At 33.1% G+C, this 288,358-nt stretch overlaps 1 protein-coding gene, 1 long non-coding RNA gene and 1 pseudogene across 7 annotated transcripts in view; all 3 read right to left on the reverse strand.

Moving 5' to 3' along the window:
* Window positions 1–13,820: 13,820 nt before the first annotated feature.
* On the reverse strand, window positions 13,821–214,929 carry COL11A1 (collagen type XI alpha 1 chain). 6 transcript variants are annotated; one of them, XM_033093031.1, is made up of 67 exons: window positions 214,493–214,898; window positions 192,478–192,645; window positions 186,472–186,685; window positions 183,591–183,753; window positions 151,408–151,536; window positions 145,065–145,217; window positions 144,783–144,875; window positions 142,567–142,821; window positions 141,732–141,794; window positions 140,239–140,280; window positions 139,201–139,263; window positions 133,303–133,377; window positions 132,160–132,243; window positions 130,007–130,063; window positions 126,613–126,666; window positions 123,991–124,044; window positions 123,819–123,872; window positions 123,592–123,645; window positions 122,477–122,530; window positions 122,312–122,356; window positions 121,018–121,071; window positions 120,560–120,604; window positions 120,287–120,340; window positions 119,716–119,760; window positions 116,229–116,282; window positions 115,011–115,055; window positions 113,646–113,699; window positions 113,521–113,565; window positions 109,655–109,708; window positions 107,973–108,080; window positions 104,638–104,691; window positions 99,591–99,644; window positions 99,423–99,467; window positions 99,223–99,276; window positions 99,042–99,086; window positions 95,557–95,610; window positions 90,276–90,329; window positions 83,606–83,659; window positions 80,786–80,893; window positions 80,329–80,418; window positions 80,032–80,085; window positions 66,955–67,062; window positions 61,019–61,126; window positions 60,085–60,138; window positions 58,947–59,000; window positions 58,342–58,449; window positions 54,748–54,801; window positions 53,106–53,159; window positions 51,737–51,790; window positions 47,602–47,655; window positions 46,884–46,991; window positions 46,541–46,594; window positions 45,848–45,901; window positions 44,796–44,849; window positions 34,446–34,499; window positions 34,207–34,314; window positions 33,669–33,722; window positions 27,131–27,184; window positions 26,117–26,224; window positions 25,570–25,623; window positions 25,432–25,467; window positions 25,296–25,349; window positions 23,492–23,741; window positions 20,388–20,500; window positions 18,885–18,953; window positions 16,774–17,007; window positions 13,827–15,537 (listed from the first exon to the last, which is right to left on the reverse strand). In XM_033093031.1, the coding sequence occupies exons 1-67, from the start codon at window positions 214,596–214,598 to the stop codon at window positions 15,391–15,393; spliced, it is 5,457 nt and encodes a 1,818-aa protein (XP_032948922.1). In that variant the 5' UTR covers window positions 214,599–214,898; the 3' UTR covers window positions 13,827–15,390. The 6 variants fall into 6 exon arrangements, with proteins under 6 accessions (XP_032948924.1, XP_032948922.1, XP_032948923.1 ...); XM_033093032.1 differs by lacking the exon at window positions 145,065–145,217 and adding an exon at window positions 145,482–145,598 and having other exon boundaries at window positions 14,852–15,537; window positions 214,493–214,929; XM_033093033.1 differs by lacking the exon at window positions 145,065–145,217 and having other exon boundaries at window positions 13,821–15,537; window positions 214,493–214,903.
* On the reverse strand, window positions 206,805–207,376 carry LOC117014561 (superoxide dismutase [Mn], mitochondrial-like; annotated as a pseudogene).
* Window positions 214,930–286,389: 71,460 nt separating the features above from the next.
* Window positions 286,390–288,358, reverse strand: part of LOC117015095 (uncharacterized) — an 8,849-nt gene continuing 6,880 nt past the window's right edge. The window contains exon 3 of the long non-coding RNA XR_004421668.1: window positions 286,390–287,849. This is a non-coding gene — a long non-coding RNA (uncharacterized LOC117015095). The remainder of the gene's footprint in view (window positions 287,850–288,358) is intronic.

Consider the following 288,358-nt stretch of genomic DNA (forward strand, 5'->3'; position numbering starts at 1 on the left):
TCATTTTTCAGAATATAGTTTCTAAATGTGGGTTAACTGGATCTAGCCTGCATTATGTACAGTTCTTTTGGGAACGGGCTAAAACTTTTGAAGCTACTTTATGTGCATTCTAGGATTAAGAAAATAAACAAATACTTTGTGGATCTGAGAGCCAGTATTCTCAGCGTTAGAAAACATAGTCACAAGTATGGAAGGAAAAAAAAAAGGCTAGAATATATATTGTCCAGTTGAGTACATAATCCCTTTCCAATCAAAGAAAAAGGACATACAGTGGAAGTGAGCTTAGAGAGGATCCATTGGTCAATTCTGGGGAATCTGAGCAACAAAAATAAATAATTATAATTATAATGGTATATCCATAGAATGAAATAAGTACGTATGAGTTTATATTGTTATAAAAAATAATGGAGGATAGGGAAAGCTCTTGAAGGAAGCATGATGGAAACAGAAAATAGCAATTTGGAATCCACCAAGGAAATAAATAAGTGTTCAGATGAGAATTACCAATGGAAGCTAAAATTAGTGAGTAAAGGTATGATGAAAATAGAATATTTGCATAGTTTCAAAGTATCTCCCCACAAGATGCTTATTGATGAAGGGAGAATAGAAATTCTACATTGGAGACAGAGGGTAGACACCAACTTAAGAAAGTGATTACATTTAACATTACCAGTGATGGAGCAAATTGACACAATGTGTTTCCTGACATGATGTACCACAAAGAACACTGCATCACTTCTGTGGGAATCCTGGCAAATATGCCTAACTTAAATATAATTATAAGGAAACATCAAATACAACCAAATTTCATGGCAATCTACAAAATAACCGCCTTGAATTCTTCCAAAGTGTAAGGTTATGAAATATAAAGATATGTAGAGGAATTACTCCAGATTAAAGAGACTAAAGAGACAAGACAACTAATGTGATACTGGAATAATTGGTGATACTTTAATAAGGCCTGTAAATTATATAATAGTACTGTATCATTATTAATTGCCTGATTTTTATAATTTCACTGTTGTCATGTAAGAGAATATCTTTGTTTTTTAGGAAATCGAGTTGAAGTATTTAGAGGTAGGAGTGTTTGAAACTTACTTTAAACTGTTTTAGAAAAAGAAGCCTAGTATATCTAACGAGAGATAGAGAATGAGTGATAAAACAAGTGTGATGCTCTTGGCAAATTTGGGTGAAAAGAATTCATAAATTATTTATGTTATTTTTATAAATTGAAAATAGTGAAAAAGCTACTATTCTGGGAGACTGAAATTGGTATACCTTGGACCATGTTCTCTTGGCAGGATTACGACATGGTTGTGGGAAGACCTGAACTGCCAGTGTCCACAGTGCTATGTGGAATGAGGAAGAAGTGGTTCCTGATGGAATGTACAAGAGCTATTTTTAATGGGTGGAGCCCCTGATATTTCTCAGGCCAAAGGACAGATGTCTGTCACAGAGAAGGTTTCTTGATTTCAGGTACTAATAAACATTGCCAAGATATTTATCTTGTTTACAACATATTTACAGACCACAAGTATACAAGGTCGGACAACTAAGTTCGCGAACTCATCCTAGAAAAAAGTGCTATGTACCTCATTGCTGAATATCACTATGGTCACCTTCGAAGTACTCCCATGGGGAAGCTATGCACCGGTGCCAGTGCCTAGTCCACCCTTCAAAGCAATTTTGGAACTCTTTTTCTGGAATGACCATCAGATTTGTCATCGTATTACCCTTGATGTCCTGAATGTCATCAAACTGTCTTCCTTTCAATATTTCCTTTATCTTCGAGTAAAGAAAGAAGTCATTGGGGGCCAGATCAGGTGAGTAGGGAGGGTGTTCCGATACAGTTATTTCTTTACTGATTAAAAACTTCCTCACAGACAGTGCTGTCTGAGCTGGTGCATTGTTGTGATGGAAGAGCCATGAATTGTTAGTGAAAAGTTCAGGTAGTCTAACTTTTTCAAGCAGCCTTTTCAGCACTTCCAAATAGTAAACTTGGTTAACTGTTTGTCCAGTTGGTACAAATTCATAATGAATAATCCCTCTGATATCAAAAAAAGGTTAACAACATTGTTGCAGCAAGTTTGCGAACTTAATTGTTAGACCTTCGTATATCTATAGTTTACTAAAAATTTAGTTTTAAAGTGTGTTTCTTAGAGTAGTTTTTAATCTAAATTGAGTCTAAATTCAGAGACTGATTCATGTGTTGTGGCCAAAACTCTGAGTTAATACAGAGGTGTTCCAACATTTTTACAATTTTGATGTGAAAAATGAAAATGTGGCCATCACAGTAGCTCCTGATGAAAGTTTGGTTGAGGTAACTAATATCTTTGATGACATGACAAATCTGAAAGGATCAGAAGGTTGAAATGTTGAATAAAATATATAACTGACTATGATAATAGAGAAAAATATAATTATTGTTTTTAGATTCAACATAAGAATGAAATAAATACAGAAATAGGGATACAAACAAGACTCTGGTATAAAGATGACTAAGGGAGGGAGAAAAGGTTTTGTAGAGGTTAAATACCTACACAGCACACTTTATAATAAACAACTAAGAAAAATACATTTCTCTTGATTTCCCTTAAGTACACTCATACCCTCTTGGGTTTCTGAAAGAACTCAAGGAAAGACAAAACCAACCTGGCTTACAAATGTGAGAAGACTATTAATCTTAGCATTTTTGCTCGTGGAAAAAAGGTATTTCAGAATGGCTGTTTGCATCTGAGTTCAGATACTGTGTTTCCCCGAAAATAAGACTGCGTCTTACGTTAATTTTTGCTCCAAAAGACACATTAGGTCTTATGTTCAGGGGATGTCATCCTGAAAAATCATGCTAGGGCTTATTTTCCGGTTAGGTCTTATTTTTGGGGAAACACGGTAGTGCAAACAGAACTCTCAGTTCTATTTTCCTTCACCTTTCATGGAACTGCTCATGTGAGAGCTTCTGTCACTCTAGCTGTCAAAACAAGAGACTATATATTTGGATGCAAAATACAACCTAGGAAACAGGTTATATAATTTTATGCTTCTCACCTCTTTTCTTGGCCTTAGCCCAGGTATCTCTAAAGCTCGTAAATATTTCTAAGGCAGAAAGGATGAATGTGAAGTAAACTTCAGAATAGGTACCTTTCAGATATTAGTTTGGAGGAATTATTGATGACTAGAAAGCTCTCAGCAGCAACACTCAGAAGATCAAGTAATGCAGGCCTGTCCCCCATCAAATGGAGCTGGAGAGCTCGTTTGGCGTGGGGACTTCACCATGTGGACACTGATTTCGTCATCTCAGAAATGGAGTGAGCTAGTCAAGATAGGATAGCTTGTAACTTCTCTAAACTTCACAGTATCTTTGTAGTATCTGAGTAAATCTGACCACATACCTATTAAATCTATATATACTCAACTATCAAACACTAAACTTGCTCAAATTGATATAATTCTAATGCAAATGAATGGATTATATATTTGTCATCTAGGAGACATAATAACATCTTCAAGGAAGAGTTCAAACCAAACACGATTCCCCCTAAGGTTGTAAAAATCAAAGGGTTAAAGATAGAGCTGTGCGGCTTAAAGATAGTCAATGACCACAAAACTTTTGACTTGAAACTGGACATTCAGTACAGGTCAGTCTCACTAGATTTCAATATTTCTCTGTTTAAGCCTTGTCATATACCAGATGATGTTTACACACACACACACACACACACACACACACACACACACACACACACACACACACATACATTGTAGGGTTAGCCCTAGAGAACTCTGTACAAAGGAAATTTTTGCTCTATCTCACTAAGACCAGACATCTCACATGCTGCCCTAGGCCTTTTCACAGGCAAAAATTCTGCTCCAGGATTTAACTACTGGAAATAGTCTGCAGGATCAGCTTTTAACAGCAAGTCACTGTCAACGTAATTTAGCCATTTGGGAAATATGTTATTACTTCTTACTCTTTTCTTCTTCTTCAATGACAATTCTACCAACTGAAACTTGTATTAAAATTTATATATATCATCACACCAGGGAATGTTATTTGCTAACCTAGTGTTTATTAGATATTCATATTAGAATGAAGGTGAAAAGTGTCTCACTCCTTAGCCCATATAAGACTAAATTATTTCTATTTTGTAGAAATGGGAACTGTTAGAGTCTTCCGTGCTCTAATATCCTGGCAAATATTCATCAATGACCAGACCTGCAGGCATCCTGGTAATGTTCACTAATTGTCATTCTGAACGTCTTCCGGTTAGGTCTTATTTTGTAAATCCTAGGCGAATTTTAATTGTTTTGTATGTCCTAAAAATACGATATTCTCCTTCCTCTTTTTTCTTGGTTCTCCCATTTCCAGTTTCACTGAGAAACACAAATTCTAACAACCTCTTTGTTCCTCTCTCACTGAGGAAGTGTTAAAAATGGAAGAATATGACTCATTAAAAGTAAACACTTAAGAGCTTGGTAAAGCAATTTTCTATTTTTTCACAAAAGTTGTTTCATGTAGCTGTATTAATTAAATATACAGCAGCCCCATGGAGCTCCTCTCTCAAAGATCAATAGTGTACAGCACATTTGGTGACCTTCTCCTTGAGTCCTACCAAACATCAATAGAGATGGAACATGGAGCATTGTCTAGCTGGGACAATTGGAAAGGGGATAGATAATAATAAATGCCACTGCAATCATTCTATCTTAAGCTAAGAACCTGTCAGATTACTGAGTATTGCTAATTCTTTGAATGTTCAGATTCTTTCTCTGTTCAAGTACAGAGTTAACTGATACAACAGATTGCTATTCAATAAATAAGATGGAAATCTATCATCTGACCACTTAAAGACATTAACATTTTGTGAGATGTTTAAAATTTAAGAAATAAATGTTAGATTTATATCTAAAAAGAGCTCACCTAATTTATGGAAGTTCTCATATCTCAAGCTTTGACACCCATTTGTATACGTAGAAGCTAATTAATGGAAATAAGATAAATGAGTCCAAGAAAAATGACACTATTTTAATCTAATGCAATACAGAAGTCCACTCAAATATATTAGAAAAATTTCCACCCCGCAAAATTACATCCAATGATGTAAACAAAATTTGATGAGAAATACTTCTGAAATTATGTAACAATATATTCTTGTTTTGCTTGTAAATAAAAGAAAGCATAGCACAGTTGATGCTTGTTTAAACTTTGCATACAAATATACATGATGCCAACTGGATTCAATTTATTTTGTCTTAATTTGAATTAACTTGATGGATCTTTTGACACATGCTGAACAGACTAATTGTTGCTTATTTGGGTGCACTGAATCAGTGAACGTGGCAATCAGAATCCAAGCAGATGTTCAGAGCTTCTGTGATTGCCCTGAGCCTGAGGGTGGAAAAACAGGGAGAATTATTTTGCTGATTTACTTTTGTTAGTATCTGTCAGGGCATGGGCTGCATTACAAATACAACTGTTGCAATAAGCAGACTCTGCTAAAGAGTTGTGAAGAACAGATTGAATACTAATTATAATTTTACCTTTTGACACATTTGAACTTACATAGTTCCTGTAATCAGAGTTTGGCAGTGGTAAAATTGAAACAGCATATTTATCTTTTAGTCTTATTTTTTTCAGTATCTTTATTTTTTAAATGTTATTAATTTATTATAATTAGTTTCAAGAATACTGAAAACCGTAGAGTAATAAAGCAAACAGAAGTGTGTGTACTACCCTTACTGTCCACTTTGTCAAATCTTGTATTATGCACTGTTTACTACATTGCTTTTAAGAACGGGAACATTATTGATTCCATTAAATCTTCCTGTGAATAAATGGGAGAAATAACAACAGTTCAATCAACTCCACACATTCTTCAAACTTTTGTTAGTTTTGAGTGTTACCAATTTGAAGTAAAATTTGTTGCATAAATTAAAAAATAATAACGAATTACATTAACAGAGTGAAAGAAGCCGAGAGTTAAATAGTTCAGAAGTTATAAAGTGATTTCACAAAATTGTCAGGAATCCATTTTATCCCATATTTCTTGTTTAACAGTAATTTTTCTTTTTATTTTCTAATTGTTGCCACTATATAAACTGCAATATTTTTGTATATTATTTTGTATGCAATAGCCTATTATAATATTTTACTGTGAATTTATATAGATATCTAAGGATAAGATTGCATCACTTGTGATAATAAAATTTATATCTTACATATTGTTCTTTGTCCATTTGTTCATTTTATCAGTTATTCTTTAATTTGTCTTTGTTGCTTTGCTGAGGAATCCCAGTACAAGAATAAATTTTATTGTATATGTTTTGACAGTTTAAGCAACATCCATTCCATTTTTATTTTGCAGTAAATAATTATTACTAGAAATTGAATTTACACAAAATGAGTTTCTATGCCTCAGTTGAAGAAATCATACTGGTTTCACCTCTAATATGCTAATGGTGTTGATGCATTAATTGATTCTGGATATTAATACAAAGTTGGATTGATGAAATATTATAATATATAATTTACCATATAATATATGTTTGGTGTGCTAACATTTTATTCAGGATTTTGAATTCATATTTTTAAGTAAGATTGACTTGTAATTTTCTTTTTAAATGATTTTTGTTGCATTGTGGTATCAAAATGTATGCTAACAATTTTTAGAATTATTACTTCCATATAAATTTGGAAGTTTTGGCTGAATATTTTGATTCAATTTAATTTATTTTTTATTTGACTATTCTCATTTTATATTCTTTACTGAGTTGCATGTATGAATTCATTTTTATTTTGGAATGGATTTATTTCAAAAGTTAAAATTAATTGAAAATATATTCCATAATATTCTATTATTGAATACCTGAAGCATCAATAATTTTTGCCCCCCCTTCTCTTTTCTACTGTTGATTATCTGGGGCTTCTTTCATTTACTTGGTAAAAGCAATCAGATGTAGCAATTGCTAAATTTTATGCATCATTTCAAAGAACTGCCTTTGCTTTCATTAAGTGTGAAATATTAATAATCGCAAAAACATTTTTCTCTGCCGCCAATTCCCGACACAGAGCGCTTAAAGATTTTGTAATTTCTTAAATGATGGTGTCTAACACAGAACTCCTAAATCCCTTGGACTTCTTGGTGATAGGAGATCCTTTTGTTTTAGTGAGGCAATATTCTTGGTGGGCTACTGGATGGGGGTTGGTCACCAGAAAGACCAAGCCATGAGTAGAAGCTTGGAAATTTCAGCCCCACCTCCTGTTTTCTGGAGAGGGAAGAGCGGCTGGAGTCAAGTTAAATCATTCCTTTGTGATGAAGCTTCCATGAAAATCCCAAAAGTATGGGATTCTGACAGCTTCTAGATTGTTGAACATATCCATATGCCTGGAGGGTAGAGCGCCCCAACTCCACAGGGACAGAAGCTCCAGAGCTCAGGACCCTTTTGAACCTCACCCTATGTATCTCTTCATGGGGCTTTCATCCTATCCTTTATTATATTATTGAAGTCATGAACGTGGAACCCTCCTGGTGAGATTAGTGCTCTTATAAGAGACAGCAGAGTGCTTGCTCTCTGTCTCTCTCCACCATCTGAGGGCACCGTGAGAAGGCAGCAGGCCAGAAAGAGGATGCTCACCAGGAACCAACCATGGTGGCATCCTGATCTTGGATGTCTTACATCCAGAATTGTGACAAAATAAAAGTCAGTTGTTTAAGCCAGGCAGTTTACGGTACTGTACATAGACTTACTTTGATGGGATCTTTCTGGGTTCTTGGATACCTTCACTATTCTGGTTAAAAGAGTATAAAACATCCCATAATGTAACCTCTTTTATCTCCTTGCTTTGTCTCTTACCTTTCATGAGATCTGACTCCCTTTCCTTGGTATCTGGGTAATCTTCCCAATTTCTTCTGAATTAATTAATATAATCACTATCATTAATACAAAAAGTCCTTTGCTTTTTTTCTAGACAATGAATTTCCTCTCTGATCAATATTTCCTGATCTCCATTCTCCTTTGTCTCTTCTTATTCAAGATGTAAATCCTGGGTTTAAGACTCAAATGCCTAGAAGGGCCAAGCCACAGCAAGCAAACCCAAGACAAGCCAAACAACGGGAGTGCTTGAGGGCCCAGCAAATTAGAGAACACATGCCTCCCAGAAAAGATGCAGCGAGCACTTATTACATTGTGTTAGATCCTCCAAATTTTCAAGAGAAGCCAGAAATTCAAGTTATTAAATGTTAGCAACTAATTTAAAAATATTTTAAAAGGATGTGCATGAGCCAGCATTATTCAGACCAAGCAACATTCATCTGAGGGCCAGATTTGGCCCTTTGATCTCCAATTTAGGACTCTCACTATAATCTCCTTAATGATTTCTTCCAGGGGCACTAGGGGTTATTATGCAAATAGTTCTCCTGGTGGTTCATATTAATATGCCTTAGATGGCTTTGGAGATCAGGCCAATTTAAGGCCGGCTTATGGTGGAATCACGGCTCATGTCTGTTTTCAGCTCTGTCTGGCAAACAGCTTCCCTTGGCTCAAAGAACCACTGCCCAGCTGACGGCTGGCAGTAGAGTGGGGCTCCCCAATGAGCAGACCATGGGCTAACTGCCCAAATGACTCCGTCCTGGGGATGAGTTTGTCTATATTAATAGTTTATGATGCCACAAGCTGGCTATAGCTCTGCAGCCTCCTCTGCTGTGGCAGCTGGGTGCGTCTGTCATGCAGAATGCAGACATCAATACTATTGTTATCTTAGGCGCTAGGATTTTATTTTCCTCAATATTTATTTACTTCAATGAACAATATTGAATTTTCTTCTGCCTGAGGTGGGCTGTGAGACTAAATCATCAGCAGGGGCTTTAAATCCATCCTGCTCTTGATGATTGCTTGTTTCTATTTCTGGTATCGTTTTATCTCTGAAGTTCTGCTTTGGATTTTCAATTTGGGTGGTCAGACCTGTGTTTTTCGTCACTGCAGAAGTTTAAACAAGTCTCTGAGGCATGTCTTACTATTTTATTCCTTGTTTCTAATGTGTCAGGCCAGGTTGGGCCGCAGCCTGAGGGAGCTGCAGCCTGTTTCACAAAGTTTCAAAACTGCACCAGAGAATTTGTTGGTGTGGCAAGAAAAGGAAGAAAAATTTAAAAAACCAAAAACAACAAACAAACAAACAAAACAACTTTTTTAACCATACTCCAAAACTAAAGAATAATGCTCAGTCTTTTTTTACTTCCGAGAATTTTTTTTTTTTTTGCCCAGCTTTATATAATTATTATCTTTCCTTAACGCACTTTCTCCCTTTCGCTGTTATTAAGATGGAAAACTTCTGTCTTTGGGTCTCATACCAAAAATCATTTACTCGCAGACATTCTCCTGGGTTCCTAATCAAGTTTAGAACCCCTGCCATAGTTTACCTCAGCTCCCTATATTTTGCTTATCACAAAACTATTTATTGTTATTATCAATATTATTATCCATTTTTAGTTTGTTAATATATGGCATACCTTTAAAGTATCAAAGTTGAGGGGTTTAGTCTGTCTCATTCACCACTATATCCCCAGGAGAAGAAATAAGTATATGTCTCAGCTAAATCTATTATGCTTTTATATGCCCTTACTCATCTTCAATTTTCAATTTCACGCGCTTCATGAACATTTAGCCTCTTTTTGCCAGCCACTATTTTGTAGCTACACAGAGCAAAACAGCCCACTTTTCGCTCCAAATGCATACTTGTTGGTCATCTTTTCTCTTTCCATCTTTATTAGTTTCTTCTCAGATAAGGTAGATATGATTAGTTTTCTGGTTAATAATTTAATAGTCGATGATAAACACTGGAAGAAAAATCCCATTTTATATATTGTGAATATGTGATCCAGAAATTTTCAGTTCCTAGCAATTCAGTCAAAATTTCTCTCATCTAAGAACACAGAATTATTAGTTTATACTGAGTCATCTATTCAATTAATCAAAACAATAAATATTTGATACCTAATATTTGTTTGCTAAGGGTGTCCTAACAAAGCACCACAAACTCCGTGGTTTAAATAACAGAAGTTTATTGTCTCACTGTTCTGGAAGCTATTACAGAAGTCTCAGATCAAGCTGGTGGTTCCTTCTGAGAGCTATGGGTGAACGATCTGTTCTAGATCTCTTTTTTTGGCTAGTAGATGGACATTTTCTCCCTTTGTCTCTTCACATTGTCTTCTCTCTATATTTGTGCCCAAATCTCTCTTTTGTTGGGTAGAAACCTGTCCTTGTCATGGTGCCAAATCATATACTTGGTCTTTATTAACAAATAAATGACCACCAAGTTTTCTATTTTCTGGCACAAGTGTTCCATGAGTCAGTGATTCAAAACCACTTGGCTTTATCTTTAGAAAACATTTACTTAAAAATTCTGCCCACCTATGCGCTGCCCACTGCAGAACTCTTCACCTCCCCACCCCTTGTTCTCTACCCCTGCTCTTTCCTTTCCTGGCTTTGAGTGGGGATGGGATGGTGGACCAGGAGGCAGGGTAGGTCTCCTGCACAGAGAAAAACATTCTGATGAGACTGTTAGCTATTTCATCAAAAATCTAAAATAAAAACTTTACTTACCTAGTCATTTCACTTTCCTACTTTTAGTTCAATAGATCCATTAGCGTTTTCATTGTTGTTATTCTCTCTTTTCCCACTCATTTCTCTCTGTAGTGATGTAAAAATGTCTATTGCTATGTAGAAACAACTGGGTAATATTGTCACTTAAAATATAAACTCTGTTTCTTTCTATATAGCCAAGAATCTTTAGTTACATAAAAATGCAATTTGGGGTTTTAAAAATACATTTTACCTTATAGAATGGTAGCTATAATAATTTTTACTCAGTAATTTCACTTTCTTGAAACAGATAAGATGCCCAAACCTGTATTATTAAGGAATTGTTTACACAGGCCTTTCCACCAGGCTGACCTGAGGAATCTGCTGATCAGTGTCTTTCTTAGAGGACTTGTTTGGTCCATTTAATTCAGTCTGGCCAAAGCCACATAGGCTTGAGCACAGAAGTGCACGTCATGTCAGGTGAAACTTTCTTTGTATCTTAGAAATAATCATTTCTCTCAGTCCCCAAATAGCTGGTGAACATTTTATTTATACCAGAGACTCTGATGTGATGGTGAATTAAGCTAGCTGACTCATTGGCTTACTTTTGCCCTAGGTTTCACTGGAATAAGATCTGCTCTTAGGACATAGGGTTTGCTTTTCAACTTTGACAAAAAGCAAGTCTGCCATTATGGAAAGAGGCCTGCTTCTTCCTTTCTTTATAGACACATAGAGGTAATTTTAAAATAGATATCAGTGTATTCGTGTAACTTTATGTGAATAGTATTGTAAGCAGAAATGCCATTATAAGGTTATATAACTCCTAGTACCATGAAACATTTCTGAAATTACTTCAATTTACATTTTTGGAAGGAAATAGTTAACAGTGAGTCTGTATCTCTTTTCTTCCTCTGTTTGACTCTGACCAATCTCCTTACAAATATTGAGTGATGGATTTATTACATAAATAATAAATGAGGAGACTGTAGGGGTTGCTGTGTACTGATTACTGAACGTACAACATTTTTAGCAGGAAATATATCAGAAATATTTTAAATTGTGAATAATCCTGCCATCTCTAGATATCTGGGCTGTAACTGCACTGAGGAATCATTAGTTATATCATACTACAGAGATACGGGGCTAGCGAAGTATTAAATTTGAGAGACCCTAAAACTTACTGAACTCATCCTTCTGGAGAGCAAAACACCTCTTGGTGAAAGGAGACTTGAGATGTTGTGTCTGATGAATTTGAGATTCCTGGATATTTACATAGCTGATGTTATTGCTCCTTTTTTGTATATTTTGTGACTGATTCATAAACTTGTATTTTATGAGTCTGTTTGCTGATTTGGGCTTCTGTGATCATACAATTTGTATAAATTAAATCTTTATAAAATTCTGTGAGGTAGGTAGCACATGTGTTATTGCATTTTAGAAAGGAATTTACGCTATGGTGATGACAGCAGTAGTAGGAAATTAGAGCAATAAATACTGGCACGTACTTATTTAGCTCTTAGTATATGTCAATATAATCATTTATTTTGCAATTATCCAGCATGCAGAATATTATTTACTGTGAAACTAATAAAGTTTAAACTTCATTTTCCTTCTTTCATGAGCCCCGTCTAAAACCTTCAAAGAGCTCTTAGAAATATGTTCACATAGTCATGCGCTTAGTATAATTTACCAAAGTAAGATTCTTTAACTATGATTAGTTAAGAACATTATCTTTTCACATCAACTTCTCTTTGGCATTTTCTTGTGTTGCGTGGTGTGGAAGGATCCAGCAAGCAGGAAACCTGATTTATTTATTGGGGGTTTGTGGAATACATTTTCATGGTGGGATACAATTATATGGCTTGCAGTTAATTAATGCCACTAATCCTAGTATAGAAATGGCTTTCTAGAATAATCCTATCACCACCAGTTTTATGATAATGAAAAATGTATGGCAACAGAAGCTGTACTATAGCATGCATGTGTCTTGTGGTGCCCAGAACTTGTAATCTGATAGTGCAGGAGAAGCAAAATATAAAAGATACAGAATCATAAGTTAGTCTGTGGAGAATTCTCACAAATTTATAGTGAAAATATGAAAGAAATGTAACAGCTTTTCCTAAATTTAAAATAACCTCAAAAACTAAAAAAATACTTACCAATAAGATGTGACTCTGAAACATCTATAAGGTATTGATAACAAAAAAAATATTTTTTAATCTAATGTGCTAGAGAAACTTACTTTCTATAGAAAATTAAATTATAAAATTCTCATATGAAGAGGCAGAGATTACAGCCAAAAAATAAATACGTAGGATAAAAGTATTACAGAGGTATGTCACAAAATTCATAAAAACATTGATATTTTTGGATAATTCTGCTATGGGACCATTTTTTAAATTAGTAAGTTGCTGTAATATCTTTACTTATTCTAAATAGCAACGTCTGTATTTTTTTTTTGTATTGATAATTTTACATTATTTTTCTTAAGGTGAGACCAACTTTTATGTGTATCAGGCCCAAGATCCACCCATGCCTGCAAAGCCAATATTATTCTCCTTAGTTTGCACATGAATAACTTGTATATGTGGGCCAGGACTACAACATAACATGCTTTTTCCATTCCACTAAGCTTCCTTTCGTCCAGATTAGATCAATTATAAGGGAGAGAAAAAAATATGATGCTATGCAAAAGAGTATATCCATACATAAAAGGAATAGAAGAGGCGATTCAGTTATTTATTCATTAATTCTGTTGAGTGCCAAATTTGAGGTTATTTTGTTTAAATGGACAAATAATGCAGCTTCCCCAATGCAGATCAATATGAAAAATAGTCTCTCTTATTGATATACATTTATTAAAATAAATTGTCTGATGTATGGACCCCTTCTTGATACCAATATTATTTTGTGTATGATTTAGAGACTATAATTCAAATAAAAGTTCTGGAAATGCTTCTAATGCTGGAATTATGAACATATGTTTCAGAGTTTTTAAAATGTTTAATTATGAAAATATCTTTTTGAAACTTTAAATATAACCTATCTTTATTTTGTAAACAGAGTATTAGCATGTGGTGATTTATTTTAGACATGTGGAGAATTTAGACAACTTATCTCGGAAGGATAATATTCTTTTTCAAAAATGTAAAACTATTCTAATCTGGATGGTCAAGAAATAAAATCAAAAGCCTTTTCTGCAGTAGAGAGTATTTTGGAACCTATTTAAGAAAGAGAATGACCAATCCAGGTAGACAAGACTTGAGTTTATTTATACGATTCATATCTCCCTTCTTAAAAGGACATTTACAAACTTGATTTCAAAAATAAAAGAACTTCTGAATGACAAATGTTCACGTTTTAATTTCAATATTACAGGTATGCTCTTTTGTGATAAATTATCAGTTGAAAATGTTCCAGTGAAATCTGGTATCAATTAATTTAACACTTCATATAAGAAATAATAAAACATTTATATTCAAGTCTTACATATATTACTTAAAATAGATACAAAGTTCGATTTGTAACTTTTAAATTTTACTATTTCAAGCTACCTGAAAGAAAATACCTTAGTGGAAAAAAAAATGTTTTGATTGTTTTTAATAAGTATGACTTTTAAAACAAGCTCTGTTAGTAACAGTCCACCCATATGTTATTCAGCAATTAAGTAGGTCAAATAATATATGATATTATCTTCAAAGGAAAGAAATAATATTTGTTGGGCAGGTGCAGGTAAAATAATTTTTGGAGACTATTATAATATGCAACTTAGAATCAAATTCAAGAAGTTGATTGATTGAAAAGTATTAACAGTAAACATATTCATAAATAATTGCTTAGTTTCCAACTTTTAAAATTAACCTGCATGAATGAAGCACACTGAAAACCAGAGATGAGATAAGATAGTAAAAAATTGTACATCTGATTGTTTGCTTGATGGAGGCATCAAGCTATTTGTTAAAATAGCTTCTCATACACATTTTCTTGTCCAAAAACAGAAATTTGCTTATTTTCCATATATACAAGTATCCTGTGAAATCCTGGATGCTGAAAAGAAAAAGATTGAGGTATAGCACTGAGTAAAGCATCAAAATGCATTTTTTTTGGCAGAAATTCATCAAAGTTACTGTCAGCAAAGAGTTGATTGGAGTGTGCTTCCGAAAGTCTTCCACGTTTTGCCCTCTGAGAAATTTGTTTGCGACATCGAATAATTGAACTCTTCAACATCAATATATACAAAGGCATTTTATTATTAATCAAAGAAAGGGAATTAGAGTCATCAGAAATTACAACTTTATTTTTTCATAATACATATATTTATTGCCATCATAGTTCTGCAATTGTCATAAAATTAGAGTCAGATGGAATTCAAAGGCACGTGCAAGTTTTGGAAATGGACACATAGATAACAGTATAGAACTGTACATAAAATAATTACAATTTATTAAACACACTGTTTTAGCACATTCTTCATGGATGGAAATGAGCACCATATCTTTTATGAATATATATTTTTCTCTGTTTTTTTCTACAGCACCAAAGAAATCCAAATAGGACAGGAGAGATGAAAATTGGGAATCAAGAATAAGGCCTGTTTCCATCTCAGCCACACTATCTTATTGTTTTTAATGATTTTCAAAACTTTTGTCACGTGATTCTGCCCCCACAAGGGCATCAGTATTTCCTAACTGGTACGTATATACATAACAAGTTGTTTTCTGTACCATCCTTATTCAAAACTTGCATGTGGCATAAAATGGGTTGGTGGCACCAAGATATATTTTCTGCTGATTTCATATGGTCTTTGTCCTAATCTTAGCCAAGGAAACAAACAGGACCGACTTCAAATCCAAACTTCTGATTCTGATCACCAAAGTCATTAATCATTACATCAACAATAGGTACTTGATCAATTTTCGGTGTATTGATTTCAATCACAGTCTTTTCATAGCCTTTTCTGGACTGTAAAGTTAAGCAGAAATAAAAAAAAAAGTTATACAATCATTTTATATTTTTAACACATATGTTATTTTTTTCTTAAGCCTCTGAATGGAGGTAAGAAAGAAAAGAGTAGAAAAATAACTTCCATTATTGATGTAGTAATTAACTTTTCTTATTATCACTGACGTCATATGTGGCTTTAAATTTTGAATGTTGACAACCACATTAAATATTTAGCTGTTAATTACCCAACTATAATACTCTAATATACTGCACAGTTGAAGAGAATCTTATTGAATTGGTTAATACAGTTTAATATGAAAACTGATGTTGGCATTGGGTCATACCCCTACATAAATAATATATCCTTACCATGATAATCATAATTAAGATATATATAGTCAAATTTTCTTAAGAAAAACTTGAATACAATATAGGAATTATAATGCAAGAGGTCAAAAGTCAAAATATTTCTGCTGGTATATATTAATTTTATGAAAAATTATCAATACATTGCTATTGGGAAATCTAAAACATTTGCTCCATTTCATATGCTTTATTTTCTGGTCTTTGCTCTATGTGTACTCTGTTTATTTTATTGAAGGCATAGGCCTGTTTATTTGTAATTGTGACTTCCCTTTAGTCATCCACTAAAACAATGAGCTTTTTAGGGTGTTCTATGGGTCATTTCCTTATATGAAATTCCCATATATGTGAAAAAGACAATTCCAGAGGATAAAAATAACAACGATTGTAGTTCTCTAAACTGGTTTCTCACAGAGTATCAATCAACTAGCCCTTATAAACAAAATACAGGGGAAGAATTATCTATGGTATAAATACTATAAAGATGATTATTTTATCTGTCATTTTAGAATCATGGATTAAGGGAGACAAATGAAATAAGGTTTTTGATTTCTTTTTTTATTTCAAGAATAACTAATTGTAATAGTTTTCAAATATCAGGAATAATTCCATAAAAATAACACGTGATCCAATATTACCTTTTGTTATGGCTTTAAAAATGTGTCTATATTATGTTTCAGAGTTCCCATGTTTGTATGTGTGTGTGTGTGTGTGTGTGTGTGTGTGAATATTAGTAGTTTCTAATATACTGTATTTTAATATGTGAGTGTTAAGCATCAAATTTGAATAACTGACATCTATTTCATGAGAGAAATCTGATTTAGGGCCAAACTGGTGGTTACATGCTATCTCGCACCTTTGTGAAGGAAGGCAAGTAGAGATTATACTCACCGCACAGCCATCATACAGTGCTTTGATGTAAGGGTTGTTGTCATAAGACATCTCCTCATCATTTGATCCCAGGAACCGAAGTGCTTTGTCATATCTTCCTGATGACATATCATACCAGGCTGCTGACTGATGACAGTGGTATGTGAAATTTTGCCGAGCAGAAGCAGTCAGCAGTTTCAGGAATGTCATTTGCACCATATTAATTGAATTGCCTTCAACATCTAAATATGAAAGCTGGAGATAAAAAAATAAAAAGACACATAAAGACTCTTCTCTTTTATTTTATAAAAGAATAAAATAACTGTCGAAGGTGGAGTGTAATTCCGGAAGCATGTGGATGAATCAACGGACCCATTTTTACTTAATGAAAGAAAGTGTGCATTGAAGGTCAGAAGACCCAGGACAGGATTTTATGAAATCTAGATTGTATTCTCACCTGCGTTAATATAAGCACTACTTATCTTTGGGAAAAAAATCGCTTTATTTTTATGCATCAGTTTTTTAATCAGTAAAAATTGCAGGAAAAAAACAAAATGTTTTTGTTTCCAAGAAATCTTTCATTGTTTGTGTATCCTTTTAAATAATAGAGTGGTAAAATAGTGAAATAATGAAAACTGAGCAATTCTAGTGCAATGTAAGTTACCTATTTTTATGTTCTTTTATTTCACTTACTCCTTTAAAAACTTCATAGTATATCTACTTGACCCAAATATTTAAACATGTTCCTGCTTTTGTCATTTTGGGGCCATAGTCTTCTGAGGCATTTGTGGTCTTCTAATTTTCAGCACAGACCTGCCTGTTTGTTCATTCTTAGATGATGTATTTATTCTTCATTTTATCACCAGCACCAAGCATAATGCCTAAGACAATGCAAGTGAGTATGTGTTGAGTCAGTAAATATTTACTTCGTATGTAGGGCAGGAAAATAGTCTTGATTGAAAATTATTAAAAACTCTCTTTTATCAAATTCATAAATTTTATGAGGTATAATTTAAATATATGGGAATCAGCTGGAACATATAAGCTTAGTTTTAAAAAAGTTAAGAAATTCATTCAGATTATAGATTAAGTCAGTGTAAAAGGCAGTTTTCTGTGTCTTTCTTCCTTATGTTGATTTTACCTCATCTTTACTGATGATGAGATTCCTTGTGAGATTGGAGAAAAAGCTATTTGGGAAATGCACTATAAGAAAAACAAAACAAAACAAGAAAAAATAAAACCACACAAACAGCTCTGTGCAAGTATTTTTAACTCATAAACAGATGAGAATGGAACATAGCTATTTAATATGTAATTTGAAGCCTGAACTAGAGAATTATGTCAAGTGAATAACTTCACTAAAAGTTGCTAATTAATGTGTAGATTTGCATAGAATAATAACTGTATAAATAGTCATCAATGGAAAATAATAGCTTTTTAAAAGAACATGAAACAATTGAATATTTACCTGGATAAGTGAGAAACCTTAATTTGGATATATTCTAATTAATATTTAACATATATATATTTATTTATTTAAACAACTTTTAAAAACAAATTTAGTTTTGGAGTCTAACCTTAAATTCTCTCTAGAAAATTAACAATGGACTGGTAATTGTATGGAGATATCCAAGTAAACTTGTGCTATCATACAAATAAAAGGTCAGGTCAGTCAGTTCATTTTAATTTCAAATGTAACAACCAGAAAAAAAACAAAACAAAAACACATTCCAAAAGTTCTTATCAAAATAGAGAACAAAAAATAAATTAGGTTTCAAGCAGAAAGAAAATGAAATAGTTGGAGTCAGAGATACTAAATAGATATTATATTCTCTATACATGATTTTTCTAACATAATCTTCTTTTATGATGTCTATCTCAGGTACTCAATGAGATGCATACTTTATTTGATCATATTAATTTAGTAAATTTAGTATATTTCCATTTATTATGATATAGAAATTTTAGATTTCTCACACAGATCTAAGAGATATAGGTAGAGCAATGTAAAGAACACACCGAATCCTGCTTAGTACAATTTAGATTTTCACAGTCAGGATCCAGAGATATATAATTTGAGCTTCACTTATGAAATTCAAGATAAACCATTTTATATTGAGATAACAACATACCAGTTTTCCTCTCTTAAATTCGCTAAACCAGCTTCCTGGTTTCTCTTTTGGCCATGATGAAATTCTTACCTGTTGCAAAGGAACCGGAAAATTAGAAAATAGGTAAAAATTATGACCAGTACTGTATATACACACACATATATACTATATACTATATATATATATATATATATATATATATATATATATATATTAAGATGCTAAAGAGCTTTTCAAATGGTCTACCCTGGATTACACAAAATGAGATAAAGAGCATAATTTGAGATAGATGGTGTGAATTCCCATTTAGTGAAGACTGAGTCATTTTCTTCCTGTTTTCTTTAATTGTTCACAAAGCAGAAGCGGGGGGGAAATAACCTGGTAAAGGCATACTAAGGGCTGTAACATAGGTGGAACTCTTAGGTAACCCCTTTGCAAAGAAAACATTCATAATGCCAGCTGGCATGAGCCTTCAAGATAGGTATCATTAGCATTCCACAGCCAAGGGAGCCATCCTGAAAGTATCTAGCCAGTTACTAAGGGTGGGATGCTATGGAAAGAAAAGTCATTGGCAAGAAGACTAGTCATTCCTCACTGGGAAGAATATTTAGAATTCTTTATAGATCTGCATTTATTGTTTTGCTCTGCAAAGATCAGGAAAATATAAGCGTATGCAAGGCCTCACTACAGGGAAATTGAGTAATCAGTGTAAGAGGAGGCATTTTCCATTTTCCCACACGTCTTTGGGAGCTAGAGGAGTTTTACTGAGTATGGTTGGGAAACAGAAGTTGTTTTGTCTCCTGCCCATACTCCCCACCCTTTTCTTATAAACTTAACTTCTCTCCTAAAGAGATTAGCCATACACATAAAGCTATTTTGCCTCTGTATGTCCGCACCATTTACTAAGAAGAATGTGATTTATTCAAAGAATACAAATAAAAGCAAAATTTCCCACCTATATACTATTTGGAAAATATAATTATGTTAGTGAAAAATCTTTCCTTATATTACTAATTTGCCTTTAGCTTAAAGATAGACCTCAAATATATTAATACTGCTAGGTGAAAATCAAGAAATGTGTTTGAAGAGATTCAACATTTAAAAAGTACACAAGTACAGAGAATACTCTTATTTTATGCAAAAAATAATTCTTTATAAAATTGTATAATTTCAGCATAATAAACAGCTGTGAGTTCTACCACGTGGTAATTGAAATGAAAAATACTATACATGCACTAAAATTTGAGAATCAGCTATGCTGTGTCATGGAAAGCCATAGAGTTTTAGAGAGCAAGCAGGTGCAAAAATAATACATCTGGGTAAAAAATAAAGGAGAGAAGTATTTGTTAACTCCATGCATCACTTTGTGCCTTATTCATGCTTATGCAAATGAAAGGCTCTAATTACCCTGTAAGAAAAGCAGATAAGTGAAAATATGACAGTATAATTTTCCTGTTTAGTTCAATATTGCAAAAACATGGCAGGAACTGTCAACAGTCACCACCAAAACAGATTGTTACTTACTCCCTCAGATTTTTTGTCTGGATAAATGCACGTCTCACCACCAGACGTGAAATTACAATAAACTTTGAAGGAATCTCCTGAGCAACCTTGGTTAGGATCAATCCAATATTCACCTAGAAGTAGAAAAAATATGTCATAGACAAATACATTTATATCAAAAGTCAAATGCATTATATATCAAATTTTATTAGAAAGAAAAATAAAGTAAAATAAATATTCGTAGATCTTTTTCCTCAGGCGTTCCTTTTATGGTTTTGGTCATCTTGGAGTATATGTTTGAGTAGTTAAAGACTGACACTTTGTCTTATCTTACTCAAAGCTGTGCAAATGTCCCCAGACAGTCTGCCTGGAACACCTTTTTCTATTTTAGCATGCCTATTACTTTTAGGTTTCAACTTCAATGTCACCTCCTCAAATGTTACCATTCTGTTTATCCATGTATAATGAATTGCATGCACATTGGAATCAGATATACTGGACCAACCCTAGATCCCATGTGTATTATTTACTACTTAAGTCATCTGAGAATAATGACCAAATATTTTTTCTTGTTTTATTCATTTGAAACAATGAAAGTGATAGTATCTACTTAGCCTCAAGGACCACACTTTTGTATTACTCTACAGCAAAAATTGGTTGCAGTAAATGTATTCCCCCTTTGAATGGGATCCTAAGAACAAAGTCAATTTCCCATATTTAAATGCAGTTTGCTACTAATGCCATTATCTAAATGATGCGGAACAAATTTTATCATGTGAATGACCATGACTATTAATTTGGTGTTAGGTGAGTAAAAATGGTAAGGGAGAAACATAAGGTTATTCTTTAAATAATTGGCAATGTAGTTTTTGTTAAGAGTTATTGGGAGTCAGAATTGATACATGTGATGATTACTTTGCTTCCCTCCTACCATTTTTCACACTGCTATTTCATTTCAAATATTAATTTGAACTATGCCAACCCTCTGGTTGCGAACTTTTAACATTTTAAGAGCTCCCACTGCTTAGCTTAGTACAGAAATATATTATTTAACAAAAACATTTACAATTTTTCTGTTCACACCATTAACAAATTTACATCTGGAATAAACTGAAATTCTCAGGAAAAAAAAAATACTAGGAAATAAAAAGCATCCAAGATTTTAACAACCAGGATAACCACTCTTAATCTTTGATATTTCTTATGGTTTTTAGGAATATGTAATTCTGAATTATATGTTAAGAATTATTTTTATCTTTTATTCAGTTAACATTGTCATTAAGTATTCTTTCAAGTAACATTAATAGATTAATTACTAAGATACCTTTGTTCAATAAATTCAGTATATCATAGACACTATGTTCAAAACATCTCTAATTTATTCATCTCTTATTTCTACTGTCACATCCCTAAAACAGGCCACCATAATCTCTTGCCTAGATTAGTTTAACAGCTTCTTAACCAGTCTCTTTTGATTCCATCTCGCTTCCTTCGATAATACTTCAAGTCTTTTTCCATTTCGCTCACTATTGTTCAGCCAGAGACCTTTCAGTTTCTTGAAGACACCAAGACCTTGTCATCTTCAAAGCTTTGCAAATGTCTCATATTCTCTGCCAGGAATACCCCTTTTATTATTTGCATGACTGGCTATCTCTTTAAAGTTTCAGCTTAAATGTCACCTTCTCTAATATTAACATTCTATTTATCCAAAAATGGAATAATCCTTTAGTTATCTAAATACTCATTTTTTTCATAGTGTCAGTCATAATATGCTATTATTAATACTTAGAGTTTTCTCATTGTTCCTTCTGCTTATCTGTTAATCTCTGCATGAAGAATAGCACCTGACACCACTAAACAAATAAATACATAAATGAATATAATAATAATAATAATAATAATAATAAACACATTAAAGAATTAATAAAGTAGTTATTCTATGGAAAACACAGGGAATTATAGTCCAGAGTGAGCTTTCCATTCCCCAAATTTTTTCTTGATTGCTCAGGTTCTAATTAATCATATGTTGTTTTATGTGATCTTTTCCATTTGATTTTCAATTATATATGATTATTTTAGTCAGCTAGATCAGAAGTCTGAGCTATTTTCCTTATGAAGCACTGAATTAATATTGAACTAAACATGTATCTCTTTTGAACAAACATTATGAATTTGAAGACCCTGGATATCAGGTTGTATAGAACCATTAATAATTACTTGTGCTTTCATTTTAATGTGCTGTGCTAGAGTAAAATAGTAGGATTTAATGACATTCCTCCCTTATGGTGGTAGCTGTTTCTGAATTGCATTAAACTTTTCTATCTGTACTGAGATATTTAGCTTTCAGTTATAACATTAATTATATGATTGATAGAGCAAAATTATATTGTTCCAATAGTAAAAAGAGTGGCAAGGTATTTCCACATAAAGTAGGAGATTTAAAATGAGATAAATATCTGTCTCTTATTAGTTTGGTAATTGTGTGAGTTTAGTCAACTAAGAATAGTTGAAACTGTTTCCTTCTTAGAATGGGTATGTAAAGGTTTTGTCAAATAGTAGGTATGACAAATTATACTGATAATTATTACAAATACATTGTTCATAATTGTTCTGGTTATTTGTGGATCAACAAAATAAATTTTTACTCCAAGCTAGCCTAATTCTCTAATATTCTGTTCATCCAATCATTGCTAAACTAATGGGTCAAATATGATTCAGTTATGCTCTTTAATCATGTTAACTTTACTCATATTAATGTAAACTAAGTTGGGATATAGGATATAAATACTCGTATATAGTAATACACATGTATGTGTGCACACATAAAACCCATTCTACAATAGTTATTACAAGGCAAAATGCATTTTTGTTATCTGTAATCATCCAAAATGATCTTTGTCATAATTTAATGAAACTTTATTTCACAGACACGGATTTTCCAAATAAGACCTTGCATTATGCAATGTAAATGACTTTTTCTATCTATAAGTTTGGAATTAATAATTGTTGGCTGCAGTCTTATTTGGAGACTATATTAAACATTTAACTAGAATTAATGAGCTGACAGTGCACCTCAGTAACTTAGAGGCTCGGTACATTTGCTTTGTCATGTATTATTAACATACCATCTGGGAAGTCAGGATGGCTAAGTTGCAGATCTTTGCAAGTTCGGGCTGGGTTGGTCTGAGTGCCCATCGGAAACTTCATATGCTCAATGTCTTGTTTCAGGGAATTGAGGGAACCAAATATTTCTTCCATTCCATCTGAGTAATCAAGAATATTATCACCTGCATCTGCTTGCATACTTTCAGTATGTCTTCTGGTTTTTTTGGGTGACAGGATTGGTAAAGGCTGAATGACTTCACCAGGTGGACCCTGTAAAAGAGATGATATGCATATAATTGTTTCCTAAAGTAAAATATTCCGCAGATTTTATTACTGGTTATGTCATAAGAAATTATAGTTGGTTTAGCTTTTCAATGTTTTCCCTATTTTCAGTGTTTTCTGTAATTGTTACTATAATCTATCTATCTATCTATCTATCTATATAGATATATATATTATAAAATTTGTAAATTCTTTTTAAAAATCTAGTGGAGATACTGGGTAGGCACACAAATCAGATGATTTCTGGACCTTTTTCTGTATAACTAATGTACAGATTTGTGTGGACATGTTATATGCACTGCTTTCTTATTTATTAATTAGTCCTCATTAATTAGTCCTTAAATTCACAACTAGATTTTAGTCTTCAAAGATTAAAACACCATTTGAAGATTCTTGTGTTATCTACTGAGTTGTCTACTCTGCTTGATAATAATTTGTATTCTGATACATTCAACTTTTAAAAATACACATTAGCTTATTTCAAATATTTATGACTTAAGTCTTTATAAATTAACAAACTTAAAAGAAATGTAACCAAACTAGAATTTACATATGTGTAAGAGTAGAATTATACTAGATAGTTAATCCATGCAATTATGGGTTGAAGTGTGTCCCACAAAAACTCACATGCAGAAGTCCAAAGCCCTAGTACCTCAGATTAACACTTTATTTGTAAATGGGGTCCCTGAAGATATAATTAATTAAGTAAATATGAGGGTATTAAGGTGGGCCTATTCCAATATGACTGGTTTCTTTATAAAAAGGAAAATGTAGGCACAGAGACATGCATAGACAGAAGATGATGTGAAGACACACAGGAGAAGAGAGCCATATACAAGCCAAGAAGACAGGTCTCAAATGTATCTTTCCCCCACCGCCCTCACAAGGAAACAATGCTGAGGACACTTTCAATTAGGGGTTTCATCTAGGACTTTTGGCTTCTAGAACTGTTAGACAATAAATTTCTGCTGTTTAAACCACCTGGTTTTTGGTACTTTGTTTTGGCAGCCCTAGCACACTAATACACAAAGAGTTTGAAAACAAGCTCAAGACAGGAGACTAAAGTTTTTTCACATGGATCTATCACTTAATAGTTCTGGGAAGCCTGGAAAATGTCAGCATTAATAAGTAGTAGTTATTAGTATTGCTTTTATTATTATCATTATATGAAGTAGGAAAAAAATGCCTAGCATCTGAACTCTTTCTTCATTCCTAGTGTCAGACACAAATGTATCTTTGTGGCATACAATCAGTTGCTTTCATGAAAATGTGACATAAAAAATATTTGATTTTCTTGAAAAACTAATAAGAACAAGTTATCATAATATATAATTAAGGTATCTTTATATTCAAAGAGTGAAACTGAGTAAAAGACACGTCTCGGCATGCAGACCTGAGTATTTAATTAATGTAGTTGCTAGTTCCTGGAAAATCAGCACTTTGACAGAAGTGTCTTTTCATCCTTCTTATAAATTCAGGGAAGTCACTGGCCATCTTAGAACACTCATTGCCAGAAGATCACTCATGTGACCGTGCACTTACCGGAGGCCCAGGAGGCCCTGGAAGACCGCTGTCACCCTTCTGGCCAGCAGGTCCCTGTTAAAGAGAAAAAGGAGCAAGATAAATAGAGAACAAGGCTTCCCTGAAAAATTAAAATGCCAAAGGGAAAGGTACTTACAGTAGAGCCTTTGTTACCCTTTGGACCTTGAGGACCCTAGAAAATACAAAATCAAATTACAGATAAAAATATGGAGAATTTGTCTCTTCGGTATATTTATAAGTTTACTTTATAACAATTCTTTTTTATTGTACTTACTGGTAAGCCTGGGGGACCAGGTGGACCTATGGGACCAGCAGGACCTGTAATTCCCTACGGAGAAAATCATTCAAATCAAAGAATTGTTCTCAGCAATTCCATTTTCATGTTTTTAAGAACAACGAACGTTGCAAAATTTAGAGAATATAAAAATACATGAGAATAGCCTAAAATTTTCCATTGTGAATCTTAAGAAATAACTTTGTAAGATACTCTGTTTTTTTTTTTTTTTTTCCAATTTTGCTTCAATGTCTATATATATTTATATTCCTGCAGCCTTCAGCATAATGATATGTATGTGTTAGGGATTCAAAAAATGTTTGTATAATTAACTATTGAATAGTAATGTTTGTGATTTTAACTTAAATCATGTATTTTTAATTTATTTAGTCTTAGGTTATGTAAATTTCTTTTTGAAACCATGACTGACTTAAGGAGATTAAAATAAAGAGGCTATAAATCACCTCCTTGGTCAGTTTAAGGGAATGTGTGCAGGTATCTGTGTGTGTATAATCAGGAAGGAGTAGAAAAATAGATCTTTCCTTACCCCATCACCCTTTGCTCCTGGAGATCCTTGAGTTCCAGGGAGTCCTCTGTCACCCTTCTCACCTTGTTCTCCTGGAGGACCAATCAGGCCTATTAAACCAGGATGTCCCTTTGGAAGGCAGAAAAAATATATATCACTATATAAATTACAACCATATATTAAATTATAGTCATAACAGAATTGCGCATTAAATTTATGAAACATAAAAGTAAAAAAATTAGATTAAAAAACTAACCTTTCTGAATAGAATATAGGATTAAAAACCTCTTTCTTGTCACCTAACTGGATCGCTTACTGCTTATATTAAGTGAGATCTTTATTTAGGGTTGGGAATATTATGGAACAAAATGCTTTCTAAAAATACCATCTGCAGTGTTCCATTTATTTAAAGGGAATTCCCTCAACTTAAAGACCAGTAATGACCATTTGTAATATTAGTAAAATAAACAACTTAAAATTCATTATTTTAATAAGCATCTTATTTTATATGAAATAATTTCTATTTTTCAGAGAACATGCAGATTTTAAGAGACATTTGGAGGCTTAAAAATAATCCAAAAAACTTAATGCCATTTTAAAAAAAGGCTTATTTTCTTTAATTATTTGATGCAACTCAATATACATTGTGGGAAATCAAATTACTATTTGAAAGATATTATAGTTTAAATTTTTTTATTTTCATGTTTAAAAACACTTTTTATAAAAATAGGCATTTTGTTATTCCCTGTTTATTTTCTGAATGGTTATTTTGGTATAAACATGCTTTCTCGATTAGGTTCCTACAGCGGACAATGAAAAAATATAACATTGGTTCTGGTACATTTTTCACTATTACTATGTATAATTTATCTTTTCTAAATTCATCTGGGAAGCTAAAGAATGACAGCTTTTTCCTTGGTTAGAACGACAAAGACATTCTATGAAATTTCCTTTTGAGTGATTTTAATCTGCAAAATTATTGCCTCTGCTATTAAGTTTTATCAAAATTGTAATAACACACTCTTTTATTCTCACCTTCTCTCCCTTGGAGCCAGGGTCACCTTTGAGACCAGGTAATCCAGGAGGTCCCTAAATAATGAGAAATAATAAACATACATAAAGTAGGTATGAATTACAGAATCATATTACTATACACAAGGCAAGTTTGGTTTTGGTAATATGATAAAGTTAATAAATAATAAGTAATGATCAAGATTCTAAATAATTCTGTGTGTTTAAAGCTACATGATTTATTATTTAACCATAATAATAAAATACAGTGATAATTTTGATTAAATGAATATGAAATCAGAAATATAACATGATTTTTCAGTTGAGAAGGCATGATAAAATTTTAAGTACACTAATTTTAGAAGAAGGGGTATCCAAATTATATATCCAATCAATCAAATACTGTGGTACTAAACTCAAATTCAAAGGTTAAAATTTTTCCAATAAAATTTTTTAAAAAGCCTCAATACACTTTTGATAGTCAACTGGACCTTTGATAACTACTCCTAAGTAAACTCCCAAGATAATATATATATATATATATATTTTTATATATATATATATATATATATATATATATATATATATTTAATTATTTATTTTTTTCAGTTACAGTTGATGTTCAATATTATTTTACATTAGTTTCAGGTGTACAGAATAGTGGTTAGACATTTATATAATTTATGCAGTGACTCCCCCGATTAATCTAGTACTCACCTGGCACTATACATAGTTGTTGCAACATTATGGATTATATTCTTTATGCTGCACTTTATATCCCTGTGACGATTTTGTAACTACCAATTTGTATTGCTTGATCCTTTCACCTTTTCCACCCACCTAGCTCTCAAAGCTCCTCCCCTCTGGCAACCATCAGTTTGTTCTCTGTGTCTATGTGTCTGTTTCTCTTTTGTTTGTTCATTTATTTTGTTCTTTAGATTCCACATATAAGTGAGATCATATGGTATTTGTCTTTCTCAGTCTGATTTCTTTCATTTAGCATAATACCCTCTAGGTCTATCTATGTTGTTACAAATGGTTAAGATTTAATTCTTTTTTATGGTTGAGTAATATTCCTTTGTGTATATATACCACATCTTCTTTATCTAGTTGTCTATTGATGAGCACTTGGGTTGCTTCTATACCAAGATAATATTTTTAGCTGTAATTACTGAGTTAAATCTCTTATCTAAATGATTTGTAAATTTAATAATAAGGTAATTTACTTTTTTCATAAAATTCTATCTTTTAATAACTTAACCTTTTTCATAGTCCAAGGTTAAAAATATCATTAATACTAAATTATATTTTCATGAAAACTGGGGCATGACTTTAGCAACTGTTAGTCCTGACTCCTACTCATGGAAATACTTATATTGATGATTTTGTAACCAACATTTTTATATAAAAATCTGTATATTCCAAGTTGAAGGGAATGCAGAATAAGATCCTTGTTCTGAAATTACAAGTGAAACTATGCAGGCAACAGATTCTGTCAGAAATGTAACTGACACTAAAAGATGGTTGGTAAGTATGTGATTAATGAAATGGGGCCAAGATAACGCTACAAAAAGGAGATCACTACTGCCTGTAGTAAAGTAAGGCATCAAGAAACAAAGACAAAATATTCATATGGTTTCTCTATGAGATTCAATTATTTCAATTGAACTGAATTATTTGAATTATAATTAAAATAATTATTTTTAACATGTCACTTGTTACAGACATTGTTTAACTTTTACCCAGCTATTATTATCATGAGTCTTCACTACTGTATCTTCTACAAGACTACCATGAGTAATGATTTTCCCTTTCTACCTAGATACTTTAAGTCTTCAGTATGAAAGAGCATATTAAGTCTCAGTCCATCATTTTGTGAATTTGAAGTATTAAGGGTCATGATTCTGATCCAAGCAGCATGATGTAATATGAAAAGAATGGGTTCAGAATAGAATAGACTTGAAATAGAAGCCAGCCTCTCTTAGTGGCAATTTAAGTTAGCTAATAAAAGAGCTTTGGTTTTCTCATCTATAAACCGTGGATTATAATTCCTATTTCATGGGATTACTGTGAGATTGAGTAGATGAGCCCTTTCCATTCCATTCTTAACTCTCTAATCTACTCCTCAAACTAAATTCCTGAATATCAGCGGAAAGTAAGAATAGTAGCACTATTCTTATGTTAGTCCTGTGTAATGACAGTACTTAGGGCTATAATTAGATATATTTATATTTGTTTCAATTAATGAATGGATTTGAAACTTTGTAAGTAATGATATAAAAGTGGACAATTTCCCCATATCTTTCTATTAAGAATAGATAAAAATTATCTATTCATAAAAGGTATGTACAATTTTAAATGTAAACACACCTAATAATATGCTTCTAATAAGGAGAAAATTATTAATTCTCAGATGTAAATTTATGTCAATCAGTTTAGATTATCTTTTGTAGCAAAATAAACAATCATGCACTTTGTTAAATCTCTGACAGACAAAAAGGAGACGACAAAGAAATTACCAAGTTCACTTTCAGGCATATGCTAAGGCTGGGTTTTATCTCTGGACTTTCATCCAGTTGATTAATACCCTGACATAGTAGCTCTCAAAGTGTGGTCCTCAGACCAGCAGCATTAGCACCATCTGTGAATTTATTAGTGAAGCAAATGCTTAGGCTTCATCCAGAAAACTGTATCTGCAATTCTGGAGTTAGAGATCAGCAATCTGTTTTATAGGTTCGGTACTCATTAAGGTTTGAGAAACATGGCTCTGTGGCATTAGGTCCCAAATCCAGTTAAATCAATATGTAAAATCAGAATAGCATAAAGGATCTCATTTATGTGAAAAACATTACTTATTTAGTCGTACTAGTTTAATCATTTTAAAATTAAGAGAATATATTTTGTATCTACTTTTTTTTTATCTCATCAGATAGGCCTGGTGAGCCATCAATTAGGAAAATAACATCGCCCAATAACATATTTAAAAAGAAATAATATAAATGAGTAATGGAAACAAATAATTTCTTGAGGTCATGTCACCATCAGGATAGATGCCAAATACTTTATGTTAGAACAAGATGGAGTAAAAAAGCATGAAAAGTAGTTCTAATAAAACTGTAATTGCATGAAAGAATCATGTACTTGAAACAGTAGCAGAAACCACTTAAGAATACTGGTTAAAATTGAAACATGTCAGTTAACAGTAAATACATTCTTTGATTGAAAATACAAAACTCTTTAAAGAGGCCAGATTGTTTGCTTCCTTCACTTCTCATATTCCATTCAAACTTTTTCAGAAATGTGATATAGTTTATAGAAATTTGGCCGTAAGTGGGAAAACGGATAGGGATATCGCTTCCTGGGCATCAATATTATAATCACTACTTCATTCAGTCTCAAATCTGCCTCACATTAGTTGGGTAATCTTTGACCTATTACTTATTATCTCTGAGCTTTATTTATAAAAGTATTCTAATAATAACAACTGTGTCATAGTATTGTGATAATGAAAGAAAAAACAAGCTTACAGAAACATTGCATAAACAGTGAACTTAATGTTAATCATTATCATTTGTTTTTGATATGCTAGACGGTTATTAATCAGCTTTCTCATCACATTCTAAAAGTACAAGCTAAAATGGCAAAAAAAAAAGAAGAAATACTAGGAATTCTAATTGCTCAGGCTTAATGAGAAACATGCTAGACATTATTTGTGTTTCTAATGAATTTTAAATCGTTTCTATAAATATTATTCATGAACGAGTTAGAGGAAATGATGATTAATTCCTCTATGCTACTAATCTCTTACAAAATTATGAACTATTCCTAAGGAGAAATTTGCCAAGCAAAATCAGGTTCTTATCATTTTCATAAGTTGGAAATAGAAAGTGGTAAAGTGATGATATTCATAGTAGTTATAAATAACCTTCTGAACCTGGAACATATCAAAAATATTAACTCTGCATATAAAAATGTTATTCCTAGTATACATATTTTCTATTCCCCCTTTTAGATACTGTAAATTGAAAAACCCTAGAGAAATACATAATTCATAAGTAATAAAGTGAAAGGAAAGCAGGGATGATACATTCTTAAGTGTCCAGAATACACAATAGAACATTTTCCCCTGCAGAATTATGCTTTACAGAATATTTGCTTTGATATACATCTCAAAACTCTAACGCATTAAAGTTTAAAGAAACTGCAGACCCTACACTTTATTCAGAATGCAATATTGTGGAATAATATTTAATTTGGTGAAAAGCAAATGCTCTGTTGTTTAAACCTGCTTAATCATTATGTATTGCTACCTATCTCAACATTGTTTACAGATAGTTTAAATGTAGCATTCAAAAAATCAAACTGCAATGTGGTAATGCATCCTACCATTTACTCAGGTATTTATGGTTTGAAAAATAAATCTATCAGATCTTTTATTTATCAGTATGTGAAAAGAAGGAATGTAAGATAATACTAAGGTAAACTTGTCCAAAGATAAATACTGAACAATTTTTTGTCTACAATGGAACAGATTCCTAATATGAGAGGATATAAAACAAAGCAAAATACAAGCTTAAAACTAAAATAGATGCTAATCCTGTCTTCAAAAAGGAAAACAAATTAATTCATTTAAACTGCATGGCATCCCATAGCAGATGCTATTGATGTTCTTATTTTACACATGAGGAACCGAAAGCTTAAAAAAATTGAGTAACTTTCCTAAAGTCATTCAGGGTGCTTGTTTTTGAAACCAGGAAGCTTGGCTTGAGAGTCAATGACCTTAACCAGAGAGCATGATATGCTACTTCTTGCTCTGATCTCAAATTATCTACTAAAATACATTTTCTTAGCTGAGTTTAAATTGCCATAAATGACATCCTGAAGATGATTTTTTCACCCATCCTTACCTCATGAGGACCAAGTAGCAGTTTCATTAAAATTAGATGTCATAGTCAAATTATTTGACACTATGGAAAAGCTACAATACGTACTTAAAACAAGCAGCCAGAGAAAGGAATGGGACCCATGCTGCTCAACTCTGACCCTTTTCACTTCACTCTACTTAAAAGGGTTGTTCAGCCCCTCACTTGCTCTGTAAACACATTTACCTAAGAGTCAGAAATATAAACTTTTGCAAGTCAGAATCAGGTGGTATGTCTGATGGTTTTATTTTCAATATTAGTCCAAGGAAATCTCCAGCATGATGTTTTTTATTTCATCTGGAGAAAGGTCAGAATACTTATTGGAAAATCTGAAGTAACAAGAAAAAAATCTCTGGCAAATTTTAGAGTGACATTAAGGCGAAGTACTTTGTTTTTCCAGGCTCTGACTCGGTGCAGTTAGGAGTTTACCATATTTACAGAGAATATTCTCTAAACAGTGGTACAGACGTCGAGCTGCTCCTGCTTGAGCCAGGCCATGATTCCTGTGATGATGGGCTCATGTGCAGATTTGATAATCTCCTGTTGGAAGTCACTCAAAATTTGATAACTTTTATCCAGTTACTAAAAAGTGATCTTTAACTTTTCAGTGAAAGTTAAAAAAATAATCTCTGTAACACTTATGAAATATTTGGTATGTTAGAGAAAATTTTTGTGACATTTTTACTAAAAGGAATGACCAAAATTACAAATTTTTACTAAAAGGAATGACCAAAATTAAGATTGTGAATCCCAGTTTTGATGGCTTTCTGAGTACAGCTATATAGCTGATATAATTAATATATTCATGATAAGCAGTATTTTTACAAAATTTAAGTTACTATACGGGGGAACTTAACTATTTAAATCATTATGCATCACGTAGAATAGTGCTGTGTGCTTTGTTTGCTGCTTGGAATAATTCCTTTATACATAACTATTTTTGGACAATGAAGTTCAAATGAAATTTAAAAATATGTCACCAAGTAAGCAATAATTTTAAAGGTGAGACTTGGATTCTCCCCTTCTGCCCAAATTTTGTAGTGAGGATAGCTTTGGCTTCTACAATGAACTCCATCTATGAACACTATGCTGGTCGCTACATGCTTTCCTGCATTTGTCAAGCACGTTGTTTGCACACAGTGTATGATGGTAACCAAGATTCAGTGATGTAATAATTATGTCTTTCTTCACTAATGGGGGGCGGGGGGTTAATATTTTATCTTTCAGCCTGCATGACTCATGAAGAGAACAATTTATTTGGTGAAGAAATCACTGTATGCCTGTGCCAACATTATTCTTTTAAATGAAGTGCCAGGAAACTAAGTGCAATTGCATGCACTTGGGGGAACTGTCCACATTTGGAAAAGAGCTGGCTGGGCCATTAGTGGCATTTTGTTCAGAGTGGAAATATATTTTTCATCCAAAGGACATAAGAAAGATCTTCTGATCAAGAGGCATATTTTCCAAATAACCTATCAGTTAGGATTATTTTCCTCTTTTTAGGTCTGAGTGATACATTTCCTTGAACATTGTACAAAATATAAACCAATTGGTAAGATAAAATTTCAGGAATTCTAGCCTATAAACAATTTTGTTCCTGGAATTCTCCCTTTCTAAACAACAGAAAAGATGCTACTCACCAGAGGCCCAGGTGGCCCATCCTGGCCTGCAGCTCCAGGGAGCCCTTGTTCTCCCTATGGAAAATAAACATGATTAATGTTTTAAAATTAATGAAAGCATACATATTTCTTTTTATTTTAATTTGGGAAATATAAATAAAAAAGCAAACATTATCTGTGAATTTCATAACATGGGGAATATCTACAAATATTGCAAGCAATTTTGAGTCCTTTTACTTTGTATTTGTTTATGTGCACATACATACACATATATGTATGGATGGATTTGTGTATAAACATTTTACATCTTTGAAATTTTATGGTTTAATCTTCTATTTTGCCATTATAAGTGAGAATTTCACCATGAACTTGTTAAATAAATGACATACTTAGATATTTTAAGACTTTAATTATTATATAATATTTCATGAATTCCTATAAAACATCAACACTATAATTTATGAAATGATGCTGACATAAACATTTTCAATTATAATTTTTTTAGAAATAAAAAGTTATTTTCAACATGGCCTTTTCTTTTCCTAGCACAGATGCTCACCACAGGGCCAGGGATCCCCCGAAGACCCTCTGGACCAGGCTTTCCAGAAGGTCCCTGAGGACCAATTGGGCCAGTTTTTCCAGGAGGACCTTCAGCACCCGCTTCTCCCTGTTATAAAATACAATATGTGTATACTTTGGTAATGAAGAAAGACATTTTATTACCTTATAGAAAGTATTAACATAGAGGTGCAATATATGCATGAGCTTTTCACACAATACCTATAAAATATGTTTTACCTTAGCACCTTTTTCACCTTGTCTTCCTTCTGCACCTGCAGCCCCAGGAGGACCCTATAAACATAAAATCACATTTAAAATATATATCACATATTAAAGTAAGATAACTGAAAACTTATTTACAAATACTCCAGTTTAATTTGTAATAGATCTTAATAAAGAGTGGCTTTCTGCAGCTATTAAGTTTAAAACATAACGAGAAAAATCAAAACCCTTTTTATACAGAGACTTTGAGTTAAAATATTAAAAATAAATAAAGTTAAGATTGAATAGAATACAGATAATCACATAACATCAATGTAAAGAAACAGTAAAGGTAACATTTTTAAAGAAATACTGATTGTCATCCTTAGCATATTAAACACTTAAATATCATTTATTATGTTTTACAATTAGGAATTAATTGAATGTATCAGATTTCACTTTCATCTTTATATGTTTTAAGCCTGGCTCCTTTCTTAATCTTAGAACATCCATATGTTACACGTTCTTAGCGGATCGTGTTTGACCAGTGCAGCACAACATTTAAAACCTTGACAGTCAACAGACTGCATTTTCATTTTCTGGAAATATGTAATTCACACAAATAAATGGTATAAATAAATATTTATCACTTTTGAAAATCTAGTATTAGAACAAAGGAAGAAAAAAAACATGTCATCCAAAAGGTTAAGAGGATATTCCAGCATTCGCATGACTTTTGTTTAGGTTCATGGATTGCTATGGAAAAATGCTAGTGTGTATTTAATATATATATAAATTATATATATATGTAAAAGCTATTCATAATATTATTCCTTGTATGTATGTTATGTGTGTATATACTATGTATATTTCTAGACTATATGTTTATTTCTATCTTTGTAGGGTATCCGTTTACCTAATTTCCTTTTTTTATTAGCTGTGTGACTTTTTGCATATTATTAGTATACTTAAACTTCAGTTCTTTTATCCATAAAATATTATCAATAAGAATTTTCTTGCTATAGACTTGCTAAATTTAAATAATATACACATGCTTAAAAGTATTTTGGGAACTTTCCAGGGTAGCAGAATCAAATACAGGTATGAAATCTGTTGCTTAAGAACAGAAAGCCTGGACTCAGACTGCCTGGCTTCCCATCCTGGCTCTGCCACTAATTAGAACTGTGATCTTTGGCAAGTTACACACCCTGTCAGTGATTCAGTTTACTTTTCTGCAAAATATGAATAGTAACAGCAGCTATCTCCCTAAGTTGTCATGAGAAGTCAATGCGTTGACAAATGTAAATGGACATAAACACTGAAAATATTAGCTATTGTTATTATCATTACTAAAATTATTATTCTATATTGAAGTATTTTACCTATGCTTTTCACCATATTGGCAACCTAAGAGTCAAGTGCAACAAAAGAGACTTTCAAAATACATTTGTAGACACCATGTCAAAAAATTACTTATTCCATCCATGCTGTTTATAATACCTGAAAAATATAAATGCCATGTTTGAAATTGTTTTAACTAGAAAGTTTAAAGTTGGCGAAAAATTTATTATATAATGTGATCCTGTAATATATAATCAGATCTCGAAAAATGATATTCAGATTTCCTTCTTACATTTACAGTCACGTGTGGAATATAAAACTTCACATTTTAAACCTTGTAACAAAATGAAGTAGAAAAGAGTAACTTATATTACATATATATATATATATATATATATATATATATATATAACATATGATATTCAACGTGTCAAAGTAAATAATTTTTCAAGCTAGAAATGAGATGTTATAATACCTGTTATATTTAAATTTTGTTCCTAATAATTATACTCGGTCCTTGATATTTTCACTTTTGGCATTTCATAGAAACTTTTCAAACCAACACAAACAGAGTACTGGTTTGCTAACCCACTAAGAGTGCTTTTAGTCTATAGAGCTACACAATATATATTCATAATAAACTCATTCTAATACATATAAATTTTGTAATTTTATTATAAAATAGTAATGCAGTTCCAGTAATCAAATTTTTACAATTACTAAACAAGCATTAAGATTCAATCTGATGCTGATACATTTTCTGCACAAATTCAGACACAAGTACAGAAAGTTTAAAAAGGAAACTTAGTGATCTCTAGGAAATTGCATTCATTTCTCCCCAGACTCTCGTTTTCCATTTGTTTAGTTCAATTTTTGCAATGAATTGTGCTCAAAATTATGAACTGAGATTGAGGTTGGGGGTTGGGGAGAGTAGTGGAGACGGTGTTAATTGGTGAGAATAAGGCGAGGCAGGAAGATGACTTTCTTTCAGAGGCGTTATTAATATTCCAATAGTGAGTACAGGCTAGTTTTTCATATGGTCTTTTAAATCCACATTTAAAATGAGTATCAAGCACTTCATCAAACTCAGACAGTGCCGTGAACTCATTTATCTCTGAGAGAGTCAATGAATACATATCATTAGTATTTATTTTCTCAATATCATCACTGTGACCCTATATATTATTAGGCATTCATTGTGCCTCAACCCGAAGATAAGAAATGTATAGATTCTGCAGTCCCTTGAGGCAGCAGCAATAAGTTAACAGTAATATATGCATTTAAACTTAAGTGCGTCTTTTGAATTTCATTTTATCAATGCAAGAGGATTTCTGTATAAAAGCAAAAGCTCCAAATATTTCCTCATGTTAACATGCTGAGTCATAAATTATTGTGGTGTGATATTGAAAAGATCAACCTATGCAAAGTGGAAAAAACAACCACAATGATTACAATTTGGGGAATAGAAATTATGAGATTCAACTGAATAGTGGACTTTTCCTTATTCTCTGAAGGTTTTCCTCTACACTAGTGACATAAAGGCATGGGGTCTTAAACTCAAAAGATTGCACTTATACACATGAACTTTATAGTATAGAAGATTTATAAATATCTGGCTTTTAAAAAAAGCAAGGCATCAACAATCTAAAATCATAACAAAAACACTGCTTTTACTGCAATGGAGAAAAGAAAATCCAAGTTTGAAGAGCCTAGAGAATTTAAACAAAAGTAAACTACAGTAGTCATAAATTTGTGATTCAAATAAAGGGTTTCTCCATCCCCAAAAGGTTTCTTTTCTCTTTGAGTGAATGTCTGATATCTGTCTTAGTGGAAATGTATATTAAGTGGCTTTGGTCTGTTCTTTTTCTCACTCATCCCATTTCATTTATTCCTTACATTTTTTTTCCAAATGGCACAAAAGTTTTAAGAAAAATTCAAATGAAAAGAGATAACACACTTTTTTTTTGGTAGGAGACTAGGAAGTTTCCTTTGGGAAAAAGAAAAACTAATAATGCCTATGGACAGTTCTTGTCTTAGTCATTTATTTCTCATATATCTGTATATACAGAGGGTCAAGGACTTGATCTAGTGAACTACTTGCTGTGCTTTCATGAAGTAAAGAGTGTTCTGATTGAAAAATTCCTCATAAATCATGACATACTATAACGAACTTCAGTTACTTCTCTATAGTAGTCACTGTTACACGGAATTTTCCTCCCTATGAGAAATATACTCGATATAAAATACACACATAATCCTCCCCTCAAAATTTATACTTTACAATATTATTCTATAATATACCCATTCTCCCATTATGTCACAATAATTGATGTCTTCCTTATGTGTCAGAAATGTGCTATGCATGGAGAATACAAAAAAATAAAAGTGAAACCCTAAGGAGTTCACAAAGTTTAGTTATGAAGATAAACATTAAAATTAACATATCCAATACACTATAAAATGTACAAAAATGAAATAGTTGTACAAAATAGGTACATTGATCTAGTTTGGCAGTAAGGAAGGCTTTCCTAAGAACTCAACCTTTGATTCTGAATCTTAGTGTGGGTAAATGTGGGAAGGGTGTTTCCTTCTAACACTTTACCTTCTGATCATTCACATTCGTGCATAAAGGCATAGGGATCTGAGAATATATTAATATATTTTATATGGATGTATTCATATATATGTATATATCACACATATATACATACACACAGACACTATCAGTATATATGGATATATATAGTAAGTTAATCTTTCCATACTCTCGATAAAAAATATCAGTTATTGTTTTAATTTTTATTTTGAACTTTTGTTTGGCAATCTGAGCTGGATGCTTTAAAATTCCATTTAATAAGTGCATTTTCCAGTTATAATGTTTAAATTATTTTAGTCAGCTCTAAAAATTTTTTTCAATAAAAAGGCATGGCTCTTGGTTTCAAACAACTATAATGATAACTTGAGTATTAAAATTTCATGGCTTATTTACACAAACTGTACCATCTTCTAGTGCCCGAAGGAAATATACATTTATTCTCAAGTATTACAAATGCATGACAGAATGTACATGTACTACAAATGACAACTTAATTTTCCTACTTGTTCAATAACTGTCAAAATGTTGTTTCTCAGCATCAACATCACTTGCAACATTCTGATCAATATTCTATTAGGAAGGTTTGTTTGTAAGATTCAGTCATGGAAAAAAGTGATAATACTTTTGAACACATTTCTAGTCATTGTTACTTCTGCAATGAGATGTAGCAAAATTCTTATTGGAACACATCTTTAGTCATTGTTACTTCTACAATGGGATGTTATAGCAAAATTCTTGTTGGTCTACCTTCCTCTGTCTCCAATATGGTGAAACTAAGGATAGGAGAAATGTTAACTTCCTCAAAATATATACAAAGCTTACTTAAGATTACTTGTTCTAGATAGACTAAAGGGAAATAGATGGTAAGGCAACTCTGTATTCAATCAAATAATAAGTGTGTAGATCAGATATTATAATTATTGCACAGGAATATGTTCTTGTTTTTTTTAATTTTTTATTTTATTTATTTATTTATTTTTTCACAACAGTGATATTAAATTGTCTGTTGCATGAAAATACATTGCTGCCGCCTGACTAAACACAAAGTTTCAGTTCATTAAATTCACTCTGCACCGTATCCCCTCAGGCTCCAGGATTCTGTGTTCACCCAGTGTATAAACAGAGTGACCTCACAATGTGTGCAGTACACATAAATTCTTAAGTATTTCTGTCTCAATTGACTCAGTTTAATCACATTATTTCTCAAATTAGTTTTAAATCCCTGTTGTTTGGCAAACGCATGTTATTAAAATTATATGTGCTCATCATGAAATTAATGCTCCGTTTTTTTGGCAGTCCTTCTCATCAGAAATTATTTTACAATATGTCTTACAAGATTTTACATGAGTTTATACCAAAGAATAGATAATACAAATATGTATAATTTCAACAGAATCACAGTGTACTGTACTTTAGAAATTTAATTAATTAATATTTTACAGACTTTTGTACGTGTCACCCAGTTATTTCAGTATTGAGCACTGAAAAATTTAATGGCACAGCAAATTCAACATTAAACAAAACTAAGTTTACTATGAAGTTACAATGAATTTATTGCTAATAAACTTTCATTTTTATTTATATAACTCAGAATTAGAAACAATGTTTTAATCTCTTTTTATCGGTATATTTATGTTTATTTCACTTATAAATGATGCCATAATTAGAAACCTGTATTTAATTCCTTAAAATAAAAGCATCTACTGCTTGAGCTGCTGAGAAATCCAGATATTAGACTAGTGTTTTATATATACATTTTATTAATTTAATTTAGTCTTATCTCTAACATTGAAAATTAAAGCTGTGCCCAATTTATAAATGAGAAACCTGAGACTCAAAGTAATTAACTTAACCCAAGTGATATTTCTAGGTAGTAAAACAAGAATTTGAAAGCAGGTCTGTTTGATTCTAGTGCAAGAGCATTTGGACTACTTTGTGCAGAGAATAAGCTATAAAGAATACCAGTTGGATGAGAAACACCTAAGTAAATAATTTGTATTTTTTTCAGCTAAGTCACATATCTTCTTAGGTTAAGATAGAGCTCTTATCTAAATTAACTAGTTTGGTTGGTTGTAATTAAAAAGAATGCTAGTGTTAAATCAGAGCAAATGATAATTTGTTTTTAATTTGGGGGGGACATTGGTTGATTAAATTATATAGGTTTCAAGTGTACAATTCTATAATACATCACCTGTATATTACATCATGTGTTTACCACCCAAAGTCAAATCTCCTTCAATTACCACATGTTAGACTCCCTTTTAATAAGATTATTGACACTAGAGTGATCTTTCACAATATTAAAAATATATTTTACTCTGGTGAAAAAAATAAATTATTGTGTAAAATAAGGCCAATTAGGCCAGTTTATCCAAACCTAACATAGGACACAATTGAACACATTTTGTTAAATGTCTTTCAGGTTAGAGGTAGTAATGCCACATGTTAAAAAAGGAAAACCTGGATAATACTGTTCAGTGAGCTGACCTAAGGTTGATTTTTCTGCCCCATTGAAACGGATGTAAACAACTTTATAAGCAATGCATAGTCATCACCATTCTTATGTCCTTAATAAAAAGTCTTCTAATCTTGTTAACAAAAGTTACTAGAATGGATTAAAAATAACTCATCATATTTGTATAAATTGTTATTTAAAATGGGAACCTAGAACATTCCTAAATTTTTTGGTGAGATTATTTTTAAATAATTCATCAAAAATCAAAAAGGGAGAACTCCACTAAAGAACTTTCTAACAACACTAAAGAAAAATATAACACAAGGAGTATCTCTGTATTTTAATATCTTAGTATTTAAATATCTTAGTCTCTTAACATATAAATATATTACTTCCTACATGTCACTTGTAAATATTGCAACCGTCTTTCTCTCAGAGAAATAACTACCATCCTAAATTTTGATTAGTCATTGCCTTAATTTTCTTTATCATGTCTACCACTTGTGTCTGAATATTAAACATGTTTTTAAAATTTGTTTTGCATATTATATAAATATTATCTATCTTTTTCAGCTCAACATTATGTATATTTATTATATATATTTTCTTCTTAACACCAGTTATTTGAGATCCATCTACGTTGATTCATGCGTCTGCAATACATCCATTTCCATTGCCATATAATATTTTAGCTTATGAATATATCTCAATGCACTTATCTTTTCTATATGTGTTTCTTGGATAAGATGTGTCATGTATCATCTAGGACATGTACTTAGGAATTTACATTTACAAGACAGTAGGAAAAGTACATGTTAAATTTTACTAGGTAACATAGAACAATTTTCCTAAAGCAGTTGTACCAGTTAACTCACAATAGCTGTATACAATAATCCCCATTATTATTATTATTTTAAATGTTTCCAACATTTGGTGTGTCAGACTTAAAATTTTGTCAATACATAGATGTGGGTGGTATCTCAATGTCAATTTAAACACACATTTGCCTGACTTCTACACATCTTTACATGTGTTTGTCAAGCATTTGTGTCACATACCTTTTCATGCCTTTTGCTGATTTATTCTATTGGTTCTTTGTGGTTTTCTTCTTAATTTGTAGGACATACTTAGAAACCTGGAAAACTTTGCTCTGCAAGTTTTCTATATGTTACAAGTATTTTCTCCTATTTGAATCTTTTATTTTCAATGTCTTTTCAGTATTTTTATATAAATAGAAACTTTTTTCCCCCCAGAAACTTCTATTTGTAAAATATTTCATACATCATACATGGTTCCATTCTGACACACCAATGTGACCAGAATTTATGACTAAGGTTATAAATTCAAACTCCATTAAATTTTGAAAATATTTCAAGGTTTTCTTTTTCACATTTAAGATTTTAACTCAACTAGAATTAATTTTTTGTAAGTGGAGATAAAGTCCAATTTTATTTTTTCCATGTAGATATTCAACTGCCCCAGCATAATTTATTAATAGTCTATCCTTTATCCAATGATCTACAATGTCTAATTTGATCTTATTCTCATTATAAAAAGAAAGGAATTAAGAATCAGGGATTAATTGTTCTTATGTTATACCTCACTTAAGTAGTAAATGCAGATATTCAACTCAGGTGTGAGTGAATAAGAAAGCAAATACATGGGTTTTCCACTACACAAAACTGTCTTGGTGTTGTAGAATAGAGTATAATCTAAATCTCTGTATATGGGCAGACTTTTCTAGGACATTTCCTCAATTCTTGAATTAAGTAGTGGTTTTTCTAGAAGCTTAATCATTAAAATTATGATTGTTAGTAATTACACATCCCAAAGTATTCAATACAAATGTTTTTAAAAATCTGTTATAATAAAGAGAAGATTTTTGTTACATTGTATTAACAAGATTTAAAAATTAGTGAATATGAATGGATATTTTGAAAGTATATAATAGTATCAATATTAACTACTATACTGAAATAGTTTCATATATAGCTTAATACATTTAAAATGTATTTTTAATTATGTTATTTTTATTTTGCATGCTCCCATTCATACTCTCTAGTAAATTATTTTTATTAATTACCCTTTTATATTTCAAAATCAGTTGTTTTCAAAATTAGTAATTCATGTGATCGACTACTGTATAGCTAAAGAAACTAGTTCCTTTTATAACTCTGTCACCATATTAGAAAAATTCATCCCAAATACCAAATGGTACTTAGTTGAATTTTTCAAAGATGGCAAATAATTTGTTTGACATATTTAAAAATGAAATTAAACTGGATAGCACTTGCTGTTTGAATAACAGAATAAACTGAGAGGCTGCCAATATATATACTAATATATTCAAAATAGATTTTGATATAGTCTCTCCTTCTTTAGTGGCTACCACACTTTGAAAGAAGGTTTAATTCCCTCTGTATCAAAAGCGTTATAATTTATACCTATAAGATGATAACTTTTTTGTGCTCATATTTAGTGACTTTCATGATGAAGGGCTAACAGTTATTATGTGAACATATATTATTATTTTTGTACTATATAAGTTATCTTATGGAGTAAGCCCTCTCTGAAAAACAGGATAAGTAACTTGCTCAAGGTAATACAGGAAATAAATGACAGAGCTCAGTTAAGTCAGGTCGTATGATTTCATTGCCTTCTGAGCCACTACATTAAATAGCATCCCATCATTTGAGGCTGGGAGAAAGAAAACATAATTTCATATTTTCTCAGAAAAGATTTCTCAAAGACATTTTATACAATTGTTCTTCTAAAAGGTCTGAAATAACAGAATAGTCATCCATCTGGAAAGTTTTAAGGGCATTCAGACTGCTGGCAGAAATAGAGAATAGATTTCAAAATCATGTTATACTTTGTAATTACTTTTGAAGAATAATAGTCCAGTGATTGTTTTGGAATACAATTTTTCTACCAAGACGATGCTTTGGGGCTCTGACATAAAAATATAATCATAATAATAATAATAATAATAACAACAACAATAACAACAACAACAACAAAGGTAAAAAAAGGCACTTATAATAATAACAACAACAACAAAGGTAAAAAAGGCACTTGGTTAATGAAGAGAAAATTTTATTCAGGGAAGATACTTACTATAAATTCATTTCTGTCAAAGAAAAATGTTTTGTAAATATTTACTCAAATTTATATTACTGAGAGACAAAATTAAAACCTATTTACACTCTATGAATATGAGGATGTATAGTGTTAAAATACCCCTATAATAAAGCTAGTATTGATAAACAACAGTGGTCACAGTTGCTTTATACCTAAGAAATATACTTGTGTGTATAACACAAATTTTGTTCATGAATAGGTCGGAAAACAGGCTAAAGGAGGTGTAGGAGAACTCAGCGTATGGATATAAGTGCTGCAGGAGGCAGGTCAACAGAGATTACCTTATTATAAAAGAAGTACACTAGTAAGAAAAAGACAGTAAAGTCAATCTCCTAGCATCTGCTGTAGCCAATATTTTGAAGATTTACTTATTCATATTTTACTATAGTCCTTTGTTAAAATTCTGCCATCATTTCCAAATCAGAGAAGTTTGACAATATAAAGCAATCTGACATTATTTGCTGATTCCTGAGCTCATTCGTTGATCCTGCATTCTGGTTTTGATAATTTTTTCAGGCAGCACTGGATTTTTGACATTCCATCTCCCTGTAGTACACCAGGAACTGAAGTTCAGGGAACCGTCAGTCTTTTATAACATGTGTACAGAGGGGAGACCTAAACAGGGAAATGGGAAACTACCTTTCATTGTAACAGATTAAACCTGTCCGTTAAAATGTGATCTATTTTAATAAGTATTTTGACAAATTTAAGAAATTACCCTATTCTCTAGGACTTATGTATATTTTTTAGCATCATTATAATGCGCTGCCTACAACGTAACATATATTATATGAATATATACACATACTGGATGATGAGTGGATGTTTCAAACAAAGAATTTTAAAAACTTACTCTTTTTCCAGGAGGGCCTGGTGGGCCAGCCTCACCAGATGGGCCAGGAGGACCCTATAAAATGTGAAAAATACTTTTTAAGCAATTGCGTGTCATTTTTCAAAATCTAGACTGCAACCAGTCTTTCTTCATTTCCCCACATCTCTCTTTCCTGGAAAACCTCAGCCCTATTTCATACAACTAACCTTCCTCTAGATATCTATAGAATTGTTAAATTCATATTAAAAATTTCATAGCTGGAAGAAAGTGAATCAAATTCCATCTACTTAAAACTGGTCTTTTAAAAAGTGCTGATTTATATTTGACAAGTATCCAACAGACATACTAATTAATAAAATCATTGTCAATAAGTCTACTCATATCATACACATTTGTGAAACCATAAAACTATTACCTTTAAATTTCTTCTTGTGCAACACTAGCATTTTTATGTCAAGGAGTATGAAACATGCTGGGATATGACGTGCAAGTCTGAGAAGCACAGAATAAGCCTATATCTCTCCAGCTGCAAAATTCCCAGTGGGTTGGCTCTATAGACAAAGTTATGATAGGGGTGCGGTTTTTCTGTCTCCTAATTATTAATAAGCTAGTGATCTTCTTAAATATCCCCAGGTGGCCAAAGTCCAGTGCTGTGTCATTACCAAATTGGGGGGAAAAATGCCAATACAACCTGAGTTCATTAGGTTAGTAACTGACATAATTCATGTTAATGATACGTAGGTTGATAATCTGGTTTTCTTCGTTTCAGTCTCATTTGTGATTTTAAAATATTTTTTTATTTAACAGAAATGGATAAATATTTGAATATGCTATAGTCTGAAAAAACCGTTAGTGTGATATGACTACCTTTATTTTTTATTATGCAGGCTTTGCTTTTATTTCTTAATCACATCAAATAAAAAACAGTCCATGTAAGTTTGACTTTGAACTGGAATTCAAATATAACTGATAATTCTTTCAGAAAAATGTGTACATACATTGTTATGCTTTTGAAAGGTTTATTATTTCCGGTTTTGTAAAAAAGATTAAATGAAAATAGTGTGCTTCCTTACCGGTTGACCAGGATCTCCATCTTCACCCTTGTCACCACCAATACCATCTTGACCCTATAATGGGCAACAAAAAATGAACTGAGGTATTTCTCACTATTAATTCACTTTCATAAGAAAAAAGATACAATATATTATCTTAGTCCTTGAAGTAAATTATTACCAGATGGACAAATAAAGTAGCATTGTATTCGTTCAGTTGTTCTTTTAAAGATTGTGGTATCTCTCAGTCTTTCCACAGAGATTTGTGAAATTGCTACCACATCAAATTTAAAATACAGTAAACTCTTAATATAAGGAATGGAAGAGGATATGATTAGTATACAAGGCCAATGCATCCTTTCACCATGAACAAATATGGTGCAGTTTGAGACAGGATTTGCATTACAGAAGAGGGTGACATGAAAGCAAAGATCCCGTAACTTTGAAATAATAGTAATGCTGCTACTCAGATAATTCGTTTGTATGACCCAGCAAAGTCTGAAAAACTAACCCAAATGAAGAGAATTATCATGCAACATAGGTCTAATAGCTTCCAACTACATGGATTTTATTGCCGCAGTTGTGATTGCAGTTTATGTTTTCTATTTCTACTTCTTGAGGGTCCACTTAATTAAGACTTTTCTTTAATTATTAACAATAGACCTTGGGAACACCCCCACCAAAATAATTTCTTTATTTATCCATGATACTTACTGCAGGGCCAGGTTCCCCAGGAGGACCAGGATCTCCAGGAAAACCAACAGGACCCTAGAGTGATGTTTTTAAAGGAAAATAAATTAATGAAAAATATTTTTTATAGAGTCATGATACTCTGAAGTTTAACAAGTAAAAGTCATAATAAAACCATATGAGATTATTTCACTTCTGCTGTGAAATTTTAAAAAGTGAAATCAATTGATAATGCTTATGAATATATGAAATGATTAAAAATCAGTCTCATCAGCTATGGGCCAGGGTCTCATGATTTCTCATATATGAAAACTTCCAAAGTGGCTTTGATGTAGGTGCCACTTGAAAGAGGACCAAGCTGACTTACCGGGTTGCCCTTAGGACCGTCATCACCTGGTGGTCCCTTAGCACCGGCAGGTCCAGCAGCACCAGGTGGACCAGCTTCTCCTTTCTCTCCTCTTTCTCCTTTGGGACCCTACAAGACATAAGAAAAAGAATGATTAACATACAAGCTTTAAATCAGAGTTTCTTAACCATGGTATATTGGGTCAGACAATACTTCTCTGCAGGGGGCTGTCCTATGTCTTGCAAGATGTTTAATAGCACCATTACTTTCTACTAATTAAATGCCAACAGCTACCATTCCTTCAAGTGTGACAACCAAAAAGTGTCTCTAGATTGACAAAGGTTCTCTGGGGGTCAAATTCACTCCTGGTTTAAACCAGTAGAAATTAGAATAATACAATCCTAATACAACTCTTTTTTTTTTTGTTTGTTTGTTTGTTTCTGTAGCAGGGTTTGTTTGTGTCTTTCTGTGGACAGTCCACCAAAAAAATGTATACAATAAGCAGCCAAGTTTTAATGCTCTAACTTATGCAAGTGGGATTTTTGCAAGTTCTATGTTAATCGAAATATGCAGAGGATATGTAAAATGATTAAACAAAAGGTTCTGCATTTGTGATTATTCTTAATAGGTTGGAAAGACAAAGCAAATAACTAGGAATTATAGTTTGGACTTGTTACACGTGTAAAATGCCCTAAAAGAAATTTCGGAACCCCCAAATTGCCGATAAGACAGCACTTACTCCTGTGCCTGCTTCCCCAGGAGGCCCTGGGTTTCCTGCTTCTCCAGGTTCACCCTGTAAAGAAATCAAATGAGTATCAGAACACAGAAATGATGTCTTACATTTGTAAAAGTGCCTTCAATGATGACTATGACATTTTAGGCTCGCTCTTAAATCGTTATGTTGTTTAAAAGGCAGTGAAAAACTTTAATAAGAGGGAGGAACTTCTCCTATTGCTGATCTTAATCTTGTTATTTCTCTGATGAGGAGACAAAATTGGATAGGCTGAATGCTATGATTCTCATTAGTTAGTTAATAGCAGGAGCATTAACCAAAATTACCATCAAAACACACGAAACAGACAGCTGCATGTTTCCTAACAAATTGTGTATCTGTGCTGCATCAATATTCATATCATAATTTCAGTTTATTGAGTAAACAATTTCAATTGTTTTTGTACTAAATTATAAATTCAACTTATCATTATTGTAATAAATAAGCAAATAATTTGGTAGTGTTTTAATAATACTATAAAAATATGTGCATAGTCTCAAAGTAAAAAAGAGTAAGGCTAGTATATATAAATGAATTTTTACTTTGAGACTATGGACATATTTTTATTTCTTGAATAATCTGCATAATGATGGATAATATCAAGTGTTTCTAGAAATTTATTAGTATTATTGTGTGTAAATTATTTTTTCTCTTAAGATGAGTAGCAAATATCTCCACTTATCTTTGTTAAACCTTATGAGTAATATATTGCATTTACATTGTTTACAAAGCAATGACTCCTTCAGCATCTGAGAATGATATATGTGATATTTTTGTCATTATTTATATCTTTAAAATAAAACTTAAGTCATTTGTCATTCATATCAACTGTAAAATGTCCATGTTAAGTGCTTTATATATGGAATATATACAGTACACTACACGATCTCGCTTAGATGTGAGCTTTAAAGTAGCCAAATTCATACAAGCAGAGAGTGGAATGGTGGTCATTAGGGGCTGGGGGTGGGGGGATGGACATAGGGAGATGTTGGTCAAAGGGTACAAAATTTCAGACACACAAGATGAATAAGTTACTGAGATCTAATACACAGCAATGTGACTATAGACTGTACTGTACTGGATGCTTGAATTTTGCTAAGATAGTAGATCTTATATATATATTCTCACCACACATTCAAAAACAGATAACCACGTGAGTTAATGAATATGTTAATTAGCTTAAGTGTGCATATTATTTCACAATGTGTATGACTATCAAAACATAAAGTTGTACACCTTAAATATATATAATTTTTATTTGTCAATAATACAAATTGAAATTTTGTGATGTCACACATCGCTTCTGATATGGAAATTTCTGTCAAATAAAAATATTATGGTGTGTCCTCATCTACCTTATTCACCAGATCTGGCACCATGCAACTTCTGGCTCTTCCCCAAAGTCAAAATGACCATGAAAGGTAAACGTTTTGAATTGACTCAGGACATCCAAGCAACCACGACAGTGCAACTAAAGACACTCACAAAAGAGGACTTTCAGAACTGCTTCAAAAAATGGCAAGAACAATGGAATAAATTCTTGTTTTTTAAGTGAGGGTAAGTATATTGAGGGGGGTTAATGGCAATGTTTCTTTTACTGTAATTTTTTTTAATTTAAACATTCACCATATATTTTCATCACACCTCGTATAACACACTTGTTCAGGCGAAACTCCCTTCAGAAGGGACAGCAAATTACTCTGTATGCCTAAAGTCATAAAATATGCATTAAATCTTGAGGTACTGTTCTGATATATATATCTGTGTTTTGAGAAGATGATTGAAGTGAAGAATCTATAGTAAATATATATTATATGGAAAACGGGATAAACATATTTAAGCAAAATGCATCGTAACTAAAGGATATTAACCTTTCTCTCTCTCTCTCTCTCTCTCTCTCTCTCTCTCTCTCTCTCTCTCTCTCTCTCTCCCTGTCTCTTTTCATTAAATTAGTGACTCGCAATAAATGTTCCAAAATAGAATTCAGAAAGTATTCAGCCAGAATTAAAGTTGATTTCAGAAATCTGTAATATACAGGAAATTATATTACCCCAGATTCTGAAGAAAAAAAACATATATTAGAGTTTTATTTCTATCCTGCATGTCATGTAGCATTTTATTATAGAGAAAAATGAAACTTTAATTTTTAATGTAATAAATTTAGAATCAGCTACATTTTAATTATAAAAGGTCGAATCACCATCCTGATTTACTGAATCATTCTCTTGAGATTCAGAGTTGGCAAGGTGTTTCCAGATGGGGTTTAAATAAATGGAATCATTACGGAAAGGGAGTTTCCCAAAACACCAAACATCTGGCATCCATGTTTATCCAAGAATTACACAGAAGATAAAATGATAAAAGATATAAGTAAAGTACTTAAAACTGTTTCTACCGTACCCAAAAGCTTTAGGAAACCAGTAAGGAAGCTGAAAAGGCTGTTAAATGGTTTTAGAATTTGCTACGTTGGTAAAACTAAAACTAGAGACTAGGTTTCACAACTATGTAGTCAGCATTAGAGCCAAAGGGGGCTGATGCAAAGGGCAGAAAGAGGAAAGGTGTGAGGCTGTCTTCATCTGTCTAACACAGTGACACCACCAGAGACAGTTGTCTTTCTTGCCGTTCTTCCTATGACACCTGAACTCAATGAAAAATGTTCTTTCAATTCCACCTCCCATCTCATCTGCATCTTTTCAACACAAAACTTTGAATTTAAGAATATAAACAAAGAGCTCGCCAATCAAAAAACTAGGCAATGGGGTAAGAATTAGATAACTTTAAAATGTTTCAAATTTAGTAATTATGAAACTATTCTAATAATCATTAGTCAATCAAACTACTAAAATGTGGGTATTGAGCAGAAACAAACATCAAAATACTATATTCTAATCCTATTACATTGCTTTTTCTGAGAGCTGAATTCTTTAATTAAATGAATTTAAATACAAGACATTATATGGCAAATACTTTTGAGAACAGAACTTTTTTTTAATTAAAGTTTATTGGGGTGACAATTGTTAATAAAGTTACATAGATTTCAGGTGTAAAATTCTGCAATACATCAGCTATATTCTCACATTATGTGTTCACCACCCAGAGTCAGTTCGCCTTCCATCACCATATGTTTGACCCCATTTACCCTCTTTTAGAACTCTCCTCCCCCTTACCCTCTGTTAAACACTAAACTATTGCAACAGAACTTTTTACGACTATGATAAGTTTATTCTTCTGATATCATTTAATTAATAACTAGTAAATTCCAGAAATTTCTACATTGTTTACGCTATATAATATTTTATGATTTGAAATTTAATTTTCATCCCTCAAAACTGGCAATTGGCAAGTATTTTATTTTTTAAATAAAGCAAATATTAATGTCAATTTTCTCGAAAAGTCTGTTAAGAAATAAATAATAAATCAGGCAATCATTTTGACATTTTCATAAAAAAGAAGAGCAGATATTTGAAATGAAATCATGTTCATAAGAAATCATAAGAAAAGGAAGCTATTCTGAGCCCAGATGTTATGGCACATGCCAACTATTTTGAAAAGTGCCAAAGACAGGTCATACTATTAGCAGTAAAAATATAACTCCAGATATGACAAAATGAGTCATTCATTATTTTGTAATTGGAAGGAGTCCTTTTCCTTTTTTAGTTACATCAACCAATCTTTTCTATTTTCAGTAATGAATATTATTAGAGACATTTAGTCTACTCAGACATACGTTGGCTGGAGTAGATCTTGACTTAGTCACTTTCTAATGACAAAACCTTGATGTAATTACTGAAATTCTCTAACTTCAGCTCTCTCAATTTTAAAATGCTGGCAATAACAATATCATCATCACAAGGTGGTTATGTTGATTAAAAGAAATAATCCATGTACATCACTCTGCACAATACTTGGCAATCAAAAACGATATCTCAAAATCATTTTACCTCTAATTGCTTAATTATTAGAGCTGATGAGTTGTGATCCATATAATTATGTGTAAAACACTTAGAAAGATAGTACTATTAGAAGCACTTAATATATTAGCCAATATTATCAAAGCTCTCAATTCTTGTTGTTTCAAGCTGTATATCATTACATTCCTTACCTTTTCTCCAACACCACCAACTGAACCAATGGATCCTGGGGGTCCTTGTGGTCCCTACATTATAGGAAAAGAAACATAGTTATCCTTGTTCTCATAATAAAATAATAAATTCATAAATATATATAAACATATATATATATATATATATATATATATATATATATATATATATATATAGTTGTTCTCAAAGAGAGAGAAATAAATGCAACAATACCCCAAGTCATTTGAAGGATGAAACAAAATGATGCCCTTTACTGTTATCAAATTAGTTGGATAGCATATAATTTAATTATATTAAATCAATTTTCATATTCACCAGTATTTTGAAGATAAGGTAGGAGAATTTCTAACTCTAGTCATGACAGTTGATGCTCAGAACATAAATTCAATCTTTCTGACCATTGAACATGTCATAGTTAGAGGATGATTTCGTACATTTTTGTAGACAAAATATGACCCTGATTAAGAATATGTAATCCATGCAAAACACAATATAAACCATCTCTTAGCCCATAAATTATTTAAGAGGAATTAAACACTAACAGCTCTTTTAGTACATCTGCTCCTAATCTATTTTACCCAGCTCTGACCTGCTAGAATTAAAAGCAGGCATAACAGAAGAGCAATAACGACAAGAATAAATGTCTTGCTTATTGTGAACAGGTAAAGTCAGAAGAAGAGATCACATCAAAGTCTATAAATCTGTTCATAGTAACAACAAGATAAATATGGCATTACATTTCAAAATCCTATAATATTGGAACAGCGAGTTAATTACTAAGCTTGGGGGAGACCACCTTAGTACAACAGAGAGGAAACGTTTTACATAGTAAGAAGTGCACATATTATCATGCTAATATATTTTATAGAGTGAAAATACAAAATGTACAACTTTTAGATAAAAGTTACTGATTATAGATGTATACATAAAGAATGTTTGGAGTACAGACCTGGGCTAGTACAACCAAAGCCAATTACAAACCATCTCCTTATGCAATTGTAAGAGATAAAGGTTAAATTTGAAATAATTCGGTAACATTGAACAGTTATTATATGCAAGTCACAGTCTAAGTATGATGAACTGAACAAACGTGGTTATTATAATGTAGCTAATAGTTCTCCCTTATCAATAAATATATATTTAATGTGAACTTTGTATTTATTTTATATTTGTGATTAGTCCCCTATTAAAGCCTGTTTCTTTTCCTGTAAAATGAAATGAAGTGAGAAGATGATCCTTGAGCTCTTGTACATATAAACATTTAACAATAGTGTAACTATCTCCATTATATTTTAGTTACCAACTGCCATTCACTTATGCCGACACCTACATGACTTCAAAATAATTAACATATTTCACAGTTCTTACATCAGCTCCACTGGGACCTTGAGGACCTCTTGGGCCTGGAGGACCAGGTGGACCCTGTAAGAGATGAAAATTAAGGGTTATGAGGACCAGACTCAAATGCATTTCTGATATTTTCATTTTGTGATTAAGAAAGCTAAAAAAAGTTTCAGCCTGTGAAATCATAGCCAGTGAAGCATATCAGTGTTATAAGACATTCTTGATGGATACAACATCACATTAGGAAATTATTTTTTACACATAGCTACTGGGAAATTAGGACTGCAGGGAAAAGTTTTGATTAAGAATTAGAAAAGTCTATGTGCTATAATGAATTCATAATCGAACTAGAAATATTTTATGCTAGAATATGCTAGAATGCTAGAGTATAAAAGGAACATAAAGTTGGAACAAGAAATAGTACATGAGAAGATTTAGAATTCATTAATTGTATAGAGAATTTTTTATTTGTATATTTTTGGCGTTTTTTGGTGTGTGTGTGTCAGCTCTCATGTTCTATCTATGTTAGAATTGAAATAAGATTAACTATTTAGTTGTCTTCCTAAAAACAATGGTTTTTCTCTCCTTGTAGTGCATTATCATTGCCTTGGGCATTTTTTATAAAATACTGATGGCCACAACCCCTTACTTCAAGGTTGTGATTAGTTTGTAGTTAATACCAGGGTATTATTATTTTTTAAAGGTCACAGTTCATTTTAATGTCATGCTTGAAGGCTTGTCTACTATTAGCTATTATCATAGGTCAGGGAGAATATATTAATTAATACTTAGTAAACATAGCAATCACATCTAAAAAAAAAGCTTGCTATGTATCTGATGCTGCATCGAGTATTAACCAGTTATGAATCAGTAACATTTACTATGTTCCTTGTTTTTAAGTTTATTGTGGTAAGCATCATATCTTATTTGAAGAAAATAAAACCTAACATGCAACTGTAAAAATATCAAATGTATTTTGAGGAAGTAAAAATGAGGCAATGTTTATTGAAAGAAAGAAGCAATTAGGAAATGTATTAATTACATTTCATTATTAATTTCAATTACGTTGCCTAATTGTTTCCTTACCCAATGTAGTGCTTAATAAAGAAATACATGTATTTCAAATTTTCAGTTGAACTATTAGACTTAGAGCAGGAAACCAGAGTCAATTAATGGAAATTATTATGTCACAACATTCTAATAAAGACAGAATTCCTTATTAAATTAAGACTTCGTTTCAAAATACAGTTAATTTTTAATATTGTGTTAACATTTGCTTATTATCCAAATCCTTACTGACTATTATCTATTCTTTAATTGCTCCACATCAAGGTCCAGAGCTAAGTACTAATAAATAACTGAAGTGTGGCCATTCATATACACCCCAATAATATACACACATAGAAATGAAACATATATATTGCAATATATCAAGTAACAAATACAATATGTGTATATAAAATTACTCCAAAGAAAGAAAGAAAAGAAAGATTCAAGATGATGAGAGAGACTTCAATGATGGAAGATGGGTGGAGGGAAGGGGAGGTGTCAATCTGAAAAATCATAGCATTTAGGACTATTTTGCTCATATTAATGAATCTTAAGAAAGGTATTAATGATGTGGAAATTCGTAATATCTATCAAGTACTTAAAAATAAAAACTTACCATAGGACCGACATCCCCATTTTCACCTTTTTCACCAGGTGGGCCTGGCAGACCCTACGAGAATACAATTAAAAAATAATAAAAGTCATTCCTATTTAAAAAGAAACTCTTGACCAATTTCTAATATAAAATTAAAACTATACATAAAGTTAAGTCTGAAATTAAAATTAACATGGAAATTAAGATTCAGAAACTATTATATGTCAAAATACTTATAATGCAAGTAAGTATTGACTGCATATGAAAAGATCTCATATCTAAATTTACAAAAAAAAATGTATACTTTGCATACCATTATACTGTTTGGTTTTGGTTACAAGAACTAAATACATAATTTAGTCCAGGAATTTATGAACACTTAATCATTTGCTCCATCTTTTATGAAAATATATAGGACTGCCATTTTAAAGATTTTCTGAAAAATCTTGTCCCAAAATATTTTAGAACATCCTATACAGGTGAGGTTTTTACAGTTATTTGACAAAACTCTTTTGAAAATAAATATTCCAATACATTTCCAGGGTGATAAATATCTTCTGAATTTCTGACCTGTTAATTCCACTTCTGAATCTTAAAAATCCACAAGGCCATAAACCCTGATTATCATTACTTCCTTTATTCTCTCAAATCCATTTCCTTTGATATCCAATTGCATATAATTGCTTAGGAGAGGTTCTATGTTACAGTTATAAATACATTCGATTTATTATTCCCTAAACCTGCCCATGCAAAATAGTTGAAACTTGAGTTTTAAAAAGTAATACTTATTTTTAGTACATAGTACATACATCTTTGAGGTTTATTCTATTTTACTTATCCTCTTATATTTCAATTTTTTAATCATGGTAATAACCCACTAAACTGTTGTTATGACCTACCAATTCCACATGACTCTCAGTGTGAGGAGAGGGTGCTTTACCGGGTATATTTATAAACTTTTTTTTTTAATTTGGCATATGTTCATTTTGCCAAATTAATGACTGGAAATTTTAATTACTGATTAATAATGAGCAACATATACCAGGATTTCATTTTTCTCTTCTCAAATGTCAGCTAGATATCTAGGAAAATTGTCTATCATTCCTACTTCTTAGACAGTTGCTATCATCTGATGGTAGTTTCTAGAATTACCAGAGAAGTTCCTATGAGGAAATAGCCAGGCAGTGTTTCAGATTTTAGTCTGCTTAAAAATTACCTGGAGAGATTGATAAAATTTTAGATTCCAAGGTCCACAACTTCAGAGGTTCTAATTCTTTGATGAAGCACACAAATTTAAATTCTTAAACATGTTTAAGTAAATTTTAACACAGATGAACTAAATATTTCATTTTAAGTCCATTTTCTTTAGTAGTATGAATTGCAACTTAGACATAATTAAGTTCTTATAAACACCATATTAATTAACAATCACATTCCCTATATTTTATCCAGATTTTCACCTCTTCAGTGGAGACTGCATCTAATTTGGGATCCCTAAATTGAATGGTACATAAATATCAGTTCTCAGTTTTCTTTTATTGCTACACCAGGCCCAGCTTTGCATTGCCATCTTTTCTTTGTGCATACGATTATTCCTAATATTAACTCAATAGGGACCTCCCAATAGAAAAAAATACTGAAATAGTCATTGATTTTTGATGAAGTTTGATTACAGTTTCAGTTGATTAAGACAGAACGTTCTTATTACTAAAACTATTGGAGACATAATGAGACAAATTCTCTTGTTGTGGAGAATTAAACATTATCAATTAAACGCTAAATGGCACTCCAGTGTTAATCAGTTTTCATATCTCCTAACTTTCTCCTAGGGAGTAATTTATACACAAAGAGTCTCTTTTAAGGTCTGTCAATTTAAAATAATTTGCCACTTAAGTGATAAAATAAAAGAACGAATTTAGGCCAAGAACTCTCATTCTGTGTGTCTCCTTCCTATGGAGACAAATAGTAAACATCAAACTGAAAATCAAGTCATTTAAACAAAATATTAGATTATTATTATTTATATCTGTTATGATTGCTAATATCTATTCTTCCATGAAGACTCAATTAAAGGATGTAGATCAATTGTGAATATATTAATTACATTAGCATTTTTCCGATTCCTGATTTAAAAAGGTAGCTGTGGAAAAATACAATCAATTTCGCAGTGAACTGATTTCTCGAGTCATCATCAAAGAGCACGTTTCTTATGTTCTGGAAATGAAGATAATTTTTGTTTAATATTTTATAAATATAAGCTACAAGGCATCTTCTTTAAGCGTGAGAAGTAAATTCTAATTTACAAACTTACAGAATTCAGAGTAATCAGCTAAATGAAAAAGCAGAAAATGAATGGTAACATATCCATTGGTGATACAATTTTTAATGCCTTGTTGTTTTCAAATATGTGTGTTTCTCACACATCTTAATACGTAGTACTAATAAGAGTTAAACATAAATATGAAAATGAAGTTTTTTCATTTTCCAAGTCTAACATGAATTATTTTGGTATTAAAAGAAAAGCAGAAAATGATAATACTAGATGTTGACTAGTAGACACCCATTGAGTGTTATAACAACAATAGTTATGAAAATATAAGTAATTGTATTGTTTACAATGTAATTTGTCTACTTATATATACATATATAAGCTATTTAATATTAAAATCAGTTTCTGGGACTTTATGAAAACAAACATAAAAAATTAAATTTATACAAATGCAACTTCTATATACTTTTCTACAACCTCAGAAATTTTTAAGTAGAGTAAACTAGATGATTTAATTTGAACATTTCCAAAATTTCTAATGTTGCATAACATATCCATATGGTACCCAAACATTAATATTTTATAATCTTTTACAGAATCACTATGTAGGTATAGGATGAGCATGTAGAAAAGGAAAACTAGCTGTTTTCAAAGTTTGTAGGAAGCAGTGAACATCCCATGGGAGGATGGAAAACAACCTAGAATTGATACCTATTATTCAGTGTTTTGCCTAAGAGTCCAGTTGTAGCACTAATTTGAATGAAAATTTCTTAGGCTACAATGTTTTACAACTTTACATTTCCTTTCCTGAATGTGCTTTATAAAATGCAAAGTACAATTTTAAATAAGTTACTTTAAATAATCATTTTACTGTTAATGAGTATATTTGACCTATTATTGTTTAACATTTACTGTCGGCAATTTCTGTTCATATGTAGTTGCAGCTGGGAGTTTGCTATTTCTCAAAATGCTTTCACTTTTTGCTAGCCATCTGAAGTACTAATTTTTCTGCTAATGGACCTGTGAAAGTCCATCTTACTTCTAACTATTAGACTTAAATAAGGTTGTAGTTCTTTTTTAAAAACAAAATAAGAATAAGGAAAGGAAATGTAATACCTAAGGTGGGATTAAACCAGGGCTGATACAGATTCAGAAAAATTAATAAAAACTGATAAAAAGCAGTTGAAGTTTAGATATACATTTAAGTAAAACAGTCCTTATGGTTAAAAGTTGTTTCAAAGTTCCTACATAGGAAAAAGAGTGCTGCTTTATTTTACATCCACCAGAAAACCTGGTATGAGGAGTAGGTGGAAATAATAGAGTACACAATGCAGAGAGCATCTTACCTGAAGACCTATGGGACCAGGAGGTCCTGGGAATCCTCTTGCACCTTCATCACCTTTTTGTCCAAACATCCCCTGCTGACCTCTGGGACCTGGCTCACCATCACCTCCCTAGAGGAGAGCAATGAAAATAAACACAAACTGCAAAATCATGGTTTTGATACAAATTATCATAAAAAGATAGCCATTTTTAATTTAACTAAAGCTGGTCCATTTACGAGTAACCAAGTAAAAAGTCAAATAAATTTCCATTATCTGCTACAATTATACCATTGTTTGTTTCTGCTTACATTCTTTGTTTCACGATTATGACTGATTTTGATTTTCTTATGTATACCAAGTGAAGTAAAAGCTGTCTAATAGGAAAAGATAATGTTCAGAATTTATCACAAATTACATACTTCTCAACTGGTTAATAATCTATTTTTAAATGAAGTCACAATATTTTTTATTTATAAATGTCAGCCTGTTTAGCTATATTAGAGAATTTAAATTTCATTCAATGTTAAGCATACAAACTTATCACCATATGAAATCTACTGGTTATGTGACAGTTGATCAATTTAATCAGATAACTGTAGATTTGTTGAATCAAAAGGAATACTTACAGCAAGTCCAGGGGCACCAACTGGACCTTGAAGACCTGGGGGACCAGGAGGACCCTGCAGTGTGATAAAAACCAATCATTTTGAAATGGAAGCCAGAAGAGCCTCAGCTATACAGTGCAGAATATTTGGCTGATCAAAATCTATTAAGCATCTCTACACTTCTTTGGAAAAAACATTCTTTTGCACTTAGTGCAGTCAACCATTACTTATTTTACTCCTTGAGACTCAGACTTGCATATTTGTAATCAATTTTAAATTGGCAGTTATTGAAAACACTCATATCTGCAATGTTGAGAAAATTTAAAAATTGATTTCTCTGCAAACATAAATCATGTTGAAGTTTCACATTTGAAAAGTTTCAAAATAAAAAATTTCTTTAATGAGATATGTATGAGTCAGAAAAAGTACATGAAAAGTTCATCTATATGCTATCATCTAAATGAATATTAGGATGCAGGGGATGCTATACATACAGAATGTAGTGATACATGAAAATTAAGAATTTTCTTCATACATAAATGCATGTAAATTGAGTGCTGTCTATTAAGTATATCCGAACTTCTTAATTTGTGTAATAGATTTTAATAGCTTTATGAGTCTTACATGTATAACTATTTCTTGTTAACTATCTTTTTAATGTGAATAACTGATCAGGCACTATAAAATATCCAGGTAATGAAGAAAAACAGTCATTGAATTACATTGTTCCTATCGTAACTGCCACATGTTAGGAAAAGTACTTACAGCAAAGGTTCAAAAAGTGTGGTCCATGGACCACTGGGTACCTGAGATCATTTCAAGTTTCCAGTAGGTCAAAATTATTTTCATAACAATACTAAGATTTTATTTATCTTTAAGCCATACGAAAATTTGAACAAATGATGCAGGGTAAAATTGCTGGTGTCTTCATCTCATTCTGAACTTTAAGGGTTGGGATTACTGCATATCTTTGAATGCACATAATTTGAAAAGAGGTTTTATTAGAATTGATGGAATCCCAAACAGTTACCACACAGGTAATACAGCATTGATATTATAATCTTTGGACAGGTAAGTTATACTAATGAAAAATATCCATGGTTAATAGCAAAAGAAGTGAAATGAATAATGTCCACTCAATAAAAAGTAGAAAACTTACATTTTCTCCTTTGTCACCCTTGCTGCCTTTTTGTCCTGGTTCACCAATTTCACCCTGTATTTAAAATTTTGAGGTAAAGTTTATCTCTAATATGTCATACCTGCCACTGCATTGTCATTGCTATCATCTCATTATTAAATTTTACATTAATATAATTACACGATGCCATTTAATGTCACAAACTGTAAAAGCCTGGGTTCCCTCTGATTCTCACTTTCTAGTATTGAGTAATACATAGAGAAATAGAAGTCAACTGAACTTTGAGGAATACTTAAACTGGATTTTTAATTCACCAAATCCATTTTGTCTGAAATGTCACCTCTATAAACTCATAATGAAAGTACATTTATTTATACAAAAATATAATTTCACATTAACCAAAAATTACTTCATTTTTTTCTCCTAGTTTTCTAAATGTGAAAATGTTGCATATTATTAGAGTACTGGTTCACAAATTTTGTCATAGCATTTCACAATAATATTAGAAAATGCATTAAATTCAAACATTTAACAACGCAGCTATTCTTTCAGAATCAAGAGCTTTACTTATATATTAGTAAAAGAAAAGTACAGGATTATCAAATATACATGCAGCTCATTCTTAAGTCTTACTCTGCCATGTCCAAGACACAAGGGCTAATATATACAAGCAATTCATTAGATTAATTTCACATTTATTTCAGAAGCATACATATTTAAAAACAAATAAGCAATTTTGGCATCTGTTATTTTTTTCTTGCTATCATTGCTCTTGTACATGCACCCTTTTCTTGTTGACACCCTACATATTTCATGGGAAAGATACTAATTCTCAACCTCTAAAATAAAACTTTGGAGCACATGGAAGATGTATGAAACTTTGAAACAAAAGATAGGATTCTTGAAAAAATTATTTTTTCCCAGGAGGTACTAACGTGAAATAAAGAATACCAACCTTGTCTCCATCTTCTCCAGGGGACCCAGCAGGCCCAGCAGGCCCCGGGAGGCCTACAGGGCCTTGTACTCCATCTCTCCCAGCGGGGCCTTGTGGACCTTTTTCTCCCTGTATTGAAAATCCAACAGATAATTATTTTGTTGTAAGAAACCTACACATTTTCTATTTGTTACAATTTTTAAAGTACTGCTCTAACAGTCATACTCTGTCTTCTATGGTTGACAAGGCAATTGCTTAATATTCCCAAGAAAACAATATTTTCAAGTAGTAAGTCATGATATAAAAGATTCCTACATGCTTTTCTGACCAAGAATACTATCGTTATCAACAATTTATGAATGTCAAGCTAAGGTCCACAAAAATAATTAAGACTCATTTTAGAATTTTTCTTTCAAACACACATTTTCTAATCAAGTATTATATATTGATAAATGGGATGCTTGATCTCGCTGAGACTTACTCTTCAGTGGTGCATAAAACAGCAGGGTAGTGGCTATTACGACTGAAAAATCGTAAAAATCCCTTTGCTCATTGTCCAACTTTACAACTAGCTTTAAGTGGAGGCATTTTATATTTTAACAAATATTTCAGGATTTACCTAAATTTTCATATTTTAATTCATTGCTGCTTTCACTGATTCAAAAGGACAAGGCCGTTAGCTTTTTCTGGTTGTTTATTTTTTGATGAAGGTATTATTTTCCTGTTTTAAAATTTACCTATATTGTGTAATTAAAAAAAAATAATACCTTGATAATGAAGACAAGCTCCATTTTCCATTTAAAAAATCCTTTCAGAGTTTAAAATAAACTACTTTCTAAAATTCATTGATTTCATCAGTTTTTCACAAGGTCTATTCCTGATTTTACTCAGTGGTTCTATCTTTCCTCTTATACAAGCTGGGATCCACAAGTCATTAGTTCCTCTTGCCTTTGCACAGTGTTTCCCTGAAAATAAGACCTAGCCGGACAATCAGTTCTAATACATCTTTTGGAGCAAAAATTATAAGACCCAGCCTTATTTTACTATAATATGAGATTGGGTCTTATGTAATATAATGTGATATAAGACCGGGTCTTCTTTTAATTTTTGCTCCAAAAGATGCATTAGAGCTGATTGTCTGGCTAGGTCTTATTTTCGGGGAAACACAGCATTACCCTGCTCCCCAACCCCCTTCCCTCACCAGCTCCTGCTCCTTTACAATGACTAAGTTTTATCTGTTCTATTTCTTGAATATATTTACTTCATTTATCTCCACCATTAACACCTTATCCCCAAATACTAAAAGCCTTCTTTTGAACTACTGAAACTCCTTCCTTCCTCCTTACATCTATTCTCACTTCCAAACTCTTCCCTGTGCTGTAACCAGAGAGACAATCAGATCATCTTACCAATATTCTATAATCAGTTTACTTTTTTAACATTCCTAAGGTAAACACCCAGCTGTTAGCGCGGCATTCCCTCATCTGGCTCCTACTTCCTGCCCAGCTGCATCTAGCCTTCCCTTGCCCTTGCTCTCTGCCCTCTAGACCTTACTGCAGGTAACCCAGATTTCATGGCCCCCTCCACCCCCAGGTCTTTGGCCTGAACACATGTTGTTCCCTTGGTCTGGAATGCTCTTAGGAAGACCCTTCACCTAGCTAATTCCTCCTCATCTTTTACATTCCACCATGAATGTCCTGTCCAAGGAAAGGCCGATTCCAGCTTAGGTCCTCCTGTTATAAGCTGACAGAAACCAGCACAATTTCCCTCCTATCACTAACCAGTTTGTAATTACGCACGTACTTAGTGATTCTTTGCTTATATCTAATTGCCCCTTCAGACATTAAATTGTGTGAGGGTGGGAACTATCTGATTTTGCATTCCATTGTATCTCTCTGGCCTGAGGCCCAGACTAGCCACTTAAGGAATATTTGTTGAGCGAGTTAATCACTTAATGACAACAAAAATAACAAAATACCTATAAAAAAAGTTAACTTCTTAACTCTGATTTATTATTAAATAAGATCATATGGGTTCCATATGATCTTATTTTTTCAAAACTATGCCATAATTATAATTTAAAATATACCCCTGATGTCACCCTGATGTCACCTTTTATTTCCTTCAAATGAAATATTACAATTTCTTAAGCCTATCTATACTCATAAAATGTGCTGTGCTATTTACAGTGCACTTCACTATTTTAAACACATCAGCGATTCAGATATTTCTCCTTCATTTAGATTTCCTTGTGAGCCTGAACTCCAAAAATCAATTCCTTTATACAAGAGTATCTATAAATAAGACAGATTAATTCCTATCTGCCTTCATTTTAGTACACATAATCTCCAGCCAGGAATCACCTGCCATTTATTTCCTCTGATTTTGGTCTGTGTGGAGTCAGGGAAAATCTTTCAACTGATCTACACCACTCTAAATTTAGATTCTTCATATACAGCTCCACAAGATGACAAACCCTTCCTCCATTATATATCTCTTGGCCCTCAACCCACAGGACTACCAGAAACATCATCCATCTCTCCTTAAGCAGTCTTTATTTCATCAATTCTATAGCCCCCTTCATTAACATTAATATTTATTAATAGCTGAATCTTACCTTGTAACATTGATGGAATTAGCTACTGATTTCTACCATGTTTCCCTGAAAATAAGACCTACCCCAAAAATAAGCCCCTGTTAAGATCGTCAGCCAGACGGACACATTTAGTACATTATGGCGATGTTCCAGAAGAAGATGATATGACTGTATTTGAATAAATGTAGATTGTTGTACATGAAAAAATAAGACATCCCCTGAAAATATGCCCTAATGTGTCTTTTGAAGCAAAAATTAATACAAGACCCGGTATTATTTTCAGGGAAACACAGTATGTCCTATGTTTGACTTGGCATGATTTTGTATTTAGCCCATACCCACACCCTCAATTTTTATTACAATTCAGAGTTCATCCCTCCTTATTCAAAAGCCAATGTATGCACTTCTTTTCCAGTTATTAATTCATCTTTTTTCAATGACAACTCTGGTTCACGCTATGATAATGATAATAATCATTCACTGAACAATTATTATCGAAGTTTTTCAAAGTGATACAAAACTACAATGTCATCTAATCTTCACAAAATATTGTGATTATCTTTTCACAGATGAGGAAACAGAAGTTTTTAGATGTTAAAGTAAATTAGCCAAAATCATGAACTAAATAATGATAGCACTGAGTTCCCAACCCAGTTCTGACACACTTAACTTCCTTACTTTTCACTAATTCTTTTCTTATTAGTGGTTAATTCCATAAATATATGTGCATTACAATAATAATGAGACAATGCATTCAATTCTGTTAGCACTTCCCCTTACTGCCCCACTATTCTTTTAATCCTATGGCTTACTTGAGGTGCTCTACACATACCTATTCCGCCTTTATTATCCGTCTTCTTTTTGAATCCCACTAATTACCCTAAAATCATCAATGCCCAGCTGGCCAAATACTGGTCCTCTTTGTTTTTTCTCAGCTTTCAGTATTTTTGATCTTTTACAACATTCAACAAAAACGGCTCTTTTCTCTCGTGGCCAGGGGCACGACGGTGTTCCCCTGGATATATTTTCTATCACTCATGGACTCTGTTATTCTCTCTCCCTCTTAATGGATCCTTTATAAACTCCCACTATTATGATTCTCCCTGAAGGGTGAGTCCAAATCTCCACTCTCCCTCAACACTGTATCACATGGGAATTCAAAAGTATCATTCCTAACATCATTCTTATTCTAAACGACTCCTGGATTTCTAGTCTTGACACTGATCATTCTCTCTGCATTGTACACACGTGTCCTTGAAACTGTAAATATTTTTAGTATTCCCAATGACTACTGCCTAGTTCACTTATGGTTAATACATTGCCTTCACTGAGTTTTTGATCTAGTATTTTTTCCCCATTTCTACAGCTGTCTCTTAAATAGATACATTAGCAACATAGCTTCTTATCTATAATCCTTGAATCCAGTACCTTCCTAATACAATTAATAGTTTTCTTTAACTATTCTCCCCATCGAAATATGTCTATCAATACACTAAGTTAGAAAATATTTTAGCTGCATTCCCCTCACCTTCTTCCCAGGACCCCCACCCTCAGAGTTTCTAATCTGGGTTTCTAATCCGAGTGCCTATTAGGCCTCAGCTATTGCCTTAAGTAGGTCACATGGCTATTTATGGCTCTTATTTTCCACTTTCTCTCTTCTAAGGAGCTGGGTTGGTGGATAAGTGGACCGAGGGCTTGCCTTCCACAGATCCCCACCGTGTCTTTCTTTATGCAAGTCTTAACCTGCTGATAATCACATTGCACTTATAACTCAAGCTGCTCAGAGGAGTTAAAATGCAACATTTATATTTGGGTTGAGGAAAAGGTAAAAGGCTGTCTTTCACATCTTTGCCAATGTTTCCATCAGTTTTTATAAAAGCTCCGCATGGAGATATATGGGTACTTTCACCCAAGGATTTTTTAATCATTTTATGCTACTATCCCTAAATAGACCCCTTCTTAAAAAATACAGTGTCTAGTACTTAGTGGCTCTCAATAACTATTTATTGGGTAAAAGAAACAATAGAATGGACATCTTGGAATGTTTGGAGGTGGTGGGAATAATGGAAAGAGGGCAGATGGGCAGAGCATTGCCTTGTTCCTTCCTCATCATAATGTCATCAATCACCATCAAAACTGGGCCTGAACCTTTGCTCTTACAAGGGCTTCAGTTAATAATGTCTCCTCTATGTCAGCAAGTTTATTTGTTACTATCACTTTCAGTTCTTTTCCATATCCTTTTCTTTGTTTCAATATTTCATTTCTTCACAAAGCCAAGGTATTTAACCACTTTAAAACAGTATCTAAATTTTCAACAAATTTATTCAGCTAGAAATATATTACTTAAAAAAATACTCAGTAAGAAAATGTGCTTTTTCTATCACTCAAAATCCTATCCATAGGTGGCATGGTCTCATTTTAATATTTTAAATGTTTCTGAAAGGTAATGGATTACAGAAAACAATCATTTTAATTTGGAAACACTTGAGTAATATCATAAACAGTTAAGAGAGAAAATGCTTGCACAATGAAAGCAACTTGCTCAATCTGAATCAACTTGCAAAAACTAAAGTCTTAGTGATAAAAAAAGGTATTTTGAAATTCAGATATATATTAGATTATATATATCAAGACTTACATGTATACCAAAATATTAACTCATATTTTTGTGTATGCTCATTGACAATTTTTATCTATATTTACTGAATGAGTTGGTGTTTTAATATTGGAAGATGAGATAATGCTTTTTTTCAAGAAAATTAATTTGATTAAATCAAAAGCAGGAACAAAAATAGGGAAGAAATTTTGACAAAGAAATGTAAACCTAAGGAATATTGCCCATGGTTATTTAAATATAAAATTTTAAAGTCCTATAAATATAAGATAAAATAATTGGTTAGATATTTTCCATCTCATTTACTGTAGATCAAAACTCAAGTTACATGAGAAGAACAACTACTTTTTATGGGCTTCATTTATAGACTAAGAAAATGATTGGAAATAAAGTTATATTAGAAGAAGAGTTAAAAGTGCACACTTTTCTAATATAAAGCATCAAAGTATGGTTCTAATCAAAATTCCAATTTTATTTTTTTAAAGGAGCAAAATCAGAAGCTTTTTACATTAATAATATCCAACTCCCTCACAGGTATTAGGGTTTCATAAAGGGTGGAAAAATGTCATCTCATTTAATTGAATTTGAAATTTTGTCTATTATAGATATAAAAAGAAGTTTGTTTATATGCCAGGCACATATGCAGTAAGAATGCAGTAGAGTATGAAGAGCTAATATCCTTGAATAAAAAGTAATAACTTGTGCAGGGTGGCAATATAATATATACATATTTTTGAAATTACTTACAGGAGCACCTTTCTCTCCTGCTGGACCAGGAGGACCCTGAGGCCCTGGACGTCCTGGCAATCCAATTGGGCCAGCTGTACCTGCTGATCCACGTTCTCCTGGTGAGCCCTGGTACATGGGGAAAAAAAGTATTTTGTTATTAATGATGGAAAAGTGAGATTGGCTTGGGAATCACTTACTTAATAGTGGAAACTTACGATATAGTAAATAATGTTAAAGCCACTTTTAGACAATTTTAAGATCTCAAACAAAAACAGTGGTACTCATTATTTGAAAGACTAATTTCTAGTCCAATACTGAACACAGATATTGAAGTTAGGAAATATTGATTAAAAAATTTCAAAATTATATATCTTTAATATTATACAGATGTTTTATTATTTCATTTGTATTCACAATTGTTCACAAGGCTTTATAAGGCATTGATCCAAAAAATAACTTTCTATACTATTTTCTCCTGTATTATTATGGATTGGCTGAATATACCTTCTAGACTTGTATTTTCTCAAAGTGATTTCTGGGCTTGACCTCAAACTTGATGAATCACAATTTTAAAGTCCTAAAAATGACTTCAGAAATTGTCATTGCATTAGTCTACAAATATATTCTTTTTCATAATAAGTTTGGTAACCACTATCTCAGAGTTTGGACTTTTTCCCAGAAAATAAGTCCTTAAATTTATTTTGAAGTCCTATAGGGACCTGTAAGTTTTATTTTGAACACTGACAAGGTAATTCATATTTGATTAGACATATCCAGTTGAGTTTCAAGGAAATGGCATGTATTTTCTACTAATTTGCTTTGAAATATACCTAATGTGTGAAATTTTAAAAATGTGGATACTGCTTTCATATTTATTACCTTTATCAACTATTTAAGAAAATACTATTTAAAGCAACAACAAAAGAAATGTAAACATATATTTACTTAGTCCTGTAAAGCTGACGTATAACCTATTTCCAATGTTATTTCATAAAAAATAAAAAGGATGTTGTCTTTGGATTAGATTCTTAAATGGGTCATTAAATTATAATTTATCATTTTCTTTCATAATTGAATCAAATTTGAAATATTAGAAAATATGATTATTAGTTTTCCTTAATAATTAAGATATTTAGATAATAATATCATTACAAAACTCATAGAAGAAATGATTTATCAAAGCTGGAAAATATAATATTTTAACATTTATTTTCTAATATTATACTTCATATATTTTGGGAATTATTTTATTATTTGTTCTCCATAATGAAGACATCAATGAAGCCACTTAATCGGAATTTCTTTAAATTTAGTACCTATTCAATTTTATTGAAATATTCAATGATTACAAAAAATTATAAGAATATTTACTACTTAATACGTATTTGAAAACAAATCCAGGAAATGTTGCTCATATTGCATAATAACTAATCAAGAATATGTGGAAATTAAATTTCTATCAATCACATATTTTAAGTACTAAAGAATAAATAATTACAAAGGAAAATTAAGTATTTTTTACACCATAAACATCTATCCCCTGCCAAAATGTTCTTTTTAATTTTATAACATTAGATATTTTTATAAAAAATGAGCCCACCACAAGTGGTATAAGTGTTAAATAGGTGGCATTGGATGAATGATCCCCGAGGCCAGTGCAGAAGAGAAAACCGAGAGTCGAGTCTGATGAATGTCTGACATTCAAGATGTACAGCCCTAAAGGTTAAAGGAATGTAAAGTTCTGTCTCTACTTATTAGAGAGAGAGACGTCAAGAGGGAAGGCTGCAGGAGGAGAAAGAGGGCAAAGGAAAGGGAGGGAAAGAGAGCATGTGAGAGAAAGAGGAATAAGGTGGGAGAGATAGAGAGAGATAGGAGGAGGAAGAGGAGCAGGAAGACAAGGGGAACAGAACAAGGACTCTCAAATTGAGAGGAATGAGGAATGCAAAGGTATTCCTTGAATTACAAAAACGAGAAAAAGAAAAAGTTCAGCTTGAAAGCATTCTTTTTTTGGTAATAGAAAAATATCAACAGAAGACGATATGTGACGTGACTAGGATGATCCTGTTTTCTTCAGGCTAACACTAACATTTCTAAAGATACATCTCTATTTATCAAGGGTCAGTGTGCACGCAAGATGACTGTGTTACACTTTGGTTTTAACATTTCAGAAAAGGATCACTACCCATTAGTGTTATCAAATAGAAACTCAGCATCCAATTTAAGTGCTGAGATAATTTATTTATAATTGACCATACAAAAAAAGATGCAATTTTTATTTGTCAGGCCATGAAATCTTTCCCTATAATCCTGTTTTAAATTTAAACCCCAAGTGTTCAAAGACTACCCGAGGAAAATATCACTGTTTTGAGGTTGACAGCTATGAGACGAGAATGTTAAAAAGGAGAGATTCACTAGAAAGCAGACACTTATATTAAGAGAATTTATTATTTTTCAATTATTTAGCCTACTAAACAATTATTGTGCTTAAGTACGTTGCCTGTATGATTTCCTTATGTTTCAGGTCAAGGCCAGAAGGTTAGCTGATAGGCTCTAATCTACACAGTTTTTTTCTACAATACCGAGTACTTCAACAATGGTGAAAAAAACAACCCAATTGTTTGTTCTACTACAATACGTACATATTTTGCTAAATTTTAATAAGTAGAAGAAATGCAGGCACTTAAGACCAAATGCAGGCACTTGGTTGCACCAAGCACATATTGGTTGAACTCTCTCTAACCTGAGAAAACTTAAAATAAATTGATGGCAATGTTTATTTCCTTTGCCCAAATAGTCATTCTCTGTCATTCAAATAGTTCATTGGAATTTTGTTGCCCTTTGTCACTATCGTTTACATGTTTATTGTTAATTTTCAACAACAAAGAATTGCTTAAAACTTAAATATTTCTTTCTTATATGCAGAACTCTAAAATTGTTTGGGTTAATGTATCTTTTTGAGAGTATATTTATCCTTGATTTTCTCAGTAAAATATTCATATACATATACTCAGAGTTTAGTGGGGGGGGCGGGGGTTGCTTTATATTTTAGTATTGTAATGTGAAAATTATTTTCTTCTAAATATCTCTCTAAATATCCCTCTAACACAATACTCCCATTTTACCTCTGAATGTTTGGTCACACTTATCTCCTACTTTGAAAAGTCTTTGGTCCATTCCCATACTATTAAAATCCCAGCCACTCTTTAGGCCCATGATATCAACAACCTTTCCCAAAAGTAGTATTATTATGAGAATTTAAAGCATAAGACACCCTTCTAAATATTCCTCACACAGCCTACATAATACTCTAGATTTCCTACCATTATTTTCTGCAGGAGTTAATGTAGCATTTGTCATACTGAATTTTTTCCTGTAAATAACTCTATGATTTCTTCATTAATATTTCAAAACATGAAATATTTAGTGTATGCATTAAATAAGTATAAATAAGAGTAATAAGTATAAGAACGCTATAAAATTAGAAATATGCATTACTCATTTCATAGAGCATGTGAACATGATGGATATGTTAAAAATATAGGATCTAAATGTATGCATGCAATCAAATTAATATTTTCATGTAAAATATTAATTTTCAAATTAATATTTTCATTAATTTCATGTACATGAAATTACTATTTCATGTAGAGAAAGAATGAAGATTAGAATCAATGAAAATGTGTATAGTTTGTAGATATTGCATACTATTTTACATTATACAAAGCTTAACTATTTTAATGACTCTCTTGGAGCATTAATATGATTAAATTTCAGATTGCCATCTTGCTTGTGGAAGCTGCATTAAAATTAACAATAAAACATATTACCTTCCTGTAGTTAAAACATTGTTCATGATATTGTCTCAGCTTATTAACTTCAAAACAATGAATGAAAACAAGGAAAGACTTTTTGGTGTATGTCTGTTCTCTGAAGTACAGCTGCAATTTCCTTTTCCATTGGTTATTTCCAACATTCTATAAGTCTAGGTATTTTTAATAACAGCATGCTTCGCAATGATTTTATTTTATATATCTATAAATGAAAAGTGAAAATCTCTGATGATACCTACCCATTAAGAAAATGATATTACAAACTTGCAAATCTTATTGAAATATCCCCAGGCCAACTTTTAAAAAAATAAGCCGATGAATCCTCTAATCCCAAGTGAATCTAAAGAAGTCCCATTTAAAGAAAAAAAAAAATGAAAATTTAAACCCAATATTAAAAAGAGAACCCATTTACACATTCAACAAAAATAGTGAGAATCTGAGTCTTGCAACATTGACTGTGAGTACAAATTGTATTATGGGAGATATCAGCCTTGAGGAACTCACACAGCAAGTGCATCTTTTTTCCATAAAGGGATAGATATTATTTCATTGTTCTATAACTGGCTGGAGTAAAGAAAAGAGGGCTTTATAAATGTCAGATAAATAATTACATCTAAAACAAATATGTTTGGGTTTAAACATAGGTTAAATAGATAATGATAAGCTCCTAGGATGTTTGCTTTTGTATTGCACTGATCTCTCACAATTTGAGTAGTTACTGGCACTTTCCAGGCCCTAAGTAAATGTGTCAGTTGTGTGTGTGACCTTTTCCTTTCCAGAACTGGAACCATTGGGTTTGCCATCTTGAGCAAACTGATTAACCTCTCTATGGATCACTTTTCTTGCCAGAAATAGTGTGTCATCATGATTTTATGATTTTAATGTGGTTCTACATTTATAGTTCTTTAAGACAATGTCTGTCTTAAAGTATGAATGCAACAGATGTTAAAGAACAATGCATAAACCACATTTCAAAAATAGATATACAATCTCAAATGATTGTAGAAGTGAAATTTCATAGAAGAGAAAATTAAGATCCAGACGGTTATGTGGCATATCTAAAGTCATATTATTAAAAGAAAGGTAGAGCTTTCCCCACAGCTTTAATCCTAAATTACACGGCTTGTCAAAAGTTTAAACAGGGGGCTCAAAGGTAAAAAGAAAAAAATAATTAAAAAAATAAAGTTCCTATCAGTTGTTTCAGCTTTTACCTAATAGTCTTAGTAGTTACTAATGATCATTGCCTATATCTATGGGGAAAAAAAGAAGAAGCCAATGAAAGAATAAACTTGAAATAAGATATAAATTAATGGTATAAAATAGAGGAATTCAAATATTGTTCTTGACAAGTCACCAGTGACCTAAGTGAGAGCAACTGGAACAGTAATTGGGACATTAGCCACATGAGTGATATATGAAAATATTATTACATATAAATTAATGAAGTATAAATTATTAAGTTACTTATTAAGTATAAATTTCCAACACTTAAAAATACAGTGGTAATAATTAAGCTATAGCAACATTAAATAAGAAGAAATCCTGTCATACCAACCTTATTTACATACAGTCCTCCATAAACTATCTGTATACTCATCTCTCTGTAGGAATGATGAATAGTTTACACATCCAAAGTGCGTAACTGGAAAGAACTTATAGAAAGAGGGTCTAAAAACTATAGAAATATCATTTTCTGAATTTGTGATTTATGTAGCAATGGACACATGACAAATTAAAAGTTTTCCAAAGGCAACAGTATGGGTTGAATTACATGAATTATAACAATCAGATCATAAAGTAGCCTGTTATTTTAGTACTAAACATAAACCACTACAGGTCATTTGTTTTCAGTTGAAAGGTGAACATTTACCTGCTTTTGAAAGGGAGGAATTTACATTTATCTATTCAGTTACCTTTCTTTAACTTTATGTTATCTTTATCTCCTTCTGTAGCTCCTTTCCCTAAATCTTAACAATACTAATGAAACCAGAAGCAGTTGCATCAGTATATGTTTTTAGACTGCAGAAAAAAAGTGGTTATTTCTCTGACTCGTCACACAAAGGAGGACATCCAGATAAAATTTTTCTCAGTTATTTTCATTGAATGCTTCATATTCTGAGGAGCATTTGTAAAGTAAATGAAAGTGGTAAATAGAGACATCATCTCATCAGCATTCAGTTAAAAGGCAGCCCACTAGGGAGAAGAATAGCAGCATAAATACAAAAAGTTCTTACGTATTTATACAGCTATATAGTAAGTGAAGGCAAAAGAATAAATAACTAAATAAAAAACAATCTGCCTCTTTCTTATTAAGGTCAAATTGACCTTCATGCAAAATTAGTAAGGTAATTACAAGGTAATTCCCACTCTCCAGGTAGCAAGTATTTTAGATCAGATAACCTAAAAATTCAGAAAAAATTTCAATCATTAACAGAATTTAAAGCACAAATTCTGAATGACTAACTCAAAGTCTTACAATATCTTAATCTTTGGTCATTGATCGCCACCATCTCTACACTTTGGTCATCCTGCTTGGATGTCATAATAGCCAGCTGAGATCTACCTGGGTTCCAGCAGAGAAAATGTGCTTTATCTTAAAAAGCATAGCATATGACTCAATTAGTCAGTAGATGTAATCCTTCTAAAAACTTGTCATCCCTTGTTTCAGGAATAAGTAAAAGGGAGTGAAAAGAAGATTCTCTGGAATGGGATATAGAAAAAAAAATTAGAGTTAATAGGAATTATGATAGAAAGGGTTTATAACCTCTGAAGGAAGAGAGGACAAGATGCACTGTTAATTTCAACAACACATAAAGAGGAAAAGAGAATCATCAGAATTATCAGGGACAGTCATGAAATAGGAGTCACAGAAAAGGGATAGAGACAGATGTCTTATACAATTACAATAGATATTTTATCTTCTAGCAGCTGTGTCTGGCCCGCTCTGCTCTACTTTCTCCATATTAACTCCCACTCCTCCCAGGTAAAAAAAGAAATGTGGTTGTACGAATAGAAGGCTTTCTTAAGCACACTATTATATTTCTTTTAAATGCCTCAGTTTTAGAGAAATAACTGTTGGCAATGAGAGGATTCACTATCAGAAAGAAAAATACACAGAGGAGAGGTTATTTATTGAACATTTTCCTTGATTTTACTGTATGAAAACATAGATGGTAAGAGCAATCTGAGAATTTGCTTGCATAATACATTCGTCTACATTGTATGCTTACATAACTATAAAACATGTACTCAGTTTCTGTTGAACATGAGAAAAATGCTGCACTGCCTTCCTCTCTCGTCGCTCAGTCCCTCGTTGCTTCCATTTTGTGTGTGTGTATCAAGGTGAGCACTTAGTGGGTGAACCCCCTGAGATCAGAAAACATGCCTGTGCTCTGACTGGTATCCATTACCAGCTCTTGGACACAACATCACGCGTACAGTAAACACTTGGTTTCTGCCAGATTTTAAAAGGCCAAAGTCCCAGCACCCTGTTGGGATAATGTTTTTCTTAAGTGGGATCATTTAGCAAATGGTTCTCAATATACATTCACTCCTAGTAGCAAAAGCTTTAGAGAACTATGACATATTAATTCTTTGCTAAGATGATTAAAAAGGTGATGAGCACTTCAAGACTATATTTAGCACTCAGAAAAAATTGCTTTTCAGAAGATAAAACTGGTTTTATTTATAGCTCCAACTCCAACATAATTCCTTTAGGCAAAAATCATTTTTCTCACCTGTCTTCTTTGTTCTATCTTTTAATATATCACTTATTATTTGTTGTTTCATCTGTTTCATAACTGTCTTCATCAGTAAACCATAAGGTCTTTGCAGGAAATGTCCATTTAATGAATTTATATAACTCCAGTCTATTAGATTGTGTCCATTCAGATATTTATTTAATTATAGTTTTTCCGCATGAAAGACTTATAGCAGCTTGCAGATATAAAATATAAAAATATATTAAAAATATTAAAAAATACAGATATAAAATATTAAAAATATATAAAAAATAATTAAGAAAAATAGATATGCAAGAAACTTTTTATTGGCAAACAATAGAACCAAAAATATTAGTAATCTAAAAATGCATACTGTAGACCAAGGTTTTTCTCAACTGCAGGTCATGATCCATTTATGGGTCTTGTATAGCATTTTGAAATATTAAATAGAAAAAAAATATAATGGATAATATTCAAGTACATCACATGAACTGTTTTTATATAGTGAGTTGTATTAAAAAAGTTGCAGTCATAAAGCAAAGAGTTATCTTCTCTATTATGTCTCAATTTTGGCTCTATGATTTCTGTAAGCCAAAGCAAAAAGAGAAGTCTCATTTTCCTGATTTATGAAGATATAAACCAAGTAACTGATCAAGAAGCTACAAACATTTCTGAAGCTATGGTTAGGAAGCGATTTCTTCTGAGGATGTTCACAATGAGTGCCCTGCATGAAATGTTCCCCCTTGTCCTCAAACAGATCCTTTGGTTGATGCAACTCTACACATCCTAGTTCCTCTAAACATAAGCCAATAACATCACATTTAGACCTAGCAGAGGTCAGTAATCCCACTTCTATAGGTGTCATACAATGTGATACAAATAGCCTGGTCTATGATTCTGACCGAATGGGTTATACATAAAGAAAATGGATGCCAAAGGATTCAACTTGCTTATTTGTTTAAGGAGTTTAAACTCTGCTTCATTCAAATCAAGCAACTGTTACAAAGAGCACGTATAAGGATATTAAAGCCCAGTGAACCATAATATTAGCTCTTCTACCTCTCTTCCTTTTGACAAAATTGTTCACAGGGGTAAAGAAGGATCAAGAGGACTTGGAAAAATGAAATCTAAAAAGAGAGGGGGGTAAGGGAGAATTTAATTAAGCAGATGTTTACAGCGTGAGAGATGTACATACCGAAAATGAATCTATGTAATGTGTGGTATGGATGTTTGTCTTCAAAGGACTATAAACTTGGGCAAGTTATTTACCTTCTCTAAGCCTCAGATCTCTTGTCTTTAAAAGTGGAATGATAATACCTACCTGGTCAGGTTGCAAAAATCAAATAAGATAATGATTATAAAGTTCTTAGTATTAAGAATTGAAAGGATAAACACTTTTAATATCATTTCATTTTCTATTTCCTATACCCTTCATATTCTTTATTCACATTCATTCCCCCGAGAATTCATTACTTTAATTTTCTCCTTCATATGAATAACTGCAAAATCTCCATCCTTCTCTACTCCTGTGAATCTCAGTCCTGCACTTACCATTCATTACTTAGTCAAAATCCTAAAGGTAACATTAATATGAGATTGACAAAAACTCAGATTGATCTATTATAGAATCAAGGAGTTCTACAGGATATTCTTATGCCTTTATCAGTTATGGCTTACAATTTCATTGTCTCTCACCAATTGCCAAGTTATTTCCTTCTGATATTTTGATGTCACATTTTTGATCAACATTGCAAAATAGAACCTGTTATCTTTCTTGCCAAAGCAGTCACTGCTCCTGATTCTTTGTTTTCAATATCAATTTCAAGATAACCCATAGCAAGTCTTGAACCTCAAAAAATGAGAATTAGCCTGAATAAATATTCTGCATAAGCTATCTTTCATATCCAGAAACTAAACAGTTTTTTGTTGAATAAAGTGTTAATTCCAAGTAAATGAACTCACAGTGAGCATCTGTAAAACATTTCTAATAGCAAAGTATAAAGGCATTTTAAAAATCTGTTGTGACTGCTAAGAGGTTTTGGATTGTCCTATAAAAGTGTTTTGGTTTTGTTGCGGTTCCTGACCAGGTAAATTTGCTCCAGGCACGGAAGGCATCACTAAAGTGTCGTTCCACAAGGACACGGCTTGAGGTCTTCATTCAGTTTGCATCTTTCCTCACTGGCCAGATCCAATCTCAGTAATGAATCCTACTATCCTGCCTTCCTAGGATTTGGTACATCTGCACTGTTCTTAGACTTCCCACTGCCCACTTCACTCTTACGTTACGACTTTGATCACTGAACTTTTATGCTCATCAAGTCTCTGTCATCTGTGTTACATATTACACACTAATGATGATTTTTTCTTAAAGTTTTATTTAACTATTTTTTTTACTCCACTTACTCCAAAACTTCAAATGTTCAAGTACTGCAACTTATCATTTTAGAGCTTCAATAATCATATGCCATATTAAATAAGGGCTTTAGCTTTACAGTATGTAAATACATAGCAGAGTGTGTGAATCCTAGCAAGAATTCATCAAATTTTAGTCTTTCTCCCAAGGTACTCCACTTTGGTAAGACTGAATAACCCCTAAATACCTTATCTCTTTCCTAATATAATTTTCTTAATCTTAAATGATTCTGTAATCCTCTGCCCTCTGTGAAGACAAGTTCAAGGGCCACTGCCTCCATGATCCTTCTGTGGATTTCTCTTCTCTTTCCCCTGTCCTTGAATAATTAACATGTATTGTTTGTATGTCATTAGTCATTTAATCATTGACTGTCTTATAGTGCTGTTTAGTCTTTAGTGTGTTCCTTTTCAAAACTGTTTACCTTATGTTAAGTCTCTTAAAGGGGTATCTTCTATGGAGCTTAATTATAAACATGGAAATCATTAATAAACCATTGTTGGAGCCAAATAAATAGATAAAATATTAGATTTTTATATTATATTTAATATGTTATTCTATGTGCATGTAACTGAAAAATTGTTGATTAATATCTTGTTAAATTATATCTCATGGGTATATTATACAGCCTACAAAAACATTCATTTCAACTGTTTCAAAGACCTGGAATACCGTTATTTACTTGGGACCTAAAAATAACTTGAAACATTTAATCCTTGTAATTTTGATTCAGGTTTCACAGATACAATAACCACTGATCAAAGAAAAAATATGTATGTGTGTGTGTGTGTGTATATATATATATATATATATATATATATATATATATATATATATTCCAGAAATAAAACCACTTTAGCACCTGAAGGTCTGGTTAAATGGATTGTGTTGTACTAAAACTTTTAAAGATTCTATGCTCAAATAAGAACTTGTGTCTTATTCAACTGTTGTTCCTGCTAGTACTACCACCACTTCTTTATGAAGATATTTTAAAATGTTCTACATAATTTTATACATTTTTCAAATATGGAATGTCACATATAGTGACTGAAATATTTTTATTTAAAAAATAATTTTACCAGATACCCATATTCACCTTTACACTGTAATATGATATTTGTGTAATCTACAGATTAAATAAAAAGTTAATCAATCAAGATTATATTCCTGTGTTCTTAGTATTAGTTATGCTGTATACACTTTACTCCAATATCAAGCTTTATGATAATTCAAATAGGTAGATATGGAATGATTACTGTGTGTCGGGCACTGTATAGGGTACTCAGTCTAGTGAGAAAGACAGCCAATTATATTCCAATGTAATTTCTACAATACGAATCGTAACTAAGAACACTGAGGATGAAGAAACTTCACTAATAAATGGAATGGAGGCAAGCTGTCTAAAGATGACTTTATAGAGATTTAACATTTAAGCTTGATTTCTATGTGTGAATAGAATTTTTGTCAGATAGAGAAAGGAAACATGAAGTTTTCTAGAAGAAGGAGAAAAGTATAAAGTACTCTCCCTGCAAGGTATAAAAGATCATGGTAGTCTGAGAAGGAAAAAGTTCAGTGCATTAAATTGGGTAGAATTAGAGGGTAGGCACTAATGAAAATAAAATAGACAATGGTAATTGGAATCAAATTCTAAAGATAACTTGGTGGTCATAAGGAGTTTGGTTTTTGAAAGTAGCGTGGGACTATGAGATACATATAAGCAGAGAAATGGCAGAGTTAAAGTGTATATTAAACTGAAATTTTAGAATCAGTGGGCATAATTGACTGAAGGGGGTAGGAAAATAAAGTCAAGGAGATATGTTAAGACACTATTAAGCAAGGAGAGAAAGGAAGAGCCTGAAGAAAGGTAGTCATCATGGAAATAAAGTAAAGGGGACAAATTAAAGAAACATTTTGAAGGTAGAACTAATTTGAACTTCAACAAATGTGTAAGGAAGTTGAGAGACAATTTAAAGCAACTTTCAGCTTTTTAGATTGGTGAAATAAAACAAAGAATGAGAAGAGGCCACTAAAATTGGCAGTTTGGTTGTTATTGGTAACATTTCAGAGTATAGATAAGAACTAAGGTGAACTTATGGAAAAAATTAAGGCTGTATTTAATTGCATTCCTAGGAATTGATATGAATCGCACAAAAAGAAAAGTGAGGTAAGAATCTGATATTTATTCCTTTGCCAATTTTTTTCCATATGGTTACATTAAACAAATAAAGCAATCTGGATAAAATATAAATGAATTGAAATAAGTCAGAAAGTGGTGGACAAATACCATGTGATTTCACTTATATTTAGAATCTAAAAAAAAATAAATAAAATAAAGGAACAAACAAAACAGAAACAAACTCATAGATACAGAGAATAAACTGACGGTTGCCAGATGAGAGGGGGTTGGGGGAGGGGTTGTGTGAAAAAGATGAAGGGATTAAGAAGTACAAATTGACAATTACAAAATATGCATAGGGATGTAAAGTACAGCCTAGAGAACATAGTCAATAACATTGTAATAACTCTATATGGTGTCAGGTGGGTGCAAGACTTACTGGGAGGATCACTTTGTAAGTTATATAAATGTCTAACCACTATGCTGTACACCTGAAACATAATATTGAATGACAACTGTAATTATAAAATTATGTATATATACCTTTATATATATATGTATGTATATGTATGTATATGTATGTATATGTATATATGTGTATATATATATATATGCATGTATATATATATATGTATATATATATATGTATGTATGAATATATACCTTTCATACTTATGGGTTGTTTTTTTCCTTTTAAAGCAGTGATAAAATTCAAGTCTCATCAAGTACTTAGAATCAGAAAAGTTAAGACTTATTTTGGGGAGTATTGTAAGAGGCAAGATAGCTCCATTTACATCCTGAGAGCAGTGGTGGAGTAAATATTTTTAATCAACTAAAGTCTTCTGTTTCTGCACTCATTTGTGCATGCAATTAGTAGAAACCAGGCATTGACTAACTTGATTGACATGTGTTTATTTTCTTCTCCACACACTGCAGAATCACAACATGAGAATAATGAAAGAAGAGCTGTAATTTGCAACCATAAATAGCGTTGCTATTTATTATAATCATACTTACAACTGGCCCTGGTGGGCCCTGGGGACCTTCTCCTCCTTTCAGTCCGGGTGCACCCTGGGCAAAGTAAAAACAAGCAAAGAAAATGAATCAATGTGAACTGAATATAAATAGAAGGAGATGTATGATTGATAAAATGAGGATGTTAGGAAGTACTTCTAGACACAAATACATATTGCTATATAGATTATGATAATTAATGCAGATGCTTACATATTTACCCTTAATAACTAAAGACTTTTTATGTAGTTAACTAATAATCAATTTCATTCACATGCTTTATCTATATGTTGATTATACCTGAGCTCCAGGAAGACCTCTTTCACCTGGGAAACCACGTAGTCCTGCTGGTCCATCTTTCCCTGAGACACCTTGAGGACCTGGGTCGCCCTAAGGAATATAATATACACTCATCATAGGGAGTAATCACTGTGCATGTTTCCACAAACAAAATTATGATCACGTCTAATCTACTGTAAGTAAAACCTGAATATCATTTAATGATGAGGATATCATGTGGATGCCACATACATTAAAATAAACCACTACCTATATCTAAGAGTACATGTAAATGGATGGTTTTATGGCCAGTCGTGCCTTGAAGTACAATAAACTGAATATTTTAATGACATATCTTTCTGACATTCATTCAAATACTATGCCAACATTTAGAGAATCTATGGACAAGTGATAAGGAAGCTACAGGGAAAAGTAAAGAGATGTTTTCAGCCAACAGCATTCCTTGAGCATGTTGTACCTTTGCACCTTCTTTCCCTGCAGCACCAGGAAGACCTTGTTCACCAGGGGGGCCAGGGGGACCAGGATGTCCACGTTCACCTATTGGACCAGTCTCACCGGTGGGCCCCTAAATTGGAAAAGCAAAACCTCATTAAATTGCTTTTTAAAAATTTTTAGCAAAGATAACAGAAACCCAAAATAAATATTACTTCCTTTCCCAAAAGTTTATCATTCTCAGTTATTTTCATGATGTCCTACATAAAGCTCTGAAAGTAGCATATCTGGTAGGAGTATGAAAAAAATTAATTTTAGTTAGAATCTGAGTGTACAAGTGAAATATATAGAAATTCAAAAGGCTGTTTTCTTTGTTTAATACCAGAATTGCTTCAGAGTGAGGTCTGTCCAAGAATTGTTAAAAACTGTTTTTAACTATAGTTTTGTCCCCTTCCTGTGTTTTTTTATGTAAGGTATCAAATAAATTTAGGAGCAAAATAGACATTGGTACCACTCAATGAATCACAGCTTGATAATAAATGGGGTTCCCTGAAACCCAAACAACCAAAGTGGTTCTCCTTGGGATTTCCCTGATTGGATACCTCCCTATTGTTAATCTATACTCCTCTGACAAAGTCTAGAGAATGTGGCAGGGGATCCCGAAGGCCATGAGTTTGGGTGGGCAGTTCCTTCTGGCCGAAGGCTGTAACAAATAACCCACTGCTTTAAATAGCTGAAAATGCCAAAGTAAAAAATGTTAGGTCATTTATGTGTCCCCTGAGTGCTGCTGTTTTGTGGTGCTAGAGTTTAATGAGTTTTCAAGTGTAAATAGAGAATGGAGACCAGTTGTTCTCTATCTCCACTTTAGAATAAAGCCAAATGAGGGATTTAAATTAAAGACATACATTTCACATCTAAAGTTGTTAATCAGTGGACTGTATTATTGAAGTTGCTTATGGAATATCATTCCCTGTTATTTTTCTAAAAATGCAACAGAGACCAAAAATACTTTTTGGTCTCGGATAAAGAACCATCTGCCCCAAATTTGAGTATATATTTCTAGGCCTGAATTCCTTTAATTATGCATTGTTGAAAGTCTTCAGGTTATCATTAATGTGCAAACATTTCCCCCAACATGAAATTTTCCTTGAATGTTTAATTGGAATTTCAATAGTAAGAAATGTAAAATTGATCCTAATTTCATGGCTATGACCACAGAAACAAAAATAAGCAATGATTCACATGACAGTACGTAAAAAGTCAATGTCAAGTATTACAATCAATTTGCCCCTATTTATTCACTCCCTTTGTCCTAATATGAAAATATGATTAAATTTGAAATAGGCAATTTGATTTTCTTTCTTAAAGGGACCAATAAAAAATAATCCAGTGAAGATGCATACTCAATAAAACACCTGCTACTTTTATACCTTAAAGAAGGGAGACAAAAAAGAACACAGGTCTCAGAAACCAGCTGTCTGCATTAGATAGAGATGAATTTTCAAAAAGTGTGAGGTCCTGAAATATTCAGTTAAACCCCATGATGTTACATTATAGTTTAATTCCATTTTTGTTCATGGGTATGTAACGTAATAGAAATCATTCTTTCAGTCAATTTTTTTCCCCCACAGAAAACTGTAAAGTTATTTGAATTTTTTTTAAAAAGTATTTTTGGAAGGAGTTAATTATTAAGGGAGCATTTCTTTTTTAATTAAAACTGATAAGCAGTTAAAAAGAGGCCTTCAGCTCACAGGAAAAAATATACAAAAAAAAGTAACATTCATACTGTGTTTTCTTTAATAAAGAAACATTTCCCTTGGTTCAGGATTAATCTCTGAAATAAAATGATCAAGCAATCTAAGAATTTCTCATTTTGCTTCTAATCACACATATTGTTAGAAAGAAGATGCAGCTTTTTGTTTCTTTGGGGGGATGTGTGTTTCGATATGCCTGTGTGTGTGTGTGTGTGTGTGTGTGTGTGTGTGTGTGTGTTGTGTATTACAAAGTATTAAGAACTAATTGTAGGCTGAGAAAAGACTGTTTAAAAATTAAATAAACAGCTATTCATCTGCTTTTGCTCTTTTGCTATAATTTGTTATTACCAGGGATAAAATTCCATCTGAGTAAACTAAATGTGAACTGTCCATTCAATACTTTTTGCAAGAATAAAAATACTACTTTCTATCCCCATGAATTATTTTCTAGGTATTTAATACTGTAACTCAGGATACTCCATTAACTTTTGAGATTCTTACTGTCTCTTATCTTGCAAAAGCTATTTGTCTTTCCTATTAATTAAATGTATTCAAAAACTACAAATTAATACTTTATTGCTGATGGAAATCATTTTTATGAAGATAAAAATCTTAAAAAATATCTAATATGTAACAATTATTAAAATTTTAGAATAAAATTACGTTCAAAGGTTTATGTTACATTTCTAATATATTGTACTTCTAAACCTAATTTATACTAAAAAAACTAAAGTCATTTTGTATAATAACTTGAAATTCTGGGAAAAGATGATAGCCAACCTATTTAATAAAGGATTTTGGTTTTTTAGCAGATGCCATGGTCAGGCTTTTGCGTTAACTTCTCTGTGAATTTTCTGACTTATTTTTAATTATTTATTTTATTCCTCTCAGTTCAATTGAAAACTTAATTAAGTAATAGTTTGCTGAAGTTTATTTGATATAGACAAGTTGCATATGCAAATATGCTATCCAAAATTTTTAATTACATCATTTTCAATAATTATAAAATGGGCAAATTTCAACAATGTAAGAGAGTGAAAATATAAACAGAAAAATAAATCTTTTGGGGGAAATAAAGTAACAGAACGTACCTGTGGTCCAACAACACCCCCTGGCCCAGGAGGGCCGGTCTTGCCTTGAAATCCCTAAGGAAAGAGCACAATCCATCAAAGCTATACAGGACACAAAACATAAAGGAAAATTCTCTGAAATCATTGAATAACTCACATTAAAAGAAAGTCCTCTTTTGGCTAAAATACTTATTTTTAAATGCTTATGAGTTATTATTTGCCAGTTCTCTTTAAAATTCAAAATTTACCATCTTCATTATTTCACATTATAGTCCAATGATTACTTTCAATAAGCTTCAAAAATAAAATAATGGGATAAAGCTGGAGCAAAAAAATATTCTTAGCCCTGTTCCACAGGGTCAAATAACATAGACCCATAACTAGCTTTAACCTAGTACTGCTTAAGGATGAAATAAATGATGATTTAGACATTCTTTGAAACAGTCCACTGATTCTGTACACAGAGCTATATCTACAGTTTATGATATTAATGCACTTCTACTTTCTGCCTTCCAACAATCTCATAAAGTAAACACAATGTAAAAATAAATTTATAAAAAAATACTTTGCATGATTAGCACTCATTTCAGCATTTTATCAGTGTTCATTCTTTAAAATCAAAAGAATATATTTACAAATGTACTTTGCACAGTCATTAAAATAAAATTTGGTTGATGTCAGCAGCATGTACTACTTAAACAACGCCTTTGGGCATATATTCTGGTATTTATATTTCTCTAGACTTGCTGGTTATTCATTCTGCATGACTGTATTATGATTGGCAAATTTCTTTCTCAGGTATGTTAACTTACAGTTAACAGTTAGATTCAAAACACTGAGAGGAAAATCCTTCCAAAAAAATGAATTAAAGCATATAGTATTTGCAAAAGTTTTATTCACCACAACATCAGACTGTTAAAAACAGGGTTAGAAAGCAAAGGGCAGAAACTAGTAGCCCCATATTTGTATCCCAACCTTCCAGACCCATTGAAAATGTAACTCTTATTCTGATCATCTCTAAGTCTATGTTACTTGCTGTTGAGTCGGCTCCAACTTCTGGTGACCCTATGAATGAGTGATGTACACAAAGTCTCATCCTCAACACCCCTGCTCAGCTCCTGCAGATTCATGTCTGGCTTTTTTATGGAGTCAATCCATCTATATTTGGTCTTCCTCTTTTTCTGTGCCTTCTATTTTTGTCAGCATCATGTTGCTTTCCAAAGAACCCCGCCATCTCCTAAAGTGCCCTAAGTAGGATAGCTTAAGTTTTGTCACTTTTGCTTCCAGCGATGTTTTAGGCTTACTATGCTCTAGGACCCACTTGTTTGTCTTTCTGGTGATCCGGGGGGTATTGGTAGAGTTCTCCTCCAGCACCATATGTCAAACAAATCATTTTTTTTCCCCATCAGCCTTCTTCACTGTTCAACTTTCCCATCCCAACGTAGTAATAGGGAATACAATACTGTAGAGGATCTAAGCCTTAGTCTCCAATAACATATCTTTGCTCTTGATGATCTTTTCTAATTTTTCTATTGCTGCCCTCTGAGTCTCAGCCTTCTCTTAATTTCTTGGCTGCCGTCTCCATTTGAATTAATGACTGAGCCAAAGTAAGCAAAATCTTTAACAATTTCAATGTCTTCACTGTCTATGTTAGAATCAATATGGGATTTGGCAATGTGTTTCTGAGACAAATTTGTGTTGTTTCAGTATAATACAAACTATTTTTAATTATTCCTTGTGGTGTTAAGAAGCTTTGAATTTTAAGATGTCAGAACAAACCTTCAATTAGCGGTTTCTGAATGAGGACAAATCTCAAATATAATAAAAGAGTAAAATAATAAGGTAACACAGATATAGCAAAACACAGCTGCTCTAGATTCTGACTCTTGTACAAGGCAATCTTTTGAATCCCAGTCAGCACACAACAAGGTGAGAAAGAAAGTTCTTGGCTTGAGGTTTATTCTCTATGCTGTTAAAAGTGGATTTGAAATCAGGAATATAGTTTTCCAGAAATGATTCTAGCCTTTGTCTATGAGAAGCTACTAGATGAGAACATCCATCCTAGTCGTTAGTTAATATGCTATTTTTCCTTTTTATTTAAATTTAAATGTTATGTAAACCATGGAAACTTTGGATAGAAGCAGAAACTGTTATTTAATTGAAGACAAAAGGGATTTTATAATGGAAATTCTCTAAGTATACCTTCCTTAAAAGCCATTTTGGAAATATTCTAGGGTTATTCCCATGAAGCTACCATGGCTTAGTTAAAAACGATTTGACTGCAAGATTTAAATGAGAATGCATTTGAAAATTTGAGTGTGGATTCTCCTTTAGAGAATTTATTTTATGCCCCTCAAGCAGCTGTCATTCCCAGGAGAAAACCCAAGCAGTTTTACTCTTTGGTCTCACTAAATCATTTTTGATTCTATTGTTGAAATCCAAGACTTTGAAGTTTACAATCTGACTAAAAGTAAGAAGTTGTTACATTCAGAACTGTCACTTGGTGAGCAAAACAGGAATTGGGTTGCTGCTGATAGATTGTTTCTCCTACACAGAAAATCATCATGTTTTCAGATTTGTTATTGGGTACTGCAGTGCAACTCCCAATATGTCTTCATGCTGGCAGAATGCCCTAAAATGATTTGGAGTAACATATTCAAAGGTAGTCTGTTTTGCAGTCTCCTTAAGAAATCTGGATAAAATTAATCAACAGTGAGAACCAAAAATTGATTCCAAGGAAACATGCTAATCCATGAAAACTTCTGATTAGATTATATCCCATTGGAATAGCCAGACACATGGTTTTGTAACAGTCACAGAATAAACAAACCCACCAGAATCCTTAAACTATAGTTGAGCTGCTAGCTTTGTTTCCCCTCTGCCCAAGTATTGTTATACGCATAAGTTTTTCCAGACAATTTATTTAATGCTATATTCCTCATAATTTAAAAATAAAATTCAGTTACATGTTTCCATTTATATTTTCCTACTGAGACAAGAGGATGTATTTGACATAGTTCCAGAACAGTTATAGCCTTATGGTTCCAAAATCAGAAAATATTTCACCCCTGAGGTACTGAATTGTCTGACTTCAGTGTGAGGGCTAGAAGGACAACTTTCTCCAAGACAGAAGAGCTGGCCAACGCTATTATTTCTTTGTTGAGCTCTCCCTGCTCATTGAATATAATCACAGGTGGCTGCCATATCTGAGTCTACATCAGCCTAGATAACTTAGTTTGTCTGCCCTACCCTGGTGATTTGTGAGACCTTGCCCAACTTTTGGACATACCCAAGCCACTTTTAGTTGGTTTTCCATACAAATTCCCTGTCTTAGCTCATGATGCAAAATTTCTTAAAATCTCTCAAAATTTCACAAAACCCAAACAAGTAGCATCTAGCTTTGGCATGTTCCATACCACTGGTTGAGCAGCCCTAAGCCTGGCACAAGTGTCCTGGCTTGACCTTTCAAGGTACCTCCAAGCCCAATGCAAGTGGTGACTATCTGCAGATTGCTTTGTGGCTCATACCACATGACTCAGGTCAGGGCACAAGCTGCAGCTGAACTCGGCCTATAGTGGGTCCCCTCCTAGGAGGTCCTTGGCCTGGCACACCAGCTTCAAAGCAAGCCGGAGAATGACCCAGCCACCTCCAGGGGCAATACACCCAAAGGGCAGACTGAGCAGGCATGAGAACCCTTCTAAAGTATAAGTTCAGTTCCTATACCACAGCTCCTCCACTGTAATCACAGCCAGTGCTCACAACCAATCAGCCTGAGGGTCAATCCCTCCTACTGATGTGGAAACATCAACAGAGGTTCAACTACAACAAAAGGGCACACACAACACAACCCACACAAGGGACATACCTGGAGCACCGTGCTCTGGTGACCAGGGAGACTATGCCACTGGGCCCCACAGGACACCTATTACATAAGGCCACTCTACTAAAATCGGGACACTTAGAAGCTCTATCTAATACATATAAACAAACACAGGGAGGGAGCCAACAAGGGGAGACAAAGAAACATCTCCCAAATGAAACAACAGAACAAAGCTCCAGAACGAGAACTAAACAAAATGGAGACAAGCAATCTGCCAGATGCAGAGTTCCAAACACTGTTTATAAGGATGCTCAATGATCTCGGTGACAACTTAAGCAAAGAGATAGGAAACATAAAAAAATACTAGAAAACATAAAAAAGAACCAGTCAGAAATAAAGACTATACTAACTGAAATGAAGAATACACTGAAGGGACTCAGCAACAGACTAGATGAAACAAAGGATGGAATAAACAATTTAGAGGATAAGATAGCAGAAAACTCCCAAACAGAACAGAAAAAAGAAAAAAGAATTCAAGAAAATGAGGATAGCTTAAGGGGCCTCTGGGACAAAATCAAGCATACCCCAACATTCGCATCATAGGGGTACCAGAAGGAGAAGAGAGAGCAAGGCATTGAAAACCTACTTGAAGAAATAATGACAGAAAACGTACCTAAACTGATGCAGAAAATATATATACAAGCCCAGGAAGTGCAGAGAGGCCCAAACAAGATGAACCCAAACAGGCCCATACCAAGAGACATCAGAATTAAAATGCCAAAGGTTAAAGAGAGAGAATCTTATAAGCAGCAAGAGAAAAGCAGTTAGTTACCTGTAAGTCAGCTCCCATAAGACAATCAGCTGATTTCTCAACAGAAACTTTGCAGGCCAGAAGGGATTGGCAGGAAACATTGAAAGTGATGAAAAGCAAGGACCTAACAAGCAAGATTACTCTACCCAGCAAAGTTATCATTTAGAATTGAAGAACAGACAAAGAGCTTCCCAGATAAAAAAAGCTAAAGGGGTTCATCACCACAAAACCAGTATTACAAGAAATGTTAGAGGGACTTCTTTAAAATGAAAGAAAAAAATATGAATAATAAAATGGCAATAACTGCATATCTATCAACAATTACTTTTAAAATAAATGGATTAAATGCCCCAATAAAAAGATAGGGTGGCTATGGATAAGAAAACAAGACCCTTACATATACTGTCTGCAAGAGACTCACTTCAAATCGAAAGACACACACAGACTGAAAGGGATGGGAAAAGATATTTCATCAAAATGGAAAGTAAAAAACACACAAAAAACAAGCTGGGGTAGCAACACTTATACCAGACAAAATAGGCTTTAAAACAAAGACTATAACACAAGACAAAGAAGGACCCAATAATCCCACTTCTGGGTATTTATCCAAAAAAAACCCAAAACGCTACTTCAAGGGCACCTGTGCATCTACATGTTCATTGCAGCATTGTTTACAATAGCCAAGATGTGGAGGCAGCCTGGGTGACTGTTGATGGATGAATGAATAAAGATTAGGGGGTACATATGTACAATGGGATATTGCTTGACCATGGAGGGGAATAGATTCTTGACATATGTGGCAGCACAGATGGACCTGGAAGACTTTGTGCTAAATGGAGTATGTCAGAAAGAGAAAGACACATGCAATGCTTACATGTGGAATCTAAAGAACAAAATAATTAAACAAATTCATAGATACAGAGAACATTTTGATCGTTGCCAGATGGGAGGGGGTTTGAGGGTAGGTGAAAAAGGGGAGGAATTAGAAGTACAACTTGGCTGTTACACAGTAGTTGGGGATGTAGGGTATAACATAAGGAATATAGTCAATAATATTATAATAACGACCTATGGTGCCAGATGGGTACTAGATTTATCGGGGTTATAGGTAGGAGGGGATTGGGAGTAAGGGAGGAAAGACGAAGGGTTTAAGAAGTACAAATGGGTAGTTACAAGATAGTCATGGGGATGTAAAGTAAAGCATAGAGAATATACTTAATGATATGCCAATATCTATGTGTAGTGCTAGGTGGGTACTAAACTAGTTAGGGGGATCACTTCTCTAATTATATGCTATACTATGCTATATACCTAAGATTAATATAAAATAATATTGAATGTCACTGGTATTGAAAAATTAAAAAGGGGAGAAAAGGTGAAGGGGAATAAAAGGTTAAAATTTCTAGGTATAAAACAAATGTCATGAGTGTGTAATGTACCACATAGAAAACATAGTTAATAATGTGATAGTGTGCTACAGTGTCTGATGGTTGATGAACTAATGGTGATCACTTCTTTAGGTATGTAAATGTTGAACAACTATGGTATACACCTGAAACTCGCATAATATTGCATGTTAGCTAAATTATATTAGCTATAATAAAAAAAAGAAAGTATTTCACCCCTTAATTCTCCATAGAAGAATGTATTATCTTATGGCTTATTTTAAAGTGTTTCCTTTAGAGAGTAGAAGGGTGATATCATAGGCAGGAATACATCTGTAAACAAAGACTTAAGTGAAAGGGTGAAGGCTGACAACCTCGTAGATGTGTCCAAAAGATAATAGGGTCTTATCCATCAGCTCATCTCTAAAATGCTATTATTGACAATAAGAACAGTCAAATCAACTAACATCCCATCTCTTCAAGTATATTCATTTAAGTGTTTAGATACAAACACAAGCTATTTATGTATTTAAAAAATTATTTAAATAAAAGTTTCAATGGAATTAATGTTTCCATTATCCTTAACCTGGTAATTGAACGGTTAATAATAAAGTAGCATTCTGTGATGAGATACTAGAGACGGAAAATATCAGTCAGAGTGGCTGGGTCACTTACAGTCTCTCCACGTTGCCCAGGGTGTCCCGGAAGGCCATCCTTCCCAGGCGGTCCCTGAAATCACAAATATTAAACATCACATGTTATAAATAGTTCTTAAAGTGTTTTATGATCTAAATGTATATATTAGATCATTTTCTCATCATATTTTCATTAGAGAATCATATTTTGATATTTTGTTGATTTTATATATGGTAGTATGTTGATATTTCTTTTTAGATTAATTTTATCTGTAACCGAAACTAAGAAAATTGTACAACTCTATTCTGAACATTTTACATTTAAATTATTTCATTAGCGTCAATCTTTTTAAAGGAATATTTATATATATATTTGTATTTTTATTTTTCCAAAAATGTTAATTCTTCAGTACTTGACAAATAAACATTTTCCCATCTTTTTGGTGATCTGTTCCTAATTCAATTTCCAGTGCAAGACGGGGATAACAGAGAAAGATAGTGTCCTCTAGTGGTGCTCTGAGATTCTAACTGACAAGAATGAAAAGAAATACAAACTCTTAGAAACAAATGACACATAACCTCTCAGTCGCTTCAAGTAAAGGAAACAAGGTGTTATGCTCAATCTAGGACTAATTTTCCCCAGTAGGTTTTCTTACACTATATCCTCTTGGAAGCATAATATTTATTAAGCACTAAAGAGTAAATCTACTATGCTATCAGTTTTTGTAAAGGATGCTGTCTTTTTCACGACCAAAGAAATAAATGAAGCAATTAACTAACTACTTAAAGTAAATAACTCTGTGCAGTTCCTATGTTTTAGATACTTAGTAGAAATAGATTGCTTTCTTAGACTGCATTATGAATTATTCATCCTACTCAGAAATGATTAAGTATTGAGTTCAAATTTCAAAACATGTTTAATAGGTATAGGCAGAAATATTTTCACCCTTCTGGATGAATGAAGAAAAATGATCATTTTAATATGAACATTTTAATGATAACAGATATACCTCTTATGGTACGCTAGTAATTTAAATAGTTATTTAATTACTAAAAATGTTATTTACATACATCTATTTTCAAATATAATTTTTTTTATATTGAGTCAGAATACAAGATTTGTTTCAGAATAAGCTCATTTTTCACAGTAGCTTTCTTCTACTGGAGTGAGCCTGTTTTTAGGTTGGCTGCAACACTTCAGGAGCAAGTCTTCCTGCCCTTGCCTGTACCAGCTCTGCTCCCTGATCTCATCTTTATTGACACCTTGGTTGCCATTTGAATTAACAGCTCTAATTAAAAACTGTCACTATGATATTTCACAAGATTATTGCTTGCTCAGTGATTTGCTCATGGTTTCCAGGACCACCTCAGTGATTCTAGTGCCATAGTCTCCAAAGACCAAAACTAGAATGTTTTTAAATAAGGCCCCCAAACATTCTTAGATGTCATTTAACCATTCCTTCTTTCAAAAACATATATTATAAATCTATGCATTAGGCACTAGGTGTGTAGTAATAGTAGATATAGCTCTGCCCTCAGCTTAGCGATGAAACAGAAATATGTATTTAATTGCTAGTACAGTTCCTGTAAGTTCAGTATTTCAAAGTAGTAGTTAAAAACAAATCCTACATTTTATTACTAGATCTATACATATGTCTCTCTCTATATATATGTCTATATATATAGACACACATACATACATATACATAAATATTCATATATGCGGGGGTGCCAAAAAAATGTATACAAGTGGACACTCTGGTCAACGTTGCTCAAGCAGTAGTTCGCCATAAGCAGAAGTGTCTGGACGCTGATGGTCACCACTTTGATCATCTCTTGTAACTGGAGAAGTCAAACATGACTTGTATTCATCTTTTATTATCAGTATATATTGAATATTACAATTTTAATAGTTTTTCCTTTTTTAAAGTGTATATACTGTTTTTTTTTTGGCACCCTCTGTATATATGAATAAATGTGCTACCAATTGGGGGCAGTAGTAAAAGTTTTAACTAAAACATAGAGGGTCACTGCTAAAGGATAATAAATATGAGTCAGGCTTTTTCCCCCACCATACTAAAATGTCTCTCAAATGTGTTTTGTCATCAGCATAAATCACAGATATATTTTCTAAATCAGTAAAAATAAAAGTTAAATATGTCAATATATTTGCTGGTGTGAGAAGTGTAGGTTATATTTTTATTACAAAATATCATAACCCTTTAAAACAGTGATCTGAGATCTAAATGACATTACCCTGGGATGAATGCAGCATGGTTTTTAAAGTCTTTCCTAGATATCTTGAGGAAGTAGTATTAACAAGTTACATAAAGAATTCATACCACTATCGTTTTTCTTGACTTAAGTATGTATTCTTAATATTAAGCGATTAATCCTAAAATTATAATGGTTCTACACTACTATGCAATAAAATAAAGCAGATTAATTACCAAATAATTTTATGGCATCATTTTAAAAATAACACTTATTGATCAAAATTGGCTGTCCCTTTGATGTAGTTGGTGAAGTCAGTAGCAACAAATTTATCCAAATGAGGGTGTGCATATACAGCATGGAAAAGCACTTATAAATAAACGTGAAGGATGCTTTTTCACTTCCCCTTGGCACTGAGTTTTGACTTTTCCTCTTCTATAAATAGAATATACCTTATAACAGTCATGTTATAAATCTTCATCATGTCAAGTTAAAATTTTTCTTAAACAAGGTAACTACATGCTGACATTGGCATGAGATTAACAGACTCTAAACATGAACATTCCAAACACTCGGTCCATATTCCATATGGGTACAGTGCCTGTGTACACTGTATATATACATATACATGTATATATACACGTATATACACAGTATACATTTCCTGATTACAATGAACATGAACCAATTAATCTGCAGGAAGAAGAGATTGTCTCTATCCTTCTACCCGAATTTCTTTCTTCTGTATCCAGAGTGAAAGTATTTCTTTCCTAAACATATAAAAATGCATACCCAACAATGATAGGTATTTTTGTTTCATGCTCTAATGTTTCACTTGTCAGAGAAACAGAGTGTAAAAATCATTTTGTTTAGCAGTGAAAGCAACGTTCCTTAGCAGTGTCATGTCTCTCCAACTTGACTGCATTCTTCTCAAGTGTAGGCATTTTTTATACTTCTAATACTTCTAAGAGACAACATGCATGCATGGTCAATGGCTCAAAACTTGTTGAAAGATACATAAAAGAATGGACTGAAAAAGTCTCAGGAAAAATGGGTTAAATGGCTTTCTTTGACAATAAAATTACATTACATGAGGGAAACAATTCCTATCAATATGTACAAACATAAATGGGATGATAATGTTGAAGTTATACATATCACTAGTTTTTGTGTTGCTAAACAATGATCTATGCACGCGACTTCAAAATACTCCTGAAAAGAAAGTTATGTGTACAATCATTTTGGAACTGTATTTCCACTTCTCTTTATGGAAACTTTGCATGATTTTAATATTACATTTAGACAAAAACTGAGATAGTGGGTAAACAATATTATATGCAAGTAGTATTCATATTATCTTATATTTAATACTAGCTATTTATATTAATCCTTTTACAATACTATAATATAGATAATAATCCACTCTTGCTATGTTTGCAGTAATAAAGCAAAATTGTTAGTGTAAAAAAAAATGTTTTAAGCACAGTGTCTAAACATTATTGCAAAAAGGGATTGCCTTAACATTTAACAGTTAAGTCAGTGTTTCACAATAAATAATTTATTTTCAAAAGATTGAGCTAAAGTCACATTTGAAAGTAACAGTGAAATAGAGGGTTATTCAACTCAATAAAAAATGGAAAATATTTATTTATTTATATATTTTCAACATGTTGAAAAATATAATGTAGTCAGATATAACATTTATTTAAAATTTTAATATCTTAATTTAAAATTTTCTGAACGGTTGCTTTATGCAAGACTATTTTTGAATCCACCAAGACCTACTGAATCAAAATCTACATTTTCAGCAAGACACCAATATGATTTGTATGCACATTAAAGTCTAGACTAGAACAGTGGTTAACAAACTTTAGCATGCATCAGAACTACCTGGAGAGTTTATGAAAACACAGACTGGGCCCTTCCCCTAGAGTTCTGATTAGGTGGGTGAGGCGGGGAAAAAGCTGCATTTTTAGCAAATCCCAGATACTGCTGATGCTGTGCTCCAGGGACCACACTTCTGAACCACTTCCTTAGACAGGTGTTGTGGTCTGAAAGTTTGTGTCACCCAAATTCATGTTAAAATTCTAACCCTCAAAGGTGATATTACTAGCCTGTGGGGACTTTGGGAGGTGCTTAAGTCATGAAGGTAGAACACTCATGAATGAGATTAGTGACTTATAAAGAAGAGGCTCCAGAGAACGCCCTCACCAGTCCTGCCATATAAGGATACAATAAAAAGTCCGCAACCTGAAAGAGAGCCCTAACCAGACCATGCTGGCACGCTGATCTCAAACTTCAAGCCTCCAGAACTGTGTGAAATAAATGTTTGTTCTTTACAAGCTACCCTTTCTGTTTTTTCAGTATAGCAGCCCAAAGGGACTAAGACAATGGATAAGTTGATTCTAACGCTCATAAATAAACTGAATAGGTTTCCAAAAATTAAAAAGAAGACAACTGAGCACTGAGCATGTCCTGTATTCCCATAAATAGTTAACTATAAAAATAAGTAATTTTAAATAACTTTGTGAAGATCTTTACGAAGCTATTCAAAAGAGGGTTGCTCTAAACAAATTTTATAAAAGAGACATGATTCAGGAAGGACTACCATTACATTTTTCTAAGAAGAATGTACTATAGAGACAAAAATCATAAACACAAATAAATAAATCTTAATGTGATATAAATTATATCAAAATGTTTGAGGGTGTTTAGTAAGTGATATTTTTAAAAAGGACCAATTTTATGATGAAAAATAAAAGGGAAATTCTGATATACCTAATATTTAAGATTCGGTAACAATTTTTAATACTATCATTAATATTAACTGAAGTAAAGGAGTAATTGAGAGAATAATATTCATGCTGTTCTGGTCATTGATATACTTTGAAAGAATATTATAACAAGATATATTTAAATTATATTTGAAATTCAATAAATTTCATAAATTTAAAACATCTATATTCTTTGACATTATTAATTGCAATTTATTTTTATAGGAATTTTTAATCAATATTTTTATCTAAAAATGATTTAAAATATTAGCTATGACTCTCAAAATTTAAAAACATTGTCAAATGAAGAAAGAGAAAAACTATGACACTCACAGGAGGGCCTTTTGGTCCGGGGAATCCAACTGGACCCTGAGGTCCTTGAGGGCCCTGAAAATAAAATTCAGTGGAGAAATGTAAGAATATGCCTTAAAAAACACATCTTCATATGTTTCAGTTATTTTCCACAGGTAAAACACAATATAGCATACAGCTTCTTCACAAATGACAGAACTATAGCAATACAACAAGATAATCTGTGCTAATCTAAGACAAATGGGTGATTTTTCACACTATTCAGTGCTCAAAACAGCACAGTACATCAATGATCTTAACACTGCAAAGATCTAGAAACTGTATTAAAAGCAAATAAAACACAGATGTATCAAGAAGTTCCACAGTGTCTCTAGTTTTAACATTGGCTGGAAACATCCATAGGAGGAGGATATTTCAATTCCTAAGCCCCCCAAAAGAACAATAATTTTAAAAAATCAACTTTATAAATATTTTGGCTCTAGTCATACAAAACTAACAGGAAAAATAAGTGATTATTTCAAAAAGATCATAGAGTATGCCTTTCACTAATCTCTATATTTAAAATACATATATCTATTTATGAAGATGTCAACATTTCATTTTACTTATGTAAAATTTCCTTTGTAGATAAGATAAAAAGAACATTATTGTAAAATTATTCTCATTAGCATTCAATCCAAACATACATTTAAATATCATTCCTGACTTGATGTTTAACTATATTTTTTTTGTTCAACACTCATATTGACGTATCTTTAAAGTGTATAAAGCAGATCATATTACACTGATTGTGTTGGTGGCAGCAAAAGGATTGGTGAAAGATAATCCTTTATATGCTAAGAATATAATAATCGTATTTCTAAAAGGAATATATATATATATATATATATATATATATATATATAATAGAAGATAATAGAAATAAAATATCAAGTAATACAATTAAGGTAGGATTTATTTATATTTAAATGAAGAATAAAGTTTACAAAAGTTGGTATTTAATAGCATTTACTCTTTTCAGTTTATCAATTTAGCATTCCCAAGGGAAATTTCATTACCATTCTTAATCCAATGTTAGTTCAGAAATCAGCACAAATTATTGCTATTACTAGAATATATTACAATTGAAAAGAAACTTCAAAGGTAGATATGTGTTTTAAAAAACAGATACCAAATACAATTACCCAAAACACTGGGCAACTTTTTAGAACTGAAAAGTTTTGGTACACCCATTAATGTATGAAACTATCATTCTTAAGTACCTATCATAATAGCTTAGAAAATTAAAAGAAAAATTCATTTTATATAAAAAAATTGAAAATAGTACTCATTTAGGTTATATAGCAAGCTCTACTTCCTAATTTCTTTAAAAAATATTTTTGCTTTCTAAATTTTTTGTTTTCTAAATTTTTGCTGCTTTTTAAATAAAATTTTATTTTTGTATATTATTTTAAATTAATTTGAAATAATTTAATTTTCTTTACTAAAGTTTTCAAAAATCACTTCTCCAGAGAAAATAAAGAAAAAGTGGGTCTTTCTTTATATGATTCCACAAAAATAACGTTGATACGTTCTCTCTGTATTAATTAAAGTACTTTCAAGGTGAGGTAGAAAATACATAAAAACTCACTGTAAAGATAGTGTTGGATCCCATTAGGGTTGCCATATAAAATATCCAGTGTCTAGTGAAATTTGAATTTTAGATAAATAATGGATAATTTTAATATGTTCCAAATATTGCAAAAGACATCCTTATGCCACAAATTATTCATTGTCTATGTAAAACTCAAATTTAATTGAGTGTCTTAGTTCTTTTGTTTATTTTTATTTTGTTTTGTTTTGTTTTTGCTAACTCTGGTCATCTTAGACCTAACTGAAAGCTATATTAACTAAGTCTTTAATACTAGGCATCCATGATCTGCAAATTATGAGTATGAAGGATATATTTAACTTTTAGGATGTTCTATATTATATTTTTGTGATGTTACTTCTTATTCTTCAACTGTGTGCCTACGATATAATTAAATAGCTAATGACACTTAAAATTCCTTGAAGAAAATGAGGATACATAGTAGGCAGAAAATGTCTCATCAACTACACAGAACACAGGAAATATGTTCTGTATATTTAAAGTATGTATAAATATTTATTGAAAATGATTTCCAGCTTACTTAAAAACAATTTTTTTTATCAACCTTTACTTTTATCCTCAAAATACACTATTCTTACTCTCAAAATGTTTTTACAGCTACTAGTGGGTCACACTGTTGAGATCCAAAATAAAATTGTAAAGATATATATTGTTGATCATAAAATTTTGGAATGTATAAGCGAAATATGTAAAGAGAGAATAGTTTGTGCTTTAAAGACAAAACTAGTTGTGCTATAATTTTTTGAATGGTTCTAGTCCATTTAATGATTCAGCCATTTTAATTAATTTAACTGTATCTTCTTATTAAGATGACTTTGGCCAAAAAATATTTCAAATGTGTGCTTTTTTTTTGAACTTGATACATACAGAATGGACTTAATTTGGGGATAGTTCATCAAGAGTGAGAGATGTTAAGTAGAAAGTTTAATTTAATTATACATAAGCCAAAGCTTGAAACGACTGTAACTAAATGTTTATTCTTATATCTCATCTACTAACATTTCTGTCACAAATAAAAACTCTATTCCAAAAAAAATTACTTATTCTCAGTTTTAAGTTACACATCATATGGTGTTTGCTTTTCATTTTGTGAAACATCAATAGATTTCAAATAATAATATAAGTAATATAAATAAGTTTCAAATAATATATAAAAAATATTAATATGACTGCATACTTCTAAAAATTATTATGTATTATTAAGAAATGAGTCTGATATCTTTGACAGTAATACAGATTTCATATATAAAATTCTTTCAAAGGTATAGCTTTCAAAACATCTGGCTACAAACATGCTATATTTTGCCAAAATAAATAAATAAATAAATAAAAGGCATGCTTACTCATGGGTATTTCGTTTTATTTTACATCAATTGAAAATCAATTTACTAAATAGTTTTTCCATTTACTGGAATAGATGTTATATCTTGATTTGAATGCATATTGATTGTGACTTAATGGCTACTGGTAGCTTGCATTTTACCAGCATAATGCAGCTGCCAGCTCCATGGACAAAATGAGCACTGATATGGAAAGTAAGAGGAGTGAAGGAGAAGGCATAGGTGTTATACGCATATTGAAATTAAAAAAATATTTTGGCTTGAGTTTGAGAGTGACATCGTAGGCTAATCACACACATTATTTCTCTCATTTCTAAAACAAAATTAGTGGCATATAACCAATTAAGCTTTTTATTTCAGAAGAGTAAATTAAAAAATAGGAATTTTTAAACTCTGACTAGATTTTGTGGACGACTGTGGATATGTGTTGCAGACACATGTACTTTATCCCAGAAATTTAAATACTTGCAAAATGTTAATATTTATTTTATATTATGTGACTGTATCATACTTACTCTTTCACCGGGAGGTCCAGGGGGGCCATCACCGCCTGAAGTGCCCTACCAACAAGAAAAAAAGAAAAAAGAAAAAAAGAAATAAATGAAAAATCAGTCAGTTTTGATTTTTTCTTGTAGCATCTGTTCTCTGGAAGAGAAGTTTACAGCAAAGCCAGAATGGAACAAGTGCTGATAATACCTTTGGACCAGGTTTCCCAGTGGGACCTCTCGCACCCCTTGAACCTCGAGGACCCTGCACATGAGAGGAAAAGATGAAATTGTTCTAATGTCAAGCAAATACAAAGGCACAATTTTTTTTTTATTTTTGAAGAAAATTATCTTGAAAAATTAAATCCAAAATGACAACTGAAAATCATTATTTTAAAACAAGGCACCTACCGTTGGACCACGCTGACCCCGAGGGCCTGGTTTGCCAGCCACACCCTGCCAAAGACAGTTCCGTTTCAATAATTAGCACATCACAGTAATTTATGTCTGGTTCTGATAGGTACTCATGCAAGAATATTTCGATTAGCTATTACAGAACAATATACTTATATATCATACCCGTGCACCTTTCTCTCCATTGGCACCTGGAAACCCAGGAAATCCAGTGGAACCCTGTAAAAATGGAAATAATAAATGATGAACATGGTAACTAACATTTTTAGCCACAAGCTGTAAGTGTTTGGGGACATAATGATTCTCATAAACTGATAATATTTAAATGAAACATATAATTTTTATATTTATACATATAACCTCCATTCATGTACTTAAAAATGAACTTACATTGACATCTGAAATCCTGGAAGCATTGAAAACATGAATTGATAAAACATATTTTAGCTTTCAACTTTAAGTAAAATAATTATTCAAATATATAATTTCTTTTATTAGAAAACAGCAATTAAAATGTATTTTACATAAATTTAATTTTAGACATAATTTTTCATGCTTGCTTCAATTCTGAAGAAAAATTCTATTTTTCCAAATATGAATAATCAAATTCTTTTTACAGAAATAACTCTGAATTTATTCTGATTTATTCAATGATAGCAAAGCACTCATAAACTTCAGAAATTTGTCATAAAAAATTATTTGGAGCACATTTCCCAACTGATTGTGACTTATGGACACACTAGTGTATCATGATGTGAAGAGCTTCTTCAGTGTCAGGTATGACACATGTTGATTCTGTCTATTCTTGTTCTCTTATATCCACTTTTTCCACCACCATGTCATTTAGTGTTTTCATATTTGTCACCGAAATTGGTTTTTCCCTGACTACAAATTCTTCCTTTACCAAACCTACAATTATAGCAACCCCTTCTAACTGAAGAAAAAATATTCATTTTTCAATATTTAGTATGTCCCTTCATGGAATGTCCATTGCAATTTTTCAAAGAACCTAGGTTTCCCATGGGCAGGCATTAATAAAGGCACCAATATCCCTTTTTCTTGAATAATCAAATATTAAAATAGGAATTTTATAAAATATTTTTTCCTGAATTTACATTATTGTATTAGTATACTTATCAGTTTTTAGTTGAATATGTTTATGCCTTTAGAACTGGATCAAGTCATGAAGACTGAAAATCCCCCTTCACCTTTTCTGTCTGATGTTTGAATGTGGTTAGATCTAACTGAGTCTATGTCAGGCAGTTCAACATTAAAATCCTGTTAATGGAAATCCAAAGACATAAATTCAAGACTTATGTTTGTCATGCATTCATATAAATAAGTTGGGTGGATTACTTATTCTCTTACATTACTTATTCTCTCACACATTTTTTTCTTCTGCAAAATGAGGTCAATCACATGTTGCAGGTACTATGAAATTTGTGAGAGAATGGAATAAAGGATGGCAAGGTGTAAAAATGATAATGATAGCAATAAATAATGGTACTTAAAGATGTAATAACAAAGTGAAAGCACTGTCTTTTCATCCACAGCCACATCTTACAGATGGAATATAATGTAATTCTCCCATTTCACTTTGTGCATATGAGTATGTCCAGATTTTCATCTGCTTCAAGATTCCTTTGAGCAAAACTATGATCGGTTTGCCTCATTGTATCATAAAATAGAGAAGATTAGGGTTGAAAGCCTTGCTCCTCTATTTGCTAATTATGAGACCCTGGAGGTAAGGGGCTTCCAACTACTCACTTTTTCTGTTTAGACTATTGTATGGATTAAATGCAATATTAGTAAAATATGTATCAAAGAGGAGTAGATTTTACACTCTTCCCCAGGCATGAAGGGAACTATAACAAAGCTTTGTTTCACTTGAATACATTTCTTGTTCTTTGTTTACCACTCATTTGGATTGAATTACCCCTTAAAATAATGTTTCTCCTAGTGATAAATGCCTCCTCTGTATCAGAATAATCTGGAGTGATTGCTAAAATTACGGATCGTCTAGTTCCACTGCAGACCTTCTGAGACAGACTCTCTAGTAGTAGAATGCAGGAATCTGCATTTCTAACAATTTCTCCAGGTGATACATACAGAATGGATGCTATCACTTTATATTTCTTCCACAAGTCAGGAAAATTGGATGTGAAGACTCATGGGAGCGAAGGGTGAAAACGATAATCTGAAATATGCACTGCTAAGCTTCCTTTTATGACCCATTCCCAATACATCTACTTTATGCTTACAGAGATAACTATGTTCTACCTGAGGACCCTTGTTAGGACACATAATAGTCACATAATAGGGGAGATGTCTGCAAATTACATTTTTGAAGAGCTTTCAAAGCCTTGCCTCTTTCTTCTGTACAGAGAATTAGATAGTTCTATCTGGTAGAGTATTAACTATGTGACTACTCTAGGATTTTGACAAGTGAGTATATTCCAATATGAAAATAATCTACTTCTATCAAATTTTATTTGGAAACAAATATTCCATTCTCAGTAGAATAGAATAGATAACTAACACACTTATTAAAACTCCATTAAAAAGGTACTCTTACATATCAATTTTATTTTTAATAAATTTATTTTCTTATGTAGTTTTTGCTCTAAGAAATGTATGGGAAACAAACAAAATTGTCCAATCCAACCCACCAAATAAACAGTTTTTAACATACGGGTATATCATGCTTCTTTTCTCACATAAGGAATTATCCAAAATATACCAAAATATATAATTTCATGAAAAGGCATTATCTGCTTTTAAATGGAGAAAACAAACAGCAAACAGAAGGCCAATCAATAGTCAAAGGTTAATGGCGAAACTGGCTTAGTCAATAAGTGTGAAAATAAAAAAAAACATTATTTTAAATGATGTTTCAAATATAAATGAATCTTATCTTAAAATATATGTTACTTTTTGAAATAGCTATCATTGTATAATACACATAGAGGTGCATTTTTAAACACCTACTATGGTTTATATTGTTAGTGAGATATTGGTTAAATTATAATGCCTAATTATAGTCTTTAAACTGCTTGAGAGAGATTAGCAGCCAAATTTCACTTTTAGTACAAAAAAAATTTAAATGTATTCAAAATTCATTGGCTTCCACATCAGAAAAACAAAGTGAAGCTCTCTTTGATTGTTGACGTGCCAATCATTTTTTGTTTTAGAACTGAGAAACGTTAATGGGTTTTGATCACAGGAAAACAGTTAAGTTATGAAGAAAAGTTATACAAAAAAGACCAAAATTTCAGACATTTAAGTTAATGGGTAAAGGAAAATGTTTGATTCCCACTCATTCTGGTGCCTTTTATTAATTAAAACAACAACAACAACAAAAAAGGAAAAACAAAAAAACCACAAAACTATTGAACAGAGAATTGACTTAGAAAAATAGGAAAAGATAAAAATGTCAAATAAACTCAAAAGAAAATCGTAGTCATTCAACCAACATGATAGTTTTCTGTTTTTTAGTCAAAATACCACTATAATTATAATTACAATTCAGCTTAGTAATTAGATAAAGAATGGATCAAGTAACCTATAGCTTAAGTTTGAAGGTTATGCAGTGAATATCTTCTTTTACAATACTTGTGAAGATGCTTGACATTTGTAAAGAGGGTAAGTAGGAGACATGGCAGTGTATTAGAGACAATATTTAGAAGGTAAAAGTTACTAATCAATGTTCTAAATGTATCCAGAAACACTTAAATGATGCTTGTATTATTTTTAAATCATAGACTCTTATTTTAGAAGGGCTCAAAACATTATGTTTACCTCCTAATATGCAAGGAAATATATAATATATATTTTATATATAATGTATATTTTCTAGAAAATAGTTTTTCTAGAAAACTTACAAGACAAAACCACACGTCAAGCCTAAAATACTGTCATCATATGATGATTAGTGCTTCCCAGTGCATACAGTTCACATGTATCAGGAGGAAGGGCAGTTTTCTCTCCCACTGATTATTTGTGAAACTAATTAATAAATAAATGTTTGGGGATTATTACGTAACCAGAATTTATTCCCTGTCAAGCCAACAGGATAGATAGATAGATAGATAGATAGATAGATAGATAGATAGATAGATAGATAGACAGATAGATATATTAGATAGATAATCTCATGTGCATATAACCACCTTAATAATAACCAAAATTTATATATTAAATCACTTAATGACTACTGTAACTAGTCAATGCATCAAGTGCAACTTTAACAACATTTTATGAAGAGCTTGAGAAAAATTAGTACACCAAGGTAAAATGTATATTTAAAAACATCTATTTTTATGCATAAAATATGTATATTTCAAGTAGTCAAATACAGAACTTGAGAGTTGTAGGGGGCTGAAGGGGACCACCCAAAAGATATATCCAATATCCAAATCTCTGAAACCTGTGAAAGTTAACCTTAGTTGGGTCTTTGTAGATAATTAAATTATGGAACTTGAAATGAGATCATCTTGGAATACTAGGTAGTACCTAAATCCAATGACAAGTGTCTTTTTAAGAGACAGGAGAAGATAAGATACAGACACAGTGAAAAACACTATGTGAAGATGGTGGCAGGGACAAAGACAGATTTTCCCCTGGAGACTTTGGAGGGAGCAGGGCCCTGCTGACACCTTGATTTTAGTCTTCTGGTCACCAGAAATGTAAAAAAGTAAATTTCTGTTGTTTTAAGTCACCAAGTTTGTGGAGATATATTATGAGAGTCCTGTGAAACAAATACTGTGAAAATTAGGGAAAATAAAGATGCTGAAGGATGTATTATAATTCTTTAAAAAAAAAAATCAAGTCTTAATTCAAACCCTTGGGTACTAGAAATGAAATCAAAAGCTTTTATCCATCACCTGTCATCTACTTCGTAACTTCTAGATATACTAGTAAACTGCCTTGGAATAGTCCTTATTCCAGTTATAGAGAGGTAGCTAACAAATCCTTCCTTTTGTGACCCTGTCTCCTAAAACACTCCAATCTATAATCACCTAGGCTTTCTGAGCTCCCTGCACTCGAAGCATCCACACAACCTATGAGCTTATATTATAAACCTATGAAATTATATTTTAAGGACTCACCATCTCTATGTAACAAGCTAAAAAGTAACCTGAGGTGACTAATTTTAAGCATTTCTACAAAATGTTGATAAATAAACCATAAAAAATCAAGCTAAGTGTTTTACCTTTGGACCTTGTCTTCCTGGATATCCTGGTAATCCTGGAACACCAAGCTTCCCCTAAAGTTAAAATAATAATAATAGTAATAATAATGATAATAATAATAAATTCTAAGTTGAATTAAGTTTAAATGTTGATTTAGTAAATTTTCTAGAAATTAGAACCATATATTTTCACACCCAAAAGGAAGATTTACAAATTTTTACCATCCTTTATTTTTATTACATTTCTTTACTTGAATAAGGAAAAAAATGTTGCTTTAGATATATTCCTAATAATATAATGTTCATTAATTTAACCTCTTGTTTCAGTGATAGTGTCCTCTTTAGGGACATAGAACCCTGAGCTAAAGAGAATTCTAGGCCTCTGAACTCTGAAGCGTGACTAAAGAAAACACCTAAGCTTTTCAACATTAACTACTACTTAAAGTTAGTTGATGTAGTTACAACTACATTTGGATCTTATCATTCCAACAAAAGTTAATCTTTTTGGTAAAATTATTTTATATCTCACTGCAAATATAAAGCAAGCCATCATAAGTTATTTAAATTTTTTTCATTGAGTAAGTAAAGTTGAATAATTATACTAAGAAATTCTGACCTAATTTTTATCACTTTCTTGCTTTTTTCAAATATCTGGGTTAATAAATATACCAGATGTTGAAAGCGATAGGTAAATAATGATTTTTGTGCAGTGTTAATTCCTGCAGGTGGCCACCTGTATGTGCAACTATTTTGTTCCAGTGCAATGAAATTCCATTTCACTCTGAAAGTGCTAAACTAAATGATAAATTACAATGAAGTCCAAAGTTGTATTACAAATGTTAAGAGGTTGAAAATGCTATACTAACAAAATTGGCCACCTGAAAAAGCATTAATTTAAAAATATAGGTAGAGAGGAAATTAAGATAAATGCATAAAGTATTTTTGTGGAATTTTACAATGATTCATTTTCTTTAAAATGTTATGAAGGCATACTTTTTATATATAAAATATTATTTATCAAAATCTTAAACATTAGCAAGCATATAGTACCATTATTTCCCATGTACATTTAAACAAACAAACAAACAAAAAACAAAAACAAGTCTAAGTTACTATACACAATGTTAAAAGATGAGCAGTACTTTATGAACAAAAGTAAATATTTTACTGGATGTAGCAAGGCAAAAAATTACAAAAGAGTTTATGACCTTGTCATTATAGATTGAACTAAAGAGTTTTCTGATTCAAGATCATCCATGCATAGGTAAGCAATCTTCAAATGGAAAATATGCAAACAAGCTCTAAGAAGCATCCTAATAATTATGTCCCCTTAGATACATTAAGTCATCATAGCTTATTTTATGCAACTGATTTCCAGGTTAATGAAATTCTCTACTTATGATCACAAAGCTTTTGTGTTTTATGTTAAATACTACAGTAGAATATAAATACTTTTATTTATTTTAGAGTCATATTAAAATAAGTCAAGACAGAAAAATTATTTGTATTTTCAGTATGGTGACAGGCAATTTCAAAAAAGGGAAAAATACCAATGAAATGTAAGGAAGAATTGTGAAGTAAAGTCCTGATGCTTCAGAATAGATTGTGGTACCATTTACACAGAATAGAGTGGGTCTAAGAAGAGAGGCAAGTCCCAGAAGAGCCTTAAACTATTGGAAAGTGAGCACTTTACCTGGAGAGGTCATAGGAACCTTAAGCCCTGTTTTACCCTGTCCTTTTCCTTCCTTTCCCTAAACATGATAACATTACTCATCAGTTCACAAATGGCAACTGGGAGTGTGAAACTGTAGAAGAACCACTACAGGATATGATTCATAATGACATGAAGAAATGTTATATTTGTCTAGTCACAATCCCTGTACAATCCTTATGTAATGTATTTTCCTCCTTGGACAAGATGGTAAGGGAGGAGATTGCAATTCTCTTAATTAGCATGGAATTTCCATATTTTATAGGATAATGGCATGCTCATTATAGAAAATATGGAGAATAAACATACATACAAAAAGAAAGGAAATCATCTGAATTATACCAAGAGGTGATTATTATTTATATTTTCCTTTAGTGTACATAACAGGATAAAACTTGTCATAGACATTTCTATTTTTCTTAATTTAACATCATAGTACATTATAAGACAGTCACCAAATCACCATATCACCAAGTACCTTATGAAGGCATAATTTTAATGTTGCCTAACATTACACATAAATGTTAATGTAATGATTGCAAATATTTTTGACATAATACATATAAATGAATACTAGAATTATCTGGGGATGTTTTAAAACATCATGATGATTAAATTAACCACAGATTAAAAATAAAATCCCTTAAAGCTGGATCTAAACATCAGTATTTTTGAAAACACTTATCCTATGAAAATATATGCTATGTGAAAAAAAATAGAAAATCTACATTGTGGTTTGAGGGGCAAAGATAATCTACTTATTCCAAAACAAGCAGACCAACGTTCATTAATTCTTTCATCCTTCGTTAATCATCCTCAAATTCTAAGCCTCTAATGTGGAAGAGTTTTAAGAGTGGCTGAGCCTGCATAGCCAAGGAGAGCAGAGGAAGGAGAAAAGAAAGAAAGGATAAATGTACCCATTTCATGATGATACTTCTAAACAGTATAGTCATCTCTGCATAAGAACCTTTTGGTCAATGATAAACTGCATATATGACTGTGGTCCCATAGGATTATGATTGAGCTGAAAAATTCCTGTCACCTCGTGACATTGCAGCTGTTATAATATTGTAGGACAATGCATTACTCACATGTTTGTGGTGACACTGGTGTAAACAAACCTACTGCACTGTCAGTGGTAAAAAAGTACAGCACATAAAATTATGTACAGTAGATAACACTTGATAGTGATAATAAATGACTATATTTCTAGTTTATGTATTTTCTGTTATACTTTTTAATCATTAAAGTGTACTTTTTCTACTTATAAAAAAAGTTTGCTGTAAAACAGTATGCCATTCCTTGATTGCATCATTTTCTCTTGTGATTGATTTAAGATTGTGTTGTTTTGTACAGTAACATGCTGTACAGGTATGAAGCCTAGGAGCAATAGGCTGTACCATATAGCCTAGGGGTGCAGGAGGCTGTACCATCTAGGTGTGTGTAAGCGCACTCGATGATGTTCGCCTGACAATGAAATTGCCTAATGATACATTTCTGTCATTAAGTGGCACATGACTATATGGATATGCATGCAATGTAATAGAGTTCTCTTGATTTTTGACATGGATAATTTAAAATGTTTTTAAATGACCATGAAGCATCATCTGTAAGAGCACTTGTAAATTTAAAGTTGTTTACTGACCTTCTCTCCTGCTTGACCCGAAGGACCAGGGTCTCCAGTTGGGCCTGCTCGACCTTTGGGGCCTTCAGGGCCATCTTCTCCTCTTGGACCTACTTGACCCACTTCTCCCTGAAACACAGGGTAACAACATTTTGTAACTTAAAATATATTGAAGATTGAACAACAGAAATTATAGTCTATCGGAAAGTCACATTCTTCAACTCTTAGTCTGTTTACTTATGTTTTATTTATGACAAGGAGGCTTGAAATCAATCATTCCATTAATAAACAAACAACTGAATATAATTTGACATTTGACAAGCTACAGAAGCCTGATACTACCTGTTTCATATTAAATTAATTTTAAAGCATCTGTGTTGCAGAGAGAAAGGAAAAATAAGAATCACAATTAGATAATGTAAGGTGCAGAACATGCCACCCCAAAATATGCCACTTTGGCATAGAGATTATTTTGAGCTAAAGGCAAGCAGAGTTCTCTGCCCACCGCTATTTGCCTAAAAACAGGACATAAATTTGCAGAGGTGTTCTTCCTCATATTTCTACCAGAAAGGACAAAAGTTAATCATGAGAGCCAACTAGACCCTGATCAGTCTGGAGTCAGCAGCAGACACTAAAGGAATCTACAACAAACTTTACTACCTAGACTTCATGTACCATTAGTTTTCCTCCTATCTGCCTCCCACAATTTGCACCCCTAGAAACTCAAAGTCCTTTTCCTTTCTCTTGTCACTTTTCTAAAAATGTGTTCCTTTTCTAAAATGCTATATAAGCCAAAATTCTAACCACCCCTTGAGTTACTCATCACTAAGTGTACCCCTGTGTAAACATGATGATGCACAAGCTAGCAAACTTCTGTTTGCTTTTCTCTAGTTAATCTCTCTTTTGTCAGTCTAATTTCACAGGGCCCTAGGCTGAGAACCAAACAGGGTGCTAGGAAAAATAATTTTTCCTCTCTGACAATAACCACTTTGGAAACCACTGTTTGGTACACAAAAAAATAACGTCTCCAATTTAGACTTGGTTTTCTTTTACATTATGTACCGAAATATGCAAGTTGTTGCCCCCCTCCTGGACACAGGCTTTATGTGCATTTTAGGGAAACAAAAATGTTCTACAGTAGTCTTCTTGGTTAGATTTATTAGGTACTATTACGTTATAAAAAAAAAAAATCTTCCCAATAAAATGTTTAATTAGTTGACTCACATTTTTGTTTGTTTCCTAGACACTCATTATCATTTAAAAAAAAGTGTATTATAGGCAAGAATACTATGTAATAAAAATTCATGAAATTTGCAGATATATATTTTCCAGGCAACATAGCTCAAAAATATGATGAACAAAATTTATATGAAACCTGTCATATTACTTCTTTTCAGCAATTCGATCATTTTTTGAAAATGGCTGCAAACAATAGTATTTAATTTGTGTGTGTGTTTGTGTGTGTGTGTGTGTGTGTGTTATGCAACATGTGGAAATTTAACATGACTAAAAGACAATTGATACTATTATCTCCACAGAAATGAAAATACCTCATCTTCATACAAAAACCAAAGTGAGCAAAGTTTCAGGTAGTACAAACACTTTTATTTATTCTGTGCCTGTGTCTGCTATATTTAAATATAAGAATACACACACACGTACACACACCATTGTATGTACTAGTACAAAAATTTTTTACTTACTCTGTCACCTTTAAGACCCATATCACCTTTGAATCCTGGAAAACCATCTTCACCCTAAAAAATATAAGTAATAAAATAAGTGTTTAATCATTTTTTTAGATAAATCTAAAATATAGCTATATACAATATGAATACTGATAATTAAGGAAAATTGTTTTGAGAAATGTAAATTCTAGTTGTGAAACCTCTCCCTCCTATTCTAAACCTTATCCTTATATCCTCCCAATTTCCATAATTAATAAAGTAATAAAATGAAATATTTTTTTAATTAATAAAATAAATAAAATACTTTTAAAATTAAGAATTTTTTTACAAATGTGTCCATTGAATTTTCTCTATCTTATAGGGAAAATAACTATTCTCTAATAACAACATGTACTCTATGCTAGTTGAACAAAAAAGGTAAATTTTAAAATAATTACCATTTTAACTTCAGATTGTAAGAACTTTGGACTACCAAGTTAAATGTTTTTACTTTTAATTTACTAAATTATACCCAAAAATTTTATATGTATTTTGTAGTACGTGCTTTAGATAAATGCTTTCTACTTCATCTTGTTCTCTATATTACAATTTCTTTTCAAGTAAAGAAAATTAATATTTTCCTTTAGATGTAAATAGGGATTGCTCATTGTCACACTATATGCACAGATCAGAACGCTGAAAACTGGGCATTCTTCAGCAAAGAAAGGAGAAATTTTGAATATTAAAATATTTCTTATCATTCTTACTAAAATCTAAGCTTTTAAGAAGTAAGCTATAAAAACAACCTTACTATCTCTTAATTTCAACAAATTATTTAAATTCCTAAGAAATGATCTTTCATAGATTTAATAGCATTAATTGAGCAATTACTCTGTTCAAAGTACTGTGGAGTATTTTGTGGATTTTGTTTTACAAATAAAAACTGAAGGTAGAACATCTGCATTAAGTACAGATGGAGTAGAGTGGGTGTTAAAAGAGATGTTGACGATGATAATGATGATGATGGTGATGGTGATGGTGATGGTGGTGGTGATGGTGGTGGTGCTGGTGCTAGTTGAGATGGTGCTGAAGTAAGAAGTGAAGTGGAGAAGGTCTGATGGGAAAGCAGATATCTTAATTAGTAGTTAGAGAATGGATATGACTTGCAGAGTTTGTGGAAAGGACATTTCAGGCCCATATGGGAACAGAACTAGAAAGATTGGCACACATACTTCCATATCCAGAAAATATCAGGTAATTATGGGTATATGAAACCTAACCTTGGAAAAGGGATCCAAACTGGTATCTTACCTAAACTTAAGCATTCTGATTGGTATAGAAGTTTCCTTTAAGACAAAAACAGATGTTTTCAACATCCGGGCCATAAATAGCCTTATGGAATTAAGATTCTCGCTGCACTGAATGCACTTGGGCAATAGCAGAGACTTAAAAGCTGAAAATGACCACTTAACTTCCTATTGACTACTGTCTTCATTACCTTCTCCTTAGAGAGAAAGGTAATTACACAGTTGCCAAGTTTAGTTTAAAAAACTGCACACTATGTCTAAAAATCGGTAACAGTTTTTATTCTTTTCAAGCAGACTTTTGTTTTTGTTTTTTAAGAGGAAACATAGTTAAATAGTTGCTATTTCTGCCACACCTTTGTTTTCAATACATTCATAATTAAAGAAATAAATTAGATGACTCTTAAATTATTAGGTACGTCTTTACAATACATTACTTTTATTAAAACAAATGACACTATCAAATTCTAAGCATTCTAGTCCTGAAGTTATCAGATCTATATTAATGTTAAACAAAACAAAACAGTTTTAGAATATGTGTAAAAGAGGAATTCACCTCTGATACTTGGTGTAATGGGCTATGTTACTTGAAGTCTAAGGCAAAAATCTGAGTCTAAACAATGGAGAATTTTAATACTAGTTAGGGTACTAATTTGCTATTTCACCTTCAGTTAATAATTAGTGTTGTTACATGTAAAAAGAAAATAGTTTTAACATTCTTCTTTATCTCTTATGAGATAAATGGTTGATTATAATACACACTCAGAAGCAAAAAAATAAATAATGTACATTAAAATTCATTAGAATTTAATTATTCTTTACAGAGTTTAAATATGGGAAGAATTCTTATGATTATGAAAAAAGTTTCCATTGAAATACATGTAAAATTTCTTTGAATCTAGATAAGTACTATACTACTAGATTAATGTATGGAATGGAATAAAAGGTATAGCTGAAAAATACCTTACAGAATTTGTAGGATAATGTTTCATTTTACTTAAAATAAGGCACTGGGAAAGTAAACAATCTAAGTTTACATGTCTAGTTAATGTAAGTAGAATCAGAACTCAGAACTTTTCACTCCCAATTTAAAATATTAATTCTTTCTCTATGTGTCTACTTGTTTCTTGAGACCATACACCACTCAAAACAACCAACAATCTCAAATTGTTGTTCTTTCCTACATATAAGCAATATACATCTATTTCTTTTCCTGAGTGGGTTTCTTTTCACATATATCTCATCATCAATAATTTTATTTACCTCTGTCATTTAGCAAGTACCCTGTCTTTCCAAGAAGTTCACAACTTCCCCACCCCAGTTAAATGCCTTCCCTTTAAACACTACCTTCCCTAAAAATCCTTGGCAGGCACTAATTCCAGAAAAAAAATTTGATTGACACTTAAATGTCTTAAGAAAAATTCCAAACTGAGACAGTATTTTGTTACTGCACAGGCAATGTACAAATAATTACAAGTTCAACACTGTTCGAACTATCACTAAGATGTTGCCAACTAAGACATTATACCCTGAAGCTCATCTATAATGATCAAGATGATTTGGGATTCAAATCCAAGTAGCTGAGTTTATTTAAAATGCATAACACTTCATACAGTAGAACTGACAATATAGTTGCATACCTTGACAATGTCTCAGTAGGTTACCTTTTTTATTTTTTCCACAAAATAAATTGTCATCGATATCTTAAGTCCATCCCTTCTTGTTATCTATTCCTTATTGATATCAAATCCCCTTAGTGTTTTCAATACAATTATGACTAAAGGAATAAACAGTTATCCTTGAAATCAAAATTTATATTCCATATATTTCTCACCCAATCTACCAACATTTTATATAAAATCCTATTTTTTAAATGTTAATATTTAGTAAAGATTAATCCAATACTAATTCTGAGAAATGCCATTTGATTTCAACATAAATGATGAAGGATTTGCAGATTCTACAGTTACATTAAACATTTACATGAAAAAAAATTTAAGTTCTTTGCCCAAAGGCAATTAAACTATAAATGCTCCATAAGAGTCCACATTCTTTCACTCACCTCTGCCTGGTTTTAATCTTTATTATTTACTTCTCGTTAATACTTTGGCTTTGCATGCAGTATCACAGAGGAAGATTTCCTCGTCCCCCAACTGATTTATGATGCTTCTAAATTTAGTATTTTGCACTGCATTTCAATTTATGACTTTGGGGAACTTTAGTAGAGAAAAAGAAGGGAATAAACACTGCTTTTTTATGCATATCACTGGATATTGAACAAACCCTGAAGCAAATCTATTTTCTTAAGGCCAACCCTATGATTTATGAAAGTTAAATATAGGTAAGAAAAAAGTGATGCTAGATTAATTCTGTTGATAACATACCTTGCTTCTGTTCTATAATTTAGTTCTCACTCCAGGCTATAAGAATATACTTTTTTAAAGTGTCCAGGATTCAGAGTACAAAATTAGATTTGCATTGCCTGGTATATAAGTAATCACTTACTATACTTTGGAAATGAAGTATCTGTTAAGTTGAAAATTTAGACATAATAGATGTATTTAGTAATTAAAATTGCCTAAATAAATTATATTTTACCTTTTCACCTTTAGAGCCCTTGAGACCTCTGACACCATCTGCTCCCTATGGAATAAATTAGAAAGATTAAAAGACCATAATATTTTACATTGAAATTACATAATGTGGAAAAAAATAACATTTACCTTTACTCCTCTGGGACCAGGATAGCCAATAGGACCCTGTGGACCAGGAGGACCCTGAAACACACCCATTTCGATTTAAATACAGAATACTTTGCAAGTGCTACTCATGTACAGTCTGTAATTTTACCAAATAATCTACAAGAATATGCTATTATTTTTTTTTTACTATTGGTAAAGATTTCTTAGGAAGTTTATCATTTGTTTCTAAAGTCATATATGATGAACAAACCATGTATTCCAAACTCCCCATATCATGCGTTCATGCTAAAATAAGATATGCATACATAAAATAATGTAAATAATTATGTAATTAATAACTTAAAACTTTTTTTAAACCTGAAAAATTCTGATGTGTTCAATGTCTACAACAGACAATTACAGATTAACCAAGAGGATCCATAATTTGTAACCAAAATTGGTTTAGAATTGTAGCATTGACATCACCAAGAATATGATCAAAATTATATATTTTCCACAGCTGGCTTCATGTCACTAGTCTCACTAAAGGAAATAATATATCATCTGTAGTACACAATTTCTGCAGTAATGCTATTTTATTAGGTTGATGCAAAAGTAACTGTGGTTTTTGCAATTATTTTTAACCTGTTAGATCACAATTACTTTTGCCACAACCATAATAAGAATCCAGCTCTAGTGGTGAACACACAATGTGATATATAGATGATGTATTACAGAATTGTACACCTGAAATCTATGTAACTTTACTAATAATTGTCACCCCAATAAATTTAATTTAAAAAAAAGAATCCAACTCTACATAAAAATGATTCTACCACCGCTACTGTAATCCAAAATAGTATTAACGTTGAATAAGATTTTATTTAGATATTTTGATAATTGTTGCTCTTAAAATTCAGTGCCCTCTTATTTAAAGGTTACCAGAAAGTATTAAGTAAAAATAAAATTCGAGTGACATAAATAGTTTCATGATATTTAACAGTTCTTGTTCAATTTCATTATTATAATTTATGGTTATTTATTCCACATATACTATATATGCATAATGTGGATGTATTTCTAATCATAAGAATATTTTTAAAAAACAGAGAAAGCAGTCTGATTTATAAAACTGCTAATACAAAACTAGTTATCTAAGACATGTTTATTATATAGTAAAAAAAATAATTCTAGGTACATGATTTATATTTAAGTGTTAGAAAATTTATTTTAAAAGTAAACACATATCTACAGGTGGAGATGAATTATTTTCTGGGATTTATTTTCTAATATCCATATCCCTAAATGATCATAGAAAAATATATGTATCATAGAGATGATCACAGTAAAGCACTTTCTCTAGAAGATAAGGTGACAGAACATTTAAATGGATACTTTGTAACATACCAGAGCACCCTTATCTCCAGACTGGCCTTCTTTTCCAGGATGACCCTATATTTAGCAAAAATACATACTGGTAAGATGAAATACTGATGCCAGTTTATAATACTATTAAACTATTCCTTTTTTTTTTCAAAATATTGAGATCTTACTCCTTATGTTTTACAACAAATTGAACATTTTGCATCATGTACATGGCTTTAAGCGACATTGGAAACTGTGGTATTTAGAAGGAAAAACAATAAGCTTATATTGGATGGATGTAAATTTTATCCACTACCTAATGTACTTGAGAGAGCTCAGGAAAAGCACAAAACAAATACATATTAATATTCTTCAACAATTCAACCTCAATCTCAATTAGAGTCTTACAGAAGATATTTCAATCTGACTTTTATTTGGCATATTGATCAAATAACCATACATGCATCTTCAATAGGGAATCAAGGCATATGGACAGGACATTTGAAAATATAGCAAGATCATTAATACTAATAATGTCAATAAGAAAGTTATTGGGAGTCAATAAATAAAAATGGGCAGCTCCATAACAATTAATAATAAAGACAGGTAGAGGCAGAATGAAAAATTTTGTATCCTAGCTCTGAGTAAGTAATTTAAAGAGGAAAAAAAAGCATAAATAACAATTTTTTTTGAAAAAAAAACTGTAAATAATAACAATTATCAAAAATAATTATGTGGAAATTACATAATTACAATATTAATTACTGTGTGGTAGAATATAATGAACATTGCTATATTTCTAGAAAAGGAGAAAATCCCTGAGGGCTTAGGAATTTTCAGGGAAGATGGCTGAGGAAATTTACAAATAGTGAGGAATATCACCTGGACTCTCAAGAAACAAGTACTTTGAAAGGGAAGAGAGGATGGAAAAATACTTTCTATGTAAAGAAAAGGACATAAGGAAAGGTGTAACAATGAAAAAGTTTAGAGTATGCTGTGGAAAAAGTGAGTGGGAGGAAAATAGGAGATTCTGGCCTAGAGCGCCAGGATGAGTTTATCCAAAGACCACTGTGAGCTTGTTAAAGATTTTGCAATTATGGACACTACATGATGAAATGGCATTTTAGAGAGTTCAGTGTTTAATTACTGGCTTAATTTGCTTTTATTACTGAATTCATAAAATCACTTCTAAAACACATGCAAAATCTATATCTGAAGATAATACATAGAAATTTTAATGACCAGATAACTGTTACTTACCGGAGGCCCATCAGCACCGGCAAGTCCAGCAAGCCCTGGTTTACCTTGTGGTCCCTAACCAAATAGAGAAAGAGAATAGTTTAGTTAAAAAAGATGAAAAATATGAAAGTGACTTTGTACATAGGAATATGTACAAATATTATACATATACTACTAATATACTACTAATAAAATTCTTGAGTCACTTTCTTTTATATATGAGTCACAGACATTTACTTTTAAACGTATTATGTAGAAGAAATGGTATAGAGAGACAAATGAAAACCAAATTTAACATAGGTCAAAAACATGCTAATTGTTGGCCTGCTTAATAGCCCTAAATGTACAGTGATAGTACAGAGTTCTACAGGAAAGCCTTACTTAAATCACCATAGAGCAACACAAAATAAAGAACCTTTAACATGCTAATTGTTGGCCTGCTTAATAGCCCTAAATGTACAGTGATAGTACAGAGTTCTACAGGAAAGCCTTACTTAAATCACCATAGAGCAACACAAAATAAAGAACCTTTAACTTGAACAATTTAGATTTTATAACTGAGGTTAGCTGCATCTTATTTAAAGGATTCAAAAGTTTTAATCCCCTTCACCACTCTGCAAAGTCATATTTAGTCAAATAATTTAACATTACCTAATAACTCTTATAAAACACTAAATATTTAATGGAACTAAATTTGGTCACTAAAACACTAGTTATAGTGTTTATAATTCAAATAGTTAAATGGTTAAAATTTATAGTTTTATGTAGTATATTAAGCTATATATATATATTAAAATGGATCATGTGTGTATATATATATACACACTATTATATATACACTATATATACACTAATATATACACTATTTTCACATTTTAAGTCAAGCAATTCCATGAAATATTATTGTTATCTAAGAGTGGGTAAATTAAGCATTAATATGTGACACAGTTGCAATATGAATGAACCCTGATACATATCCATGTCTTTAAAGTCCTTGCCTTTAATATTTATTTTGTGTCTTGCTATTTCATGCTTAGCTCATAGAGTTATACAATTTATACAATACCATTTGTTTTTCTAAAGCAATTAATATGAGTTATGTAAATTCTGAAAGCATAAATTAAATCACAGGAAATATTCAGTATATTTGTTATCAAAATGTCAAAAAATATAGTTATGTTATCCATTTTAGTTAACAAACTAAAATATTTTATCACAAATATAATTTTTAGTACAGGCTATCATGATTTAGGACAAAATATATAAATTATTGAGAATTAAAAATACATGCCATTAGTGAAATTATATTTAATTATTAGATTATACCATGATCCAATTGAAAACCTTATTCACCAAGTCTGAAAGACAGGCTCTTCAGCCAGAAAAAATAGATCACAGAATATCATAAAGAAAATAAAAGTAATATAGGTACAATAAAAAATATATACCATATATGCAATAAAAATAATAATATTTCCCTTTCTCTTTTAACAGGAAAGAGACTGTCTTTAAACCCACAAGCTGGATATGTTCAGAGCAGAGAAAGAAGCAAATTGTGCTTAAAATAGCTCTTCTTACCACAAAAAGTGCAGTGAATCAGGGACCATATTTTACCTTTGGCTCAAGAAAGGGAATTGAGTTATATCAATTTTCCTTAAGAGCAAATTCCTCTTAGGAATCCAATGCATAGATGATAAAATCATGGTAGAAAATTTAATAGGCACCATGCACGACAGAGTGCAATTTATTATGAATATAGTATAGTTATGATGAGCTAATCTAAAATATGAGTGGCCCAGATTAAAATCTCTGATCTAAAAAGAGATTTCAAATCACCTATGGGACCTATCACCTTAAATTTATAAGCCATTTTCCAATAGCACCCTAATACTGCGATCATATAGAAAACATGCACAGAAAATAAATATTTTAAAGACCACTTAAGTTTGGTATGTTATTTCTTACAACTTAATAATAAGACAAATAATAATTGGAATGTTACCAAAAGATTTGAATATATATTTTGGAAAGATGTAGAAAAAAATATATACAAGTGGCCGACAAGCACATGAAAAGATGTGCAGCATTACTAGTGATTAAAGGAATGCAAATTAATAAATACCACAAGAAGATACCATTTAACACCAACAAAAATGACCATGATCAGAAAGGGAAACAATAACAAGTATTGATGGGGATCTGGAGAAATTAGAATCCTCATATATTGCGATTAGGAAGGAAATAGGGTACAACCATTTTGAAAACAATTTGGAAGCTTCTTAAAATGTTAAACATAAATTTACCATGTAACCCACCAATTCTACTGCTATGTATCTACTAAAAAGAAATAAAAACATGTCTACACAAAGATTTGTATGCAAATATTCATAGCAGCACTATTCATAATAGCTAAAATATATAAACAACTCACATGTCTATCAACTGCTGAATAAGTAAACAAAATGTGGTATATTCAATCAATGAAATACACTTGGCAATAAAAAGGAACAAAGTACTGATATATGCTACAACATATATAAACCTGAAAAACATTAAGCCAATGAAAGGAGCCAGACATGAAGGTCACATAATATATTCATTCATAAGATTATATACATATGATAAATTCATTCATATATTTCACTGATAAGAAATGTTCAGAAAAGGCAAATTTAGACACAGAAAACAGATTAGTGGTTGTCTGAGTCTGTGGGGGAAATGGGGAGTGCAGACTGACATAAGGTTTCTTTCGAGGGTGGTATAAAGATGCTAAAAATTTGATTGTGGCAAAACTCTGTAACTATACTAAAAATCATTAACTTGTACACTTAAAAATGAATGAAATTTTATGGTATGAAATGCACTCCCATTAAAACTGTTAACCTTTTAAAAAATTATGTGTTCGTAGAAATCAAAACTAAGAAAAAAAGTATTAGAAAGAATCAGCTAACATTGTGATGTAACTACAGGGTATAGGAAATATTACTTAGGGAATCTGATAGCAAAGTCCAGGGTTAAAAAACGACATCACTTTAATTAAAGATGTATTCTTCTTTTGATCCAGACACTGGATTATTAACAAGAACATCATTTGTCATCTAAATGTAAGATATGGTGGCAAGGATAACTTCACAATTTCCCTTAATCAGATCTTGCTACAGACCCTTGGTCAAAAGCAAATCTAATGACATTTTCTTTTTTTTTTAATAACGAGAAAGAAAAGGAGAAAAGAGAAAACATTCACTTATACCAGCACCTGTCTGAGATTAATATAGCTGAGAATGTCACATTTGGAAGCTACCCAAATGGCAACTGAGAAATTTTATAAAGTTCAGAGATGTATGAATGACTTCTTATGTTGTACTCGCATGGTTTAACTCCAGATTGATTCCTTATGTGCTGAGCCATCTAGATATCTTATCAAAAACAGAAGGCAGGCCTATACCTGCCTAAGGTTGATAGCCCAAACTTATTCACCAGACGTGAGTAGAACAACAGAGTAACTTACTTTTTCACCAGGAGGACCAATTGGACCTTGTGGACCAGGAAGACCCTACAGTAAAAGAATTTATTTCATACGTCAGGAATCACATCACAAGAATACACTTTTAGAATAGTAAATTATTAGCCTTCTATTTCACATGAAATGAGTTATGTGAGATACACACACACACACACACACACACACACACACACACACACAGTGTGTGTGTGTGTGTGTGTGTGTATGTATATATCCCCTGCACTCCTGAAGGTTTTGGAACACGGTGAGTAGTTTTACACAGCTACTCTTTTGGCAATGGGGCTGTAATGTGATCCTATTCAGAACCTTCCTGCAGGTGTGGCTGTTCGTCTGGGCATTCCATGAACACTGAATGACTCATTTTTCTCTTGGAAGAAGGAGGCCTCGGGACATTTGCTCATTTTTTTTTCAAAGGAAAAAAAGTAAAGAATTACCTTCCTACTTTCACATTGCAAACATTTTTAGTTCTATGTAGAAAATTCTGAGGCTGTCAGTTTGCTGTAGAGATACCTCCTTACCCCCTGATCACAGAGGAGCTGCAATGGCTAAGACTTACTTGAGTTCCTGGATTCCCTTGTTGACCTGGAGGTCCAGGCTCTCCTTGGGGACCCTGCCATAGGAAAATACAGAGTCTTTAATAGAGCTATTTCACATAACAGGTTTTTTTCTTCTCAACTGAAAAATAGTCTCCACATTAGTTTCCTCTATAGAAAATCTGGAAAATCTTGCAAAAAATTAATGCTAGCAGAAACTAATACTGAGAAATGACAGCAGTTTGATAGTACCCAGATTGCAGAAATGAGTTATTTTATGGATAGTTTCTACATACCATGTTCCCTTTGGGTCCTGGGGGGCCATCTACACCTGCAATACCCTACAATAAACAAAAAAAATATGCATGGATGTTAATAAGTCTAGATGCTACAACAGAAAATCAAAAAGACTAACCTCATAGTATCATGACATCTATTAGCCTAGGGTGACAAAATCACTTTAGGATTTAATGAAAATAAGGAAAAAGGCAAAATCCAAACTCTAATCTAAGTCCACATTGGAGACAATCTATCAGCATTTTCCACTGTGCGCTGGGAATTTGATATGAAGCATTAAAATAGATAAACTAAAAGGAAGAGATCAGTTAAACTGATAGGCAGCATCATTAGGTCTTAAAATATAACAGTTCAGTGAACACTTGGCTGTCTACAGAAAACTTTCACAGCCTCTGGGCTTTAAAGAATCTGGCAACAAGCTTCCCCTAGAAAATCCTAAATATTCAGCAATACTTACAGGCTGCCCTGTAGGTCCTGGAGTTCCTCTTGGTCCCAGCAAACCTCGAGGACCCTAGAAGGAAAAAAAAAAGAAGAAAGAAAGAAAAGAAAAAGCATGTCCTAATAAGAAATACCCTCAAAATATGCCTCTTCCTCTATTAAAAACAAACAAACAACAACAACAAAAAAACCCTTTCGTGTAATGTTTAGAGTAAAAATATCAGTACATCATCTCTTAACACACTGAGAGTGGTGTTTAAAATACCACTTTTGTGTAATGCAAACATCTAGTGTTTATACTGATCAAAAGCCAGTAAGCTGTTAGTACACAAATTGTGCACCTTTGATTCTATAAGTTTACCCATGAATCACTTGGGAAATTTTAAAAACAGGAAATAGATTAATTCTTTAAATATGCTACTTTTATATTATTTCTGATTTGAATGGCAACACTGAAACTTACTAAATCTTGTTATTCAATCAGATAGACTATGCCCTGATTCTCATTTGTTTTACATTTCAGTTACTTCCATTTTGAGAGAATATTGACTGAGGGAAAGAAACAAACAGCTGGATAACTACGTACTCAGATTTAGAAACCGTTTTCTTGAGAAAAGATTTTTTAAAGCTTATTTTTGTTTAAACTTAATCAAATTGTCTCCTGTTCTTTTTCACCCTCCTCCATCTGCTCTGCTTTTTTTTCCTTTAGAAAAGTCAATACAAGAAGTTACTGTCTCTCATATTTGCTTGAGCTATTATTTATGCCTTTGAGTTGACAGGCTCTATAGTGTAGCAAACTAGGACTGAAATTAGGAAGCCTGTTTCTGATTTGATGCTTTGATTAACTACCTTGGGTAAACCTTCCCAATTCAGTTTTCTCATTTTTAAAATTCAGTGGAAAATAATAATACAATCTAGCACCATTTATCCTATATCTAGCATACTGAGCACTTCATTTTTTGTTTCTTCTGGTAATAAGATTCATTTATCTTAAATACATAAATTGATTCTGGAGCTATTGCTGATATAAAAAAATGAAACGAAACCCAGAAATAGCAACAAAAACTAGATAAGGATATTTGCCTGACAAGATGTTATGTTTTACATATCTTTTCTCTCAATTGTCTAAGACTTCCTCTATAACACAAGGAAAGCTCTATGTATACTTTCAATTTTTACTTTTTACATAACAATTGCCTGGTTAACTTAGGTAAGAATGCAATAGTCACCTGAGTTTATTATTGACTTTATATGTGTAACACCAGTCACTATTCCTCCAAAACAGGGTATAATTTAAAAAGAGAGTTGCTTACAGCTTCACCTGGAAGACCCCTGGGTCCAATTTCTCCATCTTCTCCCTGTCATTTCAAAATGAATGGGAGGATAATGTAATTAAAGACCGTATCATTTCAACATGATTCTGTTCTCTTATGTTTTAATTTTAAAGATTTCTTTTTAAAAAATGAAGTTTAATATACCCTCATTCCATCTTCGCCAGGAGGCCCGGGAGGACCTGGGGGACCTTTTTCACCCTATTAAATAAATAAAATATGATTAGAATATCAAATAAAGTAAAATGTTTATAAGTCTACTCTCTAGCTCTCCTACCAAATATAATAGAACATTTGACAGGAAAAACATATGCTTTATTTGCTGTCCTCAGAACATTTCATAGATAAATCATAATTTTACATTAACCAGCTCTACATATTCGTAGGCTAGGAAAATATTCCTTCAATTTTAAAAACAAAAAGGTTTAAATTAAATTGCTAAAATAATTCTCAGACATTGAATTATTATAAGCTAAACCATTAAAAAATATTTTGCTGAAGACTTTTAAACATGAAAACTACACTTTGGTGATTTTAATTTAATTTTTTTCTGCTTCTAAAATAATTCATATTAAATCAGCATGACTCTAGAAAACTAAAGAAATTATTTTTTCGTTTTACAGCAAGCTTATATATTTGTCTTGACATGTAGTAGGCATACATTAAATAGCTTGCTAGACATCTGTAGGATTCTCTTTTCTTTTTCTTTCTTTTTTGTTTTTAATATTCTCCACTTTACCTAAAGGTTATCCTACCTTCATTCTTTATTTTGCTTGTGGTATCTCTAATTTAGTATAATAAACCATCTAATTTAGTATAATAAAATACAGTGCCCAGTATATTGTTATACCAATGATAGATTTCCTACAGATGTCTTTGTTTGCATATATTTCTACAAATATAAAATATAAGAGAGAAATTGAGGTAATTATCAAAAAATTAAAGGCAAAATGAAATCTCCATACTTGTTCTGTAATTATATTCGTCACACATATGTACATTAAGTTTTCGCCTTAACTTGTTTGCATAAAATGAGTATTTTAAAATCTAAAACTAATGAAAGAACTTATATTGATATCACTTATGTAATTCTACTTATCTTTCTTTGAGTATCTAGTAGATGCAATAATTTACTAAATGGATTCACAAATATTTAAATTAACTTTCCTCTTCTGATTTTTCTAAAGTGTATCAATTCTAAAATATTTCACAATAATCTTGTATGATCCCTGTGTAAAGAGTAGCAGAATGGTGTATCTTACCCTGTGACCTTTATCACCCGGCAATCCTGGAAGTCCATCAAATCCTCGATCCCCCTGTAAAATCATCATCATCATCATCACTATCCTCATCACATTTCCAGTCTTACTCTATACTGTAATATGAATGTGAGGTATTTTTTCATGTCAAGACACTATTTTAAAATATATAAGTTCCAGGGGTGAACTGACATACAAGATCTGAATATAATAACATATAAGCTCCTGACCTTTGCCCCAGGCTCTCCTGGCATTCCTCTTCCTCCATCTGCTCCTGGACGACCCTGATAATGCCAAGAACATGACTGAGCAAAAGGGATTCCTGCTAACACAGAGTAAAAGAAAACAAAGTAACCGATGGCTTCAGATGCCCTCAAAATACACAACGAAAACCAAACATACCCTTTTTCCAGGTTTTCCTGTTAGTCCAGGTGGACCTTGGACACCACGAGGGCCCTACATCAAAACACCAGAATTAATTCGTTTTGGAGAATTCTTGATCAATAAACTCAGTCACATTGGAGAGATGGTTTTAGCTTTACCTTAATCATTTTAAAACAAGAAAATTATTTCTTATGTTAAAGTCCAGATAAAACAGAAAGCGAGAGAATCAATTTTTCTAAATGGCTTCTTGCAAAAAAAGTCATATTATTTTTGAAGTTTTTATAGACATGTGGTTTTCATTTAAACAAAAAGAATACAAAGCACTATTATAAACTTTTTTAAATCCTCAATTACTCATTTTATTCTCAAAATTTTGAGGTTTTGTATTTCCATTGACTGAAAAAACCCTTAACTCATCCATCTCATCTTCTTCTGTTTCCAAAACTTTATCTTTCCTCTTTCCATTCATATTTTGGAGATCTTCTCTTAGAGATTTATTCTTTTATATCATTTATCATATTGGATTATAATTGCCTTTTTTCACAGTTGAATCTCCCTTTAAAGTGTTAACTATTGCAGTTTTGGACTAACTCTGTCTTTTTCTCCATTATACTTTTACAATTTAATAAAGTGCCTGGTACATGTTTCTTCAATCATCTACAAAACACTGGAGGATGACTTGACAATCCTGGAAGTCCATCAAATCCTCGATCTATCATGTAAATTATTGACAATCCCTAACATAAATTATTGACTGGCATCTTGCCATGTCAGATTAAAAGTTAAAAATTCTCAATGTTTCTTTCTTGAATCAATATAATACAATGTTATATTAACATATAATATCGTCTGTGTAGATTGATACCCTTTTTTTAAATAAAATTACACAGATAATAACAGATAAAATATATTTCCAGTATAAATATTATACTGGCCTTTATATTTAATTAACTATACCCTTTTTAAAGTTAATTTAAATAATATGCATACAATGAGTGTGGTAGAAAATATAACACACATCTGAAAATACAAATATTTTTATGATCATTGTAACATGTTGATTATAGAAATAATGAAATTAAGGTTGTCTAATAATTAGTGGTTAAAAGAAAATATCTTTATAATATATAATATATATACAGTAGCAAAAGGACTGTACCCTGTACTCCAGATGTTAAGGGGCAATTAATAATAGGACAAATCTTATTAGTTTTTAATGAAAATGATCCTTTATTTGATATTGCATCTCTTCAGCATTAAGAACTCAAGGAAAACTGCAAAATCCATGAAAACTACTGCAGCGTGTTTTTAGATTTATCTATTTTGTAAAGAGGTGAGTTTGATCAAAAAGTTCTTAATCTTTGCAAAACATTAAAGTCCTTACATTTTCACGTAGTGTCATTTCAACATTTTATGCAATTCTCAGTTAAGCTGCAAATGCTTTTGATCATTTTATGGCAATATTAACCAAGCACAAAAAAGAAGGCCACCACTTTCCGAATTACCCAAATTTTTCTCGCTGTTCTTTGAATTTTGTTTTTTTTTTCCTTTCAAAGTAAACTGTGGTGCACCCATACAAGGAAAAACTACTCAGCAATAAAAGGGAACAAACTATTGCACTCATCAACTATGATGAATCTCAAAGACATTACGCTGAGTGAAAGAAGCCAGAATCAAAGGTTACATAATGAATGATTTCATTTGTTTTGTATTCTTGAAAAGATAAAATTGTAGTGATGAAGAACAGATCAGTGGCTGTCAGGAATTCAGGCTGGGGAGAGGTTATGACTGTAACGTGGTGACACCAAGAAATTTTAGGGGTTATAGAACTGTTCTCTATCCTGATGGTTGTGGTGGTGACTACAAAGAATATGCAGTGGTGTTAAAATACAATTTTACCTTAAAATACTTTTAAATGAAAATATTTCAAAAAGAAGGAAAAAATTAGTGGATGGTCACTTGAGAGCTCCTGTACTCCAATCTGAATTTATATTTACTGAGCGTATCAGGAAGCATTTTCATTTAAAATGAATGCATTTTCAAAGTACATCTCATTTTGTTTTTTGTTTTCTATAATAAGTATATTTCATAATATGCATATATTAAATGGCTCTATTTACTTATTATCATTAAAGGGAAAATCAATACTTTAAATTTGGCACCATGTAAATGTAACCTAAGGTCTTTTTAAAATTTTCAGCTCTGATGTTTTCAATTCCTCTGAATTTCCTCAGCTTTACAAAGTGTTTGAAGTTAGCTTCTCTGAAGTAGGATAAATATCCTTTCTGAGAGAAGATATTAGATTTAGTCTCCACAGAAAATATCTTGGGCTTGAGGTAAGGTCACTATAAGTACAACTGTAATAGTTCTACTTTGCTTTGTACAATCTCAAACCAATTTAACATTCTATTAAGCTTTTTCCCACCCTAGTTTATCTTCTTTTAATATTGTTTAAATTAATGAAGTTATTGGCAGTCAACTGGTCACTAGGGATTTTTCAGTGAAAAGAGTTGATGAGAGCTTAAAAGTAATGTAAGTAATTTTTTTACTCATATAACAAATGGCAGATACTTCAATTACCCTACTTGATAAAATAAAGTGAAAAATAAAATAAGTGATATAATTTTTTTTTTTTTTTACCTGAGGGCCAGGATCACCACTCTCACCTTTGGCCCCAGATGAACCAGGGCCCCCCTGTAGAGAAAGAGTGAGGATATAATCATTTAATTTAGCAATTCACTAATTACTTTTTATCCTACCATTGTCACCTGAAGTAACTAAACATCATTCAAAATATACTTCATCAAAATAGTATGATTTTATTAATACAATAAAATTTTCAAGTCTTAATTGAAATGTATCTCCTATCAAACTTTGATTGTATTCCAGTGTGTAAGCTCTATTTAAAAGACTATTTTATACATAACCAGACAGAAGCCAATTTCATGAAATCACATTGAAATTTTCTTTAATGTGTGTAACTTCAGAGAGCACTTATGATTATACAAGGCATTATTTACCATTACACTGTGGTAGAGTATTAGAGGCAACATATTTTTACTGAATCAGGTACATACTGCATCCATTTATACAGCAAAGACTTGATGAAATGATATTGCTTTTATACTCAGATATTTACTTGACACTGAATGCTACAGCAATAAAATGTCAAGAAAAGATGCTATTGCTATCATTATAATTGCCCTGAAATAATGTTAAAGCATTTTTCCCATAATGATGTGTGTTTTCTAAGAGAATAAGTCCTTATGACAAACACCTCTTATGAACATTTAAATACTTCAAAACGTTCAACAAAAACCTGGCACATTAAGTGGCAAAAAATCATTTTATAAAGGTGTGAGTTTTAAAAATAAATACTAGTTCATTCATCCCTCTATAATGATTTAGAACATTAAAACTAAACATAGTGATAATAGTTACCTCATGCCACAGAAATATACTGTGTGTGTTCAACATGTTACTGATTTATTTAAATCAATTCTTATTCAATTAAATTATGCATTCAATTAAAGTACAAAAAGATTAAAATCACGCTGACTGAAAATGTTAGATATCTACAGCCTCCTGGTGGCTCCAAAATAAAATAACTATTGATATGACTCCCAAGAAACATGGCAAGTCAATAACTTCAATATTCTAATCTTGAAAATTACAAGAATGATGACTAACTTCTAATTAAGAATTCTTGCAACTAAATTTCTTCAAGAGAAAAACTGGGGTTCTACATCAAATTTGATTATTAATCATCAAATTAAATGCAATTATAGGACAGTTTATTTTTAAATAATTTACTGCATTATATTCTCTGTATATAAGCACTACCTATTCAATAGATTATAATTATTTTGTTCAAACACTTATTCTAAAAATTGACATGCAATAATTGACAGTAATAAAATAAAAAATATTTCTACATTTCCTGCATGTTTTATAATCTAAACCTCCATTTGTCTATAAAAGCAATTGTAAAGAAAACAATTGAATACAATAATTTTTCATTGGAAGAATATAGGTATTTATGTTTTAAAATATTCATGTAAACTTCATTTTTTTTAAAAATCTTAATGTATAAAATACTTTTTAGACTCTAGCATTAACAGATATTTGAAAGTTTGTAATAATTTGATGTTCGGAGCAAAGGATAATAGAAAGGAAAATGGTGAAAAGAAACAATATGATTTTTTTTCTCTCAATCCTTACCTTTAATATTTAAGGAAGCTAATACTTTCCATAACAAAGACTTAAAAAGTAAAATTAATTAATCTTGGATGTAACATTGAGAATGTGTAGATGGTTGCTAATGTTTTCTCTTTGCTAACATGATATGACTGACTGACCTTAATGATTATTTAGTGAAAACAGAAAGTGCTAATTTTATATGCTCTCATTGGTTCTGCTCATCACTGCCCTTATCCTCGGTGCTTGTGTTTGTCAGGATGATAGCTAGGAAAATTCTTGTGGTAACTACAGATTTAGAGATCCTAGATTAATATTTTTAAATTAAGTAATATATGCCAGTGTTTCCCAAACATTCTTGACCGTTAGAATGAGCCTGGTGACTCATTAAAAGTAGTTTGCTAGTTCTGACTCTGAACCTACATCATCAGAGTTTCAACTTCAGGGCCCCCGGAATTTTTATTTTTAGTAAAATATATAGGTAATTCTTCTGCCCCCAGATTTGCAAAGCACTAGTATACTGCTGACTTTCTTTAGTCACATAAATTTGAATTATCACTAACAAGCAATTAGATATTAACTATTTCTTCCTTTGATATGGGATCTCCCATGTTCCTTATTATATTTTGAAAGGCAGAACAGTAAAAATACATGATAACACTTGATAATGCATTTAGAATCATGTATACTTTAAATTCTATTGAACATATTGCCAGAACATATGTCCCACATGAGCTCATATGATTGAGTGTATAGCCCTTCAAAATATACAAAATGTTATGAAATTTCAAAATTAAATTAAGATAACTATACATTTATGTAAAACTATATAACAATCTCTTGAACAAAATACATATTTCTCATACTAAGAGTAAAACAGATTACTTAGAAGACTATTTAGTTGATTCAAATTTGAATAAAATAGTTTTGCTATAAGTGTCTACTAAGTAAATCAAAGATAAGATTTTGATGTTCAGAGTAATAATTTCTATAAATACCATTATTTCAATAAAACATATTGAAAACATATAAAGTCATATGAAAGCATAGTAGAAACACTTTTTATACAGAAAAATAATACTTGTAATATAAATTATTTATTCCATTAATTCTAAAATCAATGAGAACCTATGTTGGGATCCTACAGTGTACTTTTCTCTTAGGCAAAAATATGTGATTTGAAAAACATCTTGGTGTTTTTTGTCAATTGCTGCACAGCTTAACATTTGGTAAGTTTCAAAAGATTTGAAGATATTGTAAAAAACTATTTAGCAAGCTTGTTTAGCAAATTTGTTAGCAAGCTTGTAAGAAAAATTAAAAACATTTATTTCCCAAGAGTCTCTAAAAGAGAAAATAATTTCTCTAATATCTGGAGCACTTTGTGGAATACTGCAGGCAGCCTGAAGTTTAAGCCAAGTATCCTGTTTTCTCCTAAAATAGTGGAATAATTTTTACTGACTTCAAACATTTTTTTACTGAAAATTCTGTTTGACATAAAGTTAGGTCTCAAGAATTTAATGTATAATTGAATTTTAGTAACTAAATATTATGCAAATAAATTATATTTATAGTCTGAGAAATTAATATTTGGGTATATGACTCAATTATATTTTTCATTGTATTTATTTGATTTGACAATTTTCACTGAAACTTTTCCATCAAAATTTACTGAGGACTAAATTGAAATAGATTTTTAAAATGGAAACAAAATCAAGTATAAGTAGGTATATGTACCCTAGTTTCAGCAGCCAGAGATATGAACAATGCTTGGCCAAAATTGCACAAGAAACAGATATTACAGGAATTTAAACATGCATTATCTTATTGGGTAACCTACCACAGGACCTGGTCTTCCGGTTAGACCCATTGGGCCAGGCGGACCTCTCAGAGCAATCTAGAAAATAAAATATATCAAACTCAGTAATGCTTTACTAGACTAGCGTATTAAACCACAATATTCATTTGTATAAGCTACCCTTAAGTAACAGATGATCCAAACAGGTATAATAGCTACATGCTAGAAAGAGTGCCTCATTTATTGAAGAACTGCAAGTTTCTAGAGTGACAAATAAACTAAATAAGTATCAGACATCTTTTTAAACTGTTGTAACTTATGTACAATCTTATACCATATATTATTAAGATTTATTAAATGATAAAAGTTAAAATAGATTTTAAAATAATAAATCTAATATCTGATTTTTATTTCTACTCTGAAGTGTACTTCAGAATAATGTTTAGACCTCCCTCAAATACATAGTTACAATTCTCATTGAAGATACTTTTAGAGGTGAACAATTTGAGGTGCTTAAAATAAAATTTTCCTAGCAATATTTTAAGAAAGGTGATGACAATTAAAGTCAGATAGCAAAAAGCAAAGTTGATCAGAAAGTGTTATGCCAAAACACTTCATTTGACAAATCTCAAATTTAATGCTCCATAGAAAAATGCATTTATTTTGTGTAATCATAGGCTGACATAGACTGATTACATGCACTATTGATATTGAATATTAGAAATGTGAAATTAGCATACTTGAAAAGTTGGAACAAGTAGAATACAAAGGATAAATATTTGATAGATGTTAAATTAGTATGGTGTGCTATTTTTGAATATTAGTGATTCCAAAGATGAGGACTTAGGTTATAAAAACAGATATCAAAAATAATATTGTAATAGAAATAATATGTAAAATTGTATTAGAAGAGTGCACAAGATGAAAACAGTAGAATCTCCAAAGTTCCACTACTGACTCACCATGAGATTTTTGACAATACACTTCTTAATCCTTGAGATTAAATATCTGAAAAATTGGAATTATAATGCTTGCTACCTATTTCCAAGTAGGTTAAAAGGACTAATAAAATGAGGAATTCAATGCCTTCATAAAAGATTTAAGCTCAAATAATTACTTTAAATTTGTTCAAAGTAATATAATTTATAAGATAAATTGTAGGAATCATTAGTAAATTATTTTAAGTATTTTTAGATTTGTATATGCCAAGGTCTAGTAAACAAGTATTTAAATTTTTAATTGTCTTTATACATGATGTAACCAAATAATGGTATCTTTCCAGATGAATAGATTTAGTAAATATATAAACACATATTGATAGTGAATTTAAATTTCACTTATGTTTTCAGATATTTTATACACTAATAAATTTATGATGAATAAAAAGTTATCACAGAAATGATTTACATTACTTATAAAGTAGGTATACACAACCATATCAACCATAAGACCTTTATTTCCTTTCTCCTTAAAAATAAAAAATAACTATACTATGAATAAAAGTATTACCTCAGTTTCAAGTCTTTATTGGTCCTTCTTTTGATTTCCTTATGTGCATTTTAATTGCAATAAATGTAATTAAAAATAAATATAATTGTGTGCTTTGCTAAGTATCAGATAATGGAAGCTTTTAGCTGACAAAGAATTATAAACTGAATGAATTTTGCAAAAATATTACAGATTATAATGATTAGATACTAGAATACATATTTAAAGGTTTCTTGCCTATACAAACACTCCTAAGAAACTTAATTTTCTGGATTATTTGGGATATCCTAAATAATATAAAAGATTAGGATGAAAATTATTTGAACTTTATTCTCTTTATTAATTAATCATTGACTTATGCCTTAGTAGGAAAAAAACTGGACATGAAACATAGAGGGCTAGAAATGAATCCATCAGTACTCTTTGAAATAGTTCAGAAAATTTGTGTGCTATGGTTTGTGCGTTATTGCTAGAATTATGCATAGCAATACCGCAAGGGTTATATTTTTGATTATTTAACTTTAATAATCAATTAAAGAAAATAATTCTACTGGATAAATAAATATAATCTTAACATCTTTTCCATCTAAATGCAATATACTATTCAGAATTAAGGATTTTGTTCATAATAGTAGCACCCTCCTGATGCACGCGTTGTGCGCACGCGCAATTTGACATAGACTCAGATCATGGGAATCCTTTCTTACCCGAGCTTGCTGAAGAATTGCCTGGGCCTGAGCTTCCTGAGCAGAGATGGTGGGTCCTTTGGCACCATCGCTACTGTAACGAAACTAAAGAAAGGTAGCATAAAGAAACTCAAATCAGCCTTTGCCAAATAGGTACCTTAATTACTAGATAAACACTTACTTAAAATGGTGGGATTTTACGAAAGTCTAAGGTAACTCCATTATGAATCATGATACTTAGATCTTTTTCTGTTTTAATTCTCCTTCTGCTCATTATGCAAGTCCTCTGGACCATGTTATACCATTTGTAGAAGAAACTAGAGACTCTTTTCCAATTTTAAATTCCATAATTTCTGAAAACTCTGTAATAAGCAATCATGCTTTTTTTTTTTTTAAATCTGCACATATACTATCCATTCTATTCATTCATTTGTAAAAATTCCAAATGTACTAAGTTCAGTGGTGGTTACATATCAATTCCTATTTTGTTAAGCAAAACTTTTGTAATCTCTGTGAAACAGAGGAAATCTTCCTTGAGATATATTAATTTTGTATAGCTTTTTATAAGTGATTACACTAACAAATCTGATCCTCACTGTATCCCTCCGTAAATTTCCAAAGCGTCTTTTTAAATTTAACTCAAGATGCAGCATGAGTCAATTTCTCATTCTACATAATTATTACTTGAAATTTTATTACATTTATATAGATTTTTTTTCCTCCCCAGAGAACTAGGAACCTTATGGCAAAGCAAATAATTTTTGAGCAATGAATAACACTATAGATATATCGTCTTTAAAAAAGTATCAACCTATTGTCTATAGGGTGATAAACTGTATATTAATGTTAACATATGAAATGCATGTTAATCACATAAACTGGGATAAAGGACAAGATTGGAAATATTAAGAAAAAACTCTAAGCTTTTTTGTCAAAAGTGTAATCAAATACTGAAAGTTTAATTCTAAAGCAGAGATTCATATTTACTAAAATTTCATCTTAGTAAAATTTCTCTTAATTTCCAAAGGCTGCTTGATTTCAAGTATCTCTACCTCATGCAATGGTTTTTGGTTCATTTCTCTGTAATATGGTTCAATTATATTTTTCAGTAATAAGATGACAAAATATCAAGTCATCTTTATGACAATAAAAACAAAAACATACCGGTAACATTAACATGGTACCAGGAGGACCAGGTAGACCATCAGCCCCTGGTAAGCCAGGACGTCCTGGGGGACCCTAAGAAAGTAAATAAAATCATCAAAATTAACAAATAAATAAAATAATCAAATTTGTTAGAAATCAAATGACGTTTAATAATTCTACATTATCTAATTTGCATGTGTCCTCTCCTTGTTTAATCTCCTTTTAATAAAGTATACCTAGGAAGGGTTGTATTTCACTGTACTAGTTTTACATTATTTTAATAATTCACAAAATTATTGGCTACACAAAGATGGGCCAAAAAAGGGGGGAAAGGAAATTTACAAGAAGAGTTCAAGAGACTTAACACAAATGCTCTTTTCACCCGGGTAGTGATATTCAAATTAGAATTCAAGCTTATTTAATTCTATCAGCATCCAAATAAACAGCCATGGAAGCTCCTAGAAAATATGTCTTAATTCAAACAGAAGAACTGAAACTAAAATAACAGGTTCATATCAATATGGAAACTGATTGCACATAAAAGTTTTCTTAATAATTATCACATAGATAAAAATCCATATTCTTTCTTTACCCTCACTTTTTAAAATTTTTCTAATTATTTATATATATATATATATATATATATATATATTTATATATATATTTCAGTTACAATTGGCATTCAATATTATTTTATATTAGTTTCAGGTGTACAGTATAGTGGTTAGAAATTTACATAATTTATGCAGTGATTCCACCAATTAGTCTAGTACCCACGTGGCACACACCATACATAGTTGTTGCAACATTATTGATTATGTTTTCTATGCTGCACTTTACATTTCTGTGACTGTTTTGTAACTACCAATTTATATTTCATAATCCCTTCACCTTTTCACCCTTCTCCACAACCCTCCTTTCCTCTGACAACCATCAGTTTGTTCTCTGTATCTATGAGTCTATTTCTGTTTCATTTGTTCATTTATTTTGTTCTTTAGATTCCACATATAATTGAGATCATATGGTATTTATCTTTCTTGGTCTGACTTATTTCACTTAGCATAATACCCTCTAGGTCGATTGCTGTAATTGCAATTGGTAAGATTTCATTTTTATTATGGTCCAGTAGTATTCGATTGTATATATGTACCATCTCTTCTTTTTTTAAAATTAATTACTTTATTTAATTTGGACATTCAATACTATTTTATATTAATTTCAAGTATGCAGCATAATGGTTAGACATTTATATAATTTAAGAAGTGATCCCACTGACTAGTCTAGTACCCACTTGGCACTATACATAGTTATTACCATAATATTGACTATATTCTCTATGATTTACTATATATCCCCATGACTATTTTGTAACTACCAATTTATACTTCTTAATCCCTTCCCCCTTTTCACTCACCCCCAAGCCTGATTTCCATCTATCATCCTGATAAAGGTAGTACCCATTTGATGCCATACATAGTTATTACAATATTATTAACTGTATTCCTTATGCTATCTATTCCTTACATCCCCATGACTACTGTGTAACAACGAATTTGTACTTCTTAATCCATTCCCCTTTTTCACTCACCCCCCCCAACACTCCTCCCATCTGGCAACTATCCAAAATGTTCTCTGTATCTATAAGTTTGTTTCTGTTTTGTTTGGTTGTTTATTTTGTTCTTTAGATTTCACATATAAGCAAAATCACATTACATCTGTCTTTCTCTGTCTGACATACTTCACTCAGAACAATACCATCCGGGTCATCCATGCTGTCACAGATGACAAGAACCCATTCACCTCCATAACCAAGCAATATTCCTTTGTGTATACACACACACACACACACACACACACACACACACAGGCATATGTGTGTGTGTGTGTGTGTGTGTGTGTGTGTGTGTGTGTGTGTATATATATATATATATATATTATCCATTCATCCATTGACAGACACCCAGGCTGCCTCTACATCTTGGTCATTGTAAACAGTGCTGCTATGAACAGTGCTGTATGGAGACATCCATCTCCTTGAACTAGCATTTTGGGTTTCCTCGGATAAATCCCTAGAAGTAGAATCACTGGGTCCTTCTTTTCTCTTGTTATAGCCTTTGTTTTAAAATCTATTTTGTCTAGTATCAGTATTGCTATGCTAGTTTTTTCTTTTTCTTTATTTTTCTTCTGCTTGTTATTTCCATTTTCATTAAATATCCTTTTCCCACCTCTTTACTTTCAATCTGTGCGTGCCTTTCAACCTGAAGTGTATCTCTTTTAGGTACCATATGTAAGGATCTTGTTTTCTTATCCATTCAACCACCCTATCATTTGACTGGATCATTTAATCCATTTACATTTAAAGTAATGTTTATACGTAATAATTGCCATTTCATTAGTCATATTTCTTATCTTTTTTTTTTTTTGTCTTAAAGAAATCCTTCTAACATTTCTTGTAACGCTGGTTTGGTGGTTATGAACTCCTTTAGCTTTTTTTTGTCTGGAAAACTCTTTATCCATCCTTCGATTCTAAATGATGTCTTTGCTGGGTAATCTTGATTGTAGGTCTTTGCTTTTCATCACTTTGAATATTTCATACTAATTCCTTTTGGGCTGCAAAGTTTCTGTTCAGAAATAGCTGACAGTCTTATGGGAGCTGCTTTGTAGGTAACTGTGGGGACAGAGCCCCAGAAAACAGTTTCCAGGCTCTTGGCCTCACATAGAAAGGTGCTGGCTCAGGTAGTAAATGGCCATCAACTGTGATTGCATGGCCATCAGCTGTGGCTAGTTGGCCGTCAGCTGTAACCAGTGGGCTATTGGCCTCTAATATAACTGCTGTGGCTATGCTAGCAAAAAATGGGAGCTAGGAAGAAGATGGTGGCTGAGCCTGCAAGCGGCACAGTGAGGGTTGAGAATTGTGTAGCTCCTGGTTCCTGTGTCTCCAACCCAGCTGCCAGTGAGAGTATAGTGGTATGACTCCCCTACCTATGGCTCCGTGGGTGTTCCTCTTTGGCCTCACCATGTCCTGCGTTCTTATGTGGGGAGCGGGACAGGAGACCCCGCATGACACTCTGCATGACTGTAACTAACTGCTTTTCTCTTGCCGCTTTTAAGATTTTCTCTTTGTCTTTAACCTTTGCCATTTTATTTATAATGTGTCTTGTTGTGGGCCTCTTTGGGTTCATCTTATTTGGGATGCTCTGAACTTCTTGGGTTTGTATATCTATTTCCTTCATCAGTCTGAGAAGTTTTCCATCACTATTTCATCAAATAGAATTTCAATTCCTTGCACTCTCTCTTCTTTTACCCCAATGATGAGAATGTTGTTACACTTGATGTTGTCCCAGAAGCCCCTTAAACTATCCTTCTTTTCTTTTCTTTTTGTTGTTCTGATTGGGTGTTTTCTATTACTTTATTGTCTAAATTGCTGATTTTATCCTTTGCTTCATCTAATCTACTGTTGATTTCTTTGAATGTATTTTTCATTTCAGTTATTGTATTCTTTATTTCTGGTGGTACTTTTTAATGTTTCTATGTCCATATTTATGTTTCTTATCTCTTTGTTGAAGTTCTCGTGAGATTACTGAGCATCCTCATAACCAGTGCTTGGAACTCTGTGTCTGGTAGATTGCTTGTCTCCATTTCGTTTAGTTCTTTTTCTGGAGCTTTGTTCTGTTATGTGGGACATGTTTCTTTGTTTCCCCATACTGGCTGCCTCCCTGTGTTTGTTTCTATGTATTAGGTAGAGCTTCTAAGTGTCCCAATTTTAGTAGAGTGGCCTTATGTAGTAAGTGTCCTGTGGGGCCCCGTGGTGTAGTCTCCCTGGTCACCAGAGCCAGGTGCTCCAGGTGTGTCACTTGTGTGGGTTGTGTGTGCTCTCCTATTGTAGTTCAGCTTAGTTACTGTTTGCAGATCAATGGAAGGGATTGACTCTCAGGCTCATTGGTTGAGAACTTGCTGTTACTACAGTGGAGGAGCTGTGGTGCAGGGCTGACCTTACAGAGCAAGATTCTCTTTAGTGGGGCTCTGGTGCCTGCTCAGTCTGCCCTTTGGTTGTGTCATCCTTGGAAGTGGCTGGGTGATGTTCTGGCTTGGACAGAAGCTGGCCACCAGGTGTGCCTGCCCTGGAGCCTCCTGGGAGGGAACCTACAGCCAGCCAAATTTAGCCACATGTGCTCTGCCCTTCGCCACCTGGTATGAACCACAAAGCAATCCTCAGATGGCTGCCACCCACACTGGGCTTAGAGGTGCCTCAGGAAGACAATCTGCAAATGAAGGCCAGCTGTCACTAGTGCGAGGCTCAGGATTGCTCGGCCAGAAGTATGGGACATGCTGAAGCCAGATGTTGCTTGTTTGGGTTTTGTGAACCTTTGAGAGATTTTATGAAATTCCCCACATGAGCTAAGACAGGTTGTTTGTACATAAAAGCCACTGGAAGTGACATGGGTGTGCCTGAAAGTTGGGTGGGGTGGGATCTCTGGAAATCAGTAGGGCCGGACAGATGGCAGGTAATAGCTAGTTTGCTGGAGACTCAGATATGGTGTCTCTGTGAATCTGCACGCAGGTAAGGGGAGGGCTCAACAAAAAAACGATGGCTTTTGCCAGCTCCTCCCTCCAGGAGAAAGTTGTCCTTCCAGCCGTTGCTCTGAAGCCAGACAACTCAATTCCTCCCCGAATGTCCCTGGCACCTTTCAAGCAACTGCCCCAGCACTGGAGCTCAGAGTAAATGAGTCCATCAACAAGTAAGTCCATGTGTGGCTCCTTTAAGAGGAATGCCTGGGACTGCAGCCATCCTCCGTCTCACTCATCCATGATCTCTGTTGGTTTTCACAGTCAGATGTTGTGTGGACTTCTCTCCCCAGCACTAGAACCCTGAACTGGGGAGCCTGGTGTGGTGTTGAGACACCCTCACTCCTCTGGGGGAGATCTCCACAGCTGAGAAACCCCTCCCGACTTTTAATGGTCACACATGGGTGTGGGACCAGCCCATTCTGTGTCTCTGCCCCTCCTACCAATCTAGAGGTGGCTTCTTCTGTATGTCCATAGTTGTATGGCTTTGGTTCAGCTAGAATTCAGGTGATTCTCAATGATGGTTGTTCTGTAATTTAGTTGTAACTGATCTGGTCATGAGAGGAGGTGAGCACAGCATTTACCTTTGCTGCCATCTTGACCAGAAATTTGTACCATGTCTTCTTTATCCAATCATCTGTTGATGGGCACTTGGGCTGCTTCCATATTTTGGCTATTGTAAATTGTGCTGCAGTGAAAATAGGGGTGCATGTATCTTTTCGAATTAGTGTTTTGGGTTTCTTCAGATCAATATCAAGAAGTGAAATTGCTGGGTCATAAGATAGTTCTATTTTCAATTTTTGAGGAACCTCCAAACCATTTTCCATAATTACACCAATTTTCAATTCTACCAACTGTGTACAATGGTTGCCTTTTCTCCACATCCTCACCAACACTTGTTTGTTGATTTATTGATGATAGCCATCCTGATAGGAGTGAGGTGATATCTCATTGTGGTTTTAATTTGCACTTCTCTGATGATTAGTGATGCTGAGCATCTTGTCTATTGGCCATGTGCATATCTTCCTAGGAGAAATATTATTCCGGTCCTCTGTCCATTTTTTATTGGACTATTTGTTTGTTTTGGTGTTGAATTGTATGAGTTCTTTATAAATTTTGGATATTAACCACTTTTCAGATATTTCCCAATGATAGATCTGATAAGGGGTTAATATCTTTACCCTCACTTTTAAAATCACAGTTAGAAAAATTAACCAAAATGTTGCATGACACTGAATTTATAGACTCCCCCCACCCACAATGAGAAGGATAACATGTTGAACTTGCAGAATATATTTTAATTTTTAATCTATGTTACATTCTTTTGTTATGAGGAGTACCTTTACTTACCCTCTCGCCAGGGTCACCAGGAGGTCCAGAGGGGCCTTGTAGACCTGGAGGACCCATAAGACCCTACAGAGAAATAAAACCATGATCTGAGTCAGATTCCTGATCTCATTAGTATTCAGGGAAATTCATCCTACCCAAATCAAAGTAGAGCTCATTTATATTTCATAAATATACAACTGTCTCCCAAACAATTGCCCTATTTATCTTCCTATGAAAAGACAACATATAGGGACTGCTTTGTAGCTATCTCAACTCCTTCTCTATGAATCTGCTCTCAGAGTGGAGGTAGGCATTCCAAGGAAAAACAGGAAAGGAGAACTCGCCAACGTAAAGTCCCTGAGGTAGAAGTCGGTTCCCAATTCTAACAGAAAAAATGGTAGACTCATACAATTAGACCTTAAAAATGTGAGAACAGAGTTGAAATGTAGAAATCATTTAGCTTAGAGGCATTTTTATATTTTCTTTTATGGGTAAAAGTATTTAAAGGCATCAGTATCACATATTTATTTCAGATGACAAGAATTTAATTAATTCCACAAAAGACAGAGAATTTCTTACAAAGCCAGATCAGTGAAAGTACCTGAGAAGAAAGACACACTGACTGACATCAGCCTTACTAGTAAAGGACAATAGAAGCTGATAATCACTCCATTCAGAACTACAGATAATTCTACTTAGAACTCTCAGCTATATTCATTGAGATATAGCTATACCTGTTTAATAAAAATTAGGATGGCTTTTTTTGTCACTTTCTTAACTTTCAGGTAGAAAGTTGGAAATGAAGTTAGAAAATACAGAGATATTTAAAGAACAAAACTATTCAAAACAAAATTTAATTCCACTGCTCTCAAAAGAATATCATTTGGATAACCAAATCAGAAAGCAACTGATGGTCACCAGGTTCTATGAACAAATTTTTGCCTCTATAATTCAATACTCAAATTAGTATAAAATGCATAAATTCAATAATGTAATAAAATTCTTATATTTGATTATTAAAAACATCAGGACAAAAATAATCTTAAAACATTTACATACCGCAGGTCCTGCTGGCCCTGGTGGTCCTTCAATAAGCATACCCTGTAATTTAAAAAATGATAGCGAATCATTCATAAGGAAATGTAACCCCTAACCTCTTACCTAAGTGGCCCTAAGAAAGCACCACATCATGGCACTTTAAAAAGTGAATTCTCTCTTCCCACCACATAAAACCAACTACAAACATTTTTACATACGGAGGGGAGGACATTCGAAATAATAGAAGACATAGTCCCTGTCCTCAGAGAATCTATGAACTAATTAGATAGGTAATCAATATTCAGATAAGTAATATTACAAGAAGAATATGCTAAGTGCTCCGAAGAAGGACAAATGAGACATTTGTTAAAGTTTTCCCTAGCACTCAAATAATGCCGGGCACAATGCAGGAACTTAATAAATATTGGCTGCACAAATGAAAGAGTGGAAGTGGCATCTAAGCAGTTTAATTCAGAAAAGGAGAGAAAAGTTCAGACAAAAGAATCAGGGATAAACATGAGATAAGTTCTTAAGTAGACAAGAGAATATAATACTATTTCAGGATAAGAACCCAGTTCTAAAATGTTTATGAGTTTACTGCTGAAAATTGTTTTATTATTTAAAAATTGGTTGTAAATTTTCAAAACAATGGCATATTTATTCTGAAAAAAAAATTTTTAAAGCCTTTGGTGAGCATGTGGTATACTTTCTCAGATTTTGGAGTAATGTAGCAGATATCCAACAATGTTCTTATAGGCATTATCTTCCTAATTTTAATCTCCCCTCCCTTTTTTTTTTTTAATTATTATGTCCTTAAGAGTTCTGAAATGATTTTCATGACCTTGAAGCAAACATTTAAACATACTATGTTAGTATAACGCAATAGTTTTTTTTCAAGTTACTCATTAGAGAGAATAGTAAAATTGTTTTCCAGTAAGAATTTGCTTCTTACCAATATCATGAGTGGTGAGAACATTAATATAAATTTTAAAAATCACTTTTATAGTATATTGGAGCTCTTTGAATATAAGTAAATAAATTTTAAAAATAATGTTTTCATATTATGACATGATGTTATTTGGCTGTGAAACAAACAATATGTCAAATAATATATTTCTAATAGTGTCAAGTCATAGAAATAACAGGACAAATCATTGGATTAGAAACTACAAGAACCCAAGTCTGGTTGTACCTCAACCACCAGACATTTAAGTATCAGGAAAGTTACTTAAACCTTTTAAATCTCACGTTCTTTCATTGTAAAATGAGAGAATTATACTAGACAAATTTCAGCTACTTTCAAATTCCCAAATTCCTTATTTCTGTATTTTTTTGGTTATTGAAATTCCACTTGCCAGAAATGGCCTTATAACTCATTTATTTGTGGCAAATTATAAACATGTGGACATTAGGATTTTCAATGGTAATACATGAACATATATAATAATTAGGATGATGACTCATAAGTTAAATACTTGTACCAATGTTTACAATGTATTCACATTAGTACTTACAGGTTCAACTACTGCTGGTTCTCCTTTCTGTCCCTTTTCTCCATATGCACCATGGCCATTTATCTGTTGAGTGAAAAATTCAAGCAGCCTGTCTTTAAGTAAATAAGGCTATTTAAGTATTTTTTAATAAGGAAATTTAATCATCTAAGTGCATTTAGAACAACGTATTAAAATGTCTTTTTAAATAGAAACTTATTAAGAGTTTAAATACTTAAAATATAAAAAGGAAAGTATAATGAACATTAATACTGAGTCCTGAATGAGACTGAGAAATTGCTTCTTAAAGATATCTTAAAGAAAGATTAAAACATCTGTAGACCTCAGTTATTATTCCACAGTATTAAGAAAAAAGTGTCATCAATTAAATTTAATAAAACAGAGGAGGGAGTAGAGGGTGGGAGATACAGGTGAAGGCAGACAAAAGTTAAAATAATAATAATAATAATAGTAATAGTAATAATAATAAATACAGCACATTACTGAGCATCACCAAAAACTACACATTTTAAAAACATATAAAATAGTCTAAAAATCAGAAATTAGATGGACTACTTAGAATAATAATGACTATATTTTAATCATATCAATGAAAAGAATATTTGGATACAATTCTATTCAAGATTATACTTTCAAACAAAGACTCCAGTAGTGTGGCTGGACATACAACTGCTGAAATCCCCATGAAGAAGAATTTATGAAGGTGTCCTAGGTGATAAGTATTCATAATTTATATAAGAACACAACCTGTATTTTAAACCTGAAAAGACATCAAGATGAACATGAAAATACTCCAAGAATAAGACACGCAATGACACAGAGCATAATACTGACTTACGCTTGTTTCTGTGATATCTGTTTCTGCTGGAACACCTGGACCAAATTCTTCATTAGTGGGGCTTGTCGGTTTATCTTCATATTCTTTATATTCATAAAAATCATATTCGCCTAAATCTCCATCTACCAGAAGATCAGAGTCCCTGCCGTCTATTTCTTTGTTTTCATACAGTGTATCCTCGGAATTTTTCCTCTGGGAATCATAATCCTCTCCAGTTAGATATTCTTCAGTAAATACTTCTTCAACTGGATTTGGCTATTAATTTAAGTTGCAAGGATTTGGAGAACACGAAGTTTACTGTTAGTAAAGCAAGGTAAGCATTTGCAATTACAGTTTGATGGAATGTGATGGAAAGCAATTTAAATGCTATTCAAGCAAGTCTGAAGGCTGGGAAAAATATCCTCTTAGTATCATTGAAAGAAATAGTTTTGTACATTGGTATGTACAAGGATATATTGCTTTCAAAACACTTTTCCCAATAAATCGCAAATATACACATGGATTCAGCATGTGTATTTGCTTGTTTCACTGAAAAAACCTTGTTAGTCCATTTCATATTTACTGTATAGTTTAAGATTTGAATAATAAAATATGCATGTAGTTAAAACTTTGTTTAATTTTCAAATCTCATAGAACATCATTATGAAATACAATTGCTACCAGAAAAGCCATGTAACTTTGGCTCTCAATCCCAAAAATAAAGTATTAATTCCAATATTGAGATTTATCATTGCAATATTTACATAGAGTATCTGGCATGTAGGGAAGTATTATATCATCAAACAGTTCTTCAAACAAATAAAATGTAAATTATAGTCCTCAAAATTTAAGACAATGAAATAAAATATATCACTGTACAATCTCATAAAGAGTAGAGAATATTCACTTAAAAGTAAAAATTATATCAATAATACTCAGAGACATAGAAAAACAAACAATATAGTTTTCTTTTTCTCATAAATTATTCTGTATTAATTGCATAAATCTGAATCATATTTATTATGCAATTATTATCCATATTATGAATTTGATGAGGTTCAAATTAAATAATTTATCTTGCTACTTTTTCAAGTTCATTTTTAACTAAATTGTTTTCTATGACATAATGAAACTAGATAATAAAGTGATATTGAATAAATGAGTAGTAGTACACAAAATCATGTGAATAAAAATCTCATTAAATGATTATTTTAGCGATTGTTAACTAAAGTAAAATGTCCAACGACCATAATATTTTTGTATTCTTAGACAAGAAGGATATACTATCTGCAGGGGATGCATATTCTCAAGGACTGGAATATTACTGTGTTCATAGCTCTCAACTAAAAAGCTGGATGTAAATAAACATCTTGAATCAAGATACCTATTTTTGGAAAATTATTAATTTGGACTAGATGAAACTTAAAGTCTGTTCTCACACTAAAATGTTATTATTCTAGATTATGCATTTGCATATAATGCACAACTGGTTTTATTTGCCTACTGAGACACATGCTATATAAATTTTCTAATAACTAAATGACTCAGGTATTCTTCATGCCAGATATGACAAGTATTTAACAAAGTTAACTGAATTATATACTATTTTTTTATGATCAGAATATGTGCATTATATAAAATTCAGGAAGACTGATTTATACCTATAAGTATTTAAACATTTTCATAGAAGAGAATGAAAAAGGTTAAGATGTATTATCTTAACCATAATTAACATCACACTTCTAACAAGTTTGAAAATGTAAAGAACTACTAAAATGCATTAAGAATGCATTTTCTCAGATTGTTTACTGTAATAAAAATGCATGATTACTGGTCAGATGGAATCAATTCTAATTGTATCATTTGATGATACAATTTTCACTTTAGCGGATTCTCCTCCTCACGGAAGGATCATGTTGTGAGTACCCTTCATCACAACATGTTGAGAAGCTTGCTCAGTCCCAGGAGCCATTAAGGAAATGATAGCAGCCAATTCAGTTGGATCTATTTAGCATTTGCATGAAGCAAAGAGTCATGCAAAACATGAATTGACATTGATTTTAAATGAAATGCTTTTAGTAATAGTAAACTAATATGAGGGTTTCTCTTATCTCAGTAAAAGGATAAAAAACATCAAACTATCAGAGGTTATAGATTCTTCCAGAGTGAGGTATATCAAGAAATATCACACATTTTTAAATTTTGGACTATGATTTAATACTACTTATGAGCATTACCTCATTTGTTCCAGATACACGCCTAGGCGCTTCTGTCTGGTAAGTTTCCACTGTTCCATAGTTGTATTCTTGAAAATCATCAACAATATTTGCCTAATAATAAATAAACAGAAAAGCAATTAACAAAAATGTAAGGTAATCCCAAATCTTTGCAAATCATGACTTAATTGGGTTATAGTATTAGCCAAATGAGGATTTATCTAGTTGGGTTAGGACAATGACTCATCATCAGAGATCTTCCAGCTTATCTAGGAGAGATCTTGATTGCTTTTTCTTTGCTACCTGTACCCCTAGTTTGGTTTTTGCCGCTGCTTGATAATTTTTCTTCTTCTTGGATGCAAATTTTTCAGATTTAGGGGGTGTAAACTTTTTGGACTTTTCCTTTGAGTTAGTGGCCACTGTCCTCATCTTCTTTTTGAAATTGGATTTCTTTTTCTGTAAAATGTGGTGAAAGATGGAATGGAAAACATAAATAAAGTGAAAAGGAAATAAAGAGCATGGGTGAAAGGAAGAGTAAGCAAAGCAAAATGAGCATCATTCCCTCAGGACAGCTACTGTCAAATAAAAACAACAGTTTTGGTTCATAGAAATCAGATGAATGACAGGTTTATGATAAGCTTGAGGAACAGTGGACATAAGAAACCACAGGATGACGAACAGTAGGACACCGTATACAAATACGCTATACTTTGTTTTTACCTCGGTTTGTGCTATTGTCTCCTCAGCTACAGTGGGTCTCTCTGATACACTTTCAGCCTCTTTATATTCTGCTTCCCCATACTCATAGTCATATTCCATTATATCCTCAGGTGCATACTACATTGCAAAGGAAAAAATATTAAGCAATTTTGTTAGTTGTGAGTAACACTATTAATAAAGTAGGAATAATCTTCTTAACTTTTACTTAGAGTAAACAGTTAAGACACAAGGAAAAATTGTTATTTGAATGTTATTTTGTATTACATAGATGTATTATACTGTCTTATACAGAGTATAATAACATAGGAGTGACAAAGCAGGGTTTCTGAGAGCATAATAGTGGTTAGGATTGTGAGGAAACTAAAAGTTTTGAATATTAATTCAAACTTTTAATTAATGAATATTAATTCAAACATAGCAATTATGTATTTGGACATAGTTGCTAAATATTCACGTTAATTTTGGTTTGTAAATATTACTACACAAGGCTTCTTTATGAGTTTTACAGTAGTTTCAATGGGTACTTTTTATTCATTAAACTACATATTTAAAAATAAAAATATGGAGGCTAGTCTTCCCAGTAGTTTCAATGGGTACTTTTTATTCATTAAACTACATATTTAAAAATAAAAATATGGAGTTTAATCTTCCCAAGTAAGAAAGGGTTTTCATGTCTATCATGAGATGGAAAGAGAAGGAGGGAAAAGGACAAGGTACATGAAATGAGTCTGTATTCTATTAGGAATACATGAAACAATGCAAAAATAAAATTTAAAATTTATTCAGAAATCTCTAATTTGCTATAGATTTAAGATCCAAATAAGCACAGAATTTTTGTGAAGTATTAAAAAATTCAAAATCACACGTGCATATATTTAATATTGAAATTGTTAAATATACTGCCTTTTTATCTACTAAAAAAGAGCATATCACTTACACTTAAACTACTAAAACTGAACTCACATTGTAAAATACTATTTTATACTAGATTTTTCTGTATTAAAATAATTGAGTTGTGAAGAGGTATGTTTCTTAATAGAAGGATATGCAAGACATTTATACATATTGAATGATGAGGAAAAGAATGTCTCCACCTTCAAAGCCAAATATCTCTATCAAAATTTTAAGTTTTAAACAAAAATATCGATATTGTGAAACATATATTAATAATGTTATTTAATTAAAGTTAAATACACTAAGGTCATATATAGCATAAAATATTAAGCAGCAAACTCAAACACAGTATATATTTTTTTTAAATTCTAAAGGCAAACTATTTGGAATTTCTTAATTATTATATTTAGTAAAAATTCAATTATGTCCCAACTGAACCTCTCTTGGCATTTCAACTAATCCCTTTTAGTATGCCAGCAAAATAACTATTGACCACAACAAGTCTAGAGAGTTGTGGTTACTTTGCCTTCAAGTAAGTTCTACAAGCTACAGCAATGCAAATGAGCACCAATTTTACAAAGACATGTAAATGACATATCCAAAACGAATCACTGGCAATATTGTATATCTGGTCCTCAATGAAATGAGTGAACTTTTCTAGGTGGCTCAGCTGAAGGTCATATCAAAATATAAAGTAGACATGCCTTTAGCATTCCTTAAGGTTGTCAAATCTCCAATTTGATTAAATTAATTGAAACAGATTCATAATTGTATTTACAGCAGTAGCTTTATTTTGAATGAATATACATTTAAGGCACTTGAACAAAACTTCATTCTAATTAGAATTTGTATAGAAAAATATTCTAATATAGAATTTGTATAGAATTTGTAAAATAGAAAAATGCATGTATATAACACTTTAAACATTTTTGTTTCTTCATGCCTCTCCAGCAAGATATAATGCCAACTATTTCTAGTGAAGTTAATGTAAGCATTATTAATAACATCATTGAGTAATATGAAACAATTAAATACCGAATTTAGTTACATATTAAATAGACATTAATGGAGACTGAATATTATCTAATGAGTAATGTTTCTATAGTCACCCATGTTAAAATAAGAAATATTGGGTTTCTATAATTACTAGCTACCGGCTAGAACTAGAACAACATAAAAAGATTTGCCAGTTCATTAAAATGAAGTATTTTAGAATACTTTTTAGAATCAGGTGCATCTATAATGAATTATACAACCAAAAGCAATATAAAGACATAAAGGGACAATTTAAATGCATCATAAAGCCTGGTATTCGGGAATATCTACATATAGACATATATTATATATTATACCTATATATTTATGTTATATTTATGTTTATTTATATATAAAAAGAGAAATCTATAAAGCTGTGCCAAAGTAGCCAAATATCTATATATCATGTTTTTCTTTTGCAGGAAGAAACCTCTTCTAACCTCCGTAATTCTCTCCTCTATTTGAACTCTTTCCAAATGGAGAACAACCAGACTGACTGGAAAAATGGAGGAAATAACCCACTCACCACCTTAGGCATGAAAGTGCATCTTTTTCATAGAGTTATTCAGGACTCAGTAAAAAGAATCACTGCTTTTGTTCTCCTTATTTTTATCTGCACAACATCCCCTTTTTGGTGGCACGAAGTGTTTTTATCTGCACAACATCCCCCTTTTGCTGGTCTACATGAAGCGCTACAATGTAGTTTTTAGAGATGATTCTCCCTTCTCACTATGGAAATTTGAGGATGCCTTAAAGACAGGTAAAGAAATCAGGTGAATATACGCAAAAAGACAAGCAGCGATGGAATAATTTCCACTTTGACCTGTGAGTAGTCTAGCATACTACTAGCAATGATAGTCTAGCAATGATAGTATGTGAGGAGAAATGGTCGTCTAGAAATGTCACAAAATCCATTGTTAATTTGTTAGAAAATAGTGTAATCGGTAAATATCTGTGCACTTACGAGAACTAGAATATATGATAAATATTAAGTGATAAGAAGATTAAGGTGATACATTTGGGGAAGTAGATTTTTTTGAATTTCTTTCTAAGTGATGGTTTATGATTTGCTTTATTTTCTTTATCTTTTATAAATAAGAATATCAATTTTCTACTAAATATAAGGCATTTATAGCCTGTGCAATACATTGAGAAAGGACCATATGTAGATTTAACATCTAATTTCTCATAAGATAGGAGGATAATCTAATGATGTGAAAATCCAAAAAAGTCATAATTTTAATATCAATTACTTTTCCATATAAATGTTATTGTGTAGGTTTAAATAGAATTAAAGTTTGATGATGTTATCACTATGTTTAAATTTGTCTACATTATGCATTTTCCACTGTATGATGAGATGTACTATTGTGTCACACATAAAAAATTGCATCCTAGGAATGAATTAGAATATGTTATTTAGAGGATCATAACTAGACCAAATTACAAGTTGGAAAAAGCACACTTCAGTTAATTTATAAGAGACTAACATATTAATTAGTCTAAATTAGAATAATACATATGCAATGTCACAAATTTATTAATTTAAAATTAGCCAATATAAAGTACAACATGTATGCTTGAGGTTCTCTATTGCACTCAATGTCTATTCACTGGCAAATAACATTTCATTTCTCTTTTGTATAGGTGGAACATCTGTACATCAATTTTCAAAATGCACATTTGTAATCAAATGACATACTAATAGCTATAGTTCAAAATTAATATATGGATTGCTTACAAATTTGGTTAACCAGTTTTTTTACAGACTAGTATAGAATGATTATAGAATGAAGTATCAATGTAATTTAGAATAAGGAAAATATGTGCGAGCTGATTTTTTTTTTAAAAGAGTTTTCATTGTGGCATATTCAATATAGAAACTGGTACGTAAGGAATGCCGTCTAATACTGTATCACCCAACCAGATTTTCCTGAAGCTTTTATTATACAGTATGCTGTTTTCCTCATCAATTGCTTTTTGTAAAAACAAGTTTGACATATCAAAATGTTAAATATATGTATCAACAACTAAAATAGAAAAAGGCAAGTTTACTTTTAAATAAACTTATAAAAAAATAGATGAAAATTATTTTGATGTAAAATAACTCTGCTTACCTGGCTAATAGCATTAAAACATAGGAATAAAACACCTCAAGGTAATACCGGGGGTGCCAAAAAAATGTATACAAGTGGATGCTTTGGTCAGCGTTGCTCAAGCAGTAGTTTGTCGTAATCAGAAGTGTCTGGACACTAATGGTAACCACTTTGAGCATCTCTTGTAATTGTAGAAGTCAAACACAACTTGTAACATCTTTTGTTATCGGTATATGTTGAGAATAACAATTCTAATACAGTTTTCCTTTCTTCAAATATGTGTACATATTTTTGGCACTCTCTGTATATTAACAATGCATAACTTTATTCTTTCAAAAATCAGATCCATAGCTGTTGCTTAAAGAAAACAAGACTTATTTTTCTTAAAACAGAAGCAAAATAAATTTCATCAGTCTTGAACATGTATACTAGATGTCATAAATTTTGATATTGAATTACCACATAATCTCTAAGATATAAAAGCACTAAACCTGATGGTTATTTTTACCTATCTTCTTGGAATTCACAGAAATCTGTTTTAATAAATCATGAGGGAATAAAAAGAACGAAGCACTTGAGAACTGAAACAAGCAAACACAAATATCCAAGTAATTTTTCTTTTCTTTCTCATATTTGCTTTCCTGTCAGCTTCTTAAGACTTTATCCTGTTTTAAAGAAAACATTAATATTAAGTCATGGAAAGGATAAGTGTAATAAAATTCAGTATCATACCCTAAAAAGTAATGTTCAAACATACATATTTCAAGTATTTAAATGGTAATATCCAAATTAAATATACAAAATAATAACAAAATTAAAAAATAAGATCTTATCTTGTTCTAAAGAATAAAACTCAGAAGTCAACACCTAAAAATAGTATATTTAGAAGGTAAGGAAAATGCTATTTGAGCTATTTTCAAACAAAAGGACAGTCTTGATGTTTTCAAACTTCTACCTTCTCTTCTAAAATTTAACATTTTCATCTTGAGAAAAAATGATCTAAATATATAGTTTTGCTACCAACTAAAGAGTAAATTTCCTCCAGTTTGCTTACTTTTTAATTTCCAGAAAATTCACACCAAAGGATTTTACTTAAAAATTTTGATAAAGTGTAGAATGTACTATATTTTTTGTTCTTTGGGATAGTCAAGTCTGAAAACATTTCTATGACTATACTAACTTAGATATACATATTTTTGGTCTGAAAGAGGCTAGAAATAGAGTCAAATTTCATTGTAGTGAATTTTCTCACAAAACTAGCCTGAAACAATAGTTTCACACCTGAATTTCAAATAAAGTGACATAACAATTAAAGTATATGATTAATTTTAATTATTGCAATCAGTTCATACTGCTTTCCATTTCATTGCTCTTTATATAAAATTTTGTGCAAAAAAAAAAATACATCAATGTAGCATAGCCCCATAAGAAATAGAAAAAAAAATCACTCTAAATATTCAACACAGCCTGCAAATTTTAAGATAGCTATAATGTCACTTTCTCATCGTCATGAATCTCCAAAGGCCTGGGGAAATGGCAAATACCTCAGAAAGATATGTCACCCTTATCTTGAAGCTGTATTAATTATTTAAGTGGTAAGGGCAAAAATATAGCTTTTAGAAATTACCTTTTTCTCCCCCTCCAATAAATCAAATATGCTCATATACACAGTATACAAGTGAGGCATGTCTATTTTTAAGAAATTTAAGTTTAAAAATACTTAAACAAGAAGCGAAAAACCAACACCAAAAATCATCTTCAAGTCACTTCTTCCCAGAAATATTAGAACACTGGTGAATACAAACTATACCTCTATTAAAATTGAATATAAGCCTTTGAACTGCACGATTATGTCTGTACCATTGAAATGAGAAAACCTTCCCTGGTCTTACGGTCCTCACCTCATCGGTCTGAGGTTCTTGAGCCTGAGCGGCCTTAGGCACTGAAGAGTCACAGTCTGGACTGTAATGCTCACAGTAGTCATATGCTGCTTTGGGGTCACCTGTGATCAACAACTGCTGGATATCCCCCTGCCAAGAAACAAACATGGACATAGTGAGCATATTCAAATGCACATATATTTAGAGCAAGACTTATCCAAGACAACGTGTAGTTGATTTTTTAAATATCTGAAGAAGAAAAATCTGATATTTTTCTGATATTTCATTGTTAAAAATAGTCTTACAAGATGGAGAAACTCACACCTGTTTAACAAATCATCTGTTAATACAGTGACCCTTGAACAACACTGATACACAGATTTCTTTTTAAATTAAAGTTTATTGGAATGACAATGGTTAGTAAAGTTATATAGGTTTCAAGTATACAATTCTGTAATACATCATGCATATATCACATTGTGTGTTCACCACCCAGAGTCACAGATTTTTTTCAATAGATATGTTGGAAAATTTTTTGGAGATTTGAAACAATTTTTAAAAACCCACTGATGAATCTTATGATTTCTTAGTAAATTTTCTTTTCTAGCTTTCTTTATTGAAAGAATACTATACATAATACATATAACATACAAAATATGTGTTAACTGATTGTTTATGCTATCAGTAAGGATTTCTTTCAACAATAAACTACTAGTATCGTATTTCCCCAAAAATAAGACCTTGCCGGACAATCAGCTCTAATGCGTCTTTTAGAGCAACAATATAGGACCTGGTCTTATTTTACTATAATGTAAGACCGGGTCTTATATAATATAGTATAAGACCAGGTATAATATAATGTAATGTAATATAATATAATATTACATACATAATACAATACAATATAATATAGCATAATACAATACAATATAAGACTAGGTATAATATAATACAATATAATATAATATAATACTGGGTCTTACATTAAGTTTTGCTCCAAAAGACGCATTAGAGCTGATTGTCTGGCTAAATCTTATTTTCTGGGAAACACAGTAGTTTTTGAGGAGTCAGTTATATGCAGAGTTTTGACTTCACAGAGGTTTGGCACCTCTAATCCTCAAGTTGTTCAAATGTCAACTGTATCCTGCTCTTGAAGCAATGTGACTATTTCCGCATGGGTCTAATTAAACATAAAACTAGTTTGATATAAATCTAGAGTCATGACCACATTAATCCAGAATTATACTTGGGCCTAGATGAATGGCTGGTTTAATATCCACTTGACTTGGAGATTCAAGGTCCTATGACTTTGAACACATGAATCTGATTCTCAGAACTCCTGATGTTATCTTGAATAATTTCAAAGTTTTACATTTTTCTCTGCATTTTATTAACAGTTGTTATTTAGGGGCTGATGAAAATATAGACATTAAAATTTTAAAGTCTGTAACACTAAGTACTAAGAAATAATCTTTTGTCTCCTTGGATTTGCCTATGGTTCACCATACTTTGCTTGTCCCGAATTAAAAGTCCTCTGCTTTCTGAGTTAAACTCATTTGGGATAAAGACCTTATTATTTCATTTTTAAGGTTGACAACACTAACTGATCAATTTAGACTACTGAATAGCAACAACTGAATTATTATAAATAAATAAACACAAATCAGGAAGAGAAATTTGAATACAGAATTCTTCATTAAATTGTTGAAAAAAAAATAATGAGGCATCATTGAGTACATCACTGAATACTAGCCTCATTAAGGGTTTCAGTTAGAAATTCAGGATAAAATCCTGAATTTGATCCCAGCTTTGCCATTAACTACTTGCAATTATGCAAGTGACTTATCCTGATTCATCATTTGTAAAATGCCTGCATTCAGAGATCACATGTAAGGTCCTCTCCAAGACTAAAAATTCTATAATTCTAAACTTACAAGGAATATAATGAACCAAATGAAGCTACTGCTGAAACACCTAAAAGTTGCCATCTTATATGCACATGGTAATTTTAAAATAGTATATTTTTGAGAAGAATTATGGTTTCCTACGTACTTACTATTCTAGTTAAGGTACTTGACTTCATTAAATGGAATCCTGCCAATCTTTCCACTATAAATTCTTATTTCAGGTGTTAAATATTCAGTCATAAAATATACTACTGGAAAGAAACTGGAAAATTCAGTTAAAAATCTACAGTACTATTTCTCCCAGAAGGCATTTTACAACGTTTTCTGTTAATCATACGACATGTTGTGAGAGAGTATATAGATCAACAAAAGCACCCTGACACATTGAATGAACTATAAATATTTAGATTCAGTAGTCAAAAAATTACAACAGCTGGAAATGGGTGAAGTTACCAAGTAAAATTGGCATCTGTAGCATACAAGATATAAAAAAATGCCTCCTCCTCCTGTAATGATCTATTATACAAAGCTAAGATTAAAGTAGAGTTGATGCAATTACCTTTTACAGCTGCGTCAACTAGGTCTATACCATAGTACGTAGCACTCATCCTATAAATAGGATAAGTCCAGAGGAGGGAAGCAAAGCGTATGTAAGAAAACCTAATAGAACCTATCTATACAGATGAGGTTCTTCTAAACATCGCATGCATTGCAAATGATTCCTGTCACATTTTTATTAGACCAACTATGTAAGTAATAGCATAGCATATCATCCTTTCAAAACTAAAATATAATTCACATACTCTAACAATTTTTGTTTGGCTTGTTTTTTATTTTTGTTTTATATTCATACGTAATAACTCTCTATAAGGTCTAGCTATTTCTCTTTTCTGTGCCTAGAATGTAATTACATCATGCTCTATGAAATACACAAGTTAAATCAAATGCAGCTGTTTTTGCATGTGTAAGAAATCACACATGCAATTGTGTGATTTTAAGGCCACATGTCAATGTGTCAGTGTTAAGTGTCTGAATTTTTGATTCAACTCCTCATCCTATGTGAAGCCATGTCCATGAGTGGTTGAAGTAAGTTCCCAAGTTGAGTGTCCACTGAATTGTACAACACAGCAGCTCATTCCTAAGAATGAGCTATGGAGAACCAGGCTCTGAACAGCTGTAGTGTTCAATTCCACGTGATCAAGTAATGTGACTTGAGAATGGATTATGTGCTTAGGATATAATAAGTTCACAAGAATAGCAGAGGAAACTAAGATATAACCAAAACAGCTAATGCAGAGACTGGATCAATGTTCAATATAACTGTTCAAATAAACAGGTTATTTTTAAATAGTTTATTTACAAATATTCTCTCCTGAATGGCAATCTAGCACCTATTAAATGTACAATCCCATAAGGCATTCAATTGTACTCTGAATATTAAAGCGTTAAACTTTTAATATTAAAATTTGGATGTTATATTCTAACAGAATAATTTACTTTTGGCAAGAGGTGGAAAAGAAAACTAAGTATTATCTATTGACGATGTAATTTCATAAGTTTCTAGAATTAGAAATAATCATCTCCCCTAATGCTAGAATAAATAACACTGCTGCAATTTCATTCTATAAAATCATCTAGTCTTTAGACTTATTAGGGAAAAAAAAATGTGTGCAAGTTGGAGACTGAGTAGAAGCTGATCATGGAGTGAGATGGAATGGCATGGAGAGATGGAGGAAAGTACACTAGAAGTGTAAGGGGATTGTGTAGTTTCTGGAGTGAGCAATGGTAGGATGGCAAAGCCACTTATTCAGTTAAGAAAGAAAAAAGAAGGAAAAAACTGGGATTTAATCTCTTAGGTCTATGAGGTGAAATGATAATTAATGATTGCTTCCAGAATACAGTCAGTTTTTCCTTTAAGAAAATTGCCTTCATTTACTTTTGAATCATGTCCCTCCTTTACCTGCAGACTGTTAGGCTGCATCACTAAAGCCAAACTAAGTTACAAAAATCAGTAAGAATCAGCAGAAAAATTTCGCTTTAATCTGACAGTTCATACTTCTTTCTAAAGTAATTTTTATACCCATTTTTCACCTATAATCACAGACAAAATGAACTTCCCTAGACTTCATGTTATGCAACGAATTGTGTCCCTTTACCCCTACCCTGCTCCCAATTCATGAGTTTAAGACCTAACATCAGATAGAAGAGAGGACCTATAAATAGATAATTACGGTTAAATGAAGTCATTAAGGCAGGCCCTAGTCCAATATAAAAAGAGATTAGGACACACACACAACAAAAGGACGACCATGTGAAGACACAGGGAGAAGATGGCCATCTATAAAGCCAAAGTGAAATGCCTCAGATGAAATCAACCCTTCTGACACCCTGATCTCAGATTTCTAGCCTCCAGAACCGTAAAAAAAAAAAAAAAAAAATTGCTTTTGTTTAAGACACTCAGTCTGTGGTATTTTGTTACTGTCATAACAATAGCAGAAAACTAGTGCAGACTGAGTTAAATAATACTAGTTTATTTTTATCTTGCAAGTGTTGTCTTTATAACAGAATAATGAGAGCACATCAAAAAAGTATTTTTATTTGTAACAGGGGTAATATCTAATTGTTCACATCCAGGTATTAAGTAGATGCTGAAAAATATTGGCTGATTTAATTTGGGGAATGGCTAGAACTCAGGATAATCAAAGGTTATAATACACCTGATGGTATCACCATTTGTAAATATTCCTTAGTACATTGGAAGTAAGAAAGATAAGAAAGTATTTGATTCAGAGTATAAATAAAGCATTTGAAGAGAACAAGTTAAATAAACTTAACAAATGTTTTAAAAACTTCATCAAATTAAATTACACTACAGTTCATACTGAGTTTATATTCAATTATGTGACTTTTTAAATGCATTTTAATTATGCTAGTAAAAGGTAAAATAATTCCTGGTTGTATCATTAACACCATATTAATGAAATTAAATTCTAATTCTACTTCATGTCAACAGTAAAAAAGAAAATAGAACAAAAATGTATTATATCAGAATAATACATATGTATTTATATATATCAGAATGGTATCTTTTTTCATTTCTGTTATTTCATCTTATCTGTCAGTACTAATGTAAATCAAAAGTAAAGCACACTTAGTTCTTTCTTGATTTAAAAAAACGTAACAATTTAAATTACAAATCTAAAAAATAGTGAGATGATTCTCAGATTACAAAAGGAGTCATTTCAAAATTTCATTAAATAATGAATATTTAAAATACGTATCACCACAATTTGATCCCTCTCCCAAAATAAATTCATCTGATACTTTTTACAAACATCTATTGTCCAAATTAATATAACTAAAAATAACATTTTAAAATCTAAAAGGAGAATTTTGAAACAAAATGGAAATCATTTTGAAACTTTATTTTTAAAAATTAACTTGAGAATAAAAATATCATTTGTATGAAAGGAAACAATCGGTATAATTTCATGTTTTTAATTTGTATTTTAACACAGACACAAAGGAGAAATTCATATAACTAGTATGAGCATAAAGGTCAAATATGGCCTTTGCATGGACTTTCACTATCTGTCACCTAAATAGTAGACTTTGATATTTATTTTATATTGCACAGCCTTTGACTGCGCACTAAAATTTGGATTTGTTTTGAAAGTAATTATCATCTTTTGAATATGAAAAAGAAGACAATTATTATCATTTTATTAAGAGTTTAACAGTTGAAGTGGCACATTTATTCCTCCAACCCAAGCAAGTAAAGCAGATATTTGGGGATCTTTTTTTTTTTTTTACGTATAATTTCATCTTTTCTATTCTTATTTTTAATTCTAGATAAAATGTCAATCAGTGGATAAAAAGAAATCATTCATAGTAGCATTTCTGTTCATTTATTATTCTAGTTCTACATATAATGAAACTGCCCCAGAAATAGCAGGTTTTTAAACATATTTCCTTATTTCTTCTCTGTTGCGCTTCTTTATTATGCAACAATGAATGATACATTTCCTTTAGGGAATTGAAGTTTTAGTCAATCAAAATTGGACATTTTATGAAATATATAAGCCTAAAGAATTTTAGAAGTATGCATGTAAAGGAATTGATACATCTTTTCCAGTTTTTTTTTTTTATTTTGAAAAAAAAATGTTTCTGTAACATTGATGTGAAAACTTCTTTGCTCACTACAGAATATAGACAGTCCATACATATCTCTATTGAACAGTGAAAGACGGACGGGCATGCTCTGAAAATTGAAAGCCAGAATTCCCTTTTGAAATGGGAATATTTGGAAAAAATATACATTTTTTTTCTTGAATGAAAAGCAAACCTGCTACACAACATTGCTAATTTTAGGAAATACTTTATAATTTTAGAACCAGCTACATTTTTTCCCAAGCAAAATATTTTTCTTTTTTATACACTAGTGCAAGGAATAATTTTTAATAAGTATAACTTTTAATTGTAACTTACACAGAAATTTAACAGCCAGATTTCTTTCAAAACCTTTTTCCCTGGCTGTTCACCAATTATTCATCTATCCATTCAGTCAACAAATATTTATTAATATTAAGACAAAGTAACATGCTGACACTTTGGATAGGAGGAAGAGGAACAAAGAGGGAAATCAGACCCAGATCCTATTCTCAGATACTTTAAAGCCTAGTAAGGGAGATTAATTATACACAAAAACATAAATATAAAAAACATTTCTTTAGTACCCACTGTATTTCAATTATGAAGAATAAAGAAATTGAGGTGGAAGGGGTAAGGGGATAGACACCTTTCATCTGGGAAAATCAAAGGAAGAATCCTGAAAGGTCTGGTATAAATGAGAATAATTAAAGAGAAAGTGTCTAGTTTTGATTTTCAATATAAAGATACTTCTGATTCTTTGTGGGTCACCAAATCCTAAATATTCACACTTCGCTCTTTCACTCTGTACCCAGAGAATCTGCATCATCGAGATTGTCTTGAAGGTCAGTTTTCAATACAGACAACATAAGTTAGTTACCACCACGAGTTTGGAAGGTGGGAAGAGAAGGAAGCTGGATAGTTTTCTCCCACACTTTCTTGGCTTGTCACCCTTACCACACTTTCTGGAAGCACTTCTACAGGGCTCCTGCTTTCAATGAGCTCTGTACCTCTATATCCACACCTTGTACCTTTAGCTCCTGGGAAAGTAATGCTTGTCACCAAGTTCCTAGGCCTCCATGTTCACATCTCTGAAATCTCTGAGTAGAATTCTGGATCCTGCTGGAAACCAGAGTGAACTCACAGAGACTGTGAGAAGTTAGAGAAAGAATGTATACTTGAAGGCCCTATAATAGCAACGGGCATCTTCCTTTTTGCATATACCAAGTTTAAGGATTCAAATAATCAGTACATGTCACTTGGCCAGGAAAGTATGCTGTCTCTGACAAAAGACACAGTTTATAGTCTCGGATCCTCTATTTTATCGACCAATACACATTGTTCAATAAAATTTACTAGAATAGAAACTTCACAAGAGCAAGGGATTGTCTGTTTTGTTCTCTAAGCGATCCACAGTTCCTGGAATAGGCCTGCACATAGTGAGTACACAATAAATGTTTGTTCAGTAAATGGATCTTGGGCATTAACTTATTCACCATTACAAGCTTCTGTTTCAACACCTGAAATTAAGAATATTATTATTAGTCTTGTATTTCCAAGAGATTCTTTAAAATAATATGCACTTAAGCAGTTTTTAAACTGTAGAGTGTACACAAATATAAGGTAGAATTATTACAGTATTTGAGAGCAATTAAAGAACACATCTTTATATCACAAATTTATAGATGACGTGTATATGGACACTGCAAATTTTAAGAAATGATGCTGGAGAATATATTTGTGATTGTTCTAAAAATAAATTCCAAAATAGTTGAGGTTCAGGAGCTTTAAAGTCATTATTCTATAAGTAAAGCCTATCAGGAAAAAATATAATAGAAGAGAAAGAAAACTACATTTAGCCAAAAAAAAAGCCTACATTTAGCTATGTGCTGGAAACTGTTCCAGCACATACTGCTGTAAAAGCAATAGTTTAACAAAATTCTAACGTATTTTCATAAGGTACTCACTAGACATAAAACTTCTGTTCACCTTTGTTAAAAGTATGGTGGGTCTTGGTAGAGGTTTTGTTTTTATATTCAGGAATAAGACTGACATTAATTCTTATCTATGGCATAAAATTCTCAAGAAGTAACTACCACTATCAGAAGATTAATTGGAAACCTACACTTCCTGTGTACTCAGACTTCTGACTTCACCAAGGCATTAGCTCTCATCACAGTTTTTTTTTTCCCCCCAAACATTCCATATAGTTAATGATTCTTCTCAACTGTTTTGTGTGGAAAAGGAAAGCTGCCAAAATGCTAAGAATTTTAGTTCAACTGAAAAATGCATCACAGATTGCATTGAATGAGGAAAACCACACAGAGACAGAACTGCTGCGCTCACAACCTTAATATTTTACAGTTTCCCAAAATCGGGTTAAGAAATCAAGTTTAAGAAAATAGTAGTGTCCCTGTTACTTGAATGTACTACTAACTCAACAACTACTTACCAAGTATTACAGAAAATGCCTAAAATTGAAATAAACACTACCACACAAAGTGCACATTTATCTCATACTTTCTGTCAAGGCTTCTTACTGAAAAACAACTACCAATGCTCTATTCCACCAAATTAATTAATTAATTAAACAAACAAATAAATGAATAAAATGTTTTTTTTAAAAAGGTAGCAGACCTTGCCTCCTGTTTTTCCTTGTTTGCCATAGATGATCAATACCCCTTGAATTAGTCAGTGCTAAAAGCATGTTGATTCATTCATTTAAACAATAATAAGTTTCAGGCACTATTCTCAACACTGCGGTACAACACAAAGACCCTGCCTTCTTAGAGCTTACATTCCAGACGGGGGAAGTGAAATAAGCAAAATGTTGTATAAAACATGATAAGGGAGATGTACCAGAAGGTAGCATGCTACGTTGCCAAATGTGATCACGAAAAGTTTCCCTGATAAAGTGACATTGAGACAGAGATATCCAAGGAAATGAAGAAGTAAGAAATGCAGATATTTAGGGGAGAGCCATCCAGGCAGTAGGACCAGTGCATGCTTAGGTCCCAAGGCTAGAGCACACTTGACGTGTTCAAGGAAGAGACACCGTATGGATTATAGGGAACAAGGGAGAGAGGATCCAAGGATTAGGTCAGAGAAACGGGACAGAGGCTGCAGTGGGATCACATGGGAGCCTGCAGAATATTGAAAGAACTTGAACATGTACTCTAAATGACATGAAATGTCACTATAAGATTATATCCAAAGAGGTGACATTGTTCACTTACTCATGAATTCTTTCAGCCAAGTGCTATCTGACAGAAGTAAGCGAGCCGTTCCAGGCTTGCTCCTTAGACAACAGACTGATGGGAAGAACAGTAGAAGGGAAGTCAACTAAAACGCTCTCACAATTATCCAAGGAACAGATAATGCTAATAATTATAATAATAGATAAATACTAAGGCAGTACTTACTATATACCTGCCATTCTTTTAAGAACTTTAAATGGTCATATTGTAAACAGAAGTGAATGAGGTCATGCCTTAAAAAGACCTAGTTAAAAAAAAAAAAATCTTACTTAAACAACACTTTATATAATCCATCACATTCTTATTATACTCCTTTAAGCTAATAATAATTTCACATTAACTGCATGTTTACTATAAAACTCAGTAAGCAAAGAAAGATTATTTTGTTGAAGATAATCCTATGGTCTTTTAGCCAATTTAAAGTTTTATTAGATGTTCATTAAAAATGCATTTAAAAATAAGTCAGACAGAGAAAGATAAGTACCATATGATCTCACTTATATGCGGAATCTAAAGAAAAGAATAAGTGAATGAACTAATCAGAAACAGTTTTGGAGACAAAGAGGAAAAACTGAGGGTTGCTAGATGGGCGGGGGGGTGGGGGTAAGGAGGAAGGTGAGGGGATTAGAAAACAGTCAGTAACCACAAGATGGCCACGGGGTTTGAAAATTAATCTGGGGAACGTAATTCAGTGGTTACCAGAGAGTAAGGGGGTTGGGGGGTGGGAGATGAGGGTAAGGGGGATCAAATATATGGTGATGGAAGGAGAACTGACTCTGGGTGGTGAACACACAATGTAATGTAATTTATAGATGATGTGATACAGAATTGCACACCTGAAATCTATGTAATTTTACTAACAATTGTCACCCCAATAAATTTAAAAAAATAAAGAAAAAAAATGCACTTAAAAAGAGACAATTAAACCCTTGTAAACTTAAGTAAAAATCCAATCCCTTCATGTTTAGAAGAAGGAAACATCACCTATTTACTACTTATATATCAGTGCTAGAAGTCTAAAGTATCAAGTTTCTCTCTCCCTAAACCCCACATATCCAATCAGTCGCCAAGATCTGTCATGTCTACCCCACAAAGCATCCTGAAGCAAGTCCCTTTTTTCTGTTTCTCCTGCCATGGCCTTGCCTCTACTCTAACTACCTTTTATTTTAACTAATGTGTTAAAATATCAGGTTGTTATTGTTGTTGTTTTCTTTTCCACTAGGTTCTCGTGGTTCTAGACCTGGGGTGTCCAAACTTTTTTCAACGTTTTTTCACCAAGGGCCATATACAGTAAAATACACAAACAGCCGGGCCACTCACTTGAGGTGAAGTACGGATTGCCTCACCTGGTTTATTTAAGTAAACTAAATATATTTTTGGAATTTGCTGCGGGCCAATTAACAGTGGATCATGGGCCGCAGTTGGCCCACGGGCCGCAGTTTGGACACCCCTGTTCTAGACTAACTCCTTCTCTGCCTCAAGAAGAATTTTTTTTTTAATATGAATTTTTCTTTCTTCTACTTAAAGAAAATTCTTATGGTCTATGGTTTAAAGTTCAACCTCATCAGCATGTTGTAAAAGGCGATCCACGCACAAGCCCTAACACACCCAACCAGGTCCCTTCTCAAATACCCCCAAAATGAAATTACATTTCTCAGATCTGCTGTGTTTATTACAAACTTTCATCTTTTGCACAAGTGTCTTCATCTTTAAATGTCCTCTTATGTTTCATCATTTTGGAGGCAGCTGTCATTCCTTCATAGTCATACTTATTACAACTATTCTTTATGTTTCCATATTAATTATTTAAGCAAATGTTTGGCACATAATGTTTATTCTGCTTCAACAGAGAATGGCTTAATAAACATCTAACTTTCAAATGACATATGCTATTCTATAGTTATCCCTTCTCTTTGTCCTCCCCCCCTGATACTTCGAACAAAGCCTTAACCACTTCCAGGTACAGCACTCATTCATTCTTTTACTACTCTTCATTGGCTATAAACACATGTGCCAAACTTTGCACTTGATACTGCATTGGATTATCTAAATTAATAGGATATAAGTCCTGCTCTTGAGAAATTCAGAGTTTAATGAGAAAAATCGACATTAATAGATAATTATAGAACATCATGATAATAAAGGTATGACAACAAGAATGCAATGCAAAATGGCTTATTCTTTGAGAAGTTAAAAAATTGCTACAGACTAACAACCTTGAAAAGGGGAAAAAAGTAAAGAAAAGTATCACCTTTCTCTAGCATAATCTTTACAGATATATTATAAAAGGAAAAAAAATGAAACATGTGACACTTTATTGTGTACTGTCAGCATAATCCAGCGGTGCACTAATCAAAAAGTAGAGAACTGAATCAAAAAGAGCAAAGTTCCTTATAGAGGACAAGCAATATCTTGTATACATTAGTACTTTGAGCTCTGAAATCTGAATCCACCTCAAATGCAACCTGGAGTTGCATTCTTGAAACATTTCCAGCCATACATCCTACTAAATATGAAATGACACTGAAGTACCAATAAAGTCCCAAAATATAGCCCATTATCTGCATACGAGGAATGACAATTAAATTTCGGAACTTGTTACTATGATGTTGCTAACATTTTTTTGATATCAGAGATTATTCATTATGAATTTGTACCAACTGGACAGTTAACCAGGTTTACTATTTGGAAGTGCTGAAAAGGCTGCCAAAAAAAGTTAGATGACCTGAACTTTTCACCAACAATTCATGGCTCTTGCATCATGACAATGCACCAGATCACACGGCACTGTCTGTGAGGGATGTTTTAGTCAGTAAACAAACAACTGTGTTGGAACACCCTCCCTACTCACCTGATCTGGCCCCCAATGACTTCTTTCTTTACCCGAAGATAAAGGAAATATTGAAAGGAAGATATTTTGATGACATTCAGGACATCAAGGGTAATACGATGACAGCTCTGATGGCCATTCCAGAAAAAGTGTTCCAAAATTGCTTTGAAGGGTGGACTAGGCACTGGCATTGATGCAAAGCTTCCCAAGGGGAGTACTTCGAAGGTGACCATAGTGATATTCAGCAATGAGGTATGTAGCACTTTTTCTAGGATGAGTTCACGAACATAATTGTCTGACCTCATATTGCACTACAATGGTGTAGATAAGATCACAGTCTGAAAGGCAACCAAATGCCTCACAGCTGTTGTATAACAAAGTACAGTGATGTCCAGAAAGGAGAACTGCGGGAAGCATCACTGAAGCTTGGTCATAAATAACGTGGCACATTTTTCTGTGTTGACCTTCACTACACTTGTCATACCAACTCATTTTACAACAATAAGTAATATAATTACACATCAAACAGCTAAAAGCACATGTTCCTTTCAGACTTGGCTGAAGGTAACTCTCAAAAAAACACATTAAACCAATGTTGTAGTTTGAGCTAGTTGTACATGTATTATAAATACCTCCTAAATACAGAAAAATCAAAAGAGGGAAAACTTATTTTACATCACAACTCTTTAAATAATTGATCTTTAGCACCGAGTCTAAATAAAATCTGACAATTTCTAAACTATTACAGTAAGAAAAAATTATTTTATAAAATTACTCAGATACTGTTATGTTGCTACATGGGACTATTTGTGTATGAAAGCCATAAGATTTACCTTTAAAAATAACTGTGTGTGTGTATACACACACACACACACACACACACACAGTTATGTGTATACAGTTATGTACATACAGTTATTTATATACACAGATATATATATACATATATATACATTTATGTGTGTGTACATATGTATACACACACACACACACACACACACACACACACACTCAGAATGGATCAAAAAAACAAGTCCCAAAGAGACTGTCACAGTGAATCAAAAAATAAGGCCCAAGTATATATTGTATACAAGAAATCTACTTTATAAATAAAGACACATATAGATTAAAAGTAAGGGAATGGAGGAATTCTGGTCAAGATGGTGCAGCAGATAAAATGCTGTGCTTAGCTTCACTCATGACCACATCAAAATTACAACTAACCTACAAAACAACCATCATTGAGAATCACCTGAAATCTTGCTGAACTGAGGACATGCAGACGAAGCCACCTTGAGACTGGTAGGAGGGGCAGAGAAAAGGAACAGGCTGGTCACACACTTGCATGTGACCATTAAAAACCGAGAGGGATATTTTGGATGCAGGGGTCTCCCCCAGAGGAACAAGGGTCCCAGCCCATACTCAGTCCAGGGTTCCAGTGCTGGAAAGAGAAGTCCCTGTAATTCCTGGTTGTGAAAACCAGCAGAGATTGTGAATGAGTAAAACGGAGAGCAACCAGAGTCCTAGGCACTCCTGTTAAAGGGACTGCACATGGACTTACTCACCTATGGAATCATTGGCTCTGTGCTCCAGCACTGGGGTAGCAGCTGGAGAGGTAACAGGGATATATGGTGGAAAAATGAGTTGTATGGCTTCAGGAGAGAGGCTGGAGGGGAAGCTTTCTCCTTGATGGAGGAGAGGCCATTGTTTCTTTTGTTGAACCATCCCTCTTCCCAGCATGCAGATACAGGCAGCCGCCATATCTGAATCACAATCAAGCTGGCTAACACCATTTGTTGGCCACACCCTGGTGATTTGAGACCCTGCCCCACCCAACTTTCAGGCACACCCAAGCTGCTTCCAGTGGCTTTTTAATGCAAACTTCCAGCCATAGCTCTGCTGCAGACTTTTCTAGGGTCTCTCAAAGGTTTGCAGAACCCAGACAAGCAATGTCTGGCTTGAGTATGCACTGTACCTCTGGCTGAGCAGCCCTAACACCTGCACTAGCAGGTGGCTTGGCCTCTCAAGGCACTTTCAAGCACAGCACGGGCAGTGGGCATCTTCAGATTACTTTGTGGCCCTTGCTGGGTGACCCCAGGTTGGACACAGGACTACACCTGTACTTGATCTTCTGCAGGTCCCATACCAGAAGGCCCTGGGGATGGTGCCCCTAGTGGCCAGCTTCAAAACAAGTTGCAGCATCACCCAGCTGCCTCCGAGGAAAACACACCCAAGGGGTGGATTGGGCAGGCATTAGAGCCCATGCTGAGGCAGATCCTACATCATAATTACTCCACTCTAGTCACAGCCAGTCCTTAAAATCAATCAGCCCAAGGGTCAATCCCTTCGACTGATGTGCAAATAGCAACCACAGCTCAACTACAAGAGGAGGGCACACAAAACCCACACAACAGACACACCTGGATTTTCACAGTACAAGTGACCACGAAGACTCACCATGGAGCCCCGCAGCACACCTACTACATTAAGCCACTCTACTAAGACTGGGAGACATAGCAACCCTTCCTATAACACAGAAACAAATACAGGGAGGCAGCCTAAATGGGGAGACAAAGAAACATGCCCCAAATAAAAGCTCCAGAAAAAGAACTAAACAAAATGGTGACAAGCTATGCACCAGATGCATAGTTCCAAACACTGGTTATAAGGACGCTCACTGATCTCAGGGAGAATTTCAACAAAGAGATAGGAAACATAGCAATGGAGATAGAAAACATAAAAAAGAACCAGTCAGAAATAAAGAATACAATAACAGAAATAAAGAATACATTCCAGGGAATCAACAGTAGATTAGATGAAGCAGAGGATCAAACCAGTGATTTAGAAGATGAGGTAGCAGAAAACACCCAATCAGAACAGCAAAAAGAAAAACAAAATCCACAAAAATGAGGAGAATTTAAGGGGCCTGTGGGAACAGAGCCCCAAAAAGCAGTTTCCAGGCTCTCGGCCTCACATAGAAAGGTGCTGGCTCAGGTAGTAAATGGCCGTCGACTGTGATCAAATGGCCATCAGCTGTGGCTAGTTGGCCGTCAGCTGTAACCAGTGAGCCATTGGGCACTAATATAACTGCCGTGGCTAGGCTAGCAGAAAAAGGGGGAGCTAGCAAGAAGATGGTGGCTGAGTCTGCAAGCGGCACAGTGAGGGCTGAGAATTGTGTTGCTCCTGGTTCCTGTGTCTCCAACCCAGCCGCCAGTGAGTATAGTGGTATGACTCCCCTACCTATGGCTCCGTGGGTGTTCCTTTTTGGCCTCACCATGTCCTGCGTTCTTATGTGGGGAGCGGGACCAGAGACCCTGCAGGCCGTCCCGCAGAACACATGGCGAAGTCGGCAGGATCCCCTTCACGACAGGGCCTCTGGGACAACATCCAGCACACCAACATTAGCATAACCAGAGGAAGAAGATAGAGAGCAGGGAATTGAAAACCTATTTGAAGAAATAATGACAGAAAACTTCCCTAACCTGGCATAGGAAATAGATATACAAGCCCAGGGAAGCACAGAGAGTCCTAAACAAGATGAACCCAAAGAGGCCCACACCAGGAACATCATAATTAAAATACGAAAGGTTAAAGACAATGAGAGAATCTTAAAAGCATCAAGAGAAAGGCAGTTAGTTATTTACAAGGGAGCTCTCATTAAACTATCAGCTGATTTCTCAACAGAAACTTTGCAGGCCAGAAGGGATTGGTGGGAAATTTTCAAAGTGATGAAAGCAAGGACCTACAGCCAAGATCACTCTACCCAGCAAAGTTATCATTTAGAATCAAAGGACAGATAAAGAGCTTCCCAGATAACAAAAAACTAACGTAGTTCATTAGCATCAAACCTATATTAGAAGGAATTCTAAAGGGACTTCTTTAAGATGAAAAAAAAAAAATATATATATATATATATATATATATATATATATGAATAATAAAATGGCAATAACTGCATACCTCTCAACAATTACATTCAATATAAATGGATTAAATGTTCCAATCAAAAGATAAAGTGGGGCTGAATGGATAAGAAAACAAGATCCTTACATATGCTGACTATAAGAAACTCACTTCAGATTGAAAGACACACACAGAATGAAAGTAAAGGGATGGAAAATAATATTTCATGAAAATGGAAACAAACAAATAAAAATCTTGGGTAGCTATACTTACACCAGACAAAATAGACTTTAAAACAAAGACAAGAGACAAAAAAGTACCTAGTAATCCTACTTCTGGGCATTTATCCAAAGAAACCCAAAATGCTACTTCAAGGGGACATGCTCATCCAAATGTTCATTGCAGCATTATTTACAAAAGCCAAGATATGAAGGCAACCTTGGTGTCCCTGAATGGATGAATGGATAAAGAAGAGATGGTACATATATAGAATAGAATATTACTCATCCATAAAAAAGAATGAAACCTTGTCATCTGCGACAACCGAGATGGACCTAGAGGGTATTGTGCTGAGTGAAGTAATTCAGACAGTGAAAGACAAATGTCATATGATTTCACTTATAAGTGGAATCTAAAAAATAAAGAAACAAACAAAACAGTAACAAATTCACAGATACAGAGAACATTTTGATGTTTGCCAGATGGGAGCGGGTTGGGGTTGAAAAGGGAGAAGGGATTAAGAAGTACAAATTGGTAGTTACAAAACAGTCATGGAGATATAAAGTATAGGGAATATAATCAATAATATGGTAATAACTACATACAGTGCCAGGTGGGTACTAGTCAGGGGGATCACTTCCTAAATTATATAAATGTTTAACCACTATGCTATACACCTGAAACTAATATAAAATAATATTGAATGTCAACCATAATTGAAAAATTTTTAAAAAGGAGGAAAAGGTAAAGAAAAATAAAGATTCAAAGTTCCAGGTATAAAACAAATAAGTTTTGGAGATGTAATGTACAGTATAGGAAATATAGTCAATGATATTGTGGTAGCGTGGTACAGTGTCAGATGGTTGCTGGATTTATCATGATGATCACTTCTTTTGCATAGGGAATATAATCAATAACATGGTAATAACTTGGCATAGTGCCAGGTGGGTACTGTTGAATAACTGAGGTACACATGAAACTAATACAACGTTGTATGTTAGCTATATTTTAATACAGATCTTTTTAAAAAGCGCAAGGATGGAGAAAGATATACCATGCTATCACTAAACAAAAGAAAGCAAGAGTAGACACATTAATTTTAGACAAGAGTAGACTTCAGAGCACATAAAGTTACTCAGGATAAACGTAGATATTACATAGTGATAAGAGAGTAAATTGACCAAGAAGAAATAGCAACCCTTAATGCATATGTGCCTAACAATGGAATATCAAAACATATGAGGCAAAAACTGAAACAAGCCCAAGAAGAAATAGGTTAATTCAATATTTTTGTTGGAGATTTTAACAATCTTCTGCAAGAAATGGACAGATCAAACTGCAGAAAATTAGTAAGTACATAGTTGAACTTAACAACACTGTCAATCAACTGGATATAAATGACTTCTACAGACTACGTCATCCAACGACAGAACATTACACATTCTTCTCAAGCTCACATTGTACATTTACCAAGATAGACCACATTCTGGGCCAAAAATACACCTTAACAAGTTTAACAGAATAGAATCATACATTATGTGCTTGTAGAACACAGAGAAATTGAACTAAAAATCAATAACAGGAACATATCTGGAAAGTTCCAAAATACTTGGAGAATAAACAGCATACTTCTAAAAAAACACATGAGTCAAAGGTAATATCTCAAAGAAAATTTAAAGTATTTTGAAATGAAAATTAAAACACAACTTATAAAAACGTGTGGTCTAGAGAACATTATGTTAAGTGAAATAAGTCAGACAGAGAAAGATAAGTACCATATGATCTCACTTATTTGCGGATTTTAAAGAAAAGAATAAGTGAATGAACTAATCAGAAACAGTTTGGGAGACAATGAGGAAAAACTGAGGGTTGCTAGATGGGCGGGAGGGGTGGGGGGTGGGGGGGAGGGTGAGGGGATTGGAGGGCAGTCGGTGACCACAGGATGGCCACGGGGTTTGAAAATTAATCTGGGGAACGTAATTTGGTGGTTACCAGAGCGTAAGGGGGTTGGGGGGTGGGGGATGAGGGTGAGGGGGATCAAATGTATGGTGATGGAAGGGGAGCTGACTCTGGGTGGTGAACACACAGTGTGATTTATGGATGATGTGATACAGAATTGCACAACTGAAATCTATGTAATTCTACTAACAATTGTCACCCCAATAAATTAAAAATAAATTAAAAAAAAAAAAACAAACGTGTGGGATGTAGCAAAAGAGGTTATTTAAAGAAATTTTTAATATGCATTGAATACACATGTTAGAAAAGAAGAAAAATAAAAAATCAATCATGGAAGCTTCTACCTTAGGAAACTAGAAAAAGAAGAATAAATTAAATCCAAAGTAAGCTGAGGAAAAGAAATATAAAAATTAGAGCAGAAACTACTGAAATTGAAAACAGGAAATATAATACAGAAAATCAACACAATCAAAAGCTGGTCCTTTGAAAACATCAACAAAATAAATAAGCCTCTAGATAGGTTAACTAAGAAAAAAAAGAGAAAAAACAAATTAGTAATATCATAAGTGAAAGAGGGAACTATCACTACAGAATCCATGTACATTAAAATGATAATACAGGAATATTATGAACAACTCTATGCTCACAAATTTGATAAACTAGATTAAGTGAACCAATTAGTTGAAAAATACAATTTGCAAAAACTTAACAATACATAATCTGAATAGGCCTATGTCTATTAAAGAAATTGAATCAATAATCAATAACTTGCCAAAACAGAAAGCACCAGGCCCACAATGTTTCAGTGATGAATTCTATCTACCAGACATTTATGGAAGATTTATACAAATTTTTTACATTCTCTTTCAGAAGATAGAAACAAAGGGACTACTTCCCAAGTTATTCAATGAGATCAGTTTTTCCTAATAACAAAACCAGACAGAGACATTACAAGAAAAGCAAACTATAGACCAATATCTCTCATGAACACATATACAAAAATCCTCAGCAAAATATTAGCAAATTGAGCCCCACAATGTATAAAAAGAATTATACACCATGACCAAGTGGAATTTATGCCAGGTATGCAAGGCTGGTTCAACATTTGAAAATCAAATAATATAATCTATCACACCAACAAGCTAAAAAAGAAAAACCACATCATAATAACAATAGAAGCCAAAAAACATCTGACAAAAATCCCACATCTATTCATGATTAAAAATAAAAAAATTCTCAGCAAAAAGGGAATAGAGGAAAACTTCCTCAGCTTGATAAAAAAACATCTATAAAAAAATCCAACCTAACATCATACTTATTGATGAGACGAGACTTGATGTTTTCCCACTATGATCAGGAACAAGGCAAGGATGTCCTTTCATTAGTGCTTTTCAACATTGTACTAGGAGTCCTAGCTAATTCAGTAAGACAAAAAATAAAAATAAATGATGAAGATATGGAAGGAAGAAATAAAATTGTCATTGTTCACAGATGACATGATTGTCCATGTAGCAAATCTGTTAGACAAAAACAAACAAACAAAAAATCTCCTGGACCTAATCAGTGATTATAACAAGGTTTCAGGTTACAAGGTTAATATACAAAAGCCAATTTCTTCTCTATATGTCAGCAATGAACAAGTAAATTAGAAATGAAAAACGATACCATTTGCATTAGCACTTGAAAAATAAAATAGTTTAAATCTAATAAGATATGTACAAGATCAACATGAAGAACACTACAAAACTTTGATGAAAAATATCAAAGAAGAACTAAATAATTAAGACATATTCCATGTTCCTGGATAGGAAGACTCAATATTATCAATATGGTAGTTATTCCAACTTAATGTATAGATTCAATGCTCCCAGTCAAAATCCCAGGAAATTATTTTATGGACATTATAAAACTGATTTCATAGTTTAAAATAAGAGGCAAAAGACATAGAATAGCCAAATCAATATTGGATGCATAGAACAAAGTCAGAGGACTGATACTATCCAACTCCATGACTTATGATAAAGTTACAGTAATTAAGACATTGTGGTACTGGTGAAAGAAAAGACAAATAGATCAATGTCACAGTATAGGGAGCCCATAAGTAGACCCATGTAAGTACAGTCAACTGATCTTTAACAAAGGAGCAAAGGCAATACAATGAAGCAAAGACAGTTTTGTGTGTGTGTTTTTTTTTTTTTTTTTAACAAATGGTACTGGAAAAACTGGACACCCACATGCAAAAAAAAAAAAAGAAAAGAAAAGAAAGAAAATCTAAACACAAACCTGACAACCTACACAAAAATTAACACAAAATGTATTAGTGATATAAGCTTAACATTCAAAACTACAAAACTTTTAGAAAATAACACAGGAGAAAACCTATATGATCTTAGGTATGGCATGACTCTTTATATACAACATCAAAGGCATCATGCATAAAAGATACAATTGATAAGCTGGACTTCATTTAAAAAAAACACACAAAAAAAATCAAGAACAAAAACAAAAAACTTCTGCTCTGTGAAAGACAATTTCAAGAGAATGAGAAGACAAGCCAGATTGGGAAAAACTATTTGCAACAGACATCTCTGATTGAAGACTGTTATGCAAAATATATAAAAAGAACACTTTTAAAACTCAACAATAATAGAACAAACTATCTGATAAATGGGTAAAAGACTTTAAGCGACACCTCACCAAAGAAGATATACAGAAGGCAAGTAAGTATTTGGAAAGATGTTCAACATGTCATTAGGAAAATACAAACTAAAACAATAATGATATACTACCACACACCTATTAGAATGGGCAACATCCAAATGATGTCAAAAATGTTGGTAAACAGGAACTCTCATTTATTGCAGTTGGGAATGCAAAATAGCACGGCCCCTTTGGAAGACAGTTTGGCAGCTTCTTACAAAAGGAAACATACTTTCACCATGTGATCCAGCAATCATGCTTCTTGTTATCTACTCAAAGAATTTCAAAACTTATGTCACACAAAAACCTGCACACAGATATTTATAGCAGCTTTATTCACAGTTATCAAAATGTGGAAGCAACCAAGATGTTCTTCAGTACATTAATAGATCAATTAACTGTGTTACATCCAGACAATGGAATATTATTCATCACTAAAATGAAATGAGCTATCAAGCCATGAAGGACATGGAGGCAACAAATTCATAATACTGAAAGAAGTCAATAATGAAAGAAGTCAATCTGGAAAGAATACAAAGTGCATGATTCCAACTATATCATATCTTGGAAAAGCCAAAACTATGGAGACAATAAGAAGTTTAGTGGTTACCAGAGTTTAGGGGTGAGGGAGGGATGAATAGCTGGAACACAGAGGATTTTTAGAGCATGAAACTATTTCATAAGACACAACAGTGGTGAATACATGTAATTACACATTTGCCAAAACCCATAGAATGTATAACGCCAAAGTGAACCCTAATGTAAACTATGGAATGTGGCTGATAATGACACGTCAAACTAGTTTTATCCATTGCAGTAAATGTACCACTATGGTGGGGATGTTGATAGTGTGGGAGGCTGTGTGTGTGTGTGTGTGTGTGTGTGTGTGTGTGTACACGCATGCACACGCAAGAGTATACGAAAACTATACTTTCTGCTCAATTTTGCTGTGAACCGAAAAACAGCTCTAAAAAAGGAACTGTATTAATAATTTTAAAAAGACAATAAACAGGATTTCAGGTCAAGATAGCGGAGTGGGTAAATGCTGTGTTTGCATCCTCTCACAACCACAAAATTACTATGAAACTACAGAACAATCATCATTGAGAATCACTTGAAGTCAAGAAGAACAGAAGTCCTGTAACTAAGGACATACAGAAGAAGTCACAATAAGACCGGTAGTTGGATGCAGACAGGAAATGGGCTGGTCACACACCCATATTAAAAATTGGGAGGAATATCTCTGTTGCAGAGGTCCCCCCTGAGAAGTGAGAGGTCCCAGCCCCACACTAGGCTCCCCAGCTCAGGATTCCAGTGCCAGGGAGAGAAGTCCCCCTGTGAAACGTCTGGCTGTGAAAACAGATGGAGATTGTGGTGGAGTGAGACGGAGGGCAGTTACAGAACCAGGTGTTCCTCCTAAAGGACTGGTGCACAGATTTACTTGCTGATGGACTCACTTGCTCTGAGCTCCAGCACAGGAGCAGAAGCTCGAAAAGTGCTAGGGACATACAGGGAGGAAATGAGTTGTCTGGCTTCAAGGTGAGAGCTGGAAGGGCAGCTTTCTACCAGACAGAAGTAAAGGTAGAAGCCATTGTTTCTTTGTTGAGCCCTTCCCCTGCCACCGTGCAAAGAGAAGGCTGCCATATCTGTGTCTCCATCAACCTGGGTGACACCATTTGCTCTACCCTGGGGATTCCCTGAGATCCCCACCTAGCCCTGCCAACTTGTGGGCCCCCCCAAGCTGCTTCCACCAGCTTTTCCATACAAATGGCCTGTCTTGGCTCATGTTGCAAACTTCCCTAAAATTTTTAAGGGACAAACCCAAAAAAAGCAGCACATAGCCTCAGCACGCTGCATACCTCTTGCTAAGCAACCAAACTCCAGTACTAGCAGCAGCCAGCTTCAGTCTGTGGCTTGGCTTCTTGAGGCAACTCCAAGCCCAGCACAGGTGGAAGACATTTAAAGATTGCTTTGTGGCTCATACCTGCTGGCCATAGGCAGGGCAAAGGCAATGGTATAATTTGGCCTGTGGCAGGGCCGCTCAAAGGAAGCACATCCAAGGCTTGTTTTGAATCTCATTGGAGAAGCACCAGGTCAACTTTACAGGTGACACACCCAAAGGGCAGACAGGCAAAGCTCAAGAGCCCCGCTAAAGCAAATCCTGCTCTGAAAAATTGGCGCATGGACAACAGCTCCTCCACTATAGTCACAACCCGTCCTCACAACCTATCAACTTGAGGGTCAATCCCTCCCACTGATGTGCAAACAGCACCCATGGCTAAACTACAACAGACGGGCACACACAGCCTACACAAGCAACACGCCTGGAGCACCCAGCTCTGGTGACTAAGAAGACTGTGCCACTGCACCCCACAGCACACCTACTACATAAGGTCACTCAAGTAAGACCAGGAGACATAGCAGCCCTATTTAATACATAAAAATAAATACAGGGAGGCAGCCAAAATGGGGAGACAAAGAAATATATGCAGTGTGCTCAAACAATATGGTGAATGTTTAAATTAAAAAAAAAAAATCATTACAGTAAAAGACACATTGCCAGTAATGCCCCTCAAAATACTACCCTTTGCTTTGAACACACATATCCCATCATTCTTGCCACTTTTTGCAACAGTTCTGGAAGTTCTCTTTCATGAGTGTCTTTATTTGCAGTGTTGTGGCTGCATTGATATCCTGTATCGATTCAAAACATTTATCTTTCATGGTCATTTTGACTTTGCGGAAAAGCCAGAAGTTGCATGGTGCCAGATCCAGTGAATAGGGTAGATGAGGACACATGGTAATAATGTTTTTATTTGACAGAAATTGCCATACCAGAAGCAATGTGTGACATGGAGCCTTTTGTTGTGACCACAAAATACGGTGAATGCTGATGCAAAGTGCCAGCCAATGGAAATCAGGGATCCTCAATACAGGAAGTGGTGTATCAAACCTTAGTAACAGTGTGTGACAAGTTTCAACTTGCTCAGCGCAGTCAGTTGGGTGTGAGCTATGGTTGAGAGAAGGTGTGTTTTAAAGTGTGCCATAAATCATCCTCAACATGACAACATTCCATGTCACACACCACTTCTGGTATACAGCAGTTTCTGTCAAAAAAAAACATTATGGTGTCCTCATCTACCTTATTCACTGGATCTGATACCATGTGACTTCTGGCTCTTCCCCAAAATCAAAATAATTCAGGACATCGAGGCAGCCACAACAGCATAACTAGACACTCACGAAAGACGACTTCCAGAACTGCTTCAGAAATTGACAAAAATGATGGGATAAGTGTGTTCGAAGAGAGTGAGAGTATTTTGATGGGGGCTAATGACAACATGTCTTTTACAGTAATTTTTTTATTTATTTAAACATGCACTGTATTGTTTGATCACATCTCATATGTACTCCGATGTTCATTGCAGCATTTTTTATGACAGTATTTTATCTTTTCTTATGGCAGAGTAGTATTCCATTGTGTATATATACCACATCTTCTTTATCCAATCTTCTATTGAAGGACACTGTGGTTGTTTCCATAAGACAACATGGATGGATCTTGAGATTATTATGCTAAGCAAAATAAGTCAGAAAAAAAAAAAACATATGACTTCATTCATATGTGGGATGTAAAGTTGAAAGCTACAAGGGAACAACACAAACAAATAAAGAAACAAAAACTCATAAACACAGACAACAGTTTTACTAGTTACCAGAGCATGGGGGGAAGGGGAGGTGGTAGAAGAGGGTAAAGGTATCAAATGTATGATGATGGAAGCAGAACTGACTCTGGGTGGTGAGCACACAATGTGATACATAGATTATGTATTTTAGAGTTGTATACTTGAAACCTATGTAATATTACTAATCATTGTCACTCCAAGAAATGTAATTTAAAAAAATAAAATATTCTAAAAAAAAAAAAAAAGCAAAAAGAATCCAAAAGAATTGAGAACAGTTTAACAGGCCTCTGGGACAATATCAAGCATACTAATGTTCACATCAGAGGAATACCAGAAAAGAAGAAAAAGAGGAAGGAATTGAAAACCTATTTGAAGAAATTATGATGAAAAACTTTCCTAACTTGGGAAAGGAAATAGTCATACAAGCTCAGCAAGTGCAGAGAGTCCCAGACAAGGTGAATCCAATGAGGCTCATACCAAGACATATCATAATTAAAATGCCAAAGATTAAAGATAAAGAGAGAATCTGAAAAGCATCAAGAGAAAAGTAGTTTCTCTGCCAAAGGGAGCTCCTATAAGGCTGTCAGCTAATTTCTCAACAGAAGTTTTGCAGGCTAGAAAGGATTGGCATGAAATATTCAAAATGATGAAAAGCAAGGACCATCATTTCTCTATTCTGTAATGCTATCATTTAAAATTGAAGGAGACATAAGAAGTTTTCCCAGACAAAAAGCTAAAGGTGTTCATAACCACCAAACCAGTATTAAAAGGAATGTTAAGGGGACTTCTTTAAGGAGAAAAAGAAAATAGATAAAAAAGATGAATAATAAAAAGGCAATAACTACAATATTGTAAATTTATTACATGTTCCAAACAAAAGACATAGGGTAGCTGAATGAATAAGAAAATAAAACCCTTACATATGCTGCCTACAAGTGACTTACTTCAGATTGAAAAACACACTCAGACTGAAAGTAAAGGGATGGAAAAATATATTTCATAAAAATGGAAATTAAAAAAAAAAGTTGTGGTAGCCATACTTATACCGGACAAAATAGACTTTAAAACAAGAGGCAAAGAAGTACCCAGTATTCCCATTTCTGAGTATTTATCCGAAGAATCCCAAAATGCTATCTTGAAGGGAACATGCGCATACATATATTCATTGCAGCATTATTTACAATAGCCAAGATATGGAAGCGACATTGGGAGTCCATTGATGGATGAATGGATAAAGAAAGGTAGTACACACTTGCACATATAAGGGAATATTACTCAGCCATAAAAAGGAATGAAATCTTGCCATCTGCAACAACATAGATGGACCTAGAGGGTATTGTGCTGAGTGGAGTCAGACAGAGAAAGACAAATGTCCTATAATTGCACTTATAAGTAGAATCTAAAGAACAAAATAAACAAACAAATGAAACAGAAACAAACTCATAGACACAGAGGACATTTTGATGGTTGCCAGGTGGGAGAGGGGTTGGAAAGATGGGTGAAAAAAGTGAAGGAACTAAGAAGTACGAATTGGTAACTACACAATAATAATGGGGATGAAGGTATAGCATAAGATATATAGTCAATTAGTCAATAACATTGTAACAACAATGTATGGAGTCAGATGGGTACTAGATTTATTGGAGTGATCACTTCATAAGTTATACAAAGTCTAATAACTATGGTATACACCTGAAACTAATATAATATTGTATGTCAAGAAAAAAATGACTAATAAAAGACAATAAACATGCCATCCCTGAGATTTTTGACATAGTAGTCATGGCAATTTAAAAGGAAAGCCTTTTAAATAAAGCATGTCAAATGAACTGAATAGCTTTACATAAAAACAATCACCACTGACCTGTACCTCACCCCATACATTAATATTAACTGAAAATAAGGCAAAACCTACATGTGAAATCTAAAACTACAACATTTCTGATAGCTGGCAAAAATCTTTGTGATCTTGGTATAGGTAATGGTTCCTCAGAACACAAAAAGTATGAAACATAAAAACAAAATTCTTAAATAAAACTTTATCAAAATGAAAAGTACCCACACTTTGACACTATTAAGAAAGGGAAAAAAAGCCACATTCTGGAAAATTTATTTGCATATATGTATGAAAGTGTATGAAGACTATATAAAGAACTCTTAAAATGCCTAAATCAGAATACATCAGCCATATTTTTTTTTTACATGAGGCAAAAGACATGTCACACACACACAAAAAAAAGATGCATAAATGGCCAATAAGCACCTGGGAAAATGCTTGATATCATCAGTCATGAGGGAAATGCAAGTCAAACCACAATAAAACACTAGTGTACAACTACTTAGAATGGGTACAATTTAAAAGGACTGTTCATATCAAGGGTTGGCAAGGATGCAAAACAACGAACTCTCGTTCATTTCTGAATGGAGGGTAAAATGATTAATGACAATTTGGAAAACAGTTGGACAGTTTTTGTTGTTGTTGTTGTTGTTTTAAAGTTAAACATGCACCTACCAAAAGACCTAGGCATTTTACTTCTAGGTATTTAACTAAGACAAACAAAAATAATTGCCCAAAGAAAATTTATCCATGAGTGTTCACAGCAGCTTTATATGCAGTAGCCGAAATCTGCAAACAATCCAAAGTGCTCTAAGAAAATGAAGGGATGAACAAATTGTGGTTTATTCATAAGTTAGAATACTACTTAGCAATTAAAACAAAAAGCCAAATAATGATACATATGAAAACAGGGATAAATCTCAAAATCATTATGCTGAATGAAAAAAGTCAAGGTATAAGGAGTACATTCAGTATGATTCCATTTATAAAAATTCTAGAAATGATAAATAGGCGATAGTGATAAAAAGCAAATTAGTGATTACCTGGCGTTAGGGTAAAAAAGAGACGGGTTGTAAAAGGGTAGGAAGTAACTTTTGGGTGTGATGGTGTTCATTTTTTTGATTATCATGATGGTTTTGGAGGTCTATATACCTATATGTCACAATTTTTCAAATAGTACAATTTGAATATTTGTAGCTTCAATTATGACTCAGTAAATAGAAAAAGATATCTCAAGGGCTATAAACTAAATGCATTTAAACTGGGAAAGGTAGATAAATGGGGAAGCTATCTCTATCCTAGTATGCTGTTCTATACTACATCTATTAACATAAAAAAAAAGCATGTGCATTGGAAAATATATGCACTAAAAAGCTACACAGACATCACAAAGCAGTAATCAATTTCTTAACGGAATATTTGAGATGGTTATTATTACTTTAAGGTAAGTTTTCAGGTTTTGTAGAACTACTGAAATAGTTTATCTTTTATACTGTATAATTCATTGATTTCTAAAAAAAAAATGAATGTAAAAGTCTTTCCTGTTTCCTGAGAAGTTTGAAAAAATGAAAAATTTCATCAACAAGCTTTTCAACTCAGAAGCCCTTTGCCATCATACTCCCCTCATTTCTTTAAAAGAAAGAATCGGTCCAAAGATAGATCATTATTAAAAATATAAAAGACTTGTAATAAACTGTTTCTTCAAAAAGAAAACACATTGAAATAGCAATACTTTGAAAATTTGAGTTATAATGGCTACAACTTGATATTTAAAAATAAATATCTTGTTTGAAGACTCTAAAAGTAATTATATTGATAATGAATACAGGCATATGGTTCCTCTAATTTAGTTTTTCTTCACATCTTTGAATGTATTATCAACCTAAAATAAACTAAGATTGTTGATTAGGGTTAGTTGGATATTTTGTGTCTGCAGAAATGTATATTCATCCACTCAGACCAAGGTCCACTCACTAAAATGATAACCAGGTTCTACCTCTGTCTAGAGAGAGCAACTTTAGCTACAGTTCCTTGTGAACAAGCATTAGTCTAGGAAAGAAGTACTTTACTTACAAGACAGGGACAACTTAGGACTTTTAAATGATATATGGGTCACTGTTGCTCACTCATATAAAAAATGTATAACAATATTCGAAATATCATAGTTGTAAGATGATAAAAAACAGAAGTTATAACAATGATTAAGAAAACTACATATCAATGCACATATTAACATATACCATATAACCATATATATGGAGATATATATTTGATACTGGAGATATATACATATTTAGATACATAGATATATAGGGATACAAATAGATATTTAGAGATATAAGTGTATATATATATATGTATATATATATGTGTATATATATATATATATATATATATATATATATATATATCCAGTATTTTAAGCACTTTGCAAACATAAACTCATTTGTAAAATAAATACTTACAGGGAAAGTTACATTACTATTCCTCTTTGAAGAATGCGAAATTAAAACTTACATAAAGTAATTACACAGAGAAACATGATTAAGTTAGATTCTGAAATTCAAAATCAGATTTTTCTCTTTCCAGAATCAATTCTTATAGTCACTCTGCTATACTGAAAATATATAATCAGAATCATGGTTCTATATATTCATTTTTGCATTTTCATATAAACTAATTTGTCATACTTTAAAAACCATTTTCAGTTTTACTCTTATCTGTTCAATGTTGAATTCTTAAAAGTCTTCAGATTGCAAATCAAATAGGTCCATATTTAGCATTATTTGCCATAATAGTTCCATTCCATAAATGTAGAGTAGTTTATAGACAAAATTATATACACTAAACAAATTTTCATCTAAATTGGAATGACAACTATTTTCAAGGAAGTGACATTTCCCATTTTCAGACTAATGAATCACTGGTGTTTTTATATCTCCTTCATCATTACAACTGTTTATCAAATACTAAAACGATGCATACATAGTACCATTCTTATCTACTGTCATTTTTAGTTTAATTTCTACTCATTCAGCTGCAAAGAATCAAAAATTAAATAGGTACCATAGCGTAAAACAAAGTGAAAGAAAAAATATTTGACTAAATTTTCAGAGAAAGATATAAGATCATATTCAGATAAAATGAACTAATTTCACAAAAGGAGTCAGAAGTGTTTATTCTGATTTAAAAATCTGTATGTTTGAATAATTTATTTTCTTCATATTCTTTATTCAAGTGGGAAACTAAATTAATTTTAAAATTTGACATGCCCATACAATAATACAATTTAGGAAATGAGACCTAAATTTTATATGTGATGACTGTTTGGATTTGTGAATTAGATAAATACAAAATTTCATCCAATTCAAAGATTCTTGTTCCAAAGCCTTCTCAATATTTTATTAAATAAAAATAAATAGTTTTCCTAATTTTTGGTCAAAGGTAGTACAAGATAAACTTGTTAATGAAAGTGCTGCATTAATTTACTTGTTCAAAAAGTAATTAAATTTCGTATTAAATAAATGCCTTATTTAAAGATCCATAAGGTTTCACAAAACTGCAAGATGCAAAGCAGCTTAATAAATTTATTTTTGTTACTCACTGTCATACTCACTAAAGGTTTCATTAAGGAGTTTTTAAATGATTATTTTTCTTAATGATTTAACAGTTTTTTCCAAATAAACGTGCAGTTACTCCAAGATTTAGAATGTAGTATATGGTATTAGAAAGTTAAGAATTAATCAAAGAAAATAATAATAATCTTTGCTTCCAGTACCTCTGTCTGGTAATTTAGTAGACGCCTCTTGGCCAGAGGTGTTTTGGTTAGCAATAGTTGAAAACACATGGAAATATTTTAGGAAAATTATTTTTACATATTCTAGGAGTTGACACTGTAATCAGCCTATGAAACACAGAGGTTTTTATTACATATTTTTTAATATGCAACATCAGGTTCAATTATTTGTTTTAAAAAATGAACTTACCGTAATAGTCTGAAATTACACTTCAAAAAATTTACTGGACCCCAGTGAGAAGGAGAGTAGTGTTTGGGAAAGAAGGGGGAGTATACTTCGGAGGGGAAGTGGAATGAAAAAAAACTTAAACGATATTGTCCTAGAAGTAAGTTCAGGTAAAAATAAAAGTGTTGATGCTATGAAACTGTATGAAAAACATATCTAATCAATATGTACATATATCCAATATCTTTCAGAGCCTGTACGTTTTAAGAATTCATTGTTCCTTCATTCATACTAATTAATGTATTCATAGTTTTTCCTTTTCTTATTTCCTCTTTATATATTCTAATTATTTATGATGAATAAATTCTACTCTTAATTTCCAGTGTTTAACTTCCACAGGCTCTGTCACTATATATAGCAATAGATTAATTACGAAACGAAACCATCCACTGATATAGTTCTTCCATATTACTCCTTTATGCTCCTGGAAAATAAGGTTGCACGTGTTACAAAAATAAATTTAGCCTGTGAAACTGATGTTTATAAATAATTTAAATTTAAAATAAAACTTTGCAAGACTAGAAATTAACTTGTTTAAAATATTGATCATCTAATAAATAAATATTTACTATCCTTTGTGTGCAATCAATGAATGATACTGGAAGATTTGAGAGTATATTATTATATACTGCCTGAATGAGTTTATGATTACTAGGTATGATATAATATGCTAAAATACTTTGTTTAGAGTCAAAAGCTTGGGTAAACATTAGTGGAAAACATCAAAAGCAAATAGAATCCCAAACAAATAATCTAAAAATGTCACAAATGTAAATTATTATTAAAATTATGCCATAGGTTATGTGTATAAGTACAGGAATGCAATATTCTACTGACACTCTTAATTTACATTTTCTTTTTATGAAAATAATACTATCTGTGTGTATGTATGGATATATATGTGTGTGTACATATATGGGATATATATGCATAGTATATTCACACATCAACAAAATATAGTAAATCTTCCATGTAAAACTTGTCTATTAATCTGTAATATCATATACAACTTTACTTTGTTACACTTTGAAAAATAAATTACTCAGAAATTGCACCAAAAAATATCATCAGAGTAATAAATAATGTCTCAGCAGTGCATCCCTTTATGAGGTCAGGACCCAGGTCTGTTGTTCTGTTGATAATTAACTAAATGAAAATTAAAGCATGAGTTACCAGGTCCAATGATGGAAGGATTAAAAGAAAGAATGTGATTATGATAATTTGGGAATTAAAATTGGAAGAAAGCTTTTTACTATGACTTGATTCAATCTATTAAAAACAAGTGATTTTTAAAACTTAAAATTCATCTTTGCAATATGATCTCCATTTTACCTTGGAAACATTCACAAAGAAAAGAGAAAGACAGGCTATCTGACTTGTACATTTCTCTAAATTAATCTCCCAGAGAAGGAAGTGAAGAAAATGTTCTTTTCTCTAAAGAAAATAATACAAACTACTAAGAGTAAAGTCATTTGCCCTTCCCAGGAGAATAGCATGCCTGTGTTCAAATCAACCAATCTCTGTAAACGTTTCCCAGGCGTTACAGTCACCATTGTCTACTCATTCTCTTACTGAACAATAGAAAACATCACTGCTACACCCACAGGGAAAGAAAGTAGGTCATCCTTTAGAGTTCTAAACTTTGCTTTTAGCATATATTGATTGTTACTGTTACTAACTCAGTTCATCTGATTTAACAGTGTTCAGCTTCAAATAAAGTTTGATATGTTTTTACCTCAAAAACTTCTTCATCCAAAATCCTTGTTCCAAAAACCGTGATTCCGTTGGTGTCAACAACTGCTCTCTCACTTCTATCAAGTGGTTTTGTGGTCTTTTTCTTACAATCAACAATCATTGTCACAGTTTTCTTCTCTACGCTGATTGCTACCCGATGCCACCTGAAAAAGCCAAGTAATTCTTTTGTAAGTTTCAAACACATTGTTGCCAAACCATTACTCACGTTAAAATAGAATGTATTTTAAATTGTGAAAGTGAGCTGAAATTGTATAAAATGTAGGCTCATTTATTAGTCAGTTGACAGGTGACTGCTGTTTACCCAGAACAGTGCTAGGTACTCAAAAGGACACAAGTCCTGTAAGATGCTCAGCAGGATTGGCTGTCTATGCTGATAAGGAAGTGCCCATCTTTTGCTTCACTTTGTGTTGTTGCAACAAAAGCTTAATCTCACCATGTCCTGATGAGGGTATTTGTTAGAGATTAGGGGTGGGATATGGGGTAAGCAATAGTTTCTATGTACGTAAATGCTTTCTTCCTAAGTGAAATTCCACTTTTAAAAAAATTCTGCTCTAGAGATCCCCTGAGATTGACTATAAAAGGGTATGTCTACTAATTGAATGACTGCTCCATCTGGAGCAACTGAACGTTCTAATTGTAAAACACAATGTGCTTCTCTGTCTTTATTCACATTTACTTCAAGTGCTTTCGTTTTATTTTTCCACTTTAATTTCAAGACAGTTATAGATCACTACTGTGGGCAGGATCCAAGACTGAGACACAATATCTCTCCTTCTTTCCAGGGTTGGCAGGAAGTGGGAACACTGAAAGAAACCATAGTCGACGCATGTGTGGAGTGAGAGTCTCAATTCACTCTGAAGCTACTGCTCCTGCTAATTCAGGGCAGTGATGACAGGCTTAAGGGGGAGATATGGCCAGCCTTTTGGAAACATACATACCCTAATCATACTGTAACATGGCTGGTTTTATTAAGAGTATCTAGTGCTAACATAAATACTAAGTGAAGCTCACTTGGATTTTGCAAGCCACTCTGATTTATATATTTTTTTTCCAAATGAAAAGTACTAGATTAATATTCCAGATTTGTCTAGGACTAGATCCATAAAATAAAGTACCCAAAGAGTTTCAGGAGCTTTCCTAAAATGTCTGTTTCATGTGACTTGGCATGACTACTGATGAGGACCAAGTATATTTCCATATACACTTAATCTTTGGTCTTTCCACAGCACATTCAACTAGCATAGGCATCTGCTTGGTTTGAACTGAGCAAAGATTTATATTAGGAACCACTTAATACTGTGAGGGTAAAATTTACACATATCTCTGCCAAGAAGCCTGTGTCTTAACTTAAGCCATTCTCATTATTGTAGGTATGAGCTTTTCATTAACAGAAAATAAAAATGATTTCAATTGTTAAAAGCTCATTAGGACTCTAAAATTGCTATTTTTGTTGAATTAATTTAAACTCTGCTAATAATGTGTTAAAACTATGCTATAATATATAATATTCACAATACTAAGTTAACACTTAGTTTTGGAGTTATTCATAGTTATTCTCTTTCTCTCATACTATATGTTTTACGTTATCATCAGAAAATCCTATCAGTTCTTATATTCAAAATACAGGTAGAATCCAATGTCTCTTAACTTAGTCCAAGCTGCCATCTCTCTCACCTGGACCCTGAGAAAAAGTTTTCTCCATATCCCTGACAAAGGTACACTGAGTGTGGATTTTGTTTTGTTTTGTTTTTTTTTAAATCTGCACTGCTATTTCCTTCTTATGTCTATAACCAAATGTCATATCTTGGATAAATATATTTTGAGAACTCTAAATTCAGCAATTAAATGACAAGTAAATTTAATAAGTATTTATTTGTGTTTAGCTGCTCCCTAAATGAAAGACAGTGTTCACAACACAATTCAGAATTCAGCATGATTTTTAGAAGAAAGTAGTGGTTATTGGAGAGTCTGACTACTTGAGTTCAAACACTATCTTGGCCACTTTCTAAAGATGTGAGCTGTGTCTGCTACTTTCCAAACGTATGACTTCAGGCAAGTTACCTAAACTCTCTGTGACTCATTTGCCTTATTTATAAAATGGGTTATTAACATTACTTTCTTCAAAGAGTTGTGAAAAATTAGATGAGATAACTATGTGTCAAGTATCTAGAAAAGTTTATAGCACATACCAAAGTATTATATAAGGCTCCCTTATGCTCATCAATATTAATACGATTGGTAAAAAAAGAAGTGAAATCAGACCATCCTTCTGCTCAAAAAGCCTACAGTGACTTCCCATTTCACTCAGAACTGAACCCAAAGTGCTCACAACCACCTACAATGTGCTACACCATCTGGCCTCCCACTGCTTCTCCATCCCTGTCATGCCCCTCTGCTCCTGCCATTGCTGGCACCCTTGACATTGCTTAGACCAAATCAGCCACACCCAGAATCAGAGGCTTTGCATTTACTTGCCCTCCTCCTGGAATAGTATGCTTTTAATTATCAGCATGACATGTACACCACCTCCTTCACATGCTACCTTCTTAGTGAGGTTTTCCCTCAGCTCACTCCCTAAAATTGCACTCCTCACCACCACTCCCTATCCTCTTCACTGCCCTAGTTTTCTCTCTCACCTATCTCCCACCACCTGATACACTATTTATTAGTATTTTTTATTGTTCATTGTTTGTCTGCCCTGACTGGAAACTATGTAAGTTTAGCAATGGTATTGTTTTGTTCATTTCTATATCACCAGTCCCTAAAAAAATCTGCATCACACTTTGTAAATATTTGTTGAATGATCAAATAAAAGAACTGCTTTCAGCATAGCTGAAATACTGGATTATTGTGTTACTTACTTCCCATCGGCGATGTTAACAGTTCTGAAGAGAGGATAGTCTTCTGGGGCAGGTTTTCCAGTGTGGTCTTCAAACAGGAAAACCGGTGATCTCCCAACTTCAACACCAATTTGCTGAATGCCATGCTCATTATATATAGATAAAAGGAAAGACTGAATTCCTTTTTTGGGTTTTACTGTAAATAATATTGAAAAATCTTCTGGAAAAGTTCCTCCTGAGAAGAGAAGGCCAAAGAGTCAGAAATTCCAAATTTCCAAATTATTCCTGGATCACTGTATTATTTCTGAACTTTCCATGTGGCCTTAATACATCATCTAAGTTCAAATAGTATTGTAATAACAATGCTGATGTAAAAACAAATAGGGAGAAAACTCTATTAAGCTTTCCATGTAGCAATTGTTCAAACTTTAAAGCAACTCACTTAAACCGCAATGATTATGTGGATTTCAAAGTTAGGAAACATGATCACGGTGCCAGTACAATACCAAAGACATATTAAGCATTTTTAAAACACTTAAGTACCATTTTTGGTGTAAGATATGTATTTTCTATCTCCTTCTAGTCTGTGGCCATATATCCTCTCTTTTAAGAGGCATTATAAGGACACAGTTTATGAAGGTATTCATTCTTTTAGTCATCCATTCAAAAGCTAGAGTTTCTGATCAGTTTTTCCTGTAACAATACAATGTTACTAATAAAAAAAAGCGTATGGCATTGTGAATCAAAGCTATTAGATACTTGGTTAATTTGATTGTACATTCAGGAGAGCGGACTGTTTTTTTTGCCCCCTCTAACCATCATATCCCAAATACTCAGCAGGGGGGCAGATGTGCATAAGTGCTTAGTAAGCATTTATTAAATAAATGTTTACTTAAATGAACAGCATAAATATATCTCAGGTAGTTAAATAAAGACTACCTGTATGTTTTTATATAAACACTACATATTAAAGTGTGGTTATGTTTTTCAAAAATAGTTATATACATACATATATATATATATATATACACACGTATATATATATACACATGTATATACGTGTGTGTGTATATATATATCTTATTTGATCCTCTTACTATCCTGAGATATAAGTAAAGCAGGAATTATATTTGAAGGATGTGGTTACTTCAATTAAAATATTGTTCACATGCAAAACTAGGGTTTGTGTAATCAATGATATCTCAGCCAACATCAAGAGCTTCCATATTCGATCAGTTCATTCCAAATTCTATTATACATTATAGTATTAAATAATAAAATTATTGTGAATATGACTGCCATGGATTCAAATTCAAAACACTATAGGACACCATCAATTTCACTTATTAGAATTTATCAAGGTTGGAGGGTGCTTACATGTAAGAATATTATGTTAAGTGAATTCATCAGAATACTATAATCAGATAATATTAAAATCTCCAATGGTTGGGACTGGTTAAATAAATACAAAATATCTATATAGTGAAATTCTATGCAGCACTTAAAATAAGGTAGTGGAAAGATGTTTTATGAAATGGAAATTATTTAAAACGTGGAAATTAAATAAAAGTATGTCATAAAGCAGTCAATCAGTTTACTACTCAGTTCTAATCCATCTATCTATATCTACATTTACATAGATAAATAGATAAATCGATAGATAGACATCTCAAAATTAAAAATATTTATTTAAAATTCTCAATTTTAGTTTTTGAAATAATTTACCAATACAGTTTTGCTACCGTGTTTCCCCGAAAATAAGACCGGGTCTTCTATTAATTTTTGCTCCAAAAGATGCATTAGGGCTTATGTTCAGGGGATGTCATCCTGAAAAATCATGCTAGGGCTTATTTTCCTGTTAGGTCTTATTTTTATGGAAACACGGTATATGGCAAGTAGGTCATAAAAGCTTTGCTATCACAACAAAAAAATAAATATGTGAATATATTTTATATTTTTTAATTTGTCACAGAGACATCCAATTTTATATTTATAAAAATCAATAGAAAAAAATAATCATGTGAATAAAATGGAAAGGTAATAAAATACATCAATTAATAAAACACAATTTGTTTACACAAAAATCTAGGTCACTTATTGAAAAAGCTCCATTGTATATAAACTTTTTCTTTGAACGAGTAGCCCAGAATGTTGAGAATCACAGAAATTCTTTCCCTAAATGTACCTCAATTTTTAAAATATCTCAAACATTGAAAAAAAAAAAGATGCTAAAATATTATGAGCTAGGGAAAACATTTTTTTTTCATTTTTGCCAAAACATTATGAAATAATGTCTACATTTAGGAAAAGAGGAATTTCAGAAAATAATCTATTCATATAAGATTAAATAAATTACAACAAATTTTAATTAATCATCCAATATCTACAGCGCAGCTTTTGAATACTGCCAACTTCTAACTACACTAATGAGTAACATCTTTCAATTATGAAAGTATTTCCCAATTTAAAATTAAGCAATCACATTTTAACTATAATATTTAAGCTATGACACTTAGAAAAAGAAATTTTGTTATCAAAAAAAGCAGAACTTAATGTCAGTCTAACCTAGGCACCCCACTATAATTTCCTCCCTATAAGATGTTAATCAAAGCTGTTCGTAACTGCCTAATGTATCAGAGAGAATTCACTGTATTAGTTCAACAACAGAAATGCAACCACCTAACATGTGAAATTTTATCTAAAATAGCAGTGATCAGTATGTATAACACAGCTTAAATGTGGAATTTTTCAACTTAAAGAATAGATGGTTTGAAATGTATATATACAGCTAAGAATAAAGTATCCTCATTGTTAAATGACTGCTGTTAAAGAAAGAAATGCTACGACTACTTTCGGTGTGTGTATATACATAAATCATATGTATAAAATAATAATCATAATTCACTCTGATTACATCAGATTCAATAGTGGTTCTTATATGGGTTTCTAACATTAATAGATATTGTATACATGAATAAATTACATATATAAAAGGCACTTTGTTATTTGAATTTAATTTTTTAATTTGTGGTCAATATATTCAATGCTGAATATGACTCCCTTTAACTAAAATATTCTTCTGATGTAATTTAGTGGTCAGTAGGATTTTTTAAATGAGGGGGAAAGGTCATTTGCATAGTGGGAAAAGCCCACTTTACTCTAAAAGAGACAAGCACTGTCATCTTCATATCATTTGCTGGTTCTGTGATTATATTTAAATACTTCACATTTCTAATTCCTAATCCATAATTTGGGTTTAAATATTCCCCTTTTCAGATGGTTATGAAGATAAAGATCAAAATAATTTTTTTTCAAAGTATCTGTCCCACAGCAGGTGTTCTAAAAAGGGCACACAGAATTTGCAAATCACAGATTCTATTCAGTTCACATGCACAGAGTTCTCAGACATTTAAATTAAAGGTCTCAAAATGGAACTTTGGAGGACATATACCTTAATTCTACAGAGTATTACAATGACTACCTGATAACCCCCAAGCCCCACACCAATGATGAAGTTTCCAATACTACTGCTTAGTTTATTCATTAGAAAAAAGTTGCTATTGTGTCTTCCTATAATGGAAGAAAGAGCATTCCAAATTACTTTTCAAAGATAATTTTAATTTGTTTTATAAAGAATAATATTCATGAAATAAGTCAGACAGAAAAAGTCAAGAATCATATGATTTCACTGATATGTGGTATATAAAATTGAAAACAATAAAGGAACAAGACAAAGAAAAAAAGAATAAAAAACTCATAGACACAGACAATTGTTTAGTGGTAAACAGAGGGTGGGGGGAGGGAGGTGGCAGATGAGGGTAAAAGGGATCAAATATATGGTGATGGAAGGAGAACTGACTCTGGGTGGTGAACACACAATGTGATATATAGATGATGTGTTACAGAATTGTACACTTGAAACTTATGTAACTTAACTAACAACTGTCACCCCAATAAACTTTCTTTGAAAGAAAAAATAATAATATTCACATATTCACTGTTTGTGTTTTTTAATGAAGCAATATCTTTTATTGGTGAGTGCTATAAAAGCTGAATAGCAAGCTGTATTTTTATTAATTTTTATTAAATTTATTGAGGTGACATTGGTTAGTAAAATTACATAGGTTTCAAGTGTACAATTCTATAATACGTCATCTATATATTGCATTGTGTGCTCACTGCCCAGAGTCATTTTTAACCATAAATATGTCATTGGTAATTTTTATTAATTGCCATTTTGCATTATTTGGCAGGAAGCTCTACCTTATAAAAAGGCAAGCTTATAAAAAATAATTTGCTTGGGGAAAAAGTGAGGTATCTATTATAGGTGTCTCCTCCTATCTGAAATACTCATTATTAGAATCATATGTTTAAGACAAAATTCACAAGGGAAAGAAAAAACTTTGATATAAATGAATTCTGTCAAGTGGCATGGAAGGAGATCCTAGAGGTATGCTTTATATTCTTTTTCCATGAGTAACACAACAGAAATGATCAATTAATCAAATTAACTACCACACTGGAAAGCAGACAAACTCACCCGGAAATGATGAGCCAAAATATAAAAAATTATAAACTAACTTCTTGAGTATTTATAACGCTTTTCTATTAATCCATTATTCTTTGTTCTCTCTTGAAAATTCATTGCCCTTTCCTATTTTTGCAGTAATGTGCAGAAAAATAGAAAAGCAACTTAACTTTCACTATTTAAAACTTTTAAATTTGATTTTAAAAATATTTTATGGATTTAATAACTATTTTATTTTTATTTTCGAAGTCAGAAAAATTGTGCTTTGACATTCTTTCAATTTGTAGTTTATTACTTTTGTCCACTACAAATTAATGCAAAACAGGAAATATCTTGGAAGAAACAATAATTTATCAAAATACATGTACTTTTAAATGTCCTTCCATGAAAAATATATTATCTTGTTTTATAATTTTCAGTCCCTTTATTTATAATTATTCTATTGTTAGAAAACACTTTAATGTGTGAAAATAGAGAACTCAATTTCCTTCAGGTGGAGACAGTAGAAGATAATATGAAGAATTTAAATGATAAATTGGTTCTGAGAGGATCCCAAAGCACCAAAAGGGAATACTTGGTAATATAGACAATATCAGCGTGGGCAACAGACAAGACCTGGATTAAATATTGACCCCATGTAAATTGGACAAGTCAGAGGACTTCAGTGAAACTCAATTTCCTCTTCTGTTGAAGAAGGATGAGGATACTCAACTTAGTAAAGTTAAAAGGAAAAATAATTGACTACCCAATAGCAAGCAAGTACTTGTAACAAGTTATCCACTCAGAAAATGTGATGCTCAGAAATTGTCATTCACCACTTAACTCTCTTTTCCTACATTATCATGATTCTAGATAACTCATGTTATTAGGTCAATTAATGCCAGCATGGAAAGACAGAAAATATTCAGCATATATTTTTCAATACTATTATATAAACTTTCCAGGTAAAGACTGACAAAATCTCTTGTCCCAGATCTCCCTGTGATTTGTGACTAACTTTTATTATATTTGAGACACAAACAGGATCCAAAAACAATACAGAATAATATGTTCTATAACATCTGCTGAAGAAGTATTTCTTTCAGCAGAAGCATACATTAGTTTTAGAAAGACAGTCATTAAACATGTGCAAATCCACATGCCCATTAAATCAACCTGGGTAGTCATTGAGGGTGAAGTTCCCACATTCTCCCTAATGAATAAATTCTACACAATTATATGCAAAAATGAGTTAGACATAATGTTGTCTTTAAGTTTTGCCATCTTAAAATAAAATAATGAATTATTAAGTTTTTGAATTAGCATACCTTCTGTGATTGTGCTGAATTAAAATTGACAATTATTATTTTCATTAAGTCACCTTGGTGGCCACAATCTACTTGTCTGATGTATAAAAAAATCTCATTAACCCCCCCATAATTGTGCATTACATAGCATTATAAGTAGAAATAATAATAATTAACAAAATAATAGTAGTTGTAGTAATAAAGTGAACATACCTGAAAATAACTGTTTTGTTGGAGCACTGAGTTGTGCTTGCTTTGAAACTCTGTAAGCAGTATCTGAACCTTTTGAATTCTTTCTGTTTGTGCAAAAGCCCGTTGTTTTTGATATTCCCTCTGGAGAATTGTGAAAATCTAGAGCTTTTAGTACATCAACTGGAGCAGCTAAAAAATAAGTTAAAAATAAGAAAAACATCATTGAACAAATAATCTAATATTAAAAAAAAACAAGTATTTTTAACAGAGGAAACAGTTTGTTGTTCCACTTCTCAAATCTATCACTTGCCATGCTTCCTTAACATTTGTGTGGGGGGCTAAGGAATAGGATAGCAAGTAATATATAAACAATAACGTTCTCAAATACAAAATATCTCAAATCAGGAATCAAATTGTGGAAAGGCAAAACAGACTTGTATACATGTATTTATGCGTGAGTAGTGTGTGTATATGTAGATTTGGAAATTAAACCTACATATGAATTCACAAAATTTCTGATGCATCTGAATTCCAGTTTATAAAATCTTTAATCATCCTAAGTAATGGCATTATTTGGAATTAAAATGAAAGCTAGAATCTGTACATATTCCATTAATTTCTAATAGATTTACTATTCAACTATTCATAATCTAAACAAAGGTGAATTTAAAGATTCAAACTCAGTGAATGTTATCGCACAAATATTGAAATGTGCAGTTACTAAGCCATATTGTATGAACAAAGTTAAAAGATGTTAAAAAGAATACATCTTGAGTGCTTTTCTGTGTTAGTTATTTAAAAAGTGTAATGAGTATATTCGTGTGTGAATGTGTGTATGTGTCTAGATATAATTTTTACCCTCTAAATTTGCCAGAGTAACTTCATGGACATTGCTTTAGGCTTCATAATTTAGATTGAAAGTCCCTAGAAATGAGTAATTGTGTCTTTTTTTCCCCTTTTCTGTAGCCTTGCGGTGTCTAACACAGGCTTGTTTGTTGGCTAAAGCAAACATTTCCCAAATCCAACCCATTCCAGCTACCTCCTGTAACCATGAAGTGGTCAATATAAAATGAGTTTGAAATCTTTAACTTCCCCTTTGTAAGTGTAATCTTTTTAGATAAATGATGTTTTAAACAGTTTTGTTTGAATATAGTTCATATAATTTGCAATTCACCCATTTAAAGTATATAATTCACTGGTTTGGGTATATTATACTATTCATTTTTTTAATTGTGATAAAATACTCATACATACATAGTTAAATTTGCCATTTTAAACATTTTAAAGTGTACAATTTAGTAGTACAATTACATTCACAGTGTTGTGTAACCATCACCACTATATATTAATAGTTCCAAAACTTTTTCATCAACCCAAACAGAAACTCTGTAACCATTAAGTAATATCAGCTCATTGACCTTCTCTACTCAGGCTCTGGTAACCAATAATCTATTTTCTGTCTCTATGAAGTTGCCTATTTTAGAAATTTCTTATAAGTGAAACAGTACAATATTCCTCAAAACACTAAACATAGAACTGCCATATGACCAAGCAATTCCACTCTTAGGTCTATACCCAAAATAATTGAAAGCCCGGAGACTTAAACAAATACCTATATACCAATGTTTAATGCAACATTATTCACAATAGCCAAAAGGTGGAAACAACCAACGTTTTGATCAATACATGAACAGAATGTGATATATATATATACAATGGAATATAATTCAGCCATGAAAAGGAATGAAGTTCTGATACATGTTACGATATGGACGAAACTTCAAACATGACACTACATGAAATAAACCAGACAGAAAAGGACAAATGAAATTTTTTAGGCCCTCAACTTCCCTCATCCACAACTAAATATCTATTTAATTCACTAAGCAAGTCAAAAATGAATCGTGAGGTAACCACTGTTATAAAAACAGACTTTGGAATCCATATTACTCAATATATTTATATTCTATTGGCTTTTTATCTTTATTCAAAAGTAGAAATATTCAGAGTAGGCCATGTGTTGGCCAATGTATCACTGAGCATATCTGAGACATGGCCATTACCACAAGTACTTAGATTCTAATTAAAAAGGCACATTTATACCCCAATAAGCACTATGTAGGAGGAAGTATCTGTATTGATATAGATATACACAGCACTGTTTTGTTCAGAGGAAAAGAGATCACTTCTGGCCTAAAGTGAAAACAAAAATTATTGATTTGAAAAGTTTCAATGGTTAGTTTAAAAATAGAATTGCTATCAAATTTAAAAATACATTGGATTTTATAAATATACTGTTTTGGGGAGGATCTGATGAGAATGAAAATGGGACTGATTTTAGAATCATGAAATACCATCACCACAATGTACCACACTACACAAAGTAGAGTGACCTGCAATAGTGTTGCTCTTTGAAAACTACAGTTTCGACTAATATTTTTTTACAGTAACTATCAGTTTGTATACTTTGAAAGTATAACATGAATGATTAAATCAGTGCTCACGAGCAATGTGCATCTATCTGGTCATTTCCTTAGTTAATTAAATTTTAGGGGTACTGGCTTTCATGTATACAAAGATATGTGAATGAAATTTTATGTAATTTGCCTTTCAAAATATAACAAATGTACTTTCCTTTAATAATAAAGGTTCTGTCTACTTATTTCATCAAGCTTCTAAATGAAAATCAACATATCTTCCAAATTATTAAAAAGAAAAAAGTATTTTCTTTATGGAAATCAGACATTTTAACGAGATCATTCAAATACGGTAGTTTTTAGTTCAGGAATATTTAAGAGAATAATAATAGCACTCAAGAACATTTTTTACAGTAGCCCTGCTTGTAATTGTCAATTTTTTTTTAGGTCAATTGGACACCTGACTATCCTAACTTTCATTTCTCTTAACATAAAACTAAGACAATAATAACTATAATAGCTGCCATGTCCAGATTGCCTAGTATGTGTCAATCACAGGGCAGTTCTTCACAGGCTTTAACTCTCACAAACAATGCAAGGCCTATGTTCTTCTCCCCACGGTGCAGATGAAGGAATTGAGAACCAGAAAGCAAGCTAAGGATATGCCTAAAGTCTGTGCAAATATCAAATCTTGGCTTCTTCTACTCCACCACCCTCACTGCTATACCCTAGGAAAAAAGAAACAAACAAAACAGAAATAGACTCAGTGATATAGGGGGGGAAAAACCCAAAAAACTGATGGTTGCTACATGTGAGGGGGTGTGGGGGAGAATGTAAAGGGATTAGAAAGCACAAATTAATGGTCACAGTATTGTCACAGGGATGTGAAATACAATTTGGGGAATATAATCAATAATGTTGTAAAGATTATGTAGGGTGCAGATGGGCACTGGACTTATCAGGGAGATCACTCCATATACTGTAAATGCACTATACACCTGAAGCCTGACCAATGCACTATACACCTGAAGCTGAAGCTGACTAATATTGAACGTCAACTATAATTAAGTATATATATACATATATGTATGTGTATATATGTATTATATATACATATATATACATATATGTATATATATACATATATATACATATATGTATATATATTCGTATATATATACATATATGTATATATATGTATATATATAAAGAGAGAGAGAGAGCGAGAGAGAGACTCACGGGATGTAGAGTACAGCTTAGGGAATAGAGTCAATGGAATTGTAAGTGCTATATACAATGTCAGAGGGATAGTAGACTGGGGGGGAGAGGTTATCACTTTGTGAGGGGTGTAAATGTCTAACTATAACATTGTTTTGTACACCTGAAACTAATAAAAAAGAAAAAAGAAAAACCCTGCAAAAGGAAACTTAAAACTTAAATATAATATACTAAAATTATCTTGATCCAGTTAATTGATTCCTGATGTTTATATTGGCTTTAAATTAAACTCAATTCATGCTTCAGGTATATATTACTCTATTACTCTGAAGGAGACTGTTTCTAACAGCCATAGCATCTTATCTGTTTATTTTATCTTATCTTCTTTCTCTGAATCCATTAGGAAAAGTACATCTGAATAGGGTCAAGACTCCAGGATAGACATGAACACAGCTATAAATGCTGTAATTATTCTGAGAAGAAAAGGATGCAGCCTCATGGTCATGGTCCCAACCACGGAGATAAATGCTATTTAAAATGGACCACAACTTTTTTTCTCTCCAAATTATCTTTTAAAAGGATGACCTTTTCCAAGGGCACAGGTTTTGTCACATTCGTTCTTCCTACTTTGAAAGTAATGTGATGAAAACACTCTCCTACAGAATTCAAAATAGGGCTCTATTTTTAAAGCCTCACAAAGTCCTTTGTAGGGACACATGGTGTGGAATAATTAGTCACTCTTTGAAAAACAATTAAAAATAGGGACATCTAATAAATATTTCAACTAGTATTTTAAAAGGCATATCAAGTTACAAAAATGTAAAACTCAGTTTATCAGGTCTTAAAGATTTTTCATTTCAAATAAATAAATATTTAACAGCTTCTTATAATATGAATTCTATGGTTTTATACACAACACACACATGCCTGCAGGAAAACTATTCCTCATATTTTATTATGGAAGTGCAAGTGTTTAAAGATTAAAATCAGTATAGTAGCTTAACTGTATAGCTTAAATGTATTATAGCTTAACTCGATATATTTAAAAAAGAAATTTCCATATTCAAAGCAATTCATTAATATTTTAATTATTTCTGTGAAACCAATACAGACCAATACCAACCAGCACAATATTTTGTTCAATAAAATTTTTCCTGGCTTTTATTGTATACTTTTATTGTTTATTTAGTGGGACAATAGGACACCAGAGCCCAGTGCATTACTACAATAGCCATTTAAGTGTATTGCATGATTTTTCTTATTAATCTGCCTACCACAGCTTGAGTGAGCTTCCAAAACTCCACGTTTCATGTTAACTTGCTGCTTAAACTCCTTCAGAGAACCCCACTAACTTCCAGATGGCATGCACATACCTTGCATATAAATTCTTGATGAGCTGGACACACCCCCTTATCCTCCCAGTTCCACCCTACTGTATCTCCATCCTTTTATCGCCTTACCCCTTATCCCCTAATGCTTTCCTCACTCAATGCTCTAGCCATACTGGACGCAGACTTCCCAGAACCCACCATATTCTTTTTCCTGACGCTGGGCACTTATAAATACCATTCTCCCGTCTGAAACACTTAGCTCTACCCCACATGAGGATAAGTAGGATATAAGTGATGTGTAATCTCCTCCAGACAGCATTCCTTATCTCCCAATGCTGGGTTACATCTATTCATCTCTATCATAACACTTTTCACTCTTGGTTTTAATTATTTGCCTACTTCCCTTTTTTCCAAAATTAGAAGACAACAGGTATGTACACAAACACACATACCTCCCACCACACACAAACACACACACACACACACACACACACACACACACACACACACACACACACTATATGAAATACTGATGGAATTTGAAACAAAATAATGTGAAAATATATAGAAGCAACTTTCTCTAAAGTCCATAGGGCTCTCTTGTCTTGAAACAAAAATACCTGAGGGCCTAATACATCTCATCTATTGTCTTCTGCTGATCTCTTGAATGCCCCCATTCATTCATTGATTAGTCAGTACCATGTTTTTCATTCTTTCTCTCCTGTTACCTCCAGCATCGGAGTGGATTACTGATCTAATGTCTCACATTGCTTTGACTGTTTCATCTCCTCTCAACTATTTCACACGCTCCCATGGCCAGTAAGTAGTAAAGGGTAGCAATACATAGTGTTGACAAGCCAGAATGGTTCTAAATCCCACCTCTGACACTTGACATCTGTGTGATTTGGACACATTACTTAACTGCTTTGTGCCTCAGTTTGCACATCTATAAAATGAGAATAATATGGAATGAGAACTGACTCTGGGTGGTGGACACACAATGGGATTTATAGATGATGTAATACAGAATCGTACACCTGAAATCTATGTAATTTTACTAACAATTGTCACCTCAATAAATTTAAAGAGAAAAATGAGAATAACAAAAATATTTACCTAAAAGAATTTTGTGAAAACTGAGTTATAATAGTATTTGTAGCAATGCCTTAAAACAGTGGCTGAGAAAACTACACCTATGGGCTAAGACCTTCTTGCTGCCTATTTTTGTAAGGTACATAAGATAAGAATGGTTGAAAAAATAGAAAAGGAGCATAATATTTTGTGACACATGAAAAGTATAGAAAATTTAGATGTCAGCATGTACAAATAAGGTTTTTATTAGGATACAGTCACACCCATTTATTTATATCTTGTCCATAGCTGCTTTTACACTATGACAGAGTTATATAGCTATGACAGAGAATGCATGGCCCACAAAAGTAAAAACATCTATGGAGAGGAGGGCAATAGAAATATGGCAGCACAGATATAAGAGAGCACAGAGTTGAGGAAATAAAAATAGTCATAGTTGTCTGACAAGACATCAACACTGAATATATTTAGATGTCCAAATTCTCCTCAGCACTATAGCTGCTGAGGAACTCTTGAGAAAAATCACATCTCCTCCATGAATATTCACAGCCATAAACTCCAAGTGAGGCATCTTCACTAATTCCTATTCATTTCTCCAACCCCAAGTTTTATGCTCCAGCTGTAGTAAATTTCTTTCAGTTTATAAAAATGTACTATATTCCCTTTATTGGGGATTCTTTTTTCAATCCTCCCACAATTGGCTAAAGATGGTTGACTGATTTCTTTTCATCTCCTGGAAACTTTTAAAATACATGAATGCCTGGGTCCTACTCCAAAACTAATAATTAGAATGACTGGGGTGGGGCCCAGGCATTCATATGTTTTTAAAGTTTCCCAGATGAGTCTAATGGGTAGCCAGGGTGGAAACCTGGTGGACTCAGACTCAATCAACCTTTTAATCCCAATCTAAGCATGACTTCCTTCAGGAAATCATTACTTATGTATCCCAGGTTGTTATGTGACCCTCTCAAATGATTCCAACTGCCCTATATTCCCCTTGGATAACTCCACACTCTACTCTGTTTTCATGATTAATTATTTCATTTTCACTATAGGCTGTATGTTCCCAAGCGTGGTGTACGTCTAAATTATGGCCATGATTTCCCTGTTACACACTTATACCACCTCATATTCTTTCTCTCTCTCTCCCTCCCTCCTTCCCTCTGTCCTTCCCTCCCTCCCTCTCTCTTTCCTTCCCTCCTATGCTTATAATCTATTATTTAATGTTTGCCTCCCATAATAGATTGTAAACCCTCTGACAGCAAATATCAGCACTCCTGATATTCACTGTAGTATTCATAAACATCACGGGCTGACATAGTAAATAATCTATAAATATATTTTCAATGAATTAATGAATAAATGAGTGAATAAGTTGCTACATCCTGCCTCAGAGTTAAAGCTTAATTCTCACCAGTCTGAGAAGGAAAATAAAGAGTGTTGGAAGTGGCCTTTACAAATAGCACCTTGAAGAGCTTTCTAAATCTGGTCGTTTCCATTAGATTTAGGTATGGCAAAAACACAGGTCTGAAGAGGTCTTTCTAAAGTAGATGCTTTTTCCACTTCTAGAGAGTCACCGATCCTTACATCACAGGCAATACATGAAGCATATCATTATAGAGAGAAATAAAAATAAAATAAAACACAAAGAGTTATAAACCATCTCCCACCCAGTCCCAAAATGCTTTGCTGCTCTAGGTAAACTATCAAAAAGCCAGGAGTGCTACATTTACGTGGTAATAGGATGTAGGACTGACAAAAGACTAAAATGAAATAGAAGTGACCATTTATTATAATTTAACTACTACCAATACCCTGCTATATTTCAAAAATCACAAGAGCTCAGTAAAAAGTCTGAAGTGTAGGACATGACAAGTGAACAGACAAAAATTAATAACTCAGTTTCTGCAGCTGGAACTTCTCAACTTCTAACACAAATTCAACATTTATTATCTGTATGACATTGGGTAGGCCACTTACCCCTCTAAGACTTAGTTATTCAATTGATCCTCCTTTAGAGAATTAAATGAGTAAAGCATTCCCGAGGATAGTTAGTGCCTAACACATAGTAAGCACTCAATGAAACTAATATCTAAAGGCATTTTTCCTCAAAATTGCAACCATTTTGAACATCTCTACTGTTTCCAATGAGTGCCACCCATGTTTCCCCAGTTATAATTCACTTGATTTCGGTTATTCCTTTCCTCTGATGACCCTGAGAAATCTGTTTACAGTGGAGTAGAAGACTGAATAGTTTTGTATCTCTGAAGGTCTGTTACATATCATCCGTGAAAGTTGTGTAATGCTTATCAATCCTCCCAGCATGTTCTTAAATTATCCTAGGTAGTTACAACCTCAAGAGGTTTCCTGGAACTTTGACACCTAAAGCAACCAAATGAGTCTCAAATCTTTATTTTCATGTTCAATGCTCTATTACCACCCTGCAGCACAATTTGACATTAATTGACTGATGTCATTAGCATTTTCCTCTTTTAATATTTTTTCTTTGTATTGCACAGACATTAATATAACTATAGCTTAAACACAGTAACCCTGATGTGAGTTATTTACTAAAAGCCTTTAAAAAATTGTTGCAAAAATTGGTAAAAAGTTTTTTAAAAAAATAATATTTTAGTGTCTTTCTTCTGATACTCTTCCTTCCTTTATTTCAAACACACATATGCTATATACCAACCTTGTATTATAAACTAACATCAAGTATTAGAAAATAAAACATATTGACCTCAATTCTCCCATATTTAAAAAGATATGGAAGTTCATCTTTAAATAGCTATCTGGCACAAATAATGTCAGTAGAAATCACATAAATTTCCTATCTTCCAACACAACTTTTTTAGCTGAAATTATCAGTCTTTTCGCATGTGTTTTGTAATCTAATCTTTGTATTTTATAAAAAGTACAAAATGGGAGAAGTAAACTGCTGGAATACATTAGTAAATTTTAAGTATATAAGATTATATAAAGTGTAAACTTGTACAGTTTACATTAAGTACTCTTGGGCATGGCAAGTGTTTAGAGTTTATTTTCCTCCAAGGGGTTCTATGATGAAATTAAATGTTTTACTATTTTAAGCCTATATAGAGAGGATATACTTCCCTACAGAAAAAAAAATAGAATAAACTAAATATAATCATTTAAAGCCTCAAGTTTTTGATGGGCATCTTGGAAAAAAAATGGCTTTTTGATAATCAAAGAAAAGCATCAAATTGAGAATGACCATGGATAAAGACAATATAAAACAGTATCCTGGAGTTTTAGGGATTTCATTGTTAATTTCATCAAACCAAGCACTTAATAATCTATTGGTCCTAGAATTTTAGAAAATTTTAGAAAATAGAAATCCAATTATCAAATGTAAACTTACATTTCTTTATAATTACATTCCTTACAATTCTGTGCAAATACCAGTTTTTAAAAAAATAGTTACACAGTAAAGTTCAAAATTGGAAAGGTCAGAGAAAAAAATATATAGTGAAATATTTTGAAGTAGAACTAATGGAAAATGTGTGACTCCCATCAAAATCAATTGTATTCACCCCCAGTGTTGACAGTTTATTCTAATTATGTTCTATACAGTGGTTGGGAGAAATCCATAAAACATAGTATTTTAGATTTAGTGTTGATAGGGAACAATAAATGAATTTGCTTTGAATATGAGCATGTATATGCACATTTTCTTGACAGTATCTAATCTGTAATTGCTTTCTAGGTCTTCAGCTGGGAGTATCTCCCATCTGCTTTCTGGATAACACACATTATTGCTCTGTTAAACTGCAAAACAAAGTCTAAGTTCCTATTACAATATTTACACAACTATAACCTCTTAAAACAACTGAATCTATGTGCATGGTGTCTATCAAATAAGTCAAGTGTTTTACTATGTGTAATTTGGCTGTCATATTTACTATGTCTAAATATGTAAAATAAAATGAAAAACGATGGGAACTATTTGGATAAATATGCCCAAATAACTTAAGGCAATATTTGTACTACAAAATTATCTAGTTCTACATTTTATTTAAATTTAAATAGGTTATTACTTTTTTTATAAATAATATTTGATTAGTACTAAGGTGAAACCTAATCAGTAAATGAGTATAGGGAGCGCTGAGGAGGCATGGATATCAAATAAGAAGGACAGTTAAGGCCTCAATTAGAAGATGATGTTTGAGCATAGTTTAGAAAGGCATAAGAGGTTCCTCTAGCCTGATATTTTTACAGAATGGCATTCTAAGCAAAAGGACCAGCAAGTGCAAAGAACCTGAGGCAGAAGTTGGCCCCAGATGTTGGAGGAACTGAAAAGAGACAAATACACCTCCAACAAAGGAAATAAAGTAGGTATACAAAATGAGGTCAGAGAAGTAAGGGTGCGGGCATGTTGAAGGCAGATTGTATAGGTCCTATGGGATCTGCAAAGAGTTGGAATTTTATTCCAAGTGACATGGAAAACCATTCAAAGCTAAAGGGAGAGGAGTAACATGAGCCAACCAATTTTTCAGACCACTATGGCTACTGTGTTGAGAACAGTCTATAGGGGCACGGGGATGCAATCAGAGAGCAGAGAGGGAGGAACTGCAATCTTCTAGGTGGAAAATTCTGTTAATTTTGTTATCTTGACTGAAAGATGAAGTACTCAGTCAAATTGTAGATACATTCTAGAGACAGAGCAGGAGTTGCTGATAGGTTGGATGTGAAGTATGAGAAAAAAAGGAGTCAAAGCTGACTCCAAGATTTTTAGATTGAATATCATGACTGATTATGTTGTCATCACCTAAGAGAGAGAAAATTGTGAGATCGGTTTTCAGGAGGGAAGTTCTGCAATTCAGTTTTGGGCAGGCTAATTTTGAGATGACTTAATAATTGCCACTGGAAATGACTGAATAGGCAGTTGAATATCTGAGTCTGAAATTCAGGAGAAAGATTTGGGGTAGGAATAAAACTTTGGGAGTTGATAGCCCATCAATGTTATCTAAAGCTATAGTTAATAAAGATATGGTTATTTTAAAACTTTATTTGATATAATTTTCCCTGAAAGAAATCATTATGACCTAAAAACACTTATAATAAATATTTTATTCTCTCCAATAATCAAAATAGAAATATTGGTCTAATATATTAATCCTCAGAAATAAAAATCAGTATTTACCATTTATGTTCTAAATCATACTATAGTTTGGGTAATAAAAAGAAGAGTCACATTTTAAAATTTAAAAGCTGTTAGGCTACTTCTTTGTCTTATAACAGGTTTCATAAATATGTATACACATTTGCCAAACATACTCCCCTATAAAATAGGAAGATTATCGATTCACATAGTTTTCAAGCCTGTGATAGCCATAATTCTATATGAAGTGTGACTTAAATGTATTAAATATCACTGAGAAGTGCAGATGACTTTACAGTGGATTGGCTATTCCAGAAAAAGCAGCATGGTCCCAGTTCCCTGGGTATTTGTCAGAGGACCCAATGGTTGCAATCAACTGAAACCATTTGGTTGGATAGATATCAAAGGATGCACTGACCCTGACAGACTCCCTGTAACTTTTCATTAATCACATGATTTCATGCTATGCAGAATAATATATCCATATGGTCTTGTGTTACCCTGTTTTCCGGAAAATAAGACCTAGCCAGACAATCAGCTCTAATGCGTCTTTTGGAGCAAAAATTAATATAAGATCCGGTCTTATTTTACTATAATATAAGACCGGATCTTTAATATAATATAATATGATATTATGATATCATATCATAAAACTGGTATATATTGTATCATATCATATCATAAAACTGGTATATATTATATCATATCATATCATAAAACTGGTATATATTATATCATATCATATCATATCATATCATATCATATCATATTAAAGGCCTGGTCTTATATTATAGTAAAATAAGACCAGGTCTTATATTAATTTTTGCTCCAAAAGACGCATTAGAGCTGATTGTCCGGCTAGGTCTTATTTTCGGAGAAACACAGTATGTGGCCCCTGATCACTTCCCTGGCCCCAGCATTCTTCTAAAAACACACATACTCCATGAGAATAGTTTGGCATACTTTCTTTGTAGTAATGGTACCTAACACAGAGCATAGAAGAGAGCCATTTAATTTTCATGGTTATTGAACAGCCTCAATCCTGAAATCTCTCATATTATAAACGCTTACATGAATTGAAAGTTGAAAGCAGAAATAATATCAGAACTCTAAGGATGGAGAAGGAAATAACAAATGCCGGTTGAGAATGTGGTATTTGAAAAGTATGGCATTTCTGATTTGTAAGTGGCCAAAGCTATTAAAATATGTTTACCATTAAACTAAAATTATTTTCAGTACAACTATTTGGCTTTAATGTTGAAACAAGTGATACTCATTGATATTTAGTTTATTACATGCTGTGTAGAGGAGGATTAAAAGCAAGCATTATCTATATCATAATCAGTTGATCTACCTACATCAGTTTTTGCAGAGCACTGCTGATTGGCAATAGGGTATTTATCAAATGACTTGCACATAGCAGATAAATAACCTTTCACTTGACTTCCAGTTCTGTGTTATACAAGCTAGGCACATTCCCATTTTTGTGTATATTTATTTCCTGTTACAGAAAGTTTGTAGACTCTTGATTGTGCACCAAAATTATCTGCAGACCTTTATGAAACACCTATGCTTGGATTCCATACAAAACCTACTCAATCAAAATCCACAGTGATGGACTGAAATTAATTGCAATGTCAAGCCAGGGCTGATTACCTCTGTCCTCTTGACGTGTCTTTTAGTGAAAATTCCTTGCGTATGAGTTCATTAATTCATTCAATAAATATTTATTGGCCATCTGTTATACTCCAGGTATGTTGCTAGATGCCAGAATTTCTTATATAGATGAAAAAGATGCATTCCTTGCTTTCATTTTAGCCTGGTACTTTAGGATGTTATGCAAGGTCAACTACCCAGTCTTCAATTTTGAGGAGAGATATTCCTAGAGGAGATAATATCTAAATACTGAGTAAAAAGTAATGGTAAGCAGATTGAGAGTGTTCAAGGTAGAAATCATAGCTTGCCTGGAGGCAAAACATAGACTGACATTTACAGGAAATCATAATAATATCAGCCAATCTGTTCAGTATACTTCTGGAGACACTGGAAATAATTGATATACATAACCTTACACCACATGTCAGGTTGTTAGTTAGATTATGGAAGAGCAGTTCATTAGACCTGCAACTAACACCTGCATTTCATTCAACAAAGATTTATCAAATGCTTACTATGTGACAGGCTCTGTTCTATGTACTTGGGACACATTAAATAAAACAGATAAAGATACCAATCCTAGTGATTTTACTGTAACTAAAATTGCAATGGATAGGAATAAGGTATATAAATTTTTCCAAAACAATTCTATAGCTACTGTTTATTAATCGTATTAAGCACTTCAATCTTTATATACTCCTTGCTTAAAGATGGTACTTCATAATATAATTATATTAATAATATACAAATTAGTTTCTAACCTAAATAATTGTAAAGCAATAAATATAGATAAACTACTCTTTTTGATAATTATTAAGCAAAATCAGACAATCTCTAATAGCATACAAAACTGAAATAAAAGATTCAAAGATGACAGAATTTTCCCAATTATTACTTTTACAGATTGATATCACTGTTAGATTAAACTTTCTTGTTCACCAGTTGACAAGTAAAATGATGATTTATGTTGCTGTGAAAGCAAAAACATCACTTGATATAGTGTTTTTCCTCTACCTGATTACTATGTTAAAGCAACCTATAGTTTTAAAGGTACCACAGTCAATCAGTAACTTTAAATGTTTAGAGGCATCTTTGGGGAGAATGTGCAAAACTGTTTTCCAGATAAAGAAAGCTACAGAGAAATCCCAATTCATTCGCTTTCAGAGAATGAGTAAAGAAAAAGGGAATGAGGATCTAATTACTGCTAAGGATATGGCATGAAGAGGTCTCTTCACACCATTCCAAGTTAACTAGATTTTAACCTCGTTCCAGTCTGCTGGGCAAAGTAAGAAGGTAATTAATTATCTAAATAGTGACTATGTACAACATATACTGTGCTTATACATCGTATACATCTTGGTAGAAACTGGGGACAGAAATAAAACGAAATCACATTCATTACCCTCCAGCAATTCATAGAGGAAAACTAGCATAAAAATAAGTAATTTTTAAAATAACTATATATATATATATATATATATGTATGTATATATATATATAATTTTTTTTTTTGCAATCCATGCATCTTCCAGTTATAGACTCCCAGTAGATTACATCCCAGACAGCTTTTAGATCATCAGATCTCACACTTTTATACTGAAGGTTATAAGCATACGCCCATACATCAATCCCCCAAAGTGGAATAAGACTGGTTGTTTCCTGTAATGGATCCTGATTACGCAGCAATGTGTGAGTGTTTAATGAAACCAAGCCAACCCTAATCTGAACCTTGAAAGCCAACAGATTCAGCTGTCAACTTCTCCTTAACTTAGTCAAAGGAAACAAAGTAACATCTACTGGCTTCTAGTAATTTCTCTTTGGGTTTTCCACCATCATTAGGACTTAGGTTTGTACATAAAATGGTAAGAGTGACATGGCCTCCACCTGAAGTTTAATGCAGGCTGAAGAGCTACCTGTATTCTAACATCAACTTTTACCAGGACCTCTTTATGTATCTCCTTGGAGGCATTCAAGTTATTCACACAAATGACATGATGTTTACTGTGTTGCAGCCGCATGATCTGTGCATTAATATTAGACCCCAGGGTGCCATAATTATAAGGTAAGTCAGAGAGGCTGTGTAAAAGCATTAAAACCACCATAAAATAAACATGGACAGTGATGAAAATCAAGAGCTCTGGAGATTGTCTGGGTTCAGATCCTGGGTCTACCACATAGTAGCTGTGTGCCTTAGACAAGATAACTAACTTCTCTGTTTTTCGATTTCCTCATGGGTAAAGTGAAGATTTTAATATTAGCTTACTTCCAGAGCAATTGTCCGAATAAAGTGAGATTCCATATGAAATCGTGTTTACAACAGGAGCTGGTACATAATAAGTGTGCATTCAGTGTTGGATCTTACTATTATTTCTGCCTGGAGATTTGAAGCTTGAGCTCAATCTTGAAGTATGGAAATGTAATTGCTAAATGGATGAGTAGGGAACAGATATTTCAGGAAAAGAGAAGAGTGTTAAAGACAGGAGATGCTACACACATGAAGTTTAACATGGCCGAAGAGCAGGGCAAATGGGAGTGGAGTTGCAGCAGGTGAAATGGCTGGTCACGAGGGGGTCACATCCTGAAGGGCATTCTACGTCATGCTCAGCCATTTGGACAATACATTTATTCTCAAAACCAGTGAAGAATGTTGAAGACTCATCAGCAATCAAAAGGAAGAGTGACAGCAAGTACCTACTAGGCTGTACTCCACTGTTAAGTCTAAAGAGAGAAGTCAGGGAAATGCTACTTTAATGTTTATGCCTCTTTTTCTCTGCAGAGCTATCTAAGAGCACAAAGTACAAAAGTGCACTAGAACTTATTAGCTTTGTCAGGAATGGCAACTACTGCTCTTTCTGGCAGTCATCCTTTCGGGAAGGGAGTGAGGAAGGAAAGCCAACTACCTCATACAGTCTAAGGTTCACTCCTTTAAGCCCGGATGTCAGTTTACCAGTTAGACAGAGGAAGGAAGCTTCCACTGACACTCTATGCGCTCAAGTTCTATGAATAGAGACGTTCATTTGCCTGTACAGTACAGGGCCATTCAAGAGCAATTAAATTTGGTTAAAATAAGAAAGAAATGCTTTTTAAGGAAAAAAAGAAGGTTTGAGGGGATTGCAAAAGTTGATTGTGCTAAAGCACTTTTACACAGGTTTGTTTTAGTTCTCAATTGTCAAGTCGTATTTAAGCTGGTCTCTTACTCTGAAATATGATAACCTTTCTTTTCTCTGAGTTCTTTCTCTTAAATTAATAGCACTGTCTCTAATTCCATGCGCAGCAAGCAAAGAGTTTATTTTACCAGATAACAGTAGGTCTGGTGATCAGCCAATGTCTAAAGAACCACTAGCCAAGTCAGTAGTAGGCCAAAGACTGCAACTGATAAATAGATATTACTCACTAAATCACTTTAAAATTGACTTTCATCTTCTCTACCAACTAATATTATTCATGTTGAATTCTAGCATAACTGAAAGTAGGAGGGAAAAAAAAAACAAAAAACAAAAAAACCACTTATCTATAAAATCATGTTAGGATTTTGAAAGGGGAAATAAATAAATTAGATGCATTATAATATAAAAAGCAGTTTAAAATGGAAAAACAAACACACAAAAAACTTAGGTTCTAAATTAAATTGCAAGAGAAATTAGAAGAGAAAAGTCCAAATGTAGGGAAGTCATCATAGTATACTAAAAGCTACACTGAAACCTGCATTTAAAGTTGACTCTTCAGTAAGAGGACTTAGGGAACACTACAACATTTTATAGCATCTGTGTATACCTCCTTTCTTCTTTGCTAAGGAACAAAACTTCAATGGTCCAAAAAAAAAAAAAAAAACAGTTTGGTTTCCTCTCACCACTCCCAGCTCAGGTCACATTTCCCCAGTATTAAGTGAGGGAAGTAGAGGAGTAAAAGCAGAAATGCAGATCAGCTCTCAACTCCCACTTTTCAATTGCCTTGAATTCCTAATGATTACACCAACTGCCCTTAATTGTGTCTTCAAAGGTAGGGAGGGAAGAAAAGTATATTTAGAATACAACAAAATTCAAGCTTTTAAATACCAAAATGTAATCATTAAAATTACATAAAATGATAGGGATGGCTCAGTATTTATAAACCATATGTTCATATGAATTGTTAGAATTAATTATAAGTATAAATATTAGCTTCCACAGTACCTTTTTCAGGACCCTAAAACATGTACTGCTTTTCCCTAAATACAGGAAAACTCTTCATTTGGTAGAAATATTAGCTCTACCACAGTGCTGCCAGCATAACAAATATCATGGTAGCCCATTAAGAGTGAATACTTCCCTGTAAATAACTATCCATTTATCCCTGAGGTAAAAGGGGTTGAGTAGTTTCAGATGATTTTTGACAATCCAAAAGAAAAATTTTAAATACAATTTGCATTACTAAGTGCTCTCTTATTTTTTCCAAAGTTGATCACTTGTTTTAAAAAAAGATTACCTATAAAACAAATAACCCATATTAAGTAATAATCAATTCATTATGTGACTTATCAATAAAAGCCATATAATTTTATATATACATATATAACAATCAATTCAAAAATCAGCATGAAAATCATAGAAATGTCCTATTGTTTGCCTTATCTGAAATAAATATGTAATTTTTCAGCTTCTTGAAAATTCAAAGTTGTGCATGGTCCTCCATTAACAACTTTAGAGAGGATTAAAAATCTACGTTCTTAATCCAGCCACAAATGTATCAAAAAAATATTTTACAAACTATTATGCTTTCTACTCTGATACAGATAATTTTATAGACTCACATAATTAGGTATATCAACAATACAACTAATCAAAAATTATTTTCCTCCAAACTTAGGACATTTTTTAATGCATTCTATAACTCTATTTCCTATCTGATTTTCTTTAAATCAGTCATTTTCACTTAACCCATCTTCTCACCAATCATTCCAGCACATACATTTAAGTAACACTTGTTCCTTCCATATTTCATAAATACATATACTTTTAAGTAGTATTTGATCATTCCATAAAGTCTTAGACTACTATTATTTAAAGTTATTTTTATCACTATTGCAGATTTTCAGCCTATTCATTTAGAAAAACCTTGAATATTATAAGTATGTTTTTATGAGAAAGAGTATTCAGCTAACAACTTTTGTGTGCCTTAGTTTCCTCATTAGTAAGTACAGAGTTTCCTCAGTAGTACAGAGAAGCAATTTTTATAATTTCTGTCTAACATTCTTTAAAAAAAAAATCTAAACACCTTTTCCTCCTTTGAAAAATTCAGCTTATCATTACACAGCCACTCTCAGCCAAGCTTGATTTGAGTCCATATGTTATCATTAAGTATGCTTCGCTTCAGTAAATTAACCAAAGTTAAAAGAATCTCCCAGAAAAGAAGCAAATTTTTAGAAAGAAAGGTGAGTACTTAGAATACTTTTTTTTTTTTTGGTCAGAAATCCTGCCCGTAAATATCAAAAGGGGTTCATGTTTGCCTTAATATATTTTAGGGATAAGTTAACTTGAATATGTGTTCCTTCTAGTTTAGTCACAAAATGAGGCAAACACAGAACCTACAAAATTAATAAAGAAATTGTAAGCAATTATATTATCTAGGTATATACATTTTTCATTTTGCAACTTTATAATTTTGTCTACAACTATGAGAGTACCATTTAGAGAGTAATTTTTATAAAATAGATGGTTAAGTATAAATTATGAAGTAAATTGTCACCTTAAGATGTCAATAAACTTAATTCAAAACTTATAGACAATTTTGTGAAAATGTCTATAATTAACTAAATTAATATATATGCACTACCTAAACTGAGGTTCCCTGTATAAAATTTACAGGAAGATGCTTCTAATAAAGTACCTATTTTTCTTTCTTGTTTCTCGATTAGAGACTTTGTCAATTTTGACATGAAAAATAAGTGGAAAGACAATATTAATAACCCTAGTAGACACTGAATTTCTTATCAAAAGTGTATCTGATCTTTTAACTGATTTCTGATTAAGTAACCACAGGGACAAACTTGATCTCTTTGCAAAGATGGATTAGCACATACTCTGGAAGCCAGCACCATTTCACCTGCTGATCCCGGGCACTCAGAACAACACTCCAGCAGGGCTCACTACCAATTGCTGACAAGCTTTGAAAGTTTCTCATAAAATTAATCAACTTTTTGCAAGAACAATATTGGTTTAGCCACCAAAGGTTGAATACCATTTTAATTAGTAAAAATAATTCAATTAGATATTTTTCTCAGTACTCAATTACAGCTTAACTCATTTTTAAAACTCTTAAAATCATCTATCTTAACACAATCACAGAATAGAATCCAGGTAAATCTTAGCACATGATAATAAATAATGAGCTAATGGACAGAAATCCATAAATTTCTGAGGTAAAACATTTATGTTAACCATAGGCAACTATATGAAACATAAAATTTAAGTTAATGCAAACAAATATGTTATAAAAATAACACTCTTTTATACTAAATCATAATAAATACTAATAATTTTGAATAAGTACGTTAAAGATTACCAAGTTATAGAGTTTAGATTTGTGAAGTAAAATAATATGACTGTGTGAGATCATAAATTTTCTTTGAATCCATTCACTCCAAAAACTTTTCTCTGTAAGGTTAGGTGCTTAAGGATACTAACTATACTTTCTTTAGAGTCTAATGTATTATGAACTCATAACTTTTTAAGGCTTTAATATTTTTAATCCCAGAAATATAAATTATAGATGAAAATAAGCTGTGTTAAATTATTTTTGGGTATAGCAATCAAATCACACCACTGCATCTCAATTAAATCAATACACTATAGCATAATGCTAATATATAACACCTTTACCTAGAAACTGGAATAAAATCTTACTCATTGTTTTTTTCAAATCTATAAAGGCTAGCATGAGAACTGGACACTGGGTTCATTTGTCCCTTGTGAGATGATCCAGGCCAGTGTTCCTTTTAAGCATTAATAATACTTTATTTCCTTTCAGAAGTTTGTTAAGACGCAAAAATGCCTACAAGTAGGTTTAAGTAAATATCAAGCTTCCCACTAAGCAACAAGCACCTAGGAACTTGTTGAGCGAATACCAAATCTTACAATATCACTATCTAAACAATCATAGAACTTTCAAGACATTTTATCAGAAAGGACAAACAGAAACAACATGTGGTCCTTAACACATTGCTGTCTCACATTATTTGGCTTTATAATAATAGAGAAGGTTCTTTTCCCACCATTTATTTGATGCGGTGCTAGGATATTTATTTAAAAGTGGTTAAGGTATGTAGCTAAATTGAAAAGAGAAAATTATACATTACAAGGGTAGAAGTTTGATCTTTCTTAGATATCCTTAGAACTTGAAGAAAAAGAAACATAACCCTCTTCAGTGAAGTTATCCCTGAATGCCTACAATGTGTCTCTTCAGTTAACATTTTATCTTTCATTGAAGAAAGTCTGAGTTTCTATATTTCAAAATAAATAGCTGCCATTATGATACTTTTGTCCACATATGTGTGTGGCATGCGGAAAAAGAAATGGTATATCTGTTCCACCCTAAATGAGTGTCCTTTTTCCAGCATCACTGTAGTTAAGATTTTAAGAGGCCTCATTTGCTAAGGCCGATACTTGGATTCCAAAGAATCAACAAAACCAGCAGAGGGCAGAACTGCTGACAGAATTGACCAATCCAGCTGGTGACCAGGTACCAAAGGTAAAATGCAAACTTTTGATGGATTCCGCTTTCAAAAAGACTACGATTTATCCTTTAAAATGTAGAAATGAATGAATCGACATAATCAGCATGACTTATTTCAAAATTCAAATATAGTCCTCATGAGGCTCTGTCTTCACCAGAAAAAGTCACCCAGAGGAATGATCCAGCGCGGCCTGCTACTCAGGAAAGTGAAGGCCAGTGAGTGTGGGGAAAGAATACAGACCTGGCTTCGCAGAGTTCGGCCTCCGGGAGCGCTAACTCCCATTAGGGAGAACTCAGATCTTGGCATCTACCAGGGCCAGACTCAGGTTTCTGCTAAAGCCTGCGCATTTGGGGTTGAAAATTTCTTTCTACCTCATCCAATTCTCGCCACCCTCCTTCTTACCCCCACTGCTCTGTGCACTTTTAACAAAGCTTGCTTTTCTACTCTGAGCTGTTTGGGCTCCCTTAACTCCAAAGGCGTTCTCCCGCCAGCCGTGTCTACAGCACCTAACGGACCGCTCCAGCCAGATGCCTTTGCGGGAAAGGGCGGGGGTAGGGGAGGGAGGAGGCGGAGGGAGGAGTGAAGTCGCTCTCCCTCCATGGGTACTGACAGGGCTGCAGTCTTCCGAACAGGTCTGGTCATTGAATATTTGGTGGTGCCACGTAGGAACTTTTCCTTACCTCTCTCCTCCCACCCCACCCCGGCCCCCTCCCCTTCCCTTCCAATCCCTATTCCTCCTCTCCCACCTCATTTGCTTGGCCAGTTTCATCATTCTCCGTGAGAACTGCACGTCCAACCTGCAAGAAGGTGGGGGGCGGGGGTCATAGTGGGGCGGAGGGAACTGAAATGCAGGGAAAAGTGTTTCCCCTATCTTCAACCCGGTCCTTACAACCTGCCAATTTTTTTTCCATTTAAAATCTCTTCAAAATGCCACACAAAGTGTTCTCAGTCTTCTAGATTCATCCCCCCTGCTTTCTCTTATATCCCTAAAAGTAAAACAGCCTGTTTCTCACTTTATTCCAGACAAAGAACTTTATCAAGGTTCATTTTATACCCTTTCTCTATATTTTCTCCTCAGTTCACCCTTAAAAAGATATTTCCATTAGCTAGAATCAGAAGAAACGAGAAAATGTGTTAAAGGGCAGTCTAAGGACTGATCCTCAAACAAAAGCTTTGTACAACTGCCCTTGTGTTCAAGGTAATATTTTTCCTCTTTTCAAAGACGCTTGAAAGTGGTGAGGGACATTTCAGCAGGCTCTGTGCCTGACAGATCTTTTTTCCTGCCACCTCTTCTCCCATTACTGTCCCGCCTACATCCATCTCTCTCTCCAGTCTTCACTTCCAACCTGGTGGCAGCTGCAATCTGGATTTTATTTAAGATAATTGTGTTGTTTTTTTTTCTGGCGGGGGGGGCAGGAGGGGGAGGGGCACCGAATTAGAAAGAAGGACGGCAATCTCCCACCTCCCCAAGTCCATTTTTTCTTACCTCCTCTGACCTCTTTAGCCTGGAAGAGGAAAGTCAATGCGAGGGTTGTTACGGTGAGATCCCAGAGCCACCGTTTCGTTTTCCACCTAGAGGACCACCGCTCCATCTCCGAGCCCCGCACTCACAACTGTGAACTCAACCCACGAAATTGCGATGGCAGACCAACTTCGTCCCTTCCAAGGTATCGTCGGGGATGTTTGCTACACAGCCATTGCGGAGGAAGGGGGGTAAAAAAATCAAATGGCTTTTTCTTTTAAATTTGATGGTTTGCTTCCTTCCTGTCTCTCGCCCCCTCCTCTCCCTCTCGGTTGGCCCCGCCGGCCGGGACCCTCCGATCCGTCCTCTGTGGGGCCCTGCCTTCAGACTGAAGGCAGATGAGGGGCTTCAACCAAAAATCTGAGAGGACTGCGTGCTCCTAAAGGCTTCATGCCATCAGTGGGCCGGACGAGAGGCTCTGGGCAGCCCCCTCCCCCGCCCACTCCCCTCGCGCGCCCCCCTTCCCCGGGGCGAAACTGACAAGCCGGCTGAGGGTCAGACCCAATCACACGCCTCGCGGGCGGTCCCGAGCCCGCCCCCCTCTCCCTCTGCCCAAGAATCAGGACTTCGGGCAAGCCCAGCCCACCTACCAGCCCCCATCTCCCCACTCCTCTCCTCCCTCTTTTCCAACCCCAATACGCGAGAAGAAATGGGAGGGAGTTACGGGGGACGCGTGCTTGGCTCCTGCTCTTTGGGAATGAAAGGAATTGCAGGAGAGCTCCGGAGCCCACAAAGTTTTCAAGGAGCTTCTGTATTGAATAAAAACGGCTACTTGTCTACTTGCACCGGTCTGTTAGCCACTCGTTCGTCGGCGGGGGAGGGGAGGAGCCCAGCGACTGATCCGCCACACCGCTGGAGTCCGGGGCTGCCAGCCGTAACCTTATCCTTCTGCAAAAATCTGCTTCTTATAGCAGAAGTGGAAACAGCGGACTCATTGCTCTGCTTGCTCCGAAAAGTATTTTTTTTAAAACCGGGAATTAGAAGAAAGGGATAAAGGTGAGATGGAGAGGGACCCAAAAGGTCAACACCTATGGTCTTATAGAGAAGCTCTCCTTTGGGATCTGAAACTGACAGGTTTTTCTCTTAAATGTTTAAATTTTGCATTAGTGTCATTGAGAGTCTCATCTCTTAGAGCTGAACTGTACTCTGAGGCAGAAGGAGAAAGAAATGCATAGGAGCTGACATTAAAGGGATGAGTAATTTAATTTTCCAGCTGATTCTGTCCTAATCCCGGATGAGAGGGTACAGTCAGTGGGAGGAGAAAAGACAAGGAAAGCAACTAGCAGAGATCTCCAAGCGTCTCTAGGCCCACAGCTCATAAAGGGCCTCAAGAGCTGAAAACATGGTCCACTCCACAGTGAAAAATAATGAGGGGCAGGTTCAACTCCTTCTATATCCTTCCTCAGAAAAATCCACTTACACGTGGAATACAGATTCCCTGGTCACTTTTTCCACGTTTGAATCATTCCCTCCTGTTGGCTCCTTTTCATTTCTTAATATTTCCTTAGGTGTCTCTCTCAAAAATGTCCAGAGCAGGACAGAGCCCAGCAAGGTGCCAGGACACATCAGACGCCCAACAGAGATGTGTTGAATGAATGAATACATTTTCCTGTTGACAAAGACTGGAAGCTTTAGCCAGGACATATGCTGAGTAGTTAAGATATTTCAGTACTCAAGAGTTCTCAATTAAGTTTATGATGTACACATGTCCACCAATCTTTAGGAACCCAATTGTCTGTTAGTTATAAAATTATACCTCATGAACCATCAGATTAATTAGATACTCTATTTATGTAGTATAAGTATTGGAAGGTGTCAGAGACTAGATTGAGGCCAAAGATGGAATTGTTTAACAACATATATGAGAAGCATATAAAATGAGGAAAGCAACTGAAAATACCTTCAACATGACCCATCACTCTCTGTGACAAAGAACCATTCCCATATTAAGAAGTTTATATTTTAGGTAACAGGTAAAAAGTATACTTCATGTTAGTAATGCTGCTGGCAGAATGTTTGAGACACCTATATATCACCTACAGAGAAGTATCACCAACCAGCTTTTCAGACGACAACCTCAGGTTGTTAATATAATTTAATAAAATAATTCAGTATATTGTGTTTTAACATGGAATATACAATTACAAATTAAGAACTTTATGGTGAAAATATAAGTCAATTTACCATCTTCATTATCCTTCATCTTTTCAAAATGAAAAACCACTTTTTTTCAGTTTCCACACTTTTTTGAAACATGGTTTTTCTGTCCAATTCTTTGTATATTTTTAAACTTATTCTATAGGTCACCTCTTAAATGTAAAAAATAGTGAAATTAATACAAAGTTTAGATATATGTATTTGCGAGGCTTCAAGAATCCTAGACCAATGCAATACCTAGAGAGAGTTACAGCGCTTCCAGCAACATATAAAAATGGTATTCCAAATTGTTTTTCAATAGCTCTCATGATTTATTGAGAATTTCATGACCTGATACTGTTCTAGAAGGTGAGAAATGATGCAGTCAGTCTAGCAAGCCCCACCTTCTAGTCACATCTCAGATCTTCTCACTGCGGTGAAAGGGTCCTTTCAGGCAGTGTCTTGGGTAAGTAGAGTTATTACTACCTTATGCTCTCTGTACTCTGTGGTCTGAATTCCTCTGGCCACCGCCCAGCTAGGCATAACCTGGGTCTGAATTAATGCCTCTGGAAGGAAATATAGTAGATTCATAGTAAGCGATGTTAATGTCTAACCCCTCTATCTTGTAGCTAGCAGCCAGATCTAGAGCCTCGGAGGAACCCTCCCATGCGATTACAATAGGTGAATTTAGTGAAAGGACGGATACTACTAAACAACACACTGAGCACAAGGAAGCCAGAAGAGACCTCACGACCGTCGACTTTGCATGGAATAACTTCCAGGGGCATTGTTTCTACACTACCTTTCTGCCAGTCCTTGTTAACTGTTTATACATAAATTCAAAACGCAAAAGTATATGACATTTTTCTTGACATAGTCTTTAATTTGGAGCACAATTAGCTATATGGTATTTCTTATCATGTCACATTAAAAACAATGTTTAAAGATATTTGTTCAGCTTTGGAGAATTTGTTCTGATTGCAAGCCTTTCAAAAACAAGATGGAAACAGTTTTAAGAACAAAATAATCACTTTCTTGGTAGCAGTATTTTAAATTGAATTGTCCACATTGGCTTGTCAGCGAAACTGAGATAATAATTTGATAATTGATCGGGAGGTCAGTTTAGGGAAACTTAGATGTTCTGGACAATCTGCAGAGTTCATAAAGCTTTATTAAACATTGTGAAAATCTCATGGATCTCCTTTCACAAATCTCTAGAAATTGGGGGATACAGAACCTGAAGCAATGTTTTAAATAGTGAGACCTCGATGAGACTCAAACCAAACTGAGACTAAAGAAACTTTGTCCATAGCTAGATGCCGCTAATACAAACATTAACAGAGTATTGGAGCCAGAGAGAACTCTATAATAAGACACAAATTACTACAGGTATCATAAGGGGAAAGAAAAAATAGATTTAGATAGATGAATCATCTTTTGAATCATTTGGCATTTATTTCTCTTTTCTCATATTTTATGTATCATCTCTGAGTTGGCTCCTTCAACACATTAACAGACCAAACTTTTCATCTAAAGATTCTGTTTATACGTTATTTTTGTATGTTATATATAGAGACATTTTCTTCAAACACTTGACTATAATATGACTAAACCATTACATTAAATTTGACGTATTGAATAAGAAATAGTTATGGGGGTGGGGAACTCTTACACACATCAGAAATACTTAAAATATTTCAAAGAAAATTGCTGTTGAATGTAATCCCTCTCTTACTGGGCCTAATGGTTTGTCTTTCTTGCCCTTTTCTGAACTTAGGTCAATTATTTTAAAAATGAAATGACTAAGCAGTTTGACAGTTATTTTACAGTTTTTCTAATACATCAGAGGCTAGAAATTAGTTTCTGTTTAAAAGGGAGTTAGTCCCTCTTACCTCACAAATGGACCATTATATTGTAGAAATTGGGGGTAGGGAACGGAGAGAGAAATTTATTTCCATAGTCTAGCCTAGCCCACAGGTTACTCCACAGTGATGATTAGATATTTTTTACACCTATACTGTGAAACAACGTACAGAACTTCAGAGGAATCCAAATTTAGACCAATTTCCATGATAAAACACAATTTTCAGATGGGAAGTTTGGTCTGTTGAAGTGTTGAAGGAGCCAACTCAGAGATGCCAGACCCTTACTGTTTAAAAGAGCCTAAAGTAAAATCAAGACTAAATGAACCCCAAACAAGCAAGGAATATGACCTTGTACACTGAGGTACATCTCTCTTAAAAAATACCCTTTGATTAGCTATACTTACAGGAGGCTATCATAGACCTTTCTACTAATTGTCCAAAGATGGAAGGGAGGAACAGGGAACAGAATAATTCAGGGTAAAAACTTAGATATTTTTTGGACTTTTGTCAAGACATTTTTACTCTCTCTATCGTTTGTTCTCCTTAATTGAGTAGATTTGCATTTACTAAGCTCCTTTGTGTTGGCAAAAATATAACAAGACTTTTTACAAATTGGTATAGAACAGCATCAACATCTTTATCAGTAGAAGTAGAAGATGGAATTTTAAACATTTTGGTGAACCGCGTGTCTTGGCCAAAAGCAGAACCACATCAATAATAGATCCCAGTGATGTTTCACTGTATATGACATCCCAACTATAATTTGAGTAGTAATTGTCTTAATTCACACTGGCTGTTACTAATAAAATAAGCTTGCAGAAGGCAAGTATTTTAGCTACTTTATTAGCCACTTTAAAGGGATTATTTACTCTTAAGAAATTACTCATAACAATTTTACAAAATTTTAAAAATTGATTTTGGTAGTTAAATGATAATTGCAAATAGTTTTTCTTCGACACTTTTTATTTCATAATATAACTAATAAAAGGCAACAAGATGACCAAAATATCCTTGCACTTTCTAAAATAAATAGAATCCTCTTTTCTACATTTACCATATCTTCACAGATTGATCTATCTCAATGGCACTGGTCAGTATTCTTTACTTAAAATAAATATTATTTCCAGACAACCATATGTAATCTGTTTTGTGCCTCTGCCATTGGTACCAATTCATTTAATTCTGAAACCAAATGCTTGTGCTTCAGAAATCTGAAGACTCACACAAAACAGATTTCTGAATCATATGCAATATTTCTGTTATTTTTATATAACAGTCTTATACATTCTCTTGATGCCACAACAAATACAAAATATAAAAGTTAAGGCTGGTGAATATGGTTAAATATCAAGATAGATCTGATTTTTAAAACATCTGGAATGAATAACTCCAACTTAATTTGTTTTGCAGATTCTCAGTGTTTAATAAACTTCCCAATATTATATTTTCTGCCAGTACCGGTATGGTCAAATTATTGCACATTTAAATGCTGAATAAACAATAGATCTTATTTCAAAAGTTTTTACAATCTAATCTATAAAAACTGGAAAATCACATATGGATTTAAATGGTTGCAAAAGAAGCAATATTTAATATGATCATATACTTTTAATAGTAAAATAATTTTGTCACTATAATGAGACCTTTTTTATTTAAAATACTTACTGTGTTTGTTTTGTTAGTCTTCATAATATCTTCATGAGATAAGAATGTGGTAATTTTAATAGTTTCATTTTAAGGATGAGTTTGGGGGCAATCAAACTTCAAACTAGGAATACGGAAACAGAATATGTGAGAAACATTTGATATTCACATTTTTGCTCTCATTATTAATTCTTTATAAGTAATGAGATTTTAGAATTTTTTTTTGTATTTTATAGCAAGCACATTTCTTTATAGATTAATTATTAAAATGAATGAGATCCCCAGTGCAAGAAATCTTAAACTAAGCAAAGGTAATCAGTGACTATATTTATAGCCTTTAAAAAAATCTATAAATCTAATTAAAGAATTACATCTTTGGAGCACACGTGTCTTTATGTATAAATGTTTTCAGATTTTTTGGGTAGATACCCAGGAGAGGGATTGCTGGGTCATATGGTAATTCTATTCGTAATTTTTTGAGGAACTCCACACTGCCTTCCATAACGGCTGCACCAGTCTGCATTCCCACCAATGAGGGTACGGGGGATCAAATATATGGTGATGGAAGGAGAACTGACTCTGGGTGAACACACAATGGGATTTATAGATGATGTAATACAGAATTGTGCACCTGAAATCTATGTAATTTTACTAACAATTGTCACCCCAATAAATTAAAAAAAAAAAGAATTACATCTTTGAATACATTTATAAGAAATTTTTAAAAACCTGTTTTTAAAGATAAATGAAGATGTATTATTTTTATCCCAATGCCAACCTTCAAGTTTCACCTTGTTCTGGGATTTTGAGATTATTTTTAATTTTATATACTTCTGCAAAAAGAAAATACTACTGAAGTTAACCTCAAGTCAGTCATTTTATGCTTCCCAAGAAGAAAAAGAAAAAAAAAAAAAAGGCATTCAATATGTTAAAGAGAAGAAATATAATCGTAATTATATCAATATTTCTCCATACTATCCAAAGTAATTTTTATAAAGACTGTTAAATATAAACAGCATTTGCTAAATCATATGAAAAATGAATTAAAGAGTACAAGTAGAGATATTAATATTTATATAACAAATATTAGAACCATTAAATTATCACTCCTCTTTATATAATTGAACTACAATGACAGTAGAATTCAGAGAAAATTTTACTACACTGGAAAATTTGATACAAATTGTTATTTTACTCTCTAAAATAGCATTTTAGGGATGATATACAGCTGTATGATATAGATATACCTGTCTGTCACTAACAAAAGAAGTAATAACAAGCCAAGCTTAGCCACAAGGACACTTTTTATTTACAAATATAAGAGGCAAGGATAACTTCAAATAGGACAGCAATAATCTGCTTTGGTTTTATTGATAAGGAATTAAGATAATTTTGAAAGAAAAAAAATATTTCTTAGTCTATTTAGGTTGGTACAATAAAAATACCATAGACTGGGTGCCTTTTAAATGACAGAAATTTATTTCTCACAGCTCTGGAGGTTGGAAAGTCTAAAATCAAGGTGCCAGCAGATTCCGAATCTGCTGAGGGTCCACTTCCTAGTTCATAGACAGCTGTCTTTTAACATAAAGAAACCTGGGTTGAGAGTCTTCGTTATAGGAGACCTGTTCTTGACTGTATGGCTGGCTTGAGGTGCATCACTTTGAATTATAACACTCTCATTGGTGACCTCAGGGAAAGTGCTTTTGCAGGATCTCTTAGTGAGGATTTACGATTTAGTGAGGATGCAAGGCAGAAGGGGCGAGGTAGTTCTCTGGAGCCTCATAAAAGGACTCTAATCCCGTGATTAATTGCAGACTTTTAAAAATAGCTTAGAAAAGGTACTAAACAAATAGCCTTCAATAAACAAAATCCTGAGGAGGGTAAAAATCTTATTTACAGAGTTGCTGTTTTATAATATAAAAAATTTCCAATTTTCAACTAATCCCATGCCTTTATAAACAGGCTCCACCCTCATGACCTAATCACCTCACAAAGACCCCACCTCCAAATACCATTACATTGAGGATTAGGTTTAAATATATAAATTTTGAGGAAACACAATATTCAGTTTATAGCTGATGTCATTTACTACACCTAACAGATGGCACAGTAAACTAGTCAGATTTTGGTTCTTATGTAAAATATCCTGTAGGACATGTACCAAACAAATGAATTGAAATCCATATTTACTGCTTTTGAATGGTGAGCCTTACTAATGACAATCAAAGCTATTTCAATTTTCTAGGCATGGTAAATTAATTCCTCTATTATTGGAAGAAAAATCTCAGTTTTGTGAGTGATATTTAACTTCTAAACTACTTTTAACATTTCAAATTTAATAGGTAAAGACAAAAACTCGAAGATCAGAGGATGTCAGCAAAAATGGCAGAGGAGGCAGATTGAAGCATGGGTCTTTCTACAGAAATACAGAAAATCAAGCAAAACGTTTAGAATTAACTTTGTTAAAACTGTGAAAACTAAAGTTTACAGAAAAAAGAGAACACTGAATCAAGAAAATGGTGACATAAGATGGTAGGAAAGATTTATGGCATTTTTATTTGCCTTTGTCCCACCCTCCCCTTGCTGGCTCAACAGTGGTCTCAAAGACCACAAGCTACATTCCCAATATGTGACCCTGGTGTCAGGCCAAAAGAGCAAAGCAGACTTTATTCTCAAAGAATTCTTATCTGTCTAGGAGCTAACTGAAAGGCTAATGATAGGTACTTGTCTTTATTTTGAATAACTCAGAACTCACACTGGTCAGAAAAGCAGCAGACATTCCTGAACCACATTGCAAGGCAAAATAACAACCTGAAGCTTCCTGGGGCAAAAGTTTAAGGTTGAGGCACACAACAGACTGCCGAAAGCCTGAGAGGAAAAATCTGAGCAAATAGTCTCTTTGGGACATTAGGACTTTCAAAAGCATATTTGTATATGGCAGAAATTTGAAAGCCAATGCACATGCTCAGGGCAAGACATATGCTCAGTAAGTACCTGCGAAGACTCTTATAATTAACCTCTAGCTGATCTCTAGGCTTAGTGCAAGCAGGAAGTGAAAGCTAAGGCAGAGTTTTAATGGACTGGCTAAGCAGTGAAGGCAGAGCAAGCATAGACACAATCTGTAAAGCCTGGCACAGGTGGCTTTTACAAATTACATTTTTCCCTTCTTTCTCTCTCTCTCCCTCTGGTGATCTCTCTTTCTCTCCCCCTAACCCCCGCCATTTCTGGCTTTTCAGGAAATCCCTGTTGAAACACTAGGTGAACACATGCTAAACAGAGACTTAAGAGACCACACACGAAAAAGTTGCAGTTTTAAAAATAGTTTTCAAAATGCACTAGATGAATAGCCAAAATTTTCAGGAAAAAAAAACCCCGAGAAGTGTAAAAAATATGATTTACAGAGTTGCCACATGATAATAAACAAAATTTCCAGTTTTCAACAAAAATTATAAAGCATGCCAAGTAACAAAAAGGTATGTATCAGTCACAGAGGAAATAAACAGAAACTGTGACTGAGGAAGCACTGACATTGCACTTACTAGACAAAGACTTGAAATCAATTTTAATACGTGAATGAAATGTCTTAATTATGCAAGAAGAGATAAAGGAAACTATAGAGAACAACTAACAGAAATCAGAATAGTGGTGATGAAAAAGTAGAGAATATGAATAGAGATAGAAATTTAAAAAAAATAACCAAACAGAGATTCTAAAGCTGAAAGGCACAATAACTGAAATGAAAAACTTACTAGAACATTTCATTATCAGATTTGTGCAGGCAGGAAAAAGGATCCATGAAGTTGAAGATAGGTTAGTTGAACTTATCCAGTTTCAGCAACAAAAAGAATGAAGAAAGATGAACAGAACATAAGACAATTTTGGGACACCATCAAGTGTGGCAATGTATGCATAATGGAAATTCTAGTAGGAAAGAGAGAGAAAAAGATGAGAAAAATATTTGAAGAAATAATGGGTGGAAGCTCCCTAAATTTTATAAAATGCATGAATCTGCACATTCAAGAAATTCAACAAACTACAAGAAGGACACAGGCAAAAAAATCGACAGTGAAACTTATAATAAAAGAGTTGAAAGCTGAAGACAAATAGAAATTCTTAAATGCATCAAGAGACAAGTAGTCTGTCATACACAAGGGATCCTTAATAAGATCAACAGCATATTTCTCATCTGAAACCATGAAGACTAGCTGGGAGTGGGGCCATATATATACATACAAACATATATACATGTACGTATATGGCTAATTGTAATCCCCATAACCAACATTGATTTCTCACATTCTCACAGTTCTGGAAGCTGGAAAGTTTAAGAACAAGGTTGCTGGTCTGATGTCTGGTGAGATCTTATATCCTTGTGTGCAGATAACCATCTTCTTGTTGCATCCTCGCATGGCAGACAGGGTAAAAAAATGTCCTTGTGCCTCTTCTTATAACGGCACTAATCCCATTCTTGAGGGCTCCACACTCATGACCTAAGTACTTTCTAAAGGTCCCACCTCCTATTATTATCACATTGGGGGCTGGGACTTCAACACATGAAAATTTAGGGGTGATACACATTCAGTCCACAACTGATCGGGAAAGGATAGTACGTGAAAACAGTAACCAAAAGAGAGATGGAATGGCTATACTATTACCAGACACAATAAACTGTAAGCCAAAAACTGTTGCAAGAGACAAAGGAAAATATTATGTTGACAAAATGGTCAATTCATCAAGAAGATATAATACTTACACACATACAAACCAAACAGCAGAGCCTCAAAATATATGATACTAATAGTGACATAAATGAAGCAAGAAATAGACAATCCTGCAATAATAGATGGAGACCTCAATAACCCATTTTTAATAACAGACTGAACAACTAGACAAAGGATCAAAATGGAATAGAGGGCTTCACCACCATTATAAACTCACTAGGTCTAACAGACATATATAGAACACTACTCAGCAAAAGAAGATACATATTCTTCTCAAATGTACATGGAGCATTCTCCAGGATAAACCATTTTTTAGGCCACAAAGCAAGTCTCAATAAATTTTAAAAGACCGACAACATACAAAGTACAAAGTATCTTCTTTGACCACAATGGAATGAAGCTAGAAATCAGTAAAAAAAGGAAAACTGGAAAATTCACAAATGTGTGGAAATTGAACAACACATTCTTAAACAACCATTGAATCAAAGACAAAATCACAGGGAAATTAGAAAATATCCCTTATGAATATAGATGCAAAATTTCTCAACAAAATATCAGCAAACTTAATCCCATAGTATATTAAAAAAACTATGCACAATGATCAACTGGATTTATCCTTAGAATATGAGTGTGGTTAACTTAAATACATCAATTAAATGTAATAAACCATATTAGTAGATCAAAAGAAAAAATATCAGAGGCGTCATCAAAATGGCAGTGTGAGGTGAGCCTCTGTAAAACTCCCCTGGAATTTACAACTAATCGAACAACAATAACTCCACAAAGGACTCCCTGCACAGCAGACAGGCAAGACGAAGAGGCCCACTACTGAATTCACCTAAAGGTGGGCGAATCAAGCAAGCAGGGGAGGAGGGAAGGGAGAAGTGTGGAGACGGAGCCGTGGGGGCACAGGATGCAGACCTAGCTCAGCTGCGGGAGAAGGAAGAACTCGGACTGCTAGGCTCTGCTTATGGCCAACAGGGCTGAAGGGGCAGCATATAACACGGCTGAACCCAATGTTCACGGCAGAGACCTCGGAGAAAACACTGAGGGAAGAAGGCTGAAAACGGTGGTTTAAGCCCTCACTGCCGAGCAGAGAATGGAAGCCTTAGGCACTGAGAATAGCCGCCCCTCCCTACCCTCCCAGAGCTCGCCCCTCCCCAACCTGCCCGGTGCTAGAACCCTCATACACTGTTGATGGGAATGCAGACTGGTGCAGCCATTATGGAAGGCAGTGTGGACGTTCCTCAAAAAATTACAAATAGAATTACCATATGACCCAGCAATCCCTCTCCTAGGTATCTACCCAAAAAATCTGAAAACATATATCCATAAAGACACGTGTGCTCCAATGTTCATTGCAGCTTTATTTACAGTGGCCAAGACATGGAAACAACCAGAATGTCCTTCGATAGACAAATGGATAAAGAAGTTGTGGTATATATACACAATGGAATATTATTCGGCGGTAAGAGAAAATGAAATAAGACCATTTGTGACAACATGGATGGATCTTGAGAGTATAATGCTAAGCGAAATAAGTCAGACAGAAAAAGTAGAGAACCATATGATTTCACTGATATGTGGTATATAAACCAAAAACAACAAAAGAACAAGACAAACAAATGAGAAACAAGAACTCATAGACACAGACAATAGTTTAGTGGTTACCAGAGAGTAATGGGGGTGGGGGGTGGGAGATGAGGGTAAGGGGGATCAAATATATGGTGATGGAAGGAGAACTGTCTCTGGGTGGTGAACACACAATGGGATTTATAGATGATGTAATACAGAATTGTACACCTGAAATCTATGTAATTTCACTAACAATTGTCACCCCAATAAATTTTTTAAAAAAAGAAAAAATATCTCTTTATTATCTCAATTGACAGTAAAAGCATTTAACAAAATTCATAATTTTATTATGAAAACACTCAGAAAACTGGGAATAAAGGGGAATTTCTTAAACCTGATTAAGGGCATGAATGGAAAACACATAGCAAACAGCATATTAAATGGTGAAAGACTAAAAGATTTCTCTTTAACATCAGGAACAAAACAAGAATGTCTGCTTTCACTGATGCTATGCAACATTTTACGGGAATTTAAATGTTACCAGAGCAACTAGGCAATAAAATATGATATAAAGTAAAATAAAAGACATCCAAATTGGAAAGATAGAAGTAAAAGTATTTTTATTCACAGATAATTCTATACATGAAAAAATCCTAAAGAATCTACAAAGAAACTATGAGAACTACAAATGAATTCAATAAGTTTTCAGGGTCCAAGATCAACAAATATAAATCAGTTGTGATTCTATACTCCAGCCATGAACAATCCAAAAAGGAAATAAAATAAAAAAATTCAATGGCAATGACATCCAAAGAATAAAATACCTAAGAATAATTTTAACTAAGGAGATGATAAAGAGTTGAATACTAAAAACTACAATATTTTGTACTTTTCTAAAAGGAATTAAAGAAGATATTCATAAATATAAAGATATACAATGTCAAGGACAGGAAGACAATATTTTTAAGATAAAAATATTATCCAAAGTAATCTATAGATTTACTGTAATCCCTATCAAAATTCCAATGACCCTTTTTGTAGAAATGGAGAAGTTGGTCCTCAAATTCATATAGAATCGCAAGGGACTTATATAACCAAAACAATATTATAAAAGCAGAGTTGGATGACTCATACTTCTTAATTTCAAAACTTACTACAAAACTACAGTTAGTCAAAACAATGCGATACTGGTAAAAGTGTAGACATGTTGCCCAATGGAGTAAAATTGAAGTCCAGAAATAAAGTCATATGTCTATGGGAAATTGATTTTGACAAAGGTGTCCAGACACTTCAATGGGGAGAGAACAGTCTCTTCAACAAATGGTGCTGAAACAACTAAATATCCAGATGCGAAATAATAATAATAATAATAATAATAATAATAATAATAATAATTACTTTGGACCCCTACCTCATACCATATACAAACATTAGCTCAAATAGATCAACTAAATATGAGAGCTAAAATCATGTAAAGCTCTTAGATGAAAATAAGGGTAAATATTCAGGATTTGACCAATGGATTTTTAGCTATGACACCAAAAGAGTGAACAACAAAAGAAAAAATAGATAAATTAGATTTCATAGAACAAAACTTTTATCCCTCAAAAGACACATTATAAAGAAAGTAAAAAGACAACCTGCAGAATGAAAGAAAATATCTTCAAACATTTATATGATAAGGGCCTGGTATAGAATATACAAAGATCTCTTACACCTCAACAACAAAGACAAAAAAAAAAAAATTAAAAATGGAAAAACAATTTAAGTAGCCATTTCTTCCAAGAATATATACAAATGGCCAACAAGCAGATGAACAGTGCTTAACATCATCAATCATTAAGGAAATGCAAGTCAAAACTACAAAGAATATCACTTCACAACTACTAGAATGGTATGATAATAAAAAAGAAAAACAACAAGTGTTGGTGACAATGTGGAGTAATTGGACCAACCCTTATGCTTTGCTGGTGGGAATGTTAACTTTTTTAACTACTGTGGAAAATAGTAGCTAAACTATAGTAGTTTAACACAAGGTTCCCACATGATCCTGCAAGTCCATGCAAAAGATTTGAAACAAGTACTATGACTTATACGTATACACGTATGTTTATAGCAGCACAGTAGCCAAATTGTAGAAATAACCCAAACGTCTATCAATAGATAAATGGATAAACAAATTGTGATATATATGTAAAGTGGAATTTTATTCAGCTGTACACAGGAATGGATTACTGATATATAACAGCAATATAGATGAATTTTAGAAACATGCTAAGTGAAAGAAAATAAATGTAAAAGTTCTCATATTGTGTAATTCAATTATATGATATACCTAGAATAGTTAAAGCAATAGAGCCAGAAACATATTTATTGTTGCCATGGGCTTGGGAGAAAGAAGAATGAGGAATAACTGCTTAAGGAATATGGGATGCCCTTTTGGGGTGAGGAGAATAGTTTGGAGTATATAGAAGTGCTGGTTGCACAATAGTGTGATTGTACTAAATACCACTGAATTGTTCAATTTAAAATGGTTAATTCTATGTTGTATAAATATTGATTCAATTTAAAACAATTTCATACCATTGGATAAATGCTTTTTTTTTCTTCTTGCAATAGCAAAAATGGCTCTAATTATACTAGCAAAACAATATGGCGCAAAGACTAAAGTGTATTTATTTAGCAGCAAGTACTTTAGATGAAACAGAAAATATTGCCAAAGATTTGGAGATTAAAATTCAAACGAATTGCATAGCACCAGAGGATTTCTGTTGAAAAAAAGTGCAGATGTTTCTAACATTTCTCAGGTTATGATTTTAGTAGAATCTGCTTTAATAATAAAACAAAAAATACTATTTTTGTGTGTGTAGTTAATAAAAGAAAGATGTACTAGAGATGATGTAAAATAATCCTTTATAAAACTAGTGTTTCTTGGAAATACATTGTAAGTATAAACCATTTTAAGTGTGCCTGCTTTGAAAACAATAAAAATCATTTTGAAGTTAGGATCAGTGATATTACTACATGAAATACTTGTTTCCAAAAAATATTGATAGAGAAACCACTGCAGTTAAGCAGTTGTAGCTAAAAAGTCACAAAGATGTCATCAGTGGGGGTAATTTCATTTAAGAGACTTAAAATACAGTGGACTGCAGAATATGCATCTTGTCCTCTCCTTTGCTTGTGATGTATGCAAAGCAAATGTTTTGACTCATCTAAGCACAGTGGGTAAGAAAACAATAGATCACCTGTTTTTATAAATAAAGTTTTATTAGAACACACCAAAACATAGTGAATTTATTATACTTGATGCAATGAGGAAGGATCACGAAAAATATCTGGTGGCAAAATATTTAAAAGAGTAGTAAATACAATTAAAATTATACATTTTTCTTTTATCTTCCCACAACAAATTTTTCTAAATTTACTGAACTTTTTTGATGATAGGTGACAGTATTGATCAATCTAGTAAATAATTTAATCAATATTTGTACACTGAAATATCCATCCAAATTAAAGATGACATTTTAGCAATGACAAAGAAAGCAATAGCTTTTGAAAAGAAAATTGTGCTACGAATAGTGTTTTGAAAGTGTTTCTGTCATACAATTAATGCCAAAAATCACTTGTGCTACTTACAAAACTTTCATGCCTGCACTCATCAAAAATGCAAACTTTTTTTAGTTGTCTAAAACCTTTTAAATAAAAGTTTTCAGTGAATTTGGAGTCACTATTAAACACATAGACATGCAATACTTTCTGAAATTTGCAAGAACATTGCTGAGTTGAAGACAAATAATTACCTAAGTCATGAATAGAATTGAAGGGTAAATATCATTATTTATTGCTGAGAGTAGATTCTTTCCACTTACAGCATTAGAAATAAAGCATCAAGATAAATTAAACATAGAACCACATCTTTTATGTTTTATACAGCAACTTTTGATTGTAAAGTCAAGATTTTTAAAAACAACGAATCCATTCTTATTATATGTCTCTCACTGACAATTTTTTAATAAATCCATTCCTATCATATGTCTCTCACTGACAATTTTTTAATAAATCCATTCCTATCATATGTCTCTCACTGACAATTTTTTTTTTCATATTTTCATTTTAAAGAGACCAAATATCAATACAGTCAAAGAAAGGAAACAAATCTTCAGTAATTGACCCAAAATAAATCTCTAGTAACTGGCCCAAAAGAAATGGAGATTTTTAAATTACCTGATAAACAATTCAAATGAATTGCCTAAAAGAAGCTCAGTGAGTTATAAGAGAATACTGACAGACAAGTGAAATCAGGCAAATGATACATGAGCAAAATGAGAATATCAACAGAAATATAAACAATAATAAAGAACCAAACATAAATCTTGGAACTGAAAAATACAATTAAAATGAAAAACTTTACTATAGGAGTTCAACAATGGACTGGAACAAGCAGAAGAAAATATCAGCAGGCTTGAAAGCAGGTCATTTAAAATTATCTAGTCAGAAGAACAAAAGAAGAAAAAAGGATAGAAAAGAGTTAAGAATCTAAAGGATTTATGAGATTGATCAAGTGAACTTATATACACATTATAGTATTCCCAGAAGGATAAGAGAGAAATATAAAGGGAGAGTAATTTTATTTAAGGGAATAATAGATTTTTAAAAATCCCTAAATCTGGGGAGAGAAATAGACATCCAGATTCATGAAGCTCAAGTAGACCAAATTTAAAGAGTTCTACATTGAAACACATTAAATCAAATTGTTAAAAATCAGAGAGGGGGCGGCCACATGGCTTAGTTGGTTAGAGTGCGGGCTCTCAACAACAAGATTGCTGGTTCAATTCTCACATGGGATGATGGGCTGCACTCCCTGAAACTAAAGATTGAAAACAGTGACTGGACTTGGAGCTGAGCTGTGCCCTCCACAACTAGATTGAAGGAAAATGACTTGGAGCTGACGGTCCCTGGAGAAACACACTGTTCCCCAATTAAAAAAAAAAAAAAAATCACAGAGAGAGAATTTTTAAAGCAGCAAGAAAAATGTGACTCAGTATGTACAAAGGAACCCTTATAAGCCTGTTCATAGTTTTCTCAGCAGAAACCTTTCTGGCCAGCAGAGTTGAATGATATATTCAAAATGTTGAAAGAAAAAAACTCCCAACCAAAGTTACTATACCTGGCAAAACTGTTCTCCAGCAATGAAGAAATAAACACTCCCAGACAAACAAAAGCTGATGGAGTTCATCACCACTAGACCTGACTTACATGAAATGCTAAAGGAAGTTCTTCAAGTTGAAACAAAAGGACACTAATTATTGACACGAAAACATGTGAAAGTGTAAACTCACCAGTAAAGGCAAGTATATGTATCATCAATTCAGTTGTTGACTTAGTGTGTATAATGTATTCTGAAAGATGTCCTTAATCCATGCAGAGTAGCATCCCCAAGTTGGTGCCTCAGTTGTTACCTTCACAAGACTATTCCATTACTCTCTCATGCCAGCAACTTCAATGCAATATGTGATAGAACTAGTAGATTTCATTACCATGTGTTCATTGTTAAACTTCCTTTGCTGATATAAAGTGGATTTCTTGGTATGAGGTAATGTTATGTATACTGTGTTGGCAGGTCAAACATGCCATAATCTGGCTGAGGCCACATAGGCAGGAAAGTTAAACTCATACCGATGGATATGAATCTGTCCACAGAATGTCCTTAGGTGTGATAATACTAAATATTGTAGCATGTAAAAAAGAACAATTTATGCTGTGTTTCTTAGAAATGAAAATGACATTTCCACTGGAATAGCAAGGTACTGTCATTCCAAATTTTTGAAGAGCTCTTCCAAAGACTTGTATAATAGAATAGAAACTGTGGTACTCAGGAAAGCTTCCTGCTTAAGTGAATGCCAACATTTATTTATGTTTTTCATGCATTCATATTAACATTCAAATATAATAATAGTACATAACTATTATAATAATTTATTTAATATGTGTGTTAATATGTATATGTAAGATTTATGTCTATATCTATGTCATGTCTCCCCAATAGAATAAATGCTCCCTAATTAAAGGAATGCACATAACCCAAACAATCTAAAATTACTAAGTACCATGTACTATAGAAGTGATCATTAAATCTCTGTAGCTATGATAATAATTCTTCCAAATTATAAAGCAGACACTTAGTTAACTTATGATTTTCAGATGACTATTACTTAAGAAGTAGCTGTGATCAGTCTGTCACTTCGAATACAAGGTAAAAAGAAACAACCTTGGATAAATCAGCTCTGACATTTCAGGTGAACGATTTTCCCTAAAAAATAAATTGAAGGATTTCAAAAAAAAAGAGTGCAAAAGTTGGTCAGGATAATTTAGCACATTGAACAAACTTGAGTTTAGCAAAATACTGACTTCTTTTCAATAGACAGGAATCTGAATAAAGGGCTTTATTTTATTCTACCATTTACTCAAACAAATGAAAACATTTTAAATGAAGATTTAAAATGAAAACATTTCTCATCATTATAAACTCTTAATGTGCTCCAATGATCTGAGAATCTTAGGACTATTTACTAACAGCCACTAATGTTCAATTTCTTAAGGAACAATGATGTTTTTTCCCTTGTGACAAAACTCACAAACAAACAAAACAAAGCAAAACAAACAAACAAACAAACAAAAACAAAACTCAATTCCCCCTGTGTAAAACATTCAGGAGCCCTTACTACTTTATAGTCAAGGAAAGTAATTTGACTACTTATGATCTCTTCTTTTGCACTGTATCAGAATCATATCCACTTTTGGTTGTGTTGTTATTCAGCTGCCCCAGCACATATCCTAAATCTCATTAAACATAACATTTTACTGATTACAAAATAAACCTTATTTATCATAGAGAATACAAAAAATGCACACAATAAAATAAAAATCACCTATAATTCTACTCTGTATACTATTAAGTTTTTAGTGTATTCCTTAGTATTCTGTTTCTATTCATGTTTGTATATCAAGCTGTAACTTGTTTTTAGATAAATTTTGAAAAATGCTGTACGTACTGTGATAATGTATTTTCTGACTTATCAAAATAATGTTTTCTCATGACATAGCAAATTTTCCTTCAATAACATTTTAATTACTGCATGTTGTTCTGTCATTCTAAAATGTCAGGATTTATTTAACCCAAACATTATTCAGTAATGGTTATTTTTTCAACTTTATAAAATATTATTAAAAATGTGCTTCTATAATTGAAAGTTCTAGGTCAACGGGTAAGGTAATTAAACAGCATTTTGTTACATTATTACCAAAGTGTCCTCCAGACACACACAAAGAGGGGCACTACCACCAGGTATGTAAGAGAGAACCCAGTTCATAGTACCCATAGCAAACGTGGCTACCACCAAGCTTCTAACAGATCATTTACCATATTTTGGTGGTATAAAAAAAGTAACTCATTATTTTTTTTAATTAAAAAATCTTTGGTTAGCAATAGATCTGACAAACACTGGTGCTTACATATTTATCATCTGTATTTTGAATTTGGAAATTTTTCCTATTTGCATTTATTGCCCACTTTTCTTTGAGGCACTGGATCTTTCTATTAATTCACAAGAAGTTTTTATGCATGCAAGTTATTAATCCTTATTCTTCCCTAAATATTTATAAACATTTTTCCTGTCTGCCATTTGTTATTAATTTTGCCCACGATGTTCTTCATGGACTGAAATTTTAAACTTTTATAAACTAAATCTGTCCATTATATTTTTGTCTGTGGTTTTGCCCAAAAAGGACTACCTCATCCCAAGATCAATTTTCACATATATTAACTTTTTCAGTGATTTAATTAAATGTTTTTCTCTTTAATTTATTAGACTTAATAGATGATCTAACTAAATTGGTTTTGAACTAATTAATTGATTATTCAAATTCTTTTTATTACTTAATTTGCTCTTGGTTTGAAATACAACATTTGTCCTATATTCATAACTTAAATATATTTGGGTGATTTGAGGTGTTAAATTGTGTTTTATTATTTTCTGTCTGTTTTTCTCCCTTAATTGCTCATTTTTATTTTTAAAGGTTTATTCATTTATTCTACAAATACAAATTAAATGCCTACTGTGTAACAGGCACTAGTCAAGAAGCTTGAGATACATCAATGAGTAAAGGAAGAAAATTTTCTAATCCTTGGGGAATTTTCATTCTAGTTTTATAAAATAGTAGAAAATCTGTTAATGTTTAAGTCTTAATAATATTGGTAACCTATACTACATCATTTCTAATTTTCAACCTATAGGTAATGATATAAACAATGATATATAAATATAAATCAACAGTTTATCCTAAACACAATTCATCAGGATTCATAAACTAGATGAATATTCTGTATACACAAACAAGAAAGTAATTGCTAAATGATAAGTATTTAGTCTGTGTGTAAAAAAAAAAATGTTAATAGTAACCCACTTGATATAATCTATTCAGTAAAATATAACCATCTGAAGAATTAAGTGGTTTATGTAACAATTTTATCAATGTTGGTGATCAATTGTTTTGTATCCTCACAACATACAAGATGAAGCAAAAGATTTCCATTTTATATAAGTTGTGAAGCACTAGAACACATACAAAAGATATAAAGTGTTTCCAAGAGATCATTAAGTGTTGGTTTAACAAATATATACTTGAAATGATTTGGACATTGAATATAAAGAATGCAAATTAATGGACTACAGCTCTTTTAATATCCAAGTTATTATTTTAGTTACTTTCAATGTTTACTTTCCTTTAATTTTTGTGATAGACTCCAATTAGTAGCTGCTGAGTATTATAAACTGTCCATAACTCTCTATCTACCATTCAGCTAACCATATTTATAATCTAATAAGGAAATTTTGGATTGATAAATTTACAGTTTTGTTGATAGGGATGTTTTCTTACTTAAGGAAAAAAATAATAAAGATCAAGTTTAGTTTTGAAAGTCATGTCCGCTATTTTTGTCAAGATGGCAGAGTAGTTAAACACTGTCCTTGCCTTCTGTCATGACCACATCAAAGTTACAACTAAACTACAAAACAACCATCATTGAGAATTCCCTGAAGTTTTGCTGAACTGAAATCCTACAATTAAGGACATACAAAAGAAGCAACCTGAGACTGGTAGGAGGGGTAGAGATGTGGAACAGGCTGGTCCCACACCCATCTGTTACCATTAAAAATTGGGAGGGATATCTCTGCTAAGGAGGTCCTCCCAAAGGAATGAGAGGTCCCAGTACCACACCAATGAGAGAAGTCCTCATAACTTCTGGCTGTGAAAACCCGTGGAGATTGTGGCTGTGTGGAATGGAGGAACACTACACTCCAAGGCACTTCCGTTGGAGGGACTGCACACAGACTTACTCACTGACAGACTCACTCACTCTGAGCTCCAGCACTGGGGCAGCAGCTTGAAAGGTGAAAGGATCATACAGGGAGGAACTGAGTTGTCTGGCTACAGGGACAGATTTCTCCCAGACGAAGGAACTGTATGAAGCCATAATTTCTTCGTTGAGCCCTCCCCCTTCCCAGTGTGTAGATGCAAATAGCCACCATGTATACGTCTCCATCAACAGGCTAATACAGCTCATTTGCCCAGCCCTGGTGATTCTGAGAACTACACCCCACCCAACTTTCAGATACACCCAAGCCGCTTTCAGTGGCATTTTTGTACAAACCACCTGCCTTTACTCATGCTAAAGAATTTACTAAAGTCTCTGAAAGGTTCACAAAACCCAGTCAAGCAGCATCTGGCTTTGACATGTCCCGTAATTCTGGCTGAGCAGCCCTAAGCGTGGCACTAGTGGCAGCTGGCCTTAGTTCATGGTTTGGCCTCTCAAGGAACCTCCAAGCACAGTGCAGGTGGTGGCTATATGCAGATTGCTTTGCGGCTCATACCAGGTGGCTTCAGGCAGGACACAGTCTGTGGCTGAACTTAGCCTGCAGGGGGGCCCCTCCAAAGTGGCCCTGGGGCTGGCACACCCTCAGCCATTTTGAAACCAAGCTAGAGTATCACCCAGCTGCCTCCAAGGACAACGTATGCAAAGGGTACACTGAGTATGTCTCAGAGCCCTGCTAAAGTGAATCCTGCTTCATAGGGTCAGCCCCTCCACAGCACTCCTTCTCTGTAGTCATAGCCAGTCCTCACAACCAAAGAGCCCAAGTGACAATCCCTCCCACAGACATGCAAACAGCAACCAAGGCTCAACTATAATAGGAAGGCACACGCAATGCACATAAGGGACACACCTGGAGCACCCGGCTCTAGTGATCAGGGATACTGTGCCACTGGGTTCCACATGACACTTACTACATGAGGACATTCTACTAAGACTGGGAGACATAGCTGCCCTGACTAATATATGGAAACAAACACAGGGAGCCAGCCGAAATGGGGAGACAAAGAAAAATGTCCCAAATAAAAGAACAGAACAAAATTCCAGAAAAAGAACAAAACAAAAATGAAGAAAAGCAACCTACCAGATGCAGAGTTCCAAACACTGGTTATAAGGATGCTGAATGATCTCAGGGATAACTTCAACAAAGAGATAGGAAACATAAAAATGGAGATAGAAAGCATAAAAAAGAACCAGTCAGAAACAGTAACTGAAATGAAAGTATATTACAGGGAATCAAGAGTTGATTAGATGAAGCAGAGGATTGAACCAGTGATTTAGAAGATAAGGTAGCAGAAAACACTCAAACAAACAGCAAAAAGAAAAAAAAATCCAAAAAAATGAGGATGGCTTAAGGGGCCTCTGGGACAATATCAAGTGTACCAATATTTGCATGATAGGGGTATCAGAACAGGAAGAGAGAGAACAAAGAATTGAAAACCTATTTGAATAAACGATGATGAAAAACTTCCCCAACCTCGTGAAGGAAATGGATATTCAAGTCCAGGAAGCACAGAGACTCCCAAACAAGATGACCCCAAAGAGGCCCACACCAAGACACATTATAATTAAAATTCCAAAGATTAAAGGCAAAGAGAGAATCTCAAAAGCAGCAAGAGAAAAGCAGTTAGTTACCTACAAGGGATCTCCCACAAGAGTGTCAGTTTCTCAACAGAAACTTTGCAGGCCAGAAGGGATTGGCACAAAATATTCAAAGTGATGAAAACCAGGAACCTACAACCAAGGTTACTCTACCCAGCAAAGCTATCATAAAGACAGATAAAGAGCTTTCCAGACAAGAAAACACTAAAGGAGTTCATCACCACCAAAGAAGTATTACAAGGAAACTTAGAGGGTCTTATTTATGATGGAAAAAAAAAGATTAAAAATATGACTAAAATGACAATAACTACATATCTATCAATAATTACTTTAAATGTAAATGGATTACAAGCTCCAGTCAAAAGATAGGAGGGTTGAATGGATAAGGAAACAACACACTTACATATGCTGCCTACAAGAGACTCACTTCAGATCAAAAGACACACACAGACTGAAAGTGAAGGGACGGAAAAATATATTTCTTGAAAATGGAAACAAAACAAACAAAAAGAAAGCTAGAGTAATAATACTTATACCAGACAAAATAAACTTTAAAAAGAAGGATCCAGTAATCCCACTTCTGGGTATCAATCCGAAGAAACCCAAAATGTTACTTTGAAGGGATGTGTTCATCCATACATTCATTGCAGCATTATTTACAATAGCCAAGATATGAAGGCAACTTGGGTGTCCCTGAATTGATGAATGGGTAAAGAAGAGGTGGTTCATATATACAATGGAATATTATTTAGCTGTTAGAAAGAATGAAATCTTGCCATCTGCAACAACATGGATGGACCTAGAGGGTATTGTGCTGAGTATAGTAAATGAGACAGCAAAAGACAAATGTCATATGATTTCACTTATAAGTGAAATCTAAACAATAAAATAAACAAAACAGAAACAAATTCATAGATACAAAGAACATTTTGATGTTGGCCAGGTGGGAAGGGGGTTGCGGCCAGGGTGAAAAGGTGAAGGGATTAAGAAACACAAATTGGAAGTTACGAAACAGTCAATGGAATGTAAAGTGAAGCATAGGGAATATAATTAATAATACAGTAATAACTATGTATAGTGCCAGGTGGGTACTAGCCTAGTCAGGGTGATCTCTTTGTAAATTATTTAACTGTCTAACTAATGTGCTGTACACGTGATGTAATATATAACATAGGGAATATAGTCAATAATTTTGTGGTAGAGTGGTACAGTGTCAGATGGTTACTGGACGTACAATGGTGATCACTTCTTTAGGTATATAAATGTTGAATAACTATGGTGTACACCTGAAACTAATATAATATTGTATGTTAGCTATATTTCAATAAAAATCTTAAACAAAGAAAGTCAAGGCCCCCTAAACATAATTTAGATTGAAGAATGTCAGACAGGGTTAATTTGGTCTCCTTACTAAATCCGCAGAGATGAGTAGTAGGTCTTCCTTGGTTATCTGTTGGGTACAAAATTAGGGCTGGAGTTGACATCTGAAAAGAGAAGAAAGTGTGGAGGCCTCAGCAACATAATGGCATGGAGGGAATTATTCAAGAACTTTAAATAGACATGGATATCTAATACTAAATTTTGATTTGAAAAACCTTATATTCCATAGAAAATTTCTGATCATAACAGGCAATCAGGTAGTATCTGTGTAGGAAAATAAGGTAGATAGGAGGAAAAAGTCACAGGACTAAGAGTACTGATGAGAATACAGGAAATTTCAGAAAAGAAATTGAGAATGGACTGATTGGTTAAATAAAATGTCCCCCCCACACTCCACCCCTATCCATTCCAAAGATATTGGAGAATGGTCTTACCTTTCCATTGTATGTGCAGGAAAGATGGAAGTACTTGTTTTTGCATATTTAAATATAAGGGCATTACTGGAAGACTTGAGAATTTGGGGTTATCATGTCATCTTGATTATGCTAAGCTTCAAGTATAATAAAACAAGATTATTATGTATATCTCTGAAGGTCTATAATAAAAAAAGAAAAACTATTAATAAGAACTTCTTAACTGCTTGTGTTAGAATATAGTAATTACAACTTAAATGAGGAGCTGTGAGTACACATGAAAGAATTCTGACTCCTCTGGATAAATCAACAATACCAAACCCCTTTTAAAATGCTGACTATGATGTTAAAACACATAGACAATTACATATTAACTAAATAATACATTTAAACTGAAAAACTTATTTTTTTTTTTTTTTTAGAAAATTAATACTTGGAAGGGTTGAATCCCATCTAATCCTTCAGGGGAGAAACAGAATGAAATTATGTTTACAGGATATTCAAAAAACTCATTCAAAGTCAAGTCTTTCCAGATAGTTTCAGACTAAGAGAAGTACAGTTTCTTGGATAATAATAAATTTGGGAAATGTTAATCATATTTTTCAGAAAAGCACTACTCCTTTACATGAGTATATTTGGTAAGATTGACTGTATACCTATGGTATAATTTGAGGTCATCTTTTTCCTGTTGGTCAGATATATCACCATGTTAATAACTGATGTTTGTACTTCATAACTACATTTAAGGAAAAACATAAGTTAACCTGTGTACAGTGACATTATGGATTTCTCCCATCACTTTTGCTAATATTTGATGCAGAAATTGAAAACAAGCTGTGACAGAGACAGGTAGGGAGAGACATGGTATATGCTCACGCACGTAGCTGGAGCTACCAATATCATAGTTACCTTTTAATGAGATTAAGGAATGAAGATGCCTTTCTCATATTTGCCTTGGCAAGTTTACAGATGTATCTTGAACTGAAATATTGACAAACACTGATTTACAGACATGGGGAAAATATGATTTAACTAAAAGTGACTATATTTCTTTAAAGATTTGTTCTCATAAACTCACTAGGAAAATACAATTTAAGTGGAAGGAATTTATTTAACTATTTTTCTTATAAATATGTATGTGTGTGTTTGAGATAATTTTGTGTTTGCTTTGCTAGACTGAATGAAAGGGAAGCATTTTTCCCGTTGTAAAAGGTATGCTAACATGGTTTTAAAGAGATGTGGATTCTAAACCAAGTTCATCAACATATGTTGCTATGTAAGTGAATCCAGGTAACATCATTAACCAATCTGTCCTCAGTCCCTCATTTATAAAATACGTTGGTTGAATTTTTAAAATGTTCAATATTCCTTTAAGTTTGATATTCTGTGAAACAATATGAAATGAAGAGCATTTAAAAAAAACACAGTCTTTTTCAACACTAGAATGAATTTTGTTTGCACGTGAATTTTTTTTGTTAAAGTTTAATATTCTGTAAAAATTTAAATTCTTTTATGTTTCCAGTATTAACCAGCACAATGACAGTCAAATGCTACCATTTCAAAAATGTTTATTTTAAAAAAATTATCGAAACTTTTTTTGATTTATTACTCACTCATGTGTTCAGAAAATCTTGACTACAGACTTACTATACACATGGAATTACCTCCTAGAGATAAAAAGAGTGGGAAAATAAATTTGTTAATGTTTGTCATTAATGAGTTCACAGCTTCTTGATATCCTGCTTGGCAAATTAATTTTACTATTTAGAAAATTCTTGTCAAAATAAGTCACAGAGGAAAACATAAAATTATAAATTGCAATGGAAAAAAGTATTCAATCTGAAGATGAAATGTATCCTTATGAATGGGTAATAATTAAAATTAATAAATATAGAAGTTGTTACTGAAAATTGTAGAATCTAAGTAGGTAAAGGGATATGGAAAATTCCACCCAGGATAAAGTGAGTCTAGAAATCCAGTTTTATTGCTTCAAAGATCAGTTATTAAGGGACAACCTAAATACGGAGGGAAAATCTGATCATGAATCCAAACTGAATCTTCTTTTTTTTTTGTGACTAATATTCTATTTATGGAAAATATGCATTTCAAAGCACCATGAAGAGCTGAAATTATGAAAGAGGGATTCAAAGGTTTGAAAGTTCAGCTGGTTTGAGGTGAGGAAAAGAATGTGGGGTTTGAAATACCAAAGTAAATTACTCTAGGCATGAACTCGGAGAAAACAAGGGCCATACCCTAAAACGACCCTCTTTAGGTTCAGGATTTACTGAATATTACTATTTATGACTGTTAAACTTAAGTTTTGTATCTTTATTCTTTAATCAAAATTTTTTCTCTTCTATGCTAAATCATTTTTTTGGATGAAAATATTTAGCTTGAAATTCCTTCATTATTTTTTTCAAAAAGTGAAATTATTACAATTTCCTATTAACAAAACTCTTGATCATATTTAGTATCAGCATAAGCATACTTACAGGAACATAATATACATTTTAAGAATAAAAGCAGCAATATGCAATGAAGAGCATTTTAAACTATCAGTCTCTTTGAACATCAAAATGAATTTTGTTGGTATGTTGGTATTTTTGTTGAAATTTAAATCTATGTATTTAGTCACTTGTTTTTCACCAAAGAATTAGAAATGTGATAAATATATGACCATAGAGAATTTTATTGTGAATGCATAGCTTTCAGTCAGACAACTATTTTCAATCAGTTTCCAGGAGTCAAATTGCCTAATTTACATCAGTGTCATTAAAGCTATCATCTCTGTCAGGAAAAAAATTAGTTAGCACATCTGCAAGGCAACACAGCCCGCCAAGTCCCGCTGTCTGCAGGCAGGCTGCCCAAACAAACAAAAAATAAATAAATAAAGTAATTAATGTCACTTTTAGCCATTTGTGCTGAAGCACAGTACTACTCTTTGCTTGAATGGTGCTAGTGGAAGGAGTTCAAAAACAGGAAATGGAAGGAGAAAAAAGAGGTTCTTTCATGAATTACTGAATCTCTAGACACCAAACTGCCGTTACCTCTGAATTCTCTTCTTGTAAAAATGATAATTTACCTTTGCTCTGAAAAAATAAAAAATCTAATACAAATTAACGGTCTGATATAACTTAAAATGCAAAAAAGTTAGTTTCATCTTTTTGATAACCTTTTCTTGTCCAAGTTTGTCTAGTTAGAGAATCTGAAGAAAATAAATCCTTATTAACAATCCCTCTCTAAAAGATGCTATTTCTCAAAGACATAAATAGTCTAATTTCATGTACAAATGAAAATTTTCCACACTTATTTTTTAAGAGCTTCGTTATAAAAAAACAACAACCAAACAAACAAACAAAAAGCAATACAACTGGTAGTGAAAAACTACATTTTTGGGTTACTAATTTCCATGAAATTTCTTAAATTATTATTTTTTTGTTTAGTTTTAAGGTTCTTAAATAGAAGGAAAAAATGCATTTTTAGTGCATGGCCTGTTTTTAATTTTTTCCACCCTACTTCAGTTGACTACAAGCATGAAAAGAAACCAAAAAACTATTTCACACTAAATGTACTGTAGGAAGGGAGTGGTGCTAGTGGTTAGTGAGTGGGACTTGTAGCTCAATTTTTTAAGTTCTATTCCTGGTTTAATCCCTGGCAAATCCTGTGGTTTTGTGACAGTTGCATAAATGGCCATATATGGATTTGTCTATCTGAGAACTGGGTGTTGTGAATTCTCTACACTTCTAAGAAAGTAATGTTAAATAAAGACTTCTATTCAATTCCCTATACCACTTGAACTAAGCTTATGTTTCAAATTTGTCACCTGACCCCACCTCTTGTGATATAATCCTTAAAATGTTTTATGTCGGATTTGTTCTCATAGTGTTCTCTTCTACCTACCATGTCTAATACCCATCAGATATTGAAATATGCCCATTCTTCCACGCAACTTGTATCTTCCTGTGTCCTAATTACTAAAGGTCATTTGATTATGAAAAGTAGGAATCTCCTCTGGCTAACTTAGGCCACAAAGAAAATTATTTGAAAGTTTTCATCTGTATCTCTCTGAACTCGAGAAGAAATTGATCAACCAAGCAGGGAATATAGGAATTAGAGTAGATTCTGGTCCTTAGCAGAAAATAATCATGAATTGTTCCATTGAGGAACTGTCAATACTATGATTCTGATTCCATGAATTGATATGTTCTCTTCTCTCACTTTTGTATTCCAAATGCTCTTGGAAAGACTGTGATAGCTATAGTAATATGGAGAGCCCCATCTCTGAATCAGTCTTTTGTGGTCTGGGATTGAGACACTTTTTATTTAGAATGACTTTCACAGTGGCCATGTATGTATGAGAGCAAAGAGAATTCCCCAGTCATTTTTGGGCAGAAAAAAAAATAAAGGTTTCCACCACTCTTACCATTCATTCATTATTCAACAGATCTATTGACTTCTTACCGTGTAGCTAATACTGTGAGATGGGCTTAAAATATACAAACTTAAATATAATGGCATTTCTGCCTTCAAAGAATACCCAGTCTATGTGGTAGGAAGACAAACACCATACGTTGTACAAATACCACAAGATAGGCATAGGGAAAAAATGGAAAATTCCAGGAATAATCAATTTTTGTAAATTTTAAATTACACACTGTTCTGAGAAGTGTGATGAAACCTCATGCTATTCAGTTCTATCTGCCCCTCCGCAGGATGTTAATAATCCCTTTGTCCAGTGTATTCATACTGTACATGCTAACTATCCATTAGTCAGTCAGTTGCTCTCTTACTTTCATATCAGTTATCTGAGAGACCACATTCACATAATTTGTGTTACAGTATATATTGTTATAATTGTTTATTGTATTATTAGTTATTGTTGTTAATCTCTCTTATGCCTGATTTAAAAATTAAACTTTATCATAGGTATGTATGAATAACAAAAAATAGTACTGGGGGTGCCAAAAAAATGTATATGCATTTTAAGAGATGTTATCTATGTATTACTTTTTGAAGTTGAATTGAATTACAGTAGCAATGAGCAGTATGACATTCACTCTCAAAAGATGGTGCTAATCAAACGAATGCTGGCATCATCAGGTGATCGGCAGGACAATCAAAGAAAATGGCGGAAGCATGATTGTCATTTGAGGAGTGCAAAACCATTTGAAGTGGTATTTGGAATTTGAGGACGTTGTGGAAGTACAAGGACAATGGAGGAGTGAGTATGCAATAGAACATCCAACATGCCTACGTAAAAACTTCACACATTTGTGATAAGTTTGAGATGCATGGTACTGTGTGTGATGTGTACAAGGGAAGATCTGGGAGGCCTCGCACAGCAACTAGTCAAGCAGCAGATTTCCGTAATCAGAAGTGTCTGGATGCTGATGGTAACCACTTTGACCACGTCTTGTAATTGCAGAAGTCAAATGTGACTTGTATTCATCTTTTGATATCAGTATATATTAAGTATTACAACTTTAATATACTTTTTTACTTTCTTAAAGTGTGAATACATTTTTTTTGGCATCCTCTGTATATATAGGGTCCAGTATTACTCTCTGTTTCAGGCATCCACTGAGGGTCTTGGATTGTATTCCTCATGGATAAAAGGAAGACGACTGTATGCCAATCAAAGCCAACAAGTGCAAAGTCCCTGAGGCAAGAACATGCATCATAGGTTAGGGAAAGAGCTAAGAAACTACTGTGGTTGGTGTGGAGAGAACCATAAAACCTTGAGGGTTATAAGAATTACTTTGATTTTTTAATCTAGTCAAGGTGAATGCTGTGGAGAATTTTGAAGAGGGCAGTGACATATTTGTCTTACGTTTTAATAAAATAACTTTGCTACTTTGTTGGGAATAGACAGCCAGGAGGCCAAGGATGGAAACAGAGTAGACTATTAGGCGGCTATTGTAAAAATCCAGTTGAGAGATGATGGAATCTTGGACTAAGGTGATGGCAATGGAATGGAAGAAGTGGTCAAACAACAAAACATTTTGAAGGTAGACAGGATTCTTAAGACCAAAGATTCTAAAATTATTACAATACGATACTAGAGAGTGTTACTTTAATGTGTTACTCTAATTTAATTAACATTAGTGTGATAGTTCATTTGAAACCCCATTTTATATAAATACTAAAACAATAATACTATATTTCTCTTTTTGATAATTGTAATGCCCGAGTTTAACAGATTCATTGATTTTTGTTAGGTTTGAAGAATAAACATCAATTTACTTTTTGAACAACTAAGCCCTCACTTTTCACATAGAGAAAACACTTAGGGAAAATATTCATGTGTTTGTGTGTTTCTATAAAATAGGAAAAGGAAAATCACACTAAATCTGCAGTGCTATAAAATCAATTCATGTTTTCTTCCAAATTTTCATTATCAATTAATGTATAACCTAAGTCAGTATTCTGTACATTTCTCCCATTTATTAAGTTTTTTTTGTGTATATTAGTAATTGCTGGAGTAAAGCTAAAACAGGAAATGTGAATAATTCCAAGTTAGATCACACCAAGCCTAAACCAGTTATGTTCATGAATTCCTTTACTTTGAGGAAAGTAGAAAATGAAGCTGCCTATCCCAAATATTAAATCCATTCTCCATTCCTATTCTCTGATCACATGCTTGAATAAATAACAAGTATAAATAACAACAACAATTAAAAATAACAATCTTTATATGATGGAAAATCTTAATCCAGACTTGTGAAAGATAAATAAAGCATATTTCTCTATTTGTGCAGGTCATAATTTTGGAAAAATAGTATACCCAATTTGCACTTAAAAACAGAATACTATATGAGATCTAAATGTGGTACTTTAGCACTTTCAGAACTTGCAAGTAATCGGTAGTTGCCTTATGTTTACATAAGAAACGTAGGGTTTTCCATGCTTTGAGTACACTAAATGTTGGAATTATAATTTTAGATAACTCTCCAGTACAATAACCAGCTCATGGAGTTTGACTCAGGGCCTCTAAAAGAAGTTACTCCTGGGAGCAATCCCCTACATTGTTTTTTCTGTAACCTCAAAGATTTCAGAAATCGCTTGTTAGATGTCAAAAGTCAAAAACTTATACTACATAGAATTAGAGAGGACCTTTCAAGCATTGTCAAGCAATAGCCAAATGATAAGTGTCACTTCCATGAGGCTGGAATCAGTTTACTAACGAGGAATATTAATATTTGTCAGCAATCAAATAGTTCCTACTCTGTACACTCAGCCAGGCTATAGGTGTCCACTAATTGGCAAAGGAGACACTGTCAGTACCCTCATGGAGTTTACAGTCTGTTAGAGAAGAGAGATCATCCTAAAATTACCACTCAATAAACGTAAACCTGTTGGTATGTTGAGTGCTATGCAAGAGATGTGGCTGTTACTATGAAAGCTAAAAATGGTGACATTTAAACTGGCCAGGGTAGGTTTTCTTAGGAAGTGATATTTGATATTAGGCAAAATGAACAAGGAAGAGAATTAAGTGCCTGGAGGGAATCAATGACTGAAAGAAGACTGGCATATCTCTAACGGAAAGGAAAAGAAGGAATGTGGGGGCAATATAGCTTTTTGCTACCTTGGGGCTGAACTATATGAAATCCCTTGATCAAGTTACTTTAAGAGCAATGGGAAGCCAATAAAATATTTAAACAAGATATAAAAAGTCTCATATTTGCATTTCAGAGACTTTGCCTCTGATGTGCTATGGAGAACAGATTGGAGGTGTGTCAATGTGAATGTCTGAAGACCATTTAGGAGCAATGGAAGTATCCATGCCAGACGTAAGGTGAGCTTGAATGTAAGTGGTGGTGAAAATGACTAGCATATACTCGAGAGATGTTTTGAAAGCAAAATTGACAGTTTTATCTTATTTTTTATTCCTAAATTAGTGAGGCTATTGACAGAAGAGTTGCACATATAATTTAAGCTCAGAGTGAGTCTTTGTAGGAATATGTTGTCGTGCGGGGCGTCCGGCGGGGTCTCTGGTCCCGCTCCCCACACAAGAACGCAGGATATGGCTAGGCCAAAAAGGAACACCCACGGAGCCATAGGTAGGGAAGTCATACCACTATGGTCTCACTGGGTTTATACGACGTGCGACCTGCTGTCCGCTTTGTTGCCAACCGACCGACTCTCCTCCACTCTCCTCCACTCTCCTTCAGTCTCCACCTTTCTCCTCCTCTCTCCTCCTCTCTCCTCCATAGCCGCAGCAGTTATATTAGTGGCCAATGGCTCAATGGCTACAGCTGACGGCCAACCAGCCACAGCTGATGGCCATTTACTACCTGAGCCAGCACCTTTCCACATGAGGCCGAGAGCCTGGAAACTGCTTTCTGGGGCTCTGTCCCCACATACGTATTTCCTAGAATATCTTGATTTCAGTACTTTATGGGGAATGGAGGATTTTAGGTATGAAATTTGGGACTAATGCAGAGTGTATCCAAGAACAAATTCATATGTAATCTGTGAAACATGTCAAAAAATACATGGAAAAAGTGGGTGGAGAAATGAAAAGAGGAGATTTTGTAATGTAGTTAAAAAATATATTAAAAAGCAAGAGATTTAATTTCAGAGGACTGAGAATCAAGTTCTTTCTTCTTCCATTGCTCTTAAATTGGGACCGGTCCCTTAATACCTGGATCATCACCCTGGCACCACAGGGCAGAGATTGAGGACATGAAGTCAGGGAGTCTGGGTTCAATTTCTTACCCTAATAATGTTTAGCAAGTAGAATGTCAAAGAAAATCTTATTTAAAGCTATTTATTGTGAATAATGATGAGGACAATATATTGGTCTCAGCAAATTGTCTAATCTATCTGATTTTAAGATTGGTGAGAGATTGAGTGCAAACTTATGCTTTTCAGGAAAGATCCAAGTGGTCTAAATAAGTACAGATATTAGTATTTTTAGAACATAATGTTTAAGAATACAGGTCCAAAAACAAGTCTGATTTGTTTTAAATTCCATACTTACTACTTATTGTCTAGATAATCTTGGAGGAGTTACATAAACTCTCTTGGCCTCAGTTTGATTCTTCTACAAAATGAAAAAAAGTAATACTATTTCATATGGCTGCTGTAAGAATTAAGTTAGTTAATAGATATAAAGCACTTATAAGACTGCTTCTGCAGATATAGGACTCAATAAATCTTAACCCTTACCTATTATTGTTCTTGGTTTCTTTACGTACAAAATTGATGTAAGATACCTACTCATAGGTATGGTGATGTTAACTGATGTCATGTATTTGCAATCTTTAAAGGGCCAAGAATTCCTTGCTTAGGATGTATGACTTGCAGGTATCGTTGTTAATTATTGCTAATATTCAACCTGTAACTTATTATGGAGCTTGACCCTTTATAAATGGATTGCTGATTTTTAGTCATGAGTCTCTTAAGAAATAATTACCGCTTATCCACTCTGGAAACATAAATGTTGCTTGGGAATTCCCTGGCTAAATTTGTCTCATTCCAAAAAATTGCTGAACAATTGCAGTTGAATATTTTTTTATTTTTGGATGAGCACACCTATCTCAGATTTATCTAAAGCATTTATTTCTGATTGAAAATTTCTATCCCAAGTTTATTTAATATAAACTTCTGTGAAATTCTCTATCTATATTTTTAATGCCATAAGCCGTTGCAAAGGACATAGATAACATCTAGGGTTTTTTTTTAATCATATTTGACACAGATATTAACATTTTAAAATGTGTCAGAAAAGATATGCGTAATTTTAGAGATACATTCTGAGTGTAAAGAATTTTGTACCTTATGAGTATTCAAGAAAAGAGTGAATTGGACATGAGAAAAAAGGAAGGGAAAAAGGCTTTGGACAAGAAATACTCCGTAAGTTAAAAATTGCACATGAGAGATCAAACAATAACAATAATTAAGATATTTTCTTGGGAACATCTCCCAACTCCAATTTGCCATCGCTACTCTGAATTTGTGTACTTTTTGAAATTTATTTTTTAAGTGATACATGATTATCTCCATTACAAATTCTGATACATTTGTGTTATACTATCTGTGAATATAATTTATTTTCATTAGAAGAATACATATCTTTCTAAGATGCTCTATATTTTTAAAGTGTAAAATGGGCGTACGTAACACACACACACACACACACACACACACACAGAGAATCATGTCCAATACATTTATTACTCAGCGCAACAGCATTAGAGTGATTAGAGGGCATCCTCTGTTTTCAAAAGGTAATTTGTTATGCTTCTCTTGATTTTTGCAACGTGATTGATCCAAAGATTGTTCACTGCTATGTTTGAATTTTATATAACATACAATGAAACTCTTTCAAGGCCATTGCTAATTTAACATTAGTTAGACACCTGTTGCTGCAAAATAAACCATCCCAAAATTTAGTGGCATAAAACAATAAACATTTTATAATGCTTACAGCTTTGTGGGTCAGACATCCAGACTGGGCACAGCTTAGATGGCTTGTCTCTGCTCTCTGAGGTCTAGGGTCACAAATGAGAAGATTAAAATGGCTGGAGGTAACTTGATTGTCGTGGAACTGGAGTCCAGGACAAATTTGGACACATTTTCACTCATTTATCATGTGCCAGGGCTGGGATGACTCAAATTGGGCTTAAGTGGAACTGTCAACCAGAATGTCTTTATGTGGCCTTTCTGTGTAACATGGGCTTCGTCATGGCATGGCAACCTCAGGGTAGTATGACTTCTTACACGATGACTTAGGACTCCAAGAAGTGTTCCAGATAACAAGATGAAGCTGTAGGGCCTTTTACGAACTAGTCTTAGAGTCACATACCATCATTTGCACTATATTCGATTGCTTGAAGCAGTCACAAGCTTACCCAGATGCAAAGAGAGGTAACATGGGCCCTAAAGCATGATGGGAAAAGTGTCAAAGAATTTGTGACCATGTTTAAAAGTGGTCACAGACATGAACAGTAACAATGAAAGAGTATCCTAGGGCTTTTAAAGTTTGGTATGTTTACAGTCTTAAAGCTATTATGAAACATCTCAGAACACTTTTGGAATTTAGATTTTGATTTACTCAGTGACTCAGTTCTATCCATTCTACATTCTAGATTCATGTCCTTTTGAACTGCCCAGGATTTTGACCTTCTCAATTATCCTCTTCTTAGCAACATTGCAGCCGGTAGTCTTAAAATTGTACACAAGCATATATTTTAATCTAAAGTAATAATTAAAAATATAGACTTTTAGATAACAATTTTTATTCTCTTCAAGTAAGCTTAAAAGACAAGGTTTACATTTAAAATATCACTAGGTAGACAGGGATTCCTGAATATGTCTTGTGAACAGAATTTTTCATTTAATACCGATTGCTGTATCCAAGTCAGTGAAATAGTACTTGAACTGTCATCTTCCCTTTCCCTGTGTTTTGGAACTTGGAAATATTCCCTTTTGGAGAGCTGGACATTTCAATGGTATTTGTTAAAATGGAATTCCACATACACTTCAAAAGCTGACACAATACTGGACATGGCAACATGTTAATGGAATGAAAAAGGAGAACAGTGTATTTGGCATTGTTAAGTTACTTTTAAAGGTCCTACATCAGGATGGAACTTCATATTTTACAAAGACTATCAAGGAATTGGAGAGTATACAAAGAAATCAACCCAAATAATGATTTGGAAAAAATAACACTGTTGTTAAGTTTAAATTCTGTAAAATACATACCTTTAAATAATCTCTTACATTTATGTAATATTTTTTTGCTGTGGTCAAATCATTTTAATATATATAATTGCACTGAATCTTCACCAAAGCATTGAGATTTCTTACATATTGGGGAAATGAAATCAAAAGGGTAGGGCAGCCAAGTAGGAGAAAAGTCAAGACAAGAATCTTACACAAGATCACATGACATTAACTTCACCCCGAAGATTAAATAATTATGATCCTTTCAAGAATTTGGAAAAATTGTGTTTGTGTCACAATGTCTCCACAGCAAAATAAGTAATATATAATATCATATATACACACACACACACACACACACACACACACACACACATATATATTTACCTCTAGGGAAGAAAAATAAAGTTAAGGAAAAATAATTAAATGCCATAGAACCATTTGATAGGTTTGTATATAAAAACTAATAACTTGGAACTTGAAAAAGTACACAACACTTATAATATCTCAGCACACAGGCTTCTAAAAACATGCTTACAGGAATTTTTTATTAAGCTGTTCTTTCTCCTAAAAATTGATTTAAATGAGAGTGAAGGGAACACAATAGGCATAAACCTACAAAGACAAAGAAAAAGGGAGTAGATATAACAAGCATGCCATGTCAATGAAATTCTAGAAGCAGAAAATGAATGGAAAGTAGTGCTTGATTTAGAAGACTGGGGTAAAATAAAACCTAGCTCTGCAGGGAGGAAGCCATAAGTAAGATTTCCATGCCATAGAATCACTACGGCTCAGAGCTAATGGCACCAGGTACATTTGGACAAGGGATGCTGGTCAGTTTGGAAGTCTATAAGAAATATTTAGACCCTCTGAGCCTCACCAGTGTTTGAAGAAACAGGTAAATGCTGTATTCAGAGATAAAAGCAAAAATGAAGTGAGCATGAAGCACTGTTCTTTAAATAAAATAAAATACTAGATAGTTATGTCAATATAAAAGTCCCTTCCACCACCAGAGTCTCAAAAACCCCCACTGCCCTGTTCTGTGTGAACTGAGTATTGGGAAAAGGGCCCAGAAGGATTATTGTCTGGCTACTGTCATTGCTGTGAGTAATAAACTGTGCTTTTTCTCTAACCCAGTAGTTACGTGTCTCTGCCAGCATCCATGAAAATGAGGCATGCTAAAGTGTTAGTTTGCAATTAGGGTAAAATGTCAGTCCCTTCACACTTCTTGGAAATCACCAAATACAAATCAGAAAATGAGGCTCAGTGAGGTTAGGGGACATGCTCAAGGCCACACAGCTAGTAGAGAGCAAGGCCTGGATATGAACTGTCTATGGGACTCTAACTTCAAAAATAGATATGCTATTTGAGTTGATCCTTTTGAGAAGGGAAACCTGGTAAAAAGGGTGGAGAGGCAGGAGACTATCTGTGTATCGTGGGATATACTAGTTTTAGGTGGCATGGCTATTAAGAATTATTTGTAAATTCTTCAGAAGAGTAAGGTTTACTTTCCTTTAAAGCAAGTGAAACTCTAAGAACAGTCTTCTTTAAAATTAGCAACAGACCCTCAAAGTGTAAACTTTTTCTAAGTAACATTTCAATACATTCCTTCCTCGGAGAGATTTCTGGATGGCATTACTTACAACAATGAGTTGTTATTAAAGCACTGTGATATTAAGGAACACTGGCCTTTATGATCCCTAGATTTACAACGAGAGTGGCAAGTGTTTAGGCCAAACAGACAATCAAAATCAAACTGGAAAAAAAAAACAAAAAAAAACCACAACATGATTTCAAACATGTGAAGTTGCTGCTGCCGGCTAATGGTTAGCCCGGACCAACATCTGTCTTTCCCACTTCTCTGATTGTCTTCCAACTATGGGAACCACAGGAATTAACTCCAGGCAAACAAAGCCCTAGACTCGGGATGGTAATCTTTGCCACAATATAAATGAGCTGGTCTGGAAAACCTCACCTTCACAAGGACACTTTCACTTTTTGCTTATATATTGTCATCTTTTCCTGAGATACCTGCTAAGCAGAAGTCAGTGAGGTTGTGCAGTGGGGTGAAAAAGAGAAGAGATGTGTGATATTTCCTAAAAAGTCTAGAAAACCACATTCAGCTGAATAATCTTTTTTTTTCTTTTAAGCTCTTAACGCATTGCTTAAGAAAGAAGTTTAGCTATCCAAAAAAAATTTTTTTATCATAAAAATTTAAATTTATCTTGAAACCTCAAATTCTACTAATCTCTCCTAATCTCTCAGAGCATTTGAGGGGGTCCAGCAGCCCTGGAAGGTTGGTTGGAGCACAGCAGGGACACTGTCATGCTGGTCTCTCCTCAGCCTTTCGGACTGTTTTGCACATGGAAACTGAGGCTCTAGACATTTGAGTATCAAGATATGCAAGTAATAAATGGCAGAATCCAGGTTCAAATCCAGCAGGCCGTGACCCTCAAACTGCAATATTTTTATTTCTTTATGCTGGCCACCCATTGGAAAAAACCCTAATGAGAAATGATGACAAAGAGGACTAAAATAAACACCACCAAAACCCAAATTTTCCTGATTTTTGAGTTTTCCATGGTTGACCCCATACAGTATCAAAGACTCAAAAGAATAATAAAAGATAAATAGAAATTACAGATTTTTAAAGAGCAAATTAGGAGCAACTCAAAAACTGTAATGCAATATTTTTAGCTGAGATCTTCAATTATATTTTTTCTCACAGGAAAAGCACTATGCAAATGAATTTAAGAATTATGACCATCTATGTCTATTAATATGTAAGCACCATGAGACCAGGTATTTGTTATTTACTGGTATAATCCCAGTGCCTGTAATGATATTGTTCATCTAGTAAATTATCACTAGATATAAATAAAATGTGTGAATAAATGAATAATGATTTAATCGTCATTATTATCATTTGTCTTCAACTTCAGATAATTTTATCTATAGATTTATTTCCATCAAACTTGGTGGGCTAACCCAGATTATATCTGGAGGTATATTAGAAACTCCAGCTTTACCAGAGGGTAAGGTCTAGAATTAATCTTGTGGCTTTATCTGCGTGCCCCAGAAACATATGATTTACTTTTAAGCCACCCTGAGCCAGATAAGCAACAAGTTTCTACTTTAACCTCCACTGGGTAAATCAGGCCTATTTGACTACATCTATACTAGGATCAGAGATCTGTCCTGCTGAAAAAAGCTCATCTCCAGTTGAGACCTATCTTCAAAAGCTGGACTGACCCTGTGTCCCACCAATTGATTGGTTTGCTACTTTGCTAGAGACACCAACTACCACACCTCCCCCATCATACCAAATATGTTAGATAACATGCAATGATTTATATTACTTAACATACAAGGTATGACAATTAAATTCGCAAACCTGTTGCCACACTGTTGTTAACCTTTGTTGATATCAGAGGGATTATTCATTATGAATTTGGACAAATAGTTAACCAAGTTTACTGTTCGGAAGTGTTGAAAAGGCTGCATGATAAAGTTAGAAGACCTGAACTTTTCGCCAACAATTCACAGCTCTTGCACCACTATAATGCACCAGCTCACATGCCACTGTCTGTGAGGGAGTTTTCAGCCAGTGAACAAATAACTGTATTGGAACACCCTCCCTACTTACCTGATCTGGCCCCCAGTGACTTCTTTCTTTACCCAAAGATAAAGGAAATATTGAAAGGAAGATATTTTGATAACATTCAAGACATCAACGGTAGCAGAATGACATCTCTGATGGCCATTCCAGAAAAAGACTTCCAAAATTGCTTTGAAGGGTGACTAGGCACTGGTGTTAGTGCATAGCTTCCCAAGGGGAATACTTTGAAGGTGACTATAGTGATTTTCAGCGATGAGGTATGTAGCACTTTTTCTAAGATGAGTTCACAAACTTAATTGTCTGACCTTCGTACGTAAACTTTTACCTAAGTTGTAAAAGTGAAATTACTTTTGCTTCATTTAATCCTTGTATTGGATACTGTACTATGACTGTAATATATATTCAACAAATGCTGTTCATGGACTAAACACTGCTTGGTTTATCATATTTACTTTGATATGCAATATGATAGAAATCATATGGCAGAGAGAGAGAGAGAGAGAGAGAGAGAGAGAGAGAGAGAGAGAGAGAGAGAGAGAGAATCTGAAATTAGTGATTAGCAAAAACACTGTGTTTACTGGACAGATTAGGAATCTTCCAAAAAAGTGTGTTTTATTAATCAAGGAGTCAACAGGAAATAGGTTGAAGAGAATTTAATAAAAAGATTGTTTACAGGAATGTGAAGGTTTAAGAAACCAAGTGCTGGTGAATCAATACTGGAATAATGGAATAAAGCAATAATGGAAAGCTGTTACCACCTCTACACTTGACGTCCAAGCAGAGCGCTGGCATGTTGTTACTGTTAGCAGAATCCAGAGAAATGTACCTTGGAAGGGGGTCTTGAGATAAAGTCACAACCATAGAACAATGAAGCTGCTGGCAAAATCATTACTTGATAGGTGCTAGAGTTGCTTTCAGTACACAAACTGCTTCCTCTGGTTAATCCAGGGCTTCTTAACAGGAGCACTTTTGCTCTCCTCTCCAGGGCATTTGACAATATTTGGAGACACTTCTGATTGCCATGATGAGGGGAGGAGGTGATATTGGTATTTAGTGGCTAGAGGACAGTGGTGCTGCTAAACAGCCTAAAATGCACAAGACACACCACCCACAACAAGAAATGAACCAACCCAGAAAGTCAGTAGTGTCCTTTTTGAGAAACGCTACTGAAATAACCAAATCTAATGGAAAGCCAAAGGTGAGGGGGCTGAGTGATACAGCCCATTGACTTCAGCCTCTTGAGACACAGAGTAGTGCAGAATAGGGCAGAGAAAAGATCCAGGGCTATAGGGCTTTCAGAGAATAGTGAGCAACTATATTCAATTTTTCTATATATTTCCTTTCAAAATACTCAGCTAGTTAGATGGTCATTTGATAAAAAAAAAAAAATACCATCCATTAAAAAAACCTTTGCTGTAGTAAACAATATGCCATTTGTTGCAACATCTTGTAATTTCACATATTGATTTTAAAAGAGAATTCATTTAAATAGGTGATTTATCTTTAAAATATCAAAAGCCTTAATCCTGTAGTCAGGGCAAAGTAAGAGGAAACCACTATAAAATATATTTATTTCCTTATGAAAATGGGTCAATAACTTATTGAATTGTTTCAACTTAGAAAATTCATTTAACATATTTAATTATTTAATTTAATTTTACATTGAAAATGAATGTGATATTTAGAAACCTGATACTTTTCTTTCAAATAGCATGCTTAGCTAAATATAAAGGAAAATATATATAAATATACAGGAAGATGAAGTCAGGTTTCCAACCAAATAAGAGTGGCTTAGAGCAGTCCTGGAAGAGTCTTGAGTCTCCAGCTTTTACTACAACATGGTTCACAAATTCTTTCCTATCATTACTTAAATCAAAATTATATGATGGTCTTTTGTTAAGAGATTTTTTTTTATTTTCCTAGGTTGTGTACAATTGATACTATTATGAAATGAAACATCAATTATCTTCACTTTTTCACAACGAATATTTGGAACACATCTGGATATATTGCAGCATGCATCATTGATCAACAGCTTCTGTTTATTTATAGATATTTGGAATCATGTATACAGTCATTGTGTGACTAGAATGTCATCAGAATCCCAGTTTTTAACTAGGATATAAAGAAGTAATAACATAATTTCCAAGACAGCATGCTAAAAGTTAGGTCACAGGCTCAATATTGCACTGGCAGGTGATTGTTGCAAAATACAACTTTTGAAACAAGAGAACTGTTGTGTAGCTAAAAAAGGAGTTTCATAGTTTAAGGCTAATCAACTTTGTAATATATATACAGTTCACACTGCTTTACAGACAGTAATTCTTTCACATATATTTACTTTCCAGAAGGTTGCTTGCTTGCGCCTTCACCTCAGCTGCTCTGATAACTAAAACAGGTGGTGCTGAGCCCAGCAATTCAGTCATTACAGCCCTGAAATGATTTATTTTATACCCTCAAAACAAACCCTTCCAGCTCCTCAATTGTGGTTTACCATGTGTGAATGCAGACCTATCAATGACTAGTGACTACATAATTTATGTGCAAAAGAATAACCATTATGGCATGTAGATCCTTATCATTATGTTGCATTTCCTGTGCTTATTTTGAAGTAGCTGGGAGACAGTGCTCTTAATAACAGCTCATCCAAATAAACCTTCAAAAGTATCAATTCAAAGCCCACATGTTCGGTTTTGTATGTGAAGATTTTAGAAGTTTATTATAAATCCTTAGCTTGTTGCAAGTAATATATAGGGCCAGTTTTATATACAATTGTTAATTAGACAAAATATATCTTCAATGTCCCAATATGACACTGGCAGCTCATTTCCCTCCTGTCTCAACATTCCAGAAGAAATATATTTGCTTGCATACCCTATAAAACTTTTTGAAATACTATGCACTCTCTTGTTCATTTTAAATTTGATATAAAAAATGACTGATTTAAATAACGTGTTTCCCCAAAAAATAAGATCTATTTGGACAATCAGCTCTAATGCGTCTTTTGGAACAAAAATTAACATAAGATCCGGTCTTATATAATAATATAATATAATATCACTCTTATATTAATTTTTGCTTCAAAAGACGTATGAGAGCTGATTGTCCAGCTGAGTCTTATTTTCGGGGAAACAGACTGGTAGTGAAGGATAATTTTTTCTATATATTATATATTGTAAACTATATTGCTTTAATTGAATTTTATTATAATCTCAGAATAACACATTTAGCTCATTCAATTCCTAGAAAAATGTCACCATATAATCCAATTGGCAGAGTCAGGCTTTGTGGTCAAATCAATTAGCTAAATCAATTTTGCTTTCTGTCAAAAAGAGTCAGACTTTATTTTTAAATTATCTATCTATCTATCTATTTTACACACACATGCATGCGTGCACACGTATGCACATGCGTGTGAGGTCTGGCAATTATGTTCTCGAACTCATCCTAGAAAAAGTGCTACATACCTCATTGCTAAATTCTACATACGGTCACCTTGGAAGCACTCCCCTTGGGAAACTATGTACTGACCCCAGTGCCTAATCCACCCTTCAAAGCAATTTTGGAAGACTTTTTCTGGAATGGCCATCACAGCTGTCATTCTATTACCCTTGATGTCCTGAATGTCATCAAAATGTCTTCCTCTCAATATTTCCTTTATCTTCAGGTAAAAAAAGAAGTCATTGTGGGCCAGATCAGGTGAGTAGGGAGGGTGTTCCAATACAGTTATTTGTTTACTGGCTAAAAACTCCCTCACAGACAGTGCCATGTGAGCTAGTGCATTGTCCCGATGCAAGAGCCGCAAATTGTTGGCGAAAAGTTCAGGTTGTCTAATTTTTTCATGCAGCCTTTTCAGCACTTCCAAACAGTAAACTTGGTTAATGGTTTGTCCAGTTGGTACAGATTTCATAATGAATAATCCCTCTGATATCAAAAAAGCTTAGCAACATCATTCTGATTTGGACTGGCAAATCTTTTTTGGTAATGGGGAATTAGCTGACTTCCATTGTGCATTTTGATGCTTTGTTTCAGGGTCGTATTGGTACATCAATGTTTCATCACCAGTGATAACACAGCCCAAAACATTGTCTTGCCTCTCCAAAAGGTCTTGGCAAACTTTGACTCTCCTTTGCTTTTGTTCATCGGTGAGCTCCTTCAGGACTATTTTTGCACACACCTTTCTCATGCCAAGATTGTCAGTTAAGATTTTCCTAACTGTTTCTCTATTGATGTTTACTTGTTCAGCTATGCTTTGCACAGTCAGCCGACGATTTTGATGCACAATTTGACAATATTTTTGTAATGTTTTCATCAGTTCTTCTCATTACTGGCCTCCCTGACCTCTCTTCCTCAGTGACGCATTCTCTCCCCTCAGAGAAACGTTTAATCCATTTGTACACTACCATTTTCTTCATGGCATTATCTCCATAAACTTGGACTACCATGTCTCTGATTTCACTTCCACTCTTGCCAAGTTTAACAAGAAATTTAATGTTTGTTCATTGCTCTAATTCAAGCTCAAACATTCGCAGGACAACACACAAAAACACTCAACAATAATGAAGGCCCCCAGCAAGACACTGCCACATGTCCACATGAACACAGCTGTGAGACACTGATATACCAAGGTTATGAAACCTTACAGAGCTGTTTGTACAGTGCTGCCGACATAAGCGCATGGTGGCAAGTTCGCAAACTTAATTGTCAAAACTCATATGTAGATGTGTAGTTCATAGTCATGCCTTTTATACAAACAAAATGTCAATGAAAACACACATTAGCAAGAGGTCTCTCAGTGTAAGGTGTGAAAGAAATATCAGTGTTATAATGTTATAATTTTTTGAGACTTTGTACAGATTTAACTATAATGATATTATTTTCTTTATACTTTTAGCACATATATGTGTTCCACAACAATATGCAGCTTAGTTTATTAACTTTATTTAAATCATATCAGAAAGTATGTATTCTGCTGTAACTTTTTTCTTACACATTTTATAAGACCAGCTCTGTTAATGTATTATGTAAATGAGGCTCTTATTTTTTTTTCTCTTATGAAGGTTGGATACAACTGACATTTTTTACCTCTTAGAATATTTGACATAATAATCGAATCTCTTGACTCCAGATTTCGATAAAGAAAAGCAAGCAACTAAAATCAATAATTTTGCTTTCAGCCAAAACACACTATAAATCAGTGAAATTTGCAGCTACGGATATAATACAAAACTGAAATATCACATAATTTTAACGGTCACTTGGTTTGTTCCAGAACTATGGAAATAAAATCAAATTTTATATTTTAGTTTTTAAATTGTATGTGTAATGAAAATTGGATCATCATTCATTCCAACTGCATCCAATAATCCATTATTTAATGTAGTATTTCTGTGCAAAATAAAGACTGTGTAAACTAAGTTCACTCATATAACACATGGATTATCTACTTTTACCTAAAACTTATGAATTTTAATAGAAAGTAGATTCAAAGTACAATGAAACGTTTTTCCATTAATGAAAATACTATTTTAAACAGAGATGGAACTATACATTATATCTAAGCTCTTCATGCCTAAGTTTATTATCTATTCTAAATCACATCAAAAATTTTAAGCATTTAGTAGGTCAATCTCAGAACTCACATATTTTTAATAAAACCCTTTATTTTATGTTTGCAGTTGTTTATGCGGCCTCTTCATGTGGTCAGCATCTGGGAATTATGCAACATCAAGACCATGAAATGTTGCTGTACATAATTGCCAATGGTATCCTTATGCAAAATCTTAACAATAGCAGAGTTATGAATTTGAGCCTTAGATAAATAACACATTTTAATGCATTCTAAAAGAAATGACCATAGTGTTTTACAACAATACCAAAACACCTGAGGTATTCACAAAGGCTCTAAAACAGAGTGAATGAAAGTCCAAGAATTGGTGCAAAGGGATATGGGATGCCAGCTGACACTGTAGGCTGTACACTGAAAAGCATACATTTTAAAAACAGCCCCAAGTTTGCGTCTTAACTCTTACTAGCTGTATAGTTCATTTTAATCTGTAAAATAGGACAGTTAATACTAGTCTAGGTTAGACTGTAGTAACAAACAACCAAAAATCTGAGTAGCTTACAAAGAGAAAAGTTCTTTCTTACTGAGGCTATGTATCTGTCATGAATTGACAGACTCCATTGTACCTGCTCTTCATCATAGCTCCTCCCTCTGTGGCACAGTCTGCTAGAGAAACCACTATCTCAAAAGTTGTGATTAGCTGAACCAGAGGGAAAGAGTTCCAACACATAAATAATTCAGTCCAGAAGTGACACATGTCACTTCCACTCATGATGCATTGGCTAGCATTCATTATATTGTCCCAACCAACTGCAGTTAAGTCTAAAAGAGCATTCCTGCCATGAATATGGAAAGCAAAGATCCAGAAGGACTAGATGTAGCATGAAAGATTATTACAAGATTGTAAAGAATCACAAGTAATCTGCGTAACGTTTCAAGCACAGTGGTTATGAAATATAATGGTAGATATCTGGAAGCATTCTTGAGGGTTGTTATTGAGCGAGCATACAACATTGGCTTTAGGAAGAAAGGAAGAAATGATATCTATTAGCAGAATATGTTTATACTTTATAGTCCATCTTATGCTAAGTTTCTTTGGTGAATATATTTTTAAAATATAATAAAAATATCCTTCTTCACTTTAAAATATTTAAAATGGCGTTACCATTGTCATAGTTATCCAGATAATATGAAATCTAAAATTTAGTCAATTAAAGAACTCATGTTTCCAGATACTCTTTGAATCTTTTACAAATTTATTAAATATGAGAGGATTTATATATATATATATACATAGCAAAGTTTTAATTAATGATTCAAATGAAGAGGATCAAAGAATAATGTTATGGTTCAATCTTTTAAATTTTTTTGAGGAATCTACTGTAGATCCAGAAAAATAAATTTTTTCCCTAAGGAAATGAAATTATTTGCTGGTGGGATTGGGAGAAAGGTCTTTTTCATGTCTTCTCTCTTCATTGTTGGTAGGACAGAAAATTGCCACAAACACATTCTGATTTCTAAAAGTTCTGTGCTTTCTAGATTGTTCCACATAATCTATTATGTGTAATATTAAAATTCCCCTATAACGAGCAACGAAAGTTTCCTGCTACGTACAATTCTAAATTTGTAGGATTATCAAAAACACATTTTAATTCCATTTGTATTCATTGAATATTTGTCATAAGTTAAAAAAATGCATGTTCATCTGAAAGTAAAAGTCTTGAAAGAGAACAAGACAAGGAGAAAAGTCTACAATTACTTGTGGAAAAAAAGTCTTGAGAAAAGATTTTGTGTTCCAATTTTGACGTCCAGGTAGCATAATCCAAAAAAGATAATTACATATTATCTAGAAGTATTTAGATCACAGGTTTGTATTATCATAAATCAGATATTATATCCCAATTCTAAGTTAGTGAACTTCCTCACAAATGTATTTATTTATTTATTTGTTTGTTTGTTTGTTTGTTTTAGTCATCATGCTGTACATTACATCTCTACAACATATTTATCTTATAATTGGAAGTTTCTACATTAGATTTTTAAAAATATACCTTAAAACTATAAAAACAAAAAGGGCAAAATTAATACATCTTTTTAAGGTATTTTATTTAGAATCAAGGAATAACATGAGCTACAAGCTGAGGAGAAGGGATTTTAAAACCATAACTACATATGATACATATGCAATGAGAAGATTTGCTTATGACTTACCTAAATCATACATATCTCTGTAAACTTAAGATGAACATCTGTAACATAATTTAAAAAACTGAAAATACATATCTACAGATTATCCAATAACATTATAAATCCAATACATTTTAGGGGATTGCAAACAACAAATATATACACACAATGAATATATATAAAGTACTTGGGAAATCTTTTTAGGGCATGACAATTTTCATTCACACTACAAGAAGAAACATTGAATGGAGTTTCATTTTCAAAGGTAAAAGTTATATTTTCTATTCTCCTACCATTCAGGCTTGGATAACCGACCAAAGTTGGGTCAAATATATTGCATTCCACCCCTTGTCATATGATATAACTCTGGCAATGTCAACAGTCACAAATTTTCTCAGGATCAGAAACTGATTCTTAATCTGTCTTGAGAGATAAAGCTGGGTGATATAAATTGTGAGGTAAATACAGACAGATTGACTCTGTGGTCAACACTCTTAACTCCTTTACTTTATTGACACTTATTTGAAACTAAGGCAGTAAGTATCGGAAACAGATGAAACTTCAAGCTTTATCAGGAGGCAGGTGAGTGTTTATTATCCTGACATCTGAAATCTAGGAATACGAATTCTTAACATTTTGTTATAAAATATATGTAAGGCTACTTACAGTAACATAATAATCAATAATAAAAAACTAAATTTAAAAAAGAAAAACAATAATCTACAGCTAACCTCATACATAATTGTGAAAGACTAAGTGTATTTCTCATACAATGAGGAATAGGCAAGGATGTCAGCTCTCATAACTCTTAGCATAGCACTGGAACTCCTAGACACTTTATGAGGAAAGAAAAGGAAATAACAAGCATACAAATGAGAGAAGAAGATACGAAAGTTTCTCTATTTCAGATGACATTATAATCTACATAGAAAATCCCAGGAATATACCAAATAAACAAACGAAAACTCTTAGAACTAATAGTGAGTTCAACAAGGTCTCAGGATACAAGATCAACATACAAAAATCTATTATATTTTTACATAGCAGCAATATACACATGGAAACTAAAATTAAAAACATACTATCTATTATGTATTACTTAAAAAATAAAATACATAGGTATAAATCTAAGAAAACGTACAGTGTTTGAATACTGAAAAATTACAAAATATTGATGAAAGGAAGCAAAGAAAATCTAAATAAATGAAGTCATAACCATTTTCATGATTTGAAAAACTCATCATAATAAGGATGTTGATTCTCCGCAAATTAATCTAGGTTTAATGCAATTCCTATCAAAACCCCAGTAACATGTTTTGTAAATATTAAAAAGACTACTCTAAAAATTATATGGAAAGCCAAGGGAATTAGAATAGCTAAAGCAGTTTTGAAAAAGAGGAATAAATAGAATGGGTCTCTACCCAATTTTAAAACTTAGTATATTAAGCTACAGCAATCAGACTGTGTGGTACTGACAGAGGATAGATCCACAGATCAATGAGACTGAACAGAGCAGACAGAAACACAAAAATTCAGACAATTGATTGTTAAACAAGGCACAAAAGCTATTCAATTGAGGAAGAATAGTTTCAAGAAGTTGCTGGAGCAATTAGATAAACATAGGCAAAAAAGAAGCTACACCCCCACACACAAAATAAATAACAAGTTAACCTAAACCTCATACCTTACACAAATATTAACTCTAAATGGATCAAAAATTTAAATGTAGACAATAAAACTGTGAAACTTATAGAAGAAAATATTGGAGAAAATTTTTAGGACCTAGTGTTAGATGAAAAATTCTTAAACATGAAAAGAAAAGCAAAATAAAACTTAAAATGATAAATATTACTTAATTAAAATTTAAAATCCTGTTAAGTTGATAAAAAGGCAATTAGAATAGGAGAAAATATTTTCAAATCGCATGTTTGAAGAAGGATTCACATAACACAGTAAACACATAAACATACACACACATATCCACACAAAAAATTCAATTAGAAATTGGTCAAAAGACATTAAACAGACATTTCACTTAAGAAGATATACAGATGGCAAATAAGTACATAAACATATGAAAATATACTCAGCATCATCAACCATTAAGGAAATGCAACTTAAAACTATGATGAGATATTACTATACCAATATTACGAGTTAAAAAAAAATAGTGACAATACCAAATCTGGTGAGGAAGTGGAGAAACTGCATCATTCAGAGATTGCCAGTGGGAATGTAATGTAAATGGTATGGCCACTCTGGAAAATACTTTGAGAATTTTATTAAAACAATATCATTTTCATGCAACCCAACAATCCCACCCATTCTTGGTCATTTATGCCAGAGAAATGAAAACTATGGCTATACAAAAATGCACCATAAAGATTCACAGCAGATTTATTTGTAATAACCCCAAATTGGAAACAACATAAATGTCCTTCAAACAAACTGTGGCACAGCCACATGGAATGTGATATACCATGAAATACTACTCATTAATAAAAAAATAAATGAATCAGTCATATACACAAGAACTTGGATGGATCTCAATGGAATTACATTGAGTGAAAAAGGCCAACATCAAAAGGTTACATAATATTCTTGAAATGACAAAACAACAGTGTCAGAAAACAGATTAGTGATGACCTGATGCTAGGGACATGGGAGAGGGTATGGAGATGGACATCTGTAATTAATGAAAGGGCAACTTGAGGGAACTTTTTGTGGTGATGGAATAGTTCTGTATCTTTATTATGGTAGTGGTTACACAAATGTACATATGTGATAAATTGGCATAGACATATACACACACAAAACGAGTGCATGTAAAACCGGTGAAATCTAAATAAGGTCTAGGGATTGTATCCATGTTAATTTCCTGGTTTTGGTACTGCACTACAGTTATGTTGATGTCGCCATCAGGGGAAACTAGATGAAGTATACATGGGACTTCTCTACAATTTTTGTAACTTTCAGTGCATTTATAATTATTTTTAAATAAGAGGTTAAAAATAAACTAAATAAGAATAAAAAGAACAATGTCAATAAAGTTAATATGGAAGTATATACTGTGTTTCCCCGAAAATAAGACCTAACTGGAAAACAAGCCCTGGCACGATTTTTCAGGATGACATCCCCTGTACATAAGCCCTAATGCGTCTTTGGAGCAAAAATTAATATAAGACCCGGTCTTATTTTCGGGGAAACATGGTACATGCAAAACCCATGCCAGGCAGTGTAGGCTGGCTATATTACTGTAGGCAGAAAGAATAGGGCCTCAGGGAGACAGTCAGGGGCAGGGTGTGTGTGTGGGGGGGTCGGGGGTGAGGAGGAAAGGAAGGAGGATATGAGATCATTCTTAAGAAAAAGGACAGCTACCAAGACCAGCCAGTACCAGATTTTAGTGACTCTGCCCCTCAAGGTGAACTTTAGCTAATTGTAATGAATTATAATACTATTAGCATTGTGAACAGGGAAAAATCTCCACCCCCTGTGTCATCATGACAGTACCAACAGGGCTAAATAAGGACAAGGGAATCCCACCTCCCTATAGGAAGGAGTAGCAGTCAGCAAGGACTTGCCTTGGGAACGCCTATAACACCACCCCTAAATCTTGAATATTTCACGCCCTCATTCTAATAAAATACTAAACCTCTTTGTTCTTTGGGGCAGTTGCTCTTTTTCTGGCCTGTCCACACTATTTTGGGAGTGTACTATCGTCTTTTCTTTTACTAAATCCACTGGTTGCTTGAATTTGCTCTCTTGGCTTATTTGGTGCGCCCTTGAATTTTTCCCTGTGATGACACCAAGGACCCATTTCTGGCAACAGCTAGAGGTGCACAGGAAATGTGACTGTAGGATACTTTGAGACCAGTACAAAGAGGATAACATAAACAAATGTAATTTTTTGGGGACCATAAGATTAAAGAAACTATTTAAAACAAAATAATTATGAAATTAACAGAGATCTCTTTCCCCTGGAAAAGAAACATCATGAGCATATCAAATCTGCCCCGTACATGTGGTGATCAATTTAATATCAACTCAGGAAAAATAACAAACTTCAGATAATTCTTTTATTTGAAGGCATAGTTCTTAATAATGTATTTACAATATAAAAAGCACATACACATATATCCACCTTTAGATGTTTTCATAGTTCACAAGGGGTTTATGATATATTATGTCTCATTAATCCTATCAAAGTTTGCAAGGCACCTTTACTACACACACTGAAGAGTAAATTGGATTTCACACATTTAGTAAATGGAAAAATTGTAACCCAAATTTTCTGGCTCTAATTTCAGAATTTCCCTGTTGCAATACGAGTCTGTCTCTTAACAATTGTTTTTATTTACAATGAAAAATTTTACAATTTTATTACATTGTTATAAAGATGAAATTATTTACAATGAATTACGTACAATTGCTTACAATGAGTATTTCTATATTTACACATACTTTGGGTTTGATTTGTAAGGTTTAGTTTTCAAAACTATAAGTGCATGAGAAAGTATAATCTTTAATGGAACCTGGGGTGAATTACTTTGTAACCAAAGAATGCTCACATTTGAGAACCTTGAAAGCCTTGTACATCTGCATTTGTAGTCTGGGATCCCAAAGTCACAGAGTATAGCATAACATTTTATTTAATATAAGTAAAACCATATAAAACATAAAAGTGGGCAACTTAAGTTATTCTACTTAAGCGAAAACATCATAAAGGAGCAACAGGTGTGATGATGGACAGCCTCTCCAAGGCAAATAAAAGAAAGTGAAATATTCAGAAAACCTTTGTCAATTTTAAAATTATTCTCATCATTTTTTTATATAAAATTGAATGTGGAGAACAGAATAGATTATCATGTGAAGGCAAGGAAACATTAAAAGATAAAATAAAGTGATGAGTTGTATTTTTACATAGAAATCAAACAAAAAATTAAGGTGACCAAGAAAATGCTCCTCCTCAGATTGGTTAGTTTCCCTTGGTTGCTCATTTCAGTTTCCACAAGACATTTTGCATTTTTTTATCTTGACACATTACAGTCTTAAACCTGTGACCTTCCAGGGAGTTTAGCAGATTTAGAATTTATGCCACAAAGATAAGGGGATAATTCAGTTTTTCAAATACAGTTTAGACAAATGTCAAGGCAACCTATCACCAACCTAAAATCTCAAATGGAGACCATCTTCAAAAAGTTCCACTTCAATGATATAAAAAAGAAGACCATTTGCGATTGATACTGGATGAGTAAAATAATTTTTGTCTGAATTTTTTTTCTATTTATAAATTCCACAGTGTGAATTTAATTGAGATGTAAAAATGACTCAACTTTTCAAAATTCAAGCCTAGAGAATTAGGAATTCATCACTGAGTGATTTTTGTTTTTTTGTTTATTTCCTAGTCCTTTCTACTGTTCTCAAAATGACTAGTTAATGGGAGACAGCAAAAGAAAGTGCATTTATGTTTATCTCTATAATCACAACTAGCTAGTGAATAAACACAAGAACCGACAACTAAATTTGGTTCTGAAATTTAAAATAAATAATGAAGGAGGTTAGCCAGTAGAGGTAATGAATTATTACTAGCTGAGGTTCAGGTCACAGAGGTTAAAGTTACACTCATACATTCTCCAATTTAAGTAGATCAGGATTAGTAGCTTGAGAACAGGGGCTTTGGAAAAAGAAATACCTGGGTTTCAGTTTTGTATCTCTGCCATTCACTTGCCATGAAGATGAAAGTTTATCTTACATCTTCAACTCTTACTTTCATGAGCTGTAAAAGTGTATAATAAATAAGACCAATTTCATAGAGATATTTTCAGAATTAAGTGGCTTACTGTACCACAGCATTTTATAAAATATTTACCACAAAATAAAACTATTCAATAAATGTTAGCTATTTTGAATTCTGAATACTCCCTAGGAAAATGGAAAAATATAAGATTCCCCGACAATAAATACCCTCTGGTTAGTCCATTTCTATAGACAGAGACCTAATCAGATAGCTTTTGGGAAAAAATAATTGGAAGGAACAAAACATTGATGATTTTGTTAAGAAATTAACCAATTCACATGCAAACCTGAGTTAATCATTTCCAAAATGTTTGTTTATAGTTATATAGCCACAACATTATTGGTTTTTCTGTAAGCAAGTTTGTAGTGAAACTGAACATTGTATGGAGTTAATGTTGATCTTGCTAAACAATAAAAATTATTATGGGCGTAATCAAATTATGAAAATTAGTAAATGCTTTTTGTGGAAAATTTGAGGTGCAGAAAGGAGAAAATTGGATTCATTTACTATAGTTTATGGCCAGCTGGTTTTTTAAATTAATTTTTTATGAGCATTTTCCCATGTCATTAAATCATTAAGAAAATATTCATTCTTAATGGATGTATAATGAATGCAATGAATTCTGAAAATTATTTACAAGTTGCTTAGCCTCTTTGAATCTTATTTTCCTTGTCTGCAGCATGGTGACGATAATAATAGCCACCCCAAAGGTTTATTGTGAAGACTAAATGAGGCAATTCTTGTGAAAAAGCCTGAGTAGTAAACTAGAATGCATTATACAAATGGTTGTTATCATTAGCTGTTAAGCCAATAAGAAGGAGTAAAAAATGTGATGGGGTGGTATTGGCAGAAAAAAAAAAAAAAAGCTTTGACTGCTATTTTGCAGTGCTTTCCTGTTTGAAGAGGAACAGTATTTTTTTAACTTAAGAGTTAATATTGCTACCATTAAATTAGAATAAACCCTCCAGAAATAATTGAGGGATGATAGTATATGAACAGAGAAAACAACGTTGTTTTGACACATCACCTTGTTTACATTCCATTTGAGGAAATTTGACTTATAGAGGGCAAACATTTAGCAAACAATGAAACCTCACACATAGTTCATGAGTCTACAAGTATTTGTAGAGTGCCTAATAAGTAGCTAACCAACTGTTCAACTGTGTGGTCCAGAGGAGGACTGGTGGGAGTTTAGAGCAGAGAGTACCTATGTGATCTACTATGCTTTCAAAGATTTTTGTTTTAAACGTTATGCACGCCTATGAAGAATGATTGGGATGTTCACCAGGAATCAAATCTGTCAGCTGCTTTGAAGACAGCTAGGCTTCCAAAATGAAAACTAACAAACACAAAGAACATACGATGAAGCAAAAACAGAGATAAAGAGTCTCATTAAATGAGAACTCACTCATTGTCTGAATGAGTACGTGTACCTGAAGAACTATCCCACGGACACAAATGTTAAATATGCTTTACTTAGAAAAGCCTCTGAGAAAGAGCAGCATTGGAGCGGGGCATCAATAACCTCATGCTCTTCAGAGCTACAAATTGCTACATTCCTTTTATCCATTTCCAAATGATTTTTAAGCCATATGCTTATTACGTAAAAACAAATTAATTTTGTTGTGACTAGTTTTTGGATTCTCACACCCCTGAAATGTTCCATAGAGCAGAGTTGGTCCATTCATTGCTTTATTTTCAGCTCCTGGCATTTTATGAACATTAAATAACCTAACCTTGGGGTGATATAGAATGAATTAATCTTGGGGTGCTTTAGAACCCATGTTAGCCACAGGTGATTGATTGAGTTTGATTGAGAAGGCAATCACTGATGTTGAGAATTGAGAATTGCTCCCAGAGTTCTTCTTCCCTCGTGTTCAAGGTGATATGTCCTCTACAAAAAGCAGGAGCAGCCACCTTTATATGGACCAATAGAATCTTTGAGTTCCATCCTTCATCTTCTGACTCAAAACCCCCTCTTCCTACCAGGATTTTCTTGTTATACACATCCTCATACATTGACTTTTCTTTTTCTTTGCCTTGAAATTGATAAATAATTTTGATATGCTACTCAGATTTTGGTTTTACTTCTGAAAATTCTACCTTGGATCAAACATGTTGGTGACTTTCATGGTGGCACCTGAACAAAACCAACTCAGCATCTCTTCCATCCATAGCCCAGGGAAGGCCAGCTCAGAACTCCAGCTTGTCTGGCATTAGAGAGTCTGACAGGTTTGTTGCAGACTGTGATTCAGCTAAGAGGACACTTATGGAGTTTGAGGGAACCAAAAAAAAAAAATTATTACTTCGTTCTTTTCCTAAGATCTAACAATTATATGTAGTCTCTAAAGTGTTCCTAAGTAGTCATGTTGCAGCATGTTTCAATGAGGTTTTATATATGTGAAAAATACTGTCTGTAAAAGACTTGTAAGTAGTTCTCTCCTTGTTAATTATTAACATAATAAATTCACTCAGAAAACTTTTAAGACATTTTCTGATATATTTTGCTGGAATCTTTAGGCTGATAAAAGAAGAACTAATTTTGATTAACTACAGTTTAGTTTTCATCTCTGCCTTATCTCACAATAAAATGTTGGTTGGGTGGTTGCTCTGTTGTTTATGAAGCATAGCTTTGCTTGCCTCTTGATTTCTGACAATACACCTCAGTAAAGCAAAAGCCTATTTAAATCCTGTTCCCTGATTTTTATTCTTCATAAGAAAAACATGGATAGTATTCATTTGAATTTTCAGGTTAGATATTTTCTCTTAGTTCCATAAGTCATCAAATAAATGTTTGCCATTCTTTTCACACCAAAAGAAGCAAAAACATTTTAATAGTCATGATTATATTTATTGACAGCTTTTTTCGCAATCATATTCTAGTATGTTGAAAACACATCTTCATTTTCTAATATTCTTTTAATACTTTTAGATTATTATTGGGGAAAGAAGAGAAATTCTAAGTAATATTATTGCGGTCTGAGAAAAAGCTAGATAGACTGTTACTTAAAAATCACTGGCCTATATATATATTCTCTCCTGAGTTCCATATAATATATCTCCGACAGCCTATTGAAATGTCAAACTTAGTAGATCTCAAATTAAGCTCATTATCTTTCACCTCTGAGCACCCCCTTCCTCTTGTTAGTCCTCATTCTATAATCTTTACCTTCTTTTTAATAGTAGACACCATCAATTAGAAGCCCTGAGTCATCTTCAACTCCCATCAAATGTTTTTTTATTCTCCAACATCAAATCAGTTACAAAAAACTGTCAGTTCAACCTCAGAATCAGTTCTCAAATCTGGCTTTTTCTATCAACTTGTACTAGTGCCACCTCATTCAAACCACAACTATCTCTCACTTACATTATTATAATCATGCTTTTGCCACTGTAATTTCTTTCAGCCTTCCATGTTCCATGCAACTACTAACTAGACTTATCTTTTTATAAAGTAAATCTCCATTTAATTATTCAGTCTGCCGGTCATTCTTTAATCTTTTACTCAAAAATGTTCAAGCGACACCGTCTTTGAGCTTAAATTTGATTTTGCTTTCCTGTTAAGGTTGCCCATGGGTAAGTCTGAGCCACACTTAATGCTCACCCACTGCAAATCTGTAAATTCATTAGCGAGTGCACTGGTGCACTGGCTTCATTGCTCACTCCGTTGTATATAATCCCCTCTTGTTTATTTTTTTCTATTTGGTCTCATCATTGTCTTGTATTGTATATAATTTCATAATCCTGATTAAGATTTGCCACGATATGAAACATATATGAAATCATCCATGCACATTTCCAAACCTAATATTATTGGCTTCAGAAATTATCCTGGGCTCCTCATCGTTCATAAGGTAAAGTACAGACCTTAGCATGGTTGAATTGTCTGCTCCCTCAATTCTTCAGCCTCAAGTTTTATAATCCTGCATTCAGAAACATAGATCTTCTAAGGATTCATAGAATAAGCCCTAGCTTTTCAACTTGCCCTGTCTTTATATTTTTGCTGATATTTTCAAATATGCTCTGAGAAGCACAATTAACACACAACATGCAAATAAGAATTTTCTCATATAAAAGTTATAGAGTCAAGTAAGTTTGAAAAGTGGCATATACCACAATCTTATTACAAATATCCTTACTGTACGATTGCTTAAATAGTAGTATTTTTCAAACTGGATGATTTTAAGAATCACTTGTGGGGATGATCGGTTAACTCAGTTGGTAAGAGGGCGGTGTTCTTAACAAGGTTGCCGGTTCGATCCACATATTGGCCATAGTGAGATGTGCCCTCCACAACTAGATTGAAACAACCACTTGACTTGGATCTGATGGGTCCTGGAAAAACACACTTAAATAAAGTTAAAAAAAAAAGAATCACTTGGGACATTTGTTAAAAATTCTGGATTCTCAGCCTATTTAAAGGAAGATTCTGAATTATACATTTGAGGTGAGTGCTATGGTCTGAATATATGTGTCCCCCCTAAATCCATATGTTGAAATCCTAGTGCCCAGTGTAATGGTACTAGGAGATATGGCCTTTGGGAGGTGCTTAGTTTATAAGGGAAGAGCTCTCATGAATGGGATTAGTGCCCTTATAAAAGAGGCCCCAGAGAGACGGCTTGCCCCTTCCACCAGGTGAGGATCAGAGATGTCTGCAACCCAAAAGATAGCTTTCACCAGAACACGACCATGTTTTCACCCTGATCTCACACTTCCATCCACCAGAATTGTGAAGGATAAATTTCTGTCGATAAGCTAGCCAGCCTGTGGTATCTTTTATAGCAGCCTAAATGGACTAAGATAGTCAGTTCGTGAAATCTATATTTTTATTATGTAACAAAGTATTTTTAAAATCAAGAGTATTTAAGAAATACTTGTTAAAGTTTCTGACACTTCAGCAATAAAGAAACCTTTTTTACTTTTATTTAATCCAGTGATTGTCAAACATATTTAGTTATGGACATCTTTTTTTTATCTAGTTAGAAAGGCTGGCTTATGTTATTTTCTTTACGCAAAATTCTCTTCCCATCCAGGAAAATTTCTGGACATCCTTCAAGATGCAGTTCCAAACAACCTTCTCCATGAAGACTTCCCTGATCTCTCATTAGTTCCAGCATTATGAAATTTATCTAGTCATATCATATAATATTATTTGAACAAGCCTGTTTCTTTCCTCTGTGAACAGAACTCATACATACTTTACATGGTGAATACATATGAAATTTTAAACTCACGAATGACTCCATGAGGTATCATCAAGCCTTTTAGAATCATAATGGATCAACGGCACAATAAATCAGAATAGTGTTATAGTAAAGTTCCAATTTTGTTTTTTATACCGAACTCATTACTAGGGCATATGTTGCTGTAAAGTAATCTTCACATATAATCTTAGAAAAATCTATTCTCTGGTTTATGATCTCCCACTGTGTCAAATTTCTTTCCTAAACTTTTCTTCTTTGATCAAATCTTTCCTGGACTTCTTTAAAACTGGATAGCAGTAAAAGAACCAATGCTTTCTCTCATTGTCATCTTGCGCATTTCCCACATTTCTCTTGAGCTAATAGCTGACATATACTCTTAGGACTTATAAGAGAGAAGGAACAATTGTATGAAGCATTTTCTTAGGCAGATATTTTATATTAGGGACAGAAAAGCTGACTTCATTGTAAGATTATTCTAATAGTGAAACACGGCCTGGTTGGGACCCCCACAAAAGAGGCCTTGCCTCTCCCTGCCCTAGAACTTAACAATTGATCAACCCTCCTTCCTGCAATTTCAGTTTGGAATGTCCCCTGTCCAGTTCCTGAGCTTGGGATGTCCCCTGTCCCAGTTCCGTGCTTGAGATAATTACCCTGAAACTTATGCTTGCTTACGAGTCATAATGTGCTCCACCCCCTTGCTGATTACGGCCTAGCATTCTTTCCAGGTTACTGTCATCACTGCTACTGGGTTGGTGACCACGTCAGAGAGACACATCGCCAGAGGGAAGACTCCATGCAGACCCCCGAAAACATTACGTAGCCTCTGGAGGAATGCCCAGACTTTCCCTTAAATATCTCAGGCTGATTTGAGAATGTGAAGGCAGTTTTTGGACGTGTTAACCTGCTGCCTTCTCAGACCACCGGTGCTCTGATAATAAATGCTTATTCTATGACCCAACTCCTGTGTCAGTCTATTGGCTGAGTGGTGCAGGCAGCACGACTCATTTGGGCCTCTGGTTTCAATAATTTCTTAAGGATATCATTGTGGACTTAAAAATGGGCCCAGAATTTTTAAAAATTTTAATCTTTGGCTTGTTTTCATATTCGTATATAAATATTTACTGAATACAACTTAGCACAAATGAAGAAAAAAATTTGAAAATGAACATGAATTAAAATTCCGTGAAGATTCTTAGCAAGACAGAGAAATGTGTGTTGAAATAATAAAATGTCTATTCTTGTGGGGGTTTATTTTTGCATTATAATTTCCACATAGTTACCCAATACAAGATACATGTGTGATTTTTCTCTTTTCTAGCCTGTAGACGTGCACTTTAATATCCTATTGTTAACTTGTTAATTAAAAAAATATTTTTAGAATAGAATGTAGTTTGATCACTGAATATAGCCAAAATGTGCTGGCATTCGTGAAAATAATTCTGTTTAAGTTTAGAGCAAAAAAATCCAGAATTTGTTTTGAGAAATCAATAATTAACTATACCACTTGTATTCTTTAAAATGGCACTTTATCTTTTAAGACAATGTATGCATCTGTTGTTGCTAACAATACTTGAATTAATAACTTCATAAAGCATATTACTGTTTCTCTAAATTACTAGATCATCTGCTTTTAAGTGGAAAGACAGATTTATCTGTTTTGAATTTGCAGAATTCCTAAAACAGAGCTTTACATATAGAAGGCAATAAGCCTGTGTTGGTTTAGTCATCTGTCAACTTCATTTAACTACTCACAAAGTCACCCATATGACACACATGGAATTCAGCAAAAGAGCTATCTTGATCTGTGATGAGGAAAATGAATGGTGAGATGAAAGATTTAAAAGGTTAAAAAAATGTAATCGTTAAGAAGCTAAATGCAGAAGGTCCTGCATGAGTAACAGACCACTGGATTACTTACCCCAAAGGCTTCTTCTGACTAGAAATTTATTGCGTTGGTTCAGACAAAAATGTGACTTATTTGTATATTTTCAGTAGTATTGTATTTCTCATAAGCCACTTTGAGCAATGGTAGCCAACACATACACAAAGAAGCCACAGACAAGGAGAGAGAAAAGCCACATTCCTTTATACAAGTGCGTGTCCCCTTGGCTTGGTTCCTAGAGCAATGTGGGTGTACACTGAAGAGATCTTGCAGAGGTTTGCCAGCCCTATTTTTATTGGTACAGGGAACCACCTGCAGATGGTTACAAGGTTATAGGAAGTCACTAATGGTATTTTTATCAGCATGCTTTAGGTCGCTCAATATCTGGTTCTAGCTTCCATTCTTCTGTTATTCAAGACAGGTGTGGTCAGTTTCCTTTGGTCTTGATTCATTGGTTCTTATTCAAGGAAAACTCCCTGGTGTTTTCCCAAAGAGAGAATAGCAATTCAATTCAATTTTAGCCATTTAATTTGTTGTTAAATTAACTGGCATGCTATGTCACAGAGAATTATATTATTGGTTTCTTCAATTTCCTATATCTTTTTCTTTTCTTCAGACTATTTTACTTTAACCTTGCACTATGTGGAATAAAACAACCATGTCTCATACAGTAATGTGTGTACATATGAATACAAATACATATTACATGCTCTATTACACACGTTACATTTTGGATCCTTAGAAACTCTAAGAATAGTGTCTTGATATTTGCTATTTAAGAATACTTATAAATTAAATGTTACTTTGAGTTTAAACTCACTTTTGAGTGAGTTAAAAAAAGTCCTTGGAGATTTACTAATTTCTGAAAACTTTGTATTAATAATGGTTGGAAACTTAAGGTGTTTTCCCTTCACTGATCCTGATTTTGTTTTTCTAAGTCTTTATACTCTGCCTCCTTGTTTTCCTATGGTCTTTGTTAATACCCTAAGTGTGTCACCTAATTCGAAACAGACTTGCTGCTGTTTTCGACTATATTCAGTTTGTGGTTAAATATATGAGATAGAAATAACTGTACAAAATGTGAATTTCTATGGTTAGACATTCCAGCTAGGCCATTGCAGCCAGGAATGTGAGTTAGTCTGGGCAAGAATGATAAACTTGGGTTATTTTAAAGTAATAGTCAATGGTGTGAATCCTGGATTTAGAAGTTTATTTAATTTATATGAAAGGTGTGTTTGAAGATGAGTGGACTCAAAGGCTTTTGGATTAAATTTATTCAAGCAAATACATACAGTGTGTGACGTAAGAGCAGACATTCCAAAAGTAAGTGATACAGAAGGAATTGTGGTTCAACTTCCTCCATCCTTGTCCAGCTGTCAGTCTCAGGTGTCAACTACTTTATTTTAATCGGGAAGGAAATAGGAAATTCAAGTGAGTGAACACACACTTTTGGTCAAATAAGAAGACTGAAACAGGATGTACATGGTGTGGTTAATAACAACAAAACATCCCTGGGTTTACAATTCCTGCCCAGACTAAGTCACATTCCTATCTGAACAGCCTGCTTGGAATGTCTCGTACTAGTAACCCTGCAGGCAGAAGTGATGGGCATTGACAGAAGAATGGCTTCCACATGCTTTCAATATGGTGGAGGTTTCAAGTGACAGAGTGATTTGATTGGCCATCCTCACAATTTGGGTGGAGCACTGAAGGAGATATAGTCTTCACAGATCTAGGTCTGTCTTTTAGGGGAAAAAGGTCAAATAACAAAAATGAAATGCTGTGGTAACAATAAACGATGAAGCACGTTGAGTTGCATATGTGAAAAATTCCAAACAGCAGTAAAGGCAAGGATACGTGATTAAAACAAACAAATGAGCAACAATGTGAAAAAGAAGTGTTTTATCTAAAGCCACTTCTACTGTTGCAAAGAACAACTACTTCTTAGGAAGCATAAATATCATTGTCATAGTGACATGCTCTCTAACATAGGGATAAATCAATGCTCAGATGATATTTCTCAAACGAAACATACACTAGAACACCCAAGATAGCAAATCCGGGGCACTGGGGCTTATGTTATTTCACTTCAGAGAAACAAGATGGTGTAATGTAAAATGTTTAGCCCAGTGAATAAGTCCACATTTCAAATATGTGCTGCCTCTTTTCTTCAGCCACAGAGGTTGGTCTGACTAGAACAAAGTTCCTAAGCTAAGGAAAAGTAGACTGGGTAATCCTGTCTCAGATCATTTCTGTTCCTGAGGTTCAGGAGGTTAGGTAACATGCCCAAGATTACACAGTCAGAAATGTGAAGATCTAGCTTGAGAATTCAGGACTTTTACTCCAACCTTTATGTCCTTTCTCCCATCTCACATATCCCTAAAGTTATGATTCAATCCCATTTCAGCCAATGACGCTGCTAAAGTAATTCACACCAGCTTTAGGGCTGCCCCACTAGTCTCTTAGTTCTCACTGGACCAGGGATGGGCTAACCAATGGATCTTACTTATGACTGGTCTCAAAAGTCCTATGTTAGCATGTTGGCACGCTGAAGTCCAGCTTTAAGTTCCATGAATTTACTTATTCCTGTAATTAAAACCTGTTAAATCTACTTTGGATCATAAAATCAAAGTAAATAAGTCATTCTGCCTTCTCTCAAAGAATTCATAGACCAGTGCAGATACAAACAATGAAATAAACAATTATAATCAATTATGCCAATACATAAACTGTTTTGTTTTGTCTTTTTTTTAAAAAAAAAAAAGCAAAGATAAAACTCTAACTAAAACTAATACAATTAATATGTAATGTCTGGCAGTAACAGAGTAACCAGTGAAGGCCACTGCAAAGAGGTACAGGAGGAAGTGCCAGGATGAGGGCACAGCCCATCAGCATGCTTCTGTGTCTCCCTTTCTCCATCCATACATGAGGAAAAGGGGACACTCGGTAGGTATGCTGCATCAGTGTGTTAATATGTATCCAGTTCCTTACAAAGTGATCCATACTGTATTTTAATTACATTATTCTTATTCTGTGAAATAATGCCCACATGATTTGTATAATTGGGAAACTGTGTTTGAAATAATTCTTAGACACTTGCCCAATTTTAACACAATAACATGTTAGCAAATGACGCAGTCAACCTATCAATACATTGTTCTAAAAACAGTATAGATAAATATATAACCAAGACTATCCTTAAGTAGTTATCTGTATTTACTGTTCAATAGACCACTGCTAATGGAATCTAAACACACATTTTCAAGAATTTTTGGTTTTATACTTCTGAATTCTCTTTCTGCTATGAAAGAAAAAGACAGCATAATTTGGACTCTCTTCCCATCTGTCAATAACTTGCCTATAATCTTGGCTACTCCTTGCTTCAGGACAACATTTATTCACTAAGTGATAACTGGACACAGGGCACTACGGCAGGTACTATGAGCCAGAGTGTTGATGAGCTGCGCTATTGCCATTTAAGAAGCAGACAGTATAGCAGGGGACAGAAGATTAGCATAAATATCACAAACAAACCATACATTAAGCACAATAAAAGCTACACAAGTAAAATGCCATGACAGCTTTTTAGGCTGACCCTGACTGACTGCAATGGATGCCAGGAAAAGCATGTTAGAGTACAAAACAGGAACACTTTCTCTTCATTTCTGAAACACATCACGGAAACATTTTTTTAGTGGTAGAATTTTAAGTAGTGCCACAGAAAGTAGAATAGAATCGTTATTTTTAACTGTAATAACTATGAAATTGTAGGGATCGCCATGAAAGGTATATTTTGTTCTCTGAGCTTTGAGGAAACACTGAACAATGAATGTCAGAAATCATTAGACAGTGTAGATTTCATATGCATCCAAATATGTACTCTCCAAGGTACCTTAGTATTTTATATTTACCAGCCTATAATTTTTGACCTAAGTATATATATTTTCAAATTACAGCCTGTAAAATAGTCCCTCACTTATTTAAAACAAAATTATGATACTCCAACTACCTATGTCCTAGACCAAACTTTTCTGCCATTTTGGCCCCTTGATAATAAGGCAGCTACCTTTTTCATACTGAAAGAATACTTTCTTTTAAAGCCATGAAGCTTCTGTATTAATAGAATCCCAAACATTCCATAGTGGTGGCTCAACATGCTAAAATGTAAGTTCAGAAAGCCCATTTTGATTTCAACTGTTTACTCTGATATTTAGCAGGGGACACTGAACAAGGGTCCACAGTTCAGTTCTTGAAACTGTGGTCTAGGTAGGGAACCGCAGGGAGGTTAATTGGCAACTTTCAGAATGCCAGGGAGACAGGGCAAAGGGTTGTTCCTGACATTTTTCAAATGATTTTCTACACAGAACTCTTCTATTACAGTCTGAAAGGAGATTTCAGTGGTTGCAGAGCAAGATTCAGAGGTGGGGGAGTTGCTATTAATATGGTGGAGAAATGCATTTGGTGGGAGGGATCAAGAATGAAAAGAGGGGAAAAGAAGGTAGGGAGAAAAGAAAGGCATACACTAGTGAAAATATAACAAGATACATTTTTTAAAATCAAAATGTCTCACTTGACAGTGTACACAAAAATCCAAAAGCACCACATTAACACAGTGGGATTTCTAAGACGAAGAAAGAGCAATACATTATAAACCCAAATACTGAATTTTACCTATGAAACCAGAACAGGGCAGTCAAAAATGGTACAGGTGAACATGTAGATAGCATAAAAGTCCCTAGAAAAGCTGTTATATGAATCATCCCTCAGTACAACTTCCTTTTCATAGATTAGCAAATAGTCTTGAGTTGCAAATTTTGTAAGAACTTAATAGTGTTTTCAGGGGAAGTTTGAATTGAAATGACTGTACAGAAATTACTGATTCTTTGAGAAGCAACAGGCACTCATGCAGAAATAAGTTCTGCCTCCCTTACAGAAATTGTTTATCTATCGCACCCACCACAGGGAAGTTCCTTTAGAGAAGACCATATACTTTACCTACTTTAGACATCCTGACATTTGCCACAATATCCAGTACATACTAACAATTCATTAAGTTAGACCAGTGGAATTAAAATGTCCATACTGGAGCAGAAACTAGCTCATTCAACAGCCACCAGCTATAGACATGGGATTCTACATCGTGTCTGAAATGCAGAAGAGCTTCATCTGAAATATAACCTTTTTGGGGCTCTTTCTGAACAATGTCTGGCTTCACTGCTATGTTACACATTATGAAGTTCAGCTGGAGAAAAATCAGAAATAAAACATCTTCCCTGTTAATTCAACCATGGAAATTCAAACATAGCAATTGAGCTTTTGGAGAGCAGAGGCTCTTTCATCCACCTGAGTGACACAGCATTATCACTTGACAGACTCATTACCACATAGTTATCAACTTACTCAAGCAATTGAAAATGTCATGAATACCTAGCAGTCATGGCAGATGTTAACAGAGTTTGGCACACAGATTTAAAACATATTATGTACAAGTTTCTCATTTCTTATTACAGTTTTCACTTTACTGATATGAACTGCAGGAATTGTCATGGTTTTCTCCCTTTGTTGTTTAGATCAGTATTTGCTGCAAAATAGTTCATTGCTTTCAGTCCTTGCCAATTTTGATAAGGTGCAAATATTTATTTGTCATAGGTCAAGTGGAGCAGAATGAGTATTTTTATACTATTTCCATCTAGAAATGGAATTACGAAACAGGCCTAAAAATGAATTTAGAATAATATCATAAAGATGTTCTATACTGAAGTTTTAATTGACAACCTATATCTGCTGATCTCTACTGTAAGGAAAAAGTGAATATTATTTTTGTGTTTTAAACTAAACATATAAGATATATATTTAGTCAAGTCAAATCAAGACAAGAAAGTGTGTTGTTTTCTGCTTTATTTTACTTTTTTTCTCATTTTTCTTTCTTTTTTTTAATGTATTTGCACCACCTTTGTTTGAGACAAAGGCAATAATGAAAGGTGGACAATGGAGCAAAGGAACCGGGGTTTGAATACATTGTAGCATTCATGTAGTGAAATATCTCTAAGCACCTAATGTGTGTCAGGTACAGGGGACATAATTTTGAATAAAGACTGAGCTCATCATTTAACGTTGAAAATGAATAAGACAAACATCTTTTGTCAAACATCTTACTTTTAGATTTTCATATTGTCTTCCATAGACCAGTGTAAATATGATCAAGGAGATAATAGGTCCTCAATATGTTTATAACATCTCTACAATTGATAGGTTTTAGTGACTAGCAGGATTTATACAATAGGAGCGCCTCACAAACTAAAACTAAGGTTGTAACATTGGGTCCTTGAATCTAATAGTAATTCTATTAAAAAAAATCCTGTGTTTGCAAAAACCCTGAGATTTAAATGACATTTCTAGAAGTATATATTTCCATTTACTGAATAGAAACCAAACCAAACTAATGAGGTATGTACAATATTTTTTTAAAAGAACTAGCAATTACGCACTGCTTAATGTAGTTCTGCTGAATGTAGTTCTGCTATAATTGGTATTTACCGCATTTCCCCATGTTTGCTTCTAATTTTTATAGCTATTTTTATGTAATTAAGTGCAAACGATAAACAGCATTTTTATATTTCCTAAGTTAATGAGCTCTTTATTAATCTTCCCAATGTGGCAGGCGAACCAGATGATCAATGCCTCCCCCCTCTACACCCCCCACGTGGGAAGGACCTGTGACTGCTTCTACGCAACTAAATCAGCAAAGCTGACAAAATGTCACTCTTGTGATAACATTACAATATATAAGATTCTATCCTGATAGCAGACACTATAGAAATTCCTTGCTTCTTTCATAAAGAAACACGTGAGGCGCTTCTATTGTATAAGTCCTGCTAGTCACTAAAACCTATCAATTGTAGAGATGTTATATACATGTGACAAGAAAGCCTCCATTTGCGGAGGTGGGGTTTCTATCTGACAACCAGAAAGAAGCGAAGACTATAGGTCCTACAACCACAATGAAAAGAATTATAAAAGCAACCCAACTGAACCTGGAAGTGGATTCTTCTCATGAAGCCTCCAAATGAAACTCCAGATCATAGTCTTGTGAAACCCTGAGCAGAGGACCCAGTGAAGCTATGCCCGGACTACTGACTCACAAAAATTTTGAGATAATAAATTTGCATTATTTTAAGTCAATAAATATGTGGCAATTTGATAAACAGCAATAGATAACTAATACACTAACTATTCTGCATTTCTTGTAGTCTAAGTAAGTATAGTAATTTCTATAGATAAGGCAGTAATTCATTTTTCCATTCAACAAATATTCATTTTGTGCTGGATACTCTTCTAATTAATAGGGATGTGATAATAAACAAAAAACAATTTAGATGCTCTAATGGAGGACATCTTAATGATATTTAAAAGTTAACATAGAATAATTACATAATTACTCGTACAATTGTATTGTAAGAGAATAACAAATGATAAGATGTAGTTACGAGAATCAGACAAAACTTTCTCAGTGGTGGACTAGTAGATACTTAACCATAGTCTCTTGGCATCAGGAAAGGAAGTGAGTCCTGATTTTTAGCGTTTGCCTGTTTCAGTTCTCTAAATGCCTCCACCAGGGTCAATTTTAAGATACCAATGTGATATCATTGAACATGGAGTTGAGAAGAAACGAACATGATCAACTTCTGCAACCTGGTACAAGTAGGCCCCCCACCCCCAGCTCTGGAGTTCCCTAAAAAAGTAACAGTTAAACTAAGTGATGAAGAATGAGTCTGACTTAAGTGACAATGCTGGGAATAAAGAACATTCTAGAAGAGCAGTCACCATTTCAAAGGTTCTGAACCTGGAAGAGTTTTGAAGAACTGAAAGTAGAATGTGGCTGGAGCTTAAAGGCTAAGGAGACAGAAATGCAAAAGGGGAGAATGGAGAATCAGGAAGAGGTCTGTTCAGACTGCCAGACATTATTCTAGGTTCTGGGGATATAACAGTAAACAAGAGACAAAAAGTCTCTCTTACATGATGCTCACAAGACCCTTTACGTAATGTTAAGAATTTTAGAGTTTGGCCTAATAGGAAAAGAAAACCACTGAATTATTATTAACAAGAAAATAACAATTTGTATTTTTAAAAGATAATTGTTCTTTGGATAAATTCATTTTAAAATGGATTTGAAAGAGTGTGGGAAAACCAGTTCGGACAATATTACTAATTTGACTGTAAATTCCATATTGTATAAAATAAAAATAACACCATCTCCATCATAGTTATTTTGAGATTAATTTAACAAATATAAATTGCCTCAAAAGAGGGTCAGCACATAGTAAGCACTCAAGAAATTTTAAGAACTTTTTTCTCCCTTTGCATTTCCTTCTTCTTTTATTTTTTTCTTATCGTTATATAAAATAAAGGAAGAAATTTGTGATAGAGATGTAATTTTGGAAGTGGTCAACAGAATGGTATTTAAAGTCCTAGAAGAAAACAATATTGGTAGAGAGATAGTGGTGAGTGAAAAGAGAAAGAGGACCCAGGTCAAAGCCATGTGGAACTCCAAATGTAAAGGTTGACAAGAAGTGAACAAACCTTCTTTCTCTGGCAGAAAACTTAAGTCATAAAATATGGTAATGACAAGCTCTGTCTGCAGGGCTATGTTGACATCATACCTGGATTACAAGACTCATTTCTAAGGTCATTATTATTAGAAGTATATAGAAAAACTGGATAGAGTTCAGAAAAAGTAATGCAAATGATTAAAGACTTGAGATTGATGGATTTATGAGATTAAAAACCAGAATGTGTTTCAATGAAGACTATAGGGGGATGGGTACAATTGGTCTCCTAGAGTTTTAAAAGAAAAATAATTTTCTTTTAAAATAATTACTTTCCTCAGATTGAAAAAACAAGTTAAAAAAAAAAAGTATTAGCCTATTAGCCCAAATATCAGAAGAGGAAACTCTAATATGGACAGCATTTGATTTGTGGAAAAAAAGTTAATTAATTAAAAAATGAGAAGAACTTACATTTTGAGACATTAAAAAACAAAATTAGAAAAATAAAATTTAAACTGAGTTTTATAGGACATTTCTGTGTGGGTAAAAATAACACACATATAATGAACAAAATCTCTGTTGTCTTTATTCCGTATGAAATAGAGTCTCCACAAGGACAGAGATTTGACTCTTTCTCACTTATGTATTATAAATATCTGGAAAAGTGCTTGACAAAAAGAAGGTACTTAAAGAATAGAGGCATTTCTTTTTGAATATGATAGTTTTTTAAAAATATTGTTTTATTTTTTAATAACAGTTGACATACAATATTAATTTCAGGTATACAACATAATGATTAGACATTTATATAACTTACTAAGTAATCACTCAATAAATCTAATACTCATCTGACATCATACAGTTATTACAATATTGACTATATTCCTTATGCTACATTTTATATCCCCATGACTATTTTGTGACTATGAAGTCATTCTTCTTAATCCCTTCACAGTTTTCGCCCTGCCCCCCCAAACCAGCTTCCCATCTGACAACCGTCAGTTTGTTCTCTGTATCTATGAGTATGTTTCTGTTTTGTTTGTTTATTTTGTTCTTTAGGTTCCACATACAAGTGAAATCATATGGCATTTGTCTTTGTCTGATTTACTCCACTCAGCACAATACCCTCTAGGTCCATCCACATTGTTGCAGATTTCAAGATTTTATTCTTTTTATGGCTGAGAAATATTCCATTGTTTGCATGTATGACCACTTCTTTATCCATTCATCCATTGATGGACACCCAGCCTGCCTCTGTATCTTGGCTATTGTAAATAATGCTGCAATGAACACACAGATGCACACGTCCATTTGAAGTAGTGTTTTGGGTTGTTATAGCTTTTGTTTTAAAGTCTAGTTTGTCTGGTATAAGTACTGCTACTTCAGATTTTTTTCTTTTTCATGAAATATCTTTTTCCATCCCTTACTTTCAGTCTGTGTGTGTGTGTGTGTCTTTCAATCTGAAGTTAGTCTCTTATGTAGGCAGCATATGTAAGGCTTTTATTTTCTTACCCATTCAGCCACCCTACATCTTTTGTTTAAAGCATTTAACTCATTTACATTGAAAGTAATTGTTAATAGATATGTAGTTATTGCTATTTTATTATTATTATTTTTTTATTTTATGTTCTTCTTTTTCTTCTTAAATAAGTCCCTCTAACAGTTCTTGTAATACCGGTTTGATGGTGATGAACTCCTTACACTTTTTCTTGTCTGGGAAGCTCTTTATCTCTCTTTTGATTTTAAATGATAGCATTGCTGCATAGAGTGTCTTGGTTGTTGGTCCTGGTTTTTCATCACTTTGAATATTTCATGCCAATCTCCTCTGGCCTGGAAAGTTTCTGTTGAAAAATAAACTGACCGTCTTATGGGAGCGCCCTTGTAGGTAATTAACTGCTTTTCTGTTGCTGCTTTTATGATTCTCTGTCTTTAACCTTTGGTATATTAATTATGCTGTGTCTTGGGTGTGGGTCTCTTTGTGTTCTTCTTGTTTGGGTGTCAGTGCTTCCTGGGTTTGTCTATTTCCTAAATATTAGAAGAGGAAACACTAATATGGATAACATTTATTTTGTGAAAAAAAATTTCAAGGAAACTGATTAAAAAATTACATTTTCATACATTAAAAAATGTCTATTTCCTTTGCCAGTTTAGGGAAGTTTTCCACCATTATTTCTTCAAATAGGTTTTCAATTCTTTGCTCTCACTCTTCTCCATCTAGTATCCCTCTGATGTGAGTGTTGGTATGCTTAATGTTGTCCCAGAGGCTTCTTAAACTATCCTCATTTTGGGGAGATGCTGTTCTGATTGAGTATTTTCTGCTACCTTATCTTCCAAATTGTTTATTTGTACCTCTGCTTCATCTAATCTACTGTTGATTCCCTCTAATGTAGACTTTATTTCAGTTATTCTATTTTTCATTTCTGACTGGCTCTTTTTTTGTGTTTTTTTATATCCATTTTTATGTTTCCTATCTCTGCTGAAGTTCTGAGATCATTAAGCATCATTATAACCAGTGTTTTGAACTGTGCATCTATTGATTGATTGTCTCCATTTTGTTGATTTATTTTTCTGGAGCTTGGTTCTGTTTTTTCACTTGGGACATGTTTCTTTGTCTCCCCATTTTGGCTGCCTCCCTGCATTTGTTTCTACGTATCAGGTAGAGCTGTTATGTCTCCTGGTCTTAGTAGAGTGGCCTTATGTAGTGGTTGTCCTAGGGCTCCCAGTGGCATAGTTTGTCTGGTCACCTGAGCCAGGTTCTGCAAATGTGTTGGTTACGTGGGTTGTGTTTGCCCTCCTATTTTAGTTGATCCTTGGTAGCTGTTTGCACATCAATGGGAGGTACTGACCTGACTGGTTGTGAGGACTGGCCATGATTACAGTGGAGAAGCTGTTGTGTTAGGGCTTTCACTACAGAGCAGGATTCACTTTAGCAGGGATCTGGCACCTGCCCAATCTGCGCTTTGGGTGTATTGTCTGCAGAGGTGACCGACTGGTCCTCTGGCACGGTCCAAAGATGTCCACCTGGTGTAGTGGTCCTGGGCCTCCTTGGAGAGGCCCAGCTGCCAGCCACATTTAGGTGCTACCTGTGACCAGCATAGGGCCAAATAGCATGAGCCACAAAGCAATCTGCAGGTGTCTTTCATGCACACTGGGATTGCAGTTTCCTACAAGCGGCTAAGCTGTGAACCGAGGCTGACAGCTGCTAGTATTGAGTTTGGGCCTGTTTAGCAAGAGGTATGGGCACACTGAGGCCCAATGCTACTTATTTGTGTCTTGTCTATCTTTCAGAGATTTTAGGAACATCTGCATCAGGAGCCAAGACAGATCATTTGTTTGAAAAATCCACTGGAAGTGGGCCCAAATTTGGGTGGGACAGAGTCTCAGGGCATCACCAGAGTAGGGCAACTGGTGTGAGCCAGGCTAATGGAGATTCAGATATGGCAGCCCCCTGCATCTGCATACTAGGTTGTGGAAAAGCTTAACAAAGGATAATGACTTCTGCCAGATCTGTTTGGGAGAAAGCTGCCTCTCCAGCCCTGGCTCTGAAGCCAGACAATTCAGTTCCTCTCTGTATGTCCTGGTGACTTTTGAGTTCCTGCCTCAGCACTGGAGCTCAGAGTGAGTGGGTCCATCAGCCGGTAATTCTGTGTGTGGGCCTTGTAAGAGGAATGTCTGGTACTCCAGCTGCCCTCTGTCTCACTTAGCTACACTCTGCTGGTTTTCACAGCCAGAAATTGTAGGGATGTCTCTTCCTGGTACTGGAGCCCTGAGCTGGGGGCCCTGGTGTGGGTCTGGGACCCCTTGCTCCTCAGGGGAACCTCTGCAGATGAGACATACCTCCCAATTTTTAACCACCACATATGAGTATGGGACCAGCCTATTCCACATCTCCACCCTTCCTACCAGTCTTAATGTGGCTTCTTCTGTAAATTCTTAATTGTAGACCTTCTGTTCAGCAGATTTCAGGCAATTCTCAGTGATGGTTGTTCAGTAGTTTAATTGTAATTTTGATGAGGTCATGAGTGGAGACAAGCAGAGCCCTTGTCCTACTTCACTTTCTTGACCAGAAATCCAGTGCATTCTTTTAAAGAAAGAAATATTTTCAATATTTAAACCTCAAGACTGTTTAATAGAGTAAAGAATGAATCATTGCTTGATCTATGAGTAGTAAGTACAACCAAATGGAGGCAGAATTCAAGTGTGATTCACAATGCTCCTAAAAGTCAAACTATTTATTACAGAGGCTTGCCATAGAAAACAAATTAGATTGCATTTTAAACAATTTTAAATTCACATATTAGTAGGAATCTATAAATGTTATCACATATTAATAAAATATTATCAAAATACCTCAGAAATTTAGGATCATGATAAGGAGAAAAATACAATAAAAGGCAGTTTCTTTCTTTTCAATAGTACCCATATAAAATAACATTATTTTAGGATATATTGTAATACTTTATTATCCACAGACATAATTATAGATGAATATAATGAAGAAGATAAAAATGTACAATAGGATATTTTCTGGTTATTTTGTTGATTCTAAAATAAATAATCATTATTTTCCAAAAGTAACTTAAATCCAGA

This window comes from Rhinolophus ferrumequinum, chromosome 22 (assembly GCF_004115265.2).
Source record: "Rhinolophus ferrumequinum isolate MPI-CBG mRhiFer1 chromosome 22, mRhiFer1_v1.p, whole genome shotgun sequence".
In the NCBI taxonomy this organism is placed as follows: domain Eukaryota; kingdom Metazoa; phylum Chordata; class Mammalia; order Chiroptera; family Rhinolophidae; genus Rhinolophus; species Rhinolophus ferrumequinum.

Excerpts from the sequence above, each read along its gene's own strand:
- COL11A1 (XM_033093031.1), bottom strand. The coding sequence starts at position 214,598 with ATGGAGCGGTGGTCCTCTAGGTGGAAAACGAAACGGTGGCTCTGGGAT. Across the intron at positions 123,646-123,818 it reads CAGGAGAGCCTGGGGCAAAG|GGGGATCGAGGATTTGATGG; the intron begins GTCAGGAGCTTA and ends ATGATTTTACAG. Across the intron at positions 83,660-90,275 it reads CTGGGCAACGTGGAGAGACT|GGATTTCAAGGCAAGACCGG; the intron begins GTAAGTGACCCA and ends CTCTTTCCTTAG.